This window comes from Anabas testudineus, chromosome 16 (assembly GCF_900324465.2).
Source record: "Anabas testudineus chromosome 16, fAnaTes1.2, whole genome shotgun sequence".
Classification (NCBI taxonomy): domain Eukaryota; kingdom Metazoa; phylum Chordata; class Actinopteri; order Anabantiformes; family Anabantidae; genus Anabas; species Anabas testudineus.
In genome coordinates this window covers 3,032,608-3,313,364 of record NC_046625.1, presented here as the reverse complement: position 1 = coordinate 3,313,364, position 280,757 = coordinate 3,032,608, and the positions used below count along the sequence as shown (strand labels likewise).

General features: G+C 40.5%; 5 protein-coding genes across 9 annotated transcripts; 2 read left to right on the top strand and 3 right to left on the bottom strand.

Annotated features, from left to right (window-relative positions):
- The first annotated feature begins 8,393 nt into the window (after positions 1 to 8,393).
- On the top strand, positions 8,394 to 10,810 carry elp6 (elongator acetyltransferase complex subunit 6). The gene is made up of 7 exons (XM_026370240.2): positions 8,394 to 8,656; positions 8,876 to 8,954; positions 9,045 to 9,115; positions 9,406 to 9,530; positions 9,618 to 9,834; positions 9,996 to 10,154; positions 10,381 to 10,810. The coding sequence occupies exons 1-7, from the start codon at positions 8,603 to 8,605 to the stop codon at positions 10,504 to 10,506; spliced, it is 831 nt and encodes a 276-aa protein (XP_026226025.1). The 5' UTR covers positions 8,394 to 8,602; the 3' UTR covers positions 10,507 to 10,810.
- A 197-nt stretch (positions 10,811 to 11,007) lies between these two features.
- On the top strand, positions 11,008 to 39,575 carry scap (SREBF chaperone). 3 transcript variants are annotated; one of them, XM_026371340.1, is made up of 23 exons: positions 11,008 to 11,189; positions 15,979 to 16,179; positions 20,213 to 20,330; positions 21,184 to 21,341; positions 22,043 to 22,263; positions 23,323 to 23,428; positions 23,911 to 24,083; positions 24,964 to 25,090; positions 26,425 to 26,537; positions 26,698 to 26,792; positions 27,086 to 27,184; positions 27,967 to 28,179; positions 29,347 to 29,732; positions 29,925 to 30,074; positions 31,619 to 31,820; positions 32,304 to 32,419; positions 32,645 to 33,191; positions 33,536 to 33,621; positions 33,826 to 33,908; positions 34,314 to 34,480; positions 34,625 to 34,705; positions 34,831 to 35,037; positions 35,222 to 39,575. In XM_026371340.1, exons 2-23 carry the CDS (start codon positions 16,058 to 16,060, stop codon positions 35,465 to 35,467), a joined length of 3,816 nt encoding a protein of 1,271 aa, XP_026227125.1. In that variant the 5' UTR covers positions 11,008 to 11,189; positions 15,979 to 16,057; the 3' UTR covers positions 35,468 to 39,575. The 3 variants fall into 3 exon arrangements, with proteins under 3 accessions (XP_026227125.1, XP_026227124.1, XP_026227123.1); XM_026371339.1 differs by lacking the exon at positions 11,008 to 11,189 and adding an exon at positions 12,842 to 13,176; XM_026371338.1 differs by lacking the exon at positions 11,008 to 11,189 and adding an exon at positions 13,939 to 14,431.
- On the bottom strand, positions 36,845 to 55,392 carry ptpn23a (protein tyrosine phosphatase, non-receptor type 23, a). Its single transcript, XM_026371336.1, has 24 exons — positions 55,162 to 55,392; positions 53,222 to 53,296; positions 51,725 to 51,852; positions 51,136 to 51,212; positions 50,848 to 50,897; positions 50,644 to 50,775; positions 50,475 to 50,555; positions 50,255 to 50,386; positions 50,085 to 50,132; positions 49,685 to 49,741; positions 49,533 to 49,591; positions 49,357 to 49,436; positions 48,809 to 48,923; positions 48,655 to 48,720; positions 48,272 to 48,417; positions 47,861 to 48,178; positions 47,503 to 47,657; positions 47,022 to 47,353; positions 44,094 to 46,620; positions 43,799 to 43,983; positions 43,576 to 43,680; positions 42,187 to 42,325; positions 41,476 to 41,589; positions 36,845 to 41,027 (listed from the first exon to the last, which is right to left on the bottom strand). The coding sequence occupies exons 1-24, from the start codon at positions 55,243 to 55,245 to the stop codon at positions 40,440 to 40,442; spliced, it is 5,793 nt and encodes a 1,930-aa protein (XP_026227121.1). The 5' UTR covers positions 55,246 to 55,392; the 3' UTR covers positions 36,845 to 40,439.
- Positions 55,393 to 66,491: 11,099 nt separating this feature from the next.
- On the bottom strand, positions 66,492 to 72,643 carry LOC113170417 (cortexin-3). The gene is made up of 2 exons (XM_026372504.1): positions 72,444 to 72,643; positions 66,492 to 68,529 (listed from the first exon to the last, which is right to left on the bottom strand). Exon 2 carries the CDS (start codon positions 68,450 to 68,452, stop codon positions 68,201 to 68,203), a length of 252 nt encoding a protein of 83 aa, XP_026228289.1. The 5' UTR covers positions 68,453 to 68,529; positions 72,444 to 72,643; the 3' UTR covers positions 66,492 to 68,200.
- A 24,596-nt stretch (positions 72,644 to 97,239) lies between these two features.
- Positions 97,240 to 219,869, bottom strand: sema6e (sema domain, transmembrane domain (TM), and cytoplasmic domain, (semaphorin) 6E). Of its 3 annotated transcripts, XM_026370838.1 has the most exons (21): positions 219,708 to 219,869; positions 203,358 to 203,448; positions 169,121 to 169,253; positions 150,433 to 150,633; positions 146,495 to 146,609; positions 145,492 to 145,549; positions 141,289 to 141,345; positions 140,735 to 140,836; positions 136,240 to 136,330; positions 135,313 to 135,435; positions 134,501 to 134,589; positions 134,066 to 134,283; positions 133,149 to 133,280; positions 132,760 to 132,915; positions 130,325 to 130,501; positions 129,767 to 129,904; positions 124,477 to 124,554; positions 116,927 to 116,985; positions 116,489 to 116,539; positions 113,168 to 113,323; positions 97,240 to 101,285 (listed from the first exon to the last, which is right to left on the bottom strand). In XM_026370838.1, the coding sequence occupies exons 4-21, from the start codon at positions 150,620 to 150,622 to the stop codon at positions 99,961 to 99,963; spliced, it is 3,315 nt and encodes a 1,104-aa protein (XP_026226623.1). In that variant the 5' UTR covers positions 150,623 to 150,633; positions 169,121 to 169,253; positions 203,358 to 203,448; positions 219,708 to 219,869; the 3' UTR covers positions 97,240 to 99,960. The 3 variants fall into 3 exon arrangements, with proteins under 3 accessions (XP_026226623.1, XP_026226625.1, XP_026226624.1); XM_026370840.1 differs by lacking the exon at positions 113,168 to 113,323; XM_026370839.1 differs by lacking the exons at positions 203,358 to 203,448; positions 219,708 to 219,869 and adding an exon at positions 178,521 to 178,616.
- Positions 219,870 to 280,757: the final 60,888 nt, after the last annotated feature.

Sequence of the window (280,757 nt, the reverse complement as noted above, 5' to 3'; positions counted from 1 at the left end):
TAATAATATTCACCAGTAAGGCAGGAGTCGGCCATATGAAGGCAGATTTGACATCTCCTGAGACGACAGTCAGTCCGACGTTAGAGATAAAATATCTTCATAGCACATAAATCATGGCGGCAAACCCCCGGAACTGGTTTGCTGCTTCTGCATGTTTTCTGCCTCCAGAGACGCTTCCTTATTTCCAGCTGGACACACACGTACAGACAGGCTCAGAAATACAAATAGAAAACACTTATAAAAGCACAAAAACCCATCTGCTACTGACAAACGTATATGGTGGCAAGAAACGGTGTGTGATGCTTTTGGATTCGTCATAAAATGTGATCTGATCTTAATGAAATAGTAAAAGTGCTCAGAGGGATTTTGGATCCTTCTTCGTTGCAGAACAGCTTTAGTTCAGGCCTTTTCTTAGGATGCTGGATGTGAACTCATTCCACAACATCTCTGCTGAGTTATGATCTGAGCTCTGACTCTAAAAGAAACGTTTCTTTCTCATCTTGATCATTTCTTCTTCAGGCTCACTAAATGCTGAGTCTGGTAACCTTTTGCTAATACCATTAGACTAGTTGTTCACATATATATATATATACCTAACCTGTGACTGTTTCAATGATGCATTTATGTCCATGTTCAATGTAAGTTGCTTCAGTACAAAATTTGAATTGCATTTAATTCCAAACGTTATCCAACATTTTCCTACTATGACAAGTGGAGTATAGAATTACACATGTCCACAGTTCAGCTGCTAAAATGTTCACCATGTCTTTAACAGCACATTTTTAATATTTTAAGAAGATTGAAGCTGCTGACTGACACAGTGATTTGATTAATGACAGATGTAATTAACGACTGAATTAACTATTTCAAAATCTTTTTTCTCAAAGACATTCGAACTAAGTCCTTTAACATTCATTGTGACATGCCTACACACAGCCATATGTCTTCCCACATATATTTCAGCTCTGCTCTATAGAAGTTTATTGTTCTATTCAGAGTGTTGAACTGACACAATGAGGCACACACACGTATACACACACTTACATTCACACATGCACAAAGCATCTGTCAGCTTCCCATGCTCACTCCCACTCTATTCCTCTCATACACATACACATTTCTACTTCTACACTTTTGAGGACCCAAACCAACATAATGCATGTACGAAATGTTCACTCTAATCTTTCATTATTAGCCATGTTAGAGTCAGGTTTTTCAAGATGATTTGAAGTCAACTCATAAGACTTATAGCGGTCCAAGTCTAGTTTTCATTGATTTGATAGTGTTAGTGAAGCTTTAAGTCATTTAGACAAGTTCAAGTCAAGTCTTAAGTAATTTAAGACCAGACTTTGGACCAGCATTTAACCATCTGAGATAGTTTATGTGTCAAGTCTTTAGAGATTAGCTCCACACATGTTTATATCAAGACTTGATTCATTGATAGACAAGTCTAAGGTTGAATCTCAATTCATTCCCCAAAAGTCCCAGTAAAGTATCCAAGACATTTGAGATGTTTTCGGTGAGGTGTCACATTTCATATGAAGTAAAGCTTCTTTAAAAAGTCTGTACATTTGAGAATTTCAAGTGATATAGTTACGAGCTATTCAGGCCTGGTCAGTTCTTCATGGTATTCCACTTAGATGGATGGACGACTTTAAATCAAGCCTCAATTTACCAGAGGTAAGAGTCAAGTCCAAGTTTCAAGTGGGCTAATTGAATCCTTTTTATTGTTCCAAAATTAAGACAAATACACAGAAATCTGAGATGTCAGGTTTTTCAGAGGGTTGGATCTAAAACAGCCTTGTGTTTTGATAAGGCCTCATTTTTACCTCTCAGGTCTACAGCTCTCTGAGTTTTAACCACACTGGAGAAGGACAGGATGATCTCTCTCAAAGATGTCTGAAGTGTAAAACACAAAATGGTTCCCACAGTGATGGAAGAACAATTAAACAAACACTTTCCCTCATGTGATAAACCTGCTCGAGTGGTTCTGCCGCTCCTTTGTCGGCTTTTCCTTTGGATCAATGAGAAAGCAGTGGGTTAAACAGCAGCATTGTGGGGGATCCTTCCCAGGGTGGAGGAGTGCCGATGGGTGGTGGTTGGGGGAAGGTCTGGGTGCCCTTCTCTTTCTTCAAATAAATAAAGAGGGGGGTGAGAGAGCTTTTCAGCCCCCAGAAGGTAGAAGAAACAACATTTTTTAATCCAGAATGGGAAACAGCAGTAGGCGAGCTATAAAAACAGCAGCAACAGTGATTATCACTGTTCTTTTATTCCTGTCAGCCTGTCACACACACACACACACACACACACACACACACACACACATGAAAGGAGGGTCCTCTGAACTGAAACAAGTGAAGCCAGAAGTACCAGCAGGCACCATGGTAACAAGTGGGCATTACATTACCAACAGAGAGAAGTGAAGCAGGATGGGGGAGGTGCTGTCATCCGTCTGAGAGTAACAGTGACAGACTGAATCTTTATGTGCTTGTTTAGAGTAAAGGAAGTTCTGTCAGCTCACAGCCACTAAATCACGGCTAGAAACAAGAATAGAGCCTCAAAATACTTGGTGACTAACCCAAACAGTAATGGTGCTAAGTGCTTCTTGATGTGGTGTCTCTTACTTTTAACATTTCAGGTCGGTTCCATCGTCTCCTTCTTTAAACATTCTGTCTAATTTGAGGCTAAATGAACACATTTATACCCTCATGGGTATTTCCCACGTTTCCACAAACTGGGCTATTTAATGCCCCCACACTGGAACAACAGTGCTGAAATGTTACCTGGCATCGCCTCTTCACTTTATGAGTGTGCAACACTACTCATCCTAACTTCTAGAGAAGAGTCTTCTAATTAAAGTGTGATTTGCTTTGTAGAAATTAATACACCAATTAGTTTTAAAAAAAAGCAACTGCAGTATTGTGATGCAGATTATCTTTTGCAACACAAAATAGGAAGTCAGCAGCAAGAAAAACGTGAGATTAAATATCCAGCTGGTCACCTGTCACAGGATGTTGCTATTGAACCAAACTACTGGTGAAATGATCTGAACTTTAAATGAGAGTTTTACAACTTAAGTGTCTTAAAACAATAGTCAGACGGCCATGATGTGCTCATTCCTCTTCACAGTCATGTTCAATGCAGCTCAATCCACATCCTTGTTTTGTGGAGAAATTTTTTTAAGTGCTTATCTGAACTTCAGAACAGACTGAGTTAAGTACAATATCTATGGATTCTGAATATTTCAGCCAACATGATATTATAGTCTGTGTATGGACACTTTCGAGGAATAAGATAAAGATGACAGAGGTGAAAAATATGATGTAACACAGTGATGATTTAACATCATTGTGCTGGATCTCTCCAAGTAAAGACAGAACTAGTTTGATTTTTCCATATTTATTCCAGTAGTAATAGGAAACATTAACCCCAGTGAGTGTGTTAAAGTGTGTGTGTGTGTTTATGCTTTCCACAGCCAACCTCTTGTAGATTTTCACTACACCCCTTTCTTCCTCTCTGCCTTTTCTTTCTCTTGTTTATCTGCTGCTAGCTGCGATTTCATGCATTTTCAGACCGTGAGGGCGTCATTGCCATGGAAACTAATTCGGATGCTACAGCAGAAAAGATCCAAACTCAGTGACCTCCGGGAACATCTCCCTGCACACACACAGAAACAGATTAAGCAACTTTTATGCAGATCTACTGTCATCTAACATCATCTAACTGTAGAATATCACATTATTAAAACTGCTCTCTACACCAGTTTAGGTCCAACGTTACAGCCAAACGCTTCAGAAGATCCACATCCTCTGCAGGGTTAAAGCTGTCACTTAACAGCAAAAACCTATTATTATTTACAATGTCCGTTATCTTTAAAGAGGATGGTTAGCTCAGGATGATGAATCTATGGAGAATTATCACCAACTCTGCAGTTCATCTCAGTTCCTCGCTGTTTTTCAGCATCTTTGAGATCACTATTAATTTTCCAGCCAACAAATTAACAGTTTTCGTTCCTTCTTTCTACTCTCAGCAGTTTTGTTTTGGGCCCCCCCCCAAAAAAACTAAAATCTTTCTGTACTTTACCTGCTCGGCACCAGTTAAAGTTTGCAACCAGCCTGCAACAGAGTGGAATATTGAACGACTAAAAATCCATGTATTACCTGAGGAGCTGGTAAAGATCAAAACAGCAGCAGTCCAAAAATGACTCAAACTGAATTCTGGTGTTGATCCATGTCTGATGAACTATTAGCTAACAGTGTCATCAACTCACAAGTGTGTTTGCATGTGGACAATGAATCATTTAGTACAGGTTAACACTCTACTTGTCAACATCGTAGCATCATATTTAACTGATTATGTTTATAATTTGTATTAATGTATAATAGCTGTAAACTTCCAACACATGAAGTGGATTAAAAAAGTTAAATATTTCCAAGTATATGTAAATATTATAACTTTGAAATACTGAAGTAAAATATTGTACCATTAGAAAAATACAAGAAGCCTACACACTTACTACTACCTACTACCCATCTCATGCATTCCTGGACTCTCTGTACCTCAGAATTAAGAAGAGAAACAGCTGACTGATGTATAAAGTGTGTGTGCATGGTACTGTAGCTATGAGAAAAGGTTTGAGAAAAGCAATGACAAAGAGCAAACATGATGAAGGCATGTCAACATTTTCTGTGCTGCTCCAAGTCAAACCTGCTGGGACTTGGGATTCATCAGCAGCCTGTGATTGGCTGATGATGTGGTGGAATGATGGTGTTCGGATCCTGAAGGAGCTGTTGTGATTGGTTTATGCAGGTGCACACACATGATGGATTTGCACACATGCAAACACACACACAAACTCATGCATGTATGTATGCCAAAAAAAAAAAAAACGTTTGGATGAACACATTTGAATTCATACACAAAAAATCACAAAACATGCCGCGGCACATGTGTACACAAGCAGAGAAACTAAATTTAGAATTACATGCATGCACGCACGCGAGCACGCAGTGTGCCAAAGCTGCCTGAAAAGAAGAGACTGAAACCAAAAGGAAACCGGAGAGAAACAAGGGGGGTGCAGGCTAAATGAATCGCTCTGGCACGGTCTAGTTTACTAATGAGGCTCTGAGGAATGCTGCTGATCAGAACAGGACCCCTTGGCTTCTTTTCTGATGGAAATCTAGAGATACGTTACGAGTCCTTTCCCAGTTCTGCATGACATGTGAATGAGTGACTGGCTGGAGAGCAGGGCAGTGGGATGGTGTCTTCAAATGGTGATGGTGATGATGAAGTCCTGTGACTACATAAAGTCTTGGCATGTTACGTTTTTGTTGTGGTCAGTGATGTTACGTTTTCTTATATTGTATTTTCATTTGACTTTCAGTTAATATTTTAGTAAATATCACCCATACTAGATGCTGCTCCTGTATGTGCCACACAAGCAGCGGCTGGTTCATTATTTCAGTCCAGACTTAATGTTTCAACTATTGGATGATTTCCCCTGAAAGCACCAATCTTAGTTTGTCATTTAGTTGCAGTTTCGGTACCTGTACCACTGTAAATCCTGTGATGTCTAGTGAAGAGACCCCTCTTGAGCCTAATTGAAATGTGTTTTTTAAGATTGATTCTGTGATTATTGAGCAGATTCTCAGTGTTTTTGACTCAGGGTCCCAAAGAACAACATTATTCTTTGGCTACAGTTTCACAGTTTGTTTTGTCAGTTTACTTCCACATTTTCGTGTCAATAACCAGTTCACTCCTGCACTGTAAGGTGACCATCGACTTGGAGCTTCACCTCGCCAAGAGAACCAAGTCGAAGTCATCCAAAGGTCCTTTCGCCTACTATGATGTCTACCTCTACAAGGTGCCCAAAACCAAACCCAGAATATCCAATGGACCCCGTGCCAGCAGATCCAAGGGCCGCGTCCTGCGATGGGAGGACGACATGCATCCTCCTTCTCCTCCTTGTTCTATCTGCAGCCCAATCAGTACTCACTCGCTACCAGTCAACGAGCTCCAGTGTTCCAGACCATGGACTCTCAGCCCCTACACCCCTTGACAAACTGCTCCTCTTATATCTCGCTGTCCTGGCAGTCCAATTGAATGTATATGTGTTGTCGATTAGCAGAAGCTCTTATTCAGGGAAACTAACATTCAGGAGAATTTCTATGGGTTATGCTTCCATAGTTTGATTTGTTGAACAGGTACAATATCTGGAGCATGTGGACGTCTATAAGAAATATAAGTTTGTGTTTGAAAAACGGAGGAATCCATCACCAGCATGTTTCAAGCCAGTATTTTGGTTGTACCACTAGAAAATTAATTCTCATTTGTAATGTGTAACAGTTCATAGAGAGAAACAACCGACTGTGCATTACCTGAAGAGCAAACAGGCTGTCAGCTTGTGAATACAGTCGAGCATTTAGCAGTATATTTTACAGACGGAATAAAACAGAGCTAAAGGAAAGTGGTTATCAGACTTACATTCATCAAGTGAGCACAGTATGAGTCCAAATGAAAGCACGTATGCTCTTTGTGTAAATGTAAAAACACACAGCAACTTTATTAATACTATGAGTTAATGTATGTTTTCTGCTGCCCTCTAGTGGTCGAAAATAAATGAGTTCAGCTTTAATGTCTCATTCTGCATTACATTATTTTAAAACAAACAAAGGGTATACAGCTAAAATTCACAATGAATTAAAATCATACCATGTAATAACCTACCTTTTGGGTGTGACACATTCACATGGGTTTATTTTTGCAGGTTCAGACACTTGAGAATCTAGTCAAATATTATTTTATTGTATTTATATTATTCTTCTTTAATTGTTTCTAAATAGGACCTAAACTGCATGTGGACCAACATGCATGTCGTAGGGAGAAAGTGCAGTGTTAGTAAGGTGTCACGAAGCATGTTGAAATGTAGTTTTACAGTCTTTTGATGTCTTTGATATGGAGCTGTTTAAGGGCTACACACTGCCATCTGCTGATCCAAAGAAATCAGATGCATTTTCATTTTCCCATTTCCTTACAAGCCTTTTACGTGACTGTTCTGAAAAAATCATGATGGGAAGATGGATGACTGCACTGAATTAGGAGACACTTGAAATAAAAGGAAGGTAGATTGTATGTAGGATGTCTGCTTTTCTATGTAATGCAGAGACCTGAACTTCTTCTTCTCTAAATTAATTTTAGGTTTCTTCTTTCAAACAACCACTGAGAGTTACACTTCTGTAATGTTAAGGGAGAACAGTAATTCTACATGAAACCATGTTAGAGTTTTTCTATCCTGATGTTCATCTTCATAAATAACATATTCTTTAACAGTGTGACTTGTTGGTTTCAAATCCTCTGGTAATTAATAATCTGTTGTTGAACTCAAAACATTCTTTAACTAACTGACAAACTGTAACACAGGCGTACCGGGCTTACTTTAAATTAAAGATATGTGCTGCAGAAACTTGCAGTGAAGCCGTGAAACCAGAACTTCAACTAGCACTACACTGATCTCCTTCTTAATGTTTGAAATTGTGATTTATGATTTATTAATGTTTCTTTTCCTAAAACTAAACCCTTTATATGTGATTAATTTACATGAATCACATATAAAGTTGGTGGCAGTTCAGTGCAAATGGAACATGCTGAGACAAAACAGAATATTTTAACCTTTGATTATCAACATGCTACTTGGCACAAGGTGAGAGGTTGCTCACGTAACCAGTGTCTGAAAATAAAATGAGCATGATACTGCAAATTGGCTTCACATGGTGCAAACATTCTTTTAAGAGCATTGTCTGAACATTTTCTGTATTAAGTAAAGGAGAGACTGCAGAGAATGCAAAATATATGTAGATGAATATATGGTAACATAAAAATATTCAACAGTACATGCAGCAAAATAAAACACTTCTCAATTTGAATCAGCAAGTACCATCATAAGTGCCATAAAATAACTTTATGTTAGGATTAAATCTCTCTTGAATAATGTTTGGAAACTAAAACATTATTTTTTGTACTGCCACAAGTAGTACTGCTAGTACTGCAGTACTCCTCTGCTCCAGCAGGAGGCATCGTGTGCAACTCAACCAACGATTCAGACACAACGAAGAAGTCGCCACACGCCAGCAAAGATCGTCTATTTATGACCCTGTCACCATGGAGACCATTTCGTCTACAGTGCCTTTTTATTTTATTTTTTTCCATTAGCCTGACAGATACGCACGAAAATATAATTTTATATATAATAATAATATTTTATACAATAATATATTGTAAATACATTCACAAAAAATATTCTATAGCGCAACGAGGTAAGTACTAGCGAGATGTTGTCACTAAAAATTAGGTGCAGAGTGAGAACTCCTGTTGATTTTAACTCTTCGTTCGCAGCATGCTACCAGACGTTAGCACAGTAGCTAACAGAGACAAACTCTTCCAACTTTCCAGTAAAATTTCTGGTGTCACTTTTAACCTATGAATTTATCAGGCAAAACTTCAGGCAAATCTCAGTAACGAGTCCTATTCCTCAACTTTCCCAAAGTTAGATTACAAACTGTTAAGTTTGTGTTATGTAGCCTAGTGAGGTTCCTTAGCTAACGTTATGTATACAGAACTCAACAGTATCCTGAACACCACTCCCGACAGTTTCACACAGGTAATGATTTGACATTTTTATCCAATTAATGCGACAGAGTGATGTTTAACATTATTATTACGTCGCTTTTTTACGATTTCACCCGCTGTACCTTGAAGTAGTGTGAGTCACAGTGACCTAGCTTAGCTGTAGCAGCTACAGTAGCGTTAGCTGTCATGTCGCCTATCTTCATGCTACTTTCAGCTAGTTTCATGTTTGAAACATCGTCTTAATCTACAGGGAGGATTTATCTTGGTGTCAGACAGACACAGTGACGCCTCTTTCCTCATACACCATTTCCTCTCCTTTTACCTGCGCGGTGAGTTTTAACACCTGCCGCTGTCAAAATATGGTGATAATTATATTTAATGCCGATGTGAACAGCTGATATCTTTGATTTGTATTTCAGCGCGGTGCAGAGTGTGTTTTCTGGGCCTGGTACAGTCCTTCAGTCACTACAGCGCAATCAGTCAGAGATTGGTAAGTCAGCCTCGTCACTTTGTATTTTATCTCAGCTTATATGTGTTATATGTGATCTGTTTCATTACCTGTAATTCACCTGCGTTCTCCATCATGTTTATCCCTTCAGTCACAGGAGTGAGTTTTTTTAATATATAGAAATATATGTTTTAAACACTTTATGTGATTTAGGCCAACTATCGTATACTTTGGTTACTGGAAAACTTAATTTCCAGCACCAGGATGTTTCAGCATTTCTTTTCTTTTCAAACATCTATTTTTAAATCTGTGTATGGGTTGTTTGTTGCCAGGGTGTAAGTCTTGCACAAGCAAAGGAGAAAGGTCAGCTGATATTCTTTGAGGGACTGAAGGAGTCACTGTCCGTTTTAATTCCTCAAGAAGCCAGCACAGCAAGTCAGGCAGTTGACTTCCTCAGGTACATTAAACAAACCGAAATAATCATGTTTCTATCTAAGACATGATGTATTTAATTTAATCTGTCATTTGTATCTCCGTCTACTAGGGATCCTACTGTTGGCCTGAGGAGTTTGTACGAGTTTGTCCGGTCCAGTCTAAGCAGCTTTGGTGGTGGAGAAGAAGTGACAGATGGGGCAGAGGAGTGGGGATCTCCAGTGCTGCTGGTGGATGACCTCAGTGTGCTGCTGAGTCTGGGGTTGAGCGTTGGAGCCGTGCTGGACTTTACCCACTACTGCCGAGCCACAGTCTGCTCTCAGCTACAGGTTAAACCTATCTTGAAACATCCCTTAAAGTTATGATTTGAAAACATGTACTATACGTACTATTAAGCACCAGCTTGCAGTGTGATCAGCAAGTAGTATAGGATAGAAGTCACACTGAACAATTCAATCACATATTAACAACATTTTAACTGTGACTGCAGGGGAACATGGTGATGCTGGTGCGTTGTGATGGGCAAGAAGAGGAGGATAGTGGAGACGAAGGTTCAGAGAGACTACTGAAAGGACTGACTCACCAGTGTAGCCTCAGTCTTCATGTGCAGGGTCTCCCAACTGGCTACTGTAGGGACATACATGGGCAGGTATGTGTTTGTACAGTGTATTTTACATACCTTCAGCACATGATCAGGAAGAAATACTTGCATACTGAATACAGTATTTGCAGCATAGATTAATCAGATTATTATGATCTAGAGTAGTCTTTGGTCTACAAAAGTGCTCGAAATAGAGCACAGGAAACTAGAGAAATGATGAAAGCTTTTGATAATGTTTACCTGTAAATAAACGTGCAGTGTTTTTGGTTTTCAGGTAGAAGTGTGTTGGAGGAGGAGACAAGGTGATGGACCGCACACACAGAAGAAACTCTTTCAGTATAAGGTCCATGATAAGGGAGCCTCCTTCTTTGCTCGTGGGACCTCCAGTGCTGTTCTTTAAGTGCATTTTTTGACATCTTAGTTTGCCTTTTGTTGTTTTTTAAATGTGGCACTAACTGACTGTTAGTGTCTGTTGAGTGTATGTTGAGGATGGACACAGTAAGTAGGACACAGTGATCCTTATGGCTGATGACTTTGTTCCAGAGCTATGGATCACATCTATTCACTGCTACTGCAGACCAAATTTTCATAGTTATTCAACCCAACAAAGAAAATGCACCAACTAAACTTGAGACATACAATAATGGTTAATTTTTTTATGTGTGATACAGTTAATACAATACAAATCAAATGAACACTGAAAACGTGTGTGTGTATTTCTTTTAATTTAGATTCAGTAATTTCTTAAATGTTCTATATTTAATGAGGCACATTTATAATTCTGAGTGCATATTTTTGTCCTTTCTGATCAATGTAAAGTGTTTCGTGTTCCACACTAGAGGTCGCTCTGTGCTTGTCTTCCGTGGTGCAGGTTGAGAGGTCGAAGGGGAGAGGTCTCTGTTTGGGATTTGACAACCCACAGATTTCAAACGCTCCTTGTGGCGTGCCAGCATAAGATTAGAGCCATACAAATTAGGATTTAGCTGATTTCCAAAACAAGGAAATAGTACGACAGTGGGTCGTCAGGTTGCACAGAAAGACCTCGGCAGTAACTGCATTTGGGGATCTCTGAAGTTTGTCCAGGTAAGTGTGTGACTAGTTCAGCTGGTACCTGTTAGCATTAACGTTAGCGGTGTTAGCGAAAGTTAACGTTAGCTTATTGGTGATGGAAAGCATTGGATCTGTTCAATTGTCAAATAGCTGTATTGTGCTGGAGTGAATTACTGAGTGTTGTTATGGTCCCAACAGCAACAAATGTTAGATTCAGAAACACCGTTTGAGTTTAGTAAAATTAAGACACAGATGCCGGATATCCTAATAAACATAGTACAACTGAACATCGTCACTGGGCTAAGCTAGCTAACTTTAGCGTTAGTTTGTTATTAGCTGCGAGCTGTTCTTAAAAAATTCTCTATGACGTTCATAAAGTGTTGTGGACAATAGTCGTCCTAGGTATGTGTGGTGCATTTCGATGCAGGCTTTTCTAGGTAATTTGTAATATAACTGCTATATATTTATCCTTTGAGGAGCATAAATCGCTATCCTCTTGCTATCGTTAGCCATTAGCCTGATGCTGTCACAACATGTCTATATGTACTGGAAACATAAACCACCTGACCAGAGAGTTATGCTTTTATGTGTAGGTTTATTTGTGACTGAGTTATAACCAGGTCGTGGATTAATATGGTCTTTTAGTTTTTAACTAAACCAGTGGTCTGTCTATAGAGTGTTTGAGCTGTGTAGAGCTGTTTATGGGAGAGATAATGCACACCCTGTGGCAACTTCAGTTAACGTTAACAAGCTGATAATTGGCCTTTTTGTTTAAACTTCTACACTGTTTCTTAATTTTCTGTTTCTACGCTGTGTGTTAATATCCAATTCCGTACGACATTGCAAATAAATCTTTAAAAAGTCGGAGACACGAAACTGTAACGTTAGCTAACGTATGCTAACATTAGCCTTAGCTGTTAACGTTAGTTAGCTAGCTAACACGAGCAAGTTGACGACAGGTTTCGGAACAAGAATTCTGTTATGATAATTATTATATATTATTTATTTGTGTGTAAACTGTGGGGATTTGAATAGCATAGATAAACTAACGCTGGGCTGAATGTGTTTGTACACCTGCTCTTGCCAAACTACTGTATTGTTATGAAGCACTGAGATGCTTCTGGTTGATGTTTAAGAAGAAACCTCCAGATACTAAATATTGTAAAGATACTGAACATGTAGAGATCGAGAACCCCGTAATTGCCTACTCATTCCGGTTACGCAAAAATAACATTTAGCATTTTATAAATACATTTATTCGTCAGTGACTTGACGAGCATTCTTGAAACACATTAGGACCAGTGGGCATCCCAGGCCCCTGCTGGGAACCGCTGTGCTAGCTTGGTTTTGGCAGGTGATGTTGCGACAGGGTTGCATCAGCCCCACAGTTCCAGCATGTTTTTGCACTCTTGATCACAGCTATTTCGCAATTTGTGCTGGTGTAATGCACTCGAAATTGTAAAGGAAGGGACACGTGCTGGAGAAAAGTACACATTTTAAATTGTATATTCTTATAAAGTTACATGCGTGATAAAATGCAGTATAACTAATTTAGAAATTCAGTATTTGATTTCCTACTTCTTCCTCTGAAGGGGCTGCACGTTGTACACCAATCGTTATTACAATATGGTTACAGATTGACAGGGTGTTTGCCTCTTTTGTCATCAGCTCTGGTTGTAAAAGGCTAGTGTGGCAGTAATCTGCACATCCACATCGAGCTCCTGTCTACATTTACAACAGGACTAATGGACTTCACTAATCAGAGAGGCATGCTTCCACATTATGCAAATTGTTTTACTCAATGTTAGTACAGTTATGTTATGGAGAATGAATACAGTCTAAAGCTCTTTGGGATGTTTGTGGATAAAGACATATTTTCTGGCTAGCAGTAATGATCGTATAGGGGGGGAAAAGTGTGTAAATGCATCATATTGCACACAGAGTTGCTTATTATGCCACTGGAATCTATCAATCGTGGAGCTGCATTCAAGCTGGGCATTTTAGGAGGTGTTGAAAAGAGGTAAGTTTGTAGTTTCCGCTACCGTTTGAGTGTAGGTTCCTGTGTTAGTTTTGACATAGCATTGATACAGTTCTTCCCTAAATTCAAGATGGTTTTGGTCACAGTAAAGTTATAGACATGCGGCCTTACACTCTAAGTCTTCCTTAATCTGTAAGCCACCTAATTAAGCTGCTGAGAGCCACAATGGTTGCTCTAACCGAGTTTGCACTTACAATGTGAAAGACATTGACTGTCATGTTTGTAGCTGTGTTTTAGTTTGCAAGTGAGTGTGCTGAGATCTAACATGGGAGGCATGTAGATGTTCCTTTGTTGGTTTGTTATAGATTGCCTAGCTTTTATTTTCAAAACCTAATATAGATATTTGCGATGTTTTGTCATGAAGGTTTATTTGTGGTGTTCTGGGTTTAACCAGAGAAGTTATTCACCCATCCACAGTAGCTGGTATATCCCAACAAATACCATCCGGTCAGACAGAATAGGATTTCCAAACAATCGCTGGTCACCTGCCAAAGTGGCTGAAGAGAACACAAACTCCGACCGAGGCAGCTCAGGCAGTATTCAGCCTGTGGGTAGTGTTGATTTTCCACATTGGTTGTAAAGATAGTCTTTTAAATTTCCCTTAAAGTTGTCATACTTTTGAGATATGAGTGTCTCTGTAATGTACAGGGTAGACCATGAACAAAGGGGGAGGGAAGCAGTGGGGGTGGCTATAGACTTTGCTTGCTGAGTTTCCGATCAGCTCAATCCCAGATTAGTTCACTGACGGAGATGCTGCTGATACTTTGCCAAATCAGGCCTCACCATTACACCTACGTAACCCCACAGCATGAAGTGAACTGGACAGACAACTCAGATGGCGGCATTCATTGGATTTCCTTTGCGAGACAGTGAGCATGACCAAAACCTGGCAGAGAGTCGACTTTCCTTCAAAATGGAGAGCAGAAAGGCTTTACTTCAAAGCCCTCTTTTGACCTTAGCAGAATCCATTGTGCAGGCTTGCTGGGACGTTGCTGTGTTTACTGTATAGTGTATTTATAACAGCAGATCAAGAGACTCCTGAGGCAAATTCCTCCCAGGGAATGTTTCCGTTGGTCCCGGGGGGAAGACCCGAGCAGTCTCAAACTCTGCCTGAATCAAGAAGGGAGCACTATGTTAACCACAATTCATCACTTAAGCTAAAAAAATCCAGTGCTGCTGCTTTCAGGGGATGCAAACGGCTGCGAGCCAGAGAGATAACCTGGTCTTCCATTAGCAGGTATGGTCTTAGAACCGTGTGAAAGTTGTATGATGGATGCAGCGTGGTAACAGCCAGTGTGACAGAGCTTTGTTATTGTGTCTTGGCACGATTTGTCAGTGTGTGTATGCAGGGTAGGGCAGCCAGTTAAACAATGTAATAAAGCAGTGTGTAACTACAAAGACTAAAAGGCATTGCTGATCCTTCCTGCTGAGTAAACAGACATGACAGAGAGACGGGCTGAGATTGGACAGAGAAGTCAACAGGAGATTAGAAGCAAATAGGAAACTGACTAAGCTGGTTCTGTTTGAAGAGAGATAAACCACCCAAAAGGCTGGGATTTCTGCAGTTTCTGTTGATATGATAGTCCTCTGTCCCACAGCAACACAGTTTTGAAGAAAGAAATATAATATAAAAATTTATGACTTTCAAGACTGGCCACCTGTCCAGGGTGCACCCTGCTTCTCACCCAGCTGACAGCTGGGATTGGCCCTAGCACTTCACGACCCTTAACAGGAAAAGCGGTTAGGGTGATTAATCAACGGCTAGAATAATTACTTTCATTGGCATCCTATTCTGACGGTATGAATATAGGTTAAACATGTACAAAATAAATGTGGCTTTTGGACTTGATAATCCAGTCAAACAAGCAGTTGGATAAGTGGCATTTGTTCTTTGAAAAAATACAACATTTACTTTTTAGCTGCAGGCACTAGTCATTATTATTTTAATTATAATTATTATTATTAATCTTATTGCATTAAATACTTCCACCTTGGCCAGCATAGCCTGCTGTGTTTTCCTGCCTGAATTGAAGTGGAATGTACCCTTTCCCCTATAACAAAAGGCTGTAATCAGGTGGCGGATTTTTACCCAGGTGTCATTGCTGGAGTATGTACATGTGTTTGCCTCAGTCTAGCAGCACAGGCAGAGTTGTACTGTATGTTTTCCACAGTAAGGAATGTGTCCACACCTTATTGCCTGCTAAATGAGCTCTGTGTACAAGTGCTGTCTAGCATGTGACCCATGTGTGATGAGAGAAGTATGTCACTAATTCCATGTTCAGGACAGAGCAGCTTTATAAGAGCTCTGGGTTTGAGTGTGTATGTTGGTTTCTGTACTTTAACATACGCCTTGTTACAACATAATATTTGTGAACTAGGCTACACATATAGTGTACTTATTATTCTTGGGTTGTCAGTGAACACCTGAGAGAAAACTAGATAACATACAAATCACTGAAAAGACTTTTCAAGGCTGCAGAAACCTCTGTTTGATTTTAAGTAAGAAAAATGTCTACAAGCCTTTCAGCATTTGGATGTAAATCATCAAAACACACAATGACGATGTCAGTCACTATGTGTTGACAGTTACTACTAAAGTCTTCAGTAGTGCTTAAGGGCATTTTGGTGACAGTTTGAACACTGATTTATCAGTGGTAACACATTTTTTTCCTTTTATGCAGGTGTTATTTATTTTAGCTCCAAAAAAGATTTAAAAAGTCTTCCATGCTGAAAGAAAATGCTAAATCAAATGAACTTTGACTATTGTCTCATATCCTCCTCCAGGTCCCTGGATGCCCCGCGGCGCACCATCCTCGGCCGGCCAGTTCATCCCAATGGCCGGGAGTTGACCCCGCCCACCAGGATGACGCTGCGTGAGCGGCTGAGAGAGAGGATCTCGGCGGCTTTTTACCGCCACGGGCTGCTGTGTGCCTCCTACCCAGTACCCATCATCCTCTTCACATCTGCCAGCATCCTCACCTGCTGGTAAGTCAGTTTGAGATTTTGTGTTCAGGTTTCTCTATTTTAGAGCATCTGTAGAAATACTGGTAGTAGTGCTGGAAATCCTGTCAAGTGGAAAAAACCCTACAAGCTGTAATCTAGGAGTGTTCAGAGTAACACTTAAAGATACAGTAAAGTGGTTTTAGAGTACAGACTGATCAACCTCAATTGTTGTTTGAGGCTGTGTCAGAAAGGTGTTTATGTATCGTGTACATGTCACGTTTGCTGTGCTGTGAAGCGAATACTCCAATAAATAGATCTTCTTGGGTATTCAGTTATTGCTTTGCCAAAAATTTGGCCATATGTGCGGCTTCTGGCAGAGACTCTATTATTACCTATGAGAAGGCCGGGTAACCATTAAGCCTTCTAAAATCATCTCCCTCACATGTCTTTCTGATGTTGGAATTGAGGATTTAGTGTCAGGCAGTGTTTGTAACGTTCTGAAACCAACAGTCCAACATTAACATCCACTTCATGCAGTCATTTTTGGGTTGCATTGCTGGATTTGAACATTTCAAGTTTTTTGTTTTTCATGTTACACCACAATACAGAGTCAGAGCCAGAGTCATGATGTCATATCTGGGCTATCCTCTGTTCCAGTAACTTCTGTAACTCAATGCAATCTCTTATTCAGCATTTCTTTTATTTGTATTTCTGGAAATTAAATAATGGTTATCTTGGTTTTGTTTGAGACTGTAAGACAAAGAAAATCCACTTAAACACTTACAGTGTTAAACAAAAGTGTCAACAATGTTCAGTCGTTGTTGTCCTGTTATTACACCTAATAAAATATGCATAAAAGTGTATGCCATATGACCAAATGTAAACGTATTACAAATTTTTGTCAAGCTGTATTGTTTAGTCCAGCAGTGTCCTATTTAGGCTTATTTGAAGTGATCTTTATTAAAGGCTAATACTAACATAAATATTTATTAATAAACAATATAGCAAGCATGCATTAGGTACTGTTGTGACTTTAGTTAATAGAATCCTACAAATATCTTATCAGCCTTATTATGTATCAACAAGTACAACAGTATGAAGGCCTTCCATGAGAGACGGTCTGAAACAATGCATCGTTATATCAATATTTAAACTATATAGCACTCTGTGATGGCAAGCATTTCAATCTGTCTGAGTTTTCAGAAAAGTGATGCATACTTGTGTCCTCCAACATGTTTAGACAACACCATTCACATTTGTTCTTTTCTAATTTCACTTACCTAGCTGACAGCAGCTTAAGTGACACTTTACAAGCACACAACCCGCCAGGATTTATATTTGGAAGATTTTGTCTTCAGAACTGATGGTGTTTAGATAGAAATAGGACTGCGGACCTCTTAATAGTGCCTGCTTTAGTGTGGCCTAATTAAAACATGACCTGTAGACATCCTGCATTGTAGAGAAAACGATTGGACAGAGGAGACTTGAACTGTCCATCTGCACAGACACATAACTGCCTCCCGCTGACACCACAACACAAACATTCACTTACCACACGCACATATCTACTCTTGCTAAATCGCTGGTCAAAAGAGAGGACATAGGTCAGAGAGTTGGCCTGGCTTCATCAGTAAAGGCATTGTAAAACAACCCCAGCAATCCGCAACGCACACATGCACCTGCTGTGTGCTGTCGTTGCAGCACCTTACAGCAGGGGTGCTGACCAAATGGACCATTGACCACCACCCGGCACAAAGTGAAAGAAAAGAGCTTGACGACAGGGATGTTAAAAGCAGAACTAGAGCAGAGGGCTGTGAGAAAATGGCCCCGTGAGAATGCGAGGCCTGTCCCTCCATCTGCCTGTCAGGAGGGGGCTGAAGCAGCACAAAAGAGGCCTTTGTGAAGGTACAGTGACCTTGGAGAGTAGGCGAGACTGGGGGAGGGGGAAGATGAGAGAGAGAGAGAGGAGAGGTTTCTCTCAAACTGATAAGTAGGTTTTTTATGGGAAATAAGTAATATTTGTACAAGAGCACAACATGACCACATGCTATCAGCACAGACGTTGATAATGCTATTGATCAATACCAGTGATTCAGCAAATGCTCCTCAGTTTTGGAACTTCATCTGCAGTGCATAGAGAAATAGTCATGAAAAAACAAGAACTTAAAATACATTTGAAATGTTTCTTAAGCGTATCTGTACCTTCATCCTCAGATGGTATGATCACACGTTGGACAAGTGGACTTTAATGTCATTATACATTATCATAAATGTAAATGCATACAGTACTGTATGTAGTGTAGTGCACAGTACACTCCACGGAAATTTACTGAAAATCATTTCTGTCTGTGTGCCAGTATGTTACTGTCCGTTCATTTCACTTAGGTGAATGATCCTGCATACTGTAAATACTTGATGAATTCTCAATTTTCATAAATCGAGGGCCCCATTTGGTATATTTATTTAATTTTTTTATTTCCTGTAAAGGTAACATGATGTCAACTATAACTAATAAAGGCAATTCCCAGGAAATCCACAAAACTCTCCAACATCCCACCAATTCTTTTGTTATCAACAAACAAATACAACCTAGTAGTGGCCTGTGTACCTGAATAGATGAATAGATCCCCACATGTCAGCTTCAAGACAAGGATTTGACAATGTACTGATACTTTGAGCTTTGGTGAACTTGCAGGTCTATCAGGGATGGGGAATCCATTTAATGTTGTTGACTGAGCAAAAGAGACAGAAAAACAGAGTATGCACCTCGGTGCTTGGTATGTAATAACAAGAGAGGCTGGGAATGTGGATATGGACAGGAGGGAAGAAATGAAATTAAAATGTAGCTTGTATTTGCTAAGCTTAATTCTTTGGTTACAAATGTATGATGATTGGAACTGTGCTGTAAACTGGACACTATTGGTGCATTGAGCAGGCATGCCTCCTCAAAACCAGCTGCAGCCGCCCTTCACTCTATTAAAGCAGGACAGGGGTTGGTTGTGGTGAGTGATCTTTGACAAAAATAAAATGTAATACATAAAGTCTAGTTTGTGTAACAAAGAGATCTTTTAAAGCTTATGAAACACCAGACCACTTAAGAACAGTTTGCAATAGTCAGACTGGAAATTCCCTTAAGAAATTTCCTGAGGGATTAGTCAAGGATCTGTCTTTCTTTCTTTCTTTCTATCAGTCAGTCACAGCTCTGTCATAACAGGAGTTGTATTGTCTTTGATCATGACAGTTAAAACACAGCATTCACCTTAGCAGTAATCTACCAGGAATGTCCATTTCTGTGTACTGATTGGTCAACCCAGCATGTCGCCAGATAACGTCACTTTGTGTTGCAGCAAAAACGGAGCCAGGCTGGACTTTCATTACCATTAACGCTGCATTTTTTTGCTGGGGAACTCTGCATTGGCACTCCCACTGCACCTCTGGACCATTTCTGATATTAATCACAGGGCAGTGAACAGTTAACTTTTCCTGGGGGGCTCTGTCCTGACTTGGCCACCTGCTGTTATTTATGTTTTACACCTGGGCTTAGAGATGCTTGAGTATTAAATGTTTTTCTTTTACAAATGTGGATTTTGAAGGATGGGAATTGACCTCTTTGCTGTTCTTTAACTGTGATGTTGGCATGTCTGTTCAGTATCTGTCTGAAACTCTGTTTTTCTGGTTCAGGGTTTCTCAACTGTTTCAAAACAAACTTGCTACCCCTACACACATACAGGATGAGGAAATAAGTTGTTAAGTGCTCAGAGGAAACTTGTTTTATTAGGACCCACCTATTTCCAGGAAGGAGAGGGAGCAGGTCTCTCCAGGTAGTACTTTAACTGACAAGAAAAGCCTGGGGCCCTGGTTTCACGTTCGGAGATGTAAACACACATCACACGAGCTGGTTTGTTGATTCCACCAGTTTTTATGATATTTTTTTTTTCTTTCTAGATGCAGTTGTTGAAACATCACAGACTTTCTTTAAATCACTGACAAAAACATGTCAAACAAAGCAAATCAGGACAATTTGACAGGTCTGTTGTTTTCATCTGTAATCCCCACCTTCTTCGCTCTTTCCCAGCTATCCATTGTTGAGGCTTCCCCTGCCTGGAACGGGTCCTGTGGAGTTCACCACAGGGGTGCGAGACTATAGCGTCCCTTCCGAGCCTCAGGGAGACCTTGGGGAGCGACCCGACTGGGTGAGCAGAGAAAGCACATGCACACATTTAAATGCATCTTAATATTTTTATATCTTATTATTTTTGTCCATATTCCTTTAACTGCAACCATTCCTTAACCTAAATGGTAATCATTACCCTAAAAAGACCCAGATATGGGCATAAACACTTCCCGTCCAAAACACCAAAGAAGTCACACACTAATATTTTGTTGGACCACCTTTAGCTTTGAGTACTGCACACATTCGTTGTGGCATCTTTTTGATAAGCTTCTGCAGTGTCACAACATTTATTCCCATCCATAGTTGCATTAATATTTTGCCAAGATCTTGTATTAATGATGCGAAAGTCGGATTGCTGCGTAAAGTCTTCTTCAGCGGATCCCGAAGATTCTCCTTAACAATTTAACCCTGATGAATCCTCCCATTGGAACCCGGTTTTAGTAGTCTTATCAATCTCCTTAGATGTTTTCTTTACTTGAGTCAGGCCAATAATTTGTCCCTTCTGAAACAGATTAACATCTTTTCCACGACTACAGGATGTGTCTTAAGACGTTGTTTAAGAAATGAGAAGCCACTTTCTGCATCAGTTAGAGTTAAATAACTTGTTGGCGACTGAAACATAATCATTAATACAGTAATTATGCAGTGGGAGGCTCTTACCTATTTGCTTAGTTAAATCCAGGTGGTGACAGAAGTACAAAGCCAGTGAGGAGTAGTTTTAATTTACTCTAAGCATTTGAAGCTGGACTATATTCCCAGCGTACTTTCACTGTGATAGAATCATTAAACACTTGTTAATGTGGCTGGTTTATTAGAGTCTAACTGTATGTCATCATAACACATGCATATTTGTGTTTATGTATGTGCTGTAGTACCGGGGCCCTCCAGTTGCCTACATTCAGCAGGTGTTGGTGAAGGCCGCAGTGTCTCCGTGGGACAGCAGCTTGGTGCCAGTGGATGTTTTTAGGTCGCCACTGGGCCAAGTTTTTAGCCTGCTGGAGGAAATCCATAATTATGTCCACTCGGACAGGTAAACTCATTCATGTAATATACATACATGTTATGTGATTTGTTTTTTTGTTTTTTTTTTTCAGTAGGAGGCTGTTAACAGTAAATCTAAATATCTAAACTAAATTCAGTATCTTCCAACTATAGATGAAACTAGGGCTGCAGCTAACTATTTGTTGTTTGTTGCTCCAAGGTGGAGTAGAAATAAATACAATGAACATTGAAGATTTATCTACGGCTCCATAAACAGTTAATTATTTTTATTTTATGATCCATTTATCTCTGTTCCATAACATTTTTATGCAATTCAAAGTGAAGCCATGAGCCACGAATGTTTTGCTTTTGGTGTTTGAGAAAGGGGGTAAAAACACATCGGTGACCTTGAAAAAAAGCTGTACTCAGCAAGCCATCGATCGGTTGTAAGGTCTAGGACTTCGGCACGTGCTGTGTTGCAGTTCTGTTTGACTGTTTTTCTGTACCAAACATTGATTTGTTGTTTTTCTGGAAAGCTGCAGGGTGCAGTTGATCCTAATGAAGAATGTTCAATTCTAAAACCTTTTCCCAGGAGTAAAATTATTGACTTGGTGCTTTTCTTGTCTAATTCTCATTAAAATTCCTGTTCTCAAATGAAATTACTCAAGGGGCCTTTGTTATCTGAGAGCTGACTTAGTATCAGCTCCTCCTCTTTCATCTCCTTTTCTCTCACCTACTCCCCTCTGACAGCTCTGGGGTTCGCAGTCTGGAGACACTATGTCTCCAGGTGACAGACCTGTTTCCAGGGCTACGGCGGATGCAGTCAGTTCTGCCAGAGCATGGCTGCCTGCTCGTCTCTCCCGGCAACTACTGGCAGAACCAGCGGGAGCTGTTTGACTCTGACCCCGACCTCCTTAAGACCATCCAGAAACATGAACCCAAAGGCCTGCACACTTCGGCTACACTGCGAGGTAGGGATAATACACACTCAAATGGAAGGGGTAGATGATTTAAGCTAACAGACAGCCTGCACACATGCTAATGGAAAGAATGAGTATATTTTTGCTTCTGTAATACTCAGTTGAAGGGTGAGATATACAGTGGCAAGAAAAAGTATGTGAACCTTTTGACATTTTGTGGTCTTCTGCATTAATTTGCCATAAAACATGATCTGATCTTCACATTATATTTATTACTCTTGACTTAGATGAAGATCAGATAACATTTTAAGAAAATTCCAAAAGGTTCATATACTTTTTCTTGCCACTTTGACTGAAGTTTTGTAAGTTTTAAATTTAAATTAAAGTTTAGAAAGGTATATTTTAGGTATTTATGTGAGCACATTTCACACCCTCAAACCTCCTTCGTGCTTTTCTGTGGTGTCTTCTTTTGCACAGATCAAGTTTTGTAAACCCATACCCACAAAGCTTGGTATTGGACACATACCTTTCCTGCACAGATCATACCTGTAGCATGTGCTAATTTTAGTTAAATACATACAACAATCAGCCGCAATATTAACACTACCCAGCAGCTTTAATGTTGGGTCACCCCAGTGTCAGCAGGAACCAGCGTCAGCAGGTTCACCCCCAAAAGGAAGTCTGCCACCATTCAACAAAAGTCACTGTGGGGAGGTAGTAAGGAGGAGATTAGTGGTATCAGCAAACTAAGAGGCTTTCCTGTTGCCACAGTACAAGTAGTTTCATTCCTTGGGAACTTATTGAATTCTCTTAACTTGCCCACTGACATAGTGAACCAAATCACCCTCCCTTGCAGTCTAAAGCCAGCTCAGCATTCTGCCTCACCTTCCACCTCAAGTGATTTAAAAGTGGGAAGCTTATTCTTGAGCTGGAGTCAGGAACAGTTTGGCTGCCAGATAAAACCAAATGGGTACTCTTGTTAACACTGAGCTGATGGAATGCTAGTCAGGCTACCTTGGGAAAGCTGGGTGACCCAAACTCCACACAGTACCCGGTATGGGTTATGTTAACATTAAAAAGGGGTAATAATTGTTTTTATGTGTGTTTCAGACCTGCTGTTTGGTGTCCCTGGGAAGTACACAGGGGTCAGTCACTACAACAGGAAAAGGGTGGTGACGTACACAATCACGATAGTGCTGTCCGTCTATGATGCAAAGTGAGTTACATATACAATAGAAGATGAAATAAATGTGCAGCTTTATTTGAATTTAAAGAAAGTGGATGATTTTCCTCTTTCTCTTTATGTCACTGTGTAAAGGCACCTATGTTAATGCAAAGTCTGCTATGATGAATGGATCTGTTTACAGTTTGTTTTATCTGTTTGTTTGTTTTTTTCTTTCTTTTCTTTTTATGAAGTTGCAGTTTGCATTTATTATAAATATATGCATACTATGACTTCTATAGCCCTTAGCCCGTTCATTTGAATTGTTACTGAGGCAACGGGCAGCTTTCTAGCGTTGTATTTTAAAATGCACTTTGCATTTTAGACCATGAGACAACAGGTTTATGTCAGTTTTAAGTCTTTGCTACTCTTGAGTAAGTTAATCCAGCATAGACAAGCGATTGTTCTCTTCCCGTTCTACACTGTTGTGTGTATGTGCAGTGCTGAAGAAGACTTGTCTTAATGTCTGTGTCCAGGTTCCTGGACAGCCTGCGGACCCGTCTCACACAGCTTCATCCATCAGCCAACTGCAGCCTGAGAGACGACCACATGGTTCACGTCCACTTCAAGGAGGAGATCGGCATAGCAGAGCTCATCCCTCTTGTCACCACATACATCATCCTTTTTGCTTACATCTATTTCTCCACACGTGAGTCTGTTTTATGTATTTTCCATATCTCTCTATCCTGTCCTGTGTTTCATCATACTTTTTTACATTTTACTGTTTATCTTCTTTTTTTCTCTTGTTTAAACACGCTACGCCTGTTAATCTATGAAGTGCCAACAGTCCAGTCTCATGCCAGTCATTGTGCCCTTGGGTGTGCACGTGTGTTTGTGTGTGAGGTATGTTCCTGTCTGGTGAAGGGATAATCCTCACACAGGAACATTGTACACCACTGTAAGAATGCACTGAGCTAACACCTGTGTGGCTTGCCAGTACAAACATTAGTTCAAGGAGCAACACTCACACTAAAGTACACAAATTAAATATTCACTCTCAAGCAGTTAAGTCTGTTCACGTTTGGCATCTTGTTGAAGGCATTTTTAAAAAAATTTAATTTCCAAAAATTCTTTTAATGCCTTCATTTGTTTTTAAATATTTGTTTAACATAAAGTGAAAAGATTATGTTTGGTTGTTCTGGCAAAACTTCTTATTCTTGAAGAAAATTTATGTTTTGACTAAAAAAATTTTATGTATTTTAAAAGAATTTAGATAAAAGCCAGTGTTTTTCAGCAGTTATTAATGCTGGAACATCTTGACATTACATAATAATCTTACTTAGTTGTTTACTAAGTCAAAAGTTACCAAGTTTGGTTTTAGCTGTTGTATTTTAAACTGTCAGCTTTATTTTGGCAACAGATGTATGCCTTATTTTACGAGTCTCTTTAAATAATATGCCACTTTAGCAGGTCAGCTTCATTAAAAGAATGTGTTAGGTGTGACTGCCCCCTCATGATCGGTAAAAAGTTAATATTACAGTTGTATGGACATTACTTTTACTTAACATATCATCTGTTTCTCCCTGCAGGCAAGATTGACATGGTGAAGTCCAAGTGGGGCCTGGCTCTGGCTGCTGTGGTCACAGTCCTCAGCTCTCTGCTCATGTCTGTGGGACTGTGTACACTGTTTGGACTGACACCCACACTCAATGGAGGGTACAAATGCACATTTTCTTAACATATTTGATTCCGGAAGATTACCAACATGTTTTGACAACAGCCTTTGAGGGACAGGAATTGGCTTTTAGAATTTTTTTGTGAGATTTTAAATCCAAAATTTTAAGAAATCAGTGATGAGTAGCAATAAAAACACAGTTAATTTACAATGAGGTGAAAAATAATGGCAAATGCTTGGTCAAAGTTTGCAGTCAATGAGAGTGTTGGCAGTGCCAGTTTGTCTGTCTGATGCTTTGGTCTAGACCTAAAATATCTATAGGAAGAATTTGCAGAAATACTTTTACAGACACTCGTGTTTTTGAGAGGATATTTGTCATTCCTTGACTTTTTCTTTAGCCCCCTGACTTTGACTTTAATGTTTTTTGTTGACTGTATATTTAAATGAAATTTGGCACCGATGTGTAGGGTGGGGATAATTCCTAATGATTGGAATATTTACTGTAGCTGTTATGTAGTCATCATGCAAATGTATCCTGTTAATATTTACCCACCTAACGGGCTGTTGCTGTTTGATCATTATCTCTTATCTTAATCACAGAAACACAAGGACAGGTCCATCACCACACACTTGTGTATACACACACACACACACAGGCTTTTGGACTTCCCATTTCCTCTGCATTTGACTTTACATGGATTTGTGTTAATGTTTACAGCATGTTGGCAAAAGTCAGTGGGTTAGTGTGAATAAAGATGAAGCAATGTGCGTGGATGTGGGAGGGACAACGTGGTGGGGCAGAGTGACAGTGATATTGACATTTAATGGTTGTCCAATCATGTGGGGATTGCTAGAAAGCAGACAGCATGGCGTGACAATGGCTCAGTGTTTCCAACCATTGACCAAGATCCACGCAAGTTTGCTATGGGCTGTGCTTGTACTTTCTGTGCGTTTGCATAAACACACATTCAGGTCAATGTAACCAAGTTATGCATGCAAGATTTACATTCTGCAAATTCATAGCATTTGTGTGTTTGTTATGTACAGATCTCATGTAACACTCAGAGCTGTTGATGCTTTTGTGACCCAGTTACACACCGAAACTGCTGTTGCAACAAAATTTGTTTAATATTCCTGAGAATGTTTGAGGGGACAGAGATGTGCATAGGTCAGAATAAGCAGTGACAAATTGTGCATTGATGTTTTAAAAGCAGTGTGAACATTTGGAAACTTTTATTATTTTTCACTTTTATGATTTTTAAACTGTTGTTCAACAGTTACTGAACATTGGTTCTTTACCTTTTTTTAGGTAAACAGTTAAAACCTAACAAGCCATGAATTTTGTGCATATGTTGATTTTCTGCTCTCTCTGCAGTGAGATCTTTCCTTACCTGGTGGTGGTGATTGGCCTGGAAAACGTCTTAGTCCTCACCAAGTCTGTGGTGTCCACCCCTGTAGACCTCGAGGTCAAACTGCGCATTGCTCAGGGTGAGGATGTGTTTGTCTGTTTATATTTTACTGGTCACCAAATTATTATTCTGTTCTTTTGTTCAAGTTAAATAAACAATGGATGGTTATATTTATATATTTGCATGAATTGACATATTAAATGTCTCTTGTTTTTAAGTGCTGTGTTTTGTTTCTCCAGGCCTTAGTAATGAGAGCTGGTCTATCATGAAGAACATGGCCACTGAACTGTGCATCATCCTCATTGGATATTTCACTCTAGTGCCAGCAATCCAGGTCACTGAATTCTTGCATCAACAGATACAGATAAAATTATAGAAAAAATTAATCAGCCATGTTTCATAATCTAAGAGAATATGTGTTAACACCGTATAAAAGCAATATAGTACAATACAGTGTTTAAAGAAAGTATGCCACTATATTGCTCATTTTAAGCATCCAGCTCCAGACAGTTTGCACTGCTGTGTCAGTCTAGTATTCCTGCTACAGGTTTGTTTCAGTGAGAAAAACTAACATGTGGTAAGCCTGTGCAGTGATCTGATGTGTCCACTGGTTCCTGTATCTTGTAGGAGTTCTGTCTGTTTGCTGTTGTGGGGCTGGTGTCTGACTTCTTCCTACAGATGTTCTTCTTCACCACAGTACTATCTATCGACATCCGCCGCATGGAGGTGAGAGCTCTCACACACACACTCGCACATACATACACCACCGTGCATTTGAAACTCTTATGTAATGTTATTTCAGTGTCACTAACAAACTTTGATAAACACAGTGTGTTAGTTGGCATCTTGACTTATTTGAAAACAAACACTGAACCTGTTCTTGTATCTTGTTCTCTAAAACACATTTTTAAATGCATACTTAACAAGCAGAATAAACTACTCAAAACCTGAAACCAGTACCTGAACCATGATAACATCAAACACAAAAACAGGCCGAACACACAAGTTCCTTTCAGGTTGTGGTCTCCGGCCCACATACCATAGTTTTCAGATTACTGTTTTTTCATATTTGCACTTCTTAATTAAAACCTCTTACTTTCCATTGTTGCTCATTTTCCTGTCGCACAAATACTGAAACTATAATACTGAAATAATACCATATACTGTTTCACTGGCTTAGTGCCCTTGTTAATGAGCAGCACCACTAATAAACCTGTACATGTATACATACAAAAATATGAATGGTTTAACCTTTAAAATATCCAGTTCAGCGATCATTTCAAATGTCTGAAGAGTGTATTTTTAGTGTACAATGAAATAAAGAACTAGAAAATGACAAATAGTCACCTTAGAGAAGTTGGTACCAGGGAATATTTATTGTTTTTCCTTGATAAGTGACTTAAATGATGATTTGATCGACTTCTTGTGAGCTGTACAGCTGCAGGCAGAACAGAGGGATTAATCAATATAAAAAAAAGGATATCAATACCTGCTCCTTCTCCCCCCAGTTGGCGGACTTGAACCGCCGTCTGCCAGCTGAAGCAGGTCTTCCACCACCCAAGCCAGGCCCACTGCGTCCACGAGAGGTCCCCCCACCCCCACGGCCCTCCCCTCATACAATCACCCTGCAGACCCCAGCTTTCAGGAACCTCAGGCTTCCAAAGAGGCTGCGTGTCGTGTACTTCCTGGCTCGTACGCGCCTGGCTCAGCGCATCATCATGGTGAGAGGACAGATTAAAATCTGACTGTACATTTGTACGTTATGTATGTTATCTACAGTGTGCTGTACATCATTTGTCTTTAATCTTGTATGTTGATCTTCATTGTCACAAAGACTGACAGGAACATTATCTGTCAAATACCTGTTGCGTCAGTGACATAAGTCTGGTGGCACCATCAGTCTGTGATTGAGTGTGATGATGATTTTGACCTTTTCACACATGTACTGTAATTTTGGGTTACTTAAGACTACTAACCCAAAATTACAGTCCATGTGCGCATGTAAAAGTCAAGTAAAACAAGAAGAGTAATAATAAAATGCAATTATTGTACATAAAAATCAGTCAAAGCTACAGTACCAATTACTTCACAGTTGAAGAAGTTAAAACAATCATTAAGAAAAATAAGGAAAGAAATGTATATGTAAATAAAAAAATAAAATCCACATAATGTAATATATCAAATAATAAAACACTATTATTATGTAATATTTAATTCTATCTATTGGTCCAACAATAGCTTGCATTTGGCCCATAGCCTATGTACCTCGGTTTACCTGCATCACCGATACTTATCCTAGCATGCAGCTACATGTCGGAGAACATGTGGGACTGTAATTGATCATCTTGAGCAGCTTTTGACAGATTGACAGTGAAGGCAGCTTTAAGGAACCAGAAGAAAAGCTCTGTAATTATCTCCTTTCCAGCAAGACGCATCTAGCAAAACCATCACATCTGTGTATGTTCTTCCTTTCTTTGACCTCACTCTATCACAGTGAAGCAAGTTTTAGTTCTGTGTGACTGTTTTCATTGGTGCTTTATATGAAAGTCAGTGAAAGACTGTCAACACCTTTGGCAAGACTCCAATTAATCCCTTGCATTAAGTGTAATTCCAGCTTTAGTGTGGCTTAAGCCTTAAAGACCAAAACAATGTTAAATTAAGTCCCAGGAATACTGCAAACAGAGTCATATGACTATGGCCCCTTATAGCTATACTAATGCGTTTCCTCTATGGATATGGTACATTGTAATGACACGGAGTATAGGAGAGATGTGAGTTTTTCAGTCCTGAGTGTTGAAGGAAAGCAAAAGTCAAAGTAGCTCAAGCACAAATCTTAGATAACACACCTCAAGTAACTGATCATTATCATTGTTTTGCTTCATTTCCAGGCTGGCACAGTGATCTGGATTGGTATCCTCGTCTATACTGATCCAGCAGGAATCCGTACATACCTGGCTGCCCAGGTGTCTGAGCAGAGCCCTCTGGGAGAACCTGGAGGAGGTGGTCTGCCCCCTCACCTGGGTGTGGCCCCCGTTTTCCGTGGTGGAGATCCCACCAGCACCCTCAGCATTCATCCTGCACCAGATCCAACTCCCTTACCTGAGAACCAATCACAGGGCCACCATGGCTCGGCAAGGGCCGGTCCCATCCCCCAGTCCCCACCTGCTGTGCCTCAGATCACCTGGGGGGAGGAGGATGAAGAGGGCTGGAGGAGGCTGTCTTTCAGGCACTGGCCGTCGCTCTTCAGCTACTATAACATCACTTTAGCCAAGAGGTGAGTGGTGCAGGAGACAGATTTTATCATGTGATTTATAGAAAACTAAAAAGTTGAGCTTCTATTAACCCACAAATGACTTATTACAGTAAGTCCATTCAGGTTGACAAATCATTGTGCAGATGTCACAGGGTCAGAGTAACCGGCATAAGCTCATTGGCAATGATGAATGAATAATGTCTCCATATACAGGTACATCAGCATCTTACCCGTCATTCCTGTCACTGTCCACCTGAGCCCCCAGGAGGCCATTGAGACACGTCACCCTCAGGACACAAGACACTCTCCGCCACCTATCCCCAAAGTCTCTGCAGATCTACAGACAGATCTCACCCTTTACAAGTTAGTAGAGACCACACATACACTCCACTTACACTGAAATATTATCATTTAATAGGCTTCTAATGGTGGTTTACTCTTAACACTCTATGACCACAGCAGTTAAAAGTCCTTGGCTTGCATCTTTTCACTCTTGTGGAAATTACCCTGATGAGTGGAGGCCAAGGTCATGCAGAGTTCTCACATTTACTACCACAGATTAAAGATTATGCAATACATAGGAATGTATTTTCTGTGTTTATGGGTCAAGTGGGAATGCAGATTACAGGAGACATTTGCAGCATGTCATGCGTCTTTTAATGTATTATCTGACATAAGACTAAAAAGAAACACAGCAGAGAAAAGGGAGGGTACTTTTTACATTTACATTTAGTCATTTAGCAGACGCTTTTATCCAAAGCAACTTACCAGTTTTTAACTGCCTTCAGGAAATTTGACTCTGACTGGACCAGCTTGGCTGGTTGTGTTTAAAAAAACAAAAAACAAAAGCAATCATAATCATCATCAATAAAGATGGCTTTGCTTGTATAGTCTCAAGTTGGCCGAAATTTCTTCCTGTGTTCTTTTCTTAAACTTGTTTGTCAGGGTAAATAATGCAAAAGAAAAAAAAAACACCCTCTAATGTGTTCATTTATATAATAATTAATCCAATTTACCAGTCTTTGAAGTTTTTAGTATTTTAGTTTACTATAGGTGATGTGTCTTGAGGTTTAGTGCAGCATTTAATAGGTCTTCATGCAAAAAATGTATATCAGTACATTGTTTTAAATATTTTATTTATCTATTTTATTTCTATATATTTATATATTAGTATAAGATTCGGTTAAAATGGCATCACCTTATTGTTTATGTGATGAGATGTGATTAAAGTAACAAATCCTGAAGTAGTCAGGATTTGTCCTGTCCTGTTGGTTTTTTTTGGAATTGGAAACATTACGACAGTAATGACTGTTGACTTACTGTTGGCATTATAACTACATTTTATTTCAGGTTATGGGTAGCGGATATTATCAGTTAGTGCTGATTGTATCTTCCTAAACCAATTCTATGCACTGCATCATTGATTCTAGATGACTGCCTGCATAGCAGCAAATTACTATCGTCCCATCCATCTAACATATTAGCATTTAGATTTGTTTGAATTTCCAGTGTTTCTCTCCATATGTGTTCATGTTTACTCAGAGGCTCTGCCAGGCGGCTCACAGGCTCAGGGGCAGTCTGTGTCAAGAAATGTGAATCTTTGCCTCAAGCCTGGTGAGAGAGAGAGACTGAATTTGGATTATAAACTAAAAATATCTCAAACAAATAATTGGTTTACATCAGAGAGGAAACAGTGGAGTTATCTTCTACCCAAAGAGTGAGCTTGCAGTTTGTTTGGAGTGAGAGATTAAGATAAAGTTGTCACATTACGCCGACTATCAAATGCACACATGAAGTATATGTACGTAATGTTTACAGTGTAAAAGGTTAAACTGATTACAATGCTTTAGAGACAAGTGTTCACAAAAAATACAAGAAATTATTTTTTCCCTCTTTCTTCTATCCAGGGTGGCAGCTCTGGGCCTGGCGGCGGGTGTCCTGTTGGTTCTACTGCTCTTCTGTCTTTATCGGGTTCTCTGTCCACGTAACTATGGTCAGAACGGTGTTGCTCATGGTCGTCGGCGCCGAGGTGACCTGCCCTGCGACGATTATGGTTATTCGCCACCTGTCAGCGAGATCTCACCACTGCTACTGAGAGGCCACAGTATGGTGAGAGTGTGCTCAGATAATAAAGACACATGCTGGTCAAAAATGATCAATAGATTAGTTGATAGATTGTTTTTTACACATTGGTTTAGTGGAGACAGTCGCTATTTGGCTCTAGATGAGAGAAAACTACAAATCACCTTACTTATACATTTATTTACAATGAATTGGCTGACTAATGTTTATTTTATGTTTATTCATGTAATTATAATTTAGTTTGTTAAAAACACTGATGACCACATCACTACACGGACCTTGACACAGAAACACACCTGTGTGAAGCCAAGAGTAAACTGACACGTGTTCATAAATACAGTAGTATGACGTTCAGGGGTCAAAGTGACAGTGTACTGGCAATAAACAAAACAATTATAAACTTACAAGATAGTAAACCACAGTTTTGAAATTAGAGCTCATTTATTTGATTTTATCTAATCAGTTCAGTCTTGAATATTGCTCATGCTGTGTTGTACTATTGTCATCCAGGACATTGAGTGCTTGGCAAGCGATGGGATGTTGCTGGCTAGCTGTTGCCTTGCTGGTCAAATCCGGGTTTGGGACGCCCAGACAGGGGATTGTCTGACCGTCATCCCAAACCCTGGGTGAGGAATGTCACAAAATATTTAAATATTTAAACCCAAGTTGTTTTGGTTGTCACTTGGTATCCTGATTTTATCCATAATTATCCAGATCTGTATCATTATGATATATTTATCCTTTTACTTTGAGCTGAAATGGCTGATTTGTTGTTAACACTGTGTCTGCAAAAAGTAACTATGACCAGTAATATAAGGCGAACCTAACTGGTAGCTCTGTGTTGATTTCAGGCTGAGAAGGAGTAGCAGTAGTGGCTGCTGGGACCAGCGGGATGGTTGGGAAGGCATCTGTGGTGCCGCAGAACCAGAGAATTTAGGCTGCGACGGCCGTGAATGCTCAGTCAGTGGTGACGGCATATCAGAGGATGAGGGGTACCCGCTAAGACGTCGCACGGTAGCTGCCCGACTGACTCTATTTACAGACCAGCCCGATCTGACCCCTCTCATTGACACCAACTTTACCTCCCAGCCCCCCTCCCATATCTCTACCCCACCCAGAGGAGGATATGACTTTGGAGGTCTGGTGGAGCGTGCCTACATGGAGCACGAGCCCCACTCACCCTCCACCTACCCCTCTCCTTCTTCAGCCTCCTCCTCACCGCCGACTGGACCTCACCTTCAGAGGACACCCAGCCTCGGGGAGGCAGCTTCCGCCTTAACACCAGAGAGAGCCTTCACAGCGGGGACACACGCAACAGCAGACTGGGAAAGCTCTGTGTGGGCCATGGAGCTGAGAGGAAATCTAATAGCTGCTGGGAGGAGCAGCGGTAAACTCGAGGTGTGTACGATAATAGAAAATGATCTATTATAAATTTAATTAACTATAAAATAATTTACATTTCAAATGTAATGATCTTTTGAAATCAATAGTACAACACACTCTCCTAAGAACTAATGAATCTTCTTAACTTCACCACATAGATGTTGGAAATACTCTTGTTAAGTGCATTTTAGGTGAAAGAAGTGGGAGGAACAGCAGCTTAGTGTTGACAGATACTACTACTACTACATGACTTCTTCCTCTGTCAGTCAAAATAAAACATTAACTAAAATTAATTTAGTGCTACATACAGTATACACCTGTAAAATTAATGTACGCTTTATGGTCACATGTGGTTACAGCTGTGGGACGCAGTGGAGGGGTCGTTACGCTGCAGTAATGAGGACGGTGTCTCTGGGATCACAGCTCTAGCATTCCTCAACAACAGGTTAAACACAAACACAGAGAAACACAGTGCTTCATTGCAGAATGAACCATGTTATTCTTTTGTGCTGCATCCACTGTTTCAGGTTTTATTCTGTGTTCCAATTAAATGTAATGTAATATGAATCATTGAATTTAAAGATCACTTTAAAAAGCGTAGTGTTTCACATTTATCCTGGTAAAATCATTCTGTGTTTCTCCTCCTCAGAATCGTAGCAGCAAGACTCAACGGGTCTCTAGATTTCTTCACTGTTGAGATAAACAAACCTTTAGGTCTGCTGCAGTACAGAGGTGAGACTCGGCTACCTGACTCTAGTGCATATTTGTTGTACATAAATGATGGAGTCTAGAACTAATGTGATTTGCTTGGACACTAAGTTTTGTCAGTTATCAATACTGATAGCAAATTAGAGTTGAACCTATTAATTGATCAGTCAGTGGATAGAAAATACTTAATGCCTATAAAGTTATTTAACTGAATGCCACAGCTTTCTGAATTTTTTTGGTCCAATATTCTGCAGATGAATTAAAATGGAACTGAACATTAGTTGCAGCTGTAAAATACTTCATAAAACAACTTAAGAAATTCCTCAGGGATCAAAAAGTCTGTCTTATATTTCCCTCAAAAACCTACTCAAAGATGAAATGGGCATGAATATTCCAGATAATTTGTGCCTTCCTTTACTCCTCATGCAGGTGCCCCTGGACGAGGTAGCATGCCTCCTTCTCCCTGTTACAGCAGTGAGGATGTGATCAGCTGCCAGCTCACGCGATCTGTACAGTGCGCTCACCAGAAGCCGATCACGGTGCTGCGAGCAGCCGCCGGGAGGGTCGTGACGGGCAGCCAGGACCACACCGTCCGGGTAACAGACTGAATACTGACATGTTTTTGACCAGATTTCATGAGAAGAATAAGAATCGTGACCATAATGTGCACAAGTACTGCTCCTGTTCAGCTGTACACAAACTATGGACATTTGTGTCCTTCTTTCTTTGTGTGTTGTCAGGTTTATCGCCTGGAGGACTCTTGCTGCCTCTTTACCCTGCAGGGTCACTCTGGAGGGATCACAGCAATCTATATAGACCAGGTGAGTTAAAGTTCAAGTTTTCTTTAATGTAATGTAACACCTTTGATCTCAGCTTCAGATTCATATCAGTGAGATCTTTTGTGTCCTGTGAGTTGTTTGTCTTACTCTTTGTCTTGCTCCTGCAGACGATGGTTCTGGCGAGCGGTGGACAGGATGGCGCCATCTGCCTGTGGGACGTCCTGACAGGGAGCCGTGTCAGCCATGTTTATGGTCACAGAGGAGATGTCACCTCACTTGTCTGCACCAACTCTTGTGTCATCAGCTCTGGACTGGATGACCTCATCTGCATCTGGGACCGCAGCACAGGGATCAAACTCTACTCCATACAGCAGGTACTCAACTTTATGTTCGATCCATAAAGTCATTGTCTCTGTTTTTTATATATTGTTCTTAAACATTGAACTACACATAAAAAAAAAACTTGTGGAGATTTTTATTTGTCTATTTTAAAAGTGAAGACAACTTATTATAATATTAATATTATATATAATATTATTGTTCTCTTCTTCTTGCCAGGAGGTGGGTTGTGGGGCCAGTTTGGGAGTGATCTCTGAGTCTCTCCTCGTGACTGGGGGCCAGGGCTGCGTCTCCTTCTGGGACCTTAACTTCGGTGACCTGCTGCAGACGGTCTACCTGGGCCAGAGCAGCGATGGTCAGGGCGTCCGGCAGCTGCTGGTGCTCGACAACGCCGCTATCGTCTGCGACTTTGGCAGCGAGCTCAGCCTGGTGTACGTACCTTCAGTGCTGGAGAAACTAGACTGAGGAGGGACGCATGGCAGCAGGTGATACTGTTGATTGAACTAAAACATGCACCCAGTTCCTCTACTTCATTTAAGTTTTCCCACAGTTTTTATTTTCTGTTCTGCTGAATGGATGAGGAGCTGTTTTTAAGTGAAGCCTGGGATTAAATGGAAAAGAGAAGGAGAGAGAGTGATTTGCAACCTGCTGCGTTTTGTCCGAGGAGGGTGGCAGACCCTCGTCGCCCATGTGTTGACATTTACAAGGGTTTTGAGGTTCATTCAAGAAAAAGCTGATGTTTCTCACTTAGAGGAGCCAATAGTCACCAGTTTGTGCTTTTCGTGCGCGCATGTGTTTTGTGGCTCTGCCCTCTATGCTGCTGATACGGGTGGGGCTTCACAGTGACCCCACCCACCCAGAGAGAAAGATAAAACTGTCTACTTATTTTTAATATTCCTGCTGCCTCGTTCGCTCTATAGCAAAATGCAGCTACAGCGAGTGAGTGTGTGTGTGTGTTTGAATTTAGGCCCTTTTGATGGCAAAACACTGCTGAGAACAAAAATTTGATTGCTTGTGAGTGGAAGGTGTATGTGTGTGTGTGTGTGTGTGTGTGTGTGTGTGTGTGTGTGTTTGTATGGCTATCATTGTGATGACTGGTGTGAATTTTAAACAATTGGACTGAGGACATTTTTACAAAGTGAGGACATTTTAGCTGGTCCTCCCAATAAGAAGGGAGTTTAAAGAGCAATTTGGGGGTTCAGACTAGGTTTAGGGTTAAGTTTAGGGTGAGGCAGTTAGTAGTGATGGTTCGGGTTAGAGTAAGTTGGTACAGGGGATAAATTCAAATGATTTAGTAGGGGGTCAATGAGTGTCCTCACACTGACTGCCATACTAACTGTGTGTGAGTGTGAATGAGGGAGAACTGATGATTACTGTATAAAGTAAACCTCCAGAGGGGGGGGGGGGGGGCTGTTTTTATATGTATAAATCTATTATTTATTAGTGATACATTTTTGAATAAGTTTGTTTATGAATGGCTAATCCCAGCTCTTAAACACAAAATATAATAATGTGGAGATAAATATAAGATGATTTGTTAGGCGGGGTCTGGGAAACGGTTCTAAAACAATTGTTTGTGATGTTGAACTGGAAACACTGAAGTGTTTGTTGTTATGGAGTTGGGGGGGATTTCTCCTGGTTTTCCCAGCTTCAGCCTCTGATTCTGGGGTTACTGATGTTCTGTGAGGGGCCTTTATGGCCCTCTGTGCTACACCTTCATCAGGCTACCTCCATTTTTCAAACTGCTTGAATTTTGGATGACAACACTGACGTTGTCCTGCACAGGCTGTCATTGGCCGACGTCATGTTTACATTGGCTACCGTATTTTTTTGTAAATTGTGCCCGCGAGAGATTTATTTTTAAATCACTGTTTACTACAACTGGTTCAACTTAAACAGTTTCCATTTGGCCACAAACATAGACTAAACTGTACTACATCCTGCATGGACCACAGTTTTTTGGTTATTGCTATGTTGTTGAAGCATACTTAAGTGGAGTTTGTCTGAAAACCTGTCTCTGCCTCTTTCTGCAGCCAGTCCGTGAAAATGTGAAGAAAGGCAACAGGGAGATAAAAACACAGATGCTTTTTGTTTAAAGCGTTCTGTTGTACAGTTATTTGTTAAGATGTGAAATCACATTGCTAAATTAAGCAGTGCTTAAAGATTAGTTGATTAACTATTTAAAATTTTTGAGCAGAAATGCCAAATATTTAGGTTACAGGTTCTCAAATGTGAGAATTTGTTGCTTATCCTTGTCTTACATTATAGTATTTTGAACGTTTAATGATAATCGGAAAGAAATCGGTAGATTAATCATTGTTAATAGTTAAATACTTAATATTTATTATTTCTAAACCCTAAAACTGTGTAATATCTGGATGAGATGCTCACTAATATGGACTCTTATCCAGTTTTACATTAGATATTTCTTTTGGGACCTTAAGCATCACTTCAGGAGGTGGTAATCTTGGGTACACACAGCTAAAGCCAATGTGACAAATTCTCCCTTTGTGATGGTGATAATATTTCATTTTTATTGGCACTGTTGACCTAAACGTGGTTATTTTGGGGGCTGCCTATCATATATCATCACTGATAATAAATGATACAATTTCTATAGAACAATGCAATATAATTAGCAATAAGAACTACAAACTAACAGGTTCAACATAAACTGAATATTATCACCTTCATTAAGGGATGATTTATTGCAGGACTTTTTAAAAAATAAAAAGAATTTTAAGTTATTACATTTTGCCAGAATCCCCAAGTGAATTGGCTTTTCACCACTGTTAAAGTGTTGATATGCTAATGTTAATTTAAGAAATTATTTATTTTCTATAAGATAAAACACTAATATTAAGCTGGAGTAAATATACATATGTGAACTTTTTCTCCAGTTCTTAAAATGACAATTTCTACTGTGATTCTGTTCAAGTTTGTAGTGAAACTTATCTACACAATCACCATTTTGGTAGCTTGTGTTTTATAATGAAACCATTTACAAATATCATAAATTAATATAAATATCTGGACGATTTTAGTCGGTGCCTGAACTTCACCCCTTCACTCTGGACACCTGCTGAGAGAATGTAATCCTCCAGGTTAAAGACCTTTCCCTCACTGATGCCAACAACATACAGAATGTATTTTCTTCTCTCTTCATCTACTGTATCTGTGTCTATGGAATGTAGTCCCAGAAGGTGTGACCAACAAATCCGTTAAAAAACAGCAACTAAATCCTTTACAGTATCGCATGGTAACACTTATTCAATGCACTACTAACCCTCTCTGATGCGTATGCTCACACACTAGTCACTTTGCGAACATCAGCTTAAGAAATGTGGACATAACTAGACTTGCAGACCAAGTTCACACCTGCAGCTTTAGTAAACGCACACCGCAGATATGTCCAGGTTGCAGGTTACAGGTCTGGTTGCACTGGGATGTATTGACCAAGTAGTTCCTATTCTGTGTAAAATAAGCAGCTGAGAATGATGGTTTACTGTTGAGCTAAAGTATTCACGTTTCTACTTTAAAGAGAGCTGTGGTGCCTGCATCCCACAGAACCAGACTGTGTGACCGCCTAGGCATTGTAACTGTTAATTTATTAGCTTTGTGTTTCTGTTGTAACGGTAGTCAAGGAAGCTTTAGAAATGGGAAATGTGTAGTTTTTAGACTTTTTTTTTTTTTGTTTTGTAAACTTCTGTTTTCTAGTAATGTGAATTTGAGCTGAAGACAAAGTTCAACATTTTAGCAGAATTTATTTCAGCCTTAGCAAGTTGAGAAGATCATCAAGCTGGTTAGCTTAGCATCGCACAAAGAGTGCAACAAAACATCAGTGATAAAACACTTGAGCTTTCATTTCCTTTTATAATCTTTACCCCCAAAAAACATTTTTATTGTTCTATTTTGAACAAGTTTATATTCTGGCACAGAAATAGTCACTTAATCAACAGCAAACAAACACAAAATAAAGCGTAGTTGAGATTTTTAACAATGCTGATCATATTTAAATATTATTAAAACGCTGCATATATTTGTTTTTCAGTAGAGTAGCAGTTAACTGATGTCACATATTCTGGTCTTAACTGTTCCACAAAAATCAAACTGCTTCTAACTTCTCTCATTTCATTCTCAGTCGGCTGTAACCTCATGGATGAATGTTCTCATCTAGTTAGACTGAAAGTCAAAAAGCTCATTTTGCAAAAATGTTGAACTTTTCCTTTAAGGAGGGAGGTAGGGTTGATGTGGCAATTTCAATTGAATCTTAGATTTCTATGAATGTTTTGGTTCATCACACGTGAACTTGGCCTTGTAACAATTCATATGGTTCAGCCCAGTTTTATGTAGCTTCAAACATACCTTCACATCCTGTTGCTCTCAATGAACCATATCAAACGTTTGTGGCCGCAGCTGGAATTTGATTTTCCTGCGGCTACATCTTCACAATAACTGCAGAAAACATATTTAAAATGTTGTGGTCCACATCTGATTCACCACCAGCTGACTGCAATGAGAAGAGATTCAGTGTCATTTCTCATGGTTTCGACAGCTGTCGGGAAAATCAGAGCTGTGGCAAAAACAAATCTGGTCCTTTCCTCCCTCAAGCCTCCTCCCTTCATTGGCAGGCTACACTTTACGCAGGCTGTAGTAGTGGAGGTAACTTATTTACTATTTTGTAACATGAAAAAGCAGAAGACTTTGTACTAATTTTTAAATAAAGAGGCTTTGATACCACAGCAGTTGTCTGTCTATTGGATTTATTTGATGTTTTTTACAATGATTAGTGATTTTCTTTTCTTCCAGACTTTTAGAATAGTCTAACTTTATTTAAGGTATCTACATTGTTACAGACGAAGGAAAAAAAAAAAATCATCAACTTGTTAAGACGTGCTGATTCGTTTGCTGCTCTGTGTTACCATGTCTGAGCTACACACACTGAACTGGGGGGTGCTGTGTCTTAAAAACTGTTCCAACCAGCTCCTCCAGCCTGCCTGCCACTCCATGCTTCCATTGTTCCAGTCAATAAAACGATCACAGGCCAGCGCAGAAGGGAGCAGCCAAAAGCCGTCATACCGCGGTGCTGCCTCGATGAGGCTGTGAAAGTGGAGTGCATGCTGGGAATTCTTTGGACCCAGATCTGGTACAGAACAGGTTCCATCCATATAAAGAAAAGCAGCAAAGAGCGACAGAAGGAATGAACAGATACAGACAAGTGCATAGTGATCTGGTCCCAGAAGCCTTTCACACGCAACTTCAAAACCGAGCCCCTACCTTCTACCACCAGGCACCTCTCGGTACCCAACACTGCTAAAATGTCTCCAGCACTCCCAGGATTAAGGGTTTGTTTGTTTTTTTTGGATTAGAAAGAGCAACAGGCCTCTGCTGCTCCTGGTGGTAAAGTGAGAGAAAGGCAGCGATCGGTGGACTTGGCTCAGCGCTTGTTCAGGGTCCAGAGTGGGTCCAGGCTACTGAGCGGGTCGTCTCCTTGCTCCCCTCGAGTTCCATGGAGACCCTGACCCTCCGTCGGCTGCAGGAAGCTCTGCTTAGTCACCCGCTGCTTCCCCCGACCTCCTCCGTCCAAGGAGAAGGCCTCAGGTGTCAGCGAGGCCAGCAGCTCCAAAGATGATGGAGCCGGAGCAGGGGAAGCAGTGGGCGGGCTGATGCTGGGAGCAGCCTCTATAACTGGATGATGGTTGGCTGCTGGTGGAGTGGAGGCGGAGGCGGAGGCAGCTTCCAGGCCATTGGGTGGAGGTGGCGATTGAGCAGGAGAAGAGAGAGGTGGGCTGAAAGAGGAAGGGGGCTGCAGATCTGCAAGGGGACAGTTGTCCTGGAGCAGCTGGATGTCCAGGTCAGGTAAGATGGTGCTAACATGCTCCTCCAGGCCACAGGAGGCCTCCATGGAAGGATCCGTGGCACTGGGTGGTCGGATGCTCAGCTTTGCGATGGTGGCTTGAATGGAGCTGATGGGCATGTCACCCCCGAGGACAATATCCTGCTGGGACTCCTGCCTTAAGTAAGGCTGCAAAGGCAGAGTTCACAAAGCAGAAACATGCTCAGAATAAACAAAAGATAAGGAAGTTGATCTGTGCTGTGGCAAATTAAATGGTGAATGTAAAGGAAACCTGTCGAGTATGTTTACTGCGTTTACTGGTACTCAGAAAATATACAAAATGCACTGAACAGTTAGTCCCCCAATTATTTACAGTAATGTCATCATTCCAAAAATATGTGCTACAATTAGCACCAGCAATAATAAATATTACTAGATACACCCACACTTCCTGCCATGATGAGAGGAAACTGTGAGGTGGGAGTTTCTAGATAACAGACCATCAGTCACGGTCGGTATGTTTTCATCACTGTTATTTCTGTACTGATCTGATATATGTGTTAGCAGTGACCATCTGAACATGACTAGTTTATAAACTAGTACACACAAATATAATTTTGGATTCAAAGCATCAAACCTTTGTGGCTGAAGAGTTGGTGTTCTTGCTGGAGGTGGCAGTAGTAATGCCGTGGCGCTGAAGGACCTGCTCAGCGTGCTTCAACACGGCTTCATAGCAGAACTTCAGGTGGAGCTGGAGACACGGCACAACATAAACAGCCTCGTTAAGCCTCATTAGATCCATGACACACCTAGTATTTATAAGATGAATCCTCCAGCTCCCTAAAAATCTAATTTGTTGTCAAACTATTATCACAGCATGTGTCTCAGACATTACGTACTAGATACGTAACATGCATTTGGTGTGAATATGAACATTTCTACAACCTCACAGCAGCTGAAGAAGGAAAATAAGGCTTTAAATCTGCACTAAGCAGGTTTATCTGTGACTGTGCATCAGTATTATCAGCACCAGTGACAAAGAGGAGCTACAACACACACTGGAGTCACCTTATTAAGACTTTTCCATAATTATGAGATCAGAATAGTTGTTGATGTTTTTAAAAGAAAAACCTTTTAAGTTAATTAAAAATGTAAGTGAGCAACCGCCTCACCCCCTGAAGGTCTGATCAACCACCAGGAAGACTGTGCAGTCTACTGGAGTCTTGCTGAATTAAAGGTGGGTCCGGAAATCCTTCAACAGTCTAAGTAACTGCTGCCATCTGGTGGTAAAATGTGAAAAAACTGCCTAATGAACCTCAGAAGCACTTCAGACTTCTGTCTATCTGACCTTCTCCTGCAGCATGTTCTTCCTCTGTTGTCTCATCTTCTTCACCAGCAGTGGAAGGTCTGGGATCCCGTTTCCTGCCTCCAGCTCCTGCAGAGCCGCATAGAGCAGACAGAATGCGCCGGTGCGTCCCACACCCGAGCTGAGACACAAACAAACAATTTGAAGGTTCAGAAACCAGCACATTTCTTACTACATCACTGTGGAGTGACTGAACTTCAAAGAACAGAAGCTGTATTTTTTTCCCCGTCAAACAGGATTCAAATAATAATGTAACATGAAAACTACAGAATTTGGTATTTTTCACATCGAGGACTCGGTCCTGTTGGACATTTGTAAGAAGGAAATCAATCTGCTGCGACTTGACTCTTTCAAAACCCTCCAGAAATACACAGAGCTTCTAACCGACAAAGGTCAAACTTTTGAGTTGTGCTGCAAAAACAGTGCACGCTCTCTGTGGTCTGGCTGCAGTTAGTTCTGAGTATTGTAGAAATATGATGTGTTAGTCTCCTTAACTCTGGTCTCAATCACGTTTATGGTTTTCAGATGCTGTTTTTAGGATTTTAAGTTTAAAAACATTTTAATTATAACGTATAATGTATAAGTTTTAAATTAACTAAAAAAGAAAAGGTAAACGACTTTTAAATAAGAATCTAATTTAAATCTTTTACATGACTATTAACATCTAAAACCCTGATAATAGCACTCTGTTTCCAGCTGAGATGTGAATGTGTTATTTTGTAGGAAAAAGATCTGAGTCTAAATCTAACTCTAACTCTGGAGATCAGCAGTAGACATTTAAACGCGTGTTAGGATCCACCTTTGAGATGGAGCCTCTCACTGCAGCCACAGTTCATCCAGATAGTTTTCACAGTAAATAACTTGTTTCACATTTTTTGTTACAGTCTCTTTCCAAAATGGATTAAATTCAGTTTTTTCTCAAAATTCTACAAAAATGAATGATGTGAAAGAAGTTGAAATCTTTCTGCTAATTTATACAAAATTAAAAACCTTGTCGCAGCTCCTTTAGCACTAATTACAGCGTCGTAGAGACCACTGTGCTCGTTGGAAAATTTAATGCTGCAGAAATATTTCTGTAACCAGATCTGTGCCTCGATAGGATCCTGACTTAGAGGTCTACAGACAATTACCCAAATTTGAGTGTCATTGCAAAGGCTGTGGATTTGTATTTTTAATAAATTGGCTAAGTTAAATTGGCAAAGGGTATTTTCTGTAGAATTTTGAAGAAAAAAAAAATAATTTTATCAATTTTGGAAAAAGACTGTAACAAAACAAAATGGAAAAAGTGCTGGCTTCTAGTTCGTCTCCTGTTCTCAGGACAGACCTTTATATTTTAGGATGACAGATTTCAACAAACCAAGATACACTCACCTGCAGTGCACCACGACAGGTGTGTGTAAGGGCCTCTGGTGAAGATAGTGTCCATGAACCTCCTGGATGAATCGCAGCAGGCTGCTCTTGCTGTCAGGAAGACCCCTGAAGAAATATAAAGAAATATATTAACAACTGACGAGTGCTGAGACTCTTTAAACTCTACATGATAAATGTACAGAAACTAGTTTATAATCTGAGTAAAAACATAAAGGTGGCGTACAGTTCTGGCCAGGAGGTGAACTGGAGATGGACAACGGTGCGCTTCAGGCTTTGGTCGCGGTACTGCAGGCTGATCATGCGCTCCACATGTGTCGGTGTTACCTTCTGTGTAGTTAGGCTGAGTGTGATTGGTCCCTGAGAGAGCTGCTGGCCACGCTCTGTTGGGAAGTAGCGCAGAACCTTTCCCTGAGGAAAAATGAGACAGCGTTACAACCACAGAGCGTAACAGAACTCAGTGTTTTTATTAATACATTTAAAAATAGCTGTTAATATAAATCCATTTTAAAGTAATAAACCTTTTCCAGCTCCTGCTCTGAAACCAGCATGACTATGAGCGACACTTTCTGCTCATACACCATCAACCAGAAGTCAGCCGCTGTGCCGGTGAGCGGAGCCTGTGTGGCAATAAGGCGAGGGCAGTACGGCGACAAGTCTTCAACATAACTGGCGTTGATGTAGTCATCTTTGCCCGACTGGAGAACTACACGGTTGAAGTCATAGGGCATGACATCCTGGTGACGGTTCTTCATGGTGTAGCAGCGGGCAATAGCGATGGAGAGCTGTCGAGCGTCCTTCTCCTGCTGGTCCTGAAGCTCTTTCCAGCGAGCATCCAGCACTGACAGACCCCCCTCAGCTTCCGAGGGGTGTTCCAGGGACTCTACTTGGGCTCTGTAACGTTCCAGTTCACCATGCAGCCGAGCGACACGCTCTGGAGCTTGGTATGGGTCACCCTGAATTAAGAGAACACCCTTGGAGCTCTTTTTTCGGCGTTCCCCATCTTGGGGATCAGCTTTGGTGGGTTGCAGGACATTGGTGGGGGCCTTTGTGCCCCCTGGTTGGCTTTCTGGGCTAGAGGAGAGAAGATCATCTGTGCTTGAGTTCTGGCGATGAAACAGCGAAGTGGAAGGAGAGGTGGCAGAGGGAGAGGGAAGAGTGGGTGGAGCTGTGCTTCCAGGGGTAGGAGCAGGTGTGGGTCTCTGCTGGGGGTTCAGACCCAGAGCAGGACCTGGGGAGGGAGATGGGGATGGGGAAGGCGATGGAGAAGGAGGGACAGCAGTGGATGGTTGAACTGCTGGAGGACCTCCGGGAGAGGGCTGGATCATGTGCTGAGCAGGGGAAACGTGCGGATTATGTGGCCCCATGGCAGTGGGTTGCTGTGGGGCACTTGGAGGTACTTTAGGTCCTGGAGCTGAAGGGTACATAGCTGAAGGCTGAGGATGGGCCATCGGAAGAGGAGCCTGAGGCTGTTGGGAAGCTGCAGGCTGTGGGGCCAAGGGCTGCTGAGGCATCATTGAAGTCCCTCCAGGGTAACATACTCCCCCGGAATGAGGGGGCTGAGCCTGGGGTTGACTGGGCATTCGCATCGGCTGCTGGGGAATGTTTGGCAAAGGTGGCTGTCCAGCGTGGGGGAGATGTTGTGGAGGTAGTGTACCAGGGAGCATTTGTGGCACGGGGCCCCTTGGCAGGTGACCCTGAGGAGCAGAGACCATATGAGGCTGAGAGGCAGGAGGCACCTGTGGGTGCAGAGTAGGGTGAATGGGCTGGCTAGTGGAAGGCATGTAGTTCTGTGAGACTGGGGGCACTGGCTGACTTGTGGGGGGTATCTGTGCTCTGGGACCGCCTGGTAACGGCATCTGTGGGTGGGGCGGAAGCTGCTGAGCATTAGGGGGCACTGAAATTTGTTGCTGTTGTGGTAACATGTGTTGGTGAGCGAGTCCAGGCAGCATCTGTTGGTTGGGATGGGGCAGGTAGGGTTGTGATACAGGAGGTGCTGGCTGAGAAGTTGGGGGCATTTGTGGGTGTGCAGTTTGAGGTGGCATCTGGACCTGAGGTGGCCTTGGCATGGAACCCGGAATCATTTGGGTGTGCTGCTGGGGAACATAGCCCTGTGGAGGCTGGTAGCCTTGGGGTATCTGACGCTGAAAGCCATTTTGTTGATGTGGCTGCAGCTGCCCTGGGAACGCCTGCTGGTACTGGGGGGGAACTCCAGGCTGATGGGGCATATATCCATGTGGGTAGGGTTGCTGGGTCTGGAGGGGTTGTTGAGGTCTTGGAATAGCTATTGGTCCAGGCTGGTACCCCTGAGGCAGTGTTTGTCCAATGGGCTGAGGGTACTGCTGTGGATGTTTCTGCTGCTGGGGCTGAGCTGCAGGAGTTTGGCCTAGACCTTGAATGGGCATCCCCGGCTGGGGCATAAATTGGGGATAAGCCCCCATCTGTGGGGGTACAGTGTAGCCTGTGGAGGCTGCAGGTGGGACAGGGTGAGGTGGCGCAGGTGCATAGCTGGGAATAGGGGCCTGTATGCTGTCCACGGTGGTGGTAGGTGGTCGGACCGGTGCAGGGGCCACAGGGCCCGTTTGAGAAGCTTGAGGAGGGGGGGGGCGATAGCCTGATACTGCTGGCATTTGGGGGGGCATCTGAGGGAGAAGTCCACGTGGCACCGGCCCCTGTGATGCTAGAGCCCCTGAAGTGGGGAACTGAGCTATCCGTGCCAGGAGCTCTGGAGGCGGCAGATTGGCAGGAAAGCGAGGAAGACCGGTAGCTGGTGGACCGGGCCAAGGCAGGGAGCTGCTGCCACCCAGGTTAGTACCAGGGGGCATGAAGGCTTCAGGACGGGGCAGACGAGCTGCAGAGGTGGGGAGGGAGGGAATGTCAGGAGGGAGGCTGCGGAGCTCCTCAGGCAGGTCACCTCCCAAAGCTAAAATAGCTGCACTGAGTTGGGTCAACTCTGGGTCGTCCAGGCTGGAGTCTGCATCTGGAGCCTTTGGCTTCAAGGAGGGTTTAGCTGCTGTAGGTCGTGCTGGGGGCCTTTTCTGGGTTTCTCTGAGGTGATAAAGAGCAAAGACAATGTAGAATATGAAAATCACAGATTTTAATGGCGCAACTTTTAGCAAAGGGAATTCAAAGGAAAAGAATCTTATTCGATGGAGCAGAATTTTACCTCTCTGGTTATCAATGGTGTCAAATGGAAAGTTCCTAACTGTATACTGATAGTTTGACTTTTTGACAAAGACAATATTAGACTAAAAAGTTTCATGAAACCCATAGTGCCTTCCAAAGAGCACATTAACACCAGAGAGTTAGCAAGAAGCTAAAAACACAACAGAGCGAATGTACAAACAGGCGCAGTCAGAATAATCCACAGTAGCTCAAATACAGCTTATTTTATTAAACATAGTGCTATTGTCTTTATTCAAATTTGATTATTTCAATGCTCCCCTTACTTTTCCAGGACGGGCTTCCTCTCCTCTGCCCTGGTCTGACACAGGGCCTTCGCTCTCTCCAGCAGACATGACGCTTTGGCCTCCAGGTCATCGTAGAATTCCTTCCCCTCTTGTGACTTCTTCATCAGGTCCTCATAGGCTTCGTATGAGCCCACCAGACCCTGGACAGTGCTGTTCCACTGCTGCTCAGTCTGAGTCAGACCCTTGCGAACTGAGGCATACTGGACGTTAGCCTCTGTCAGGGCCTTTAAGATGTTCTCCTGAGCTGCCAGGTTCTGGTCAATGTATACCTTCACCTGCTCGTACTTTTTCAGCTGCTCCTCAAAAATACGCTGGAAAGAAAAGTTAGACAGTTGTAATATTTTCCGCTTCCATTTTAAAGCTAGTGAAAAAGCTGAGGTATTGTCATATTGACATAAACTAGGAGTTTAGACAGATTCTGTATAATACTTCACTCACAGACCGCTGTGCAGCCACATACCTTCATGTCGGCTCGTTCTGTGGTGACAAGGGTGGAAGTGATGTCGTCTTGCTGGATGAGATCTCTGAGCTGTTTCTCCAAAGAATTTCTCTGCTCTCTCATCTCCTGCACCTTCCCCAAGATCCGCTTCATACACTGCAACCCTGCTACCTCCTCTGCATGCACATAAACACAGTAGCAGGGTTATATTTCCAATTCTCAAGTGTCACATATAATCCTTTACAATTTTAGTTTGAGTAACATCCAGAGACTTTCATAAAAACCTGTAAGTCATTCTACTCAATGAGAAAACTGTAACCACATCCTATTATACGGTGCTAAATTACACACAAATACTTGCCATCAAACAAGCTCTCACCTTCACTGAGCTGTGGGTGGGGCAGGGCCTCTCTCAGACTTTCCAGTGGCCCCCCCAGCAAACGCAGGTTGCTGATGTGCAGGTTCATGGCCCGGTGGAGCTCTGTGTTAGTGAAACTGGCCTTCTCGTGGGCTTCCATGTATTTCTCCAAGTCCCTTCGAATCTCAGCCAGAGCCTGGCTCTGTGCTGCTGGGTGCACCTCCCCTGAAGCGGCGCCAGCAACCTCCTGGAGGGCTCGCTCACCAGCCTCATCTGCCTCCAGGACATCTCCGATCTCCCTCAGTGAAGACTCAACATCAGTGAAGACACCAGAGAGCACTGAAGAGGGAAAGATGTGATAGGTATTATTTAGACAGAAGAAAAAATGTTATTCAACAATTTACAGCAGAAATAATGGGATACAATTCTCACCCTGCATGGACTGAATCAGGCTCTTGACAGTGTCGGGTCGGACGCTAAGAGCTGCACACTTCTCCATCAGGACTGGAGGGATGTGACTGTACATGTCCAAGTTGTCTACAGACTCTGGATCTAAGCCCAGGGAGTCCATGAACTGCCTGCAGGACAAGACAAGAAACCCCTTTATATTCAGATGTTCCTTTCAGTATTGTACTGCTAACTTATAGACAGACGTTTTCTGAACCAACATTCATTCATTGTTCTTCTTTACAGATATTTTAAGCTTAATTAAAAATTATGTATTTAATAAAGAGAACAATTTAGTGGCTACTGACAAACAGGATTTTTCTGAGATGATCAGATTTTAAGATCTTGTAACACAGTGGTGTACTCACTCTAGTGTTTCATTCTTGCTCTCAATCTTGGACACGACATCCCTCAGCAGCTTGGCCTTCTCCTCACTGAAACAAAAAGACATAACCACAACCACTAATGAAGTGTCATCCAGCCTAACAGACTGACTCAACACGCTGTTCTGAAGGTACCTACCTGTACAGCGAAGATGCCTCGTGGGCAGCCATGGGCACCAGCTTGGCGAACAGGTCAGGTCCAGTGACACTGGGGTCGGTTGGATTGACTGGTAGAGCTTTGACCAGGGGGGCACCTATAAGGTCACAAAGTTGTTATTTTTACTGGCATATTAACATAGATACCTAATATTTTCAAATATAATGGCACATGTCAAGAGAAGAGGAGATATCCAAGAATAAAACAGCTGAAATCTCTGACACTCACAAACCTGAGCTTTAATCTGCATTAACCTGCATCAAGGTTAGTTTCAAATACATGCACAGCTAACGTGTATCAGAAGGACTTCAGTCACCAAATACATGTAAAATCAAAAGACTTTGAAGCCTGGTCAGTCACATACTAATAACCTACACAAACCATCATAAACTGACTCACCTACTAGAAATTCACACACATTTGGCTATTCATATCATCACAATACAACTAGCTACAGGCAAATGCTGCTTTACAGTAATAAAGACATTAACAGGAGCAAGAAAACTGAACACAGTGAAACATCCTGTTACCTTTGACTGAGGCCAGAGTCTCCAGAGAAGGAACGGTTTCATGATAGATGAAGTCATTGTCCTTTTTAGCAGAATTAAACCTGCAGGTAAAAAAGAAAAGAAAAGACTTATCAGCATCAGACACCACTGACTAGACATGAAAAGACCACGACTGTGACATAAGACTCATTGCTCACTTTCCACCAATAACATCCATGGTAAATCTCAAGGCCTCTTGCACACTGTCAGGTTGACCCTGGTTGCACCAAGACAAGACAAAAAAGAGTTGAGTTTATTAAATGGCACACTCCAGGGACAATAAGATAGTGTTAACATGTTGCTATTCTACCTTGGCAAGCTTGATGGCTTCATTTAGTTTGTCCAAGGAGCTCTGCAGGTACGCCAACTGTTGGGAGCAGAGGAGTGGTAAATACGAGTGACACTGAATTTAGGTGAAAATAATACATTTATTTTCTCAGGTATTGGTATTAGGTAGTACTTTCTGTTAACATGCTGATAGATTTACCATTAGCACCAAGCTAACGGACTGTAATGTAAGCATGCCACCAAGATAAATTAATAGTACTAATACAGCAAACGTTACACCTTCTTAATACTATTATATTATGTTGTCATTGTGAACATGTTAGCAGACCTATGTTAGCAGTTCGTTCAAAGCACAGTTATGTCTAATTGCTGGTGAGGTTGCAGATTTGTGATCTTTTTTTGTTAATATATTTTGGTCCTACCCGCTCTCCATACTTCTGCTGCTCCTCGGCCTGCTTTCCCATATGAAACTGTTGAGGAAAAAATAAACACTGAGAAAAAGGAGGAGTGTGTGCGTGTATCTCAGTAATAAACACACAAACATGTTCATACATGCACTGCTTTATCACAATCATTTCTCCACTGGACTCACATGTGCAATAGCAGCAAAGTAGTAGATCTTCATCTGAACCAGTTTCTTCCAGTCCTTCTGAATCTTTCCCAGCATCGAGGCGGTCTCCGAGTTCTCCAGAGCCCTGCAGGCCTCTTTATAGTAATCCACCACCTGCAGCACCACAGCCATTTGTTACACTCTAATATTTAATTATAGAGTGATATGATATTAAATGTGCTTAATAATTAATGACACTCACCTGAGCGCTGATGCGGGCAACCAAGAAACTCTTCCTGTTGTCTAACATAGATTTCTCTAGGAGACACTCCTGAGCCTGGCCCTGGAAACAACACACAGGATGATGAGACAGGTTGTATATGACAGAGAAAGTGTGTTTGTATATGTCTGTATTTCCATGTGTCACCTACTAGCATAAGGTTGATGTTAAGGTTAAGGATCTGATGGCTCATGTCCACGCTGAAGTTGTGGCTGAAATGGTCTCTCAGGTAGGAGAACGCTCCTGCCGAGCACTGGAAGTGTGTGCATGACACCTTCATCCCCTGGACGCCAAGCAGAGAGTTATTAGGACTGTGTGTTCATACACTGTATGTGTGTTTATGTGTATGTCTTACCTCCTCAGATACCCTGTTGTCCATGGCTCCCAACATGGAGTGCAGGGCCCCTGCAGAGAATCCAGAGTTAAGCTCAGTGACGTTAACAGGTTTTTCTACTGACATTCAGGAAATGCCAGTCAGCCTGCCACACAAGCTGACAATGAAATGCATTCCTCTGCTGTTTTGAAATCTTTGAGCTTCCTTTAAACATCACTGAGCATGTGTTGTATAATAAAACACAGTTTAATGATAGAATTGAAAATAGTGAAGGTAGCGTAAACCATTACTCTGCATGATTTAACTCACCAAGATTGTAGAGGATGCAGGCTTGCTCATAACTGATGTCATCATGGGTGACTGTTTTTCCAGAGAAGATTTCTGTCCTACAACACACAGTAACACACATTAGAGTTTAGTTTGTCTAATCTGAACAAATCACATAAATTAGATGTTTAACGTAAAAATAGCCTCTAGTAGTTTTACAGACTTTCAAGCTGTTACAGTCAAAAAGAAAAAACTAAGTGTCAGGAGCATTTTTAAAATATTAATTAAAGGTTAAAATCATCAAATAAATAAACAGTGTAACTGGTCGTTTACTGTACTAGTAAAAAAACCATCACAAAGACCTTTGTCTGGCTTAAGAATAACCACAGTGTCGAATCAACAACTCTGACTCAGCAAAAGACGATAATTAGATCCTTTACGGGATCACACCGTTTTTTTATTTTAAACATTTCTTCCTGTTATTTTCTTCACCCCTTTATATTCAGACGTGAGCAAGGTGACATTTCTATTCCAGAGCAAACTGTGGAGGTTGTAATTCTAAAATAGGTTCAAGACCTCAAGAGTACAGGGAAGAGCAGGACAGGTATGTGTGAATACTGTGTGTTTCTACCATGAGATGGGTACAGCAGCCTCCTGGCTCGCTCCCATGGGTACGCGGCTTTGGAGGTAGTGCAGCTGGCCGAAATACTTCCTTAGTGTGCTGCATCCCTCAAAATCCCTGGTCACGTTCACTGCACTCTGTGGAACAGACAGAAACTCTGTGTTGCTTTTGTGTTTAATCAGCTGTTCTCTACTCAGTGCTTGAACATATTTATACAATATTAAGTTTTAAGAACATTAAGGGTCAGTCTCACCTGTGATAAGCAACATAAGTTAAAATCCATTATTACACACTGTTTTCTATATTATCCATTCAGAACAGAGCACTGTTCCATTTCAAGAATCTGTTCATGTCAACTCTTAGGAAAAGCTACAATCTAATCGTGATTACTGCTGTGACTGGCACATGAGGATTCTCTGTCTGAGGAGGCTCGGCCGTGCTGCGAGTGTCACTTGATAGAAGTCAGATGATGCAATCCTCTGTGACTGCACACGCATTATGCTGCATATGTGATTCATTTTGTACATTTAGTGTAGATCAAGTTTTTCTGGTCCTGTTTGGAGTTGGATTGTTAAATTCTTATATAACCCATTGAAATAACAGCTGCATCCTACTTGACATGACAACTCATTGTTCAAAGCTTCTTGATGCAATTACTGGTTTAAAGGCCATGACTCAAAAATATGACGTTTATAGTTTAAATTATTAATACAATATGAATAAAACTAATAAATAATAATACTGCTCTCTGCTCTCAAACAGACACTGGCTATAGGAAGCCCTTCAATCCCAGAATGAAGGTTTATTCATGACAAGTGAATCAACCTAGACACACAGGTCAGCACTGAATAACAATCCGAAGCTGTTAGATGATTGTGAATGTCCCCTGCTTTGCTAATGATAAATAGTCAGAATTGAATCAGAGTTTAGGACGCTTGCTGCACTGTAGAACCCAGCACTACCAGCTGAGTCTGATTTAGACTAAGGTTTTAACTTGTACCAACTCCAATCCTCTGAATCATCGCTAATATTTACTTTTCTCATGAAAACTGAACGCAGTATATATTTGAGATACTTTTATCTTGCAGATTGTTTGAACTGTCACGTTACCACTTTCATCCGTACATCTAAACTAAATCTACAATAGAAAGCTAAAGCTACAATATACAACTTGAGCCAGCAGTAACTGAAAATCAATCCACTCTGCCCTGCCCAACCTCTCCCTGCTTCGCTCTGCTCTTCTACTGTCTGCTACATTCCACTATGCTCTGCACAGAGAATGTGCCACAATCAAACATTTACAAGCGAATATCTCTGCACCGCTGACATATTTCAACAAAATATTCAGACAAAAGAACGAGACAAAATGTGTTCTAATGTGTGCTGTATTCAAGTGGTATATCTGGTTAAGGAGGAGTTGATGTAGAAACAGCTTTAAAAGACAAAGATGATTTTCAGGTCAGAACCACAGAGATCTGACCTGAAAATGTTTCACTGGCAGCCTACCTGCCGAAGTGTCTCCAGTTTTTTGAGCTGTTCGTTGTAGTTGTCTGGATTCTCTCCGTAGTTTTTCAGGATGAACTAGAGGATAAAAAACAGAAAAAAAACACATTGCTGAATATCCTACTTAAAATTAAGTTCCCTCAATTCATTATGGAAAAATGTTTGCTATGTTTTTAAGCTTTTAGGGTTTTACAACACAATCATAATGAAAACAATCTCTTTGACTCCTTTGCAGGCTCTGGACCTCTCTGGATCTTGAAAACTGCACATTTTGTCAGTGGGCGTGTCAACAACAGGTTCAAACATGGTGGAGGGGGCCATATTTAAATTTTTATCCAGGAGGTAAACGGCCCTGCAGATTTAGTGCAGGTTTTACAAGTGTTTCCGTTTTACAATGAAGTAATGCACACAGAAAAGTCACAAGACAGATACCCAGTCAGTGACAAAACAATAAGAGAGGGAGTTGTCCTGCTATCACTTCTACAAGCCCAACAATATGTTATTCTGCCTTTTGACCAAGATAAACAGATGAAATTGTGGCCAATTTCAAATGCCATAAAATGAAAAATGACATCCTGCATTCTAAATTCAAAAAGCAATCACCACCATATTTAAAAGTTAAGCATTCTAGGGTTAGTGTTAAGATAGTCAGTTAAATATTTTAGCATAAAAAGTACATTTTCTCATAATTACTGTTTTAATTAAATTTATAAATCTCATCACCATCATCGTCTTATAATACAAAATATACAGAGGATTTTTGAATGAGAATGTCACAATTTCACATGAGTATAAAAAGAGACCCTACAGCAGCGCTTCCCAAACTCGGTCTTCCGGCCCCCTGCCTTGAGATCCCTGCCATATTTCCCCGTGGGTAGGAAAGGTACAGCTGGAAAACAAGCAGGGCAGGGGAGCCTGGATCTGGGTTTGGGAACCACTGACCTACAGTAACTCAGCAGGGCAAAGATCTGTTCGTTATCTGTATCAGGAAGTTGCTGGAAAACCGGTCACCAGATAAAGATGGGACTCAGTGATCTGGTTTTTTTTTGGTAAATACTAGATGTGTGAGTTTAGATGTAGGTGGTGGTGTCAGTGTTTTAATCTTAGTTACAACAGGAACTACATTATTCCTTAATATGAATGATATATTCACGTTTTAAAATTATGAAGAGTCCACATGTGACACACCTTTCTATTTTCATTACAATAAGTCTTCTTGTATTTTTCGTCCATCTTATCTTTTATAATAATATTTGTATATTCATATTTTAAATTGTACGTTACTGTGTTAATTATATTTAAAAAGTCCAGTTTAGCACCATGTATTTACTGGTTAAAGTTAGAAGGAAGTATTGTAACCCTTTTAACTTAGTGGTTACTTTTCCTTGTATATGTGACTATTAAACAAATCAAATCAAAAATAAACTGGATGTCTGATTAAGTTTCCTCTCAGGCAGAGACCCTGAACGTGTGGAGGAGCTGCCGCGTTGCGTTCAGGTGCATGTGACAATGAGATCAGTGTTTACTATCTCCGTGTCGACACTTCGCAGGGCCGTGAGGAGCCGTGCTGGGGATTTTTTAGAAAGATTCACCTTTAACTTCAGCACCGCGACTTGTTCGGTTCGTTTGGTGGTGGTTAGGTGGTTAGCCATTCCGCTAGTTCAGAGCTAATAATGAACTTGAGCTTCTAGCTTATGATTAGCTAGCAGAAGCTAACGTTAGCAAACAAAAGGCGGTGGTCAGGGGGTTTTAGCAGAACCAGACCTAAGCTAGCTGGCCAGCTGCTGATTCTGGAACATTCTCCTGCCCCCGACAAGCAGTGACAGCTAACGTTTATATCGAGCGGTGGCTAATGTTAGCTTCCTGGTGAAGTTATCCAGTCGTTGCTAATCCCCGTTGACTTTCGACCTCAGCCCTGTTGCTCCATTCCCCACCCAGCTCACCTGCCTCACCGACGGGCTGAACTGGAACTCCCCAGCCTCTTTCAGATCCAGCCAGATCATCGGCATCCGGGGGACCGCTTCCATTGCGGCCGGATCTCCGCGGCACGGTCAGCCGTTAGGATGTTAAGACCACGTCGGCAGTTTTATGGACGTTAACGTTTTTACACAATCCAGCTTTTCTCCCAAGCAACTGTGTCATGAATCCATTGACACTGCAACCGGAAGTCGGGAACGTACATGACGTATACCCCCAAACACGCACCGCGTGGATTTGTGGGAAATGTAGTCGATAGCAACTTGTCTTTATTAGGTTCTGGATTTTTTTTTTCAAGTTTCAGTTTAAAAGCAGCTACTTACATTTTTATTTATCAAATAGAGTGCATCCATATAATTTAAACAGTCACCAGAAAGTGTCAACATAGGAACCTTAGTGTAAATATAGTAATAATATAGCTATAATGTTCATGAGGATGTGTCTGTCAATATCATAGGCGATATGATTTTCCCAGTTATAAAGTGCTAAAATTGGAAAGATCTGAAATTCTGTTACACCTGAGTGAGCAACTCGCTCACTCGAGAAGGACTGAGACACAACCGAAAGCTCCAGAACCACAACAATTCTCAACTGCTGTGAAAGTCCCAAACATGCAGCCTATGTTTCACCGAATCGACCAACTTCAAGTATTTATTACAATCATGTCTACTAAATCTACTCAACATTAGTCTGTGTCAATTATTTTAAAAATTAAAATGAACAAAACACTGAACACCATACACACAACTCTAGTTGCACACACGTTCTCTTTCCTGCTTCCACAAAGTTCTGATACATGTTCAGTTTATTTTGGAACATCAACGCTGGAATCAGTCTGCGTCTCATTTGTCAAATTAGATATTTCTCTTTAAGTTACGCATGTGTAACTGTCATCTAAACTATATCTGCAATCTGATGAAATCATTTTGTGCATATTTTACAATGAAACCAATAAAAGAATAATTGTTTTCAATAATTCAGATTTGTTTAAACCCACAAGGCTAAATAAAAATCCACAGGCGCTTCCTCTGACTCTTATTATCATATCTATATATAACATACATCTATAATTTACTGCTTACAGACACAGTACCACCTCTAATGCAGCTTTATTGAATTTTCTCTTCCCTTCCATTATACAGATAACTGAATAAATGAATCACATTTACTTTGGCGTTCTGACTCAACCATTTTTCACATGCACGTGTAGTTGCTGTGTTACAGGACACGGGATCTTGTGGATTCATCTCACGTTCACATGATGTGTGCGTCAAAATAAGTGGAGAAGAGATTGAAAATCCAGATGATCTGTATGTGAGTTAAAGTAAAACTGACAATGTCAAAATAACAGATGAGCACTTAGCTGTCTACTACTACAACATGTCAACAGTGATAGTTTAGCTATCTCCAGGGTGTGATACAGAGAGGAGATGTTCAAGCATGTGTCAAATTCTCAATGTTCTGCTTTAAATCACATCGGATGTTTATCTTGTTGTTTACAGGAGATTTGACATTATGTGAGCACTAGAGCATTAGAGAGGTGGACGTGTTGTTGCATGTTGTTCCAAATTACTGCAGAATGCAGTAGAGAGCTTTGGGGCCTAATTCAACGAAATGTAACAGACAGAAGCAAAGTGCATCACGACTCCTGCTTCAAGTCTGAAAGGTGTTTATCAGCAGAGGGGTCTGAAAGAAGTTATCGAGCTGCATTACAGAGACGTCAGCTCGACCACTGCAGTGGACTAAAAGTCAGGATACGGTATCACTGCCTGTTCTGTTTTCAGTCTGCCTGTCCGACTTCACTTATGTGTAATACTAATTGTGTGCTCTTCATAAGAACCTCAGTATCCAGAATTAATACACCAAAAGCCTAAAGAATCAAAGACATTATTGCAGATGACAGATTTTTAACAGTGAGAGGAATGAACTAGAAAATCATTTTTACAGTTTCTTTCTCTCTATTTTTAAGGCAGCACAGTTTGGCTGTGACACCTTAGCTGTAAACTGGTATCTGACATGCATGACTACAGTATCTGAGGAAAATCATTATGTCATAATCCTCAAAGTGAACTTTAACCTCCAGCTGATGAGTTTTATTGGCCTGATTCATCACTAATGATATGTGTTTCAAGGACTATCTGTGTACACAAGGCGTTCAAATTACAGCAAAGCTCCACTAATTGGAGCATCTAGTTTAAGTTAAGGTGGAATAAATTTATAATGAATGCTCCTTTGTGTGGCTTGTTTTTCCTGCTCAGTGTCAGCAGTGTCACTGCGTGGTTGCCTCAGAGGGTCCCTCCATCATACTGGATCTGTTAGTAAAGGTAAAGAGAGACATCTTCTGTAAGCATGTTTATTTTAACTGTGACAATATAATCACAATATGTGTTATTGTCTAACAATGCTGTTAAAATAAAATAAAAAATCATAAGAAAATAGTTAATACAATTAATGGCTTTAATCACAGTACATGAATAACCATGAACCATATATGGACCCAGCCTAGAGTATGAGGGCTCTGTCATGTGGAGACAGAAAAGAACATTTCACAAACTCTTTCTAGACATTAGAAATACTCCATTGTTTAAAATGTCAAAGTGTGTTGTAGTATTCTGAAGAGAAAAGTAAAAAACAATAAAAAACAGTCCCGGATTCTTTCCTACATTTTTGACCATGTTGTGTGATATGAGGCTGCACGCTGCCTTTACCATCTGCTCCGTCACATCCATCTTTTCCCATCACTCACTTTAAATCTCTCATTTCTTTTATGCCTCTTCTCGCTACAGGGGGGCGTCACGTATCTGTGCAGAATGACATCAACATGCTGAAGACGACAGCGCTGCACTGGGCAGCTGGGCACAGCCACAGGGAGGAGGCTGAGCTCCCCCGGAGGCACGGCGCAGACGTCCACAGCAAGTTTGACAAGACGCCCTTCGACATCGCCATGGATACCAGCAACACTGATGTGATTACACTGCTACAGGTGGAGGCAAAGAGGGTGGGGATGGGAAGAGACAAACGTTTTGGTAAAGGAAGACGGGCAGACATTCAGACAGAGTTAAAGAGAGGAAAACAGGAAGAGACAAAGACAGTGGATGAAATGGGATGAGCTAGAAGGACAGAGCAAGGATAGAGAGACAAATAAGAAGGGATGAGAGAAATCAAACGAGAGAAAAGACAAACAGAGGAGAGTAAAAAGGGGAGGGAAGGGAAGAAAGAAAGACAAGGGAGCTTATGAATAGAGAAAGACATACACAGACAGACAACTGGAAAGGAAAGGTGAGGCAGCAGGGTGGGAGACAGAAAAAGCAGAGACGAGTCAAGTCAGGTCTCCTCTATTTGAGTTGGCATCTGTAACGCATAATACTTTGGTGCAAGGTTATAAAACAAGATAAGAGAACGGGAGACATTCAATAAAGACAGAAAATGACCAAGCACATTTCAGCCAAGGCAGGTAAAAATGAAGATGGCAAGGAGAGAGATGGACAGATAGATGAAGGCAGGGAAGACAAGGAGACACAGGTGGATAAATGAGGGGGTTGTGTGAGAACGGGAGAGCGAGGGAGGAAGAGAGATGGACGGAGATTAGGAGGAGAATGAAACAGAAAGGAGGGGGAAGTAGAAGAAGGATGGGGGAGCCGAGGAGATTAACAAAAAGGCAGACAGTAGGGGAGGAAAGTAGAAAGAGAATAATAAGGCAAAGATGACACAAGTGTGAGATTGCAGGCTGAGACACTCCCCCCATAATTTCAAAAATACGTTTCATGTTTTCTAAGTTCAACTAGTGAAGCTCCAGTCAGACTCTCAGCAGCATTGCCATGGTTTTAGTGGACGTGCAGCTTCTGTCAGTCTGACAGCTGTGTTACAAAATGTTCTTACCCTAACAGTGAATTAGACCTCTACTTTAAAAACAAACAATCCCCACTGATAATTAAAAGAACAGACACAGTACTGAGCAAAAATGAGCTCATAAAAAGGCCCATGTGTTCTCCCACCAAGGTCTGACATACCTTACACAACAGGGGTGGGCGTGGGCCTTCGGGTGGTTCGTAGGAGGTTCTAGTTTGCATTAGATAACTTCTCTCCTCGGACAGGACTCTTCAACCAACCAGGATGCAGATAGAAGGGCCTCGAGCACAAGCAGCTGTGCAAGACGGCTCCAAACAGAGGGGCACTGACACATGTTTATGAAACACAAACACCCACATCGACCACGAGTGTGAAACGCTCCGCTGAGAATAAGTTTGAATCACCATAAACGCACCGCGATGTGTGTTCATGTGTCTGTAATTAGCTTCCTGCTGTGCTGTGGTGAATTAAAAAACTAATTCTCAGCCAAAAGTTGAAATACAGATCAAGTTACAAAAAATGTTTGTAGCCTGGCTGTGAAATAATAAAAAAGTTCTCCCTCTTAGCTTAAACAACTGCAGATGTCAGTGAGACGCCAAGCTGCACTGGAAACGAGCCATCAATGGACAAACAAGTAAAAACAAACTATTATATTTACACGTCAGCCTACACCTACTGCAGCCATCATATCTTATCTACTATTACACACATCATTACCTTCAGTTGGAAAATTGGGCAGTACTAAACAAGAGAAGGTCATAGCATCAATGAAAGGATTCTCATTTTCAGCAGCATAGATCAGTTTAATCTGCAACTCCTCGGGGTGTTTGAACCCAAAGGCTGTTGAGCGGTGGCTTTCTAATAGAATTAAACTAGTAGATTCAAGTGTTTCAATTACTGGATGTCGATTTCTCTATTTAGTAACAATAGAGTGATGCAATGGACTAAAGACTGGATACGAATACCTAATGAATGTCCTGTGATCTACTGTGGAAACCTTGTATCGTACATCAAAATGAAAACATTTGTCAGACTCTACAAAGTGTTTCATTTTGTTTTATGTCTGTATTGTTTTAATTGGATTTTACATTCTTCTAAAATTTAATAAAAGATCAGAGATTTTATTTTAAACCACTTTCAGCCTCAAAAGGGCACAGAAATGTCCTTTTAGACATTTCTTTCTGGGTTTTTTTGACACTAGACCTTTATCAAAGTATCTAATTAACAGAGACAGATATCAGTGATGAAGAAGAGGGAAATAAAAAATTAAAATAAAGGCTTCTGCCAAACATTTTGCAGTTTCACTATGTTTTAAAGTGGCATATACTGTGTGTAATGTGTCAGTGTGGAGCCCATATGTAGGTTTTCTGTTAGCACAGAATTTATGTATTATATAGAATCATATAGTGCTTGTTCATTTCAAAATCTCCTCCCAATCTGGCACAACGCACCAGTTTATGAATCATTTACTGCTACAGAATTCAGCACAACCAGAACTCCTACTGATGTACCGAGTGGACCAGGTAGGAGGCGTATCCAATGAACTCTACTATTTCATTTTATCTCTTGCTTCCACCTGTCAAACACCAACTTCTCAGTAAGAATAGTTTAGATATTTTAATCTAACCAGTATTTATGCAAATTTTAATATGTACAACTTAACCCTCTTTTTTATTCTTTGTGTTTGTGCAACCTCGTGACTCTGTTTCATTTTTATACAGCAGCAGGATGTTGGAATTGTCCTTGATGGTTCTTATCTAATAATGCAAGCCTCTTGTTTTCTGCTCTGTCAGATGATGATCAAAACATTTAGCACGGGATGGTGCCATGACGGGCAGAGGGTTATCACCATAGTGACAGAGCTATGCTGCAACCTGTAGCCGGCAGCCCTGCTCCAACAGGTCATCAGCGTCCTACAGTGGGTTCAGTACTCTCAAATACTGATCAGGAACTCAAAACTGAATAGAGATGCATGAGTGCCATAATAATTAATGAGGGTGAAGAAGCAAACAACACCAATAATAAAAACAAAGAAGTCAGTTTGGCTTAGATTAGAAACCTCAGACTATAAACTAGTGTGCATGGAAAAACTGCATGAATTTGATTTTTAAATCTACGAAAGAAAAAATAAATAATACTCCACCACTGTACACCTGTCTACAATAAAACCTGGACAAACAAACGTACCTAATCCCTAAAGAGAGATTTCTCTGTTTCACAGATACAAAAGTAAAACTGGTCCAGTTCCATCAAGCCAGTTCCTAATAAACATAGTTTCCAAGGTTTAATGCTAATCTAATGGATCAAGTGACAAAAAACAGAGACATGATAAAGAGCTGCTCACATGAAATCACAGCAAGTGGTACTCAGAGAGGAGGACTCATTCGAGAGTAAAGAAGAGAGACAAAGGGAAGCCGCATATTGAAAGTTAGCATACATGTAACAGATGTTTTAGTACACACTCTGTCACATAACCAGAAAAATATTAACTATTGTGGATGCATTGTCATAATCTTTGCTGATTGCAGTGGTGCTGCCCCCAGTCAGCTCCACTACAGAGGAAGTCGAGGAGCCTCAGCTGCCTACAGCTGCATATAAGAGGAAGACATACCCCAAACACATCAGTCCAAAATAAAAGGAAAGGAAAGAAAAGCAGAAGCTGCATTTGTTTTAGCACTTCTTTGCTCAGTAACCATATGACAGCTCTACAGAAGACAAGAACTGTGTGTACTGTAAGCTCTGCAGCAGCAGCAGTCATAACCGAGGAGCCGGCATCTGGTTTATTACATTTTTAGAAACACTGGTACAAACTTCATACCAAGCAGTTTTTGTATCTGACTTAATCATATAATATAATATCATATAATGATCACAGCCTGTTCTGATGCAAAGTGCTACACTTGGCCATGAACCAGACTTCTGTGTGTGCAGATTAAGGTTAGAAAATGGTCGTGGTCTGGTTGAAAATGTAATAAACACAAAACAGGATGTTCTACTGCAAAATCTGTTATTTTGCCAGAGAAAAGATGCTTCTCATCGGTGGGAACACATAGAATAATGACCCAGCATCACAAAAATGTACAACACAGCTTCAGTAATTTATTTTCCTTCTTCAACCCCAAAGGTTTTTTTTGCCCTGGGGGTCAAAGAATCTTATGAGCAGCAGGAGCAGCAGCTGCAAAAAGCCAAACAGAAAGTCCAGGAGCATCAGCTGCAGCTTCTGGAGAAAGAGCAGCAGACTGAGCTGGAGCGGGCTGCACACCAACAACTGCATCAACACTGCAACAACCATCAAACTACGTCTACATACTGTGAAAGGCATGACATAAGCAGCACATTAGTGGGGCAGCAGCAGGCACATTACAAATAAGAAAATCACCATTGTTACGCTTGGAAATTGAAGAGAATAGACTGAAAATATGTGTCTATGCTTGTTAAGACACACAGAGATAAAGGATGTGGCTGCGTACACCTCCTATAGTCATTGTTAGTGAGACTAGCAGTTTTTATTCATTGTTTTCTGTGTTGAAGTTACTCTTGAATATATTTTTTTGTGTTGTTTTTTCTGACAGTATTTACCACAAGAGCTCTCAGATTGCGACGTGTCACTTGGTGAATGTGCCTCTGTGAAGAAATGCAGCGCAGACAAAGATAATCATGAAGCAATTACTGTAAGAGCACTTCATCCACTCTTATCCAGGGTGACCTACAGTAAGCAGATAACATCTCAAGGACACTTTAACAGGATGCATCCCAGTTGATGGATGCACCTTATCTTTTCTGGGATCAAACTTGTGACCTTTATGGTTTTAGAGCAGTATCTTTGACATGCTTACACATATGCTGCTTAGGGCTTTAGCAGAAAACTTCTGAGTAAGTGAACATGTTCTGAAGATAAATTAACACATATTCATTATTCATTTTGTAACGAGCATTTAAGGTTTAATGAAAGATTTGTGTTTAAATCTAAATGTACAGAAGGAACTAAAAGTCAGAACATTTGGCATTTGGCCATCCTCAAAGAAATAGTTTGATATTTTGGTGAACTGTTCATTTTCTCTGCTGAGATAAAATCCAGCACTTAACTCTACGTAAAACCACAAATTATCATTTGTTGCCATTCATTTGTTTTATAAATCTTTTCAGATGGAGGAAAAAGCCTGTTAAACTTACTGTTTTGTAGCTTACTACTCAGCAAACAGATGTGAAAGTCCTATCAATCTCATCTCTGGGCAACAAAACAAACAAATTGCATAACCCCAAATGTTAAACTATTCCTGCTCTCTGTCTCCTGCGTCTCCCGACTTCACAGCAGTAACACCGCCGGCATACTAATAATTGTTTGACATAGAAATTTGTGACACCTGGTTACATGGTTTGTTTTTTACTGAGGAAATAAAATGTACTTGATGGGATGTTGGGAAGTCAGATATTTTGTAAAGTTGAATAATTACACGTTGGGAACTTACTCATTTAAAAGTAAGTGTGTTCTTATTTTTCAGTAAAACATGCTCTTTTTCTTTGCACTTGGCGTCTTACATTCATGCACATAAAGAACCCTGCACTTACTGGCAATTTTAGACAAGAAATTATGCAATTATTTATGTAAATCTTCTTTAAGAAGGAAAAAAAAACAAACTTGAGCCAGTTGAAGCTTTCATCCTCCAGCTGTGCAGCTCTCCAGTGGCCACTAGCAATGACTGTCATTATACTGGGCAACGGTCAGATACTGTAATAAAAATTACACTTGTACTCAGCTCTGAAACACACAAAGTGGTTTCACAAGAGTAAGTGCTGCTATTTGATGTGCTGTGTGTTCCCGAACAGCTGTCCTCCTCTGATGTACTTGGAGGACTAAAGCAGATTGTGGCTGACATGAATCTGACAGATCAGCCACAGACTTTTAACAAAGTGTAGGAGACAGGATCGCTCTGCCCCGGTTTTCATTCTGACAGCTTTCCTCAAAAGTAGAGACTGCCAATACTTTTCAGGACCAAGTCCAAATTTTAGCCTTTAAACGCTCTGGGTCCTTCCTGTGTTATAGAGCCTTAAAGGCTGTAGGAGCAAACACATTGCCTGAAATCACCTGGCAGGGGCCCTCAGGCTGCACAGGAGAGACCAGGAGCAACAGCAGCTCATCTATCAGACACCTGAAGCTCAAATCAACCTGTCTGAGGATGACTGCCTACATCTGTGACACCGCAGCTTTATCCCGAGTCTTGATTTCTTCTTTATTCTTCTTTCTTCTTTATTTTGTTTTTATTGGACAACATTAAATCTTTTAATTACTGGATGAATTTCACTTGTTTCAACATTTGTGGTCCCAACACGACGAATTCTTTCCCAAACAGTTGTAGCACTTTAAATTCTAAATTAAATAAAATTTAGTACAGAAATTCCTCCTCCTCAGAATGAACAGTGTCACAGTTATCATCAGTGATGCCTCAACTTTCAATGCATCACTGTAAAAACTATAATGAACACAAGACTTCAGTACCTGTAATAAGTGTATTCCCAGTAGTCTCAGCTGTACTTTGTATTTAGCACTGATTAGCAAATGTTTGAAGCCGTCCAGATTGGCCTTCTGATGTGCTCTGTCTGTAGGAGGACCCCACCTACTCCACAGATAATGACTCTGCCTTGGAGAGCGTTTTCAATTACATAATACTGTCATTAATACTTTATATATTTATTAGGAATATTAATAATGAATAATTCGACTGGGATGAGATTTGGTGCCTACAAAGACAACAGCATGTGTTTCACATCATTTTCATAATCATAAACCTGTCATCAGACTTATCTTCTCTAAGGGGACAAGTGGACCCAAATCATGACAGATTAATGCCCCCCCCCCCATCACAACAGAGCTACCGGATCCCTTCACTGTTGGCGTCCGTCATTCAGGCATCAAGCATTCTTCCCTAATTTGTCGCCCGTCTGTAGGTGACACAAACATCTCCGGCTCTTGTGAAGAAGAGGAATCACTGCAAAATCAATTACGCAATGTCAAAATGTCCTCTCTTGTGTTTTCTCACACCGCTATTCACACACACAGGGGAACAGTCCCATCCAGCCTGTTCAGTGACCATTAAATTAACTGGAAGCTGAATGGTGAAATGGGGCGCCTGGGAAAGAAATAAATTCAGCATAAGGCGTCTGAGCGTGCACAGCGGAGAATGAAAATAATTCAATTATCAGTGGCTTTCTTTAATGTGAGTCATGTGGCTTAAAGCATGACTGTGATATTGATCCACAATGCTTAATGTTCCCTGCTACCGCTCCCATTTGCTGTGTATGGGTGCGTTTAGATTGGATTATAATCTTTGTTTGGCATGAGCTAATATGATTTCAGAGACAGAAAATGAAGGCTTTCGTTCCAAAATGATTTGTTTCCATTTTGGCTATCACTCAGAGGAGCCATAGAAAACTCATAGAAAATAAAACTATTTTAGAACGTGCACAGGTTTTTAACTGATGGGTTTGAAGGTGTTTTTCTTTCATGTCCGAATCCTTTTTGAAAGCTGGTGCTATTGTTACTAGATCCTGAGTACTGCACTAGTCAGCCAGTGTGTTTCCTACATCCCAGCAGATTGTCTTCACCTCTCACAGCTGCTCGTGTAACGAACTTGCTTCATCCTCCTGTCAGCATGCACTGCAAGAGGTTTCTGTGTGAACAAATGATGCATGTTTAGTTCTGCTTCCACATTACAGGAGTAATCAGCCACGGATGGATCACGTACACTATTTTGACTTAAAAATGAGCAAACAGTGAAAAGGCTTCAGTGAAGACGTAGGTTGTCTCTTACATAATAATCCAAAAAGCGCAGACTGTACATTTCTCCTCTGTGGGATCAGCTCGCATTTTAAATTCTGATCCGCTTCAGCTCCTTTGCCCTCCTACAACAAACCTGTGGATGTGTGGTATCAGCAGAATTATTAAGTGACACACAACAGATGCACATATTCACTCGCAAACAAAATTCACAGGTCGATTTATCCACGTCTCCAATTTAAGAAATGATGCAGGTTTTCTAGGGAGGTGTGCTGCAGATGATTGCATATCAACATATTCAGTGTCGATGTCACAGAGAAGATTGTTATTCTGCGCGGCATTCTCCAAGGGTCTCGGCTCAAAGAGCAGCCAGGGCCTGGAGACTGTGTGTGTGTGTGTGTGTGTGTGTGTTAGCCAGACAAAATGTCGGGGTTCACAGAAAACCAATCGAGACACCTGCCGGCTACCGCTGCCATCCGCTGATAAAGGAGGAAAAAGAATGTGTTGGGCCTCCAGCGTCACACCACCGCCTTGAAAAGGGCAGGGTGACCTGAGGAACAGTTTCCTGATCCATTTTTATTGTTTGTCCTTAACGTCTGTCGTTTTACCTCTTGTTGAATGAACCTAATGAAATAAAACACTTTTAAAGATGGAGCTGAGCGCTGTGATCATTTTTATTACAAAAAAACAACAGCAGAAAACAGATTGAAACGAAAGCCTCCAGTACAGACAAGTAAAGAGCTGCTCGAGCAACTGACCCACAGCTACAACATCAGGATTTGAGCACTTCACCATGTAGCATGCACAGAGAGGATATACATGCAGAAAGAAAAACCAAAACACATCACCTCAGCACAACATCGCAACACCTGCGATAGGTAGGAAAAGGCCACATCAGATCACAACAACGTCACATACCATTGAGGGGGTCACAGTTCACTTCCTGTCCCGGCAGGAACATAATCGGGGGACTTTTCTTTTTTTTAGTGGGTTGTATGACATCTCCGTGAAGTGCAAAGACACTGTCGCGTCAGTGACAGTGAGATTTCCAGTGTCTCCGCTACCTACGATACTGTAAACAATCTACACTATAAGGCGCACAGTTGAAAAGTTGCCCAACAAAAGAGCCACAACATCAGTTTGTAAAGGGTTTGATGTGAAAATGCATTTGTCATCTTCTTTATCAACACTCTGCAAATCTGGCATACCAACTGTCAATATACCAACTGCAGGCAGTAAAATGCTGTTCGTTTAAATGGGCACTACACACAAAGAAATTACATCTAAAGATAAAAATATGAAGTGATTTATTCTCTTTTTCCTAAAACATCGGTCTAAACACTTTTCCGTTTTTTTAAATTAGGCACACGGTACAGCACAGTAAACGTGTTTTTTTTCTTCAACACCTCTTTTGGTTGCTGACATCTAAAGACGTGGACACTGATGGCCCCTCCAGGACTGAAAGGACAAATAGCTTTTTTTATTAATCACACACTCTCACACACACACACACACACACACACACACACACACACACACACACACACACACACACACACACACACACACACAGAACAGTAATATTTACCCACTGCTGGCATCTGTCTGTCCGAACCTTCCAACACATTAAAGGGATCCTTCTTTACGATTATTCGACCTGCTTTTATCACCTTGACACCAGTGTTTTTTATGGTCTTACCCACTTTTCTAGAAGGCAGTGACCACCACAGAATATAGACATAAGGCATTACATTCCTCTTCGCCTGCATCATATCCGTCAAACAAAGTCAAACCTCTCATATCACATCTGTCAAATCAGGGCAAAATATGCTAAAAATAAAATACCTACTCTGATAACTGTTATATTTTTCACTTCACTTATTTTAACCACTGATTGTCTACATTATCAATAAAAATCTAAGATGTAAACACTGTTATTATCCAACTGGTTTGGATGTTAAAAGAAGTTCGACCCTGTGTGAGATGTGAGAAACTTCTTCCACACATGAAATGGAGGACAAATGAGGTAGTCCACAAGAGAACTGATGTCAGGGGAAGGGGAGTTATGGGTGAACCACAGCCGGCTCAGGTGCATCGCTTGAACTGAAGCTCATGGTAGCTTGATCAATAATCCTCGTCGCACAGTTCTGGGTGTTTAGTTATAGTTGAGAATTTTCTGATTTGGCAGGGAGAAGCTGTTGAATTCTGGTTTTCGCTAAATTCGACAAAATTCTTTTCAGTCTGAACTTTCAGAAGACTTCCTGAAAGCTGTTTTCCCGGTGAACCAGCAGTCATTTGTTCTTAGGGCCAAAGTGCTTTTTAAGCATCAAATCAGTCTATTTTATTTCTTTTTTTTTTTATTTGTGCAGCTTCAACGCTGCTCAGACAATGCGGTAATCAAACGTGTCCTTCTCTGTGTGATCTGTCCAGTTGGATGAGGGCATACTGCGGTAGGGGTCGAGCAGAATGCGGAAACATCTCACAATGAGTAGGGCCAGGAAGATGAAGAGCAGCAGCACGAAGACGAAGGCGGCCTTCTGCTCCAGCGTCAGGTAGGAGGGCACGTGGTGCCCCCCGCCCGACGAGGATAGCGTGCTGCTGAAGAGGCCCTCAGCCATCCTGGGCACATCCATGCTTGATCGTCTGGGCTCCAGCTCTTTGTCGTTTGCTGAGAGATTTTGGAGGTGAAGTTGGGCTCAGTGGATAAGACCTGTGTGAGAATCCAAACAAATGGATTATACTGTAGCTTGAGTCCTCTGTGGTTTCACAGATGAAACAGAAAACCAACTGATTAACTGCTAATCACAGAAACAGGACAGAAAATCTGATGACAGGGACAGAACTAAATGTGTCTCAGATGAATTTATTTTTGGATCACAACACCCGCTGTCTGAGTAAAGAAGGCTCGATGGACTCCTCTGGCCTTGAGTTTCAGCAGCTCAGGGGATTTGAATGGGTACTTTGGAGTCTTAGTTATACAACATTTATCGGCTGCAGCGCTGCTCTGGAGGTAGATATGTCACCGGCTTCATTAAACCACAGCCTGCTATTCTGAAATTTCCAACCCTGTCTCCGATGAGAAATGTTAATATCCAGCCAATCTGCATCAGCAATTTATATTCATTGGCAACGTTTACTTTTAAACATTGCCATGCATGAAGAGAAATGAATTTCTCCTCTCAGACAAGGTTACATGAATGAGGCATGAATACAAACAAGCTGATGAAGGCTGGATTACCCAGCAGTCAGAGCCTACACGTTCCCCAGAGCTCCAGAGCTGCAGACAGACATGTGTGCTCTTATTGTACATTTTTCTTATTATTAACAAAACAGAAAGAGCAAAACCAACAGTGTACTGATTGTACTGACAGCGACTGTCCATGTATTAAAAGCCTGATTTCATTGTACAGACCTCCGCTGTTGACTAAAAACTATTAAAAACATATTAATGAGTCACAGTTGTGCACTAGGTGACATGTTCCTCCATCACCAAGAACACACACACGTTTATTTTAGCTAAAGGCCATAACTATTCATTAAAGCACCAGATGTGTATTAGCCCGGAGCTAAAAATACCCAACATATGCACCGTTTCCTCATATTTGAATAATGAACTCACCCAAATGATAAAACATTACTGAGCCATTTGAAAAAGTAGATTTCTTATTTCTCCATTTTTGTGGGGACTGCTGGACTTGCAGCTGAAGGATCCACAGAGCTGAGAAAAGGTATTTTCATGCGATTTGTTGACAATAAATATAGAATAACACCAGCGTTATCCCATAATCCAATTACCACACAGCAAACCGGCGCCCTAGAAGTAAGAAAAGGCACAAGGGAGTCAGGGGAGTGAAGGTCAGCCCAGCAGATCATTTTGCCCTTGGGACATCTTGCAGGTTAATCTGGCCTCAAACAACCCCCGAAAGCACCGAAATGCCCCTTTAAATGCCACAACCTGGGTTCTTACTTTATTTATTTCAGGAGAAGTGCACAACTCAAACCACCCAGGTTTCTGTTGAGCTTATGTTTGTTTGGTTTGGGCTTCACAGTGGTTGAGAGTTGGTTATGGCCAAATGTATTTGCCTAAATTAAAGTGCAATAGGTAACTAATGTTTATGAGATGATACAAAGAGCTAATGAAAACACACCCACAACCTTTTTCTCACCACACGTTCTAACATTGACTGAGCTTAAGGAGCTCTGTGTGGCAAACGGAGAACCCAGCCAACATTTATCTGTATACAATAAACAGAATTGGAGGTGCATTCATCAGTCCAAAAACAACCAGCAGGGCTGTTCATCGTTTTATGGGATTTCTCCCACTGAGCAAGTGATGGCTCCAAACCAGTGTCGGATTTTGTCTCTTTCTCTTCCCCACATGAGCCCTTCACACAAAGTCATTTTTATTAAACCTTAGATCTTCTTTGGTTGATGATTTTTTTATGTTTGCTCCACTGAAAGGAAAGTTTGGACATCAATACAGTTTTTTCCTTTATTAAGTGACGAGTTCTGAGGACAGTAGCATCACTTTACCAAAATCAGAGCGAGCAACATGAGCAATCCAAAGCAATTTTCTAAACCAGCGACTGCCAAACGTTTTGGATTGTGACACCAACAAAGTAATATCCACCTGTGACCATTCATTTGAACAAATCTGAAGACAAACTCATTTGGGTTGAAGAAACATAAAACCCAGAGTATGTAGTTTGGCCCTGGAACAGTTTCTTAATTGGTCCCACCCAGTCCTATCAGATTATCAGCTGCCTCCGGGAAATATCAGAATGACCCAAACTGCAATCGTTTTTGGGTTGCGTCCTTCGGTTCTGCTTCTGTAAGCGTGAAGAGCTGTCACAGAGACTGACAGTGACTTGGGAGGGGCGCTCGCTGTGTTGTGAGATTGTGACGAGACGGGCAAAAGCTGTCTCTCTCTGTCTTCCTGCCTTAAAAAAAATCTGTAGGCAACTCTCAGACACGCAGACGCAGCAGCCTTCAACCTTGCCTTTCTGATCAGCAGCTTGTAATCTATCACACTTAAAACTCAAAAATGATATTTCACAGCAGTGATTTATTGTCCTCACGGAGAAAAATGATTTAAAAACTGTCAAATCATAAACTCGTTTCCTTGTCCTCCGTTGACAATGGGTTACGGTGTATTAGCACTTCTGGCCAGTCACTACTCTGCTATTTGTTAGCGGTTTATGTAATGCACTTCAAAGTCTCCCAACATTTACATCATCAGCAGCTCTATGACTAAGTACTCGGAGTCTTGACAGCCTCATACAGAGATACACTAAACATTTAATCTGCTCTTGACAACTTCAGAAATAGACACCTCCGAAAATCTCCACAGTTTGAAACCAGCTTGAGTTTTTTAGCTCTTAAGCAGATTCAGGAAAAATAGTTATTTCTGTAGCCGTGAAACAGCCTCCTGACAGAAATCCAAACATAAAGTGTCCGATTAGAGAAACAGACCATAATTACATAAGAGCACAAGTTATACTGGTGCAACAACAGTGATGGATAATGAGCTGAAGAGATGAGAAGAAAACTGACAAGGAAACGAGTGTGACAAGAGCACTGAGCCAAATTTAGAAATGAAGCCAATTATATTGATCTAACCTACGAGTCTGTGTGTGTGTGTGTGTGTGTGTGTGTGTGTGTGTGTGTGTGTGTTGTAGCACTAGTGGAGGATTTAAAGGATATTAAAAGAGGTAAAAATAAATTGTTTAGAGAAATAACTGGACTTTATTTTTCAGCTTATTGTAACTGTGTCACTAATGAGTTCACTTTATTAATATAACACAGATATTAAATATGTTGTTCGATGTAAAATTGTACAGTGTGGGTACATATTTGACATATTTGAAAGTTACAACAATGAATTTGTATTGTTTCTTATATTCAGTGATGAATAACCCTTTAAAGCCTAAACACACTTTCAAAAACCAAAACCATGTGAAACCTGCACTAAAAACTAATGTTCATGTATGTAATTAAAACCCAATGTAGCTCAGCATGTTTCCTTATATATTTTGTAATAATCATAATGATTTTCAAATTAAAACTTCAATTTTATATTAGTTTTCTTATGTAAGATAAAGGAGAGACCTGTTAAAAATGATAAAAGCAGCTGAGGTCTGTGACTCAAAGCCAGCTGTGGCTCTTATAACTGGATGAACGCAGAATGAGAGTGTTGATGTGAATAGGAATCCTCATACTGATGGTGATCTGATCCACACTAAAGCAAACAGTCCAATCCAACTGTGATCAAAGGTGGACACACCCGCAGCTCAGCGCAGGAACACTCAACAACAATTCAACCCAAAATGATGAGCCGCCATTTAAATGAACCACATATGAATCTACAGAGCTCTAGATCCACCTGGACAACAGGCTGCACACTCGCACGTTTGCATTCTGGTGCATGAACCACAGCTCGACTCTGTGAGGACGATTCTTTCCTGCCCGGTGCCTCTGACGGCACCTTTCCCACCTTCACAGCCCAGAATCCACCGACAGCACGGAGCCGTCTTTATAACACCAACACGGCCTCACAGCTGAAGGTGAACGTGGTCGTGTGAGCATCAGCTGCAGGTGCAAGTGACAGAGTCAGTAAACACTAACCTGTTGTTATCAGGGGAGCTGAGGAATCTCCGTCAGTGGCAGCTCTTCATTCCGGTGGATCCGACGATTCTGTCTTTCACCGAAACAACAACAACGAACAGATGCGCGCCTCGGACCGCGGGGCTCCTCACTTTCCAACAGAAAAAGCCTCGCAGTGCTTATTTTTCTGTCTTTGTTGACTGAGCCGTGCAGACCTCACCCTCTGCTGCTCGGTTGTGCGTTTTTTTTTCTTGCCTCTACTCGTCCTGACGCGCGGCGCATCCCCGCAGACGCACAGGCAGGGATGTGGTGGTACCCCGTCGCTACTGGCAACCTGTTGCCATAGCAATTCACCAGGTAGGATAGGCTATATCTTGCATGTGGGTGATGGGAAAGGTGTGGTCCTCGTTTGTTATCTGTAAATTGAGTCATAATCACAAATATAACACTAATTAAATAATCAAAGTGATGCTTTCACAAAGACTGTCACAAAGTACACCAGTGAAGGTCAAAGGTCAGTGACCTTTAGGTTATTGTAATAACATGGTATTGCTATTGTTATGCTATAACACTTTCATTGTGCACAGTGCTAAAATGGAGGCACCAGTGAAAACAGGGCACGTCTACAACAAACATTAGGCAGTAAAGATGCACAGTCAGTGGGAAACACCTGCAAACGCTCGTTCAGATTGGATGTAGAGGCAGCAACACTTCGGAGATTACAGTGTGATGGGCATCTCCGGCACAGCAAACACTCATGCCTTGTTGTTTGAGAGTCTCAGCTGTCTCACTGTGACAGACACAAATCCCCACAGAGCTGTGGAAGGACGTGAGAGTCCATGAAGAGGTCACAGAGTGACTGTGCACAGCACTTTGGAGAAATCTGAGTTTACAAAATGTCCTCAGACAACAGTCAGTGTTCAGATGGTGGGAAACATCTCCACCTGGTGGAGGTGAGTGAGGAGAACAGGACGGCTGTGTCTGAGCCTCAGTCAGATTGTCTGAAAATTAAACTTCCTCCAAATGTAAGAAAGCCCAGTGTTCTCTTTACATCTCATATAGAAACTAAGAGCAGCCTTGTACACGTCCTTTGACTCATCTCTTAAAACGAGCGTTCAGTATTTTTAAATACTTTGTGATTTTCTTTCACGACACTTTTTAAACCCACAGCGAGCAGCCAGTGTTTTTATCTTTGAATATAGTCTGGAAACAGGAGATCTGTCCAAATATTGACGTTTAAAAACGAGAAAGTTGTGATTTATAGGAAGTTTACATGTCTTGGACTGTTTATTTGAGAATCAAAGCAGTTTAAATGACATTAATCAGACATTTACTATTTTCTGTGGAACTGTTGGTTTCCAGCAGGATATTCCCGTTGCAGTGTGGTTCTTGACATCTCTGTGGCTTTAATGAGAATTTCAGACCTTGCAAATTAGGTCAGAAAAGTGTAAGAACCTTGCTGTACTGTTTAAATTAGAGATGCTTTTAGATAGGCACGAGTGACTTCAGCCTCATGAAAATTATAGCACCTCATGACCTGGTTCCTGCTGAAAAACAGACTGTACTAAAGGTAGACGTTAGTGACTTTACAAGACAAACAGATTGGACGTATTTCACACATTTGGTGTGAAAACGCACACATAACACACTGTGCATAACATGCTTATGAAAGCCTTGAAGAGGAGTTGCCGATTGGACAGCTAAGGCAGCGGAGGAAGCCGATTGGCTGTTGCTGCCGTTGTCAGTCTCTCAGCCCTCAGCTCAAGCTTCAGAAGACAAAGATCAGAGAAATACAAGAGCATACTTTTTGCACAGTTTCACCATGAAAAGCAGGTTGCTGGAGCAGCTCTACATCGTCCAGCTGCGGCATTAGGACTATGTGATAAACTTACCTGCAGCACACCTGTGACTGACCAGTGCAGCCGTTTGATTGTGTTTCTTATAATTTCCCACATTCGTTTCAAACACGGTTGGTGAATCTTGGTGCTCATTGAATTAAACACAATGTTAGCACCACTGTTCCACCTCATGCTCCACGTTCTGAGGTGAACCTACAGTATACCTGGAGAATCCTGGACTAGAACTAGATTAGACCTTCAACAAATGTCTCTGGGTCGTTTGTGTCAGCTTCAGGTCGAGATGTGGTACATTTTGTCCCAGACACGTGTTTACTGAGTTAACAGCAGGTGTAAAAATAGCACAAATGAGCTTTACAACATGAGAGGTTGTATTGAAGAAAAGAAATGAACGTTCAATCTCTGAACACAGACCACAGATGGTAGACGATAAGTGCACAAGTCAAACTCAGAAACCAACACAGTCAGCTAAAAAACGAGCTAATAAAGTCAATTAATTAATGTTTAACTGCTTGTATTACATTCATGATATTACCGGATGTGTTGTGTTTCAGTCTGACCATCTGTTCCAGATGTTATGAGTGTTTTTTTTTATTTTTATTGACAGCATGTGTTGAAGAGGAGACGAGTCCTGCAACAGCTTGAATCTGAGAAGTGACAAGTGGATCCTGTGGATTCTGAGGTAACATGAGGGTTTCTAACTCAGCTGTAAGAAACTTTTCTTAAACAGGCACGTCCTGTTCTGTAGTCTGCACCAGACGCAGGTCACAGCACATCAGATTAATTTAATATTTATATTGAATATGATTACAGCTGATGGTGCAATCTCTCTAATAGTGTTAGTACATCTTCGACACTGTACCACAGCAATCTGTAATGGTTTGGTGGTTTTGATTAAAGCTCAGTCGAATCGTTCGGAGTGAATTTTTAGTTGGATTTTCTGTCTTTTCCTCGTGTGTTCTCTGAGGAACAGGCCAGGTCTAGCTGATGGAGCCCCCACGAGGAGAGCACTTCTCTGTACTCTCTTGCCAGTTCTCCACAAAGAAAAATATCATGCACAGTAGCTCTGCCTGACCTTAAACCTTAATAACGCTTTGGGCAAGGAATCAATTTCCTTTGTGTGACTGATACATGTGATGATGGAGCTGAAGACGCAAAGCAAATGGATGAGAGGTGATGCATTTAACAATAAGATCATAATAGGTGACCTTCAATGTTCATTTATATGCAGTGATTTAAACCCTCATAGGACACAAACTCACAACTAAAACCCAGATTACTGAGATTAGTCTCATCATTAGAACAGTGAGATTAATGAATTTTCCGTTTTCAGCCTCTTGAATGTGACAATTTGCTTTTCTGAGTCTCACTGTTTGACAGTAAACTGAGTATCTTTGCATATTGAACTATTCCACTTACAAAGACGTCATGTAGGGCTCTGATTAATTATAATTGGCATATTTCACTGTTTTCTCATGTTTTGTAGTAAAAATTATAAACTGGTTAACGGAGAAAATAATCAGCAGGCTAATTGTTAGCTGGAGTTTTTATTCAGTTCAATTCCTTCAGAAATGCAGTGAAATAGTGATATGCAAGCTGAGTGTCTTATAAATACTCTCACTTTTTGAACAAACACAGCTCAGGTGTGACCTGGATGTCTATTTCCATCACCAAGGTAAGCAGACGCTTGCAGTGGGGTTCACTCAAGGTTAGAGACTGATGCTGCTGAAATCTGTTTCTTACCTGTGTCATATTGGCAGTAGACATCACATCTGGGTTTAACTGCAAGGTCAAAACTGGCTGATAACATTGCTGTAACCTTAATACATACACCCATCACACACACGTCATCTTGGCAGCCTTGAAGGGAAGAAACAAAAGCACTGAAGACTTTGCCAAATTCAGAGCCAACACATGCTGCATGATGTGATGCCAACAACTTGGCAGCTGGCGGCTCAAACCTGTTCATCACCCGCAGCTCGGTTATTCTCTTATTTTGTAAATCCTACCTGGCTTGTGTCAAGATGGCTGTGAATCAAGAGGAGAAATCCATTAAGTGTACAAGCACTGATGCCTGATGTTGACCCAAACCCCGCAGTTCCCTGACATCCCGGTCCCGCCTCAGAACAAGTAGAAAATACACATCGCATCACTTTCAGCATCTTTAGCTGCTTTGAGTGAGTTCTGCCAGATTTTTAATGTGTCTTTAATGTGGTTTTAGAGTCTGTGGGAAAATCCAACTGAGCTGATTTTTATCAGTTTTGCATTATGCATATTTCATGCAGCACCTCCCCTAATTTATCTCGACCAAGTTAAGAGCATCACAGGTGCTAATTTGGGGATAACAGTGAGACTTAAATTAGGTTATGTGGCCAAACATATCAAGTCTCCTGAACATCAAGCTGTGAGATTCTGATGCAAATACTGCAAAACCTGCTTTTAGGAATTTTATCTCATGCTAAAGTCAAAAACAAAGACACAAACGTACAGATCCCATCTGAGAAATACTTTTGATGAGTAGAGTATCAAAGGGGACGGAGCCAACAGTAGGTTCAAATCAGACCAACAAGTCTGAGCTGAGACAAGAAAGGTGGTAATTAGAGAAAAAGCAAGTAGTAACAGAGGAAACAGATACAGAGAGGTGACAAGAATAGAAACAGACAATCTGCCTGGGATTAGCTAAAAACCGCTACACACTGATTGGGACTGGAGAGGAGTTGTTTCGATCAGTGATTGTCAAGTCTTCTCTAACTAACGGCAGCTAGACGAGAGGAGAGGGTTTCAGAAACTTCAGTCTGGGGATTTATGACAGGTCTCCCTTCTAGGGACCCAGTCTTACATCGCTGCCGGCTGGTCAGGGTGGTGATTATAGATCACAGGCTGAAAATGTAGATAAACTGACAACTGAACAGAGTCTCAGTCCACTGGAGAAGCACTAAGAAAGGTGATGGTGAACAAATGCAGATTCTAGATGAGAAACAGAGACAGGATCTGATGAGACCGACGCCAAAACGGAAAATAAAGGAATAAAAACATGTTTAGCTAAAGAAGAGAAAAGACTTCAGTGGTTCAGTGGCAGGTGAGAGACAGACGTAGAATTAAAAGAGAAATCTACCTGACATTTAAAAGGAAAATAAATCAAGCTTCTCTTATAATAATAAATGTTCTCGACACAGAGTTTTTCTAAAATGCAAACATTTGACAAGTTAATAGTTAAAGCCAGTGATGATTTAATAAAATCCTTCCAGTTTTTTTGTGGCTATATATTTAAAATCCACTTACATTTTCACCGTGCACAAGGCAGCCTCTTTTGTCTTCCAGCCAATGTCAAACTCCTGTCCTCTTCTATTTTGCATATTTTAACAAGAAGAAGTCAGAAAGGGTCATTAAGAGACATTAACCTTGAAAAGGCCAAAAACATTTTCAAATAATTCGAGCATTTGCTTCCCCAAAGTGAGCAGAGACGTTACTTTCTTCATAATTAGCATAACCAGAGATGATTTATATTTTTATGGAATATTATGAGTATGCTGATTGAATGCATTGTTAATTTTTAAACTGCGTATGAGTGACTGAAAGTTATTATTCTACTGCAGCTCAAAGGAGAACTGGCACGTCTAATCCTTGTTAGTGCAGTTTGCAGCTAAACAGCCTTGTTTACTTTGATCATTTAAATGAACGTCTGTTGTATTATGGGGCTTTAATGTAAATGCACAAATTCTAATATTTCTTTGCTCTCCAAATCTTCCTTTATTCCCCCGACAGATGTCTTTCATGTTGCTTGTTTGGCTCGCAGTGTTCAGACATAAAGCCAATTTCAAATCCACAATGCACTAATGACTAATTCTGTAGCATAAAAAGAACATGTGTTTTGTCTTCCATGATGTGCCGAGGGTTTTTACAAAAGTCAAGAACATGAAATAATGGAAGTGTGACAAATGTGAAAAGCAGTGCCGAGATAGAAACTCCTAAATGATAAGTTAATGAATAGCAGACAGAGACAGTCTTTGGCGGATGTCAAGCTTCTACAGGAGTCGTTCTCAAACTAAAAGCTTCTTATTTCCAGAACGAAAAAGTCATTTGACTGCATCACTACGCCCATGCAACACATTTATGTAACTCAATATTTACACTCACATTCAACTTGAGTGCACTGGACTCCGGGGAACACTCCCCAGACCCGTGTGTGGACTGATGAGACAGTTTCCCGGAGCCTGTGGTCTCACCCTATCCCCACAGCAGGTGCCTTTCATGTTCGCTTGGATTACGCAGCTCTCAAATTAAAATTTTTCATTTCTAATGAGAGAAAACATGTCAACTGTACATTTTACAAACTTTTATAACGCCAAACTTTACTGAGACTCGTGTCCAAGTCAGCCATTAAAGATGCTAAAAGCACAGCTCGGGGGTTATTGATTTCCTCACCCCTCTCGGCGCCTTTCCTCTGATGGACGACTTTGCTTGACACCTCTTCTCCCACAGCAGCTCATCTTCATCTCTACTGTATGAACTCGGTGGCACATCTCGCACCCCTCAGCCTTAATTAATAGCTTTGTGCTTCCTTCAGCTCATCTATTCCCTCATACTAATTGCTGGCAGGAGCTTCTCTACTAATCCAATTTGGAGCCCTGAATAATCTCCAGGAGCGTCTCCGGCATTATTGAGTATTTGTGGGAACCTGCAGGACTAATGGATGCTGTGTGTACGTTTCATTTATCTGATGTTAGAAAAAGATATTCTCTTTTTTGGGGTTGATTATCCTCATTAACAGCTGGTGCCTCACTGTGCAGCATGACGGCTGAATGGATCTGCTCCTTACACAAGAGCTTTTCTTTCCTCTGGACAATGCTTTACTGACATCCAGGCCTTTCCATTATACACTGGTAGGTGTATAACTTTAGAACATCCCATCAAGTAATTACTGTTATGAAGTAGGTAACCTCTTTCTTTTTGGCTCCCACCCAAATCTGACTCAGTATCCATCTTTAAATACATACAGTCATTTCAATATTAATCACACTCCTACATTATCCATCATCTTTTACTGCCTGACCTGTTTAGGGTCTCACAGGGCTGCAAGAGGTGGGGTAAACCATCTCCTCTTTCCACTCACCTCAACCAGTCGAGGCAGATGGCCGCCCACCCTGATCCTGGTTCTGTTGGAGGTTTCTTCCTCTAAAGGGAGTTTTTCCTCTCCACTGTCTCCTGGTACTGCTCAGTGGGGTTGTTGGGTTTTCTATATAATTCTGTATACAGTTATATTTTGTAAGGTCTAAAACCTTAAACACTGTAAAGTTCTTTGACATCTATTGTGATTTGGTGCTATACAAATAAAATTGAATTAATAACAAAGATTTCCATTTGCCATGACTGAACTTCTGGATGACTTCACCTGGGCGATTGAGAGTCTGCACTGAACTAAAAGCTTAAACAACCACTATGAGAAATAAAAAGGATGCTACAAAATAAAAAAAATAAAAAAACAGCTGAGTAAAAGAAAGACATGTAAGATGTAATGTATTTCTCATTCCACTGTGAGAAGTTAACAGTGTTAATTAAATTAAATAAAATGTGTGAATGATTGAAAGTTAAAACAGCATGATGTGAATAATAGATGAAGATATACAGCTCATCTCTGGACACTTAATTAATGATTAAATTCCTGCAACACATTATGTAACTGTAGCCCAACATATAATAAGGTTTTCCAGAAAATGACCACTACATTATTTTTAAATTAACATGAAGCAAATAGTACAAAGTTAGAAAATGTCAGAGAGCTCTGCTGGTAAAGTGGTACCTGCTGCTTCTATTGTAGAAAAAGCTTCTTCAGTCTTAGATGCTGCTGAGTCACCAGTAAGTCTAAAATATAAAGAATAAAAAAGCTAAATAATTGAGATCAATAAAACTGCAAAGTCTGTCATTTCCACAAATCAATGGAAACATCCACTGAGTCACATTCACACTGAGTTCCAGTTCTGTTCAAGGAAATTAAATCAAGTTTAAAAGCAGTCAAACTAGTATCAAACCAGATCAACATGTGTGAAACCTGCTTTACAGTATTGAAGCATGTATTTGCCTAATGTTGGAGGAAAAGATAAAAACAATTAGATATTGATTCAGCAGAACAGGAACCATGCAGACGTCCTGCACCACCAGTCTGCTGTCACAGGGTGGCAGTATGTCGCTGCAAATCTCCCTCTGCAGGGAAACGCTCTCCTCCAAGTAGCATCTCTGAAATGACACATCCGGTGAGTTTGACGAATTAATGACTGTAGTAAAACATTTGTTGGATGGAGTCTAGAGAGTGGTCAGTACAAACTGATGACTCTGATGACTTTTGGCTGACTGGACACATGTTTAATTTACTAAAGTAAGAGTTCTATACTGCATAAAAATGAAGTGTACACTGTATTTTAAAATGTCTAGCGCATGAGCCCATACAGCATTTGTGTTTTAGGGATTTTACATCATTTGTGACGACTGCCCCACTGAGTAGAAGTCTTCATTCAGCTTCTTCTTCAACTCCTGCTCATAAAACGACCCAGTGCCTTTGTCTTCACTTAGTTGTTTACTGTGCAAATGGAAGGAATCAGAAGCCCTTCAAAGACCACGATCAGTCCTCAGCCACTTGGAGGCTAATTAGCTGAATTAACTAACCTTCTGATTGCCACAACAAGATTTTGTTGTGTTGCATCATTTAAATTAATGAGGCAAGTTGATTAGAAGCCTGAACTGGAATTGGAGTGAAAAGGGACGAATGTCTCTCTGCAGAGTGAAGAACATGCCCAGTTCCCCTTCAGCGTTTCCTGCGTCCTGTGTGATTCAGCGTGATTCGGTTAAGTGTGCAGGAGTTTTCAGTACTGACTTTGTTTTATTAGAAGAGGTCAGAATGACATTTTGTAATCGTGTCAATCAGAGAACTTGTTTTTTCAGTGCTGTGACATTATAATTAACCTAATTGATTTTGTGTCTGTTCAGGAATTGCATCTCCTTCAAAATATGAAAACTGTGTTCCATTAGCAGATTTTTCTGGCAAGACTGACAAAAAATTGGCAAATAACTCCTGTCATTAGTAAGTGGGTAAATAGTTAAAATAAAAAAACAACACACTTGGTTATTTGCCTAAAACCATGTCAGACGTTACAGTTTTCATTCTAATGAGCTTTAACTGGTGTATTTGTGCAGCAGAATGGCCAAAACATGTCTGGCTTTCCGACCACAAAGTATTTGGCCTTTTGAAGACTTTCACTGAGTTTGTGTGTGTTTGGATTTCAGTAAACTGTAAACTAAATCTTTAATAATGATGTTAATCATCTTTAACAACTGCTGATCTCCGCTGCTTCCTCCCTGCAGGAGATAAGCATGTTGTTCTGTGATATTCTGGTTCTGCTTGAGAGCAGTGCCACCCCTCCATTCCTGGTAACATCTCCATCGAACAGCTCAGCCTAATTGTTTTTTGATCCGCTCTCTTTCACTTTACCATCAGGTGTAATTAATGTGTTAAGCTTTTGCCAAATTCCTGCAGCTGCATTCAAAACTTCCCACTGAAGGACTGTTACTGTGACACATTTTGTAAAATCGCTGCCACCACGGTTTACAACTAGTGCCAGAAAGCTCGTTAATAATTGATCGTCACACAAAAAATGTTTCCATTTTCATGCAGTTTTCTGACACCAATTAAAATTATAAATCGCACATTAGAAATATCAGTAGAGTGGCACCGTAGTTACAGGCAGGTAGCCTCAAACCTCACTGCTGACGCTGCTGCTGTCTGGTTTAATGAAAGTTGCTAAGCTGAGTATTGAATGAAGATTTAAATCAGCCTAAAGAGGTGCAAGGTGGACTCAACAACATAAAAACAACACGTGCCTCTGCATATTATCACTTATTAAAGTTGTTGTAGCTTCACACAGCTGACACAGAACAACACCGTCATTCAGCTAATATTTTACAAAAGATATAATTATCTGTATTCAATGAATACTTCATTAATAAGACATTCTCTCCATTACTCTCAGTATTTGATAGTAGCCTCCAGTTTATTCAAAGAGCATTAACTACAGTTTCCAATTAGAGATGAGGGACAGCATCAGGACTTGCTGTAGACAATGATATATAATATTTTAAATAGTTAGATGTAGAAATATTATCACACCTACAGGCACCACAACACAATTACTGTGGTTAACATATAAGCGAACAACTGCCTGTTTATTGCTGATTGGCTGTACGTTCTGTGCATTCATCTGGAGAATTGTTTCTGACCTGAACTTTATGTACAGACACTGCACTAATCTTGTTTCAGCTCCGGTTTTGCCTCAACTAATTCCTGTGATTTTCATTTACCAGCTAATTGCTAACTTTGTCTGCTCTTGCTGCTACACGGTTAGTGTACGGCAGGTTTATCAGACCTTTGTTTTCTGAAAACAAGGTTGGTAAAAGCACCAAGACAAAACAAGGAGGATAAAAACGCTCACATGATAATATAATACTTAGCTGACTAATTCATTAACATTTTATTTATTAGTTCATACAGTAAAATGTATAATTTTTACTTACTTGTGAATGATAAGAATGAAGTTTGTGTCCTGCCTCGACTAAAAACCTGACTCACTATTTTCCCTCTACGTGTTCAGAGTGCATTAAAAAATGTCACATTTTCAGAAACGGACGAAGCTGTAATATTGTACATAAAACCTAAAAAGGCCAAATGTGCTGCTTGTGTTAAAATTACAGGAATGATCACATATTTATGAAGTTTTCACCTCTTCCCCATGTGATAGCGACGTGACTCATATGAAGCATGTCTGTTGATTCATCGAACAAGAAAACAAATTGGTGTGGAAGAGAGAAATCAATGAGGTGAGCCTTTGAGATCAATCCTGTGGTTGCACTCCTGGCTTCCATTTTCTCCTCGCTCTCACACACACAAACACACACACACACACACGCACACGCACACGCACACACACACACACACACACACACACACACACACACACACACACACACGACCCCAAACTCATTTAGTGTGACAAAGACTAAAGACGTTACCGCCTGCACAGAGAACTCTACATTCCTTACAACTGTCATCTCTTCAATCTCATGCTGACAGTAATGATCCTGAGATGCAGCCATTTTAAGACATGCAATCAGAGGAAAAAATGAAAGAGGAGAAGAAATATCAGCGAAGAGAGGAGTGAACGAAAGAAAGAAAAAGAAAAAGCTGTGATTCATCAGTTCAGTGGGAGAGCTACTGTTCCAGGACTAATTGAGAATCAGCTCGAGCAATGGGAGGGTCGGCCTCAGAGCTGCTGTCATCAGCACAAGCAGGTGGGCAGCTGTGTGAGGTGAAGTTAGCAAAAACTGATCTGTACAGGAATCCCTGAAGTTTAACAAGATGAAACTTTGAAGGCTTCAGTGGACAAACTGGGGAGAAATACAAGAAAATCAAAGCAGCCCTAATTGAAAACAGTTCAACATCTGCATCTATCTCACAAAATTAATGATTTTCAATCTGATAAAAGTTTGTGAATGTTTAGTTTCTCCTATCAAATAAACAGCTTTCAGCATTCAGTCCCTCAGGATCTGGATTAAACTTTTATCCCTACTGATTCGATGTGGACAGAAATAAAATGTTATGCCTCCATGGCGGTGATAGCCCGGGACAGGCCCATGGTGTTTTTGGGTTGTCTGTCTGCCCACCCAGTTTTTATGATTATAAAAAATAAATATGGCACAACCATCAACTTGGACTCAGTGATGAACTGATTAGACTGGTAACCACAGGTCAAAGATCAAGGTCACAGTGACATATCAATCCAGTTTTAGTTTTTCTAACTTTTGTCAATGCAGTATCGAAGGGACGGCTGGAAACGGTTTTCCCCGTTAGAATCCTACGACCAAAGATAAGAGTGATTGACCGATCACCTAAACCAAGGCCCTAGTGCTGTCCCATACAGATCCTGATGTAAATCTGAAAGGTTCAGTTTGTTATTTGTTACATGTGGTGACAAATCTGTAACACGATGAAAAGAGGCTCCCTATCACTCGTGATTCCTGTGATCTCTGCGTTAATCTCTGACACATTTGCATCCAGCACCAAAGGCTGTCTTGAGATCCAATAATCTTTTTTCCCCCCACTTCCTGCTGTTTTTGCTCTCTACAGTCGGAGCAGCTTCAAGGTTTTTATTCATCCCTCAGGGATGCATATGACACATTTTCCACTGACATGCGAGTCACATAAACAATTAACTTCTGACCTGCAGAGTAATCATCTTTGCTACCACAACTGAAAGAGACGATTTTCTTTCTCCTGGAAGGAAAGCAACAGAAGGTAGCCTCTAATCTTCACTCTGTGATTAGAAAACAAGTTGAGAGGGAAATGATGGGTTTATTGGAGCAGCTATAACCTCAATATTGTCAAATATAAGTGTGCGATCAGGATGGAAAAATTTCAGACTGTGATATTTTCTATGAGGTACTTTGACCGCTACTTGTGAGCGCTGTACTGGCAATGAAATACTGATCATATTGAGTTGGCTTTTTTAAATGTGTATTAAATGCACCGTGACAGAGTATCATCAGCTCCGTATTGGTTTTCCTCTTTTCACTGTGATATCTTCTAGTGTGGATATGGTCTTAGGACAACACTGTCCTCAGAGCAACAATAAATGAGCAGCCAATGACAAACAGTCAGTTTCTCATCGATCGAGTCAAAAATCCATCCAAAGTCACTTTGGTTGATGTACAACCTTCCCAGAGTGTTTGTTCTGCACAAAGTCAAACTGTTATTACTCTGTACTTTTCTGTACTGGGCTGAAGTTCTCATCAAGAATAATTTTCACTCTGTTCACAGGTAAAATTTGAATTAATTGCAGTGTTTGAATTTTATCTGTGCACGATGAACTCATCTGCACCCGCTAGCTTTTACTTTCCTTCTCTGACAAATATGCTTCTTGGCCCTGAAGAAGGAATTTCACCTCATCTTGGCTCCCTGTTTTCCTTCAGTTCATTCTGTTATGTGCAGCCTTTCCAAGCATAAGGAAAGGCTGAATATCAGACACCAACATCTGTCTTCTTATACCTATAAACCCTTAAGTTTTGGGTTGTTTTCTGTATTTCTTTCAGGATTATCAGCTCACTCCGTTACTGCTTCAACAAGCCACACTGCACTTATCTTGTTAGCCTGCAGATCATTTCCTTACATTTGGACTTTCTGTGTTTGGCTGTGTGAAACTGAATGAATTAACGCTGTGGAGTCGCGTAAGAACTCTTAGGATTTTCATTTTAAAGCAATACAACTATACAGTAATGGATCTTTAAAACAGAAAAGAAATGGAACCATTTGCACACTCGCTGCACAGGTCGGCCCTTTAATCTCCCAAATAAAGAATAACATCCAAAGTTTTATTAGTTAAATTTAAAATGATGGGTCGGTCTGGTTACCAGCTGAAACAACAGCAGCTATAGCTGCTAAACACTCCACTATGTTCCCCAGCTTTGTCTATCTGCTGTTTGCTGCTGAGCAGGCTGTGTACAGTGTGTTTGCATGTTTACAGACCACGAGTATTTACCTACATAAACCATGAGTGGAAATCTATGCCTTTCTTTTATTCTTCAAGCTCCAGACAATGACTGATGCCAAATCCGACTGCACAAACCCTCATCAGACTGTCGGCTCCTGCAAGTAGAATCTGTTTACAGGATGGTGCAACACCCTGAGCTTTGTGGAAAGTTGATCCAGCAGCATCAGTGTCTTCTTATCGATTGTAGCCCAGTGGAGAGAAAAAGAGAAAAGCCCACAGTTTGTCTGAGGATACTATCGATAAATACAACTTATAGTTCTGCCTTAGACAGCAGCTAGCTCCTGTGGTCAAACATCAGATGTGAGGCCCAGTTTAGACACTACTTACACATGCTATAGATATATTATCCATTTCTATTCCAGCAGTACTTCTGAACACTTTTGACCTCAGATAGTTCTGTTTTTCTATGTTAAGACGGACACAGTTGGTCTGGCAGGACTGATTTGTGCAAAATGATTTGTTGGATGATAGTTGTTACTGTGGACCAGAAGAAAGCGCCCAGAACTGGTTGTGCTGGGGAATTTCCAGCTGGCTCCAACAGGACAGAGATGGAGTTTGGACCTGCAGATGAGGGAGGGCTAATGATAGTGAGGTGAGATGAAAGTGAAGAGGTGGAGAGGTTGGGGGGAGAAGGGGAACTAGGGTGAGATGTCCTTGGAAGGACAGGTGCAGGGTGAACAGGTTATGGCAGGCTGCGAGAGTGTGAGCACAGACGAGCCTGCGTGTGAAATCAGAGTCCTCATGAAACGGACAAGCACAGGTGGGTCCTTGTCTCCGGGTGAAAGTGTCTGAACTGCTGAGTCGAGACCTCTGCTTCGCCTAACCGCTCCGGACTGAACCAGTAACACACACATAGACACACTACTGTAGCACTGGGGGGGGGGGGGGTGTTGGGCATTGGGCCACGAGTGCCAGGCGTGCCGGGCATACCAACCATACCGCATAACTGCCTACTGACCTCAGCTCTTTTTGTGCTGAAGGGCAGTGCCACCAAATAAACCTAGTGCACCACACAGCAATGAAAACACAGTGTATGTTACCTGCAAAACTGTTTTTAACAGATTTAAACAATTTGGTGAAGAAATTCTAATTGAATATGTTTTAGTTTCTGTTGGTTTTTACTTTTCATGTGACATTTGTTATTGATAATAACATCAGTTACATTAATAATTATAATAATTAGTAATTGAGAAAATGCTGACCGAATTAAAAGTATTTTTCTTTTGCCAATAAAAATAGCTTTAGGTTTTTGTACAAGTTAAGATTTCGTTCTTTATAGATTATGAAATATGAGCTATCCATAAACAAATGAGGCCAATTTACCCTGGGTGACGTCTAGCTGTGATAATACAGTAGTTATGGTTTTATGTGCTAAAGATCTGAGATAATCATCTCTGAACTTTCTGCTGACCCTAATTTCAACAACATCTATTTCCAGAAACAGGAAAGTGCTCCAGTTATGTTGTGATAAGCATTAGTTTCTACTTTCTGCTTCCTATGTCAGGTGATGTCAGTAACTTTTAATTGATTAAAGGTGGTGAAAGCATGCAGCCACTTAGGAAAAGTCTGAACGATGTGCTTGAACCTTAGTTTTACACTTTGACTCTCATTTTCTTTGAACCTGTCCATTTCTTATACAGCTATACAGTAATATATAGTTTGTTTCATCATGTCCAACTGAAGCCCAGTATCTCAATTAAACAGCTGAGCAGCAGCAAAAGCTTCAGGAGGCTTGAAATGACACGAACAGTTTGGAAGAGACTGAAAAGAAAACATCATTTGGGAAAATATTTTGTGAAATTGAAATGACTATATTGAAGTAAGAAAACACAGGTTTTTACCAATTTGTTTTCTAAAAGCCTTTAAAAAATGAGGTGTCGTGCATTTGATATTGGTTATTAAACGTACAACAATAAAAGCCCCAGTTACAGTTAATCAAAAAAGACTTTTAGGACTCAAAAACTCAACTAACCTGCTTTGATAAGACCACTTGCGTGTAGTTTTATTAGATTTGACTGGCAACAAACAAACCATCCCACAAATGCTGCTCACAGTAAGCAGCTGATTTTTCTGTTTGCTTTAACATTTATTTATCCAGGCTGCTTTACGGAGATTCAATTTTCCACAGTAACATCTTCCTGTGTTTATCGTTCCAGTCCAGTTCTCTTGATAACCTGTAGATGTGTACACGTGTATGTTCACACAGTAGATATGTAAAAGTGTTGTGAGGTTATACTACACCTACATTTTTTATTGGGGTTAGTAATTGGAACTTGATCATGTTTTCTGTTATATATGTTGTTAATTTATGTAAACGATGAGTCTCTGACACAGAACACATCAATAAAATGTTATTGTAAGCACATGGTTAAGGTTAGGAAAGGACTGTGGTTTGGTTTAATGGTATTTACTATTTTAAACCTGACACATGATCTTTCTCCAACCTGAACCAAATTACTTTTCTTGCTAAGAGTCAAACTTGGGTCTTGTGTGTCTTGAATACGTGCCATCCTCCCAGACACGTCCCTCAGTCAGTCAACAAATAAGTTTCATCAGAACATAATCCACCTACTGATTACAATCATTACTAAAACATAATTATGGTTGAAGGTTAGTTGAATAGGAATGTCATTTTTAAGGAGACAGCAAAGCTTTGGGCTAAATGCTAACATTACCATGCTAACACTGGTAATTGGAAATGAAGGCATGTTTATTTGTGCAGCATCTTTCAACAACAAACTAAGTAGCTCTGAGGCTGATGGAAAAGTCAGTAGTTTACGAGTTAGACCAATGTTTGATCCAACATGTCAGTGGATCCTCAGTGTTTTTACAAAAATTACCACAAATGTGTGTACAAACCTTGCAGTGTTGCACATCCTGGACTAAATGGATGAATTTTGGTAGAACAGAAGATTTCTGAAAAAGAAAAAGAGCATTAGGATCCAAAGCAAACATACATAGCACAGACTGCCTCCTTTACAAAAACTGGGCTGAAGAATATGCGGTGAGTTAAACCAAATGGTTGTGAGATGGTTGTGAGATGTAGGTCAGCTCACATCCTAGGCTGAGCCGTACTATGACTCAATGAAATAAGCAACATCGTGAAAACGAACAGAGCAGAGTGGTTTAATCAGCTCCTTCTGAAACTCCTGCTCCACAGTAGCCAGAACCTTTAACTGTTTATCTGCTCCGGCTCAGTCTGCTCCATTCAATCAGTTAGGAAGGATTTCATAAGGCCTGAGCCCTGTGATGTTCCTGGCAGCCCAGACATCATATAACAACTGTAATTTCTCCTCTCATTCGCCTCAGCATAAAAAGGCTCTTTCATGGAAATGCTTATGAAAGGGCAGCGAAGGCGTATCAGATTGAGAAATGTAATAGTTTTCACTGAAACCATTTTCGGGAAAAAGGAGTCAGTATTTGGCTCTGTAGGGGGGTGGGGACGCGGGGAGGCAGCGGATGAACGTCTTACCATGGTGTGTGCTGCAACTCCACCAGTTTTTATTGGACGCTTAAAAGCCTCCAAATGTGCTGTGGTTTGCGGCCCACAAGTCCTCCCCAAATCCTCTGGGCGAGCTGCCAGCACGGGCCCACAGTTAAAACAAACAGCACAGACACAGTGGAGGGAGAGTTACGAGGGCTTTTGCCGGAGCCTGTGTGATGCTGACTCCTTTCTTGGCTGGCAAAATAACTCTTCTTATTCCACTTCTTTATTTTTATCTGCCTGATAAAGAGGTGCTGGGCTATCTAAGCAGCTCTCTTTGGTTGTTTTTGCATGTAAATATTAAGACAACCTCCTAAACGTGCCAAATAGGGATTGCAGAACTCTGTTTAACCCCACTTACTGGGATGAATGAGCAAAATTAAAAGGGTTCAAACTGTTTAATAGAGGGGCATTCTGTCCTTTAATTTACTGTCTGTGTATTTGTACAAGCTTTAATGAGCCCTTTTAAATTGGCAGATCATGGATAACAGTTGTGCACAGCTTCTTTCTACCAGTTCATTTTTTATATATATCAGTTCTGTGTCCTTGCACATAAGAATAAATCAACCTTTACTTACTTTGAGTAATTTTAATTCTGTACTTTTACAAATGAGAAACTAATGCTGGGATCAGATTTCAGCGTAATGATGGTCCAGTCAAAAACACATTCAGAGCTACTGTGCCATATTGTAGAAGATTGTTTTCAACATGCTGCACTATTTGGTTCAAAGCTTCTGAGCTGAGATTGAGTCAAATGGCAACAGTTTCGTGTTAACATCTGAGTGAAAAACAGCATTACTGTGCTCTTAGTGGGTTACGGTCATGTGCTGTTTGGCAGTATTCTTCAAACCAGATTAAAAAAAGTCTAGCAGAGATCCTCTTAGTCAGTGATACGTGGTGACTGCATCCTCTCTCAGCTTTAACTATGAAAACATTTGTTGTCAAAGTAAAGTTTTTATGTCTGTGTAGAATTTATTTATTCACAGCCATTATTACAGTTTGTGGTGTAATAAATTATTAACATTACCTCCACCTGCGAATGTGGTTTTATGAAGACAAGTTGTTGACTTCAGTCCAAGGTAGAGGAACATGTTGCTCATTTGGAAGCTCGTCTCTCTGAATGTTATCTCTCTGTTATCTTTAATAATCAAGAGCTACTATCTCACAGGACATTGTTATCAGGACAGATTCCAACCTTTTTGATTTGATAAATTTGAACCCAAATGTTTTTTACATAGTATTTAAAATTACCGAAAGTAAGTAAAGGTTGATTTCTTTTTTATTCTTTGGCCTTAAAGTTATAATTTCATATAGCTGACAACAACAATACATCATAATCACATTTAAGGCAGAGTTTCAGACTGACTTCCTTTCAAAACATTTTCTTTTTCCTAAATACAGATATGAAAAGGCATAAAAAGAGACTCACTGGAGATGAACTATTTGTCAAGTTGAATAATTTGTTATTATCCTGATGTTCTGAAGCTGAGACAAATAACTCAAATGGTGTCTTTTGATTCATTTTACTGTACATTAGTTCATAATAGTGTCTATGAGAGATATTTTTGGCATTTTTAGAATCTTAACCCGATGTTCCCGGCTTTGTGAGCAGCATTTGTCCCACAAAAATGTTTGCTTTCAAATGCTCTTTGGCCAAGACAAGTAAAATTCTGTTTAATTAACAGGGTATTTACTGGATGAATTTGAAGGCAGAGCCATCTCAATGCTCGACCTTGACGTTCTGACAGCAGCAGCTTCTCTAATTAGAAGTAAACCTGCTGAATGGCCCTTTTTCCAGTTTAAACACTGGAATCTTGCCTGGCTGGACAGATTTCAGTATTAGCCGACAGGAAGCAGTGAGTGATTTAGACTGGAACAGACGTCAAATTAAGAATAACTCACATTTTCTATCTTTATATTATCAAAAAATCAAAGACAGAAACAAATGCAGTCACTTATTACACAGTTATAACAAACATGAGGCAATAATTTGAGACCCTTTGCTGTGGTTTTGGTCTTTTCATGTGATTTGTTGATAGTGAGAAAAAACTTAAAGTCTGATTAAAGACTTAAATGAAACATCAAAGGTTAAAGGATTCTTATTGTTCTACCAGTGAATGAATACCTGCCGCCTGAGAAGTGGGACGTGTTCAGAGCTCAGTGGACAGACGGCACAGCGCCATCTGAAAACGACGTGGGGGAGTGTGGTTTTGTTCTTGTTGTCACTCCCAATCAGAAGCAGGATAAAATGAGTGCAGTGACAGGACACATGAATAAAAATTAATGTCTTCTGATCATCAGGTTATTTACATTTGTCAAGTTGCCATAAACATGATTCCACATGAATGCTAATATCGCTCTGTCTGCTCCATGTGTAAATGAGCTACTGTGTGCACAGCTGAGTTTATGGTTAAAAAAATTAAAGTACTCAGAGCATGTTTCCTGCTTCTTATTTTATTAATAAATTCCCGTCTATTCAACACAGTTCAGGGTCGTATAATCAATAACAATGCATCATATTTTATAACGTTTCCATTTAGTCATTTGGCAGAAGCTTTTATCCAAAGCGACTTACCAGTGAGGTGCAAAGAAACTTACATAGCTAGAAGACCTTGAAGTAGCTAGAAGTGTCATGAGAGGAAATATTTCTGTTTTATCAGATGTAAGTGTGAGACAAGGGCACATAGAGTATCATTTCATATTTCTACTGTTAAGTGAATAGGAAGTCAACAGTTTTTTGAATAAGTCATTGAGACTCCTGGAAGCTGAGAGATGATGACGAGTGGTCTGTTATAAGATTATATAAAGGCTTTTAGCTCATTCCATCTTAATTTGAATGTAATATTTCTTCTGAAATGAAGCAGAAGTACAGAGAGTACCTTACATTTTACGTACATACAGGAGTACATTTAAATGTGGGTTATATTCAAGCACTAATGACAAAGCATAATGAAACCAGGACACCCTCATAGAAAAAGACACAGTGATGATATCCATCCCACTGGGCAGCTTGCACATGTATTACTAACCCTCCTCCTCTGACACACACTCCACACACACACACTCCACACACACACTCCACACACACTCAGGGCTTCAAAGCCTTGAAAAGTTAATTAGAAAAGGAAAGTTCAGAAAAGTTCTGTGCGACTCCTTCACTCTGCTTACACAATCCATCCTGACAGGAAAAGATCCTGCTGCCGACTTTTAAATGAAACCTTCCTTTTACTGTCAACTTCAGCAAGATGTTTCTGTCACTAAATGGGATGAAAGTCATGCCAGGGTGTTTAACAAGCTGAAATTAATGCCCGCTTTAACGAGGCACTTTCTCAGATCCTTTCAGTCGAGTCTTGAGGGAGAGCAGAAACGCAACCTTTGCATATGATCCTGAGATGGCACCCAGCACTCAGGTAGGCCACCAAAGACACCAGAACCTCAGCTTAAAGATAACATTAAAAGGCACAGAGAAAGTTCTATAATCCAAGATGAAAGTTTGGATGATACTGACAAAAGGACACTTGGTTATGTCCAAGTAGTCCATGCAGACATGCTATGACAGACACTGAACCTAAATCCCAGTCTGATTCTGAAATGTCCTTAATCATGTTATATCAGAGTTAACATGACCTCTGACTGGTAAAAACATTTTACATCAATATCTCACATGTGACTCGACTATTGATCTTGCTGAAAGCTTAGATATTGTCGACTTTGTGCTAAATAAGAAATTCACATACTGTGCACGCCACAATCTCAAAGGTTGCCCACAGAGATCCTAATAATGGAAGAAGTCCTTAGCCAGTCTGATAAACTTCTAATACATTATTTAAGAAATGTAGAATTAGTTTCTCTCTAGAAAGAGTTGTTGTTAAAAGTGTCAAATAAGCATCTATTGCTTTTGTTCCAAACAAGTTTCAGAGCAAAGGATTACCACAGCCCATTTCATTTTATACTGAAGAGGATTTTGGTTTAAACGCAGTGATGTGCAGTATAATTCTAATAATCTTCTTATCTTAATCAACTGTGCTACTAAAAACGTGAACACTGTACATTACAGAATGTGAAAAAACTTCTGGGTTCAGGACGACTTTGAAAGAAAAGTAAAATTCTGATGGAGGGAATTTGTATAACTTCCAGTAAAGGACAAAGGAAAAGTACCCGCACCAGGATCAACGCTTTCCCAAACATCTACTTGTTTCAGAGAGGAATATAAATCATAAAAATAACTTGTCGGTGCTGGAGATTATTTCACTGACAGGTCTCGATTGTGAAACACGGTGAGAGCTTCTCCCCGGCCGTTCTGGTTGTTTCTGACATAATGAATTGTGATGCGAGTTGTCAGCGTGGTGCTTCCCAGGTGCAGATGTGGGGAACAGAACATCAGTTTGAGGTGCACACTATGATTCCCCTGTAGAGGCAGTTTTTTGCAAGTCCAGAGGGTTGAGAGGAAGGTGTGAGAGGTCACACTGGAACCGTTGACAAAACAAAAACACATATAAAGGGGTAGAAAAAGGTGTTACCTGTCAGACAGATTAAAGGGTGCAGGGGACTGTGGACTGTAATTGGATTTTTTTCTCCATCACTCACACTGTGGTGTTCTCCTGCTGTGTTCTTTGGACACAAAGAGCAGATGGGGTCACAGCCACTGGGTTAGTGGTCAAAATATTCAGCAGGGGGAAATCCCACAGGGAGATTTATCACATTAATTTAAAAACGTAGCCAAATATAAAACAAAGAAATGCAAAAATCCAAAAAGTCAAACTGATATGAAGGTCGATTTGAATCAGGGGTTTGGACGGAGCTGCAGGCCACAAAATAAATACAAATAAATAAGTAAAAACTGTAAAAAAATAGTTTTTTCTCTTATTAGTGAGAAATCTTCAGATCACAAATCTATCAATTTAATTTTGTACTATTTTGTTTTCAAATCAGTACCAAAACCATTCCTTCCATTCAAGTTTGGACTTTGTGCTTACATTCTGCTTTTTGTGCCGTCGCGTCCCAAACTGAAGCACTGTACACTGAATTACAGCAAAGCAGCATTACCTCGTGCAGTGATCGGGGTTTTCAACAAGAGTCAAATAATGACTGCAGCAGGGGCTTATTTCCATCAGCACCCATTCATCATCAGCAGACGTAAGTGGAAACGTGTAAACAGGCTTGAGAAAAGGCCGACCTCTCTGGGACTGTGGGCCATCGACTGGCGTTTCGTTGAAATCCAATAATTATGTTGCAGCTAATCGCTGTCCATTATCCAGCCTGGATTCAATATCCAACTGCAACAAACACCTCCATCGCTCAGTCCCCTCATCTCCCCAAGACGCACAGCCAGTGAACACACACACAGACACACACAACACAACACAACACAACACAACACAACACAGACATGATTATCTAATAGACTGCAGGGAGGATAATTGCATAAACTAATCGATACCACCTCATTAGGAGAACAGTTTTGGCTAAAAGGTCAATCTCAACCCCCATCAGAGTCCTTTCACTGTATATATTAAGAGCAAAACATCATTTTACTTTAGCATCAAAATAGGTTTATCCAAGAACTCCACGGCAGTAATGAATTTAGAGGAGGACAACACATCACATTTAGAGACATTACAGTAAAGTTGGCTCACGAACTTCCTTGAAACGGCAGTAAACTGCTCTGATGACTCTATTATGTATCTGCTGGAAGTCCCTTTCATTTGTAATCAAACCTGCATGGGTCTGCATTCACACCGAAGGAAAGATCAACTGGAAACACAATATGAAGATGATTGAAAATATGTGTTTCTCTAGCTGTGTTAAAATGCAAATCCCCGCTGGTTTATTTCTCTCAAATGAATGAATCTAAATTACAAAATTACAGAAAAACATGTTTTCTTACTTACAGTGGTTTCAGAAAGCATTTAGACCCCTGAACCTCTCACACACACACACAGATTTTAGTTTAAATTGATAAAATTGCCATTTGTGCCCGTCAGTAAAACTACAGTATGTCCAATCTGTTTAAATTGTCACAGGTAAAGATGCATCTTTGGGGGTGTTTAAAGCAAACAGTTTGGATCCACCTCCAAATAAGTCTGAACGAGCACCAAGACAGAGAATAACCTGATCATTCAAAGCACTTCATGAGGTGGTGCGGGACGCACATCTGTTTTGTAGTGAAAATGGAGTGGTGATGTGTCCCCAACAAGGATGTTACAAGAAAATCCGTCATCAATGCAGGATATGGTTGTTGTTTTAGTGAGAGCATGGTGACGGTTCAGCTGTATGTTGTAAGTTAGCAGAGGTGATAGAGTAGAAATGAAATCTGAACAGTCTGCCAGAAGCATCGATGTGGACAGGTGTGAGCAGTGATGTGCCTCATCTGTAATTTGAGTAATTAAACCGCTCTAATCAGGACTGGTTGGGCACAATGACCACGCCTGAACCTACAGTTCTCAGATACATCAGCAGACGAACTGCAGAACGGTCTCTCTACATAACCCTGAATCTGTTTACTCACTGTAGGGGTGCGTTCACACTGGGATTGTTTATTATCTCTTATGTAACAGCCTGTGGGGAGTCTGACAGTGCAATTCAGCACTAAGCAGTTCAATTCAGATTCACTGCTGTAAACATGCCAGTGCTTAGTTGGTTCAGTCTAGTGAGAATGACACCATTTAACCTGTGGTCGCATCACTTAAAGGAGCGGTTTGAAATATGGATTTTCAAAACTGTCAAACAACTGAACTGCACCTGTCTGGCTGACATTAACACGCATCTATGTTTTAAAATGAGCCCATGTCACCAAGATAACACATAAACTCCATTGAGAAAGTCTCAGCCCCAGGATCCTGCTACAACATGTTACTAGAATCATAGAAAGCAGCAAGTAGCGACTGTTGTAAGCTACAAAATTAACTACACAAAAATATTAGTCTCTGCTTGGACAGACATGTTGTCTTTGGAATTTAAAGTCACTGCATAAAACTTCTGGGAATCAAGCTTCACTGCAAAAAGTATTAATTGTATTACTGGCCTAAATTAATTTACAAGTTGTTGGGCTTTAGAAATGGAAGTTAAAGTAAAACTTTTAATTGTGTTAATAAATCAATATTGGCTAATGTTTAAACAAAGGTGAGTGAGGATGAATTTGAATCTTAATGTGTAATTTATTACAAAGCTGGTTTTAGCAGAATGATACCAGGTTGCATGGAGAACACTTAGAGTCTGTACCTCCATCAAGACTGCTCACTCCTCAACCTTTAGTATTACAGCAATTCTTTTTAAAACAGGTTTAACATGTGCTGATTAGCAATTGTTCCCAGGAATTAATGCAATGTCATAATTATAGAAAACAAAGACATTTCTGGAACCACTCAATTCAATCCTAAATGCCTATTCATTATTCATTCATTGCTATTCAAAGATGTTAGGAGTGTACCATCTTTGTCTCATGCTTCTGTGCCAAGTACTAATGTGTTGCCCCCTGTGTATTAAAACAATAACCATGTTGGTACTTGGTGAAAACCACAGTTGCACTTGTTTTAGTACAAGCTTGGCTGAACATGTCTTGCATATCTGAAGTAAATGTACAGATTTACTTGATACTTATTTATATAAATGGAACTTAAATTTCCCAAACGGTGAAGTATTCCTTGAAGAAATCTTCTGGATCTGCACTGAAGACTAAATCATGTGTTAGTTGTGGGACCTTTCCACCAATGTATTGCTTTTTAAGACATCCTCACGATCAAACAAGTCTGAAGACATGAACTCCTCGGTGGACGCAGTGCAATGCAGTGCAATACCAAAACCAGCTTGTGTTTGTGTTCACCTATTGTGCAGCACCCAGTGATTTCACATGGATTGTTAAGACACATTCACCAGTGAGACACTTGCAACATATTTTCATTTTATTCCTAGTAGAAGAGACATACAATGGTATTTTGTGAGACCAAATTCATAGTAATTCAGGAGGTGTAGCCTGGAAATCAAAGAGAAAACAAAACATAATACTGAATCAATGAGACCCTGCCCAGATAGAATGTATTTACATCAAATCAAACACTGATAGAGCTTTTAGAGGTGAGACTGCTCCCTCTTCCATACAATCTGTCACTGGCAGATTTAAAAAAATAAAAAACACTGTAGCTGCCACAATTCCTCTTATGAAACATCATGGCCATGACCCTAAACCAAGTTGGATGCTTTTTATTTGTTGTTTGAAAGGTCATTTAATGCTTCACTAACTGTTAATGTCCAAATCTAACATATTTCCTTCCAGCAAACACTGTTGGTTTGGCTGCATTTTCTTTAATTTACTGGAGTTCAAGTATGAATGCTAAACTTTACATTGGGTCAAATGAGCTCTGGGAAATTTCAATCAATAAACATCACTTTCAGACACAATAAATAGCATAGTGCCGTTTTCACAGAATTGATTACACTTCCAGTCAACTGTGGCCGAAGAGAGACTGCTGGAAAGTGCAACAGTGGAGAGTCTTGAGGACGTGATCATTCTGAGACAGAGCTGACTGGTATTGCCATCCCTAAGGGAAATCCCCAGCAGATACTCTGCGCTGCAGCCACCTGTTCCCAAGTAACGATCCAACAGGCAATCCTAGCTCGTCAGATCCAAATTCATTGCACTGTTTCAACATATTTCATGAACAGAAACTTTATTACCACTTCCTTCCTGTATTGTTGAAGTCAAACACTGCAGCTGTAACCATTGTAGAAGTCCAGTCACATGCCTCTACCTTTATGTATTAAGAGTTTTACACAAAAGCAAAACTATAACACAACACAATCTCAACTCTTGCAACTATTTCATTTGAATGAAAGATAAAGTTGTATTATTTATAATATTGCCTGACATTCATAACAGTGGCCAAATACCACATATTGACTTCATTCATGAGTTAAATGCGACTTCTGCAATGGTAACAGGCGTACTGGTGATAAGAGGAACTGTGAACTGCTCCTTTAGAAAGGAAAGAGAAGCTAACACTACTGCTAAAATCACAAAAAAATATATATTTATATATTAATGGCACCTATTGGAAAAATAACACCCAGTGGAAAGTGACACAGTATGGAGGAAGTCAAACCTGAATGTCTGCAGTCTCTGGCTGTGTGTATTTGCTTTGCTCAACACTCCTAAAAAAAGAAAACTGCAGGCTCACACTTCTGGGATGGAAAGAAAAAAAAAAGAAATGAAGGGTTTCATTCCAAAAACTGCATCAACCTTAAGAAAAAAAAAAGTGTTACAATCATACTTGCAGTTATCAGTTTATCAGAAAAGGTGATAAATTCTTAAACGACAAATTCCTCACTGTGGAATGAAACTCTTCAAATATACAATAGATACTGTATGACACATACTGACGACCATAGAAAATAAAACACCTACAATATACTGTAGCATAGTAGCCATCTGAGCCCCTTGCATTAATCCCTAGCCCCATGTCACACACTATTATTAAATAAGGCACACATTTACACATACAGTTAAAATTTGGCTAGTAATTATTCCTTTATTTACAACCAATAGCCACAAAGTTAATAATTATAATAACTGCACTCCTTGTATGTTTTATGTTCATTCTCATAGAGCCAGATGGCATGTTGTGTTTGTCTTGCCCTCTTTGGGTCCAAAATATGTCAAGACTATACAGTATTGTTTATTTCCATTTCAGAGAACGTTAGACCCACTAGATTTGTGGAGCACCAATCTTATAGAAACATTCTCAAGAAACTTAACTGGACCCAGTTTTGTCGATTCTGCCTGACATCAGCTGGGATTGAAAAAAAAAAGAGAGAAAAAGGACAAATATAGCTGCTTTGTTGAAGTATTATCTTTCTCATGTCAACATGAACAAATCTGGTTCTGTGTTTTTAGCCAACTGACACTGAGCTGTGTTGATGAAGTGCACAATTTGGTGTCACTAAAGTATTCTCATCAGGTGGGGGGGATCATTTTGATATGCCCAAAGATGAAAGAGTATAGTAAGGCAAAGACATAACTACTTTCTGGGGAATTTGACTTTTCACCACAGGTTACATATACTGCATATGTATATGTATACATATACGGTGTGAATATAAACACACATATATATACACACACATGCATAATATAAACACATTCGAGGGTGGGGTGGGTGGGGACTGGTTACCAACACTACATCAAAAAAGCAAAAGGTTAAGCAAAAGCATGAATCTAAGCATTGCAGGAGCTTCCTGCTTTGAGTCTCCAAGATGAGTGAAGTGTAAAGTTTTGCCATCATCACCGCTTTCAAGTTGCATTGTAAATCCACACTGAGGACACTGGCAGCCTAATATAAGTAGGTGGCATCACGTCACCCCAGTCAGCGGTTCTATAATAAGCAAGTAGCTGAGCAATACCAATATGGTACAAAGATATTCGTTGGACAAAAAGAAGGGGAAAAAAATAAGTTTGCTTGAGGCTTTCGTCCACAGTGGCACTGGTTGTCACATGACTGGTTGAGTTTGCTCATGAAGGTGTGCAACCTCGAATCCACTGCATTTCTTCAAATGAGAGTTCCTTCAAGAAGACAATGAGGGAGATTTCCTCTTTAGTCCAGGACTGAACATCCTCAGTAGTTGAATTTCCCCTGTTGGTTGACTGGGGATGTGGCAGGTATGAACAACGGCTTGGGAGGGACATCAGGTTTGAGAGAGGAGGCACGGCGGACAATGGCACCCCTGTGTGGGACCTCCTGCTCTCCATTGTAGCTGTGCTGGCGTGTCAGGTATCCATTGGGGATGAGGGGGTAATGAACCTCACAGGCACTGCCTGTTGAGTTCATTCGTGCCAGGAGCGGAGGTGGCTGGCTGGGCCCACCATTTCGTTGGCTAAAGCTGTGCTGGCGAGGGATCATTCCTCCTCCACCTCCGCTTCCTACTCCACCTCCATTGGGCATCTTGGTGGCTGCAGCAATCAGTGAGTGCCTCTGGGAGGAGTGCCTCCTCTCTAGGGTAGACTGGTGGTGCGGGGGGATGTCTGGCGGAACATCCATGCGCCGGGTGAGGCTATCTCGAGGTAAAGTGGATGAGCTGTAGTAGGGGGCCGATTCTGTCTCAGGGATCTGAGGTTGGATGCGATTGGCAAAAGTCAGCTGGCCACCACCACTAGCCATCAGACTTGATGGGCTCATTAACTGGGAGTTTTTGCTGCTATTTGCATCATGGATGTGCTTCAGGAGCTCATCGAGTGAAGTTACCTCCATCACTTTCTGAGAGTAACCAGGGTAAGGCTGCTGAGATAGCACACGTTCAACATTGTGGATTTTGCGTTCCTCTGAATGTAGGTGACCTCCGCCTACTGGTTGTCCATTAGACAGGCCATGGGAGTAGGGGAAAACCTGCTGGTGAAGCAGGGCGGAGCTGGGCCTAGAACCAATGTTGTGGGACTTTGGTTCCTTGGCATTGTTACAATTCTGGTTCTTCTCCCACCGGTTCTTGAAGGCTTTCATGCTCTTGATGGGCAGTTCTGGGGTTGAGTCTGGTGTAGGCAGGCCAGAGAGTTCAGAGGAATGGTGGAGGTGGTGGTGTGGATGTACAAGGTCTCCCATTGTCATTCCGTGATGACCGTTTCTCCTTGGTGGGTGATGCTCCTTGCTGTTGGCGTAGAAAGAATTGTAGATCTTTGGAGATGACACCTCCAGCTTGTCATCCTTACTTTGGCTTTCCAATAGGCCATTGAGCTTGGCCAGGCTGCGGAGGGACAGGGCGTGTGGAATTGGTGCCTCTGGATCTTTTGACAATTTCTTGGTCTTGTGGCCTGAGTGGTTACAGTAGCAGGAGACCAGGAAGCCAGAAAGGAAGGCGCCCAGGACGAAGGCCACCAAAACACAAGCAATCAGCAGAGTATAATGCACACTGTGATTGGTCTTCTCTAGTTCAGGTGGTCGCCTCACACCTTCAAAACAGAAAAAGATTGAGAAAATGGTATTAGTTGGGGCCTTTTATGAGTGAACCAGTAGAAAAACATTTGCAAAAGCTAATGTAGGTCAAGTAGCAGCTGGGACAGACAGGTTGTGTTTACATGGGTTTCACTGTGTGGGAAACAACATGGGATAGGTGTTTGAACTAGCTCTTGGCTTCCTTTCCTTCCACTGTTAATAGATCAATACAGCCTGCCTTTCTAGGACCTGCGTTTTCCCCTCAGACTGGCAGAGGCCAAAAGTTCCCCAGTCAGTGAGAATTAAACTGAAATGTATTAGAGCTTTAAATATTGATAGAAGCACAGCAGCAGGAACCTGATGTCATTTTCACAGACTTTGCTTTCCAGTGTGAGGATCAGGGGTAAAAGCACCTGTTATGATGAACAAGACAAAAATAACAGGTCTATCTAGTAGCTCACCGAGTGTAGCGCCTTTGCCTGCACAGACTCAAATGAGGTTGTCAAATTCCTCCAAAATGAAGCTGAGGGAACAATCTGTGCAACAGTGCACCAAAAACAAATCTAAATCTACCATGTAAATGTCCTTGGGTGATATGACCCTTGCACTGTGCTTTTCTAATGGCATGAAAGGCAGCAATAATAGGAGGAGTGAAACCTGCCACCTCTCATAATCAGAGCTCATTTGCAAGATGCTGCTGCCATCTGTGGTGTCAAACCCTTCTCTCTGCCCTTAATGACGGTTTCTGTGAAACTGATTAGTCTGTGGACAGGGATGGCTGAGCTGTACCATGGAGGGGAAAATGCAGGTGTGCCCAAACAAACTAAATTCAACAACTAATGAAAGCTTTGTTGGGGAATAAATTTGTCTAATTATGTCTAAATCAAGCTTGATGATGATTTTTGAGACATTTTGAATGAAGAGATTGAGGATAATAAGTATAAGGGCAATAAACTCCAATCCAGACTTTTTCCAGACTTTCTCATTTAGAAATGTATAGAAATTAACTGAATGAGTCAGAAATGTGTGACAAGGACAAAAGAGTGTATAGATTGGAATTTACATACACATAAATGCGTATCTATCTCCATCTATCCACATATATCTATATAACAAAATCTCTAGTGATAGTTTAGTACATCAAGTTCTGGTTAACTCAATTGACTCATTGGGTATAGATAAATTAAACAGAAGAAAAGTGTCTGCTTTTAACCAGACATCAATGTGATCCACTATTTTTCTATGCACATACTGTATTATATCCTTCAGACCTGCCAGTCATTTGGAGGTGTTACATGGTAAAGCTATGAACAAAACCCAAATCCTTTGATGAAATTTTTCAGTTCCATTGAGATTCACATCTTGACAGGTTTTCATTGTAGTGGACTGGAGGGTGTGAATAAAACCTTCTGAGACAGTTAGGCCTGGTTGAACATCGTTAAAAAGTAACGAGTACGTGTTAAAATGGCTAAGAAGGCTCTTCCTCCCTGTGTGTATGTGATTAGAGGTAAACAGCGGATATTACAGAGGTGGGAAATCTGATCAGGGATTTGCTAGATTTCAGTTAAATCTCATCACAAATCCACAAGAGATAAAAGCACAAATGAGTGAAATCTAAACTAGTTTTCCTTCGGCTCAAAAGGCACCTGATACCATGGTAACTGCACAATGGATGTTATAGAATGACAAGCAATCACCAACTTTGACAGATTTTCCTTACCAATGGGGTAAGAAATGCCAAAATTAGAGTCAAGGTAAAAGGTTTTATTGAGACTGATCTGTATGTACATTGTTCCTGGCCAACAGTTTTTAATGTGAGATTATTATTTAGGTCATGAAGTTACTATAAAACTTTCTCAGTTCCTTGCTCTTCATTATCTGGAGGTAGACTGGTAGAGGTGTGCTTGTACAGGCTTATTATCTCATTGTCATGTATCACTACATTCCTTTTATAGGTGTGCTTTGCTATCACTCTCCCTACAGAGAGCGGTACTGTGGTGCACTATACTGTTGCTGGAAATCACGCTTTAAATAGAGCTTCCAATTAAAAATTTTCAATTTTTAGCCATTTATTCTTACGATTGCATCGACTTATGACCACATTAAAAAGTCATAAATCATAATTGCAATCCCAGTGGGAGGTGCAATCAAAAGTGGTGCTGCAGTGAGCCAGTTAATACCTCTTCTTTTAATCTTGGACATTTTTTTTTTGTCTCATTACACAGACCGCCAAGCAGCTCTGCAGCTTCAGTGCAGTTCCAAGTTTTGGTTCTAACTGATCAGCATCCTGGTGGTGCTGCAGACATGCAGCTTTTGTAATGAGTGGTGAAAGTCTGCTCTCATCACGGTGTGCTTTCTGCCTGCTGTCACCCCTGTGGCTTCCTGGTACCTGTGAGTCATCAGCTCCCTCTGGACTGTGACACCCCCCTCCCTGTTTGTCCCCACAATCCTATTCGGGGGTTCCTTGTGGTTGAGGCGTATGAGTCAAGTGCCACGACGGGGGGCGAGAGGCGCAGCTGAGGTAAACATACCCAGGGCCTATGAATGACCTGTCACAACATGTTTCATGAGCAGGCTGGATGACTCAATCACTGGGTTTGTGGGACATATGGTGCCACTGGTCACAGTGAAATTAATACCTTGTGAATCATACCAACAGCCCGGCAAGACGTGAGGTGGTTCACAGGAGGTTTTGGCCAACTGTATAAACTCACTTTCCTTTCTTTGCTTTTCCATAGTCCCGAAACTACATTTTGGGTTTGAAACTAGAAAAATATTTTTTTCTTAAAATTATAAATAAATAGGGGTGGGGTAGGGTAGGTAGGGTTGAACTGGCTCCTAAACTAGAGGCGATAATTCATTATGTTTATATAGCTTCAAAGTGTTTTTCTCCAACATTGTCGCATTACATTTCTGTGTCAACTCAACATGGTCTCGGCTCAGTGAAGGCTTAATATAGAGATACCCAAGTCTGCCAAAAGGTAAAAAGACAGATGGGCTGTGCGAGTAGAGGCAAGGGAGGAAAGAGAATTGTGACAACCAGAGGGGGAAAAAAGGAGAGGAAGGATGAAGGGATAAAATACAACTTTGGTGATAAACTGGCAATGAAGATGGGAACAAATGTGAGAGATGAAAGATCCAAAAGAGAGAGGAGCAAAAGAAAAGAGGGAGGATAAAAGCAAAAGAGAAGCATATTGGAGAGAATGATCGAGTAACTGTATATGCAAGAAGCAGATTTAAAGGAGGGGGAAGAAGGGAAGAGAGATTGAGAGAGAAAGATACGTGTGATGGGGTGAGTGACAGACCATCACTCTGCTGGGCTTTGAGGACTGGTGCTCTGCAGCAGCTGTGATATAGTTGGAGAACAACCTTCATGCTCCTCTGCAGCACCATAGGAAAAGAAGCACTCTGATTGCATCCACATTGTTAAAAATAGATGGCACAGTAGGTTATGTAAACACACAGGTTTTAACCCAGCATTGCCTGTGCTGTGCCTTACAACATCTCACTAATTGGCGATAGGGAAATAAAGGAAGAAGTGCTGAAGTTGAGTTTAAGAAACAAGTCAAAATGGAAGTGACAACTTCTCTTATGCACGTGAATGATTATGTAAATGGTTGCTGCCTTTGCAAGCTCTAGTAGACATCTTAAATCGACTTCATTAACAGTACATCACCCAAAAGCTTTTCTATGACACCAATTACCGGTAATCTGAACACTTTGAAGTTTCATACTTGCTCAATTGTGAAAGAATTTTTTTCACATCTTCGGCAGGACACTAAGGCATCAGAACTCTACAATACCAGAATTTAAACTATTGCCAGGATTGGATGGTAGTTTTATATCACATTTTCAAGGTCGGGTAAGAAATAATTTAAACTGAGGAACAACTTTTTCTTTCGCCCATACCTTCTCCATTGTATCAGGTGTTTCTCAAGGGTGTGTTTAAATACTTTGCAACATGAAGAACAAATCGTGTACTTATTTTACACGTAAAGATGTTTCAAAATAGCCCTAATTACTTTCTGCTTCTGCAAGCTTACAAGTGCATGTAATTGTTCCCTTAATGGCTACTCCATCCCAATGAGAAGCCAACGAGACAAAATGGCCCCAGGCTTCATAGGCGAGCATTATCCCTCCCCTCCTGCTAATGCTGCAGATTTATTTCTTCCACACTAAAAATAACAATTTAACTCCTGAAATACAGCCTGAGGTTAAAGATTGGAACAAATGAATTATTTTCCTTTTTCAAATCTGGGTGAAAAGCAGAGCAGTTCTGCCCCGTTACTGTGAGCTTTAGTAATTTGACAGTTTTAATACCTGATATCTGTGCACTGACAGACATGATTAGCAAACAGAGCATGATTGTGTGCGTGTGTGTAGACACGTGCACGCCGACATGCGTATACACACACATACACAGTGGGTATACGTGCTGCATTTGTGCAGGGTTCTGGCTGTTGACTGAGTGAATTCAATCATGTACACTTGTTATTAGGAATTTGCATAATATTCCACCTCAGTGCTCTGCCAATTGGATGTGGTTTTAATATATGCACATGAGCTAAGGTGATATGGTGTAATGTATCAGATCCATTCCAATTGAAAAGTAGTGGTAATAAGCACTGTATTTCATTCCAGGTGTGCTGATGCATACAGAGCATAGATTTCATTATAGTTTTGATTGAATACTGGTAAATTAAGTATGCTGTGACATCTGGCAATCAGAACCACACTGTGTGTGTGTGTGTGTGTGTGTGTGTGTGTGTGTAGTGTATATTTACACCTGTGCTTTTTGAAATGAAAGTGAAGTTTTTTTCAAGTAGCTGTACAAATTTTGTTTCCAACACTCATAAAGCAAACACTTTGGTTAAAGGGCTGATTCAAAACAGCCTTCTCTCTGCTCATGCATATATTAGACTCCATTAGCATTCTGCAAGTTTTTGTGTTATACATTTGTGTTATAACTTTTAAATGGTCATTAAATCAACCGTAACAACTAATTCATGTTTACATAAAACTTGTCAAATGTATAAAAAAAAATCAATAATGTATCAGACCTTTGGATCTAATGCACCATGAGGATGGTCAGGTTCATTCAGTTTGCTTTAATTTTCTCCATCTTTGGTTCATACTGAGACCATCACACAGAACAAATCTCAGGCCATGAAGTTCAAGAAACTCTCTGTAGACCACCATGATAAAACTGCAAATCAGGTAGAGGGTATGACTTTTCTTCTCATTTCTATATCTTTGATTGTTCCCAGAAGTGCAGTGGCATCAATAATTGTGAAATGGAAGAAGTTTTAAATCTCCATGACTCTTGCTGGAGCTGGGCGTCTGACTAAAGTGAGTAACTGGGCAAAAAGCAGCAACAGCACAGGCCTCATTAGTAAAGTGTTTGGAAGACACAGCCAAATGACAAATGACATTAGTATTAGGAACAATTTTCTCTGGACTAATAAGACAAAAACCTGCCTCAGTTTGGTGACAGTTCACTTTTCAGCACAACAACGGGTCCCAAACATAGAACTGGCCTCAGGACAAGTATCAGACAATAATGGATCAGTTAAAACACAGGCACAGAGCATCTATGTTAAGAGCCGAAGACGGCAGTGCACAGATGCTTCCCATCCAGTCGTATAGAAAAGAAGAGGAACTTCTAAAAAGCAGGAGGTAAACTGCCTATTCAGGTGTGCAACACTTGTAGAGAGTTACTCATGAAGACTTGTAGCTGTAATTGCTGCCAAAGGGGCTCTTACACAGTACTCAATCAAGCATCAGGATATTTTTGTAAAAGCAACAGTTCAGGTTTAGAATTTTAAAACATTTTAAAAACTTCTAACAAGTAAAGTTTTCTTTTCATATGTGGAGTTATTGAATGTAGATTATTGCACAGAAATTACATTTTTGCCAATTCAAAATTAAATCTACAACAAAATAATATTCAAAATGTAAAAGGGCCCAAAGGACCACTCTGAAACATGTACGTGAAAAGGAGGGTTATTGCTGCAATAATACTTAAAGTATAAAAAATATTTTAATAAAAAAAAAAAAAATACTCAAAGTTTTTAAAAGACACTGGAACTGAACTTTGTGGTAGAAAAGTTTCCTGAGGCAGATATGTCAGATATTGTAAAATCAAAATAAACTGAAACAATCTGCATGGTTGGGTATTACTAGAGTATAGTTAGAACATATAGTATGTTCCTTTTAATAAGGGTGAATGAACCCTTTAGATTGGCATATGATTAACTTACCACATGCCATTAAACCAGACAGAGCACATGCACTGAACAATGTCCTTCTTAAGAAAAACAAAAACAAAAACATGCAGCTGCAGATGTATTTTTTAGCCATTCAGTGGCTGGTAAAGCAAAATGGTTCCAATGCAAATTGTTATTGTATTTGAGACAGAGTAAGAGATCACTGGAAGAATCTTGACTTTACCAACCGACTTAAAGAGACAGTCCACACCAGAGCCAGTTTTTTTTTTTACATACATGTTAAAAGAAAAAACAAATCATGTTCTGTCATAATATCTGAAAATATACTGTACATCAAGAATTCACCAAGCAAAAAGGTGAAGAAACCCTCTAACCCTCGATGACAAAGGCCATTTGATGGACAGTTTATCTCCTCTCTGTTGAGAAGTGCAAAATTTAGTTTACAAATTAAATAACTGTTTTCCATTTATCGTTGGGTCACGTGTCACTGTCTTTGGAGTGAACTGCTAGTTTAAGAGACGGAGAAACTGCTCGCAGGCAACTCAAACACATGCGCACAGTTTCAGCCATCGGCTGGAAATCCGGAAAAGCAGAGAAGCCGAAAAGTGCAAGTCAGTGAGAGAGAATTCAACAAAGGAGGCAGGTACAGCTAAAGGGTTAGTCCAACTAAAAGAGAAACAAAGAATAAAACAGAAAGAAAACAGGCAGGTAAAATGGGAGAAAAGCTCCCCAGAGGTCAATGAGACAGATTTAAGGGTAAGGGGTTAGGGCTAAGAGCCGGGACAACTGCGTAGATGGATTTGATCACTGTGGGCCCCGTGAATCAATGTAACACTCAGAGCGGACACGTCTCCATCCAGACACTGAGCTGAGAAGACATTAAAAGTGCTGGTTAGAGAAAATGAAGTATTCTGAATTCGTAATGCCTTTAAGGTTAGTTTTTAAAACACAGAGCATGTTTTTTGTAGTAAAACATGATGCCTTAAAGTATTGGTGAGCTGAGTGAAGGGAAAAGTTCTGAGCAACCTTTAACAACTACACTTACACTGTGAATGATGCAGAGAAGGTCTCAAATGTAGGATAGTAGAACGTAATGTTCTAACTGGACAGTTTGAAAAAAGGTAAATCTTCAAAATATGTGCTTAAGTGTAGGTTATTTCACTTCAGGACTGGACAGAGTTCGAGTTTGAGTATTACTAATATTCCTAAACACTGAAACGTATTGAATGTCATCATCATCATGTATTGTTCTAAACCCCAAATTTTTGTTGTTTGTGTTTTTAGCCACATATAAAAAGATTAATCCTAAAAATACCAAACAGAATCAGGCCCCTCTGAGGAGCAGATCTTATGACGGTGGTTAGAGGGGACAGAGTCGGAGATTTATCAGTGACTGAATGATACAGACGGTCTGTTGCCACGGTCTTCTGAAGTATAAATATCTCTTTACAAAACTAGCTGGCATCGATGTCCCCCCCAGGACGGGAGCCTTTCTTCATGCAAAGGTTCAGCCTGAGTTCACTCTCCTGTAGTGCTTTAATGAGTTAGAAAATGCCTGCTTCATTTGATTCTGTTATTGAGCCGTCTCCCAGTGCATGTCAGCTAAATTAGCTGCTAGCCTGGCTTTTTAGTCCAACCCACACTGGTTCACTGAAACGTGCAGAAGAGTCAAGGAAGCAGTCAAATCACAATAGAGGGCAGGAGAAGGAAAGAAACAACCCAGAGAGGTCTAGAACCAGGAGTCTTGTGCAACAACACACAGAAATCTGCGTGTTAACACACAGTGGAGAAGTGGGAGTATTCCCTGGTCAGAAACGGCTCTAGTGCAACCTCACTGCTGGCATCTTTCTAAATAGCAGCAGGTCAACAGGTTTCTTGCCCTGTTTTTTAATCTTTCCTCTTGCTTATATAATGTCATACTGCTTCACACAACTGCACAAAAAATTCACTGTGTGATTTGAATCTGTCACTGGTTATGATCAACAGGGATGGTGTTGAGCTGATAAGATTTTTACTTGTTACTTAAAGCTTATTTGCTAAAATTAAGAAAATCAATTCACAGGTTACTTTTATTCACATGTTCTTTAAGAAAGGTTTGCTGAAAGGGAAAAATTCTGGACTTCTGGTTAATTTGCTATTTTTGTGGTTGCCATATTATTTGGTCAGGTTATGACTGCAAACTTCCAGGAAACGCTTGTTTTAACTAAACTTTTTCACAGAGGACATTTCGACGTGTATTTGCTCTGTTACTACCAGCATCCCTGTACTGGACATAGAGGCTCACTTGAGTAAAACAGAACCACTGTTACTGGTATTAACCACACTGGTGCTTCTGCTGTCTTTACTGTATATGAGTAGCTGTTTACATTAATAATGGTTCATTGTTAAAGTCAGTGTTTGGGGCCATGTTTTTGTCAGTTCTCAAGTCTATGCAGTATAATATCCTTTACAGTATATACTAGGTGAGTCTAGAAAGCAGTACATCTGTAGCACCACAGTCTAACATTAAAACTAGCACTCTCAGTCTTTAGCGTTGAATTTACATTCATTTTACATTTCCTTATCCATACGGCGTGTGGGTGAGCTCTTTGTTTGATCAACGCTGCTTCGGATTAAAGACGAGACAAATGCCTTTATCATATTGACCAATTTGGATAAACATGTATCCACCTAACTGTCAGTTTTTGTTGTGTGTTCTCTCGTCTGCTATACCACGGTGTGGTTCCTGGGAGATTTAGGACGCAGCTCTAGCCCCTCTACAAAAGGTACAGACAGAAAAGCAGATATCTGGTGAGAAATGGACAGGAAGTGAAAGAGACTAGAGGCCCTCTTTGAACTGCGATACTGTTACTTCCACACCAGCTCTTTTCCTGCCTTATCAACGTACCTGACCACCTCTTCTGATTGAACTGGCAGCATCACAGTCTCTGGTTGAAATAGATTGCATTGCCGTTTCTATTACATCCTCCACCCCCTGTTGTCCAACTCTCTGGTTCAGACCTGTGCTGGTTATTTATTTGTTATGTGCTTTTCTCATTTGAGCCTGAGTAGCTCATCATTGCAGCCAGAGTCTGTCTGTGTGAATGGAAGAGACTTTCACTTGGGCTCTGGATTTATGGACATGGTGCCTGTGCAAGCAAGCAAAGGCAGGACAAAAACTGCCTCATTCTGCCTCCCTGAATCATGTCCAACTAAACCTTATCTTCTTCCTCAACCTGCAGGAATATGCTTTCGCCTTGAAGAGAGGATGGCCATAAAACTTTCATTCTCTCTTTCCATCTCTGTAGCTAGTTCCTTTACATCTTCATTTGAGGGTCACAGAGGAGTTTTCTTGCACTTTTTGTCGCGGCTATTTAGTCATTTACTTGCAATTTATAATCCTGGATGCTTGTAATGTTAATCAGATTGAGTGTCAACTATCAAATTAAAAATGTAAGAAATAATGAGACTCGAGCCTATAAAGATCAAGATGTAATTAAATATTCAAGAACTGGTTGGAGTTTTATAGGTCATGCCATTTATTGGGGCAGCTTGATGGTAAAGTGCAACTAAAGAGTCTATGCAGTCACTACATTACGAGTTTAACAATGTGAGAGAGCTGAAGTGAAAGCTGAGCATTTTAAATACAAAATGTTAGGATACCTAATTTAAAATCCCTGACACGATTTACTGCTTTTCTTTGTGTTCGTAAAAAAAAAATTGTTTCAGATTGCTGGTCAGATAAAACAATCTGGATACTTTAACTTGTTGCACTCCCATGTTTGTTCTTTAATCTCCCTCTTTGTTGCCCCTCAATATCATATAAGACAGCCCTGCCTTAAATATCACCATCTAAACAGCGTGAGGTAAGTCAAGTGTCAGGACTTGACCATGTATTTAATTGCAGACTGCAATTAGAGGCTGTAATAAGGACATTAAGAGTGATGGGACTTTGAAACAGTGTTCATTCATTAGGAATTACAAATACAGTATTAAAGCCAATTCACTAATGACGTGCACCACTCGAGTTTCAAGGATCACATCAAATTTTATTTTATCAGCTTTAATGTTGATTGACATTAGAGGAGCGTGCAGTGTGTTGCCGCTGGGATCCATGTGTTTTTTTTTAACACTTTAAGTTTGTTTTCCCCTGACGCGTTTAGTGATGTGTAATCTTGAAAGATTCTCTAAGATCTCTAAAGACAGCTGTTCAAATCGTTTTAAAAGCTGTTGCTTATGCACCCGGTGTAGCGTACATGGGTAAACTCAATAAAACTGGATGTAAAAACATTGCTATTCCTTTTATGTCTTCTTAGTAATTTCTGCTGTCAGTCAACCTGATGGAGGTTTGCGTGGTCAGAGATGCCGAACTGAGGTTGGAGACAGTGTGAACTGGATGCTGTGGTATTCAGTAAATTATATTCACTGCTCAAGTCTCACTTTCAGTGGGAACTCCCAATAAGGAGGGAGCTGAAACCAGCAGCACAACTTCTTATGCTACTGTGCTTATATCTATTTCTAATTGATGCCTTTTTTACACTTGTGAGTTTTTTTTTGTGTCACACATTTTTTTTGATAACTGTTTAACTTTCAATAGCAAGAGATTGAGTATTAAAAATAAATCAACATTAGATCTTTTAATACAGACTGATGAAAAATTCCCCCAGTAAGAAATTCCCCTGGTTTTTACTGTAGAAGCTGGTGGAACAGAAGCTAAGCTGAAGGGTCACAGTAGGACATCAGATTCTCTATTTCCTTTGAGTCTGTGTTACTGTAGCTGCACAAGAAAATAGTTTGTGTTTGTTTTTTTTTTAATGAGAATGTAGATTAGACATGTAAATAAATGCTTTAAAGAGAAATTGAGATAGATTTTACCTTTTAGCAGGTGCTTTGAATTTTTTCAGTGTGTTGAATATTTGTGTGTGTTAAGCTAAATAAAAGATGGGGAAAGGGCATGTGGGAGAAATGTTGTTTAGACTGAGATTCTCTACTTGATTTGAGGAGTTATTTAGAGGAAATGCAGCATCACATTCACGACTGTTGAGAAAACCAACACGTATGGTTTAACGTAATATTTTACAACTATCTGAACCAGGTTTATCTCTGTGTGGTTAATATGTAGACTGCAGACTTTAGTGATATTAAACACTATCATTCAACATACTTCTAATGACACAAAGCTTTAAATCATAGGAACCATTAAATGAAGCTGTTGCATCATATAACAGAGACTAATGAAGTGTATGGATCAAATAAAATCAATTAGAAAATGCTTGATGCCTTTCTGTAAGAGGTTGTTTTAGCTTTAGAGTTAGGTGTTAGTGAGCTAATTAAAGAGATATTTTCACCTTGGAAGAACATTTACACATATCAGCATGCATACCACCAAAAGGGCTTGTTCAGCCGCTAACAGGAGCTTATTTTTAAATTAACCACGTTACTATTTATCAGTCATTAGAAATCGCAGAGGGAAATGAATTGAAAAGTGAGATATAATTTAAGTTTGTTGGATAAAAATGGAGAATTATGAATGGGTACAGTGCTGGTATGCGTGTTGAAAATGGGAGATTGTTCACCCAGGACTTTTTTTTGTTAGTGGTCAGTCTGGTTAGAAGTGTACGGTGAGGCGTTTGGGGCCCAGCAGTGCAAACCCCCACAGGTCTGAGTTCACTGAGGACTTCCCTTCCCCTTACCCTCCATCTCCACACTGATTGGCTCCAAGTCAGGTGACCCTTGTTCCCCCACTGGGGGAGGGCCATCAGGACCTGTACCTCTTTCAGGGTCACCTGCCTCCTTTGGGAATGCCGCCCCATGAAAGGTTGAGCTGGCGCTTGTGGGTGTGGTCTTCCCTGTGGTTGTAGCGAAGGGAGAAGGAGGAGGAAGAGGAGGAGGAAGAGGAGGAGGGGGGTGGGGCAACAGAGTGAGTGATTAGTGAAATGTGAATCAGCCCAGACAATCAACTTCAGAGAAACGAGGGTGAGTCCTGAGTGGAAAGAAAACCATCACCCGTTAACATAAACACTCCGTGATGATAGTGAGCAACGCGATGAGCACACAGAGCAGAAGTTAATTCATCCATCACATCACTTCTCCACAGATACACAATGATTTAAAGCGCTGCAGTGTACTTTACCAGCTGCTTGATACCCACATTCAATCTCCAGGAAACGGTGATTTTGGCATGCCAATGACATATCCTCGATTCCTCAAGTATTTCTGCTGTAATCCAACTCAAAAATTACATATTTACTTTAAAGTATTATCTCATAGCACAATTTGACTATTTAAACCACAGCTATCTTGCAGTTTGTCAGAACAAAGTCTGCTTTGCAAAAGTTGACACTAAACTATTATTAAAGTATAAAGTAGTCTTGAGTGATATTTGAACTGAACAAGGCTGTTGGGCACTTTATCAATATTAAAGTACCAGGTAAAAACGACATTTGAATTCAGGACCATCATGATAAGAGAGAACCACCAGCTTAAGCAGAATTTAGAGTTATTCTACTGAGTAACCACATTTAATTCTCGTTGTCCGTCTTATTTTACAAAAAAAAAAAAAAAACACCCCCTTTTTATGCAGCCATGAACTCTGACACCATTAAAACTCCTCTGTGTCTGCTCTACTAAGTGTTTTCACAGATAAGTGGAAATAGATACTGGCTAGGTAATGCTTTTTTCCACCACATCTCTTTTCCACTTCTTCAGCCAAGCTGAGCTGTTTCACTGGGATCTCAGTCACCTTGAGGCAGACCCACAAACATTATGACAGCCGCATTTTAAATAGTTTCGAACATATGCCAAGAAACATGCTGGGCATTAGCTTCCATAGGCCATGTATTATCAAACATATTTATCTTAATGACACACTCCACATCTTGATTGCATTATTAGCTCTCTGTTGTCCTTGAGGTCCAGTGAGCAGCATGCTGCTATTGGCTTGGGCCCCTGCACTAATAAGCCAGTCATAATGTTAGCATTCTGCAGAGCTCACACCCAGACTGCAGGAAAAGGGCTCATTCTGTCTCTCCCTCTCACTGTGAGCCACTTGACAGCGTTCACTCTGAATGAGAAGCCCCGTCAGTTCACCATCTGCGCTGGGCAAATTAAAACTGTACACCAGGGGGTGTTTGGCCCTGGCACCTCGGACAATAGCTCCAGGACATCATCATTACTTTAATTTAGCACAATTGTGTTATGCTGAAAGTGCATGGGGTCATATTATTTGTCCTCTTCTACAGGTGATAAAATATAAAAATGCACGTTATACAACAGAAGAACATTTGATTACCTACACAGGCAGCCATTTGTCTCGTGGCCTTCCCTCTGCTGGCTGCAATTGTTTGGGTGACAGGGAAATGGAAGAAAGAAAATGTCCTTGCCTTTGGTGTGCTTTCGAACAGAGAATGGAGCCCCCGTGTGACAACAGCTTTGTTCGGCATATGGAGTGTTTTATTGTCTAGGAAAGCTGATAATTGATCTTCAGTGCAAAGACTTAAAAGGCTTTTTGTGTGGATCACCTAGAAAAAATAGACACCAAAAAAGAACAAAAAAAAACCAAAACTGACAGAATCTGACTGCATGTTGAGAACTTCAAACATCGCAGTGGAGCACTGGGGTGGCGAAAGCCCCATAGGATTAAGCAGTAGGGTTGCTCACCAGCTGAGTGGCAATTCCTCCAGCAGAGAGGTTTTACTTGCTACTGAGGCACTGCGAGACTGTAAAAGTCCAGGCTGAAGCCTCTGGCAGACAAAGTGGCCTGTGTTCTGTGCAAGAGAATGAGAGCTGCAGGATCTGCTGCACTGTGATGGCCGACATCTTCCAGCATGATGAGCTCAGTGCTGATACTAATCACTTTGTTGGATCAAATGCTGCCAGTAGGTCCCCTGTGTCCCAATTTGTTCAGTGACAAAGGAATCTGACTTTGAGAAGCCTTAAAAAGTCTTTAAAAAGTTGAGGCGGGTGCTTTAGTTGTGTATATAAAAGTGAATAAAGCTGGCCAACAGCTATCTCATTGAAAAATAGTAGTTTTGGATGTTGCATCGTTAGATAACTGTCCCAACACCACCACCTCAATCTTATGTGAGAACTAGTCAGCTTGGCTGCATTTCTATTTCTATTCTGGCCATGCCAGGAGCTGCGCGGTGTGGCCGGCGGGGGAGTAATGGGACGTGACAGGGATGATGATCTTTTTTGATACAGGGCATTAGGCAGGCTGGCTAGGGGAGCTCCTGGTCCATCAAAGGAGTGATGCTTCAGACAATGGCTTCAATGTTTAAGCCATCAGCCTGGCTGAAAGGGAGAGGTGGCACCAGCCATTCAGCTGCTTCAATAAAAGTAACCTCCCAAGTTGTAGAGTGAAGAAATATTTACTTTGAAGGCATAGACCTGAAATCTGCTCCTCTTAGATAAAGTGATAAGTAGGTCAAAGCTTTGTGTGGTACTTAGAGACATTTGATAAAAAAAGACAACGCCAACACACAGGTTGTAAACAGACCTCCTGTCTCATTTGTGTATGTTAAGATTAACATCTAGTCTTTGCTTTGATGTATTCTTAAGAACTTCCTGATCCAATGTTTATCTCAGGTACTTTCTGTACAGAGACAATCTAACAGACAGTATAAACACAATTTACCAACCACAAGGAGCTGCAACAGAGATTTAGTCCATAAATGGTTTAGATACCCGTAATGTCTTTTTCCACAATCTGTGAACTCTGATCTGATGCTTGTGCAATTTGGACCAGCAACAAGTAGTAGAGTATCCAAGAATGTCTTTCGTTAATAATTTAGTGGGTTTAATTAAATAACTGATCAGAAAATGAACTAAAACAAAGCCCTGCTGCAAAAGAAAAAATAAAACTAACAGACCTCAGTTCACATCGACTGTGAATCATAGCTGCTGACGGATGAAGAACAGCCTTCACAAGAACCAGACCAACCTTAATCCCCAAACTACAGTGTTCACTTATTGAGACTTTAAGCTTGTCAAAATGTAAAGACGTGTCCACTGACCATACGCTGAATCAAGCGCTGTGTTTTGCTTGCGAGTGGTCGCCAGGACATCTGGAGAAGAGAAACAAACATCGTAGTGAAACATGGGTCCTGATTTCTAGGCTACAATCTATTAATTTCTAATGTGAGATGTGTGTTGTTGATTCTGTCCCATTTGCTGTTCTCATCACATCCCAGACAAATAAGCACGAGACAACTCACTTTGTCTTAAAGCTAAAAAACAAAAACACTTCTATGTGCAAATGATTAATTAACATAAAAAGATGGAGAACAATAATCCATCAGGGAATGCAAATGGGGGTGGGCAAACTTCTCTTCAAGCTCCTTCAGCATGAACTGAATTGATGCCCTCACTATAATAAATACATTGAAATGTTGAATTCACTGCAGCCCCTTTATTACTTAAGTAAATACCAAATAATAAATAGAATGTCTCACCATGGCAGGTATCAGGGTGCTGAAGGTCTCCGTTCACCACATCCTGTTCAAATCCACCTCTGAATAGAAACAAAGACACAAACACAGAAGAGCCGTCAGTAAATTAGCATCAATCTATTTCACCGAGGGTCCATATCCAACTAAGAACCTCACTGAGTTTTCCAAAAATTGGTTTTGATGAAGCTGCTTGGAGACAGGGAGAAGTGCACTGTAACAACCTTTCATTTGCTGTGGTCAGTGTCTGTGTCTGTGCCCATTTGTTGCTGGGACACAGTGGCACATCCACCCTTGGATCTTCTTACAAGGTTGCATATCTTCCGTTTTGTGGCATTCAGCAGATTCCAGGAGCTAGTTTGTAATGAAAAGTTGTAATTTTATTATTCTTTTGCGTGTCCTCACTTTGCCTCAACTTAACTCCCTGGGTTGTTCTTCAGTTAGTTATTTGCTACATGTTTTGTATCAGGGCTCCTCTGTTCACACCCAGCACTTTCTGTGGCTGCACTGTATTTTAGTCTACTGAGGCTACTACCGGTGAAATTGGTACCCACAGTTATCCTGCTCTGCAATCAACGTCTCACTGCGAGATGGTTCAATGTCAGTAAAAAAAAAAAGAGTAGAGGGTGTGGTGATCCAGAGTGACTGATGCCAAAACCTTTTATTTAGCACTGATGTTATCATGGAAATATTTTCTGCTGTTGAACTCTCTTTGCTAATGGAATAGGATACCATCTATATTCTGTCCCATTTTCTGAAGGAGTTAGAAAGCTACACTCCAAAAGATTAACAAGTGTTGAGTGAGTGTTATTGTAAAAAGCAGTTTAAGCATTGGAGTTCATTTCAGCAAAGGACATAGTGACTAGATAGAGAAAATGTGCGACATATCTGTGTAAATACTGCAACTTTGTGATTGTATGTAATTAAATTAAATTGGCAACTGAGGAAAAAGGAAAAACAAGAGCTAAATTGTGTCAAATAAATAATTTTATGTTTTGCTGAACTTGTTGCTCTGCAATCCGAATCCTCTCCATTCGCCTTTTGAACTGCTTCTTCGAACTGAAAGGAAAACTGATCTGACAATTATTGATTTTCTGCTGCTCTGATGAAAATGTGCCCACTATTGATACGCTGCTCTCCCTCCAATAAACGCACCGTCTTTCACCTTCGAGTCAATCTGAAATCAAAGATTCATCCAAGTCGACTCAGAGGAAAAGCTTCAAGCTGAGCAGAGCTTTGCATCGACGCCAACAATCCTCCCACATGTTGTAATGAAGCAAATAAAATAGACACAGGCTGATATACCTGCACAAGCACTAAAGGAACCAAGCAGAAACACTTTGTGCAGGCAGCCATGTACGCCTACTCTATAACAAACCAATTAGTTCCTTATACAGTATGACAAACACAAACCTACATCTCACACTGATTATATGGGAAAAACAGATTTCCAGCATCCATCTATAATTAGCAGGCAAACTCTTCACACTCATGCTACACAGTCACAAGACAAACACATTTGTCTTGCACATAAATTTTTAGATTTCTGTCTACAGACTCACAATCCTCAACACAAAGCAGACTTTTCAGCTCCTGACGGAAACAATAGATGTCTAAATTGGAGGCAGAAGCCAGTAAACAACCAGGGAGAAAGAAAACCGAATTCAGCCGGGACGGGAGAAAAAACATCAGCTCAAAGAATTAATCACCTCAAATTTGTCAGCATGTGTTAAAACAGCAACTCTGCCATCAATTGTCAAGTTTGGGGGTGCACATTGGTAAAACCTGCTGTGAGAAGGTTGCTTCGTTCTACATCACACGCTCCAATCTACCTTGCTGCATCATAGTGAGGTCTTTTACATGTGCTGAGAAAGGAACGAGGCCAAATTAAAGACTGTCGGGCTGAAAGCTGGTGAAACAACGAGTCAGAGAGAGAACAACTTAAAAAAATGAAGTTTAGAGGAGGTATTTTTACAGCTTGAGAGCAGTTGCTGTGCATAAAAAGACCATGTATGGTCTAATCACACGCAGGCTTGTGTTCTTTGGCAGGAATCGTAGTGAAAAGTTTTGTTTTCTGAAATTAATATTTGAGATGTTTAAAGCATCGGTTGGCTCTAGTTGTGAGCTATTGTTAAAGCTGCAAGTCGAAAGGTTGTGTCCAGTTCAGCCGGCGAATGATTGCTCCCTCTCATAGTTTTTAGAGGTCTGAAGAACTAAATTACCCAGTAATTCAGAAGGAAATTCATAATGAATGTAATGACAGGTTGGGAACCACTGGGTCTAAGCACAAGGCTGCCATTATTTTATTTTGTTATCAATCTCCAGAACAAACAAAAATCATCAAGGAATTCCACTTGTTAACACGTTTGTGTTGCTAAAGCCTGATACATATCATGCTTTCATATCACAGAACTCATTTCTTGTCTACAAAATAAATCCATTAAAAATACATGAAAAAGCTCTTATAGATTAGGTTTTTATCCATCTGTATTTGAGCTTCTACATTTTGAGCAGTTTGAGAGTAAAAAAAAAAAAAAGCTCAGTGGAAAAAGAAAAATGTAAAAAAGTAGAAATACTGCAGGAAAGTTGAGCTGAGGTGGTAAAACTGCTGTACTGCAAAAATAGCAGTGACTGATGAAAACAGATCTTTCAAAAGCACCTTGATCTAAAAGCACCCGTCTTTACTTCTTCTACTGTAGACAGAACATTCAAGTCATTATCGTGCCGTCACTCACCTCGTCTCCACCAGGAAACACCTGACAATTCAAAGATCAAGTGTGTTGGAGGTGCAACTAACAGCGACGCACCTCATTTCACTCAAATGCACGCTCCTGTTGCACGGCAGCCCTCGCTACGACTACAACTGATCTAAAACCCACAGTCCAAGTGGTTCAGAAGAGACTGAGTAGAGTAGAACTAATAAATGTCATCTTTCTATTAATAACATCCTGTAATTCAAAGTTCAAATATAAAATAATAATAATAATAATAATAAGAAGAATAAGAATAATAAGAATAATAAGAATAATAATATAATGCACATGCAGGTCAAATGTGACCAGCAGTCAAATACCAATAAGTAAAATACATTTTTTTTAGTAGAGGACAACTTCATCCTGTTTACTGAAGTGAATTAAAGCGTGTGAACTGAGTTTAGTTAAGCAGTAAACCGACAGCTCAGCTTCACATTTGTAAAAGCCTCGCAGACTTGTGGGCACTCTTCACCATAACGGACTTGTGTTGTGTTCATGCACATGAATAAACAGCTGAACGCGACCAACAGGCAACAAATCACTTCTGCTTTTCAATCCCAACTAACTGCTGCCTGTCAGTGTCAACGTCTGTCTGCTTTTACTCCACCTTCTCTGGACCCGGTCTAGGCTCATGTCCTGTAGCTCTCTCTGCAACACTCTTACTTTGAAATGTAACTAGGTGGGCTGGGATTTGAGTTTTCAATCGATGTAATGCCCACTCAGTCTTACCAGGATTATTCTCCATAATTATAATCTGCACCGTTGGCACTAGCTGAATGTCCACTGGTGGATTTTCAGCCAATTTAACACAATGAATCATCAGTGGACCACGGACCACATTTCCCTTTTAGAAAGGGAATCCAGTCTGCTGCCGCCTGCTGGTGTAGAGAGTCGTCTTCTAGACGAAGGTGATGCAGCAGGTCTCAGCTGTCTCTAGCTCTTTAAGGTCTTTTTAGCTCTCGGCTTGGTGCAACACGGAGCTCTTGGGCTAGCAGCTGACTGCCACAGCTCTCTTTTGTGGGGTTTGTTAACAATAAGACAAATATAAGAATATCACTTGTCTTATCCTTAAAAGGCGTTTTATACCTCCTACACAGCTGCTTGACCTATTTTTCCTTCCAGTTAGTTTTGGCACAGTCAATGTGTTAAATGCATTAAAGATGACACACAAACTAAAACATCCAGAGAGTTAATCTGTCCACTCAAACAATCTTTCAGTGTGAGACACAAAGAGACAGAGAGACGTCTATGGATCCTCTTTGCTCTCCTATCTCCTGGATCAGCCACAAACCAGTCGTTAAAACGTATGCCCCGTCTGGATGACAAAGGACTGAAGGAATTCATGAATGGCGAGAGGAGACTGTGAGAAAGAGGCAGACTAAGAGAGGATGAGGTCCCAGGAGGTGGATGACTTTTGAGCTGCTTCATCTCAAACTCTGGTCAGGCTCTTTCTGCTGCTGCCTGATTCACATCAGTTCATCCATCTCTCTTTATCTCCCCCTTTCACCAGACGTCCCTCGCCTCCTTTCAATTATCTCTACATATATAAAATATATCACTTAATGCAGGTCTAAAGTCTGATGATTTAGAGCCATCGTCTACACAGACCATTTCTTTTCTTCAACAGAGAAACTTAAAATGAAAAACAGATGTTCTTCACTTTGGAATCAAATTAGTACAATCTACTTTCCTCTTCCTCACGCCTTCTCCTCTTTTGCTCTTTGTTTCCTTTTGTTTCTTCCCTTCTTAATATTTAACATACAACCACCTTTACCCTCTTTGTTTTACGTCTCTTCATCTTTTTTTTGTCTCTCTCTCTCTCTGGCAGGGGGCTGATAGTCGGGTCTGCACAGAATATTTTGGCTGATCTCTCTTAGGTTCTTGTCCCCTAGTGCGGCTTCATCCTGCGCACAACACACTGACTCATAAATCAAACCTGAGCTCAGTTCAGAGTTCCCGGCCAACATGCAGCAACATTGGCACTGAGAATATTAGACGTACAGCAAGACATACCGTCAGTAAGAGCTAATGTACTAACTACTAACATGCTAATCCTAATCTTATCACTGTGGTTAAGTCAAATCCTAAAACCCACTCAAAGTCACAACAGAATTAAAAACAACAGTCACTCTGATCTCGGTGTGCACTGGGAGGCATGAATAAAGTTCCAATCAAAGGGTTTCATAGATTTCTAAACAACGTTAAAATTAAATCTTGTGTTGAGCTAATTAGACGCCCCCCCGTCTTCACAGTGTTCAAAATATCTCTTCATTACAGCAGATTAATCACATCACCTCTCTGGCTGCAAAAAAATATTTTGGAAGCAAAAGCAGCCTAACGGCACCTTTAAAGCCTATTAAATGAAATGTCAAATTATTTTTATTAAAGCTATACAACAACTGCAAACTTGTTATGCGACAACAAGATGTTTCCAGTCTTAATGCTAAAATAATGAATCACTATATAATGATTGAAAACTAAAGATTTAAGGAAATAAAAAAAACTGTCAAATATAAAAATATAACAGGGCACATAGAAACACGCATCTGGAAGAAAAAAAAAATTCTATTAGCCTCTGTCTGTGCAAGGGCAGGGAAAATAATAAGCCTGGGTGGCCATGCAGAGGATATGCAATGATTCCAAGTCTGCACATTTCCAGCCGTCAAAATAATCTATTGGAAGCCAGTAGACAGTGGAAGTGGTGCTGCGTTCGTGTTTGTGTGTGAGAGTCTGAGAGGCAAGGTAAGTGTACACTCGCACAGTTTACAACCAATGTACATAGAGACAGGAGAGTGAAACACCTGTGGTGGTGATTTAGCAGCAGGTTGTACATCAACCACACAGGGACATGCAAAGTCCTTGACTGTCAGGAGGCACACAGGAGAAAATAGTACCTTTGACTGCTCCTCCTCCTCCATCCTTTACTGCATCCGTCTTTCCATCCAACCACCTATCCATCTTCCACTATCCATCATCCTTCCCATTTTGCAGCACGCGTGGTGATTGAAACACATGCAGCGGAACATTATTTTGATTTGATGACATAGGCTTCGTGTGAGAGAGAAAGAGGCTCCTCACCTCTTTCCCTCTGTGGCCAAAAGCAAATCAAATCTTTTGTTTTTATTTCTATGGTTATAGCTGATTCACATATTTATATTCAAGTCTCATAATAATATTTTCTTCACATAATGTTACGCGTCTTGTTCATTAAACATCAGCTGACAGCGACACAGCTAAGATGTTAAAAAAACAAACCTGAGTTTAAACTGCAACCAACATTAGCTTTTTAGATAATGTCCCCTTCTTATCTACAAGCATGGACAGCATCTTGGCCTGCTCCAGCTGAATGAGCAACCAAGCAAACAACCAGGGAGAAGAGCACTGATAACGTAGCTTATAGACCAAATACAGTAACTAAGGAACTAGTCAGCTGTAGCACATTAAACCTATTTAGAAATGTCAAGTTTCATCAGTTTAGAGGCTCCGTGCACCTGATAATCACAGCTGTATATGCTAAAGTTTCTAGTGTGATGAGGAAATGACATCTTTTCTGTTTCGGAGATAACATCCTCAGTGTAGACGACATTCTGCGCTGCACCGACTCTCAGAACCAATAATCTGAAGGGTGTCATTTTCATTCCCATGATACATTTCAGCCACTCGTGAGTAAACAAGACGGATGCATGTTGTGGGTTTTAAAAGGGTTCAGTCAAGTCTTCTAGTAAAAACCGCTGGTCAGATTCATCATGCTGACGTTGCTCTCGTGTCTAATTGCAGATTAGCGATGGAATATCAAGAGTGTGTTTCCCCAGCAGGTGCAGCACTGAACAACTGTCTAGAGAAGCAAGAGGCAATATGAAAATCATTTCCTGCTTCTGCTCGGCTACACGTTATTAACCAAGTTCGAATGTGTCCACAGTGACTGTGAGTTAGAGAACTAATAACGTCTTTATGTAGCTGTTTTCACTCATGTGCTTTTAGACTGTCCGAACACCACAGAGGCTGACCTCACTAATTAGTACAGGGAAGAATTAACGGCTCAAACCTCCTGCTCGAGTGTTTGATTACAAAGTAAATCTGCACACTTTTGTCCCCTGGTAGTTCAGGACTGGAGCCCCCTCTGTTAAAAGGGAACTCAACAATAAATCACATCAGGGTTTTACTTAAAGCCACACCCCAACAACGATACTCAGAAGATCAACCACTATTTTAAGATAGAGAGAAAGAGGAAATTCTGATGCACCGAAATCCCTCTGACAAATACTCCTGACTTTACACAGCCTTCATACTTTTCACTGTAAACGAATGTTGTGCTGTTTTGCTGTCAGTGTGGTGTCAGCGTGTTGTTCTAGCTGTTCCTCAGAGCACTTTTATTTTGAAAGATGAGTAGGAGAAGCAGTGGCTGTAAAACAATGTTATTGTGCTTGATTTGAACACAAATCTAAACCATAATCGTGCTGCAACAAACCACTTTGGAAGCACAGTCTGCAGACACAAGCGTGATTCAAGATTACAGCAAAGTTTGTATTTGAAATCTTTGACTTCAAATCATTGTAGGATATTCCTCTAAACATCAATCGATAGAGTTATAACAGTAAAAACAGATTATAACCTGTCAAGTATTGATTTTTGAACATAAACTTAAAAGGACTTTGTATAAAAGTAAGCAGCTTTAAAGTGTTAAAGTCAACATTCATTCAACACCGACTGTTGCAATGGAAGCTGTGGTGACATTTCCGAGATCTGCACTGTAACTATTAACTGGATCTTATTACTGATTCTCCGTGTTTGTGTGTCTCTTACTTGAAACCAGGTGAGACCGTGGCACAGCTGCCCGACCTGAGCCAAATGCAGTAAGGGTCCCGTGAAGACAGACAGCTCCTGCACATGAGACAGAGAGAGACAAACGTCAGTGATGGAAGACACAGTTAAGAGCGGTTTCATGTGTTGAACTGTGGAAAGAACCTAGAATATAAGTGAAACGTGTGTGTCCCATTATACTGATCAAATAGCTGCACTTTTATTTTCAATGAGGTAAAAAACTGTGTGTCTACATTTTTTATTACTACGATCTTTTATTTGTTATGTCAATAAAGTTGTCTACTAGAGATGTGGTATTTAACGGTACATATTGCAGCCAAATCATTTTAAGACTGGATGGAAACACATTTAACACTACGCACATGATCACTTCAGCTTCTTTTAATGGATAAATAAAGTAATTAGCCATGTTTGCTAGCGTTTAGTCACAAACATTGACTAACAAGCATTCTGACATGACTGCAGTATAACAGCAATGAATGCAGGCAATTATAAAGAGAGACAGAGCAGTGATGGCAATCAGATTAAGTTCTGATTAGAGTAAGGCCTGCGGACTTGTTTTTGTTTTCTTACTGAAGTGAAGGGATTAAAAACAGAGCTTGCTTTGTACTCTGAGTGTCCTACAGGCTTTAAAGTCCCAAGCTATAATTGGATTCACCATATATATATTACAAGTATGTACACAAACACGCCTGTTTTTCCTTTGTGTGTTCAAAAACTGATGAAAACAAGCCTCCGACGGCATCGGAACAGAGAAACCTACAATTATTAAATGTCAGATCCCTCCATAGTACAAGGTTCTGGTCGAAGTTTGTAATATACAAAGCAACAGGATGCAGAGAAAACGGACTGATTCTTTGACGCCGTTCAATTTAAGGAAACAGAGGAGAACAAGGCGACGTCACAATCACTAGAGTAACATCCACAGATCAAGACTTACAGGATTAAACAGGAATAAAATTTGGCGAGCTGGTTGTAGATCACGTTGTTTGAAAAGGTGAAAGGAGCGGGTCGGTTGTTACTCTACACTAAAAGCTTTCAGTCCAGTCACAGTGAAGGGTCATCAATCACGTTATTCTGAGAAAACAGCCAGTGCTTCACCACATGTCTGCAGTTAGTCAGTCGATCAGTGTACTGCACTGTCTGTCTGTAGTTAGTGAAGAACACGCTAGGTGGAACAGTTTACTTTGTCCCGTTAAAGCAGTCAGCATTACCCCCCATCAACAGCCATTAGTCACATTCCCTACAGTATAAATACCCAACAGGATCAGGACACTTTTCCTCTGCTTTGAGAGCCACATGTCAGTTCTGTTGATTAAACTCTTCCACTGATCTCCTGTCCCTCATCTTAGTTTATAATCCTGCTCTCTGGAATGTGTTCCTGATCCTTTTGCCCTTTATCCGTCCCACTGTATAATTGCTAAACATCACTGGTGTCAGTGAGAGAATTACATATAATTAACAGTATTTTTTTCTCGCTGCGTGACGTGCAGCAGGTCACCCAGCAGCACCAGTATAATGAGCACAAAGCACGCAGTGACAAAAGAAAGACAACAAACAAGAATAATGTTTACCTGCTGCCTATCAGCAGTCACTTTAGAGATGTTCTAGCCTGTTATACTGAATAATGCCACCAGTGGTTGAAGTAAACAAACAAACAAATAAAACATGTCTGCAGATCGCTGGTGGTGCAGCGTCAGGTGACGAACAAGTTTTAATTAGTTTTAATAGGTACTCCTGCGACTTGTTTTATATATCCAAAATTATTTACAACTGTCGAAACCGAGTGTGCAGGTGTTCCACTGCTTTAACTACACTCAGTCTTTAAACACTACACATCAGTGTGTCACTTACAGAACAGAGGGAAATCAAAATAGAAGCCTACGTCTGCAGCTGGGAACCGAGTTTCAGTGTTTCTATGCACAGAGTGTATTTGTGCCAGTTTCACTATAATAATAATAATAATGACGTGTTTGATCCAGACATAGTGAAGTATATTAAGTCTTTTCTATAATTAACATCATCAGTAGCATTATTTGCAGTCTGAGTAGAGAAAAACAGTGAGTCCACACCTGACACATCATATATTCAGAGTTTCTCAAGTCCTGTCTAGATTCATCAGATTCAAGACTCAAATCTGCATGGAGCATTCAGCAAGGACTTCAGCCCCTCCAAAAATAATCAGTGACAGTATCTAGTAGTAAACTGGCTTTTACTGCTGAGCCTCTGCAGTGAACGGGGTTAATGACACTTTGAAACAGGAAGAAAAATCTAAACTTCCGTGGATACAGACGCGCTTTATATCAGCAAAAACAACCTTTAGAGAGAGAAACCATTATCATTTTCTTTTGTTCTCACCCAGAGAACCTCTGGTCCTAAAGTCCTACCATGACTGTCGCCACTGTGTGTGGCTGCCAATATGTGACACTGCATAGTGCAGCTTGAATGAATTATTCACACACTAGCCATGAGGTATATATGCATCTCCCTGTTCTGCCTCCCTTCTCCTCAGTTTCTCAGCTACATGACAGGAATGAACTTGAACACTGAAGCACTATGGGAAAAGAGGCTGACCGTGTCCGGCTCAGACACTTTGCAAAGTTATTTATTCTTTGTGTCGTGTTCTCATATGTGCAGTTTATATATATGACATGTTTGTGTGTGTCCCTTGTTACTCTTTAAAACTTCAGACTTCTCTTCTGCCTCGTATTCTGTCACGCTATGATGAACACATAGGTGTGTTTGTTAGCCTGCAGCTACAGTGTGTAAGGAACATCTATTAGCCGCTGAGGGAAGAAGGGATTTATTCAGCTTCTGAGGCTGAGACTTCCAGCTGTCATTTGGCCAACATCCTGGGAATAACAATGCAGACTTACTGGAGATGGTTTCAGCTAATATGATGCCGTTTTTATTGTTGCATTAATGTTGTTCTAGAGACAACAAGAGTTACAGACCAATTTATTAGAAGTAATTAGAACAAATAAAGCGGTTTAAGACTGTACCAGTGGTTTAAATGACGTACACTGAGGTGGCAAAGCCTTAAGGCAGCTAAAGGAAGTATGACTTGTCTGTTAGATGTAAAGGAGGAAATAATCTGATGTTTCTCTTTTTTATTTGTCTGACTGATGTGTGTCTTTCCCCTTTAGACATAGATGTTGCCTTAAACTGCAAGTGTAATATCATAATACTCCTAACATAACTTATACAGTTATAACATATGTGATGACCAAAGCTAGAGAAATGAGACCCAAGCAGTAAAAAAACTGGAATTAATCTTTGAAGCATGGGTGCCTTAAACCTTTGCCTAAATCAACAGTAGCTGGCACTAAAATAATCTTATAGCATGAAGAAGAAAAAGGAAATAAAAAAAGGAGCTGAAATCCCGAATCTACTGATTGCCAGGGTTTGGGGCCTCCGTGCACTTTTATTATATTTTTTATTAAAAATCCCCTTTTATACAGTTCCACGGCACAGTTCACAACAGAGCATTTTCTGAAACCTAATATTGGCAGCAGGGCCTGGAGTGAAAAAAGAAACCTGACGATGCAGGCTTCAGTGAGGGAGAGACACACTGAGAAAATGGAGGCAGAAAACAGAGAGATGGAGTAAATCTCATCTGGAGGGAGACAGATTCACTGGTGTGGCAAAGGCGGATATAGCGGCTGAAATTTGACCTCCTGGCCAATGCTGATGAGGCTTACGGGGCCCCTAATCCCAGGATGAGGTGTGCTGTACCTCAAGCCTCTAAAAAGGATCTGGGGATGTAGCTGGTCCATAAGCCTAAATAAGACAGACCCTCTCCACTTTCTCCCTGTTCCTCTTTTTCTCCTTCCCTCCTCCAGCTTCAGAAAAAACAGAAAGAAAGAAAAAGAAACAACAGCAGCCACTATTGTTGGCGCCCTGCCGATCAGCTGGATCCAATTTATGACTAAACGATGTTGAGAGCTTCTCCAGGCCTCTGCAATGAGGGTTTAGCATGCTATGGGGGTATATGTATTCCCTGGTGGAGCTGAGGAGAAATCCTTCCTATGGGTTATAGGGGTTGAGAAAGGGGGGGAAGCAAGGGGCCAACATTCCTTACAACCCCAAAAATAGAACCTGAAGCAGGAGAGCAAGTATTAGCTAAGGCTGAAACATCAGCTGACAAAACAAAAGGCTGCAGACAAAGGGAGACGCTTGAAGGTTCTGCTGTACTCAGCTTCTAAACTTAAAAACACTAATTCAGACATGTCAGCCTCTTGATGCTCCAAGGTTTGGTGTTTTTAGTGTACTGAACTTTAAGTTACATGTTAAAATATATGTGTTGAGTGTTGGTGAAAATCTGAATAATCATCTGCTGCACGCACACATTGATATAAAAATAAAATTGTTGATACTGAATGTTTCTTATTTAAACTGTGTCTGAACATGAGATCGTGTAATCAAACATGAAGCTCAGTCAGGAATCAGGTCTGACATGACTTGACGTTAAACCTTGCCTCTGACCACAGCTTTTCCTATATGGCAGCCACACCGTACTCCTCCAGTGCTTAGTTTAATCCTACTCTCACTTACCTCCCAACACCACAAATCACCTCCGAGTACTTTTTGGGAAAAGTGAGCTCAAACTCTATGAGCCAGGTGGATAATAACATAACATTTGCTGTTTGGGAGAGGCTTTTGTCCAAGCCTGTAACAGCATCATGAGTAGACACATTTCTTAAATTGGTAGCTGCAGAAGAAATGGTTCCTGCTCAAGTTACCTGGAAGTGTTAGTGCCACTTTTCCTCCCTGTGTATCAGGAGAAAACCAAAAATCATGGGCTGCAGCGCTGCATGTGGTCTCAGTTTACAGGGTCGTCTTGAAACCTGTGATTTGGTGATTTCTGACTGTTTTACTGCATACCTGAACATTTTCTTTCTCTAGATTTGTTTGTCATCTAGTTTTGACCGTGTTTTATCACCCACTAAGACTCAACTGGACCTGGTGCTGAAAGTAGTCTGGACAAAACTAAAATGGTCTTGATGGCTGCACTGTTAAATGCTGTAACTAACAATCAATAATTCACTTAAACAGTTTGATTACTGGGGGAAATGCTCACCTCAAAGCCCAGACCAGTATTTCCAGGTTGAATATTAGATTAAATCAACAATTCATGTTGGTGAAGTTGGAAGCAGCATGTTCTTACAATTGATGCACGACAACTGTTAAATCATTAATTCGTCAATTTCATGTTCATAGATCGACCAGCTCCTTATGTTGGAGGTGCTGCTTTGCTCCAAAGGTGACTCACTTTCTGCAGGTGCTGTAGTCGGCACAGCGACTGAGCGGCACACGGATCACACAGCTGGAAAAAGCCACAAACAACGCATGGTGATCCCGGTCCAACTCCAGACCCAGCACCCTCCTGTCCTCCCCCCGCACGCCGCATCTAGGAAAACAAAAAACACCAACTGTCACAATCAGACATTTTCAATTCTGTTTCATTAAAAAACAAACAAAACAAAAAACCAACAAACAAAATCACCCTGTGCAGCAGACGGCTGGCACAGTCTGAAAATTATACAGCCGGCTGTGGATCTAACTCCATGCAGATAGACTTTTCAAGCTGTGCAGTCAGAAAACAAAAGGAGACAGAAAAAAAAACATCCCCTCCAGCGATACAGGGTGATGCAAAGTGTTACAATAGACCAAAGAGTGGGTGGGCAGGACAGATCAAGGCAGAACACAGAGAGGAGGAGTGAAAGAAAAGAACAGAGGAAGTGAACCAAAGATGCTAAGTAAAGGACAAAGAAAGCACACGACAATTAAGGAAAGAGATGAAAAGCTTCCACTAGAAAGATTGTCTGACTTGTTCGGGTTGTAGACGTCGATGTCCTCCAGGAGCTGCGTGCTGAAGGAAGCGTTGGTCCCCTCGGTGCTGGCCAGGATTTTCAGCACATGGCCGTTGTCTGAGCCCAGGAAAACCACAGTGTAGTTCTTATACGGCCCTGCAGACGTGTCCACTGCTATCTGGGTCAATTTAAACCTTTATTAAAAACATAAGAACAAGGAAAAAAGACGTATGACGGCATTTATTAAAAAGTACTGTGAAGATCTTTTAGATCCAGGCTGACGTTTCTGTTCAAACTGATGTAAAGTAGAGGGAGACAACAATGCCAAATATTCTAGTTAGCATCTTAACATTGTTTTACTTTGTCAAAGTCAATTTCCCATAATAAACAAAAACAGTGGGCGAGTACTGAGCTCATTGTATAAAGCATCAGTGTGCAATCAATCACTTCATCTACCAACCCACCATTCCCTTCCACTGTCGCCTACATCCTTTAATCCCTTCATCCTATTAATTCATCTACCCATCCACCCACAGCCTTTCAATCGATCCATCCTTCCCGTTGTTTTGCCACTTTCCTCGACACGCTGCTGTCTCTTTCTCTTTTATTTTTTGTTTTGTATTTATGAGGAGGTCCAGTGAGCTGTTGCTTTATCTGGAGCACCACCCTGCTTCATATTCATCCAGCTCCACATAGCCACACCTGGGAGCTGCCCAGTATCACCACAGCCGTCTGCTGCTGGCTCCACTGGAGCAGCAGAGAATTAAGTGCCATGCTGAAGGGCACCTTGAATCCAGCGGTTGTTGACAGAGGGATGAGCTTTGCACATTTGTTTGCATTTGAACAAAAAAACTTCCTGAAATAAACCTGGTTTTATCTTTTGGCATCACATCACTTCTAGATTGTTCTATAAAGGACACCCGCAGAGGGTTCTGTGCCCTCATTTTTCCCTCAGTCCTTCCCAGATGGTCCCGCGGAGGCTGGTGTGTTTACCCACATGGACTTGACTGGCACATCCTTGCAATGACTCGGCACTATTGCGTGATGTGCTTCTGGTTAGGTTTCATTTATCTAGCTCCTCTCTGGGGAGAGGAGAGGCAGATGTGATGTTTTTGGTGCCAGATGTGAAGCGGCGCATGTTTCCCCAGTGTTGAGCTGCAACAGTGTCTGGCTGGCTGTCAGCCTGGCTTTGCTTCAGAAGGCATCGGAGAAGCTCCTGTATACTGTGTGTGTGTGTGTGTGTGTGTGTGTGTGTGTGTGTGTGTGTGTGTGTAAAGCGTATCTGCAGTGTTTACATCCATGTCTGCGTTTGTCTCAGACACTCGTGAAATACTTATCACTGCTTCATCCCATCATCTGATTTGAGTGAATTCTTAAATGTCACACACTCTGTGACTTCCTCGTTGCAGGTGGGGTCAGCGCTCCAGGAAAAGACCCTTACAGCGCGGCTCGTCTTTGATGTGGGCTGAGATCGACCACTGAATAAACCAGGTGGTTTTTAATGAGGAACAATGTTGTGTGTTCCACCTGAGCTCACTCATCAATACCAATCACTGCCCCAAGTGTGGAAACCCTGCTGGTACATCATACTTCTACAGAAAACAAAACATTACCTGCACACTGACTGGTTTTGTTTTAATTTGAAGAAAGACCTTGATAAGCTTTAAAACGAGGTGTTAAAAGATGCAAATATTTGGTTTGCAAACTCAAAAATAACTACAAATTAAGCAACTGGCTTGAGGATGAACAGACATGGTGCATATGAACGAATGAACTATTACTTGAATATTGTTTTCTGTCATTAATATCTTTGAGTTTTAAACTCAGACATAATCAATTTGAAGACGTCATCTTGTACATTTTAAAGCTGTATAATCTCTATAAGCTGTTGTTAATGTCTTTAGTCCGTACGATCTTTAACTGTTGAAAAACAGCTTTAATTTCGGTTTTCTTTAACCAACAATCCCAAATCCAGATTTACAATTACATAAACTGAGAAAAGCTGGAGGGTAGTGCCAGAGAACGTCGAGGTGTTTGTGCTTAATAAACTCTTTAAGCCACTGACTGAATCCCAAAACCGTTGATTAATTTTCAGCTGAGGATCTCAGCACGACCCAATATGTGGGTAATAAGGGATAAACTCATCTCACTGGCTTTAATTTGTGTGGATGCTGGAGCTGCTGCCGATGTGCTCTTAGCGGACTATTAGTGGACTGTTCACTTGATGTTTGACTACAAGTTTTTTAGTGGATTAAAGTATTAGTGTTTTACTAACATTGCAGTAATAAATTAGTGCAGTTAAAATACAACATGCAGGTTTTTTTGGTTCTCACTCCGCTGTCTTTAATCTTATGACTGTAAATAAGACTGTTCTGTACTAATGTAGTACAGAATGAACAAAATCTGTCCTGGAAGTTACTCATCTGCACTTTCATTTAAACAAATGGCAGACCTGCTGGTGGTGCGGGTGAAGTAGGGCCTGTCGTTGACCGAGGGAACGGACTCATCCATTAGTGGGTACGACTTGATGAAGGTCAGGGTCTCGTCGGGAAAGGTGGTGGACGACTTGTAGGCAGCAGCTGAACCTTCACCGGCACAAGATCCGGGTCTGAGCAGCAGCACAGAAAGGAAGAAAAACATCAGGACTGAATTCAGCTACATGAGCGCAGATGTAAAAGAAATGACAGCTGTTTGTTTTTGGGGACGAGCAGGAGGGAAAACAGGTGTCGGGAGTTGTCAATGCAGAACAATAATAGCAGCACCTGCAAAAACCCTGTTGTCAGAGGCAGAAAAACATGTTTGTGGAAGTGACAGTTTGCTATTTAAAGATACGTCTCTTACCTTGGTTTCGGGACTTGCTCCTCTGGAACAGGTGTCCACGCTGACTCACTGTTCCTCTGCTCTTTGAATTTTCCACTGAAAGCCTTCTCGATGTCGTCCATGTAGAATGCACAGACTGCTGAGCCGGTGATGCTGGTGAAGGGGCCATGAAGGAAGTAACACAACATCGAGAGAGAGAAAGTTCAGGGTTTCAGAAAAATGTCCAAGTCTGGCACAACTTCTGTCTTTTAATTAAAGAGAATCCAGCATATTGAAATAAAGTCATAGAAATACTGATTTATCATCACTTTATTTATCATGCTGCCTGTTTCTTTTAAAGCAACCTGCCCCAAACATCTGATAGTATTAGAAACTGTATTAGAACTATTACAGGTATAAGGTATACAGGTTTCCTATGTCTGCAAATAACAATTACTTTCAATAACGTTAATCTCTGTTAACTGATCCTTTAAATGTCGGAGATTTTCCACAAACTGAGAAAGCTGAAAGGTGTTTTCTCCGACAAATGCTCCACATATTTAGTTTAGTTATCAAAGGAAATCAAGAAAACCAAAAGATATTTACATTTGAAAATCTGCAGCCAGTTAATTTATAGCAAATGAATTTTCAGTCTATAGATTTATTGATTGATTGATAAAACTAACCGTTACAGAGTTTTTACTAAGACACATTTAGTGGAATTTCTTTCAGGATTATTCCGCCTGGAATTTATAAAATCATGTTTATTTAGTGTTAACTTGTCTATAATCTGTAGTTTAAAGTGCTGTTTTAAACTATAAATAATAATAAAAGTACATCATATTGTTTGATATGTTGATGTAAAGTTTTAAGTCTCTTTAAATCCTGGATTTCATGAGATCAGACTAAACTTGCAAACAGAAAAAAAAAACAACAACACGACCGTCCCTGTCACTGACCTGTTGGCTTGTGTGGTGAAGACGCCAAGCACGGCCGGGCGGTGGTTGATCTGCAGCACATTGGTGAGCGACTGCAGGACATCAAAGTAGAAGAAGGAGTCACCTGGAACAGAACAGTTCAGTCGAGCTTTGAGAAACGACGTCCAGTACCGCTCCAGCACCCTCGGGGAGCCGCCGTTGTCGTTCTTACAAACACGTGCAACTCTGGAGAAAACCACCTAAGGGGAGAAGAAAGAAAAAGTCCAATTTCTAAAACGTGTTTACGACAACATGCTCAACCAGAGCCAACAGGGGATGCTGAACAGCAGTTAATAATCTTGTAGGACGGAGGTTTATGTGGCAAGTGATGTTGTCTGACTTCATTCTACTCAGAAACAAAAGGTACAGACGCCACAAACCACACGTCTGGCGTGCATCTGGTCTGAAATCCCTCACCTTGCCAAGAGTGGTGTACTCCACTGCGATCTCGCTGAAAAAGAAGTACACGTAGTTCCCATACTCAATAGCGTGGAGGAAATGGGGCTCTGTGGGAGACAAGAAGAAAAGACGTGTAACAAACATGCTGGCGGTGATGCCTTATTTCCAACATGACAGTACATTGTGAGCAGGCTGGGAGTGGAGCTGGTAAACACAGATGCTCAATTGGAGAACAGGTCCAAGAGAAATGCAGGGAGAATGTTATAAAATGGCAAATTTGAAAATTAGGATGGAGAAAAAAGGAGAAACATTACAGAGATAATACTGAATATACAAATACTGATACTGATACATTTAGTATCGAGTCTACTTGATGAATCTGCCTCCTTTGGTTTAGATTCTAATAATTGAATGAACTAAAGTTAAATAGAAGAAGATGTCTCCCTCTTCCTAAAAGGCACTTTAATGTTTACAACCTACTTTCCTCTAATACTGCACCTCCTGATCTGTTACTGTAAAAACACACTGATCCCACAGTGTGCAGAAATCACAGTGACTGGACATTAGATGTAGAGTTGGTATCTTAATAGTTGTTCATTGTGCATAAGGTTTTGCAAAGTCTGTACACTTGTACAACATGTTATATAAACTGTTGTTTCTGCAGTGATCTTTATTTTATTTTGCATCTAACTCTGCTGCTCATACTGTCCTGGTGTCTTGACTTCAACTGAGTTTTAGCTGCTACAGTTTTCTGTAATTTCAAATCTACTGAAAACCTGTAATCGGACCTAAACTGAAACTAGTACATATAACACATGTTGCATCTTCACCTCGCAGCCATTTGGAGTCGTACTTCACCGTACGCAGGACAGGGCTACTTTCTCCCAAACTTCTGTAAATGACTGCATCGCTTGCCAAGAAGTCGGTCATGGTGGCCGAGTAGAAATCACCACCTGCGAACAAGAAAAAACGAAGTGAGATACATCGTCAGAGATCACAATTCCCAAGAATAACCCACTTTTCTTAAGTGTCTATTCTGGTCACAGGTGACTTTTATTGCCCTTTAAAAAGAGACAGAGGAGAACAGATGTCGGAGAATGAGTCACTTTTAATAACAACCTGGGTGAACTTTGCATAAATGCCAGTGGAAACCTGGCCGGACTGAGCCTTCACTCTTCCCTGAACTTGACACTGATGTTTTTACAAAGAAAATCTATCCTAAAGTCAGGATCCATCAAAGGTGCAAATTCTTTTGTTTATCTACGTTTAAACTGCATTTATATTTCATCTAGAGAGATTTGCAGTGATCTTATTTCAGTTAACATCTTTGTTTTTATTCTGCATCGTTGTTTTCTATGAACATGTGCAACAGAAATAAAATAACTTGTTTGATTCAATACAAATCTTGTATTTTATATCACCACCATCCTGCATTTACAGTGCTTCACCTCTTAAGAACACAACATTGATAGAAATGTATGCAAACTGGATGTTCTATTACAAAATGTATAAACATGATGACCATTTTAATGTAGTCGTTAAATTTCAGGAAAACCTGAATTTAAATGGTTCCTTTCACACACAGCATTTACACTGATGCAGCATCTGGAGAGCAGCTAAAGGAACATTAGCCTTTGAGTTGCCAAGTGCATTCAGAGTCAGGTTTAATGATTATAGAGAGTGAAGAGTTTCTCTTCCTAATGATTCTTTGAAAAAACAAATATTACATTTTTGGAGCCAAGTACAGTTTTATTCACCTGCAAAAAGGCCGACGTTCGACTGGCGAGACTCGAAGGGACATCGAGCCTGTCCCACCACCTCCTCCCCTTCCTGCTCCAGTGTTGACATCTAGGTCAGAGAGGACAGCAGCAGCAAAGGGATTCATTATAAGGCCATACAGAGAGCTGTAATGCTAAACCCAACTGTAAACATTAAAAAAAACCTGGAAACCCATGAGGTGCAAAATAAATCAGACTAAAAGTCTATGATGGAGGCTGTGTTCCAAATCAATCTGTGATAATGAAAAGCAACATAAGCACCGGAAAGATTTGTTTTATTTGCTGTGCTGTATGTAGGCGGGGTCCATCAAAGACGTGTGTGAAGTTGGAAGCCCTGCTGTCACCAGCAGAGAGGACAGTTTATCTCTCAGCCACAGAAATTTAGCAGCTATTTTCCCAACTGCTGTTAACAAGGTTGTAAACCTCAGATGCGACAATAAGCAAAACCCAGCTATGTGTGTGTGTGTCGAGTGAAGTGGAGGCTGAACGCACGCAGACTGGCCTTGATACCCTGTAGCAACAAGGTGACTGACACACATGCTGCCGCGTTTCCATTACTTCAGAGGACATTACTTCATTTACATTTGCTTCCTTGAGATTTAAACTTAAATATAACCTTTGTTTGTCTAATCCTAACCTTAAGTTGATCGTTGCTCTAAAATGTGATCATATAGGGACTTGGAATGGAGTTAAAGTCTCCATACTGTGGCAGTGTAAACAGATTTATGTCCACATAACATGAGTTATTCAAGCCACACAGACACACATGCCCCATGTTAACAGTCTATTAACAAGTAGCTTGGTTTACATGACACTCATCTGACACAAGCAGGGTGTATAACCACTGCTCTATTGTTTGCCTATCAGAGTTCAAATGGTGCTGTGTCTTTCCTAAAAACCCATCATACATAATAATGTTTCAGTTCCTATCCAACCTTAGAGCGGCTGCTGTAAATTAAACGTCTGGGTGAGCGTGAGCTTTTCATCGTACTCAACATATAAAAATAAAGAATCTGACTTCTAATAGAACTTTCTTCCAGTTAGTTAAATCAAAGGTTAATTGTCTCACAGGAGGCACAAGTCTGTTTTTGAAAATGTCAGTGTAGATGAGGTGTAGACGGCATTTGTTTTTATTTCCACCTAAGAGGAGTGGGTGGTGGGTTAATGTTTCCACATGTGAAAATACGCTCATCCAGCAAAGGAGAAAATAAGTGATCTTACAATAGAGCTTTGCCACATAAACTTTGCATAAATGCCCCAAGAAACTGTACAAAAAACCACATCAGATACTGCAAGGGATACGTGTTTGCACCATTGAACCTGATGCAATCCCACACAACAACTCTGCCCCAAATACCACTTAAGTGAAGTGTTCAGTTGTTGTTCACTCTGACTCCCTCGTTTGTGTTGTTGTTGAACAGCATTATATTGCACAAGTGCCACTTTTATTTTATCCATCTCTTTTACAGCATCGAATATGAGGAATTTGGTGAAAAGTGCTTTTCACTAAACAAAAGTGACGAGCAGAAAGTTGCACAGACTAAGTGCTTTTAATGGCTTTTCCAGTTCTGATTTTACCGCAGGAGGCAGACATGCAGGGGAAAGGCAAGACCTAGATCAAGATCACATGACAGCAGGGAACACTGACAAGGTTGGAAAGGGGGCTAATTTTATTCAGGAGTCAGCCAGAGAAATTATTTATTAAATTAAGACTGAGACTTTTTTCAGCACTGTGACCCTAAATCCAGGAAACTAATCAAAAGCAGTCAGGTTGACGTAATGGCAAAGTGATTTAAGTGACAAATGGGATAAGAAGAAATAAAGGTGGTTAGAGCACCAGTTAGTCTCTAATAAGCAATCACAAGGTTTGTGTTTTGTCTTCAAATGAAATTCTATTCTGTTGTAAATCAGATTCGAAAGAGAAACAGCGTTGACTTGACTTGTTGCCTGCAGGATGACATGTTTAGAAGTGATTTGAAGTAATCACAAGACAGAAAACGATCACAGAAGTCAGAGAGAACTGAGGATTCAACAAGGCTCTGTATTGACTGCAGGATCATTCCCCCAGTGGCTAGATGAAGACAGATGGATTTGATGCTTCAAGGTTTTGCTTATATCTCCGACGCATGTTGAAGACAGCCTCTCTGTTGTCTACAGACCAGCTGTCTCAGCAGTCTGGTCAGTGAAGCTGCGCGTTCATGGCTGGGCATTCATTCATGTCTCTGACCAACACACAAAAACACACACACACACACACACACACACTTCTCACTCAATCCGCTGTTGTCCTCTAGAGTCTCAGAGACAGATTCCTTGATTTGATTTACACTTCGTCCCTCTCTCCCCAGCTGTCTGGATAGTCATCTCTTGTATTTTTTTCCAGACTAGGGGAAAATGGAAGGGGGAGTGTGTGTGTGTGTGTGTGTGTGTGTGTGTGTGTGTGTGTGTGTGTGTGTGTGTGTGTGTGTGTGTGTGTGTTGCAAAGAAAAAGAATGTGTGAATGTGTTTTGGTGAAGCTGTAAAGGAGCCTTTTTTTAATTATAGTGAGTGTGTGAAAGAGAGACAGTAATGTTTGTAGGAACATTACAGTACTGTACTGTGTGCACACTTTTCTGTGTACTAACCTTTGCACATTGTGCAGCTACTTTACGACACCTGAGACAATTTGAACCTGGAACGCTGATGTTATGTTGAGTTAATAAGGTGCAGCACTAAACTGATGATAAATCTTTACTATTAAATAAAGAGTTTAGGTTGAAGAGTTTGGGGGATCAAGCCCAATGTTGATGTTAATTTGTTGTAAGGTAAAGTATTATCATCAGCATGTCCGGCTAACCAGCAGTATAAGTGGTTTTCTAGCTTTTAATCTAGTTGAATTCTAGCATTTGTGAATTTTTGTGAACAATGAACTGTACACTGCAGGATTTACAGCCTGGTGTACAAGGTGACTTCTCGCTGATACCTACTGACGTCAACCGTTGCACCCTGACCACGGCATGGACACACGAAATCTGGACTGACTCTGTCTATCTTAGGCCCGTCTACTAAGGTTTGATTGCTTCATGATCATCGCCACACGAAAACCTGAGAGCTGGCATGGATTCATCTCCGGACTCTCTTCTGTTTTCCCTCTCGTCTTCCCACTCTGCACTTTTCTTCCTCTTATTCAGTTTCCTGCCTTGGTTTTGTTCTTTTGTGAAGTGCAGAAGAAACAGTTGTATTATTGGTATTGTGAGCATATCTTGTTTTCTGTCAACAGATTGCCGTCTGCCGTTCTTGTTGGGCCAACATGTCGACATGTTGCTGTCGACATTAAGCGTTTGAAGACACCTGGTCACAGAAAACACAGACGTGGACCCGTTTCTCTTCAGTATGGACCGACTGATTGCTGTTTTGTGTCACTTTTAGATGATAACCCACATTCAAAGTCATAATATCTGTCCAGAACATACAGTATCAGTGAAGTTTCATTCATTCATTTCACATTATAAAAGTTGTCTCCATGTGTAAATGGATTTTTTTCCCATTTAGCATATGTGTCACGAGTGCTCAGCCTAGCCTGTTTTATGTATTAAATAATTTTCCAGTTATTTTCACATGTGCGCCTGCAGTTTGAGCTCGCAGCTGTTTGTTGTATCATCACTGTGAATTCAAAGTGAAGTGCTGACTGCCTGGCCTCATTTATGGATGACAAATGCTGTGTTCGACCTGGTATGACCCAACTTTGCAGCAGTCTTTGAGGGTGTTATTTGACGGTAGCTGTCCTTTTCCACACCGTGTAGACTGGATTTTATCAACTGTGTGGGCTTTAGTAGAGTAGATACAGATGTACTGAACTGCTGGGAGACGGATGAAAAAAAAAAAAGTGATGTTTGTTTGATCTATTCTGAGTCTTATTTAGAGTTATTTGTAATATTTAGAATAATTCACAATAACCTCATACACTATACAAAAGTGATTAACTGAACTATCACTGCATGTCTGCAATGTAGTGTTTTTGTCTGATGTGCACAACATGTGTTGCTCATGAGCCCGAGTGACCTGTGTTTATGTGGATCATGTTTATGACATGATATCCTAGATAAATGGTGTTGTCACATAAAATTATTGTGGTGTAAACACGAGGAATGAAGATTTGAGGTTTGCAATTTCCATCAGCAGCTTAAATAACGTGGTGCACAGCACAGCACACAAAGACACGGTCAATCATATCTCATTGAAGAGAAAAAAAAAAAAGGACAATTATAGGTGGAAACAGCTGCTTCTTTTTTAGTGGAATATCTACACGGGGTTAATTAGGTAGGGTTAGGTAAAGCAGCCCATCATCAGCCAACATTAATCGTGTGTTCCGATGGCTCGTTGAATTTGCTAATGCAAGTTCATTAATTTAAAAGCCTAACTGATCTTTAGAAAACCCTCCTGCAGTCGTGGTCGAACAGCTCAAAACATTTGTGATTCAATGGAAAACAAGGACCTTATAGTTACGGCAGGTGGGGTTGAAGGCGTTGGTGCCACAGGCGAAAAGCGTCTCGTCATTGCGCGGCACCAGCACTTTGATGTAGTTGTAACATTCATCCTGTCAGGAAGAAAAAACGCTTGATGTCATTGTACATCAGGGAGCAGGTCAATGTCAGCTCTTGGCACACATACAACAGAATGAATGAAGCAGGACTTACAGCAGGAAGACAGTATTTCACTGGCTGACTCTCTCTATTCACATTATTCTCTGTGTTATAGACATTTCTGTAATACCTATGAAGATTTTAATGATTGTACTGTAGCTCTGGGGAAACTGTGATGCCAAACATCCCGATCTGTTGTCCCCTGATGGCTGTGGCACTGATAGTGATAAGCTACACGTACTCTTCACTTATTACAATGCTTCACTGTGCAGGAAACGAAAGCAGAGGCAGGAAGGAAGAAAGCAAGAGGAGTGAGAAATAAAACCAAGAGCAAAAACACAGAGAGAGAGAGCGAGAGGGAGGAACGTGTGTGTGTGTGTGTGTGTGTGTTGAAGATAATACTCACGCTGTTTTTCCCTCTCACAGTGCACTTTTCCACATCCTTCGTCTTCCAAGTCAGTTTCTGAAAAATGAACAGACAGCCAACTGTCAGCTCAAAGACAAGCTGTTTCTCACCATCCCAGCTTTTGTTGCTCCCAATCGTTCAAGTGCTATTACGAGACAGCTGTGATGAAAATCTCATTAACTTCAATAAACTGTTGTGGAGAAAAACAAACAAACAGAGAAAAATTAGGGATGCCTGCGGCGGCCTGCGCGGCTCATCCGTGGGCAGCTGAACATTGTGGTTCCTCAGTGATAAAAATCACTCTGCAAGATTTGCCTGGATCTGTGAGAACATACACACACACGCACAAGGGAATCACAGGACCACAAAGGATGCTTGCATCACCAGACTGTCTACATGAGGAGCAGTCAATTAGCCCCAATTAAACTTCAGGCCAAGAGCCCTGCCCTCAGTCTGCATACACACCAGCACATGGTTCTTGTATCTGTGCTACGTGTCCCGTGCACTGTTATAGAAGATCCATCAACTTGTTAACAAGCTCTGCCAGTTGAAGGTTTAATGCTCTCCCGTCACTGTTGGATTCTTTACCGACCTGAATTTTGTCAGTGTTCATCATTACCACTCCGGGTGCACGGAGGGATGTAAAGCACACGCTAGGTTTTAGCCCAAAGTCCTACAGAGGCTCCTAACAGTATATAAACCGACAGGAGTTTGAGGTCTCATTCAGTTACATGTCAACATTTGGGATAATGGAACGACCTCTTCAAGCACAAGAACATACTCGATATGAAGATGGATGTAAGGCACCCGCGGGTTTGAAGCCCAGAGTCGCAGCTTACAGTTGGCACCATCTTTAACACCAGGAGTCAGGAGCTTCCTAACAACGAGTTCAGGAAGTTGTCTGTGCCCCATTACCCTTGACATAATCTCCACCGGCTCTTTCTAAATAACAAACTATAAAATGATGGTTGGTTACACTCTGCCAAGTGATTTCTTAAATCGCCGTGTGTGCACCAGAGACGTAGCTTGGAGACCATAATGCAAATATACTGCACAGTGTATATTAATGTTAGCCAAGTTAGCTGCAGTATAATAAACAAAATCAAGCAGCGTTAAACTCAATATACTGCCAGACAGCAAACTTTGAGAGTCTTATTAGTGTAACTCATTAAACATAGAACTGTTTAGAAAAATCTGACTGTAGGAGTACAACAGCAGTCAGTCGCACCTGTGGAGTTATTCCTCTACAGACTTTATAAAAGAGCTCCATTAGGACCATAAAGACTTCTGAAAAAAATAAATAAATAAGACATTCAACTCAGCATAGAGAGAAATTGATATTTTGAATGGGGGTCAATTAGTGGCACCGCATGTTAAGATACTTATGAAATGACTTTAACAGCTTTGACTGTGTGCACATCTGGTGTTTCAGCTCCTTTAAATGTTGACTCTGCTTCATCCTGCACAACTAAAATGTTTAAAATACACGTCGGCCCTTTTCTAGATGGTCTATGTCTTTTATACTGTAATTATTTAAAATCTATAACAGGTAATTCTGCCCATTTTAATTAATTTTAATTACAGTTGTGATGTAAGATTGATGTGTTCACATTATTTACATGAATGCATGATGTATTTATTATAAAGACCTGTGGAAATCAAAAACCATATTTATTTTACAATGTGTCCTTTTAGAAAATGCACAGGAAGGAAATTTGAGAACATAGGAGTCCAAATCCTAAGCTTTAGATTTTATAGAACATGTACTTTTTAAAATCAGATCACACCTTAGTACCGGCTGCAGTGGATGTAGATGAAATGATGCCTTCTGGACTTAAAATTTAAAACTAAATAATTTCATTGGAGATTAACGGCTGCAGTTCTAAAATGATCTGTCAGAAAAGCTTAAAAGTAAAACTTCACAGTAATTAAACAGTTAAATCCAAGTGTTATGTGAGAAGATTTAAAGGATCCGTGTGGCGTTTGTAAAATTATTAACCGTAACAGTGTAGTTTTCTTCTGTCTGTTCAATCTGTGCCTTTATTTATTTATGTGCATTTTTTAAACATTAATTTCGGTCCTTGTTGTGCACCCCTACAGTTTTTGCCTGTACAGCCCAGCAGCAGCTTGGAATAACTTGATTAGCTTTCTAGTCATGTCACAAGTCTTATATTAACATGTCAGAATGGGTCAAGTCCTGTGGATTTGTAAAACTATACATGTGCAGGAGTCTGGAGAGAAGATGGAAATATGTCTTCTCATTTTGTAAATGTGTTTTAATTACATTTCTTTATATGTGCAGCATACAGGCACAGATAGGACGACTCTCAGAGAATTTCACACTGATTTTGATGCCTTATTGATGTCAAAGGGTTCCTGGAACACAATTCATCCCACAGGCCCCTTGTTCTCTTCTTCTTAAGGCTGGTTTTATATGTATTTTATCAGCCAGTTTTCAGGCCAGTAGGCAAATTGGAAACTATTTGGAAAGTGCTGAATTCAATCAGACTAGTTTACAAAGAGGAAAAGTGACAACATTTGTGATGAAGAGAAGACATAAGAGAGATCCTAACCAAGTGCGGCTTCTTTTAAACACACGTTTTAATTTCTGTGTGTGGTAGTTGAGTGGTTTTAAAAAACACACGCTCCATCACCACAACGTCACATTTGAAGTCCTGTCATAACTCCGTCTGCACAAAATAATTTAATATACTGGATTTTCTGTTGCTATGGAATATTTCTATCAATACGCTTGGTTGTGACAGCTCAGTTATGATCATAACTTCTCCATCTTTTTCTGAGCAGCTTATGACACACATCTTGACATCCTGACAAGATTTTAAAGTGAGCACTTTTCCCTTGAGGTCCTTGTCTGAAACACCTCCGGGACAACTTTGTGAAGATCTGATGCGATTCAGTAGGAGTCAGCATAATGATAATAGATCCTGCCATGTCCATGCTCGATTTGGTTTACTAATAATTACATATAGTCGCCCAGGGCCTGAGGGGGGAATCAGTGAAGGGGAGAATGAGCAAAAAGAAGAGCTGGTTTAAAAATGAACCAGAGCGAAGAATAGATCTGTGATGAAGAGGATGCAACACTTTCTGGTGGTATGAGTCAGTCACACACCAATGATCCAGCTCACATTGATAACCGGAATAGCAGATCAGTAACGTGAGAGCAGAATATGGCCACAGTCTCTAATCATTTTCCACTCAGTCACTCTGGAGGTGACGGACATTTCATTGAATGGTTGAAAAAATGCATCTTATTATGACATATTCAATATCTAAGTTCTCACATAATATAGCTGAAAACATTTTAGCACCTTCTGCCACAGTGAAATCAATATTTTAGATGTCCTCTACGTCAAGTAGTAGCCTTATCTGAATGAATACATGTTTGGCACTAATCTAAATACAACCAAGCACAAGTCCAGGGCTCTGAGAGCTTTTATTTAAGTACAATGATGTTTGACAAATGAGATTCAGATAGGAGGGAGCCTGAGCATGGCACTTCAAAAGCCACAAGAGCACTGCTCCACTTGTATTGGATATATGTCTGAAGTGAGATTGCTTAACACTTGAATGAAAAGACAGGCAAAAGGGTGTAAAGGGAAATAATGAGATACAAACATAGGAGAATTTTCTGCAAAACCACACTGTGTAGTTCAGAAAAACAAGGACAGAATTGCCTTTTTGAGTAGAAAGAGCGCTGCACTCCTCAAAACAAGCACAGGTCTATTTGTACATGTGGCATATTATCCAGAGGCAGAACTCAGTGAGCTATGAAAAGCGTTTTATGGTCTTCTCATATCCTACATTTAATAACCACTGAATTAACTATTTGATGTTATTCACTGAAAAATGTAGAGTGAGAATGGGTAATTAAAAATCCGATTATTGGTATTGATTCTGAAGGATCCGAGGTATCAAACACTCCCTACTGTAAATGTCAGATTCTCAGAACAAGAATACACCAGGGATGAGAGTTTTAGCTTTGAGTTTAGACACTAAATGGCACGAACTAACTGCTGCACATTGGCTAATGTAATAAAATATAAATGAATACTGACATTGACAATGCTTCAGTTGTACTGTATGCTGAGCCCAGATACTAAAGTTTTACAGAGGTGACTCTTAATGGAAACAAGGTGAACAGTCATGAGCTTTTCACTCATGACTGTGGACAGACTTTCCTACCTGCTGTGGGATTATCTGCTCAGACGAAGCGGCAAGATTGATGGCAAACACATGGTCCCTGCAAGAGACGGAGATTCAAGACAACATTAGTGGGGCCATCTCCACATGCTTTCTGTTATCTTGGACATTTTTTGAATGCAAAGTCCCAGAAGTCTGTCTCTGTCTCGCTCAACAGGACTGATCAACCCTGTTCAACAGAAGGTGGAAGGTGGATTAACTGCCAAAGTTTATTTGCTTTTAAGCGTCAGAAAAAGTTTTTCAACACCAAAAAGTTTCCAACTGCTGATACAACCCATATGAATCACGTTGTGAAGAGAGGCCTGGACTTTGTTTTATGTAGCTGTGGGAAGTATTAAGCCCTTTTAGGTACATTCAGAATCTCCATACGTTTTTGGACTGAGTTGTTGGCAGTGGGAGAACTGCAGTTTGAGACAAAGCCAAAAGCTGTAGCACAATGTATTTTCCACATTGAAAATAAGCAGAGGAGGTTCAACCTCGTACTTTTTAGATGACCGACCTACAACATCTTGATCAAATGGGGAGAAACATGCAATTAGGCTGAGAAATGCACATAAATGCAGCCAAAGCTGCAAACATGAAAGCAGCTTCTTGTTGAGATGCTGTCACAGATACTTCAGACCTTAAAGGTCTGATCAGAAAAATAAAATGTATTTGTTTGTTTTACTTAAGAGTTTTCTGCATTTTACTCACTGTATTATTTTGCTTTTTATCACCGTGACTGTTGAGATCATGTTTTCTGTTCTGTTTATTTATTTATTTTTTTTCAGTTTTAGATTTGTCAGTTTTTCTTCCTCTTATCAATTACAAGATGTTCACTTGTTCGCCTCTGTCTCCTGTTTAATTTCAGGTATAAATAAAGAATATACACCAAAAATTGCTAAATATGAGGGCCTTTCTTCACTCCTAGTCAGATCTTGTCCACCAGTGAACAGGTTAAGCTTTGCTGCATTAGACCCGTTTGTTATTAAACTAACTAACTCACCGAGCAGCAACATAGAGCATGTGGTTGATCCTCAGCATCCTCTGGAAGTCCAGGCCCAGACGGATGGTGTCATTGTCTGACATGAGTCCCTGGAAGCTGGGGTAGAGGTAGGATGCTGTGTGGGTGACAGAGAAAAAACAAACCTTAATTCAATAAAAAATAAATCTATGTACAATGCAGGTCTTTGTAGTCATACGTCCGTGCTTTTCCAAACACTGCCTCTTTCACATGTGAGGAGGCAGTCGGACAACACTGGCTCAACATTCACCCACAACAAATCAACAATTTAGAAAAATCTCCGCAGTTTAAGAAACATTAACTGACGATTACAATTTGGCCTATTGTGCTGAAAACTGAGTGCAAACACTGTATGCTAATGTACTGTTGTGGAGGTGGATGAGCAGGGAGGAAAATAGCATCCAAACTTGCAAATTAGATGGTCATGTCATAGAAGTCAGTCTGATTTGAATAAATGGCTCCTGGTAAGCATTTCTTAACAGACACGTCTGGGGACTGTGCCAAGTGAGAACAAGGAAACAAATCAAAAGCATCTCAAAGGAAAGACGGTCTGTCTGGTCAACCCACATTTAAATAGCACTTGTCTGTGAGGTCACAAGAGTTCACTCAGTGTTGTCGTGAATGCTATTTAAATGGGTGTACCTGTCAAACTGCCCCGAAAAAATTATATTACAAATGATACTTAAGGTTAAAAAAGGCAAAAATAGAAACACTGTGTGTTACCAAAGACAGATTATGTATATGAATAAATGACCATGCATACATAAAAGATGTGCATACAAAGTGGAGCAAAGTATATAAGCAATATAATATCAACTCATCACACTACAGCAGATTTTCCTTTGTCTGCATTTTTCTGCCATCTTGCCTTCTCCCACTCAAAGAGACTCAGAAGGAGCAAATCTTAGTTTAAGCAACAGGAGACGGTATCTGTACATTAAATGACAGTTCGTCAGTGCTTGGACATGCCTTGCAAACGTCTTTAAAAATGTCTGCTCTAGGCAGAAATAAAATTAGTCTGCTCAATCCTGACAACAGGCTGTCTTCCACATCACAGAGACTTCCTCTGCAGTTTCCCCCATTTATTTATTTATTTTTTTTGTGAGGATTCAGCTCAAGGCCAAGGCGCTCTAGATCTGTGAAGTAATGTATTAAGTACCCTCCAGCCTCCCGTTTGACCTAGGTTGCTGCTGAATTAGCAATCCCCATTAGAGATTCGCCACAATCTGAAATGAGTCTCTCTACAGGGAGCTGTACGCTCCCCTAACCGCTCATCTTGAAGCGACTGTTTAAAGATTTAAACGCCTAATGTCTGGCTCAGTGCTGGACCTTGCTGTGATGTCTGGTGAAGAGACTCCCAGTGGCTCAAAGGCCCTCCCCACAATCATCCCCCTGGCAAGTAAGTATTTCTAATTACTTGTCAGTTTTCTAAAATACAAACATCCTTTAAAGTTTGAGGGGCAGCGGGAGAACTGCTCAGGGCAAAATCCAGGGGCAGGTGATGGCGCCTAGAGTTATTTCAACTTTCTGCCTCTGGAAGCAAACGCAACTCTGAGGGTTTAGGCTGCATTTAGAGAAACTGTCACTGTGTCAACATCCTGTCTTCATTCAATTATGACACTGACCCATCAGTGTGCATCCTAAACTAATGCTCTAATCATATAAGTAACGTCTTGCATTTACAGCTGCAGCGATTAATCTTCCAAAATATGAATCAGCTACTAGTTAATATAACAGATTCATTATTTAGAGTAAGACATTTATCAAGCCTAAATACCAAAAGATTTGATTTGATGGCTCCATCTCTTAGTAAAGAATTGCTGTTATATTTTGTCTTACATGATGCTATCTGTTGTTTTTGGACTGCTGATCAGAAGAAACAATTTAAAATTTAATTACCTTAGAATCCAGGAAACTACTTAAGAACTACTTCTCTTAAGCCTTATCATACAAAGAACATGGTTTCTTGCTGTTTTTATTCAGGATGCTTGGAAAGAAACGATCAGCGGGCAAAATCATTCCAGACGTTCCTAGAGACATCCTGAAAGAGCCATGCTGCAGCTAATAATTAATTATTTTGAATAGACTAGTAACTAGGTTGATTTGGGTTAGTGGGATTGGTAGTATCAGTGAAAATATCAAATGAAAGAATGCATGAGTAATATTGTGCAAACGTGTCATCAACACCCAAACTTCAGGTCTGGTGTGAAAAGCAGGAAACACATGCACACATGGTTAGAAAAATTCTAAATCTATCCTTCATTATATAGGTTCCACGTAAATATGACCTCAATCAGTAAAGTCTACTTTGAATTCAGCCCGACACAAAAAAGGCAGAATGATGAGGAGTCGTCTGCTCATTTCCCAAGAGAAGTAACAACTTGAGTATGATTTCATAGACTTCAGGCTGAGGAAGTACAACGATTCATAATGGACGTATTAGAGAGTTGTGAGAGACCTTGTGCTGCACTGTCACCTGCTGGAACCAGAGGTGACAAATTGCTCTCATTACACCTGGGACGAAGTTCCACATATAGCACTATTAGCGTAGCTATTTCTGCTAATGGTTGCGTTACTCTCTTCCAGATAGATCAATTACAGTGTATGGGCCATGGTCTCAGCCACCTCTTAAATCTATTATGGGCCATTACATTTAGCTGCCAGGGGCTCTTCTATAGACCTCCCAAGTGATTGGGTGGCAGTGATGGGTCCCTAGGGTGGTCTGATGAAGTAGTGTGTTGAGTGTGTCACAGATGTCAATGATCCTCCTCAGTCAAAATAATGTCTTATAGGTGCTGAACTCTTGAGAGAAGGTGGAGTCACATGTTGAGCTGGGTGATCAGTTGCCATTAGCCTTTTACCGACTGTGAATGTAAAATGGATTGTGATTATCCAGGTATAATAAAAACTGGCATGAGTTACTCATGTATTTCAAATTAGTAAAACACCATTTATTATTATTATTATTTATTTATGTCTTTTGTTAATATCTTCCCATTTTGTGGAACATATCAATATTTTAAAATTGTTTTATATTAGAAGTTCAGTTCTGCAGGTTCAGACCAAGCAAAAAAAAAAAAAAACTCAAGTGATCTATTGTTGCTCTTACTTCTTGTCCATGTCATGTTTACACCGACTTCTTACATACAAACAGGTGTCACCATGAAATCACACGGACTGACAAGTCCGTACAAACTTTTAGTGACAGTGAAAGTCACTATGTTGAATAAAGAAAAATAAAACTGATTTGACGACAGGCCTGTTGCAGAGAGAGAAAGCTTTCATAGCACTTTGAACAAACCAAACTACTAAGTGTAAATGCTGCACAGTTTGTTTCCAGTGAACAAAACAGGCCGGTTGGGGAAAAGCACCCAAAGTGACATCTTTACAGTACTGTGATATTGATTTGATCCACTTCACACATCTTTGAGTTCTTTGAGTTTGTTCTTTCTTCTTAAACTGAGATGAAAAAGTTTGTTGTGTGTTTGATCTTTAAGTAAGTTGGTTGCCACTAAAAGTGATTTAGATATAAAAATCTTTTAAAAAAATCTTTATATCTAAATTAAAAAACTGCTTAGTTTTATTTAGTAAAGTATAGTTTTTAAATCCATCTCTCATTTCTTCCAACTGCCTCTCAGCTTTAAAGTTGACCTGACTTGTTTTCACACGTTGCTGCATTTGCTTCCTGTGCAGAAACGGCCTTTTCCACATCAAGTCAAAGAAAAACACAACTAAAGGAAAAAGAATATTCTGACAGGTGAATAAACCTCTGTGCAAATTTACTTGCTGCAAACATGCCCTTAAACACATCCACCTCTCTAAGCCATGTTCCCCAGTGATGAGATAATACCTTAGTGACTCTACTTTTACATCCACTCCTGAAACACGGATCACCATGGCAACACAGATTTTGAACTTACATTCTCTGCCCACAACGCTGATTGGTTCAAGGTCTTGTGGGAATGGCGTGGCCCCTGAGGAAAGCTGAGGTAAGAAGGCGGCTAAGGTGAGAGCCAGGATGGCTGGCAGGACAGGTCGAGGCGAGCCGGGCATCAGCCTCATTTTGGCAGAAGATGAGACCTCACTAGAAACACATGGCCCACAGCACATTCACCTCCCACCTGAAAAGAGATAATATTACAGTATGTGGATTAGAGTGGTTAGCATATCTGAGCCTGTCAGTGTTGTAAAAAGCACACAGTGAATGCATACTGTTGACTTTCTGATCATGGTAGAAACTTCAACAGTTACGCAATCAGCTAACAGTTATAGCAGCAATGTTTAGAGGTGGCGTCTAAGTTCTTATTAACATGCAAGGCTTTAAGTCAATGCAGAGATGTGACTAAGTGTCTGCTGAACGGCAGTATTGCAAAGGTGCAGACACACACATTAAAAAGACGTAGATCGAGTCCGAGAGAACCAGTGGAGAAGCCAGGTCGCAGGGGCCCCAACTACGGGGACATGTGGTTGATTTACCTGCAGCCAATGTCTGTCACAGATGACTTAGCATAATAAAACCTTCACCTACACAGAGGAGACTAACGTGCCATCACATCACATCCCCATCAGCATTAATTACTACATTATTGAACATCTGTATGTGTATGTTTAACACAGCAAGTGTAAAACAATGGTAAGAAGGTTTTGAATTTGAATCCATAGATTAGTTGTACTGTAAGTATTATATATAAAAATCTCTCAGGAAATGATGGTTATGTGAACTGAAAGCTCGAAGCCCACTGCCTCCCGATTGTTCTCCAGACACACAGCTGACTATCTAGATCAATGTTGCTCAGTCCATCACGAGCTGGAAGAACAATTCACTTTGTCTTTTCTGACTCCATCTTCATCTGAGAAGAGCAAACTGTAATGTAACTGGACTATATTACCATGAATATGAAGTAATAATAGAATAATAACAATGGATGTAGAAAGAACTGTATCATTTGCATAATCCAGTAGCAACTTAGCAGACAGGACACTACAAATACTAGGTTTTCCAGCAGAAGAGACCAAATGTGTCTTACAATGATCTACCTCATCGAGAAACCAGTTTTAATACATTTGCTTAAAAAGGGTCTGGGAATGTCATCCTGAAATGGTTTAGATAAAAGTTGGAGTTGAGCGCCTGGCTGGGAATAATTAAAACTGTGCTGATACACAAAGCTGTAACTGTGTTCAAATGTTAATTTCCACATCTGTTTGATATCTGAGGGAAGAGACAGCGACAGATGGATGGCAGAGGGATTTGTCGAAACAAACTTTGATGACCTGCACTCACCGCCAACTTATTAAGGGCAACGTGTCCTCCAAAGGTTTCTTACAAACCCTCCCAAGTTTATGTATAGAGTCACTTGGCAGTGAGACTTGGGCCACACGGTTTTAAGTGGGAGCAGAAAATTAAGTCAACAGAGACATGAACTATCATTAATATTGATAATAGTCAGCTTCATTTAAATTCAGGGGAGAAAACTGCATTTAGCAATGAGGTCAAGTGATGATCACAACACCATAAATCGAAGGCAGTGGGCGGGTGTCTGCTCGTGTTTACTTTGTGAATTACAACTGCTTGTGAGGCCCGCTTAGACTATATAGGAGGACAATATACCTGATGGATTAGCCTCATATACCATGATTTGGATGTTTGTTTCTGCCAAGCGGGCCGGCCATTAGAACAAACAGATCATTGCTGTAGTAATATCGCTCCAAGAGACAAATCGATGAGAAAAATCCCTTAAAATGTCAAAAACCTTCAGGGTAGACTAAAGGACTGAAAGGAATTTGGTCATGTAAAAAGTTTAACTTACCAACAAAACTGATGTTAAAAAGAACACAAAGTCAGACAACCACACGAAAATACAACAACACCGGGATACGACATCCTAAAGGTATTCAACATTAGTGATGCATGTGAGTACAAGGGTTCGTGCAAGATCTGAAACTCGAGCCAATACCGTTAACACACACCGTGTAGATGACTTTATCACTATCATGAGCGGTTGTTGGACACATTTTTCCAGATTTCCCACATTAAAGTGAGTTCAGTTAAGCTATGAGGAACTGCACAATGACAAGTTGAGAGGAAGAGTTCTCCTGTACGCCATATCAAATTGGGATTAAAGAGTTGACTGCCACACCACTGCAACACTTAAAAACTAAGTCAGTAAACAGCACACAAAGCAGACACAGATGGAGGTAAACACCATTGGTGAGCAATACAATAAAATTGCTGCCAGTTGCTGTAGAACCAGTTAGCCTGAACGGTCATGGCCTGGAGCCATTTTCTAGAGGGGAACGAGTCAAAAGGAAGTTGAGTAACTAAGAATCGAGGTCTGTGATTATGTAAAAACAAATTACTGAGCACTCAGCCATATTCATATTCAGTCAACAGTGAAGAGAAATGCTGTGTCAGGATCTAATCCTTGAATCTACCTACAGTATCTACAAAGCCTATTCAGTTCACATGATCCTGAGCAATCTAAGCAGGGAGTGGACAGCTGACGAGCTTACAGCAGTCAAAGGGAAATGAGCCCCCGCTTAACCCATCCCATGTTTGCTCTGTGTGTTACAGGGCTTGAACACGATGGCTTGGAGCATTTTGGTTTTAATGATCTGAGCTTATCAAGCTATCTGAGAGACCTTGGCAGTTGTCTCTTTGGACAGGGATGTCTGGATGCTCAGGCACACTACTGATTATCTCACACTCTTTTTATTTAGACGTATCCACTGTTGAGTCTCATGATCTTTTACTGGGTTAATGCCCAAATGAGATTTAAACAATAAGAAAGTCTTACTCTTTATAGGTTTACATGGCTGAGGCCATAGAGTCATAAATTTATACATAAACTCTTGCAAGTCATGTTTTTATGTTCTATAGCCCCCACTTGGCTAGAGATAACAGTCCTATAAAAACTGACACTTAAAATCTAAATTTCTATTTTATCCTCAATCAAGTGCATTGCGCTGTGTGCACCTGTTGGCTCTTGGGACGTGTGTTTCCTGGAAACACCTGTTGCACACATCTCAGTAGCACAGCATTATGCTAATTCAGAAACAACCTCTCACATTCTGTGACCTCGCTAATCCACCTGCTTTGGAGGGACAGAACAGACTCTACCTATTCAGTATACCTCTGTGCACCTAGACGTTCCTGCGCCTCTCGGCTGTTGGCATTTTTATGTCTCACTGTCCTTCAGTCTGACATTTTTGTGGTACACACTGACCAGCATAATAAGTGAGAAGATCCGTGGTCTCCTTGATAATTTCAGACAAAATTAGCCATATTAGCCTCAGGTCTCAGCTGGCCATTGCAAAAAAAAAACAAAAAAAAACAAGGCCCTGGGTTCCAATGTAGCACCAGGATGATGGTGAAAATAATTCAGTATGAATGTAGACAGTAGTTTTATACAAACCCCCGTCACGAAAATAATTCTATAGAATACAATAGAAACAAAATCAGTGATAAGTTAATTTTCTTTAATTTAAAAAATAAATTCTGACAAAGGTTTTCAGTGACCATCTTCATTGTATTATTAAAATACAAGTAAATGTATAGTTTAATGGCTGCAACGCACTCTGAAACATTAGGACTAAGACATGTTTACCACTTACATTTACAGTTTACATTACATACATTGGTGTTACATCACTTCTGATCACACTTTTTTACTCGATGGTTCTGATTGTTGGATACAAGACTTCAGCTGCTCCACAGTTCATGGTTGCTGAGTCAGTGGTAGTAGTAGTACTCTCAAACTCATTTGGCTGTATTCATCATGGTAATATGCCAGAGATGTTTTTAACCTTTTTGGTCCTTGTATTTAAATATGTTTATGGAAACAGACATACTTTTACAGCACTGGCAAAACTAAATATTGTATGAATTCTGTTTAATCAAATGTTATTTTTCTATTAGGAAATAATAGGGTGTCAAGTTGTCTTGTTTTCCACTGGTATAAAGAAATCTGTCTGATGATTTTTTGTTGTTGTCAAAACAACCACATGGGAATTTTAATGTGACAGGAAGAAAAACAACACATGATATGAATGGTGCACAGTGAGACAAACATTTCATTGTTGAGGCCTGAGCCATATTGTCCCTCCTCAAACTCCTTTTGGAAGGTTCATCAGATCACCAATCTCATTGCAGTCCCATGACACGAATCACAACTCATCTGCACAGAGCTTTTTCCCCCTCTTAGCGCTCACATCCTTCTCAGACACAAACAGAGCTGACATTCAAACATAACAGATGATGTGAAAAATGTTTCTCAAGGGTTGTACATACAGTAGTTAGTGAATATTGACCCTGAGTAGTCACAAAACTATAAAATATCCGATAGGACCCTGCTGTATGTTTTCAGCAAGCTGTGTGTTTATCCTCTCAGACGGAAGAAACTTTGCTAATTAGAGTTCCAATGGCTAACCATATAGATACCTAGTTCCCAAGGCCTGCTGCCAATTTGTTGCAGCAAATTGGAATTGTGATCAAGGAACACTATTAAATAATTGAGAGAACAACCACTGCAGGACACTAGTTTTCAGATTATCGTTACATATGGTGTAAATTAGTCAATTCTAGCATAGTTACAAACAAGGTCCAATTAAGAACAGGAGAAAAGCACTAATATAAGATCACTACATATCAAGATCTTCTCTGTAGGTTCTTTTGATGATTCCTGCTACTTTCTTTATAGAAAAAAAACAAAAACTTTCAAAAAAAGAAAACATTACATCAAGCCACAATTGCAAACAGTGTGAGTGGCTTTATAGCATTATTCGCCCCTCTATTTTTATTCTTAAGTCAGATATCAGGGTTTAACATTTCCAGTATTAGGTGTCGCTGAGCAGGCAGATGCTCTGTATAAATGCTTGGCACAGCTGAGACATCTAAGCCGAGTGGTTGAATACAAACAATGAAGCTGGGCATTTTGGTGTACTTCAAAGGCCTTGCAGTGGGAAAGAAAAGAATGGTGTCAGTGGATCTTTGTGGCAACATTTTAAAAAGTCCATTAGCCTCCCTGGTCAGAAAGGAGTGATGGCTGGCTTCTTGCCATTTATCAAGGATAAAAGAATAAAAAAAAAATCTATTGTCCCTGTGGTCCTTTAGTTCTTGGATTAGTATGTCAACAGACTGGCCTCAGTATAATGTAGTCTCATTCTCTGAGTGTCTGCATTGTGCCATGGCAGGCAGAGGGCAAGATGGTATCCAGGATGAGATGTGTCTGTCAGGGGAGGTTGGGACCCTCCTTGCCATCAATGCCACTCAGGCTCTTCCCATGGGAATGCTGCTTTAACCTCAGTGCCCACAGAGTTCAGATAAGTGACGGGTTGTCCTGTCACAGAGGCCATTGATTGTCACCCCATGTCAGACTACTCTACTCTGTCCTCATCGAAGAATCCCCACAGATTAGAGCCTGGCTCATACTTAAGCTTCTGTGGCAGATCTTTAGAGGATTGATGTCACAGTAAAACCAAGCTGACAGCAAGCACCAACAAAAGTTCCGGAAACTATTCCAATATTGTACTGATGTGACGTACACATCAGTTGTGAGAGCAATGATACAAATATTGGAGTCTCACTCAACATCCAGTATTGAATAAGAGTAGAAATTGTTGTCCAACTGCTCTATGCATGGATATCACTCTCAGTGAAAAGTAACACTGCCGGTAGTCGGGCCTACTCTCAGGACATCTTTCTTCAGACAGCGAGTTGGCCAGACTTCACACAGAGGGATCTATGCACGACTCAGACAGTGAGACGATTCTCTGATCGATCTGCAAAACCGCTGCAGGCATCATCCATCGTCTTCATGTCTACTTGCAGTGGACAGAAAAAAAAAAAAATACCCAGAGGACTATCAGTGGAAGGAGGATCGGGCTTGCACCAGTGCAATCTTCTTCATTTGTCTGTCTTCTGTTAATTATTTAAATTCATCTTCAGATATACCTAAAATTCCCTGACCGTTCTCTGCTCCTTGTCAATCAGGATCCACCTTCAATCTTCTCTGGTACTGATGGAATTTTCAAGTCTTTCCTTGGGGTCATCTAATCAAACAGGTCAGTTTAAAATATTCTGGGAGGCATTTGTGCTAACCCATCTCCCTTTCTCCTCTTCATACATAAAAGCGAACGTTAACTACCCCCTTCTCCTCTCAATCTCTCCGTCATCAATAATTCAGAATGTTATTGAGAAACAGTACCTGAACCCTGTATTGACAGAAATCCAAGCACCGTCATTCCCTCAAGGGCGTCATAATTGGATACCCCCCGAGGCTACTGATGTGAAATGCAGAGCAAGAGGGAAAGCAGACTGAGCATTGTTGTTGTCTGTATTTTGCGTGTTTCCATTTTTACCTTTCTTCTTCAGAGAGCCAACAACCAAAGTCAGACAATGTATTAACTTGAGGACAATCCCTTGGGGAGGTTTAGAGGTGGGTGAGAAAAGTGTTACTACTAAAAGGAATCACTGAATTAAAGCAAACTGCATCATTTGATTCATTCAACACAGACATTTTCAGAAAAACTGTGTATTAAAATTGAAATCACAAACAGAGGGTTTGACGGTCTGAGGACAGACGGTATTATATGCTGTACAGATGGTGAAGCCCCTTGAGGCCAATTTGAAATTTGTGATATTGGACGCTATAAATAAAATTTCATGTGATAATCCTATGACATGCATTACTGGGACATGAAATGAAAGACAGTGGCCAAACATTCTGTGGCATCATAAATCATCACTAAGGAAATTTACAATGCAATAAATAATATGCTATGAACAGGTATGGGTAACCTAACAGTTCGGTCGATCAGTATCTCCTCTATAAACTGATTAATCTGTATATGCATTGGGAAAATGCAAAATCTCTCCTTTTATGCTGTACACTGTCATCTGCTCTTATGCAAAACCAATGGAGAAAAATGGCTGGTTAAACCAACAAAAGAGCAGATATAATCTCCTGTCCCAAAATGCTTCACACACTATTGTGCAGCCTAAGCCTGTCATGATTCACACAAAACTGCTGACCATCTACAAGGGCACGAAGAGAGGCACAGGCTAGTTGGATGCAGCAGCTTTTCAACAGAACAGGTGGGTGAATTTACACTAATGAATTACTCACTTATACTTACTAATGTTATGAGAAGTAACATAAAAATGGTAGTAATGTGAAGCAGGTGAATATGTTTGTGGGCCTTCTTAAACCCCCCAAAGGTTTAGAAATAAAACTGGGAAGGGAAGAGGACTGGACTGGAGTAAGTGGTTGGCCTGTTTGTGAATACTCCTGCACATCTACATGCATGTATAGTTAGCAATATATTTAATTCTTTGATTAGACTTAACTATAGACAGTGCTTACTAGAGGCTTGCCAAGCACAGACTCTGCTGTCAACACAGTAAACAGTATGCATTCAAAAGAAATTCTGGGAAACAAGAAGAAAATCTCACGTCAGCAGAGCCGTGCCAATATGACAACGAAAATACAACTGCTTGTACAGTAAACATGTCTAAATGGCAGCATGCGTCACTGACCTGACAACTACAGTAACTTTGAGCTGTTTGCTGGAGGATTATCTTGATTCTGATGCCATTTTCTATGCCACACTTTGATTGATAAAATAAAAACTTTCCATTACATTTACCTGGTTTGACAAAACTGTATCCAAGCCAGAATCATGCACAGTCGACATTAACAACAAATGGAGAAATGGAGTGGAGAGTCTCATTTTGCTCTTGTGAAGCATGCTTCAGCTGAGGACCACCACTTTGAGGACTTCACGGTGGCTTTGTGTCCGTTAACACAGTGGCGGACAAAATGTGAGTGAGACTTCTCTATTAACACAGAGGCTCTTTGATCTCCATCTCCCCTGTGGTACCAATTAGCTTGCTGCACCGTTTGCATTTTAAACTCATTGCACTTCCTATTTTGAAAGACATCCTGCATGAATTATCAATCTACCGGAACTTTTATTCCCTCTCGACGATAAGTGAATCATGAGTGGCATCTCTCTACAGTTTGGTTTATTCAAATCAGGGAACTCTACAAGTGCTGAAGGGACATCAAATATCTAGTTTCCTGCACAAATCACTGCTGTCTTCACTCGGTGTGAAAATCTTTCATTTGACTATGATGAAATGGGATGGCCTCCTGCTTTTTTATGCTAGCCTTGACAAAAGAAGAGGTTGAATTTTTTGGTATGCCAAAACCGAGCTTTCTACTCAAAAGATAAAACACAGGAAGAAAGTGTAGTTGTGAATTGATCAAAGGAAGATAAATAGCTGTGAAGATTCTTCCACTGACTTTATCCCTTTTTAGCAGAGGCAATCACGCAGCCGTCACCCGGAAGATCCATCCCTGTCACATTACCCCAACAAGATTATAAGGAGAAAGAAGGGGGGGAAGAAAGCTACCAAAAGAATGTGTAACAGAAGTACATTTGGTGAATTTCATTTGAACAAGTACAAAAGCAGCGAGCCTTGCTTTTATAAATGAATGATTTTTGCAATCTGAGTGGTCGATGCTGATGAAGGGAAATATAAATCAAGGGTAAGAGTGAGGCTTCTCGGCAAGAGTGCCTCACAGAGATAATGGCATCATCATGCCTGTGTGGTTCGCTGTTCCTGGGAAGATTAAACACTTTATCATTGTCTTTGGGACAAACAGTGTCTGTACATAGAGCACGCATCCAATTATTAGATGCCTTTTCTGCTCTAAGCCGACATCCACACGTCAGCTTCATCACACGCCAGAAGCTTTAGGAGGAGAAATGAGAAGAGACAGAAGTCTTATCAGGACAGTGCTACCTTTCAGGGCAGTAGCCCACGGTGGCAGCTGACCTCACTTTTATTACTGCCGTCTCTCACTGATGATATCATCTAAACACATACTGCAAGACCTAGAAGCTTTCAAGCTCAGTTTATCTCATTTTATGGCTCTAACAACTCTGTCTCTTCTAAGATAAGTCAATGGCCATGGGCAATCATACACCAAGGAGCAGCGTGGCTCCTCTCACCTCATCAAAGGCTACACTGCGTCATGAAACATGGGAGGAAGACGCTAGGAGCTGGGGCATGAAACAGAGGAATGCATCATGAACAGTGACAGTGGGAAAGACAGTAAATCTAAACGAGGAAGAAGAGGAAGAAGAAGAGCGTAATGACAGTGTCTCACAGCTCACTAGTCTGGAATCAGCCATACAATCAATCCCACCACCCAGTGTCAGACTGGCAGGTCCTGCTTTAACATCACTCAGCTTCCCAGGCAACACCACGTTATCAGTGCTGCTCAAGTCATCAAATGAGACAAATATGATGTTCATGAGATGCAGAAGTTTGAAACTTGGATTTAATGAACTATTTCACCTATTTTAGATGATGCTGCTTTACTGACAACATGATGGTATGCATTGTATTTAGCCATGTTGTGAACTGTATAGATTTTGTGGTTTAAGATTGTCTACTTTGCTCTGCTAGGCTAAATGTCATTTGAGATGCAGCTAAGCCTAAGCAACAAAGCCTAGTAGGATTTGTCCCATACTAAAGTCACTGAACACATTAAGTTAACAATGGTTGAGGACCAAATGTACCATCGCGTTAATGATTCTACCTGCCTCTTTTTTCCAAATGATTTAGCAACAGAAAACCAGCAGAGGCCAACTGATAAATAACTTACAGTTGGTTTAATATTTCTGCACAACTAAATTAGCTGTAATGCATAAATATCAAATTAATAATTTAAAAGAATATATGCATTTAAATAATATTGTTGGTTCATGTGAAGCAAATATTCACTTGACATTTCATGACTTTTAATGAAGTTACACTTTTCATCTGATCTGAAATGGCATCAAATGATTAAATGATTATTTTCATTGTTATGCTCACATATACATATTTGTCTTATATCTGTAGTTGATGGATTTGAGTTACAGAAATAATCCCAGCTCCAGTAAACTACTGTTATATTAACCATCCAAAATAGACCTGACGACCAATAATTAGGCCGAGCCTCCAGTCTGACAGATCTAATTGCACTCATTCACAGAGGCGGCATCAGAGGCATCAATCACTGTTGTTCTGTTCTTCTGACAACACGGTGCCTTTACCATCTCAGCAGCACTGAAGTGTTTCTACATCAGAGACTTGGCTGTTTGCTTCTAAGGTGTCTGAGTCGTGTGTTAAAGCAGCCTGGATCTGAGCTAAGATAATATAGCCTTTCCAGCACTTAAGGAGGATAAGCTTGTATGTCTGTCTAAACCCCAACAGTCATTAGAGACGACAGGGCCTGCTTAGGACCATCTAATAAGGGCTCAAATCATCCTTCCTGCTTCCCAACAACGATCAGTGTAACTGACACTGAGGATTACACAGGAATTGTGTTTAGTATGTAATTAGTTCATTGACACGAGTAAATAAATTGCACAAAATGGTAACTCAAAATTTTCCTATGAATCACTGAATATAAGCAATATGTTACTTATCAATATGCAGATGTCTGGCACTTTTTAAATATTCTCAAATTTTGTAATTTGCAAAACTCCATAGAGCAGCGTGTAGTATTCATTTGTCGACTTACTCACCACTGTCGAACAGAATTGTTCAACTCGTCTCCGTTTTGGTTTTTGGACAAACACGAAGAGAATAAAAAAAGGTTTACAACACATCAGCTCACACTGAGTGGGAAACTAAACATAAGAAACCATACAGAAAGAAAACAAAGGGTCCCTGCAGCAGACGTACCACAAACTCTGACCAAGCTTTGACCAAGCAGTTATAATAACAGCAAAGTGAGGGGACAAACGGGGCCATCTATAATGGTGCTACATACTGGTGTGAGTGCGCTGTTGAGCCCGGATGATAGTGTCATTAAGCGTGAGTGCATGATAAATGCACTGTGCTTGTCGAATTTGAGGTTCTCATTAGTCTGTGTTCAGGAGGAGACCTGGGGCCATTACTCTTGTGGCTTACTTGACAAGAGGCTGAATGTGTCTGTGTATAAGAGAAAGAAAGTGTGTGCTTCTACTGGGATGTTTCTTACAGGTATTTAGGATGACGTATTACGATTGGTGACAGCCACAGTGAAAGATCTTTGGACTCAACAGCTAGTGGTGCTGATTGCATGACGCAGCAATCTCAATAGCATCTCATATGGTGTTTCTAAGTGGGAATTGACAATTTCACATTTGATATTTAAAATTAATAAGTATTCTATACTGGTTCTTTTGGTGCACGTCTCATTTCTACCAACTGCATACAGGGCTGAATCATTTGGAACCGATTCTCGTTCTGATTTTTTTTTTCTGACGTCAATTCTATTCTGGTTTTAAAATTATCATCAGTATTAGTTTAAAAACTCAAGACAATGACAAAAAACTTTCCTCCATCACAATTAAAATCTTAATTTCTAACAACCGTAGCTGAACTGACACCCACACCACAACAATCTCTTCAGCCTCTGTGCCAAGTTTATGCACAGTTGGCCATTATTTATGTATAGTTGCTGTTGCTGCCAAGAGGTTTGTGACAGAAAGCCACTTCAGGAAAAACAAAGACGCGTGCTGTGTCATATAAGCACTGGGAAAACGTACTGTATTTATGAGCAGCCTGTGCCTCTGACTGACGCAGTGAAGCTCAGTATCTTTGATTGTGTGATAGCAAAAGGAAGCGTGCACCCAGAAAACCTACTCCTTAATCTGCTCTTCCTATCAAAGAGTAGGTCACGTCAAATTTTAAAAACCGCTCCTTTCAGCTGCTGGATGAAGGAGAGGTAGCCTCCAACCCCGCCTGTTCAGCCTGTTCGGCCTGCCGAGGCTGCGTTAGTGACTGTAACAGTCGTCTGGCCCAATCAATACTTGGAGACAAGCATCTGCCCGGTCTCCTGTTACTGTACCTCTGTCCTCATGGCCTTCTCAGACTGTTCTGCAGACAACCATGTGGTCATATCAGTGGCAGGGCTTATCACCGAACAACACAGGAAATGTGATTCCACGTAGGGCAGCCGCTGACACTTTAATTTGACACTGGTGATAGGGTTTGTCAAACTATTCCTGGAGTTCATCAGCCACCTGGCCTTATTTGCTCACTCTGCAGATGACTTTTTCAGCCCTCTTGAGAAATCCTCCACCACACTGACCTTCATGCTCAATCGCTGCATATTTTTCATTATGTGTGAGGCTCTGTGGAGCGGGTGCCGTGCTGTTCTTCAATCCAATGTGCTGGGTACTGATGAACCTGAGAGCTATGAAAATGTATCTTCTGTCGGTAATTGGCACAAATCACTTGCCTCAGAGAAGAAAAGCAATGGCATTGTTGAGAACGTTGTAAAAACCGAGCAAGAAGACGACACATTAAAAACTCAAAAGCCAAACTGAGGAGACAGTCTTTTACCCAAGTTGACTGATAGTTTGGAGAATCAGGAAATGAACAGAAAGGTAAATAGAGAGATGTGTACCCCGACTGGCTGTTCTATGAGGTGTTCTAGGGGGAACCCTCTGGGATATGTAAAGGACTCCTACGACTTAGGTGCCAAAGAAATTTGCACAAACTCAATTATATTCAGAAGGAAAGCAAAGGAATATATTTGCGTAATGTCTGAGAGTCTGGTCACATAATTACAATACATTTCTCCACCATATTTGCTACAGCGCCCAGATTGGTTAGGTTTACTGTATTTGTTTTTAATTTGAGACATTTACCAACAGCAACATTTTAAATTCTGCATTTTGAGTTAGAAGCAGTCTGATCTTAAACATGACAAATATGTTAATGTTTTTACATCTTCCTGCTGTAGTGTATATACTGGCAAATAGCACTTGGAAAAGAAAATGCTGATGTTAATGATATTAAACAGACTGAAACTTTACTATAATGTACCAATCAGAAGCAAGAGAGCAGTAAAAAGTACTATGAACTAAACATGAGGAGGAGTATTTCCAATATGAAATTTTAATGTTTGTTTATGAAAGTCTTCTAACACACCCATTAACACTTCCTTCAGTTGTACATGCTAAATTGTGTGAAGCTCTTTGTTACGCTGATTTCTTTTTTTTTTTTTTTTTACATTTGTGGCCTGTGGCCTGGCTGCAACCCAGAATCAAAACAAAAAAGTGGTTTAAAGGGAACCACAGAGCAGATCCACACTTTCCAGAAACAAAGGGAGCGTTACAACTTGCTTTACAGTCACGCCTGGGCACAATGAAAGACGGCTCATCTTGACATCTTGTGCTGGCATATTTGTAACTGTAATAAAACTGTCACCCCCGGGGGAATTTGGTGCTGTGTAAAGCACATCCTGACTCTTAAATATGAATCTTTATTCCACAATCAGACTGAAGTGTTCAAGGCTCAAAACTGACCGAATTCCTCCATTTAAGAGCCAGTTAAACTAATCTGTCATTCAACTGTGCTACACTATAACACAATCAAACTCAAAAGGGCTGGTATTCACAAATGAGCCATTTCTCCAGAAGAGGAATGAGGCAGATTCACTTTAATCTCTGTGATTTCATTTCCCTTGCTTGTGTCTCAGTGATTTGGTACTGCAGATGTCTTCTCACTGTGCTTAAGCCCTTCGGCCATATGCCACTGCTGCCCGGGCCATGACACAAGCGGTTCTTAATCAGTCTTCTCAATGATGGAGCACATTCTGTCATTAAAAACACAAGCCTTTGAGGCTTGCTCTCGCCTCTCGCCTCCAAATCTTTTGGCTTCAGCCAGGCCTGAGAGCCTTATATCTTTCACTGCCTTGCAAAGAAATTGAAGTTTGGTTCATAACGGTGTGGATTTTTGATCCATCTTAGCTGGCTGGTTCCCAGCACTGTCACAATGTTTAGCCTGTTCAGATATTATTTTGGCACAAAAAAGAGGGTGGGGAATCACCATTTCACTTTGGCAAGTATGTCCAGCCAGACAGTGTCAAGCTGAGAAGTGCAAACAACTAAAAGCTGAAAACCAGAGACTCTATTCGATCTCAAACAGCTATTATGAACCACGGCCAACTGTCTAAATAGATCAATTTTAATGTGCGCATGAGTTATCTGAAGGGTAAAACTGACAGAACGTTAATGGGTAAATATATTAACTTTATTATAATTAAATTAATTTGGGTTTTGCCCTCAAAATAAACATTATTCAATAGAGTAGAATATTACCATAAATTAAACCTAATTTTCAACCAACTCTGAAAGACGATTCGCTGTTTTGTGACCTTTATGTGTTGTTCAAAACACAAATATATTAAATTGTGAACCCTTTGCTCATTTGAACTGTAATTATAAACAGTCTGGAGTTGAGCTTTAGAGGACGTCTTGACTTTCACCTTAACTTTAAGTGATCCCACCCTCATTATCTAAATTTACTAAACCTGAGCACAGGGATCAAGTTATTACTCAGGATAAAATGATGCAGGTAAACGTAAAACACATCCACACAGAGTGTTGTTCCTTACACAGATGTTTAGGTTAAGTGCTGTGCAGCCACGTGTCCTGACATTGTAGAAGTCATGTTATAAACCTAAAAGATTTCTTTCCCCATTACAAGGAGATGATTTAAACTCTGCTCCACATTTGTTTTTGCACTTCATATTCTGGGAGCTTTTTGTTTCTCCACAAATATGGCAAATGTGACCACCAGTCAGGTTTGTGGGGAGTAAGGTCTGCAGATTGTTTGTGCTGACAGTGAAAGAGCTGTTATCACAAACGAAGGGCTGTTTTTCTCCGCACAGCTTGCTGTCTGTGCTCGAGCATCGACACGCAAATGCATCTGTGTGCATTCTCTAGCAAACTGGCTCTTCTCCAGCTTTTCCGAGTGTCTAATAGTGTGTGGACATCTCATAAAGAACTGCATGCTGTGAGGTTTGTCCTTTTTCTTTTTTGCTAAGCTGGCCAGTTCAACTCTCCCCGAGATGTTGCATCACTGGAGCTGCCCCATGTGAGGATAATTAGCTCATGTTAAACTTGAACATCAGCAAAAAGTTTCTTTAAAGTCAAAATATTAGTCTGAGAGGCACGTTTCACTGTGGACACTGGACTAAAGCTCATCAGATCACTGGTGAACACCAGCTTGAATGGTAATCAGAGAATGTATTTCTTTTCTTTGCTTGAGAAATCCTCAACGTGCATCAACCATTTGAGAACTATGCTCTTTTGTTTTCTCAGTTTTCATCATCTACCTTTTGTGTTTTCTCTGGTGGCCTGAGATGCTGAAGGAGCATCACAACTCCCACTCAGATGACTCTGCAGATGCCTGTTAGGAAGGCAGGGAATACATCACATCTGCTGATCGATATCTCTGCTTAAGGCTTGCAGGATCTCAGAATATTAAGCAACCGTGGGAAAGTTATCCTGTCACGTTGCAGGTGAGGGGAGCTAAAGCCAGCAATTATCCCATCCTCCCACCCAAAGACCAAATGCAGGTTTTAAATGAAAAGAGAATCTGATCTGTTAACAAACCCCCCTCATTTGAAATTCATTGTATTTTGTACGGTCAACTCAATTTAGAGCCTTGTTGTGACTTGCAGATTGGTTTTCTCCTTTTTAACTCTAGAAAAGAGATGGTGATAAGTTAGGAACGTTAGCAGAGGCAGCAGGCACAAACTGAGACATTTCATTAAATGTCTTGTGTTTGCAAATCAAACCTTTGAAACTTAAACCATTTCTGAATTTGTGAGAACAGAACATGAATTACCTATATTAAAATACAAGTCCTGCCACTTATTAGTAACGGCAGCTAGCTAATTATGGGCCAGCTGCAAGAAGAGAGTGACTGGTAAACAATCAACTATTCTTCCACTTTAGTAAACAATAGGAGGAAATAAGAGGTCAAACTAAAGTCAAACTAGCATCAAAGAATGTTCCTTAAATGAGTTTCATCTCTGTTACCCATTATATCAAGAGTATTTTTATTATAAATGTTTAAAAATCTCACTAAAATATATAAATATCTAGATCCTCCGGCAAAGCTGGTGCTGTCCTTGAGCCGTTCTGTGAAGATGGTAAACTTTAATCTAAGCTGCATCAAGACAAATCTCTGCTAACTCACATTTATCAACATAACCTATGATGGTTTCTGCAAAAGGGTCAAAAGATCCAAGATTAACAAGTAAAGTGATTTTTCACCTTCTGCGATAGTTAAGATACCGCTCCCCGCTGCTACCATAATGTTCCCATTTAATCTAAGACAGGTTTGGGGTATTTTTAAAACCTACCCAATGCAGCTGTAAAGAAAATCTGATTGGGGGAAGATTTCCGCATCCCTGAGACACAGTCTAATGAACAATGCCAGTCCTGTCAGACAAACTGTGATCTTACCAGGAGTCATGTTGCAATGAAAAACACCCATGGGGATTTTAGTCAAGCTGTACCAAAGCCTCATGGGTAAACATCGTTAAGACAGCAGCACTGTAAATAGAACAGCCTGCTGACATGTACAGTACATCAGTGACGGTATGTGTCTCTGTAGTAGGCTGTGTGTTGTGGCTCCATGAGTCCCACCAGCCTACCATTAGTCTGAGCTCTGTCTCTCTGTCAAAATCCCTCTGCGTCCCCTCGCCTCTCCGAGTGGAGCCAAGCAGAGAGCCTCTGACAGTTAGCGAACGCCTCTGCTGCACACATCATTGATACTAATGGGGACGGAAGGCTGGTGTAGGGTGGCATGTGTGTCAGAAATTGCTGGGGTGTGTGGGTGAGTGGGTGTGTGCACATGGGGTAACTGAAGTCAGGATTACACAAGCGGAGCATGTGTGGCTGCTCTGCGGCACGGAGATCAATTCATGTCGCTGCAGCAAATGGCATGACAACCAGTCTCCTCCCCATCACCATCTGCCTCCTCTGTGCCAATTTGTCACAGTACATTCAAGTGTGGCCGTGCCCTCATTTAACATTGAACAAGAGCACAACTCGGGGAAGAACATGAAGAAGAAAAGGGAAGAAGGAGAAAAAAGGGCACAGACAAAGACTGCAGCCCTGGGGGCGAGAAGTGAGAGAGGTCACCTGGAGTTTATCACAGGGTAAAGACAAGAAATATACACAGGAGGTGTCCTGGTGACCGAGTTGGCTCACGTTCAAACCACATGCATGTGACACCCTGTGTCAAATCCAAACCACGACCTCGTGTCACATCTACACTGTCTGCCAATCTTTTTTCTCCGGGCTTTTTGAAGGATGGAAAGAAGTGACAGAAAAACTTAACTTAAAAAAAAATAATTAAAAAACAAAACAGCAAAAACTAACAGACAGCTGCATTCTCAGTGTGGTACACGCATGGAGGAATGTGTCCTTAATTTGATTACTGAAAAGACAGGTGCTCAAACTATGTTACTACAGAGAGGTGGTGGGGGGTAGAGTAGTGTTACTAACATTAAGTTGTTATCAATCACATCCAGCTAATTAGCAAGTTGTGCAAACTGAGATAAAGATTTGCCAAGAACTTTTCAGTTTGGTCCACAAAGAGGTTTTTTCTTTTTCTGTGTAAAGCATGTGGGCCACGAACAAATGTTCATGCATCCAAACTATGCATCAAACTATGCTTCGCTTATAGTGGGAAGGACACAGCTCTTACATTGTTAAGTGAGTGGGTGACAAGATATGAAAGCAATGCCACTCAGTCTCTTTCTGCCTCCGTCTCTCTCGCTCACACTCTTGGCACGATAATACCTCTATTCAACTCAGTGGTCTGATCATGTTTCACGCCTGTGCACACGCACTGATTGATGTTCTGTCTCATTTCACCCCCTTTGATACGTCTTTGTGTCATCAATAATGACAGGCAGAAAATGGCTGTCCGCATCAGGGCCTTCATGCCACCACGGTGTCGGTGGTCCAGTTAAACACTTCATTCCTGTATACTCGACCTAAATGTATTGTTTTGCTGCTGACAGCAAAAAGCAATGCGGGAGTGGTGGAATTCTATTTATTTAACTGAAGCACAGTATTGCACAATGTCCCATGTCACACATATATGCATGGCCAGCCAAAAGAGGGATCACAGCACAATAACGCCAAAGGGGGATGAATAAAGACGCAGCCCAACGTGAGCATTCCAACTGTCAGATCGCTGCAAACATGGGCTCGTGCAAGCAAAGCTTGTGCTAGTCCTGGAAAAACAATGTGTTTTTTACTTGTTTATTTGTAAAGCTGGGTGTGTGAAGCACAGATGTGATTGAAAGCTCTCAAGAGTCTTTTTGCCATTTTGGAAAAACACTTCAAAAGCACAACCTGCACTGGCTTATACAATCAGGTAGTATTTGCGGAAGGCTATTAACTGGCAGACGGTTTTCTCGCCATTACTGTGGCCAATCTGAGCCTCGCGGGGTACGCACTTCAAATTACAGGACACAAATATGACCATTATTTCCTACATTCATTTAATAACCTATGGTGTTGTGTGGAAAGGCTGTGATTCAATGTGTATCTATCATTAGAAAATGAGGAGAAATGTTGGACCTTGACACTAAAAGCTGTACTAAATACATTAAAAACACACACGCTAAAAATTGCACAAAATTAATTTAACGTCACCACATATGAGTTTAATATGAGTTTAAAGAGCTTTTATAATGGATTCATTCTGTGCTGTTTGCTGTTGTGTATATTAAAGTGTTAACAACTTACAGACAGGTGTCTGCCAGTCTCTCCCTCTGATTGTAGGCTGGATGTTGATGGCTGGGTTTGAAGATGCAGGGGTTGGTGGGGGGTTAGGGGTTGAAACCCCCGTTTGTTTTGTAACAATCACTCCTTAAACTTCCTGTGAGAGAAAAACAAACAAAAAACAAACAACAATATGAGATCTGCACCAGAAGAGAAACAACCGCAGTGCAAACACACTTCTATAAAACCTAAGGGGTTTGTCTCTTTTGCTTAAATGAGGCCACTGACCCGAGATCCACCGTGGAGAAGGGCTCTATGTCATCTTAGTGTAAGCTCTTCAGTCACTCTGCTGTCATAACATCACAGCTCACAGAGCGGCCGTGAACGGAGCCACATGTGTTGGGTTGTGTTGAGTTATTGATGATAAGAAAAGGACCTCAAAGCCTCATTGTCCTACAACACTGTACGATGATGCTTGAATCACTCGTTTCCCTCTTTCCTATTTTTTCCACTTTGTCTGAAACATTATGTGGACACTGTGGTGAAATACAGACAAACATGATACTGAAACATCTACACATTCAAGACCAATATAGACAAGCCAGTTCTTGATAATTCAGTTCCCACATCCAAACCTCCACCCACACTCTGTGTCTATATACAGTACTGAGTGTGAGCTACTGTATCTTACAGTAGACAAATGCACCATGTGGTTTAACATGCCTACGCTTATGGTAAACTGTGTGGTTATCTAAAACTTGTTTTCATAACAATATGGAGGAAACATTTTGCAGAGCAGCAGCACAGATCTCAGGATGTGTGTTGAACAGCACACGATGTGTTCAGGTACAGTAAACCTGTTAACCTGCCTTAGTTGTGCCAATGTCACCAATTTAACAGCGTCTTGTCAGATTTGTGAGTAGTTTATCATTCATCATATTTGCTGGAGGTTTTCTTTACTTTGAAACTTGCAGTTATCTGAAGTTCATGGGGGACAATGGGATTCAAAGCAACAATGCTCCGTCTTTAGTTACTACTACTGTCGTTCTTTATGCAACCTCTCACAGAACACAATCACACTGCAAACGATTCATAACAGATGAACTTCCTGAAAATCCATTTTTGCAAGTTCAGCACCCAAACACAGACACAGTGATGACTAATGGCAACTCATCCATGGAATTCCTGTAACCAAGCTTAGCTCCTAACAGGCACACATACAGTAAACCAACACCTACAGAGCGTTTGAATGAACATGGGGGAGTGAAGCTTGTGGCCAACTCCTGTCATCCTTAGACATGGGTGAAGCATGTCCTGCACACTGACTCAGTCGTACAGCAGATGAGCTGCACTGCACCGCCTTCCCCAACCCCTGATGAATGAGGCAGCTGGCTACAGCTGCTGTGAGCTCACTGCCGACTACTATCATGGAATAACAAAGCCACCGAAGGCCTGTAAATACCAACAAACACAGCCTTCTGCAAATTAAGCAGAGTGTGGCTAGAGCGTTGGCACTTTGGTTTATGGTGAATTAACCTGTTTGGTGTAAAATCAGGGGCAGAGAATGTGGAGCTGGTTAGGTGAAAGCTTGTGGCTACTGCACCAAATCACACCAGACCTTAGTCACAGGAAGTGGCCTGGAGGAGTAAAGAGAGTGATGTCACCCCTGAAAAAGTATTTAAAATGACTGGGCTACATTACACACAACCTCTAACCACATACTCCCACCTTCCCACACACTGGGGTCAGGCCACAGATGTTTTTCTTATGAACAATCATCATCAGCACCACTGATAGGCCTTAGAGATGTAGTTAAAATCAATATCACAAGATTACAGATTTATAGACAAAAATAAATGGAAAAGGTATCAAATGTGATTAAGTTAAAAAAATTAATTGAATGGTTCAATTCTTCCAGGTCAAACAAAACAAGTCAAACCAAAAGCTGAATTGAAAGATCTGTCAGAACTGTGTGTGCATACAGATAATCAGATCACAATTAGATTTCAGCCATGTGCTCAAAAGCAACATGCAGACTGAATAAAACAAACAGGATTAACAGCTGTCGGCACAGAGGTTAGAAAACTGAGGGTCAAGAGTTTCATTAAAAGACACAGAACAGCCTTGTGTCTGTGTGAATGTGCCAGCTAACAGCAGCCCGTGAGCGAAAAGGTTTTGTTTTTTGTTCTGTTTCTTTTCCTCCAGACTGAACAGAGTAGGTTCCAGTATTGATTTTAGTGAGATCAGCTGGTGGGATTGTTATCAGGCTCTGTAACTTCAGCTGCTGGGCCTATTAGATTGGGTGCTCATATAATGCATAGAAGATGAAGGATAATTTTGCGGTGATTGTTGCTGCTATTCTGCAATCATTGTGCCCCAGTGTTAGTGGCGTCCTATAATTTCTAATCTCATTTTGTAGAAATAGTTCCACAGAGAGGCCCCCTTATCTTGCCATAATAGTTTTGAGGTGAGCCCCATTAACCAAATGAGCTTTTCCGAGCACAACATTTCCATTAACACCACTCATACAATCCCTCAGCTCCCCCAAAGGCGCACCATGGAGGTTCCCTGCAGACTCCATGCACCACCAAACTAACACCTCACTTTTGAGATTTTTGCATCTATTCAATCTCCCCAGAGCAACGATGGCAAAATCCTTCCCTTTCCAAAATCACGCTAAATCCCTCTAAACACATTCATCCTACAGACACACCACATTCCCATATCCACTAGCACTACTCCGGATATTTCCCTGTAGGCCTTGGAGTGCTCACTGGGTTGTGGTAGTGATCAATGGCCCCTAGCCACTCTGTCAGGGGGGTCCTGGGCTCCTGGAATGGAGGTATTAATAATGCAAGGTCCAAGCCTGTCATATTCTCCATTAGCAGAGAAGAGGCAGGAGGCACAGCGGATGATTGATTACTAATTAGATTAATTGCCATCTTTTAAAAAAGGAGGACAATGTAATAGAATTGGGGGCCTGACAAGTGCGACAGTAGAGCAGTGATGGTAGAGGAGCCAGTCGAAGTATATCCACTGAGGCCTGCTCAAAAAAAAAAAAAAAAAAAAAAAAGAGACTCTACAGATTACGGACGCATGTTTGTGTTAAATTACTGTACAATTCAAGAGTCCAGTGTTCTGCAGCTCCTGTGTACTAAATAAGAATTCAATCAAAGTCCAGCCGACTACCTATTACTTTAAAAATGTCTAATAAATTGCTCAATTTTCCGCAGGTCCCTCCGCACAGTGCACCTGCTTATGGCAAAAGAAAATGAGTCAACAGCACTGACCACGAGGCTAAATGAAGACAACACTAGTTTTATTTGCCGTTTTCATTTGAGACAATTTCCCCCCTCCCTTTCCTACATATCTGTCTTGTTAGCTATAGCTTTCTGGAAACATGACATGATGCGGCCCACTACGCTCCGGTTTTCATGTAATGTGTGTAATCATAGTGTTGCTGAACAGCCATTTGCTAAAGGGTGCAGAGGTGTGTGGAGATTGAATTCTACTTAATCTCCCTGCTAAGAGATAAAAATAATAAAACACACACTTGGTTTGGTTTGTGTCCAAAGGGTGTAGAAGAACTTGTGAATAGGTAGGGCTGTTAACTGAATCATGAAATGCATGCATCAACATCTTCTACACGGTGAGTTTCTACCTCAACTGTTGTGTTTTAATCCTGTTTACACTGAAAATGGTTTGTCTGTATTTCAGAGTGACACTTGGCTATGATTAAAAATCAATTACTGGTCACTTAGTGTCTTCGTATAACCTCCAACATGATGAATGTGACGCTTTTTATTTGAGGGCATACTTATTGCAGAATTGATCAGTGTTGTGTGTGGGAAGTTGTTGTACTTAAATTTTAATTATCCTTGGTTTTAATTAACAATTTAAGTGTCTCATGGTCAAAAGGTTTTCCCATCCTGATATCAAAATTATTGGAAACCACTGAATATTGTATTAAAACTGGCATTAGGCTTATAAATACAAATCACTCAAGCCCTGTATCAACATGACTGCTGCAATTATTTCTGTCTAAAACATAACTTCATTCCCAACGAGCGGTGAGGCAGGCATGCGTGAGTTTCTGAGTATGAGACTAATTGGCACATTGGTATGGCCACACTAATTACACACACCCACACTCAACATAAATAGCCTCACACTTGTGAGGGGATAATGCCTTCCAAATAGGGAGCAGTATTATTTGTCTCAGCTTGCCTCTGCACCAGCAGACCATGGCAAGTTGTATCCTGCTCTGATGGCTCTCGCCAACCTCGATAGAGAACAGTCCCAGCATGCATTGGTGTGTTTGGTGCAATAACTTGACCCAAACAAATAATTTATTTGAGAGAAGTCTGTGAAAGACATGCAATTGATCCAAAATGTATCTCATTCATATCTATCTCGCAACTCTGACATGATGAACTCTGCATGATGTCATCAGTAATGGGAGCTGGAGCTCCAATGATGAGGTTCACCAGCACAGGTCCTGCTTTTTTGCTCGTCTTTTCTCATGACATGGACGATAAAGAGATTGGTCTCTAAATATTTTTAACAGTGAAATGACTTTTTTGTCACAAATAAGTTATTGAGGGTCTGTCAAAATAGATAAATATTTGATCTATTAATGATTCTGCTCCTCCAGCCTCCTGGATGGTCAGTTCCTCAACATTATGCTCAATTCTACTGCTGCAGCAGCAAATATATAAAGGTGGGACTTTGTTGGACTGCCATTGTTGGCACATGTTCCTTAAGGACAATATAACAAGCAAACACTAACCACTAGCCACTAACCTTTAGATACCTTTAGGGCTGACGAGAAACAAAAAATGCTTGCTTATACACTTTGCGACCCTGTACTGGAGTTTTAGAAATTACAAATGACCACAATTCTTTTTTTACCCATCTATTCTAATAGGTGATGAATTGGCAACAGGACTTTGTTACCCGCTGTCAGCCGTGTCTGTCTTGGTCTGTACCTGCTTCCATTTTCTCCTTCCCTGAGCTCAAGGCTGCCTCTCACCTCCTTCTCTCAGCCCCTGTGGCTCACTGCAGTGACGACATGCTGTGCTAATTGAAAGCGACCCTGACTCGTCCTTTTTCCAAACCACTCTGGCTGATGCCCCGTTGTTTTCCCCTCCGCCGGCGGTTGACAACTGGCCTTTCGGCTGAGGCACACTGCAGCGTGAACTCTGGCCTCACCGTGTCAGCCTCTCGCCTTGCACACTGTATACACAAGATCAGGTCTAAAGCCACACAAAGTGGAAGGAAACTGCAGACTTGCACCTTTTCCTCCTGCAGTATGGCTCCAAGGTGCAGCAGAAATTGTAGGAGTGAAAACTGTTCCAAGATAAAGGAAAGCAGAAACAAAAAATAGTTTGGATGCTACACATAATCCTGATGCATACTATTAAAAGAAGAAGTGTATAATTTGAAATTAAATTAAGATGCAAACAATTCCAAGCCATCATCATTTGAACATGTTTTGCAATCTCTGAAGGACAAAAGCACAAAGCAGCTAACCCAATAGATGAGCTACAGCTGCAGCAAAGACAACATGATTAGATTGTCCTCATACTTAATTCCTTTATCAAAGAGCAGCGATATTCCACTGAAACAAAACGCTTGTACCTGCAGTGTTTCAATAGAGGTGGGCTGCTCTTATCACCCTCACTGAACAGGACTGGGGCCCATAATGTAATAGCCTAGCAGTGCGCTCATAAATCACCTGAAGAGCCTGTATGCCAAATGCACTGACACTCCCAATCTGCCAACCTGTGTCTTTATTAAAGAGCACATTATACACAAAGGCGCCTCTTTTCCCCACAGTCACCCTGCTATAAACACCTCAACTCATATTTATGCAAACACAGGGATACAAATTCTTTCCTCTGCAGACAAGAATACTCCGAGGTTTTATATACACAGTGCAGAATAGGTGTGTGTGTGTGTGTGTGTGTGTGTGTGTGTGTGTGTGTGTTTGGTGTGTGTGTGTGTGTGTGTGTGTGGAACAGAGACAAGCATTGTTTTTACATCTTGCCACCCTCCCTCTTCACAGTTGCAGCAATTGTCTTCCTCCCACTGTGAGTGACGCGTCAATATGGATGTACGAATGTCTATTCATATGTGATTTGCCTTGGTGAATCTCTTAGATATTATTGGCCAGATAGTGGAGTGTGTGAGAGTGTGAAGTGTGTGTGTTTGTATACTGTGTGCATGTGTGTGTGTTCTGCTTTATTGATATGCTGCATTTGTTGTATCCCTTTGTTCTTCCAGTAACTCTGACAGCTAAATTGGAAAATGTCAGAAGAAAACATCACGGCATGACAAAGAAATTGAAAGGAAGCCAGATGTAGTATCACATATATGCACATATATTTATTTATTTTGTATTTTTTGATGGAACTATTTTGCCGTTCTATATTCTCAAATTAACAACTTGTTGAATGCCACTAGAAAAATAATTGTTCAATCTAGAAATTTTATTTCAAAACTAAAAATTGTAATAACCTTTTAATTAAATCCCTTTTTCAAAATGTTCCTTAATTCAGTTTATTCAAAGTCAATCTTAATAAATGCTGCCCCTATTAAATTTAATAAGTGGTTTCTTTAATTACTGTTCTTGTCAGAGTACGTTTTATTGGTGACTCAGGAACAAGCCTTCTTGAAGAAACGCATGATGTCAAATCTCGGTCTGCACTCGCAGCTATACGACTGTTCGAGCCAACTGAAGCGACTAAAAATTCTGTAGGCCTCCACAGTGCTCCCAACCAAAATCATGCAAATGATTAGCTGAGAGGAAAAACACTAAATCCCTTTCTCCCACTCAGTTCTTGCAAACACAAGACATACCCTTTGGTAAACACCGGGAGCAGAACACATCCTGCTAAGAAAGCCTCACTGCTGAGAGAGGGGAATGTAAACAGCTCACAAACCCTCAGTATAGAAGTTGTTACACTCCAGAAATAAAACATTAAGGAAGGGAATTGAACAAATGATCGAGTCAGGGCTGTTAGCTAGAGGCTCTTCCTTCTCCAAACTCCTGTGGCTGTAATCTGACCAGTGGCAACAGGCCAAGGCAATCTCTGAGGACCGTCCTCACCCACAGAGCTGCTAATTTAGAGCTCTCTGGCCATGTGCACACTAAGACTCCAGTGTTTCCTCCACAGCCTAATTAAAGCTGCTTTTTTAAATGATGCAATTGTAAAAAAGCTACATACAAGTGCATTTTTAAATTCCATAAGACAATGTGAATATACAGTATAAGGTCCCACTGGATCTTGGAGGACGCAGGTTTGATTATGACAAAAACTGGCATTACTATAAGTTATATACAGTAAGTTAGCTGGGACAGCTGCCAGGTGCAACTGGTGTTGAATGCCAGACAAGATTCAGGTCAACTTGGTTGGAATCTAAATTCAGCAATTATCATTATTATTATTATCATTATCATTATCATTATCATTATCATATTGTTGTTGTTATTGGTAAGCATTTCTATATTTGTCTTCAGGTGCATTCACAAAGTATTGTTGTGTACAACGTTTGATACAAGCCATTAAACTAAAGATGCTTTAAACCAAAAAGTTGTGGTGTCTTTTCTTATCATGGCTCTGTCTACACACATATTCTTTACATCACTGGAAAACGATAACTGCAGCAGATAACTGCAGGTTTGCATCAGAGTACAGGAGATACGATCACTCACCAACACACAATCAGATATGAAAAGCAATCTCATACGGGTCATGATGGCGATCGCACGACCTCAAGCAACACATCATTTCCTTCTACTTAAACCACCTCATAGTCACCTGTCCCGGGATTACACAGCCCGCTAACAACTGGACAGCAGAGGATGAGTGGAGGGAGCAACAGAGAGCTGGGCTCCAGCTGCACACATTATGCATCTTGACAATACAATCAAACACAGTCTCACAGCAGTTGAGGCCGAGCTGCTGTTTGTTATCTTGTCTGATGCGGAAAGTGCGTCACGCAGATGTATGGTGAAGGAGAGCGAGGCAGACAGGTAATCCAGGATTACAGTGCCGACATGTCATTTCTGTGGACGTGTTATTCCTACTCTGTCGTCTTTTGTGTGAAACATAGGGTGAAACCCCATCTGTCTGCTCCAAACTCTCCTCTGGCACCCATCAATGGCGCACCGTGGACCAGCATAGACGACGAGATAATGAGCTCCCGTTGCCTTGTCAACGCTATCCCTTTTTCCGACAGCCACACTCTTAAGCTCCGGTTTGCCCGTTTCCTGGCGTGCAGAGCTTTTCAGTAAACAAGGCATCTAGATGATAGATGAAATTTCATATTGTCTTAAAATCCCTCCAACAGGCAACCACATGTGGACAATCCAGCCACAAGTAGTTTAGCATTTAGTCATAGGAGGGGGGGGGGACATAACAGTGGTAAGAAACACAAATTTTAACATTAAGTAATGACATATATCACAGTTAATGAACGTGGAGGTTACAATCTAAATACAAGAGGCTGGTAGTAACTGCAGTGACACATAATGTCATTTATGTCTAAAGTACCAGGCAGATGTACTTGTACTCCACTTTGAGTGAATCCCCAAAGCAATTTAAAGTGGAAAAAAAGGGTTCAAATACAGTCTCGTTTTATTCATAAAGAGTTGTTTTCAGTGTTGAGTGTTTATTCTCAAACCTAAAACTCGAGTGCAAAGCTTCATCGGCTCAGAAATTACACACACTTCTCATGTTAATGGCTTTAAAAACAAAGTCATGGGCATTTGAAGGACAGAAATGGGTGAGTGGAACTGTTACCGTTCACTGTAGTATTTGGTTTAATTCCTTTTCTCCTCATTTATGGATGGTTTATTTGTTTACTATAATCCCAATTAGCTACTGCATAGCAGCAATAACAGACATTTGTCAACAACACACAGACAAATAGAATTTACCAGGTTCTGAAACATCATCATTTAAAGATCTCCACCTGTGTGAGAATAAAAAGCCTGACACCAACATCACCAGCTCTTGGTCTTATGGTTGTTGTCCGGATTCGTTAAGCTGAACAGTCTATAAGAATGACCTCTCTCAACGCCTCCATCGATTCAACAAGTGAATCAGCTGAAAACCCACCGAGGTCCAATTTGTCCCAATGACACACGAGTCACCACAAACACTGAGTGACACTCACTGATTGACGCCCTGACATTGTTGACAACTGACCATCTCAAAGCTCATATTTTACTGTTACCTTGACAAACTGCAGTCACACCATCTTCTTCATTTATATCAGTTTTTACTTTGTAATACATTTCCCATTATCTATAATGAGAGATAAAAGCTCACAAGTGCAGGTAATGCTTAAAGTTAAATTGCTCACAGGCTCATTCAGAGCCAACAATAAGGTGCTACCAACAAAAAAAATAACTTACTCAATGTCCATTTCCATCATTCCATGTATGTGTAGCGTCGCTGTTGAAAGTTGTGAACTGTGTTTTATTCCAAAGGTTTCTCTACACGATGCAGGGTCCTCTTGAGCTGTGTTTAAAGCCACTCTCTCCATCTCTCATCAGTGTAGCTGGGTGGGGGAAGAGTCTGGCTACATTCTTCGAGCTATATCTACATATGCATCATGACATTTCCTGTCGAGTGGCATTCTCTCCCCCACCTGTGTCACTGCGGTGTCTAAAACAAGAGTGTGAAATTCATGCGTTGTCTGCCATGACGAGGAAACTACTTGCAACTCAACACATCAGACACCTCAGTATCTGTTTTGTTTATCAGTTTGCTATAATCACGCTCAGAAGACGCCAATTTCCCCTTCGTCTAATCCAGACACTCACAAATTCAAAAGCAGCTCAACTTCCAATGAATCTTCAAGCATCGTCTGTGTTATTCTAAACAGCTGACTTGTTAATAAAATGTAAATTCTCAGTTTCAGAGTTTATTCTGCATCAATCCACATTTTACTCCACTCAAAAGTTGGAAAATGAAGCATGATTTCCAAGACATCCCTGTAAACATCTCTTGGTGTTTTCAGTGTTATTTTACAGTAACTGTAGAATAGTTCTGGCACAGTGTTTAGACAAGCTAATGTTTCCCTCCCCCTCTGCCCTACCTCTCTACTTTCTTTATTTCTGTTTGAAAAAACATATTTCCTTTGCAAAAGCAGCTGCTAAAACAAAGACACAAAGAAAAACACAGAACTTGCTGATGTCTACCAAACACATTTCCTTCACTGTAAAAGACAGAGAAGCTAAACTCTCACCTGGTTTATTCAGACAAGCTCGAAAAAGTTGTTTTGCAGAGTCGACGCAGTGAAAATCAGATTCAGAAATCACAATTACATCCAACTGGCACACGTCTAGCATGAGAAGCAGAACTGGTCAAACGGAGAGCATGAGGAACGTCTTCGTATCAGACGGCAACAACTTTGGCTCCAGACACTTTAATTCAGCACATGTGCGAGTTAGGAGCCTCGTTCCAAACTGAATCACGACATTGGTGTTGACAAACTGTAAACACTGGGTGGTAAATGCATACCGCGAAGCTAAAGCACTCGTTTTCAGCTCCCACAGAGCTTCAGCCAGTTGCATGAGTCATGACAGTTCAATGAAAAGACGGCCTGACCCCTTTATGTTACTTTGGAGGGTTTGTTCATTATTGACTGGGCCTCAGCCCTAAGTCAGCACGCTGGCTGGGAGCAGCGAAGGCCAAAAGGGACATGAGGAGGTGCTAACACCCACCGCCATGTCATGGACTGGCACGGGCCTGCGCTTTGGAAGGGAGGCTCATGGAAATCAGTGGGGCTTGGCCTGGCTTCACTCTTGCCTCAGCCTGCTAATGGCTTTCCAAGTTTGAGGCTGCCATTTGTCAGATTGACTGATGTCCGTGCCATGAGGATCAATCTCTTTCCACCATCCATCTCTTCAGCATCAGAGGAAAGAACAGCGCTCCAGCATGTTGGGCCAGAGCCGTTTGGATGTGCTCCAAGAATCAAACACCAAAAAAGCTTAAGTTCAAACTTAAGTTCAAACTCACAGGTAGGTCAGGAGCTGTACTGAGCAACGTGAGGATGAAGGAATAGATTTACTGCAGGCTTGAACTGAAACAACAAAGCCAAGAAATAAATAGAAGGAAAAACTTCCCTTTTTGTACATAATAGAGGAACATCAGAGCGTCAGAGACCACACAGATAAGATGAGATGAAGGCGATTCCTATTCCTCAATTGTTTTCTACGTCTGTTTCTTCTCTCTCACTCCATCAAGGCATCAAGTGATGCTCATTGAAGTGTTGCAAACTGGATTCTAACAGGCAAAATTATCTCTTAAAAAAAATATTCTGCCTAGTTGATGGAGAGAAAGAGCGAGAGAACAAGGTGTGGCAAGCAAATGAAAAGCAGGAAAAAAGCTGAATTAAAAAAAAAGAAAGCAGGAATAAAACAGAGCAGCACAGAGAACAGCTGAAAGAGATTGCGTAGCCCCAGGTGAGCCCTGTGGTGGGTCATTTCACAGCCCTGTAGGCTGAGTAACACTGACAGGTCAGCTGGAAGACTCGCTGCCAAGAGAAACCCTCAACGGAAAGAACAGGGCACGGGTGTGTACCTCAACAGTACAGACTCCAATCCCCCCAGCACAAACAACAAAAGTACATGCAAACACACACACACACACACACACACACACACACACACACACACACACACACACACACACACACACACACACACACACACACACACACACACACACACACACACACAGCCCTCCCTGCATCCACCACAAAATAATTTCCTTTTCAATCTACCACACAATAACGGAGCCACTGTTTATTGACCTTTGCCATGCTGCTTTTCACCAGGCAATCACTTCTTTGGCTTGAGGCACAGAAATATAGCTCTGACTGTGGGCTCTGTTCTGTAAATCCACCATCATACAGCTGGCTGACATACATCACAGCTCAGGATGCACATCAGGATGTGTGGCAAGTGCCTGAGGGGAGGGAGCACCTCCCTGACAGCCACGATGATTGGATCATCAAAGAAGACAACTTAATGCTGTAACCATCATTAGTGCAGAGATAAATCAATTAAAGGGAATCACAACACTCAAGGCCTGTGAGCCTAAGAGGCATATGTCTAAATACTCTGCATTTCTTTATTTAATATTCGATGGTCACAGTCGCGTTCAGACTGGAAATTTGCCATTTCTGTCCAATTTCACAGCCAATAACATGTTAGCTTTGAATTCCCTGTGTTAATTATTATGCCCTTAAGTGAGAGGCTTATACACCAGTGAAGTAGATCAAAATGCTCACACGCAAAAGCTAAAATCAGAAAAAGAAAAACAAAACAAAACACTGAGAAACTATTCATTTAGGCAATGACTCAATTTACTAATCGGGTTAAATTAGAGAACAAACCGACTGACACACAGGTCTATTTACCACCGAATGGTTAAATTCTTTTGTTTAACAGATATTTAGTTTCTCTCCAGTCGTCTCTGGAATGAGAATTAGGAGGTAGGGAAGCAGTCGTACAGGATCCATCAAGGTGGCAACCTTCTGCTGCCGAGTGAACAGTGCAGGTGGGCAGGCTGAGGCTTATCTGCCAAAACAGCCAGGGTTACACCACACCTCCTGCCGCAAGAACTGCCACGACTCGACGACCACACGCAGAGAGAATGAGAGGGTAGCAACAGGAAGGGAGCGAAGAGAGAACAGAGAGGTAGAGACGTGGGAGATTCTGGGAGGAGATCAGCAACACAGAAGCAGGAGAATCATTAAAGCTCCTGCGTTTCTAAAGTTCTACGAAGGTGCTGGTTGTGGAGAAAGCAGAAGATTAGAGGACGAAGATAAAGTGTGACAGAGCAGTGGAAACGTTTGAAGTGGTTTTATGTTGTGATAAAGATATTTATCAAGTAACATTATACTTACATTTCTAAACTGATATGAAACTAAAACGTTTTAGTACCTTAGTTTTTCTACATACTTTATGTTTATTTCATTTTTTAGAATCCTTAAAAAAAATCGAAGCTAAAAAAATGACAGTGTCAAATTAACAAGCTTCCTTCTTACTGAATTATCTACTAATACACTACTGCAAAGCACCAATAATTCAATCTGAATATAATTAACACCTCTGTCCTCTTCTACTTTCTGAGATGGCAGACTCCATCACACACCATCACTCCACGTTGCAACATTCCCAAAATCGTGTCGACTAAGCAGCTCCAAGTTCACTGCTGGGCCTTTGTGAGCGAGTGTGAATGTGAGATCCCTGGTGTCAATTTAATTGAGACCTTGATATTGTTATCTAAGCCAAACAAGAAAATGGTAGGGCAGATATGGCCATCATTACTTCTGTGTGAGGACCTCTGATTATATAGTAGGATAACTCAGAATGAAGGACACCATCCACCTAAACGTTTCGTTAATGCACTCCCAGCTTTCTTATAGCGCAGAGCAGAAAAGGCATTATCCAAACATAAAAAAAAGAAGGGGGACGTCTGCTGCATATAAACAGAGGCTCATCTTCCTGCAGTGTAACAGCATTACAGCAGTATCACTGTGATTGATGAAAGTGCCATGTCTGCAAACGCCTCTTTTACATAGTGGAGAGCCTTCCCTGCAGCTCGCAATTCATCATGAGACAGTGGGACGGCTGCATTCATCTTAATGCATTACAGACCCAAACAGGTCCGAGGTCACACGCTGCTGCCGTAGATCCCTCTGTGATTCTAAAAGGAGGAGGAGGGATGAGATCACTTTTTATTTTTCCTTTCTTTTAGGGGCGCAGAGAGTTATGAGCAGGACAATACTGTCACTTTTATGTTTGTATCACCTACTAACAGTAGACAGGTCATCAATACACACAGCCCCAAGAGACTGGAATGTTTTACCAATGGTGAAGGATAAATCCGTCCTAAAGAGACTGAAACACTGACAAATGCCTACTGGCTGTGTTACTTTGCATCCGGAGTCCAGTTTGTTATGAGATGGAAATTCACTGATCCTACACGTAAACGTCAGCTCACTAGTTATGAGGCATGTGACAAAATGTTGTATGATGTACAGTGTTCTGTGGCTCTGTCGAGTCTGATGATGTCATGGTAACATCATCTGGGCTGAGAGACTAAATGTTTAACAGAAAGCCTATATTACAAGCTAGCACGAGCCAGCTAAGGCATAACAAACAGATGAAGCAGCTGTTGTGGTTGTGTTCACACTTCACACACCAGTGTGACGGAGCTTTAGGTCAGAATTCTATTAACGTTATTTAAATGCACAATAATGCGACACAGCAACAAGGAAATTTGAGTCAGGTGCACAACCGTAATCATGCTGCATTCAGTTCACAGCATAATCAAAAAGGCTTTCAGCTGTTTATTTTTACTCACCTTTACTAAAAAGCACCTTGAACAGAATCATTTATGTTCACTCTCTACGGTTGTTGCCCAACAGAGTAAATTACTGCTCTGCATAAAAAAACAGAGTTGCTGAACATTACAAAGCGGTGACTTGTAGACATTACACACACACACACACACACACACACACACACACACACACACACACACACACACACACACACACACAGCATTATAGTCTGCTAGTTGTGTGAATCCAGGTGAAACTTTATGATGCTTTCCTGAATGTCATGAGGAAATTTAAAAGAGAAGAAAGAACGTTCAAAGTGTTGAGGAACAGAGTGGAAACAGATGAGTGCAGAGTAATTAATGAAAGTGTGTTAAAGATCATAACTTCAAATCCCCAACAACAATAACTATGTGTTAAATTCACAGGGACTATCCTAGAGTACCAACATTTTATTGTACACATTATTGTTCAACCATACTTGTTAATAATTTTACTTTCCTGACTTCTGGTATTCGTTTATGAAACTATTTATTCAATTAATTTTCTTTTTTCCATGTGCTGGACAAACCTAAGAGGAACATTGAGAAAACAATAGTGTCCTACTGTGGTTATTAACGTAGGTTACATTTTTGAAACAACACAGTTTCATCTATTATACCATAAAATAAAGTTGGTCAAGTTAAAATGTTGTTGTTTATGTATAATAGTATTTTTTATCCTTGGGTCTTAGGGTTAAAAGGTCTATTTATGTTAATCCGTACAAAAACTGTATATTACTGTGACAGGTAGAATCTAATTTACTCAGGAGTTGTTGGTAAGATAATATACAGATTGACAATGCTACTTACTGCTCAGAGTCCAAAGTGCACTTAAGCAAAGTGTTGGCCTCGACACAGTGAGCAAATACTTCTTTACATTTTGCTTTCTATGCCGTCTACTTGGCAAGACGGTGGGGGGTAATTGGCATGCAAGCTTCAACGGGGCAGTTAGATGAGCCAGGTCCCAAGCTCAGCCACAGAGCACAACGGCTCTGCTGTGCCCACAAAATTAGTTTAAAGCAGTGATTCAGCAACAGGCTGAGACCTGTACAGTGCCACTGATGCCATCCATCACTGCATATCCATTTCTCTGGCACAACAACTGAGCCACACTATCACACTCCACCTCCCACACAGAGAAAAGTACAGCAGCAGGTACAGAGGATTTCAGGGGCTCTTATGATAAAGGTTTTCAATATTTATGCTGATGCTCATATTGGGCTGAAGTCTTCTATATATTGGAAAACTGGTGAGTTTATGTTAATGCAACCATCTTCATGCCAAGAACTGGGATTAAGAGTTTAAAATGAACACCAGCTTTTAAAATAAATATAAATAATGAACTATTTTCAATATTCCATCATAATAATGTTGGCTGAGATCACAATGTAACCTGATAAACCAATAAATATTTATATAATATAACCAATAAAGTCATCAGAAAGACGACTGGGGTTTAGTGGGAGTCGAGGTCAGGACTGACTAACCCCTGCTCAACTGTGTGAACATGGGAGGAAGATAGTGTCTAGGAAAAGGGGGGTGGAGTAGAAGAAGGTGGGGGGGTGCCAGTTGATCGAATCTTCTCATTAACTTTGCCCAGTCCTGGGGAGAGCTAGAAGAGGAGGAGAGGGAGTGGGAGGGAGGGAGGATTGGTTTAATGAAGACTCCTGCTGCGGGGGTTCGTCTCGCCTGCTGTGCGGCCCTGTGAATAAGCCTGGCCGACAGATGGGCTGAGGAATTGATCAGTGGAGACGGTCTGCAGAGACCTGCGCACACTCAGAGGCCGTGTTTTAGCTGAGGTGGAGTACACAATCAAGGACATCAAAAACGATGATATGTCAATGGAAATTACTACCAGTGGGAGAAAACTCCACCTACAGTTAGAGGCACACAATCTAAATTGGAGTTTCATTTGAACTGACAGCAGGGGAGGGCCCCAAACAGGTCAAATATCAAAGCGGTCATGCTTACGATTTATCAAACTGGCACATCTTGGAGACCGAAGCAGAGAGAGGACTGCTGAATCGGTCAGATCTGCCCAGACCACTGATTCTGAAGCAGCAGACATTTAGAAATAGAGGCTATTTGGTATCTCGCTTCCTTGTCTTTCTGTCGTGCTTCTGAGAGCTGTCCCACTTTCAGCCCAGGCTCTGTGTGGCATCTATCTTTCACACAAGTGACAACGCCCCCCAGCCTTGCGCTGCCACTCTCATTTTCGTCGTCTATTGTTCCAGGCTCAGAGATTCAGCCCGGCACAGCAAACCCTGCAATTCTGTCATCTCCACAAGCTCAGTACTTGCCCGCATGGCTGATAAGCAGCCAAACAATGAGGTGATAAATAAATCACAATATAGCACATACACACTTAGGGACACCAGGAGGAGGCCGTACTTTTGGTTGTTTTTAAGAACTTGTTTCAAATCTGATGTACATCTTCATTTTGTTTAGGTTTAAAGATCGTGGCTGGTGCTCATAACGTGTTTGATCGACTCTTTTCCACACAGAAAAACACTGAACTAATTAAATCATTTTGTATTAGTCTGGTCTAAAATGACCCCCCTTGTGCATCTAGTCGACGACCAACCCACTGGTCTGTAATCAGTGTCTTATATACATAAACCAAACTCCTGTGCATTTGATTTTCAGAATAGATTAACATTGGGAAAAGTGAAGTGTGCTCTAAATATGGTGAGAAACTCTACTGCTGTCATTTTGATTCTCCTTTTCTTCCCTGCTGCTCGCCCATTTATTGTATCATGCGGTTCTTTTTTCGTGTATCACAGAGAGGTCTCCGAGTGCTTTTAACCTTTCCTGCAAAAAAGGATGAGACAATATTTTAGGCTAAAGTTATAACATGAACATTGTGTACTCTACAAATCCACCGTGTTGCCTGCAAGTTTCTTCCATGTGTTTTCTTTCAGTTCTACATGCACCGCCGTGGTGGTCATAACTCTTAAACATTAAGTGAATACTCGATTATCAGCTGCTCAGATTTTAATACAAACAATGCAGAAAACAAACTGGCTCCAAATAACAATGTCAAGGACCCATGACAGATTTGGAAAATTAACATATTTTGACAATAAAAGTTGAACTTTGTATGAAATGGCATTTGAAACAGGTCTCATTTGAAACGGGTCTCATTTGAAATAGGTCTCATTTGGAACGGGTTAGCTCTGTGGTGATGTATTCTGTGTTGTGTCACCAAGTTCATAAAAGAAATGTCTTTATATCTCCTGTTTAAATGGAAATTATATTCCAGCTCTTGCTCTGCAGCTCTGGGATAGGACTGTGTGGCTGTGACACATTTCTTTGACATTTGTCAAAGGACTGTAACCGACCTGGCGAAGAAAGTGCATCAAGCTTGACAGATTCTTGTAGTTAGATCTGTGGAGCCCCGGGGGCTCCAACACCTCCAACAATTCAGGCCCAACGTCGTCACCATGGTTACCGCTGCCTGACACCTCTGGCAATGGCAAATAGACTGACCACAGTGGAACATTTGAGACGACACTGGCAGAGCCTGTGTGCATCGTCACACAATAAAGACCTCGGGGTTTGAGGGAACAGTCACTGAGAGCCAGTTACCTTTAGACTAACTAAAGAACTTCATGGACAAAAACAACTGGGGGTGAAAAGGGGGACAACACTGGCAGGGTGTCCATCTCCAGCTAGCATATAGTGGAATGTTAATTAGGCCTGCAACGACAAGACACCTCCCTCTTAAATGTCACATCCTCGTGAGGAGACCGGGGAACAGCTCTGGGTTTCGCCGCCTTCTGTCAGGAAAATGGTGCCGTGGTTTGTTTGCCTTTCCAGTAGCAATTTCTTTTCTGTTCTCTTTACCCCGAGCGTTTTCTCGTAGCATTCTCCTGCTCTTTCTCTTGCCCCTTCTGTTATGCTGTTTACTCTGTGATGAATGGCTCCATTTCAAGTTGAGCTCTTTTTTATTTTTTTTTTCCTCCTTTCTTTCAGCTGGAATAGATTACAAACTGTGCAATTGTGCAGAAACAAGATTGATCTCACTAAAAAACACTGGGGTGGGGGCAGCAGAGGAAGGAAAATATAGACTCCAACTGCACTTCACACTAATGTATAAATTTTCATATCCACGTCTTTGATGACTGCTTTTTAGACCGTCGTGGCTCTTGCAGGAACAGGTCTTGATTCGTGGGCAGAGGCCAGAAGAAGAGTGTAAACAAATGTTGCTGTGGTTGGTAATAAGGCATGACACAGTGAGAATACTGTGGCCTTTTAAATGGCAGAACTTGTTATCAGCCTGCTTTCATAGCTTAAGAGGGGCAGAAATTCAGATAATGGTGCATCAGTGGTGAAGGGTTGGACGACAGACCTGCTGGAGCTTAATATGAGAGGCTGCTCAGCCAATGAGTTAATGTAACAGTGAAAACATTGTGAGCAATACCTTTCTTAATCGTGTTCCTGGCTGTGCCTGGTACAGACGATTTTGTCATGATTTATAGTTAATAGTACCTAAAAACAGTCCAGGGTTATGACTGGATATTAAGCAATAAGTAATATTACTTGAAATAATAACCGTCTCCTTCATGACTTAACTCAAATTTATCACACAGGGCAAATGGATTGAAAAATTAATCCCTCCTGGTAGAGTGAGAAAGGAACTGTGATTTCGAGTAGGGATTCGGGGCAGTTTTGGTCATGACAGTTAATATGAAAACTAAATAAGTTTAAGTTTTTTATTAATCTTTGGTGGGGGCAAATTTATTCCAGGAGGAAAAAAGGAGTTTGTGTAAAAGCATTTAATTGGGCGACCTTAGCAATTAAATGAAGAAAAGGAATTGGAGGATAGTGCCGGGGTCGTAGTAGGAGTCGTCTGTGCAGTAACTCACAAGCCTTCAGGTTTCCACTCTTTCTTCTTCAAGTAGTTAAAAAAATTGTTTTACATTCTGCAGCTGGGCAGTGAAAGGAGAGAGACATGAGTCTTACGGAGCACTGAAAAGAATCCTGTCCAAGGTCTACGGAGCTGAATGTTTACACACAGGCTGCCAGCTTCCATTTCATCTTAATGTCACAATTTGTTGAGGAGCATCATGGACACTCTAAAGAGAGTGGGCTCTTCCCCAAAGCCTTCCCTGGCAGCTGAGGAGTCGCTGAACGTCATTCACGATCATTTAGCCACCAGGGAGGGAGGGCAGGGGGTAGACAGATGTGAAAAAGGAGAGTAAGAAAGAACAAAATGAAAGAAAGACTAAGAGGAGTGGAGGCTGATGAGTGTAGAAAGAGAAAGTAAAAAGAAAAAAAAAATACCCGTGCATGCTAATCCTCGTTTCCTGTGGAGCTCTGTCTCATGTGGAAAAAAGCCTACTGAGCTGCAGAGCTTGGAACTGTCAGGGGATTGGACATGTTTGTTATCCGAGCAAAACACAAACAACAACAGGCCGTCCTGAAGTCGAGGAGTTTATGGACATTATACAGCAGCGTCTTGTTGTCGCCGTGTTCACAGATGGAACAAAGAAAGAAAGAAGTTTATTTCTGTCAAACTGATGTTGTCTGCAGGATGCATGCCACGTCTCATCTTTCCTCCACCAGTAGCAGAGAGCGTGGGAACAGCTTTCGGAGCGTTGAGCCGAGGTGGAAAACTGACCCTGGCTTATCAAGCTGTACTTGAAATGCACAACTGCATGACTGACGTGGCCACATGCCAGATACACAGTCTGTTTGAAAATGTAACCTATCACAATAAACCGCCCAGAACTGAAGCTGTAAGAACAAAAACATGTTTCTATATTATATATAAGTATGGCTAATAACCGTGATCCACTGGAACAGACACTGCTCGATTGGTTTTCACTCTTTATCTGAACATTGAGGTGTCAACGTTGTGTCACTTAGTGAACAACACAGTCATTTTGTCGTTTGTTTGTATCTCGTTTTTTTTTTTTTTTTTAACATGAATGTCCAATTAGGTGCAATATTTGAAGTGATATGTGTCAAACAGTGTTCAGGGTCAGGTTGTGTCTTAGTGGTTGCAATTCAGGTGCAAACATCTCATAAGTCGTGTCTGTTACAGAGACGCTGACAGCCCAAATTCATCTCTATCAAATGTCAGTCAGTCTTTAAGTTCCAGAGGTGCCACCAACACAGCTTGTTGAAGCTTCCCTTCAGTCAGGGAGCAAAGGCAACATGTGAAACATGACATCAATAGCGAGATGCTCCTCTTGTAGCGTCAGCCTCAGTGAATGACAGCAAAGCACTGAAGAGGCCCCTTTCTCTGAGCTGACACTGTTCATTTGAATATCAAAACATGATGTAAAACGGTGATTAAAAGCCAATTACAGCTCATGTCAATGAAAAGTCAATTAAGTGTTTCGGGGGCTGTGAACGGGTTTTTGCCAAGGTGGTGACAGGGAACAGAGGAAGAAAGGGAAGAATGAGGTATGAGATAAAGAAAAGAGAGAAGGGCAGAAAAAAATGAAAGAATGTATTAAGAACACACACGGTTGGGTTGGGGGGGATATTTGCATGAATACAGCGTTGCAGTCAGATGTGCAAACATCATCTGCTGTAGACAGCATTTCCTCCACTCCTGTCACCCACAGTCATGAATTATAAACAACTTGCTTAAAGGTACCATTCAATTAAAAGTCAAATCCACTGAGAACAGGAGTGGGAACGTTTTCTGACAAACCTTAAAAGAAAAGCCACCTGCCCTCGTACTCAAATGGCTCCATTATCAAGTCCTAGAGCCTCCTGCCTGGCAAAATTTCAGCTGACTGATCCTGCATTACTTATTTATACAACAGTAATGAACAGGGAATGTAGAAAAATGTGGGGGTTATAAAAAAAATAGTGAAAAAAATGTATTCGTGCACGGTGCACGGTGCAGCTGCCAGGTTTTTGATCACCCGCCTGGAGCCTGCGGGAGCATCCGTGTTTGCCATGTTGAAATGCAGCGGTGGTTGACGCCCTGGGAGACGAGGCTGAACATGCTGCTGCCATACCTTCATCCAGTGAATCAATCTTGGGTCCCAACAGGCTCCCCCAACAGGAAAACCTAAATTGCTAAGAGCCAAACTAGTGCTGCTTAACCCTGTTCTTTAATTATTGAGAAAAGCCTGAAATTGACAGAACGCACAACACTCTCAACTCAAGAGGCTTGTTGGAGAGTAATGAAGAGGTTTGGAGCAGAGAGGGGATCGTTTTAGAGAGGTGCCAAACTGGGGTAGATCTGTGCTGAGAGAATCTGTGTTCATGCTCGTCTGTCTGTTCCTGCTTTTCAGTTGTAAAAGGCCCCAAGAAAAGATGAACATCGTAGAAAACTCAAGTCCATTCTTTTAAACACAGTTACTCTACAACTTGGCAGTCAACGATTCCACTCTTTGCCTCAATTTGCTGTGTCGCTCCATCCTTTACTCACTATTTCACCCCAAATCACCCCTAATCAACTCGTACATGCACAACGGGAACAAGTTCTACACACACATACACACAGTAACAGTAAAGTATGCAGCTGTAATGAAGCACACAGCCCAGTGTTTACAATGGTTCTGAATCAGGGTCTGGCATCAAAGATTGTTTGAGTTATTTAAAAAAAAAAGAAAAAAAAAAAAGAATGTGATCAGCTGAGGTCAACGTACACTGAGGGTCATATGGTCATGAAGCTGGCTCGACTTCAACAGCCACTGCCTCTGTATCCTGTTTGTTCCAGGGATAAGCACTGGATTGCTGTACTATGCATTTCCTCAGCATGAACTCTTGGCTGTTGTGGCCTCTCTCACACCGCAAAGACAAGTAAATAAATTAGTTTGGAGTTTTACTACTGCAGTAAACATGGGCTGGGAAAAATAATAACAATCAGTAATAACTGACAGTTGATTAGAATCATGTACTGAATATGAGAATAGGTTTGGTGATTGGCCAAGCAACTGCTTTAACTGCTGGCTCACAACACATGCCTAAACCTGTTATTTATGCTTGACAGCAAGTGAGTACAAGCTCTTCATTTTAATGTTTAATAGAGTGGACCCACGCCTTCAGAAACTGGTTTGGCAGTTTTCAAATTCAGTGTTGCCAAGATTACAAGAGAAATATCGCTCTCTTCTGCTGACCAGTGCTGTTGGTTCTTGCTCATTGTTCCATTTAAGCCTTTAACAAAAACAGTCAAGTGACATATGCTATATGCATCTCAGAGTGCTCTATAAACGCGTTTTCCTATATGACGAGAGCTTTGCTGGCTCATTGAAAATCTTCCAGCACCTGGAAGTGATTTGAAACTTGAACCAAGCACATGAAAAAAAATAAATAAATAAAAAATAAAAACATGAAAAGCTATGATTTACAAATTAAGGGGAGATTTTTTCACAAAGCAATGAAGTGTGCATAAAACAGGCATATAGTAAGGTTATTAGTAAGGTATTTACACTTGCTGTGAACTTTGAACCAACATGTCAATTAAGTAAAAAACATTCTTTCATTTAATCTTTTATTTTCATGCTATGCAGAATCCCAACAACAGTCTATAACACATAACGTGCCATGTTCAAAGTAGCCAAAACCAGCTCAGCTTACTGCCCACTGTCTTTCCCAATGTGAGACTTAGCTTAAACTACTACCATTAAAGCAGTTTTGTCACCAGAACAACCTACTGCAAGTATTTGCTTTCCTGTTTTTACTTCCAATTAGGTCAACAGATCACTACTAATTTTAAACCAGTGCTACAATCGTAAAAATATTACCTGTTTATTACCTGGCAGCTGTGCTGACGGCTGCTAGCTGTGGGGTGAGAGGGTGAGAAAATTTCAAACAATAGATGAAGGCTGAATGCAAATGTATGACTTCACTCTCTGTATGTATGTGATCATGTGCACATTTTGCACAAACCAAAACACGTCAACAGAGCAGACTTTCTGGGGTGCAGCTTTTGATTGTCGTTGTCTGTTCTTTGGCAAAACAAGCTTTTATGAGAGGGGTGGGGGAACAACTGAGGATATGAGTTGTTTATGTTGCTCAAGAGGCAAATTTCATGTGTTCACTCTGTAACAGTTTGGACAGTTGTCGGCACACTAGCACGCAGAAGCCAGGCAACTATCCCTACATATCATCAGTGGCTTTTGTGGAGAAAAAAAAATGAGGGTTGGGTGTACAGAGGGCACTGAAACTGCATTTTGTTCCATTATGCATAATAACAATAACCAGAGACCCATGGTGTATTGCGGTAAGCTGCTGAGACGGTGGCCAAAATGATTCGGCCACAAGGAAAAATTCTCTGTGCCTGCTGGGCCAAACCTTAAAAACTCTGCATGACCATCCATAAATTCTCTTCTGAGAAGAGAGAGTTCACTTCTAGCTGAAAAACTCCAGCATGGTTCAGTGCTATTACCATTTGAAAAGGGAGAAGATGAGTGCAGTAACAGGGGGGGAGATAGACCAGTGTGCAGAAAGAAAGGCTGAAGGGGTGTGCAGCAAAGGAAGAGCGCCTGACATGTTGAACTTGGCGCATGGATGAGCTTCATTTGTCAACAGAGCGCCAGAGCTACTCCATATTCAGGTTTTGCCCTTGAGACAACATCAGCATGGTCTGAGTTAGTATTATGCATTTGGAAAGTTTATCTGAGCACGTGTGGAGAACTGAGAAGAGACGAACCTTGGAAAAATAATCTTCCATTACATCAAGTTCATAAAAAAACAAAAACACTTCCATGCTGCATTTTTACACAGTTCTATCCAACAGTAATATGAAACAAAACATCATTAAGTTTGAGATTTTTTAAAGATTCTTTCATTGCTACTGTGTCAATTTTATGCATTATGCATACCCCCTTTGGGGTAGGAATGAAGTATAACTAATAAATGATAAATAAGAATAATTTATGAGATTATAGGGTAGTAGAGTTCCAAGGATGTTAAAACTGAAAGCAGGCCCCAAAGGAAGTGTATTCAGATCTTTTCACTTTTCGCACCCTTTGTGCCATAGATATTATTTTGAATTGATACAATCACCATATTTGAGAGACTTTTGCAAACTAATTTTATAAAATTTAAATTTATAATTTACAAAAATGTTCATCAGCATTGCTGCGTTTCTGTAAACCAGAAAATGAAAAATGACTGGAGGTTAAAGGTAAATTACGTGAACAGAGTCGACCTTGTAGCCCTTTTTGAAGGATAGCGCCACAAAACACAATGAGCAACATCTCTAAAAGAAATGATGCATCAATGAAGAACTGTGGAAAACAAATGTTATCACATCACAGATAGAGAAATTAAATAGGCATTATAGGTAATACATTATACTCACACAGGATAATACAGGGATTAGGTGTACTGAGGCTGAGCCGAAGTGACAGACTGGGTAGGGAATGAACAATATATTTGTTTTATATTTCTCATATTTACACTAAAGGTGTAGAGAAAAAGCACATGCATGACAAAATACTCCATCTGTGACAAATGAAACAGAAAGGAAGGTTTAACCGATCTTTCGTTTTTCCTTTCATGAAGGAAGCAAAAAAACCTCCCAAGCTAATGGACTGGAAAAAATAAGTTTACGTCCCTTGTGTTGCCACATATGTGCTTTGTCAAGAACCGGTTTGTTTCCACCTTGGGGCAGTGCATTGCAGCCAAGCAGGTAGACTTGAGGTAAACACCTGTTTCCCACCTGCTGGGTTAAACTTGCTCTCTGGCAGGAGTTTATTCTCCTCTCCTTTTTAGCACAGTCCTACGCCCATTTGGAAGCAAACACACACACGCACACATCCACGCCTGCAAATTTAGCCAAGCTATTTCATGGAACGCTGAAGCACAAATATTGGGCACAGAAGGTGGAGTATATGCTGCGGAATGGCTGGTGATGGTGATAACAGTTGGTTGGGTCTACAGCAGAGAACATTTCCGGAGTCTTTGGGTTACTACTACAAACTGATAGCCACTATATTAACATTTAGTGACTCACTTCAATGCCAGAAAAAAAAAAAAAAAAGATCTTGTTTCTTCAGAATGAGAGAAAAGCCTCTGAAACCACATTTTGACCAAAAACAAGCCCCCAGATCTATGCTATCAGACATAGCAGCTCTTTAAAAAGATGAGTCACCAGTCATTTTCAGCTGTAGGGAACGAGGTGGGATATGACAAGCCTTTTAAGACTGATGTAACAAGACATAAAAATACTCTTCTTTGAATAATAATTTGTGTCTGGCAGGATTTGGCCACAAAAAAGTTGAACTGCCTTGTTAAAAATGTTTACATCTCATTTCAAAATCATGTTCTCTTGAACTATGATTTAAGGTGAGTGATGTGTCACAGTTTCAGCTCTCCTACACAAGGTGCAACCTCTAAGAACTGGTTTGTAACTAACAAACATAATGTAGGTGTGGCATTAATATAAAATAAAAAAATATACATGTTTTAGCATGAAAAGGTTGCTGGCAAATGCAAACACTCCTTGAGCAAAGTAAATGACTCGTGACATCTCCTGAGCCGAAAAAGGCCCAAGTGTTGACGACTTGATCTGAAGGGTATGAACAATCCAGTGTTCTTTAGCCCTCGGTGTTGACAGGAGGCTGGGAGCCAAGCACCGGACACCTCCTCAGGAAAAGCGGTCTTGACAGGGGAGTGCGAGTGTAATAGATTTGAAGTTCTCCACTTTGTGCTGGAGAGGGTTGAATCACCATGGAAACCGAGATGGTTGTTTGGCAGGTTCGAGCAGCTTTTGGTTTGAAATACTTTCAGTCGAGGGCTTCAGCAACAGTGCTACTTCTCTCATGCTTATGAAAAACCTCCATTTGCACGCTGTTCCCCGCCTCTGATCATCCTTTTTATTTCCCCTCTTCTTCCTTCACAGCTCAGTAAAGCAATCACAGCCCCGTGGTGCAAGAGTGTCTTAGCTATGGTAGATAAAGGCTGGGAGATTGTCAGTAATGACGGGTCCACCAGCGCTGAAACTTCCCAGAGCTGCTTGTTTCAGCAGTAATTATGTTGGGGGAACAGTGCACCGTGACTGGCTCTAAAAAGCTTACCAAGCCTTTTGCTTGTGATGCCATGTCAACCTTTCTATGGTAGGCAAGTCAGTTGGATATGTAAAGGAAGGACTTAAAAGATAAACAAAATGTGTGAAACAAAGAGGTAAAAAGCAGAAGCAGTAGGCTCGGCACCGAGTGATTTGGAGTCTGGGCAGGGCCAGGGGAAGAGTGGGAAAGTGCTGTGAAGTCTATGAATAGGGATGAGATTGGATCATTGCTGCTCGGTGTTCTCCAATCACACCTCCGTTGAAGAAGGTGGAGAACGAAAGGATAAGACAGGTGAAAACGAATACAAGAGTGGGACAAAACAAATAATGAAGGAAGATGATGGGTTCCAAGACGAAGGAGACAGAATAACCAAAAGCAGGAAGGAAGACCCATGTGTTTCTATCTTTTCCATCTGAAAAGGCTGAGCTGTACCAGAAAGAGGAAAAACTAAATCTCCCTGTGCCACTTTCCCTGAATCCGGGCCTCACCATCTCAGCTGCTTCATCTTCACCACCTGTTCTGATCTCTCCACCCACGCTTATCCCTGTGATCTCAGAGACACACAGGTGCTTATGAGAAGAGCGCTTAACCACCCTCTCCATGGATGAGCCCCGCCAAAGGTTTGTGCTGATGTGTAGAGAAATTCGGGGTGAGAGCACCAACCATGGAGAGTCCAGCCCCGCTTCTTCATCCCATTACTGGGTAGAAACTGAACAGTGAGAGCCCACTGAGGAGAGATGAATGAAGATGAACTAATTTTGAACAGTAGAGGTAAGAGATGGTTGATATTATTGAAAATGGTGGGAGTTGTGGGGGGGGTCTTGGGACAGAGTGGAATTTAATGAATGTGTTCGCTTGTGTCAGCTACCATTGAGAAGTCATCTATCATGGGTCAGTCACATGGTGCAAAGTTGTGGGCCGAGGGTGGCCATGATTAAGGAGTGCTTAATTCAAGTTAGACTGCTCCAGATAACGGCATTCACTGCAGAGCAGAAATAAAAAACTAGGTGATTCAGGTTCATATGAACACATTAAATATACATTTCACTGAAGACAAAGCCTAAAAATGTATTTCCATGCTTTATGATACTATATATTCCAGCCGATGGCATGTTTTAGTAGAGCCAATGTTAGCTCCAGTTAAAAATGTTCATTTTAGCTTTAATGAAATAAGACATACAGCTATACTTTAGCTGTATGGAATAAAGTGGGTTATAATCATCAATGCAATAAACAGAATTCTATATTGAAATACTGAACATTTCTTACTGTGCCGATTGCCCTCAGGGTTGCTGTGTTGTGCTTTTGTGTCTGAAAAAATAATTGCTGTATCATTTTCAAAAAGTGGACCTCTGTAGGATTAAAACCACAGGAGTGTGGTTCTGTAGTTTGAAAAAAATAATGGCCAGATAAATCTTTGTGACTGTAATACCTGCAACAATCAGAGCAACACTAATACCATAAAAACACAGGGCATCAAATAAACGTCTTAATTTGTGAGCGACTAGCGCCTCAATAAACATACTCAAGCTTAGCACATTTACATTCCAGCAAATAGCTTGCAATTACCCGTTTAAATGGCATACGTTGGCAATTAATACAGCAATCTTCTTTAATGCCCCATCTAGGGAATTTGTAAACATCAATTATAAGAAATACGAGAGCGCCTCAGATAAAAAGTCTCTGCTCTGCAGCAGACACAGCATGACGTCGACCATAAAAAAATCTCTCTGGAAGCTGTAACAATCGCCACGAAACACCCTCAGCCACCTCAACCACGTCATTTTCAGATCATTTTCAGAAAAAGGCTCAGCGTGATGGATATAAAAGAGGAAACCTCTCTTTAAAATGCAAAGGAAATTACCCAGCTCCACTGCTCTCCTGTCCTTAAGACTAATCAGGGTGCGTCCATATTATACCAACAGCTTCTGTTCAGTGATCACATCCTGCATCAACTGAACATAAACCGTTGCCTTTCACAGTCAATGGAGTCACGTTTCAACATCATCCCTGTGGGAAGTGTCACAAGTTGAATCTGTCATGAAGCTACAACTAAAAATTATTGTCACTGATTAATCAGCCATTTTTTCCAAAACAGTGTAAATGTCCATAATAACTTTCTATGAAACCAGTGATATTCACTTCATTTATAAAATACAACAAAGAAAAGCACTACATTGTTTTATCTGGAACCACTTCATCTTTTCTATCAGCATCGTTTTTACCACTCTCCTGCACTGGAGCCAGTTTGGTGTTTATCTTTCCACTTGGAGCCACGTCCTTCCAAAAAAGGAGTTTGTGGTGTTGCTTTTGACCCAGTGCAGATCAGACTGAATCCTAAATTACTAAAAACACCAGCCACTGTATTAACGACGCCCACAACAGAACAGTGTGGGAAAAAAATATTACACTTACTTACATTACAAGCTCAGGAAGTGTAACTCTGCGACAGTCCAGGAGCTTTAGACGGAAGTCAGTGAACTGTCAAACAGGCCTCAAACTTCAGTCAATTGGATTTTTTGGCACAAGCGTCTAGAGGCCGTCAGTGGAACTGCACTGTAAGCTACCAGCTACACACAGCATATTTATGATCATCATTATATCCAATCCTAACTAATAAAAACCAAATAGGAAAGAAAACATACCCAAACCCATTTTTAAGACTGCTCACAGGCAGGTTTAACAAATTTTGTTTACAAGCCGTCAGTCAGTGGTTTTAGGGTCAACAACTATTAGAAAAGATATATTTGAAGAAAAAAAACAAAGTTTACTTTTCTGCTTTGGTTCAAAACTGAGTAAACAAACTACAGGTCTGATGGCACCCCGAGCATACTGATAGCATCTAAAATCCATTTTAAGTAAGCGGTACTAATGACTTAAGTTGAATGGAATAAGATAAAGTTCGATCTTAATTGCAACTGAGGAAGCCGATGACTTAAGTTAATGACTTAATCCTCCTTGTTAAGCTAAAGCTAACAAACCTTTATGAACGGTTACCCTGGGGTAAAGCTTTAAATGGCTTATTGACATCTCATGCTCACTTGGTAAAATGTGTGTGAATGAAGGTCTGACCGAGTCTCCATGTAACAACTGCACATTTTCTGAACATCAATAAGAGAATGAATAACACTCGAATCCCAGGAGGCCACTTAAAGTAATTACCATGTTGCACATGCAAATGTATTGGTTGAATAAGAGAGACTCCCAGATATTAGCAATAATGCTTCACTGTAATCAAGGCCTTAAATGAGTGAACATTTAAAATAGTTAGAGAAATCAGGACATTAAAATAAAAAAAATAAAAAATAGAATACCAAAGTAGAAATCCAATAGACAAAGAGCTCTACTTCTTAAAGAGGTCGGCCTATGCATCTATATGTTCATATTTTAATTTTTCAGGGCTACTGAAATAGTTTTGGACAATTTACAATTCCACAACCTGCATATTTTATTTTTAAATGCACAACCTGTTCTGAGAATCTTTCTAAAAATATTTATTTTAGCTCCTGCCATTGAGCAGAACTACGGCCAAAACACACAGCGATTCTTCCACCAGCTCCAGAGGCTACACAAACTATGGCTTTCACGTACTTTTACTCATTTATCATTTAAATTTTCACTTTTTAAAATACAGTGATAAATAGTTCAAACCTGAGTCAGATCTGGAATATGACAAAGCCACGAACAAAGGTTGCCAGAGGTAACGTTACTTTACTGCCAATAGATATAAGCTCTCATTTGTAGCCAATAAATCACAGTATAATTTCACTATTCTTACATCTACAATGCTACTGAAGTAGACATAACGTTTTGAGGGAAGTCTTACCAACACTGGTCACAGATGAAGTGCCATAAACTGATGAAGTAAGGTTGTGTCATTTGTGTGGAAACGGACGTGTGTTTATGGGCAACTGGAGCGTTACTGGGAGACTCCAGAGAGAGTATCTCTGGTGACAGATGAGATTTTATATACATACATATATATATATATATATATTGTTTCTGATTTCATTCTGCATCAATGTTAAATGTTTCTCTTAATTGAACCGTCTTAATTTACTTCACCAAAACATAAAGAAATTGGGAGCTGCAGACCTGCAGGCCAGGTACAAACCACAGAACTGGGACATACTGTATAATCTTTGAGACAATAACAAGACTGAAGAGCTCTGCAAAGATCACCAACTTCACAGACGTCCACGACCTCGTTTCTGTAGTGAACCAAGTCTCTCCCTTCAGACCACATATCTGGGTGTCACCTCAGGAATGGCACAAGAAAAAGCTGAGGTGAACCCTTCACAGTCTTTGCCTGTGGTGGACCTCGTTTTCTCCCACCTTCTCAAGTCCCTGTATCCCCTATAAAACTTTGAAGTCCTGCCAGCAAGGGACTTTGAAAAAGCCTGCAATCTCCCCTCCATGACCAGGCAGAGGATTAGCCAAGCCCTGCAGGACAGAGTGGAAAGAGGACGGAAGAGGGTTGGAGGAGGAGGAGTGCCATTTTCCACGAGGACCATGTATGCGCACAAGCAGCTCTCCCTCTGGCCAGGGCTGCAGGGGATTAACAAGCTACTAAGAAAGCAGAGAACAGATGTCCAGCCCCTTTTTTTCATGAGTTCCACAGAAACCAATTTACAGCAGAAAACGAAGGGAGGCCACTCATTCCCCCCTTAACTGCCCCCTGCTTCAATTCAAAATGTTGTCAGTCTGTGTCAGTCACAAAATCTGCTTTTGTGAGGTAGCAGATATTAGCGGGGTGACCAAGTCAGGAAAGCATGGATGCACAAAGGGTTCAATTATTCATGTGAAGACTTTACAGACTTAAAGACAACAGTAAAGTAACATTGAAATGCTCACAGAGCGGGACAGGTAAGCTCTTACTCTCTGCATCAGACTTAATTTTCTCTTGTGAGCTCCAATATTTGCTGCACTCTGGGTAGTAAATACTTCATAAAAGCTACTCGAGATATTATTTCCATCATTGACTTATAAAAAGTCAAATAATAAAATATTTTAGTAGTTCACGCAGTCAGTCGTGTCAGTGAAATGGATAATGCACAAATAATTTAAAAAAGAAAACAAACAGACTCTTTAGTGTCTAGTACTTTACAAACTCTTACCATGACTCATTGTTGCCACAAAATCTCAGGACATGATGCGACAGCACTATCAATAGTCTGTACCCACCTGGCATTGTAGTGAGGACACACAAACAATAGCCCTTGACTTAAAAAAAGGCAGATCCATACACTGCTTCTTCCCCATCAGTGCGTTTCAAGTAATGGGGTCTTTTGTCTTATCTGTGACTGAAAGGAGCTCGAGGACTTTGCCCTTCATCCCTGTGTTGTTACAGAGTCTCTTGTGGAAATGGAAGATTGGCCCATAGGCGTGGGTGTGCGAGGAAGAGCTAGGCACCCGTGCAAGCACATCAGACTTGAGCGGTCTTAATAAAGCCTCCCTCTATCCACCCCAGAGATCTCCTCACCCCAATTATACGCCTGACACCTCTACCCCATACCCAACCCCAACCCCCCCCCCCACACCTCACCATCCAGTTCCCAGCTCTGATCACGGCTCTCCCTTTGCTGTGTTCAAAGCCCCAGAGGCCTGCACAATATCAGGCTGCTGGTGGCGTTCGCTTCACAGTCGGCTGCATGAATTGCATCAGTAATGCATCTCGTCTAGTGGCGGCAAAAGACTCGATGTTCAGTCACTGTAAACTTAAAACTAACTTAACTTAGTCCAACTCCAAGTTCTTGTAACAACCCATAAAAGAACAGAGTCAAGCCAACTGATTTCAATAATGTTTTCTTTTGAAATCTATCTCGTTGCATAAAAGATAGATTAATGACTTTGACAGGTCAAAGGTTTTGAAAGGTTTAACCCAACACACACACACACACACACACACACACACACACACACACACACACACACACACACACACACACTGAGTGGCAACCTGTGAAGGCTTGTTCTCTAAAACCAGTATTTAATGTTTCCACTAGATCAGGTCTGACAACTCTTCTCACATGATCAGCAAAGCGAGATCTGAGGGTTTTCATTTGTGTACAATGGGATGTGAGAACTAAAACTGAAAAACAGAATTAAATGAAATGCATATTTGTTGACTGACAAAATAAAATAAAATTCTGGTAACTATTTATGATGTTTTTAGAATAACAACAAAAGAAAATACAAGAAATTCTGCATTTGCAATTTGTCAAATGTGAATATTTGTAGGTGTTCTTTTTTCTTTCTCATCTATGGCAGTAGTCATTGTTAAGGCTTTGATCTCTTGGTCAGATAAAACAAGCTATTTGCATGCGTTAATTAGACTTTTGGAAATTTTCGTGAATCACATGACTCAGAAGCCCTCCGATTTTTTTTCTTCCTCTTTGCAGCACAGACTTTGTAGTAGAAAGAACAAGGTTCACACACAGTTTAAGGGGTGTAAAGAGCTGGATGCTGACATCTGATAGTTACCAGTTCCTCATGCTTGGAGAGCCAGACATAACATCATGAAGCAATGATCAAACACACTCAACTCATGTTTATAATCCAGCTACAATTTTTTCATATGTTTCAACTGGTATGAATACGGGAAAAGGTAAACCGTGGAAAACAAAGTCCAGATAAGTCCATAATGCTTAGGTGAAGCTGGACAAAACGTGATCTCTCCCCGCACAACCAATTTCTCATATTTGCAGGGTGAAAGGTCACAGGTCCCAATTAATAAAAGCTTGGAGAGTTCTTCTTGTTTACAAGCCATGGTTCACTTAAAACCGAACAGTGTGACGCAAAACAAACAATTAGAATGTGCCAGAAACAGCTCTGAAGAGGTGCACAGCAAAAAAAAAAAAAGAAGAGTAAGCGAGCTCACGCCTTCATTAAACACGCCAACAAATTTAACAACATACCGGCTCAAATGAAACAAAAGAGAAGACAGAAGTGCCGCTCCTGATATATTCTTCATCGTCACTCATTTTTCCAGACATTTTGCTGGTTTTACCTTCACATGTGTTCAAGGTCACAAAAGGCCTGCATCTGGCTACCCATCTGTTTCCAGCCTTCCCATGAGGCACCCTGTCATCAGCACTCCTTGGACCTGTCCTCTACTGTCCACATACAGGCTCACTGGGGAAATGTCCAGCCAGACACAATAGCTGCTCAGAGGTTCTCCTGCATTTCTGCACTTGTTTTCCACTTCGACAACCTGACAAAGTCAGAGCTCACTCTCACTGTAAATTTCAATAAGTTGTATACATTTTGTTTTACGTCATGTCCACACCAACGAGTAGGCTAGTTATGTAACCCTAAATCACAGGTTTATTTCAGGGCCTTACAGCCTGCATGCCATATGACACATTATGTTCTTAGACCCTTGAATCAGATAAGGAAAAACAACGGAGATAAAGAAAGTATTTAATCTGGAAAAGCAACACACTATCCTTCATCTGGAACTGACCGCATGTACAGAATGTACAAAAGTAGCAGTGTAGAATACAAACAATACGCACAACCATGAACTACAACACTGCACAAATATGTATTATTAGAAGGAGCCACAGACTGCACGCTACAATCTATGATTGCAAAACAGCAGATTTACCAAGACCAGTTCTTGTTTATAATAAATACAATGACTGGAAAAAGTTACACTTAAAGTCACCAGGAAAAAATAAATAAAGGAATAAAAAACACTGTACATGTGCCAAATGTTACTGATTCCTGACATTTACAATGTGATTTGATTTACAGATATAGCTAAGCACTAATAGCAGCATTTCTAAACTGCATGCTTTAATTAAATGGTCTCCCTCAAAGTCTCCTGAAAGTTACTTACTCTGAAAAAGAAACAGCACTACATACCTTCACTTCCACACAGTAAGATGGCAGCGATCCACCAAGCAGATAGGTATATCAGATTGGCACAAGCTTCAGAGAGCAGCTGTCAGTGTATCTGTGAAAGAAAAATAAGAGATGACTATTACATCTGTGTGAGTCTCAGATATGATGCAGGACATCTTAGAATGATGCAACCTAAACCTCTACGAGCATTCAAAGCGATCATGTTGCATTTCCCTTCAAAGAAGGGAGTCCAAACGATTAGAATATATTATATAATATCCACGACAGACTATTAATGCTGGATATACCATTCACTTTGATCAGGAAAACACCTAATGTGAACCACATGGCTTTGAACTCCGGGGAAGAGACTGGCCTTAGTATAACAACAGGTTGCTTTTGCAATAAGTGAACAGAATCTTTTGACAAATCCCAGAGCTCAAACTAGCCAAATCTGATGATGGCATCTGAGCTCCCAATCTGCTCTGACAATCTGCTCCTAGGCAAACATCTTCACCTTAGCAGTGCACAGATTTAAACAGAGCTTCTATATCGCAATTGTCACCTGTGAATTTCTGAATAATTTACAACCTCACTGGGCTTGAAAACCAATTTTCTCTACTTTTAAAGAAGCCAATTCCTGAACATATGGCAAATCTATTTAATTTCCTGCTCCATACACCAACTGCTGATTACTTTTCAACTGAACATTAAGCATAAAAAAGCAATCAGATGTTTAATCTAATGTGTAATCTCAGAAGAGTTTACGTACCAAATTCACACTGCGAATGATATCACCATGAGCATTTGCACTTTTGTAATTTTTAGAAATTCATTAACCAGCCTGTTGTTCTGGAAAATTCAGATTTACAAACTTTTTAAACAGCTGATGCGTAACGGCACCTGAAGACAGTTGGCCGAGTCACCAATTAGGAATTTGGGATGTGACGGGAAAAGTAATGACCTAGTTGAATCCTGACCTGCTCAGACAAAGATTTTGACAAATGGTGATTATGTAGGTTTTGACCTCAAGCCCAGCACATTTCAAGAAGCTGGAGCTCAGGAAGACTTGCAGAGGCAGCAACCTCTGGATTAGCGAGCACACCAGCTGGCAGCCACATGCTGACGATGGTTCAGTTCGGGTTAGGGCAAAGCCAGCTCACAAGCTTTTATTTTCTCCTTCATGTTTTCAAGTTTTCTTTGTTTAGACAAAAATTACCTCAAGCCCCAGATGGAAAGTGTGTCCTAAGCAGTGTATCATTGAGCGTTCGGCCACCATTTCATTGTTTCAGTGGTACACGGTGAGATGTTGATTAACAAGGAACTGTGCTCACCATCTGTAGGAACTCTTAGCAAATAGCTCTAAACTGTGGCTGGGAAAACCAGAAAACATCAAAAAAGCAGATAAGGCAGTTAAGCGATAAGGAACTAAGTTCCCAGACTACAAATTGCCTCTAAATGCATTTAGAGTCATTTAGTACAGTGCGCTTGTGCTTTATAGCCGAAACAAAAGGGACTTCAGGAACGGCGATCAACTGGCCATCTGCTACAGTCATGCCAACATGTCTGCCATCATTTTTGATAGATGCAATTTGGGTGATGAGATGGAGATATAGTTAAACTGTGAAGCTTAAGAATGTGTAGCATCTCAAGTCAAATCAATACCATTGTGTGGCGCTAACAAAAAAAAATCAAAACAGCTCCGTAGCACAAACCAAGTTAAATTTGAATTATGCAAAAAAGACTAAAAACAATGGCTTAAAAAAACAACAGTACTGAGGGAGTCTTGCATTTCACAGTGTTGGGTTAATCTGTTCTGACCCAGTGACGAGAAAGAAAGTGAAGAAAAGATTCCCTGACCAAGACAGTCGAGTCCAGCCTGGGCTCAAAACCAACTCCTGACGAAATGCATGAACTCTACGCTTCAGTATGAGCAATTTGAAAACCACAACTTGGAGCCACGACTGAAGGAGTAATGAAATCAATGCTTGGCCCCTGGACCATTTGCACCGGATGTTTGTTTCACTTGCATGAGCTACCTCGAGATCTCAGCACACATAATCTGCAGAATCGATTATGGATGCATCGACTCCCCAAACCGCACACTTGTGATATGATTAATTTATTGATTCAGTAAATAGATACAGTGCAAGACAGTGGGATAGGAGATGATACCACATGGTTATGTCATCTCACATTAAAAATGCAAGAACACACAACATGTGTTGAGAGAAGGGGGGGGTTGAAAATAACCAGCAGCACAGTAACTGATTATTTGAATATGTTGAAAGTACCAGCTGGGTGGACTTCATTAAGAGATCTCTTTAATAACCACCCCCGCTCCCACGCCCCACCCTTATATTCTGTTAATACACTTGTAGCAGTTTAATTAATCAACAGAGGACACTGTAGGAAGATTTGGTCGATCATGATCCTAGATCCAAACTGCAGGGTGCCCGATCTGGCCTGAGGATTAACATTAGACCTTCTTGGAATAATGCACAGCTTAACTCTGTTACAACACCCTCGTCAGCCCCTTTACAAGAACTTGTTTCCTGCTGCTTTTCTCTATAACTCTCACTTCTTCGTTTTCTTTCCGAACAAGGCTTAATTAAAACTATCATTCAGCAGCAGCGGGAATACTACTTTGTCACAATGGATTTCTCTGTTAGTTATTGCTCTAGATGTCAAAATCATAGACATGCATGACCCATATTTATATAGAAATGAAACGATTAAATTGGGCTTTTTGTGAATTAACTGTAAGGCCGTTTTTATTCAGACATCCAGAGAAAGGACAGGATGACTTTGAGTTTGAGTTTGGTGCTTCTTCAAGCTGAAACAAGTTTCACCCTCAAAGAAATTTAAGGTTTGAGGGCGATGATGAGTCCTGTTTCCGTCTTATTTGTGACCTTCTTCTGTTTCACTTGAGGAGATGAAAGGCATTTAAATGGCACCGTGGCACTGCACATGTTCAATGAGAACAAAACGTTTTGCTCAAAATTACAGTTCCACAGCTCAAAAATCATGATATTCAGTTTAAGCAGTTCTGAAAAGTCAAATCTCTGAGCACTATGGGGAAAACACAATCATTTATAATTTAGTGGGTTGCTGCCTGAAAAGTGAAACAATTACCTCAAAAGCACAGAAAGGTTAAGTCGGATGCTTAATAAACTGGAGAAATACAAGTATTACCACAGTGATGTTACTAAAGCTAACCTCTCTCATATTTTATATCATTTTACTTAAATTATAATTCCATACATTTACTCTTTTTCTGCGCATTACTCTTCTGTCGTTTTGCCCTTGTCTTCCACTTCCAGGCAAATATTTGCAGACTGACGGATCAACGTTGTCTCTATTTTAACTTTATAGAGCGGTCAAACTGTTTTACTGACTCAGAAAATATTTTTTTTTTCCTTTTTGGAGAGCAGCCTGAACCACTTCAACGAGGGGAAACAATAAATACAGTAAAATTGTCATATTTTGTGAATTTCATCAGACATGAAGTAGTTATTTATTTAGACTGTGTTACACACACACACATTTAAGCTTCAGTCAAATATTGAGATTAGACTGAATTTATAGATTTGCTTTATGCGTCTCCTACAATTCTGCATCATAATTTCCTTTAGGCTGTGGGTAACATATACAGCACTTTGAACTGTCTTACCTGGATGATTGATAGAACTGTCAAGGCCACCATGGCTGTGCATTTTTTTTAACAACAACTAATAAATCTAGCAAAGAAACTGGAGTGTGGCCTCTTCTGTCTTGCACCAAATGCCAACAACCCAGCGATCATCTGGCAAACAGACCACACTCTTGCCCTTTCTTCACTCAGCTGCCTATTAAAGGAAAACATGTGGTCTAGTGTCTTGTTTCAGGGAAAGTGAAAACACACACCCGCTGAGGTACACAGGCGAGCAGAGGAGTCAGGCATGTTGTGACTCAGTGTCTTTCCTCTTCCTTTGTAGCACATTCCCGCACTGCACCCCGCCACATGGGGTAGGGGTAAGTGGCTTGACCCTTCCCTACTGTCACTAGGCAGGGGCCTCCCTCTCCTGACACACATTCAAGAAAATCAATCAGTATGCAGGTCAGGTCACAGGGATGCCCCCCAAACATATGACCTCTGATCCCTGCTGGGTTCTCCTTGGAGAAGTGTGACAGGGATTTGTCTGTACTCATAGTGTCTGCTCCGTGTCTGACACTAACAAAGTTCTCGTGTTGAGGGGAGGAGCGTGGCCTGACCCTGTCCTCCTCAGACACAATAAATCCAACTGAGGAGTTCAAGGTGGCCTGACCTGCACCCGACCCCGTCTCTGGAAACATGGCTACAAGTTCCATTTGAGCATTTCCCCCCCCGTGCCCCCTGAGCTGCAGGGAGAAATGGAGGATGCACTCAGGCACCACCAGTGTAGAAACCAACACATTTATTCACTCACATCTCTCTTCACCCAGGTCTGTGACATCCAAACAGTTGGGAAGCCTTGTTTCTGTCATGGGAAGTGCAAAAGGGGGAAGAATTAGCATATCATAATTACACTGGGGAAAAATCCAGACTCCAAGGAGCAAGACATAACCCATAATTTGCCATTGTGCCCCCTATGCAATTGAGAGTCAGTGTATGATATTGGAGATAAATGTCGGAATTCAGCTTGTTAGTTTAACTGATGGTGCATTCAATATGATAATAACCATGGTCTTGCACACAACGAGTCTGATGAGCTGTCCCGCAATAGCTCCTCTACCACTTACCCTCCCCTCCACGGGGTATTATCATGCTAATCTAAAAGAGAAGACGAAGAAAATACATTTCAGTGAATAAGGAAATAGAATAGGAAGCAGGAACCTCTGGAACCAAAGGGAGACAAAAGAGGGTATATTCACCCAGCTCCGCCTGAGCAAAGCAAGGGTGACAAATGGACACAGACATTATGCTGGCTGGTTAATTAAAAGAACACAGTCTAATTAAAAAGATCTTCCTGGTGAATGGACTGCTCCGACACAGTAACTGACCTGTGTCTTCTGCACATGTTGAGCACAGATCAGTCATTCTCCCTCTCTCTCTTTTTTTTTTTAAACATTTAATTTTCACATCAGAGGGGCTTTGACTGACGAGCGGCAAACACAGAAGTGGAGCACGCTGCAGGAGGTGCGCTAGTTCATGGTGGGGTGCTAGTACTTGTTAAATGACTCATGATTTCCATTAAACAGTCAATGAAACTTGCACAAGAGATCTGATTAAATGTATTTTCACAAATTTTGCACAAAACTTTTCTTATAAATGTGCATTCAATTGTTCAAAGTACAGTTTTAGAATTTGTCCAGGGATGATCCCGATTTAAATTTAAGTTAATCATCCTGATTGAGTATACAGCCATTTTACCATGTCCATCTGATCTGATACTCTCCAGTATTTGCAGTGTAAGTATATATATATATATATATTTTTTTTTTTACTACTATTCAACTGATTACACTACTCAGGTATGTTTCTATAATCACTGAATTTATATTATGTGTAATTGTGGTCTTGGCCAAACGTTTCCTACAGCACACAGAAAATCATCTGGCAACATACTGTGTTAGTCCAACAGCTTTTAGTTTGCCTTTTAAGTTTTAGGCGTGTCAATCAAGCCTCTCTCCTGACAAGTTAAAGGTTAGATTTGTCCCATGTCAGATATTCTCTGAGCCCATGACTGAAACAAATAAGGACATAAAAGAAACTCCATCGTGGACGAGCATTTTCACTTGATGTCATTACACGGTGGATGACTCACTTTTTAATATCCACACATGACACAGACTATTTAGGCTCCAGGCTGCTGCTGCTGCCTTAATCAGAAGGGAACTGGTGCTGGAGAGATTGTCCGTGGAATAGGAAGGTGGCAACCAATCAAAAAAGGTAATAGGCATAATTAAATTATTATAAATGGAAAGAAAATGGCAAATTCATCAACTTTACAAAGACATAATACTCCTCCTCAAAGTCTTCATGTGCAATAATCTTCAAGGTGGACTTCCTGATATTTCATCCTGCACCTGCAGCTACATGCCCACACTAATGCAGAGTGACTGCTTTAGCTGGAGGGCTACTGTCAGCCTCAGACACGGCCTTAGAGTCAAAGTGTGAATGTGTTGCCTGTCATCGAGTTGTGACACTGAAGCAATAGCACTGTTTGGTGGTGGGTGCTTTGTTTACTCCCAGTAGGCTTTCGTGCCATCAGTCACCAGAAACTGCCCCTTGGGGGGGAAATGGTGGAGACAAGGAGGACATGCAGCAAAGCAACGAAGAGAGAGATCAAACAGCCAATGAGGACTCATTCTCTGAACCAGGGAAGTGGCTCGTGTGACTGAGTGGGAGGTGTTTTGTTGTGTTTGTGTCTCTCTTGGCGGAAATAAGTTTACAGCCTCAGAGTAAATTAATGAACATGTTTTGCAGCCCCCAGCAGACATCCACATCACTGCAGGAGCACACACACACACACACACACACAGCTAAAATTACTATCAGTGATTACTCTGAGATTGTTCTCATGTTTAGAAGATCACAGTTTGACTCTGATCCAATTTGCTGCAGTTTGACCCTCGTCATCTACAGCAGATGTTACAAACACAAAACTGACAATATTGATAATATCTGATGCAGAAACATGTCACGACATAGAGACAAACAACATAAACAGGTTCGGATTCTCTTGAGCCATTTTATCTTATATACTCTGGACAACATTGTGCGGAGCTGCCCTTTCACACACATGCACACAATGGAAGATCGCCCATGTCAGATGCCTTCTCCCCTACAGGAACTATTTAATTTATTTTAGGCAACCAGTGAGTGTGTGAGTGTGTGTGTGTGTGTGTGTGTGCCTGGAGTGTGTGCAGGAGGCAGGATACAACACTAAAAGAATGCTGCAGAAATCAGTTTTACTAACAGCGAATCGAAAGCTCCAGCCACATGACAGAAGCCATCAACACACCCACTCACTTGCACTGAATTCTCCAGGCAATGAGCTGCTCTATGGGCTCAAACGGACATTACACGCTCTTAGTTTGAGGGAGCTGGAGGAGTCACTGTCCGATCCAACCAACTCTGACATTTGCATTCTCACATACAGCCCCTCCAGGAAATGTCTCCATAAGTTCAGGGCTGCAGTGCATTGCTGAACTGCTTAGGTAACTAAAAACATGGACTTTGATTCACGTTGATGCCACATTTATAATACTAACCATCAATATCAAGTGTGCACCAACAAACAACAGTACAGCACACGACAGAAGAACAGGGCACATAAACATAAATCCCTCTGGATTTATGATCTGTCCGAACAGACCTGAACCCACACACACCTCTACAATATTAAAGAGTGGACGTCTGTATCACTGGAATTCACTCTTTAGTTCTTTTTATTTTTATTTATTTATTTATTTTTTTATTGTGAAAGTGAAAACGTGCTCCGTTATATCCATTAATTACCATCACGTCTCCCTATCCCCTCCACCACCTCCACCTTGTGTGGCCATTCTAATTGACTGAACCATGGACGTATCCTGAAGATCTAGCTCTCTGTCGATCTGCAGTGTTTTAGATGCACAGACAAACATTTGACTATGTTTGAATCAATCATATTTAACGTTGTTTTGACAGTCCTGTTTTAGCACTAACGAGTTCTTAATGAGTTGAGTAAGGTTTGTTCTGTTTGTTTCTTCTTAAACAACATGTAATACCAAATTTAGTAACAGAAACAAAATGCTCAGTAATCATGAAAGAATATTGTGACAAATAAAAAAAATGTCATTATAAATCAAAGATTGTAGGATTTAGTCTGTTGATTGAGTGAAACAATAAAAAAAACAATTTAAACAATTAAATTAAAAAAAGTACTAAATGAATTGCTTCATTAATCATTTTATATTTTATTAATTATTAGTGAATGATAAACATACACACATTTTGTTGAAGGCCTTGCAAACTTGACCTGGAACAAATATTTACACTGTGCATTCAGTTTTATTTATTATTTTTATTATTATTGTAATTTTTTTAAAATCATCTCTGATAAGAGTCAAAGTTGAAACAGTCACAAGCAGAAAGTCATGATGCATCCATGAACAATCCGTTTTTTCCTGACCACAAGCATCTTTACCCTCTCTCCCACTCACACACATTCACAGCTGCAGGGGTGAGTTAACACATGGTTAATAAATTGACACACACACACACACACACACTTGGAGAGTTAAGAGTTCGAGGGGGAAAGGGAAGGGGGGGTGTTTTACTCATCCTGGACCGCTGCCTGGTTTGGATTTATATGACACTAACTGAAACTCCCCAATAAACCCCACCCCCCCAAAGAGTGGTTTAAAAATAGCCGAGATTCGATGGAAACAAGCCCAGAGTTCTGAGAAATGGAGGAAAATGACCAAGCTAAGTGTAGGCGAGCAGACTTATCTTACACCATGTCCAAGCCAAATGTTCACTGCACATATGGTGACCGCTAAAATACACACAAATAATAGCATGAGAGCTGAAGTATAGATTAAAAACAGCCAGAATCCGCCCCCAAATGCTTACACATAGGTAAAACACTTCATACACGTACACGCACGGGATTCAGAGTTAAATCTTAAAAGAAAAAGCACTGCACATTCTAAATTTAACACATTCCAGATTTAAGCACGAGGCTATGCAGAGTGTTGTTTGTGAAAAATCAGCCACAATTCCTATCTGCAGAGCACAGGGTGCATGCATAAGAAATCGGATAAAGAGCCTGCGGGAGAAGGGGAGTTGGGAATCCAATCTCAGTTTCATAAACCATCAATGAACCTTTCACCTGAAATTAGGGCTCGCAGAGTTTAACTTCCTGCAGTCCATTCAAAGTGTGCAGTGCAGGCGGTGCGGGGAGACTCGGCCAACTTTTCAAGGAACAAGGTCAAACGGCTCTGCTATTTTTGGAAAGTTTGGAAATTAGATGCAGTTAGGGCCCCTCATTGAAGGAACGCATGTCACATTACACCGCTGAGAGGAGAGCCCATTTCGTTTTGAAAAGCCGCGTGATAACTCTCCGGGGGAAAAAAAATTGCAAATTTTCTCTGAACACTTAAATAAATTAAATATGTGAATACCTGTCACCTTCTGGGCGCATGCAGAGCAGGAATGGAATACGATGGGGCATCACTGTGTGAAAGCTGCAGCTTTGGATGGAGAAGACAGAAAAACGAGCTTATCTTAGCTTTTTAATTTCCTGCTTCATTTCACATTTCAGGACCATAAAAATTCTCATTTAAAAAAACTGCAATAAGCAACAATGAGACATGATCATAATTCAGAATTATTTCTATAGTAACTAAGCAGCAGACCCCCCCCACCTCCATCATGCAGTTAGCCTAATGGCTTTAGCCAAGATGTGACAAAGTAGACAATTGCTGTGCAAACAGATTTTCAAAGGAGAAACCTAACAAAAGTCTTCCTGTTATTGAATCCTTCAGTCTTTCTCTGCCAAACAGTCTTGACCCGCATTGCTTTGCATCACCCACTGATCTCCAGATCTGCTCTGCCGCCTTAGAAGATGAAGATGACTTTTCCAGTAACACACAGCACACCTGATCAGTGGGTCAGTAAACTGTCAGTAAGCCATTATTTCTTTCCTAATTCTAACCAGGTACTGGAGTTACTGTGTCTAATACTTTGTCTTTACTGTTGTAAACATGATGTCTAACCCACATCAGAGGTCCTTATAACCACTGATGGTGAGAGGAGCTGGAAGCAGGTGGCAGCTTGAATACGGTTCATTCACACTTTCCCAACTTTCAGTCTCTCTGCTGACAGCCTTCAAAAGATTACCTGTGGTAAAACTACATAAAATGTCTTCTTATCTTCAGACTGCACAAAGAAGGAGCTTAGGCATGCAGCTCCATAAAACCTACTTTTAACAGTCTGGCTGGGAAGTTTGTTCAACTTGCTTGAGTTTAAGCAACAGACTAACAAACAGTCTGAAACAGACCTGTGCCAAAATAGATACTGCTGACAGCAGATTCTCAGGCATCATCAGCCAACATAAATGAAGCCAACCTGTTTTTCCATCGTGTCTGGATCAGTTTTGTTTTCTCGCAATTTCATCATTCCATCAGTTGTGAGATTGCAATCTGTGTCACTAAAGGCTGAATATGTGCTGTTTTACTAATGACGGACCTGTCAGAATAAAGAAACTCATTAAAAAAAAGCGATACTTTCAACCAACCTGTGTTATTTTTGGTCTAAATCTTCAAGCTAACATGTGCCTGTAACAGCTTCTTGTGTTGAAAACAAGACAAATGTCTGCTGTACTGTGTATGCTACTTAAGGGCCTACACCAAATCAGAGCGAGGTGGTGAGAGGCTCTGGGTGTCGGGTATGTCTTTCCAGGGAAATAACCTCTGGCACAAAGATGGATGGTTACATTTCCTCCAGCAACAACAGCTGTTTGTTTGAAGGAAATGGGAAGTAACTGGGCTGTTAGTACAGGCTGCAAAACCACCACAGAACAGGCAAAGAAAAGTCCACTAACAGAAACGCAAACTTCAAAAGAACACACACACACACGGAAATGAACATTACAGTGCCGCCCGCCCGGCTTTACTGAGAGCCAGACTCCAGGAAACAAAGTGCAGCATCTAATACCAAGCAATGCAGATGGAGAAGAGGAAAACGTGCAGCAGTGAAGGTGAGCCGCGCCACAGTTACCGATTTATACTGTGACAACAGCCTCAGCCACGTCTGTGTCTGTATTTTATTAAAATTTAATTCACAAATTGTTTATAGATAAAAAGAATTAAATAGATAAAGAAGTGAAAAATACATAATCAAGAAACTCAATTTACCGACACCCAAATCTTGCACATCCAGCATCAATTTAAAGCTGCTGCAGATATGCAACATAACCCAGAGTGAGCCAGCACCACCTCTAGGTATTAGTTATAATCAAAACCAGACAACTTGAACCTTGCAGATGATCAGTACTAACAAATAAATAGCTACTACACATGCAGAGATTGCTGCTGGGTGATATGACCCCATTACATCTTTGTATTAACCAATAAACAAATAATCAAACTGACAATAGATCTTTTTTTCTCATCTCACATCACCCACAGCTGCAATTTTGTGCCATGTGCGGCTTTATCTCTGTCAGAGTTAAACTGCACTCACGATTAAATAAATAGTTAAACAGCAATTCGGCTTCTTCTGGCTGAATGAAAGGCGTAAACACACGCTGACGACCAGCCACTGGTTGGTGCTTTGTGGTTCAAGGTTTGAGTGCATTAGAGAGGTAGACAAGCAACTGGAAGAAATAATAAAAGAAGTTATTTACACATTGGTTGCTAAGAAGATTCACGTCAGTTTTGGTTATTTGTCGCTTTAACACAGAGCTGCATTCATAGTATGAACCACATAGTTCTAGTGTCTAAGTCAGATCAGTCCTGGTCAGAGCCACTCTTCTGCTCGTTTTCCAACCATCCCTGCACAAACATCTTCAGACTGGCTGAACACACCTTCCAAATAATAAGTATAGTTAGAGGACAAGCAGGACAGTGGCCTTTGAGGACCAGGTCTGGCCGCTCATTGTCTAAGTGCATATTCATATTCAGTTTAAAGAAGAAAAATTGAATATTTACTTCCTCCATACCTTTGAAATTCTCCAGCACCCACCATTGGGCAGTCGAGGGGTGGTTTGCTCCACTTTCAGCCTGGCTGGCTAATCAATGATGCGGGAGGTCTGCCCTCATTATGAAGTGATTAAAACATCATTTGGAGCAACACACCAGTGCACTTTTGCCATCCCCCAACCCACCCAACTAAGACTTTGACAATCATGGACTGGTATGTACAGCCCGAGGCCATTTACAAATACAGCCTCTTCCTTATGTTATGTGCTTCCTCAAATGAAAAATAGAAGCCAGAAAACTCAGAGTGGATTTGGAGAGGATGTGATGTTTCTGCACTATCCACGGCGGCAAGAGGGATGTGTAGGGATGTCTGTATTATCTTAATCTGTAGGGAGTTAATATTATGCTACTGAGCATAAAGGTTTTTAAAATAAACAGGATTGCGGGGATTGTGGGTGACGCAGCTGAATTGGAGTTCTGGAAGATCTTTGTGCTTAGTCATCAGCTAATAATCCTTTAAAACGATGGAAATCCATGCACATATGAAGCCGCATTAGCTACTTCTTCACATGAAATATGCATGAAAAATGACAAGGATTCATTTTGGATGATTCATTTTCTTTCCTTTCAAGAGAGATCCTTTTTGTTGTGCATGCTTCCAAGCTGCCCTGTGGTGAGCACAAACAGCCTTCTTGTTGCACAAATCAAAGAGTGTGTGCGTGTGCCTGTGATACTATATAGTGAATAGGTTTTCTCCTTCATCTAAAAGGCCAACTGATACAGGCGTGAGGGAGATGAAAAGCATGAATCTACAAGTTCTACGACTGTGAATATTGTTTTTTTTTTTTTTAACAAAACCACAAACAAAACACAGAAACCTCAGTGCATGACTTAACACAGAACTGAAGCTATGCAGAAGAAAAGGACTCAAATTATACAGAATCTGAGGTTTCACTTTTTAACAAAGATTCTTTCATGATACATAAGAAACCCCTCCGGCCTTCAAATATAAATCTGAGGCAATTTGCTGACACTGCGAGCTATAGGTTATATATCCCCCCCCTATAATTGTTGGACTCTGTCCACTGTGCTTCATGAAGCGTAACCAGATAGCCATCCAGTGTTCCTGCTTCGCTGCTTGTGGCCGTGGCGGGTTGGCAAGTAGAGCCCTAGTCCATGTTCGACAAGGGGTTAATGTTTCTAAAGAACAGCTCAACAAAACCACAGGAAGACAGTCAGTCTGGATGGACGGACCGAGGCCTGTCACTTGTCCAGTTTGTGGTCTGCCGCCTCCCGCCATCTTTTTCTTCTTCTCCCTCTTCTCCCCTCTAGCCTTTCACTGAACTCAAAGCTTTTCCTCCACAAATTTACACACTCATCAGCTTGGCTATAATTTCCAGTCCTGCACTAACCACACCAGGACCACAGGAGGGAAGCCACTGCACGCCTGTTTTTGGAATCACGAGTAATTACAAGCCTGCCAAGGATTCAGATCTAATAGCTGATGATTGGACTTGTGGGAGAAATGTTGGCAGTGCTGAAAACACCCACTGCATTCACCTTTACTTCCAGAAGGCTGCAACAATAATAGGGAAGCATATGTGATTAAATAGAACAGTATACATTATGTCTGTCAACCAACTTAAAATCATGATGGCTGACAAACATGGGGCATACATCGCAGCGAATGAGCAAGAAAAGGTTTCTTACAGTCACAGTAAAGAAGTTATTTCTGCTCCTTTGGAACAGCAACCGAAGACTATTGGAATAAAAGCCACTCCCAGTCAGGACAATGATGGAGGACCCACTTCAGCCACACTGCAGAAGGCAAGAGGCAGGTCTGCCTGCTATTCTTAACCTTCCCGTTTGCACTGCTTGATGCAACATGTTGATGTGATTTCTTACCAGCTGTGGCCAAAAGGAGTCAGAACTGAAGGCCAAGGTCTGTTGGTCTCAGCAGGTAGCCCAGACTGGCCTATGCAGTGTCAGCCCTAGATTATGGATGAGAGGGAGCTTGTAGGGTGACAGGTAATAATTCACTCCCTAGGGGTCCCACACCCTTCACTGGACACAAGTTAACCAGCCAGGGAAAAGGTGTGAGGGGGTGTGAGGGTAGAGACACACAGCCTTGGAGCTCACATCCTCATGGTCCACCCCATTTCCTTTTTTACACGTTCCCCTTCAAGAAGCAGTGCTCTCATTGGGCGTCCGGTTACCATGGGAAACCAGCCATTATCAAAATGAAATATGAGGTGCCACAGATCGGTGCCTTTCTCAGGTGCAGGGCCAAACAAAGTCCCATATGCTGCGGATGAGGAGCTGAGATTAACTGTTGCTTCCTGAAGCATGGCACTGCACCGGCCCATTCTTTGGACATCGAGAGTTGCACAATGGCACCATGTTCTTGAGGCCTGACATACATTAGACAAATTGCTGTTATTGAGGAGTCACAACAATAGTCTATAAAGTATCATCAGCCTGCGATGGGAACAAAATGAGAGTGAGTGCAGCAATTCAGCAATTTCAAATTCGTCGGGGGGGTTTAATGTAACGTGTCAACATGCATCCCAACGAAAACCTTTTTCCCCACTGACCAATACAAACTGCAAACTAACTGTGTGTGTATGAGTGTTATGTGTAGCTATTCGCACTTTATCTTGATGATGAAAATGGAAAGAGGCCTGCTGAATGTCCCCCAAGGGCCATAGTCCTCAGCCCCTGGTTAGGAGCCTATTTCAACCATCATTACCCTGAGGACCATTAGGAAGATGCCATCTGCACACACAGGGCCCCTCCAGTGGGGCCGCTTGTCATTTCAAACTAAAAGCAAGCACTGAAATGGAAATCGGAAATAAAATTACACACTGGGCTAAATGCACCATTAACCATGCTAACTGAGCGTCGGACCTATCAGGGAGTGAAAATGAGAGCTGGACGAAGAGCAAGCAATTTTCAGCAGTGACGAGGAAACGAATGTACTGCTGGTACTTTGTGCTCTCTCACAACTGCAGCTGTAACTCACCCGTCAGCAGAATGTAACTTTCCTAATGGTGTTATGTTAAAAAAAGAGAGAGAGAGAGAGCGAGTAAAAAAAGAAAAGAGTTGATTACTTGTGAGAGTGGGAGACTGCCATAAAAGTTGAAGCTAGATCTGCATGCATATAGCATAAGTGGGAGTACAGACAGAGCTGCTCAGTATCAGATGATCAGATTAAACAGGAGGATCTCCTTCCTGTAAGGTAGCAGCACCTTTCCTTGTCAGCAGACCAGTGACATGTCAAATAAAATAACCTGAAATCACACTGCAGTGTCCTCTGAGCGCAGACTGCCAAGTCACTACAGCTGTGGCAGAAAACTGCAAGCCACCAGGAGCCCCCCCATCCTACCAGATGACTGCAGCAGCAGGCGAGAAGAGCAGGGACAAAGCAAAACCAAAGGAAATCACAAGATCAGACCACAGGTTCTCCACTTCAACATCTGACTATTTGCACCAGATCAGTGGAGCCTGATGGTGCCAAACTAAAAAACAAGACGCACACTCTAAATGAGCTGCTGTTCGATGAAGACAGAGAGAGAGACCCCTGAGCTGAACATACATTTTTAAAATGCCTGCCAAACTTTTGCAAATCAACAAAAAATAGCAGGAGCTGCCTCTGAGTCACGTATTATGTTGCATCAAGCCAAGATCGAAAAAGTACTGGTGTATTCTCTCTCTGTTTGTGCACAGGAGGTTTATTTATTGTTGAATCTTCATCGCCCCAACGGAAACTAAACACCCACCGAGGGACATGATAGGGCTAATGTGCAACAGGCTGAGACAAATCACAGTCCCGTTTCTGCAGAGAACAGCTCAAGAGCAGCTCTGAGCATCTATTTCAACATAAATAACCACCAGCGAGCTCCTGGGAATCTCACGAGAGGAAAAACACAGATTTCTAATATCTGCGCGCATCGTAGTGAAATCCAACACGGACTGTGCGTAAAGGCACAAACCTGTTACAGCAGTGAGCTCATCTCATTAAAACACAACTGCAGGAGAAAGAAGCAGGATATAGCAGCTTATATCTATGAGAGCTGGTCGTGAAATGTGCAGTTTCAGTGCCGTTTTCTTTTGCAGACACTCAAATAGACTCGTTACTGTTACTGCTAGAGAGAGAGAGAGAGAACAACCCATCATGAGCTACTTCTGTGGAGCAAAAAAGGTTTAAGTAGACACCATTAGCCCGTTTCTGATGAGGAATGTGTCCACCTTTAATTATTGTGCCAAGATGCCACTTAAAGAACCACGTTATCATTTCCTAATTGATAAGTTGCTGATGACTTTTGCAGCAACAGCGCGATTTGATTAAAGCCTGAAAGAGAATTTAAAAACACATTTAAACCTGCGGGTTTATCTGTTCGTTACGATCTCAGCAGCTGGGATAGTTTGTAAAATGTGTAGCGTCAGCTGACACATGCTTGTAATTTGTGCTGTTCATTCCTACTGAAAAGAAAAACAGACCAAGAAGTGAGCCGAGCAGAAAACCAGCGGGGAGAAGTGGTGTAGGCTCCAAATTCAGTGTGAACATGTAGTTTTTACGCAGCTAAAGTTGGTGCAGAAGTTTAAACGTCCTCTCCGTGGAGGAGTGGACCCGTCTGCAGAGCCAAACTTCCAGACTCCTGATGAGCAAAGTGCGCGCAGCTGCAGCAGCATCGTCCAAGTCTTCAAGCAGCTTCTTACCTTAGCGCTTCCATCGACACGAAACATACGTCGTAGTCTTTCAAATGAGCTGCAGCCACGAGAAGAGTCGGTTAAAGACGAACGGGGAGTTCGTTTCAGCTGGTTTTCGCGGTCAGACGGTTAATATTCCCACAGCGGCCGAGCAGCGAGCGGCGCCCTTCGCTCCGGTGCCGAGTCTGAAGTCACTGGAATCACAGCAGCTCAGCTGCCGCGCAGGCCCCGCCCCCCCCGCAGCTTGACAGGCGTGCCGCCCAATCACGAAGCCACGTTTAGGATAAGGTCGTGTCCGATTGGTGCGTTGTGCGAAATTTTTTGCGCGGAGCCACGCCCATCACGGCTCGCTTCGCTCCCAGATGTTGATCAGCCAATCAGAGCCTCGGACCGGAGCTTTAAACCCAGCACATCTGGACTCAGTTTAATGTTTCTCATCATTCCTTTAATATTATATCACTAGTTTAATATTATTTATTATTATATATAACATTATATCACTAGTTTAATATTATTTATTATTATATATAACATTATATCACTAGTTTAATATTATTTATTATTATATATAACATTATATCACTAGTTTAATATTATTTATTATTATATATAACATTATATCACCAGTTTAATATTATTTATTATTATATATAACATTATATCACTAGTTTAATATTATTTATTATTATATATAACATTATATCACTAGTTTAATATTATTTATTATTATATATGATATTATATCACTAGTTTAATATTATTTATTATTATATATAACCTTATATCACCAGTTTAATATTATTTATTATTATATATGATATTATATCACCAGTTTAATATTATTTATTATTATATATGATATTATATCACTAGTTTAATATTATTTATTATTATATATAACATTATATCACCAGTTTAATATTATTTATTATTATATATGATATTATATCACAGTAAGTCACAGTTTGTGTCTGTACATTCTTACTAGATATATACAGCAGGTAGATAAATCTAATATTAATTAATCTAATTAACTGTGGCTTTCATACAATGTGTATAAACAGCAGGTAATAATGGATGGAAGATATTTCTCTTAATAAATCAGTTTATTAATTAGCCTAAACAAATTCAGAAAATGGTGAAAGATACCATCACCGGTTCTGGGACCTAAAACCACAACCATCTTCAAATTTTTTGTTTGCTTCAGCAAAATCAAATGATGTTTGGTTTTCAATGGTAAACCGTAAACATTTTTGCTTAATAAATCTTTCAACCCTATTGTGCATTATTCAGTCCACTCCAGAGGCATGATTGTAAAGACAATGTGTGGACTCAACTGTCCAATAAAAATAAACAGTGTGTTATAGTTTTAAAACACAGATCAGGTACTTTCTATATAATGCACGCAGTGAAAATGCAAATTAGCCAGACTGCCCTTCAGAGGAGCTGAATGTAATTTGAAAGGCAGAGGCAAAGTGTACCAACAACAGTTCATCAACTGGTGACGATGATGTGTAGCATATTCCCAGAAACACTAACAAGACACTGCGGAGATGGCAGTGCTGAGGCATTTGGCCTGACTGCATCAGTGTTTGATGATAATCTAATAGATGGCATGGACTCCATGACTCATTCATCTCTAACATTCATCTATTGAATTTCCATTTCAGTCAGTCTTTCTTGTTAAAATGCTCCTGTGTTATACGAAAAGTACAAGAGTTCAAGTAGTTCCTGCAGCAATTGTCTCCAGCGGTTATAATTCATACACTGTCAGCCACTTTAGGAGTCAGATAAATAAGATTCTTTCAGGTAATGCTTGTTCATTACATTCCTCTTTGGCCTCAAGCCTCAGAACAATTGTTATGTGTTTTTGGTTAGCTCTGACTCAACACTAGCACTTCAGTCGTTTCTTTTGGCAGCATGATGCTGCCTGTTGTGGTGAGTCTCTTTGTAGGGGAGGGAAAGGACACAGGGCCATGATTAGTGTGTACGTGTTTAATCTTTGGCCACCCTCAGTTCACCACAACACTTTGCCAGAAAGGGTTCTGGCATTGAAGAGGATTGATATATTGACAAGCTGTTCTCTTTTGAATTATCATAATCCATTTTTTTTTTCTTCAGTTCACCAGAGTGGTTGAATCCTGAATGCAAACACTGTCAGAGCCTCAGGGACTTGCTCATTGTTGACTTCCATATTGTCTGTGCAGAGTACACACACAGCCAGTGATTCCTCAGTAGACTTTTATTATTAAAGGAATAGTTAAACATTTTGTGAGGCGTGCTTATTTTTCTTTGCAAACATTTGATTGAGAACATTTTTACCACTCTTATCTCAATAGTGTAACCTTACAGCTGGTTAGCATAGAAGATAGCACGAAGACTGGACATCTGTATTTCCATGTACCATAACCAAAAATATTTTAATAACCTATTCCCATCACTTAATTAAATACATGTTCACAAATTAAAAATCCCATTTTACTGGTTCAGATGAATGTTTTATAGTTTTCATGGAATAATTATTTGATTAGTGATCTCTTAATGAAAGAAGCCATGAGTTAAACCTGCCTTGTCAACTTCATTTTGTGACTTTTAGCAGACAAAGGGGAGTGAATTTCTTGCCTCTTGCCCTCTTATCTCACAAAACCATGCTTCCAGCAAAAACAACAGAGGTGTTGAGAAATTTTAACACAATAATTGGTTAGAAAAGGGCAGCGGTGCTGTGGGCTGTCATCATCATTCAAGCTGGTGCTCCCATGTTTGCATAGGAACAAGGAAGTTGCACCAGTAAGCCTGCAAAATCTTTGCCAAGGCACAAACAACACTGATGGATATTTCACCAGAGCCTCTCTGGTGAAATAGGACACTTCTGGCAAAGCAAATGTACGTTTTAAATAAACTGAATTGAATTGAACTCAATTTGAGGTATTTGAGGTACAGACGTTTGCTAACTCAGGGTAAAGTCTTATTTTTGCCAGTCAAAGCCACAGCTTCAAGTTAACTGTTTGGTTTGTCTTCACCTTGTTGTTTTAACCAAAATAAAGCCACATTTGTCTTGTTAGCATTCAGCATCTACAACTGAGATGCAGTTTTGATTCTTTGAAACCTATTTAGTGCCAACAAAGGGATATTTCTTTTTCTCTTGGTTAAAATGATGAGGTCATCAAATGTCACTGGCCAGTAAAGTATTATGTACCAGTCCAATTGTTGAATCACATGTTCAGATGTTTGACCTTTTTAGAAAGACTGATTGAAGCCACCCAAACTCTACAGAGATAAAAATGCAGTAGCTGTTTCAAAATATTCTATAAAGGTAAATACACAAGGAAACTGTACAACATTATAATTCTTTTATAGTGGCCTTGGTTTTTTGTACTTCTTTCTCCTGTTGTAATCCATGGACAGAGAATGTTGTACAGAATGTAAAACCCTTGTTTGTGATGGTGGCATCTAACACAGGTAAAATGGGCTCCCTTTAACTATGAAGGTGTTTACTGTAACTTTGCTGGTTTAGGCTTAAGTATAAAGATGAAACAGAACAATAGAAAAACAACAAAGAAAATGTTTTTAGACATGTCAATGTAATGTGAGTTTCCCTCAAATATGATTTAGAAATAGCACAAACATACATTTTATGTGGTCTGTTGAGTATTTAAATCTCTTCAGCTCTTCAGTAATGATTGTGGCATTTGGTAAATGTGTTTAAATAGTATTATATATTGATAATTGTTTTTATTATAACAACAAATACAACATCACACACAAAAAACACATTTTCCAATCACTGGACAAACTCAGTGCATTTTCTGAATGCTCACATCAATGTTTAGCTTGCAAGACACTTACGCACAGGACCTGTAACTAAAATTCCAATCGTGTTAACAAATACAAGATGTTCCAGTGACCATGAGAGGTGACTGAAGAACTTGTCCTGCAACATATAAGTTATGTGAGCACTGACAATCCTGCTGCAGTATATCAACAAATAGCTGCCTTGAGGAGGAAGCATCTGAGCACAATGACTATACTCAAACAGCCTGTTTTGGAGTCCACTGGAACGACTCAAACACTCACTCCACTTTAGAGCCAATTATGAGGAACACACACAAGCTATATACCTCATGTTTGGTCCCATGGGCACTTTGAGGAAGCAAAAGCACTGAAAGCTCAAGTACAGAAAAGGAAAAATATGGGCTATGAATGCAGCATAATGATGACAATGTTCCACAAGGCTTTAGTGTCTCGTCCTCTCACAGGACTGGAAGGACTGCAGACAGATTATTTACCTGAATTTAGCAGGAAGCTGGACATACCCCATGCCTGCTTATAATCATTAATATATGTAAATATATTAGTGCTGGTCCGCTGGGGGCATATGGAAGGACTATAGATGTTTAAAATGTGTGTATGTGCCTCAAGGGTGTGCACATATTGTATGGTAATGTCTCTTAGTGAATGTGTTTAAGTTGCCCTGAATGGAAATGCATTGTTTTTCAATTTTATTTAAATACCTATATTTTAATATTAACATAATATGATAATGCTATTTGGTAGTTGTTTGGATTAAAACATTTCCTGAAACGTATTACCTACAGACATCAGCAGGTGGTCTTTTCCCTGTGATGCACGTCTTCAATCTGGTCTCTCTATTGCCAGGGACAATGTTTGGATGATTCTCATTTAATACACCATGTGTTGTGTTCAACAACATGTGTTTCTGACAATTCAGAGCCAATAAAATATCTTATTTCTACAACATACAGTACATGCATGATATTTATACTGTGCATAAGACATTGCAGAGTAACTAGACCCATGATTACAGTTTGAGAAATCTTTTTCCAAAGAGACAAAAGTTTCAAGTTTCCAAAGAAATCACATAAGAGTGAACTCTAGGAAAATGTGTATGACAGAATATTTCCATTGAAGTCTGGTTTTGAATAGTCATCATAATAGTCAACATAATTTAGATTCAGTGATGAGCTGAAGACGGGAGACTGGGGGTTTCTACTTTACATCCAACTTTTGACCATCACACTGGTTTACAAGGTTTTTGTTTCCTTCATGATCTCTTATGTGTCGATTGGTTTTGTGATGCTGATGAAACAACTAATTGTATGATATTCATTAAGAAAATCACAGTCATGCCTGCTCAGGTTCATCTGACTGGCAGTAGCTCACTATCTTCTTAATGTAGGTCAAAATAATTACATCTCAGATGCCACTGAGCAAGAGGCAGGGTATACCCCAGACAGGTCGCCAGTCTATCACAGGGCTGACTAAAGACAGACAACCATTCACACTTACATTCACATCTACGGGCAGTCAAGAGTCACAGAGCAAAAAAAAAAATCCATCCACAAATATCTACCTGGTAATGGTACTCGAAAAGTGAGAGGATAACCAAAATCATTACAATACACCGTCTGTAAACCATAAGCACTAATAAAAAACCAAGGCAGAGCTATGATATGTAAGTTAGATTACACAACTCTCCAACCTAAGCTCTGCACCATCACCTTCCACCTTGTGATCAAACCAACACAATACATCCGGTCCTAGTTCTGAACTTAGGCATTGGATGTAAATCCAGCACCACAGAATCAATATGAATCTAATTTGTTGGGAAACTGGGCATATGGGTGTTTGTCAAGTCAAATTCTCACAGATCAGTTGAACTGCGGTCAGTTAATTGACCAGAAAAAACATTTTTTAGCTGCCATGTCTGTACATTTTGAACTTTAACCTTGCTGTGTTGTGTTAAAATGAGAACTTTCGTTAAAAAGAACAAGTCTTAATAGTAAAAATTGTTTGATAAGAATCAAAACTACTGAAACATGTTGTTACAAACTGCAAACAGTATAAAATATACATTAGATCACATTCAGTGAAATCTATCTACAATCTACACTAAAGACAAGTCTATATTTGCACATAGGGTGAAAGTGAAACGTACCCGTGGCTCCTGAGTGCAACTGATCTAAATGTATTTATCACTCACAGCTGAATGTGAAGTGAGCACAAGCAGCCATAAGGAGAGACTGGGAAATGTCCGGCCATTTGGCCGTATTAGTGATACGCTGCATGTATCTGGTGTCTGTGTGATCTTAATCCAGTACTGGGATCCAGAATCCCCAGCAGGTTTTTCAACCAAACAAGGATTAAGACAGATTCAGATGTTGTTTCTTTATCATCTGAGTAAATGTCAGAGGTCAGCTTCAGGACAAATGGAAGCAGAACAAATAGAGCTCTAACCAACTCACACTCTCTTCTTACTTCTCTGCCAAAGCATCGAGGCTCACACAAAAATCTGCTGCTGTCACAAAACGTGCACTTGAAGCACTTCACTGACTCACACAGATGTAAAGACGAGCACAAGCTACTCTACCAGTGTGCGATGTATGCACTGTTGCATACCAGTGATTTTGTGTTAAGCCATCAAACAGTAGCATATGGTTGGAAGACATGGCTGTTTAGCTCCTTCTGTTTCGACGATACTATCGCCTGCACTACTAGTAATGATATAATATTCTGAAGACATATTTATCCTGAGAGCATTTATGGTTGCTAATGCTTTGTGCTATTAACTGGAGGTTACGACTCATCATCTTGAGACATCAAGCTGCTACCTCATCATCATTATCTCCAGATAACAAATGGTGCTTGTGTTTGTTTTCCTAAGCCTACTATCTCAAGATAATAATTTTAATTATAATGGTATTTTGCTGCATCAAATATTGTTTTATTGTGATTATAACTTAAAATGTCATCACATCCTCTTAGTACAAAGTAAAACCATCCTAGAGGAGAACAGCGCTAAGGTGACAGATGAGAATGTCACAAGACTACATTTAATATTATGACCATCTCTGGTTATCAATAAGGTCATTAAGTCATCACAGTGGATGTCTTATAAAAGATAATTAAATCATAATCTGTAGGTAAACTATAAAAACAATAAGCACTACAAATTTTAAAGCTGCATTGATCAGTCTGATTTTCACAGTGACTCAGAATTAGCATCTCACTCTGCAGTTGTCTTGATCTCTATGGAGCTTAAAGTCTTATGTGTCATTTTGGTTTTATGGTTACACAACTGAAATGTTTTGCTTCCCAAATAAACCCCCAAAGTCAGGATCTCAAGAAAGAGGCTAGACACCAAAGACACCAAAGACTTTACTTTTTCTTAAGAGAAGCAGCAGCAGTGGAGTTGGGAGACTGGAGCGAGAGGGACCTCTAGGGACAAAGGTGTTAAGTGGACCTCCCGCTCACTAGGTGGAGCTCACTTGAAAGTTCCAACAATCCACAACTGAAGCAGAGAACAGAGTGTCCAAAACCAGAAAGCAACAAGAGATTCAGTACATACAGGAAAACAGAATATCTAGAGCCAAAAAGACAAAAACAGAATCAACCTTTCAGCTCCAATGGGGTTCAGGCAACAAGGCGGGGGGGCAGAATCAGTACCAAGTAGTCAGTAGTCAGGCAGAGTATTAGACTGGATTAGATTCATATTAGATTAACAATAATATATATAATAAATGTTGTGATCATACAAAAACAGGTGCAATGAGATAATTATGCTACGAATTAATGAAAATGACCCTAAAGGTTTTATTAGCCAACCACAGTCGTATTACATAGTTCAGGAATGTATCACACAATATGTACAACAATAAATAATGCAACACATAATGTTATTGTATATTCTGTTCCAGCTGTTGGAGAAAAACAAAACAAAACACATAACCTTCACCTTTAGCCTTCAGCAGCAGGTAACAGGTCCCATGAACATTTGCTCAAACAGAATCAGAATCAGAAACACATATAAGGACAATATGTTTCGCTGTGAGAATGTCAAAGAACACAACATGCAAGGTGCAGGATGTGTGTGCAGTGTGTTCCTCGTGTGGGACTGTAGGTGTTGAGTATTACTATGGCCCACAGGTCAAGATCGCTGCCTTTTATGCGGGAGACTCAGGTTTGAATCCCAGCTGTGGCCTACCTCTTAATGCTCACCCTGCCTGCTGTTGTACCTCATTGTACATTGGTTTGGATAAAAAGCGCCTGGCAAATGACTAAATGTAAATATACTATGTGCAGCAGTTTACAGGGTCAGTTGTTAATAGTGTGATGGCGGAAAAAACGGATCCTACAGAGCCAGCTGAGCTCCGTAGCGCCTGACACAGTGAATGATGTGTGTTGCTCGGTATAATATCATTTAAAAATACAAACATAGAGTGAAGTAGTTGTATAGCATCACTGTCTAACACAAGGACACTCCAGCAAACACTTGCTGACACTACAGTTTGAACTCTGGTCCTGTAGTTGAAGGGCGCACTGTGTGACCACATGGCCCCTGCACTTCACCAGTGTCCTGCACATCTCCAAGAATAACCTCACTCCATTCAGACACATGGTTCAATGCATGTTAAACTGTTGATTTGTCTCTATTTCTATTTCTCTGTGTGGTTGCCACGGGCAGAAAGGCTACTAAACAAGCAGGATGTGCTAAATCGCTGTTCATGCAACATTGCTGGTGTTGTCGTGCTAACTGAGGACCCAGATGCAGAAACACAAGCGACACAAAATACAATTCAACAGGTTTATTTAAACAAAGTCAAATGGAATAAACACTAAGCAGGCGGGCAATGCAAGCAACAATACAAATAAAGAAAAACAGAACTGAGGCTCACTGCAAGGCAGGCAAACTATGGATGACTATCTCACTAGAAAACAAGACCATAAAATCACTGTACGGAGACAGAAGTGGAACACAATAAATTTGGTAATAGGAACCAAAAAAGCAGCACAATGTGTTATTAGGTGGTGTTAGTCAATAACTGGTAAACTTCGGCAGAATTGCTTCTGTTATTTCAATGAGGAGCTCTGGTTTTGGGGAAAACAAGCTACATATTAATAAATCAAATCAGAACTGAAATAATCTGGCTATTAATATAGTGTTTCTAGCACATGGATTCAGTGCAGTGGTTTGCCCATAAGCATCTAATTAAACACTCACAACATAAGTGTTTAATTGGATGAGGGTGACTCTAAACTCTGAGCAGCCTCTGGTGCTGCTGCCCTCGTGACCATCATGACATAGACACGAACAATACTTGGATGAATGAACGCTGCTGAGCTGTACACATCCTCAGATTTCACCTTGAGGCAGAAAGTGTCGCTTATCTATCTCCTATAATTAGTTAAGTTTCAACCTGCCCCAACGTCTAGTGTGAGGTAAATGGAATCCATTCATGTTACCACATAAAATCAGGGACACTGTTTGTAGCACTTTTATATCCATAAGACTCTTTGCTTTGCTGTTTTCTGTATTTTTTACTGTTGTGATTTCATGCTCTGACTGCTACTCCAAGATTTACAGCAAACATCTAAAGTGTGGCCAGAAACAATAGTCTACATCTTCACTAAAGAGTTAGATATTGCAACTTTAGGGCATGGAGTGAAATGGTCTGTCATGGCAGACAACACAGAGCTTCAATCCACTTTGCTTTAAAAGGAGCTTGTCAGATTGTCAGATTTTTTTAAATCATCTGGGGGCATCCTAAACTTTTCTAAACAGACTGACAATAATGCCTTCTGTATGCAGCAATTGTGTAACTGTGAGGAGGTGTGCACATTTTCAAGCTTCAAACTATTTCTTTTCTATCTGTACAACTAAGTTTAATGCCATAAGGAGGAGAGACAGGACGTAGCAACGACTCTACGCCGACCTCCTTTATTATCAAACCTGAACCCTGCTAAGGACAACACTTATGTTGACCACTCATGTTCAGGATCTCATTTCTCTGGTTATTATCTGGTTGTTACTATGTATGTAATTATTAAGTGCTTTAGCTGAAACCTAAACCTAACCACAGAGGTAAGTTGGGATGATAATGCAGTTTGTGGTTGTAATTATTTCAAATTCTTCTTCTTCCTAATTTCTTAATTTAAAATGTTGATTGACTTTCTGTCAGAGTTCCAACAAGGAATAAAAAATTATATATATATATATATATATATATATATATATATATATATATATATATATATATATATATATATATATATATATATATATATGTATGGGGGGCAGATTGCAGAGGATTTGCAAGTGGAGCATATGAGTGTGGTTTGCGACAAATGAGGGAAACCAAAGAACAGCAGGGGTTTGTCCAGGTCATGTATGTTTTTAAGCTAAGACAGGAGTGAAATGATCAGGTGACAAATGTGTGTTAGCAGAAGCAGAAACTGGGGAAAAGTGGTCAAGTGAGTTTATGGAGAAGTGTGTGTGTGTGCAGAAAACAAAAACAATGGTTTGGATAATGAAACGTTCAAGGTCTCCCAGTTATCCAGTTATGCAGGTATGAATTAAGACAGAGTAATGTATGCATGCTCCAAAGCAAAAGGAGGCTTAACAATAAAACAGGAAAGACTCTATTTGTGATAATCCAGCAGTTTATATGGGATAATTTTATCAGCCTTTTTAGGAGCATATAATCCTTCTTTGTAAGTGAAACAATAAAATCACCAAATAGAAAGTATTATAATTTAATGCAAAAAGCAGGAACACATTAGAATGGCAGACATACTGTCCAGACTTTATTCTGATAGTAGTTCTTAATTCCATTAAAAGGAACAAAGGACGTCTACACAGCACATCCCTCATTGCAAAGTGCTCCTGCTTTATAGATCAGTGATAGAGCTGCAAGGCTGCATAATAAAATACTATATACTTTCCATTGAGGCTTTTTCAAACATCCATTTTCATTTACTATGTAAGTCTTTATGTGACAAATTCCAGTGAGACACGCAACAGAATAAGCTTCACTTTCTGCACTAGATCATTACAAGAAACAACACTAAAAGGTCAACGGTTACAACCTCAGTGCTCACGGAGCAACTCTGCGACAGAATGGTGAGAAGCTGAGGCAACAAAGTGGAAGAAGAGTGAAGAATGATGGATTTCTGATGAGAGCATGTGAGAGCAAGCAGAGAAGAATTATACGGAAAAGGTGCCGGGAATGTGATTTAGTGTTTGGCAGAGTGGAGATGTGAGGTGTTTCCTGAAGAGATGTCACAATACAAAGGAACAGGGGAGTGACTCCTCTATTATGACTCAAATAGGAAGGTCACTCCACCAGTCACAGATGTGTGGATCGATGGCCAGACAGTTTCAGGACAGAGGAGCCAAGCAAGAGGCAGCATACAGAACATGGACTGGAGTTTGGGCTTGTACTGTGACCTAAAGGTACATATGATACTTTAGACACAGAAAGCATTTATCCATAAATGAGCTTATCTGATCTTATCTTTATTTATGAGCAGAGGGAAACTTCTGCATTTGCTTCAACATTAAGTATAAACGATACCATATGATGAAATGGGAAGGAGGACGCTTTTACCTTTCAAGCTGCCTACACTGATGTTTTCCAGCTATATTTAGTTTGGTGGTGTCGAATAAAATCATGTTTTGAGCAGTTTACACTGTTACAAAACACTGAATTGAATAAAAAAGACCAGCTAGAAAACGGAGAAGTGAAGTGGAGACAGAAAATTACATTCTGCTTTCTATGTAACAGCAACTGAAATTATCTTTTTAATGGCGTAATCATTACGTCGTGAGGCAGCAGGTTTTTAATGGATGCAGCTCTACATTTATTAAGGGAAGGTGAATTGCAAGGAGGTGGTTGAGGTTGATGGAGAGCGTTTAATTTCTTTAATGTGCACGACTGACAAACTGCAGATCCGAGTCCAGAGTCCTGTTTGAGCATTCAGAAAGAAAAGCACTTTGGTTAGGGTTAGAGAAAGACTGTGTTTTTGTTTAAATATTAATAAAGACTTAAGCCAGCCCGTAATCTTTCCCTGATTTTAACCCAGTGCCTGAAAACATCCATAAAAACAACAATGGTCACAAAACTGGACGTTTTACTGCTAAATGAGATATTTATGCGGAAACTGAAATGTGTTGTAGATCTAATGTTTTGGTGGAAAACAATCTGTTGCCTGTGTGCATTCGTATTTGTGACTTGTCATTTACGTTGATTGTGAACATACGGTCATTATGTTAATAGAAAACATAATTTGGTTGCAATTACTTTCCCCACAAGAAACATATTTGTGATTGCAGTTAAGTTAAGTAGAAACGATTAGGAAACTGTGTTGGTGGAGTATGTTTATGTGAATAATATAAAAAAACTCTCTGCACCGTCGGTATTCTCTCTTCCAGGTGACAGGAGACACGTTTTTGAGTTCAGATAGTCATGTGATTGCTTTTTCTACAGGTTGTTGCTTTGTTGCCCATCAAACAAACGAAGAAAAAACTTTTCTCAGAAGGTTTTTACAGTTTTTATTAACATTTTTGAGGTGGAAGGAGAAAAACTCAGTCAGTCCATCACTTTATACTCCCTCCATCCACCCCAACCACCTCTCTCACATCCTGCTTTTCCTTAATAAATGTACAGATACAGTATGTTGTAATCACAGTGTTGTCCTTTCTTTGATGTGAGCCAGCGCCTCTCTGGAATATATGTATTTGTGTTTTCTATTGATTATGGCGGCTGGATAGTGTAGTTGTAAGATTGCTGCCCTCCATGGGATAGACTGGAGTTCAAATCCTGAAAGGTTCCTTAGGCAAGACCTCCTTCCGCTTACCCTGTACGTTGCTTTGAATAAAGGCATCTGCCAAATAACTAAATTATAAATGAAAACATCAGACCATAAGACAGAAGCATAAGAGCCCATAGTATCAAAATATGTAGTTTAGTGCCATCCTATTATGCGCATCTCAGCATCCAATTTGCAGCTACTTCCAAACACCTCCTTCACCCTTCTGTCCTTTATAAAAGAAGACACAGTGTTGCCTGAAGGCACACTGATGGTTATGAGCAATCATAATCTTCCAAATAGCCAGCTCATGCCGTGTCTCTAACTTTGTTGACAATTCCTGGCAGTGCCTTCGTTTCACGAGGTGGCGGATGGGAAAACACTCAAAATGGATTTCAGAGGAAAAAAGAGAAACACGCTATAAGGATGATAACCTTTTTTTTTTTGGTAAAAAAGTAATACACAGAACAAACCAATGACAACATGAAAGGGGAAGAAATGGGGGGGAAAGATGAGTGGAGCAGTTTGTGGGAGTGTTTCTCAAAAGCACTTCAGAGTCCTATCATCTCGCGGCAGTCGAAGGGTCCAATTTACAGAAGAGAGGATTACAATGTCAGATTATCTCTGCAGAGTTATCGAGGCTGCCCCCTCAAATAGCGTCATTACCCATCTGAAATAAAATGAAGGTGCAGGAGGAGATTGAAGAAAAAAGGGGAACAGGTTTCTGCCCATCCACTGTAGTATTGAGTGCTGCCTGGTGGTTTTCAGGGATTACTGCTGTCCTGTTAACCACTAAACAAAGATAAGAAGCTAGCGGGTTTTCTTACTTGAAAAAGCATCTTAGCTCTGAGGGCTTCATTTTCCCTTCTCAATAACCTTTGGAACATAGGAAGTGAAGAATGAAGTTAAAGATAAAGATATATAAAATTAATTATTAAAGAGCCCAGGAGAAAAGAAAAGAGTCCTTCATCTGTGAACAACAGGGCGTCATGTCAGCCCTATCAGCAATACAAAAATCATTGGTTAATGTTCAATTTGAGTTTTTGTTTTGCACTTGTTCCTTTTAACAATATTTGCACGTGACAAGTCTGAGGATGAGGTCAACAAACAATATATGCTGGTATCTGGAAGTGGAGTCTTCCTTCTTGTTATTTATACAAATAGCTTCTTTAGTCTGAAGATAGTTGGTTATAGACACAAATTTATGCTCCAGGTTTGGTTTCACTCCACTCCTTGGCCTGAATAGGCTCGTTAGGTGAAACAATCGCAGGGAAAGTTGTGAAGGATGTAATAGTCACACCTCTGCCAACCTGGGGCAGGTGTGAATTGGGACTGATCTCTCTGGGGATTGATGAAAGGGCAGCATGATAACTTCCAGATAACTTCACCTGGATGACTGAGAATCTTCACTGAAATATATGCTGACACTTTGACTCATAGTATCCATACGTACTTCCATGTATCTGTCTATTATCCTAACCTCTATTCAAGAGTTGGGGGAGTACTGGAGTCAGTCCCAGCTGTCACGGGATGAGGCACAGTACACCAACATCAGTTTAAAACTGGGCTGATATTTAGACACAGTCAACCATACACACCTACATTAACACCCAATGGGCAATAAAGAGTAACCAATTAACCGAGCCCTAACCTAACCTCACTGTATGTCTATGGACACTGGGAGGGAGCCCAGAGGACAGCCCACCGCACACAATGGCACCTGACTGACCAGTGGATTTAAACCTGTGTCCTTTTTGCTGTGAGGAAACTGTGCTAACCACTAGTACAACCATTCCTAATTTAAAACCTAGCATGTGCTAGCAAAGAGATAAAAAAGTAAAAAGTTAATAATTATAATAATATTTTGCAGATTGCAAAATTCTTAATGATATTGTATTTGTGGATTTCCCTTGTTGCATTGGATGTGGGAAAATATTTTCTCATTTATCTCAAATAATCTGAATGAACAGACAATTTAAATTTAAATCATTTTGCTCAGTGGACTAATTTATTTCTGATGAATATTTGTTGCTCATATTTATTACAACCTAATTCAAACTGTAACTCAGCTCAATCAAGTTCTGGAGACTTGGCTGAGATTTGACATTTTTGAATTGCACTGGGGACTTGATCACAACTTTGATGAGCTCCAGCCCGAGACTTTGTGTTTGTAGCTCATGTGTTTTGTTTCGTGCTCCCTCATCATAATCACCATGAGGAGTTTTTGTTTGGTACTAGAGAAAACAGAACTTGAGGCAACAGTTTCTCTCACGTATCTGAACAATGGTCCTCATTCATGTTGCCTGTCACATAGGAAGCATCTCTAGACGTTGTTTTCCAGTGAACTCGTCATGAGTTCGTCATCTGGGTTTTGTCTCAATTGCTTATATCAGTGGGTCATGCAAACAAGCAGGATGCATGAGGAGCCGCCCCGGGCTCACGGCAGCAGCCCGTTTGTCACAAGGATTATAGCGTCATATCCATCAAACCCAAGTAAACAATTGCAGAAACAGCACATGGTGAGACAGCTGTGGACCTCTTCTTAGATTCATCACCATGACACACGATGGTTCTCAAATCACAAGGTCACACAGAAAAAGCATCTGTTTGACACTGGAAGCACTTTTATTCTGCATGTAAAAAGTTCTGAAATTTATGATCAAAGGTGAAGCAAGGTCCCTAAAAGAGAAGCATTAACTCATGCTCATCCACCCACCAGCTCCACAGTCAGATAGGTGTTACAGAGACAGAGCATGTATGTCGATAGGCAGGCACTGGGCCCTTAAGGGCATGTGAATAACAAATGAGAAAGATTTTTTAGTGGGAGTGAGGAGGTTGGTGGGAGACTCAGCTTGTTCGCTCTGCAGCCCCAGCCTCATCTCACCAGCCCGATGGGCTGCAGGTCGAGTCTGGGTAAGCGGCCTCTTACACCTCTCCCTGGGGATGTTTACTAGCCCGGCTCAGCAGCTCACATTGGGCTGACCTTCCACTGCCTGCTGGCTTCCTAACTTCCTCTCTCTCCATCACTGGTGGGCAGTTAAACAGCGAGTCACGTTACAAAACGAGCCAGAAAAGCCCTTTTGCCCTGGGCAGATCAAGGGTGGTATTTTAAACAGATCAGATCGCACCATTTGCAGCCTTCTACGGTGCAGGGTGAATAAATCTCTGAGCTTTTAAGAGTGGTGATTAAATGTTTTACTGCATGCGTCTGCCATAACTCTGGAGTGGGAAGCGGTCCGAGAGCGTTTTTTTTTTTTTTTTTTTTTTTTGTGGCTGTGTGTGTTCTCCATTTGTTTAATGACTAGAAATATTGATGTTTTTTTGCACTGTAGAGTCTGGAGTCAAATATTAGCCTTGTTATTAGAAGCCTAGTCTTCCCAGCCCTCAATATCAGTTTTCTCACAGAAAGGTTAGCCAGAAGCTTGTATATGTCGAGGGGGAGTGGTGCAGACGAGCAGACATAGTAGTTGTAGTTTGTCAGAATAATGTCAAGATAATAATGTCAAGAAAATGTCAAGATAATATCAGAGTCAATAAAACATGAATGGTTGGCTCCTTGCATTGTTATCCATGAATGAGTGATTTTTGTTTAGAAGTTTTATTGTCACTGATACAGAAACAGTTTTCCAGGGTTTGTGATTTAGATTTATCGGTTGGTGAAACCTGAATGGATTCTGTGGGGAAATTAGATTTTAGTAGAAGCAGAGAGATGTTTCCAGAGAGATGTGTGTTGACAATAAAAACGAAACAATTACACCACAAACAAAAGAAAAACGGTTAAATATCTGTGTCTTAACCTGAATAGCTATCAATCATTGAGTCATGTGGTTGTGAATTATGCTTGCTTAATCTCAAAGATCTCTGAAACTGAAAGCACTGGAGCATCCACAAGCAGGGGTGGGGAGACATGTTGCTGATTAGCAGTAGAGAAGGTGCTGATGACCCATAACTCATCAGGGCATTTTTCATCTGCACCCATCCACATCACTCACGCACATGCTATAACACAAAGAGGCATATCCAACCAAGGTGACAGGCGTACTGACACATCACGGGAGCCTGTGTCGTACTTCAGGCTGCGGTGTAAGAAAAAGAAAAGAAAAACAGCAAACAAACAAGCAAGAAAAAAAAATCACCACAGACAAATAAGTGGCAGCAGTATGATGATGTGGGTGAGACATATTGCGTGTCCTCAGCTGCTCTATTTTTTACCTTTATTTGGGTAGGCAGGCTTTGGCACAGTGAGATCAGCAGCCCTCACACTGATGAGAATGGATGTGTTGGAAATGAGAATCCTTTATGAAGAGGTAATCCGTGACATCCTGTTTTATTTCTTTTTTTTTTCTCCTTTTTCATTTTGTCTCCATCTTTGTTGCTTAGCGCTCGCTGCTGTGGTGTTACTGTGGGGTATTTTTTCCCAGAGATCACCTGTCAATCAAACAGTGTGGGCAGCGTGTGTCTGTATTTTCCTTAGATTTCCTGTGGATGAGGTTTGTCAATGTCCAGGTGGCACTTTTCTTTTCATCTGCTCAGACTTTGTGTCTGTCACTTTCTATGACCACACATCTTCTTCTGTTTTTTGTTTTTTTTACAAACATACTACAAAAAGCTGCACTTGTTGTTGTGCACTTATTTATATCCCCCCTGGAAACAGTCACTGTGCGTTCATCGCATTTATGCACTGTGCTCATTTTGACTCACACCATTGTATTAGCTGGCAATAAAATGTTCCAACTGCACTGATGAATTATGGAATAAGCCCACTGAGCACAGGCCAGTGGTCCAAGGGTTCTAAGGGGTTGTTGACCTGAGCCTCTGTATAATTGGTGTCATGTTGTGATATAAAGCACATCACTTTGCATAACCCTTTGAAATATAGCCAGTAAAGCATGATTGCAAAGTGCACAAAACAGTTTGAATCAAGGCCACCAAGCCAATTACACAACCTGTCGACTAACTACCAGAACTCTTTGAAAAACCGAGACATTTTTATTAAAACTGACCCTGGTAGCGACTTGTCTGGTTGACAACAGTGCAGAGTGATGAAGCTGTATTTATTTCTAATGTGCCAATCCAAGCATGTCTGTGTTTTTACTGACTGAAAACGGACTCTTCTGTGCTAAATATTTTGTTTACAACTTCTTGTCTTCTTGTTAGGGGCAGAGACACTAAACCAACATCAAGGAACTAGAGGTGACTTCGTCACTAGGAAGTAACTCTCTACACCAGCAGGTATGACAGATGCCTGATAGCATCTCCTGAGATATGTCTGATAAGAAGTTGTGCATTCACTAAGTCAACAGCCAATCAGAGAGTCTCTCTCACTGACGGGGACCAATGGAGGAAACATTAGTACAAACTGTGCAGGACACAGGCTCCACAGTATAGTACAGTACAGTTGGATGTGATTTAGAAATTGTTTGCCACATCCTGAACATACAAACTGCAACAGACAGGTTTATCTTGCAGACATTTACCTACTGCTGAACATAACATTTCATGTTAATTGAATTATAACTGTAGAAAAACATCGATTGCATCTAATAAAACTTTATACTTAATTTAACATGGTGAACTTTTGACACCACCAGTAACAAACACCACCTTTTACATGCCGTTGTCCTATTCTATTAGAAAATGTAAAAAAAAAAAAACACATTAAACCAAAACATATGAAAGACAGAGGTGGCTCAGTAGCCTATAATATCAGCCCGTTGGGGTCAAGGGTCAAACTTACAAATCCTGGATAAACAAAGCACAGGCAGTTTCATATAAATTCTTACTCAGAGTGTGTTACCACCCAGTAGGAAGAGATTTTGTGTGTCTAACAGAACAGGGTTTCGCTGCAGAAACAGATCTTGGCATGTGAAAAGAGCCATAAAACAGCAGAGACTATGAATCACTCGAAAAGTCACTGAACCCAAAGCTAATGACATTCTGTTAGGTATAGTGCCAGGTCCTCTTAAAAAAGGTCATTTTCAGCACATCTGCAGAACTGCTTTGAAGCGATACACATTCATTTCACTTATTAGACATGGAGAGTGTTTCATTTTCAAGTACCATATAATAAGAAAACACAGCCGCAGACAGGGCAACAACGCTTTTCTCATAATCAGCTGTTTTGTGACCAAAGATTTTATCACCAACTTGACTTCAAATATGTGGTTTTTAGGAAATAAAACATGGTGGAGAAACATTGTGAGGGCTTAAACTCAGCAATAGGAAAGAAGAAATGAACCTCGTTTTGCATTTGACAGGAAGGTCAAAGGTGAGGTAATAATCAAACATTTGATGATGATCTGATGTTTTATTACTGCACAAGGTAAAATAAAGGTACACTGTCTTCCAAGAGGAGAATGTAATTACCTTGCTGTCTATTATGTAATGGAAATTGGGAACACGTTGTAAAATTGTAAAATTTTCATTTTATTACCACTTTAAAACTGTATAAGTGCCAATTCACGTCTGGCTGCTAAATGGTGAACTTTTATTTTCAATAACTTCATATTGATACGGTCGCACATCTGCCCACTGGGTCGACACATCTGTAGCACATTATTACCAGGACTGTTGTATTAAAGCTGCAGTAATCGCATCATTCTGACCTTCTTGTGTGACTTTATGACTTTGGTTTACAAACCAACTACTTGTGCTCCAATCAAGCGTTTGTGATCATTCATGTTTTCACAAACTGTGAGAATGAAGTCTGGATGTCAGCACTGACAGCAGCTCACGCTCCGCGGCTGAAGATGCTGGTGATGCTCAGGATGGAGACGGCAGATACAGTATCTATGATTTCACACAGCGCATAAATGGCCACAGAAAGAAAATGCCTGCCTCCTCAACTCCTGTTCTACTGTATCTTGACTCTTGCCCTGTATGGTGACTTCTCAGCTCTGAGCTCATTTCAAGGCACGGCACGCAACGGCAGACCCTGATGCACCTATTCCATTATATAATACTTCAACAGCCATAACACATCCTTCACCCTGTGTATCGTATATACCTGCATAGAAATACGGGGACTGTTTTATTGCTGTGTCATTTTCTGCAAATCCCATGCCTGAGCTGCCGAGCAGGCTTCAATGTACCTTTGATAATTGCCGTCCTTGTATTTTACCTCGCTCAAATGAGGGTCAGTCACACGAGTTAAGTTGCAAAGATGGAGAAGATAGAGGGAGCGTGAAATGAACAATAAAAAAAAACGACCTGCGAGGATGTTGAAAATGTAAAAGGAAAGAAAGAAGAAATAAAAAAAAAAAGAAAAAGCAGAAACTGCTGGATTCTCCGAAAAATCGAAATGTATACTGTAGCTAGTAACTAAAAAATACACAAACAAACTGCACGAGTATCTATTAAGAACATTTATGAACATTAACATACAGTCTGTAACTTTTAATGAAGCATTCTTGTCATGCTGGTAGAAGGAGAAGAAAACAAATACTCACACATCTCTTACGACTTTGTACCATTGATAAATTATTTCAAGACTCTTGTCTTGGAAATGAAATATAGTCTAAATGTGTTTGGAGTGAATCCAAAGTAGACAAAGCAAACTGCACAGGCAACAGAGCTCCTTCACTTTAGGTGCATACGTATCAGCTGTAGAGCTTCAGGCTTAAGACTCAAAAGGCACAAATCACCATGTAAAACTGATGTGAATGTATTAACATATACAGAATTCATACATCTACCAGACATGGAGAAACATCCAACTGAATGAATGGAAGCTGAGTTTCCCTTAATATCTGTCCCTTTAGCTGCTCTGCTGTGTCTAACTTTCTCTGTCTGCTGTTTAGAACTGAGTTGACAGTGTACGGTGAGTTTGTCAGGGCTTTTTCCAGGAAAATGAACAGTGCATCTTCAACATTGTCGGCTTTTCTGCTATTTTGCTTCACCGCTACAGTTCTTTACCTCAACCGAGTATATGATTATATACTTCTCTGCTGTGTACTTCTACTCTAAACTAGCTGTAGGACACTGACGTTTGCAGCTTTTCGCTCCTGGCTGCTCATATTTATGGTGTGTATGTTATGATGTGAACTAACTATGAGCAACACTTTTAGTATCTGCTAATTGCCCAACACAGCAGTGAACTGTGACAACAGCACAACTTAAGATGAAGACTTTTTTCTCAGCAGTTGGTGGAGACCAAACCAGAGTAAAACATTTATTAAATGGAGAACTCCAATGAAATGTCCATATTGTCCTATTGTTCTGTGGATGTGTGTGTTTTGGACTCTTTCTGCACACTACTGTTCAAAAACTGCTTAATACACTATGAAAGGCAATTCTTTTTTCACAGCTATTGCTTCTCATATTGAAGCTGTGGACCTCCTATATGGCCGCTGCAGGATGTATTACATTACCTGAAACCTGCTTTAGCTCATCTTTTCATCACAGCCAATCCAATATCTTTTCAAATCCCATTACCCCATAAAAGACATCATGAACTTTACATACAGACAAGTTTCATTTCAGTTGCTTTTCCACCCCGTCGGCTCACACTGAATCCACGCCTGTGATATCTCGCCGTGGCCCCGCATGGCTCATAACATGCCACTTCCTGCAGTCATAATTCAATAAGGCTGACAGGGCAGACACACCACAGCCGGCTGGTCACTCAATCTCATCCCTCCCCATTCTCCTCATTGGCAGATAAGAGACAGTGATTGCACTCTGTCACTTTTATTCCCCCGCTCTGTGGAAGAGAGATGGGGTGGTGAGGAGTGAGGAGGGGCAACTATAGCCGCCTGACGCTTGATCAAATCAGCCCTCCTGCAATATCCCCCCTCCATCGCCTCCCCCCTTTGACTACTGTGTGCCTGCTGGCATTTGAAATGTGAATCTCTCATACAGCTGTGGAGAAAAGTAAGAAGCCCGCTGATGTTAAAATGGTGGCATTTCTTAGGCGCTGACATCTTTCTTTTCTGAGCGTTTGCTCGGGGCAGAAGATAATTCAACCATCAGAAGACATTTTTTCCATTTTCTTTAAAGGTGTTCAACTGATTCTTTGTCATTTTGACTGTAAGAGCAGACACTTAAAGAGGAAGTTGAACTTTCAAACCTCTAGTTACAGAGAAATAAGATCGAGGTCAGACTAGGCATCCTGCTGCACACACTGATGATATCTAGAGCTTTTACCTTTTAACCTTTGCTCCACGGAGACACATGGCAGAGCAGGAGCCAAGTCCTGGGTCAGCCAATGAGCTGGCGCCTTGTGTGTTGTGTGTGCACAGCTGGGAGTTTGTGGAAGTGGTAAACAGGTATTGGAAGGGGATGACAGAGGGTTTATAATGTAGTGGGCAAGGAAGCAGAGGGAAAATATCCAGAGTTATGAGCTGTGTGTGGATCTGTGCATGTACTCTTGTACCTCTATATTTGTAAGGACCAGTATTGGTGGTTTATTAAAAACTGTATAATATGTTCATGGTTCATTTTCATAGCAGAAAGTAGAACCTGATGGCTCAAGCATCCAAATGATTGGACAGAAACCAATAAAACAGATAAACAAACCAACAAATAGCTCAGCCAGATGTCAGAAATGAACCCTTTTCCTGCACACGCTAAGTCATTCCCTGTGCCTCAAATCATTCATTAGTTCAAGCATTCATTATACTGAACAGTGAGTACATTTAAATTTCCAACACTTATGAATCATCACCATTTTGTTCCATCACAGACACAAATAACTGTAATTTAAACTTCTGTCACAGTTTTACTACAGACAGTTTTCATTCAACTACACTTGTGGCATTTCTGAACTGAAACTTATTTTTTCTCTTAAACCTGCTTTCTACTTGGAAATAGTCCACATGAGAACTGTTGACAGTGAGGTCTGTGGATGATCTTCTTATCATTGCTCTGAGCAGCACAAATTTGCAGTCACCTCCACTGAAGTGAGGTGGCAGCAGGAGCTTGAAAGGCCACAAAACCACAAAGTCTCTGCACAAGAAATCAAAACTTTCTGTATGGGCACAGAAGGATTTCCTTTAGTTTCTCTTTTGAAATATGGGTGAATGTACTGTTTAAAACTACCGTTAGTGGATGGAGCTTCCCTTTCATCCTTTTGTCAGTGATCCACCCTGTTTCCTAGTCCTTATATGTTTTGTAAGGGGTACGTATGGTTTGTAACCCAATTCTACTTTCTATGAACATAATGAGGAACACATATTGACAATGAACACACAGTAAATGGAAACCTGATGACCAAATTACCTGATACAGTGCAACATCCAGTTTGTCAGACAACAGTATTTTTAAAGTTTCTCTGGTTATGTTTAGGCATCACTTAGTTAGGGTTAGGGAAAGACTGTGGTCATGCTAACGCTAACACCCTGATTCCACACAGATTCCCTGATAAAATTCACGTTTGCAGTTTAGTTGCACTAGAATTTCATTTAGGAGACAGGACGGCAGTGATGTTTGTGTGTTGAGGAGACACGCATGCTGCTTGAAGGACAGAGGACATCAAAATATGGTGCTGTACAGAGGAAAGATATCCTGCTGAGCTGTGTGTCACTGTATGTTCAAGTGTGTGTGTGGGCAGAGAGGATACATGACTGCTGCCCTGAAATCCTCTAAAGACAACCTGAGAACAAGATAATGACATGCTGGCCTTGGCCAAAATCACACCGTGGGTTTTTTTTCTTGGCAGCAGCTCCACTGGCACTTTACCTGACGAGGGACCTCAATACGATTCCCATGTTATTCAAAGATGGAGAAGCATGCCATGTTTGGGGGGTGGGAGAAATCTCAGAAGTCTCATTTGAGGTAAAATGTTAAAAGCGAATTCCTAACATGGCTTATCTTCAAACAAAACACACGTAATGATGACCAGATTAATGCTGCCAAACCACAGAGCTCCACATCAGTTTTCCAGTCACGTAGAATATGGGAAACAAGGAAGTGGCACATGGCGCATTCGATTATGGGCTTCTGACTGACCTTTACCGCTTCTGTGTAGAGAAATGAGAATCTGTCTCCTGCTGTCTCCCTTTCTGACTCCGGTGCTCTTTTTTCCCCTCTGTGGAGTGGGCAACATTAGCCAGAGCAGCAGTGTTCAACACATTATTCATATTCATATTCATAAAGTCAGGTACGTCAGCCACCTGTTCACCACTCAGCAGCATTTATTGTAGGGAATCTGACGGATATACGGAGATTTGGGCCCTGATTTAATAAAGGTTTGAGTCACAAGCAAACGTCACAACACAGTGACTGATCTGAGAGTTCGCAATGAAGACTGCGCCTTTGAAATGAACAAAACAGCACATCCTGTGGATTTAGCATCTTTGCCTTCATAAATATGCAAAGTAGGGCGTTTTTTGCCCACGTGCACAAAATACACAGGTGACTGGGACTGCATCAGAATTTAATACCTGTTGAAAGCAGCCTCTCCCACTGACAGCTTTAATTCCTCTGGATCAAAAGTCCTCTTTTGTTTAGGCTGGTCATTCTTGAAACTCTCCATGGTGGACACCAGTCAAACAAACAAAATCCTCATTTCAATTCTCCACCCTTATCGCATCTTCTGTCAACCATGGTATTTTCTTAATAGCTCACCTGCAAAATGCCCATAAGCAAAATGTGCAATTTTCATGATTGTGCACACAGATTAGTAGTCGCTATTTAGGATCTCAGTAAATCAGGTCCTTGGTGTTTCAGCACCTCTTGGTGTCCCAGAGAGTCAAAACTCTTCTCCTCGTGTAACATGTCCAAAGGCAACATTCTCTGAGCTCTGAGTTTGTAATGCGAAGTGTCATTTTCTTGTTGTTCTTCCTATTTTATTTCAACTCATGATTTCTCACAGAATGATTTGCAACAACCCCAGAGAGCAAATGTGAACTTGCTGCGTTCAGCTTTATGAATACAGAAGCAGCAGTGAGTAAGAGCGACTGTAACGGAGATACAGCTTATTCATTTGAGAAAAACTAAGACTGACAGCTGTTACTCCAGACACTTCATGTCATGTAGCTGTATTACATTTTGGTTTATTGAGGCTGCTGCAGGTGTAGAAGTTGTTCTTTATGTCAGTTGAAAGGCTTATTTTTGCTGTATGGGACTGACATTGTCAGGGATTTGATCTATTCTGTACACACCCACAGATCCAGCCCAAATTCTGCAAGAAATTCTTCCTTGGTGACCAGCCAAGAATAATTCTGTTTACAGTTGTTTGTGTGGGATCATTTTCTCTGGGATTTCTGCCTCATTTCTGGTTCATTTGAAATGATTTATTTTAGTTAGACTTTTATTGCAAGAAAAGTAACACTATCAAACCCTAGTTGTCGCCAAATTGAATCATATTCAATCAGCTTCATGTGACAGCTTTCATATACTGTAGAGAGGCAAGAAAAAGTAAGTGAACTATTGAATGTATGTTTTTCTGCATAAATTGGTCCTGAAATGTGATCTGATCTTCACCAAAGTCGCAAATATCAACAAACACAATATTTCTAAGCTGATAAAACACAAACAGTCACAATCATGTATGTTTTTGTCTTTTTGGAAAAAGTAAGTGACACAGGCATCTACCAAGCGCAGTCAGGCGTTACAAACCTGGAGTCCTGTGAATGAAACGGAAATGGAAATGGAGGTGTAGTGTAACTGTGACTCTGAAAACCACCCAAACAGAGTCTGTTTGTTATTCACGAGCAGCATCAGCTGAGCCAGATCTTTCTACAGACAGGAGTGCAAAACATTGATCAGTCATAGTATCCATGGCTGGAGACAAGAGAGGAAGCCATTGCCCTTCAGACAGCACTGAGAGGAAACCCACACAGGCACAGGGAGAACATGCAAACTACACCCAGAAAGGGCCCGACAGGTCGGGCGGGTTCGAACCTACGACCCCCTTGCTGTGATACAACAGTGCTCACGTTTATTTTACTGTGCAGCCCTAAGCATGGGTAACTCAAAGTAGAATTTAGACTGGAACCAAGTGAAATTAACTGCAGCTTCATCAATTTACTGGCAGTGTATTTGAGAACCTTTAAAACTCTTATATGAACCTGGCACACTACGTTTTCTGGGGTCATAAGAACAGACCTGATGAAGTGAAAAACTAGCGTCTACAGTAAGAGACCTGAGTCTTGTGTTGCCAGCACATATTGCAAGCTCAGTTTTCCCTATGTAATCTGAAAAACGTCCTTTTGCAGTTAAAATCCTAAACAGTCAGTGTTGGATGGAGAACAAAATTCAGAGGATGATGTGACTCGTTGAAACAAACCGCTGGAACAAGGATTTAAACATGAAATGAAGCATGGATCTGCAACTACAGAGCCTATTTGCTGCCTCCAATGGATTCAGCAATTTTGGGGAATAAGTTAGTAGAAATCAGACAGAAATGGTTCCATAACAGGCTGTGTGCTCTTCCTCTGTGATAACCGGAAGCAAAAAGCCAATGACTTCTGCTCAATGGAGACTTTCTGTAGAGTTACTGCACAGAATCTGTTAGGTCACGGTAAAATTTAACACATAATACATAAGACATCAGTATAAATACAATTACGTAACAGGGTCTCTGCAGAGGAGACTTGCAGCTAAAAGTATCCTCTTAGGGTTTATGGGATGTGTGCTACGTTGACAACAAGAAGCAGCCTCTTGTAGGTGAAACTGACTTTTACTACATTCTTTTATGTCACATGTGACACAATTTTAATTTCATCATTTTAACAATTTAGACACAGAAAGTGTACCTATCACACATGTCAGAAGCACATGTACTTGCTGATTCTGCTTGAGGCAACTCCAGAGGCTGCTGATAAAAAAGTTCTTTATTGTAAAAGTATAATCCAGCACATTTCTTCCGTGGTGGTGCAGTCTCACGACTGTTCCATCACAGTGTGACCCTCCTTAACTAAGGAGGACATGACACAGCATTTCTCACTTGCAGCATACTAATTTAAAAATGTTGTAATGAAGGTAATAAAAATCACAGTGTGTTTTAAGGTTGTTTAATGAGCCAGAGAATGTCCCATGATGACCTTTATCAACAGTGTTATTACACCTCATTCTTCTATTTGTACAACACGTGGTTTAACTTCCAGTGGTTTAAGAATTACTCAGATCATTTGATTTAAGTACTTCGACCATTTAATTTTATTAAAACCATAGTTTTCTTCACTAAAATGACCAAACCAACAATTAACTGGAACAAATATTACTTGAGCGACTAAAACCTGTGACTATCTGGTCCCTCTATGCTAAAATCATCAGTGAGCACCGGGCAACATCCTTCATTACCATAATAACACCCAGACTGTGCCCACTACATCATTAAATTTGTATTAAAACATTGCCCTTAAAACTGCTAAATCTTCTCCTATTCTAACCTAAAAACACTATTAATTGTGTAGAAGAAAAATAGTAGTAATACTGTACAATAACATAATTTGTTTTTTGATTTTTTGAGTTTTGAATCTAAAATCTTAACATGTAAAATAAATAATAAATGTGAAGCAGAAATACGTTGTACCATAAAATCCATTCAGAATAAACTAATACAGAAATACTTCAAAATTTTACTGAATATTTCCAAGATAGCATTACATGAATTAAATATATATATATTTTTTTGTTTAGTTTTTATGGCTGCTCATTTGGTTCAGTGCATTTGTCTGCTTGTTTGATTTGTGGAGGTTGTAACACTTTAATGAAGGTCATAAAAATCACAATGTGTTTTAAGGTTGTTTAATGAGCCGTATAATGTCCCACAATGACCTTTATCTGTAGAGTCATTCCACTTCATTCTCCTGTTTGTACAATATGTGAGGTGGAAGATATTAATATGCAGCAATTATAAAATATCTATTGTTTCTTAATGTCAACAAAAGAGCAAAACCACTAAAACAAATATTGTGTGTGAATATCAGCAAGAACTCATCAGTGAGTCCCACTGTTGTACTGGGTGACATGTCAACAGTGTTGTTTTATACTGAGGCCAAAGGAACATTTAACGTCAGTACGAGACACCAAAAACGTACAAAACATGTTATCTGATGCTGTGGGTTGACAACGTGTTGGTTCTACCGTTGTTGCAGTAACTGCAGTTACTCAATACCAACGTCCAGCCCAAATGAAAAAGTACAACCGTAAGCCGCTGTCTTTATATTTGATCCGTTTTGACTGAACTAAACCTACAAACTGCAAAAAGCCCAACAGCTCTGCTCCCAAACTCTGAGTTAAAGTTAAACTCTGTGATAGGAGTGTAATACGTAATCTCAACAAATGAGGAGACTGCTGAGGAAGACAAACTGAAAATAACCACTAGAGGGAAAAACATCCCTTGGAGCAGCAAACTCTTTCTTATGACTCAGCTCATTTGATTAATTTCCAACATTAACTGCTGAAAACTGTAAATCGCTTAAACTGAACGGTCGCTGAGAAGTTACATAACTTCCGCCTGCAAATGAATCGGTGCTGGCCTTTGGCAAACTCTGACTGAGGAGTTCTCCGAGTTTAACATCCTGTCAGAAAGTGACAAGCTTTAGCTCCCAGATGTGGAAGTGATCAAGAGAAAATCTTCCACAAACCTGCGCACCCTCACTGGCCCTCCTCAAACATTACTTGCTTCAAAGAGGATGCGAGTGGAAGAGACCAGACCGAGGCAGAAAATGGACTCATATTTAATTCAGCAGTGCAGAAACTCACCCACGGGTGCATGCTTAACAAGATTTTCATCTTTGTTTTGTGTTAAACAAGAGGATTTTATGGATCCATATCATCTCAGACTAACTCTGCAGCTGCAATTCAGAGACGCCACTAAATATCACTGCGTGACCTACTTTTAAAAAGGTAAGTCCTGCAAATTTCAGACTGGAAGGAAAACAAGCAAATTCTGACAGGACTGATTTTCATAGAGGCTCCGCATTTTTATTTTAAATTTCATGAGGATCAAAACTCAAAGAGAGAAAAGAAAAAAACTCCAAAGAGAAAATAACAAGTGACCAGTGATGAGGACTCGTACTGTTCAGCATGTGTTTATGGAGGCCGATCTGACTTAACACATTCCAATGTTTACACTGTGCTCAACCATTTTTATTGTGGTCGACCTCGATTTTTTGCAGTTTTGACACTTGAACCTTTTGCTATTGTCTCATTGGGTGGCACCGTGACTCAGTGTTTACTGGTAAAACCTCTGGGTTTGATGTCCGGCAGAGCTTGAATTTTCTCTTCAGTGTTCACAATGGTTTCTCCAGGTTTTTCCAGGGTCCACTTCACAAAAAGAAACATACATCTTATGTGATCTACAGACTCTATGTGCTACATATGAAAGGGATAAATCATGACGTAAGGATTATCACTGCTCTCAAGTTCCATTACTGGAATCATACAATGGCAACTTAATCAAAAGCTACAGTTGTGTATTATTCTTTTGTGTTTTCTAGGATTATACACTTTACTTTCTCTCATTGTCAATGTGGCATAAACATCACCACCAAAGACAGCTGCAGCCAGAAGACCTCATTTAAACTCTACCACCAGACAATGTTGGTCCATCAGCAACATCAGTGTATGGTAACTACAGTGAGGGCCACTTTCGGAAAAGACAGCAGTTGCCAGTAAAACTCTGGTTAAGTTATGGTTACAGTTTAATGAGTAGTAAGAGTCAGCAGGTCTCTGACCGGAGACAGACTCTCTGCATTAGACAATTTCTTGCCTTTAATTGTAAATGGGTATTGTCTATGGCTACGGTAAAAGACGTGGTACAGTGCACATAAATAGTGACTGTATCACAATACAATATTACATATAACCAAGATATAAAGCATTAAGCTTTGGAGATATCAGAGTTTTAAGTGGCTACAGTACATAACATAACTAGAATCAACAGGTATTTGTGGCTGTTGATGCAGGAGACTGTGAAGTTAATTCTTCTAATGTAGTTTTGTCATCAGGTCACTGAAGACATCTCTCCCTGCAGCTGTATAGTTGATGAAACTTGGGAGCTGTGAATTGTTTTCTTATCTTTTTATACCTGCAGTAGTTTGAACTGATGCTTATGTAAAGGGTATAGTGTGAAAACTGTAATTGACATGACTGTCCAAGGAAATGCTATTGTGTTAAGTGGCTACCTCTGTCACATGTGTTAATATTAGATCCTGCAGACTGTGCAGTGGGTTGTCCATCATTGTTCACACTTCACAGGTTCTTTAGCAGATTGTGTCTAGTTTTTGATGCACTCACATTCACTAAATGTGCACAAAAAAAAAAACATCTATGTCCAACTGCTGCAGGTTGTCAAGGAGGTTGTTTTTACAGCTTTTACTTCAGTTTTACTGCTAAAATGAAGCAGACATACGCTCGGTGTACAAGCGCATACTCAAGCTGTTTTGTTAAGTAACTCCTTGAATGAACTGTGAACCTCAACGTTTATTCTAGGAAATGTTCAGACATCTATATGTATCTGCTCTTTTATTTCCATGTGACATGGTCAGGAACCCGAGAGATTCAGTGACTCTGCTGCTGCAGTTTAAATCATTGTAATGCCGAAGTTCAGTACAAAGTTACATCACATTGAGTATTTTCATTATGGATCTGCCAGTAAAACTTGTATCCCACTGTTGCTTCCTTTAGTAAATATAAAATAAAATGCAGTATCTGTCATACTACTAAATTATGATGTTTTTACTCTGGAATAAATGGTTGCCTTTGGTAACAAAACACATTAACCGCTACTACTCAAGGTCATACTTAGACCATTTACGTGATGAATACTTTGGTGGTTTGACGTTATTGTATAAATTTCAGCGTCTCTGTGACACAGAAAAACATCCATTTGGTAAGGATCGCCACTGATTTACTGCAGCCCTGAAATACTGAAATACATTAAAGGTCTTGTGTGTTTATGCTGCATGGATGTGGTAACCTTTCCCACCCACACACAGGCTGCATTCTCGCAATTCTGTTTACGCCGCAAACCTGCAGCATCTGCCAGGCTGAAGGGTCTGTTTATGGGGGAAAACAAAGAGTGGCCTGCGTTTTTAAAAGCATCGAGCGTCAAGACTTTTATCACTGGCACGACGAGTTGATAGAGTTGCATGTGCTCATGACAAAGGAGAAACTCCTCTTTTCAGGAGTTGCTCCTAGTGCTTCAAATCTGCAGCAAGCATTGGTTTCGTGTTAACAGGTATTTCCTGTTTTGGACCATTTCTCAGGTCTGTTTTTGGTCAGGAGTTATTTAAAGACCAGTCTGTCTTATTTCACAAAGAAGGCCTCAATTGAAAGTATTTACTTTAGTGTCTTAAATTACTATGATAGCTCACAATGTGGTTGTTTATCAATGATGTTTTCTAATGCTTTGACCTGGTATTGGTTATTGCTGTGTTCACCAGGCTATGATAAATCAACTGTGGCCTCTCACAGGTGACACTCTTCTCTAACCCTGATGTAACAAACTCTCCTTGACATCTTTGACAGAGTAAATACTCCGATACTCAATCAGGCTTAGGCTAATCAACATTAGCTGGCCCCACTGGCTTGATAGGAAGTTTAATCTGAATGCTGTAAACTGCTCAGTGCGCCTGCTGTCATTCATGCTTACCAAGCTGCTTCACGAATCCAAACAGCAACTTATTAACAACAGGTATCAGAAACATTTCCATACATACACGAATAATGTCCCTCGACCTGTCTAGGAAAACCAATAAACACAGAATAGTAGTCTACATCATCATCATCTGGACAGTTTCTTTACATAGTTTGCACTGTGGGTTACAGCATAATCTTTTCTCTGTACATGGATTTCAATAGTTTTGATTTGAGTAGTGTGAAACTGGGACACAGCATATGGGGCTCATGTTGGAGAAATGCCCACAGCTCGGTGTGTACTATTGCTTATGAAATTCAAACTAATCTTTAATTGAAGCCATTAGTATATAAATTAAATTTGACCATACGGCAGCTCAGAACCAGCTCAGAATGAATCATCTGGGCAGAGAAAAGAACATGATTTTTCTCTGCTGACAGAGTTACATCAGACAACCTGCTGTTCTACCTGAAACAGCAGCTCAAGCTGTGGGAAGAAGGAAACTAACAACACTGGCAGCACTGAGCTACCCCACCTTCGCTGCACCACATCTTCCTGTAATATTCCTGCTGCAATGTCCTAGTTGGACAACACATAGACCCACATACAAAATCTTTCATCTGCTGCCACTGGTAACAACTGATGACAGTTTTTGTTTTAGCAGAGTTAAAGTCATAGCTCTCAGCAGCATGGCCCAGCGATCATCGATGGTCATTTTAGGTTATGAGGGCAGAAAAAATCGTACTAACTGCTCATTTAAGTAAGAAAAGCAAAACAGACAAACAAACCAGAAGGCAAATAATCACTGTGCCAAAACAGTACTGAATTCGATGCCAGAAATAAGTTATGTGGGAGGGAAAATGCAAAGCAGCATGCGGGTCCAAGGCCGGTGTGCAGAGGTAGCCTCAGGTTTTTGTAATGACTTAGACAAACTGATAAGTTCTCTGGGATAAGAACAAAGCCAAAGGCCAGAGTAGAATATTTTGACATTTCCACTCATATAACCAACTGTAATGCAAAATAGCTATATTCACTGGAATATTTGAATAAGTGCTGTGGGCTTAAAGCTAGAGATTACTGTGGTAGAGGTATAATTCTGCAAACCACGGCCCCGAACTAAGCCAGTCTGATCCGGTGTCAGAGACACGAGGACAATTAACACACAGCAGCACTGACAGAAAAATGGCCTTTATTCTATGTATAGATCATTAAACAACACTTAAGACGGGCTTATTAGCAGTCGGCAGATTGCACATGTGAGAGGAGCACAGTCAGTGAGCTACAGCCTAAACATGAAAATTCAACCTACAGAGTGTTCCTTCTAAAGAACACAAACAGCCTGTATTACCAGGGTGTTTGGAACAGAAATGGCAGCCCAAACCCCTAGTCAGATGTCTGCTAAATAGCAATTTAAAGAAAAATCAACAAGACTTGAGCCCTACAGTGTTGAGGAGAACCATCAACGAGCTCATTTACATGAAACATAAACTCCAGTTTTGTGTTTTAAACCAGTGATATTTAAACGTAACCCATTCAGGGGGGCGTACAGTGATTAATGGGCTTAGAAAGAAGCAAAAACGTTGACTTACTACACAAAATTACCTCATTTATCTCATTAAACATTTTTACATTGTCTGTATATAAATACAATATAAATATGGTGACACATCAGTGGGTTAATATATTAATTGTATATATAATAAAGTAGTGGATTGCGCCCAACATGCTCACCATTCATGCGCTTAATTGCATTTTGTGAACAAATACAATGAAACTGGTAATGCCAATTACAGCTTACTTGCTCGTGCAAATGTATGTTTAATGTCATAAGTCAGTTAAAGTAAAAGTGGTAAAAGTTTTAATGGGTTTCAAAATATCATGAACAGCAAATTATGATGTTAACATAGTGTAATGCAGAATACATGAAGAGAGAATAACACCAGCATCACCTGTTGTACTGACATAGTGAATTTACTTTTAAATTTACTGTATGTAACCACATCGACCACATCATTAACACCATCATCATGGAAAAAATTTGACACTGGCAACAATTGACAAGTGGATCACAGCTGAATGAGCTGCATAGTGGACGACCATGCTGACTGCTCCCCACCACAACATTAAAACCATCAGGTGGAGTTAATGTTAAAGTTAATGATAGATAATAATAGAATGACAGAAACACTGAAGTTGATACGATAATTTCCTCTTCTGTCCTTTTCTCTTCACAGAGCATGATATTCTTCAAGACGGAAAGTCTAAAAATACTCACTCCGTCATTATGAACACATGTTTATGTATGTAAGACTCTGCAGGAGCAGGGGGAGTTCTGATAAGATGTTCCCACAGTGTCTAGTTAAGTCTTACCACTCGCTGCACGAAAGCAATAACTACCCCCAAAATCTCCGTTTGGTGCTGTGTGCACCACAGGCAAGAATTTTAAACAGGTGCTTCTGGATTGAAGTGACTTTTTTATCAGATACATAATTTTGTTCGTCAAGCTGGGGAAACTTTTTTTCAGGTAAATTATTCTAACCTGCATGTACGCAGCACGTACACTACTGGTCTAAAGTTAAATTAAACCTTTAATTTTAATTTTAACTTTAAAAGTTCAAATGAAATAGTACTAAACTGTAAGGTCTATGTATGTATGTAAATGTAATGTCACAATTTAGAAAGCAGGAGATACAAGTAAATAAAGTCCAGATTAATAAAGCAAACAAAATAAAGGTTCTTATGTTGGAACAGACCCAGTTACTACAGTTCACCCACTGCAGCATTATTTCCTCATCTCTGTTCTCCTCTGCAGGTTTCCTCCTCCAGTTACTGGTCCTACCAACCTTTGCTGCTTGTTGTTGTTGTTTTTTGTTGCCTGCTGTTCTTTTCTCTCTCCTCTTTCCTCTCACCCCAACCGGTCGAGGCAGATGGCCGCCCGCCCTGAGCCTGGTTCTGCTGGAGGTTTCTTCCTCTAAAGGAAGTTTTTCCTCTCCACTGTCTTCTGGTGCTGCTCAGTGGGGTTGTTGGGTTTTCTATATAATTATAAAGATATTTTTTGTAGGTTCTTAGGGTTAAGATTTCTCTGAGTACAGTTTTCCTACACCATCAGAAGACACTTGAGGAAACAGACAGTAAGAGCCCTAACAAATTCAAGTTTCTGAGGGTTAACAGCTTATACAACACCTGGCTTACAGGACAACAGCTCTAACAAAGGCTTAGTCCTGTGAAGCCTGACATCAAATACAAGCCATCAAATTTAGCAGTTTGTGGGTGCCGAATATTTATTGAACCATTCGACAAAATACAAAATATTTTCAAAGCATTTCCGTACAACATTTTATCTATATATCTTAAAATGTCAATTTAGTTTAATGAAAGAATCAATCACATTGTAATAGTTAAACCCTTTATACCTCTTGCATCATATTTTCACATTTTCAAACAATTTTACTAGTATTAGTATATTAGTATTAGTATATTAGTAAATGTTAATAAAATTATTAATTGTATTTCCATAAATCTTCATTAATGGAAAAAAATCCAAACATTTTATTACTGTATTTAACTTTCAAAGCCCCCCCACTGCATGAATTTCCATGAATTGCACAGATAATCCACCAGAGGCCAGAGGACATGTCAGATTGTTGACAACGGATTTTTACACACAGAAAAAAAATAAATAAATAAAACCTTCACTTCAATTTTGTACAAATTAGAAATGAGAACTGAAAAAGTCTCATAACAAAAAGTGATTTTCCAGGTTGTTGCTTTTGATTAATTCCGGCAGCAGTCGATGCCACACTCCTAGATGTAATGTTATTGTTGGTGGGATATCAATAAGTGAAGCTTCTATCTGATTCAGTCTTTATCACATTGGAGGTTTGTGATTGACTGGAAAGCCGGCTGCAGCTAAAACATTTTGCGACCACATTTCAGAGAAAGCTCAGATCGTTCAGTAGATTGTTAAACTCAATGAACACAAAATCTCCCAGAGAATGTCGATGGATTTCATCTGAGGAACCTCCAAAAATGAATGCATTCATCGTTGTTTGGCATTTAGCATGAACTTATCCATTAATACTGTTTCTCAGTTCTCAGTCTTTTCCCCTCTCCTGCTCTGTCTCGTCTGTCACTACTGACACAAAGGAAGACTCATCGAAATGACTAATTCTTGGCTTCGCTGATTACAGTACTCTAACTATGTTTTTCAGTGTCCTGCAGAGGTTCAAATGATTTATTTAAAGATATACTTTAAATAAATATGTGGTCATAGGTGGATGTCATCTTATCCATGCTGTCAGTATCATAGGGGGCCAACTTTGTGTCCTTTGGGTGAAAACAGCTGTTCTGGAGAGTTTTATATTTACAGTTTGTTCTCTGACATGAGCATCATTATCTCTCATTGCTCATCCACTGTTACTTCACTCTGTGATGAGATATTCGAAAGAGAGTGTGAAAGACATGATTAACGCAAACAGACGAATGTTAGGTTTATATTTAAAGGAGAATTTTCATTCTTTCCTGTAACTCATCATGGAAAGATTAATAAGTCTATTTCATTGTTTTACTGTAGCATTCATTTCCATGTCTTCCATGTACCAAAGGTGCAAAAGAAAGTGCAGCACAGTGGATCAATAGTCAACAACACAGGATAATACATTTCCCATCACATCTGATGACATAATCACAGATGTTTTCTCAGATTTCTGGTTTTGACAGCCTGTTATACAGCTGAGCTACAGGGTTACAGAGGTGCCACAGTGAGACCACACGGACTCTGACGGATCACGATGACCCGTTTGTGTCATCAACAACATATTTCTGATGTCGGCTGTGTTTGTTGACAGTGACGACAACACTGAGCAGGGCAAAAGGTTTCATGGTGAGTCCTCACTCTAATAAGTGCCAATGCGAGGGAAACAACATTATTATGATATAATAATTTATCTAAAAACAGACATTATAACCAGGTTTGATGTCTGTTACCTACAGTTTCTGGCATTTCAGGCTCACGCAACTTCTAATGTTATTAATAGACTCACAAACGTGATGTGTTTGTTGTGAATGTGTCGTGAAGTTACAAACTAAAACTTACTGATGTAGCATCAAGTTTGTTCTTTCAGTGCTCATTTACCCTCTGAAGGAGACCGTCGACTATATGGCAGAGTTAATGAGGTTCACTAGCTCTTTGCTGTCTAATCAAACGGCCACAGCAGAGCAGCCGCTCTCTGCACCTCGACCATCAGTCGGCTTCAGTTCACACGCCACACTCAAGTTGGCTGATTACTGAGCAGCTACTGCTTTTTAATTAGAGCCTATGTTTAGAGAATGACATTAAAATACCAGGCTTAGAGTCTAAAGTGATTCCCACTGTGACCACCACAGGTCTGACTCACTTAGAAACCTTTCAGGGGATGCACAAACCTCCTCTGGCAGCCATTTTCAAGGCCCTTGGCTCTACTTATTCTGTAATAAGTAGGATAAGTAGCTAATGATACATTTTCATGAGTAGTTTGTAATTCTGATCTTAATATAAATGACATTGTTTAGTTTTGGCAGCTCACAGAATCAGAAACAAATTGTTTAAGTGTTGTGCTGCAGAGAGAGAGAAGCATTCAACTGGATTCATACAGCTTTTGGCAAAAGATTGGATGCTAAACTGTGTGATAACATTAATGCAGATATGTTTGTTAGAGGAAGCTTTAGATGGTTGGCTGCTGATACTTCTTAATTATACTAATTCTGCAATCTTTTTCTTTTTGGTATCAACAGAACATATTTGACTGAAAGTTGTCACATTCACTGCAGTTAATACACTGCCCGTCCCAAAACAACAGTCACACACTCTAATATTTTGTTGTCCGCCTTTAGCTTGGATTACAGCACACATTCACCGTGGCATCATTTCAATATGTTTCTGCAATGTCTCAACATCTATTCTCGTCCAGAGTTGCATTAATTTTTCACCAAGATCTTTTTGTATTGATGATGGGAGAGTCAGACCACTGCACAAAGTCTTCTCCAGCACATCCCAAAGATTTTCAATGGGCTTGAGGTCTGGACTCTGTGGTGGCCATTCCATGTGTGAAAATGATGAGTCATGCTCCCTGAACCAGTCTGTCACACTTTGAGCCTGATGGATTCTGACATTGTCATCTTGGAATATGTCCGTGACACCAGGGGAGGAAAAATCCATTGATTAATAACCTGGTCATTCAGTATATTCAGGTAGTCAGCTGAACCTAGACCTGACCAACCGAGCAACCCCAGATCATAGCACTTCCGCCACAGACTTGTACAGTAGGCACTAGACATGATGGGTGCACCTCACCTGCCTCTCTTCTTATCCTGATGGTCCATCACTCTGGAACAGAGTAAATCTGGACTCATCAGACCACACGACCTTCTTCCATTGATCCAGAGTTCAACCTTTACACTCTATAGAAAACTGAAGCCTTTTTTTCCAATTAGCCTCACTCAAGAGATTTTCTTAAGGCTATACAGTTACCGCCAAATACTCTTACTTTCCCTAATAAACATAGCTGTAAAGACATTAGAAGCTGCTCACTGCATCAGTTAAATAACTTGTTGCCAGCTGAAACATAATCATCCATGCAGTAATTATTCAATGGGAGGCTCGTACCTGTTTGCTCTGTTAAATCCAGGTGGTGCCTTTTTTTCGGATGGCAGTGTATTAAACGATCTTATCAGCCTTTTCATAGTTTATCACAACTTCTGCTCTGTGTAGTTTCTGTGGATTTGAAATTAATCAACTAGTGATATCAGATTATATTTTTATATTTATCCATTAAATATGTTTTTAATGAGTCCTCTTGAGTCCTCTCAAGTGAGAATATAATATAATATATATAATGTACCTCAAACTGTGTTTTAAGATGTGAAGTATAAAAGCTCACAATCGTGGATTGGACAATAAATAATAACTTAATAAAATCAGTAATGAACTGTGTGTTTTGTCACAGTCTCGGCCTTGTGGCTCTGTGTGGCACCACCTACAGTCAGACTGATCAGCTAGGCTCAAACTTTCTGTGCCTCTTTGCGCTCAAGGAGCTTAATTCCCCACTGAGAAGCCGGCACAGAATATGCTCTCTAATAACAGCAGCAGTGACGCAGCACACAAGCTTGATTCCTGACCGGCAAATCAGCGTGACAGCTACTTTAAGCTGCACATCACTGCTTCAGGCCCCCCCCTCTGACATTGCCAGCACTACCCCATGTCACAGAGAGGGAATGTGGTGTGAATTAAGATTCCTTAAAGTGTGGTATTACACGACATGAGTTAACCACCCAGTCTGACAGAGAGATAGTGGTAAGACTGTGGCTGTGAATTCATGAATGTACAATAGTAGCTAGAAAGCTCTGTCACATTAGATGAAGACTACAGTAGCACAACTGGGTCATGGCACTGGATAGGCCAGAGGAAGAGGAAGCCCTAACGATAGGGTGGCAGCTAGTTCAGCTGGTAGAGCATTCATCTATAAGTCCCAAAGTTAGCGGATAGATTCCTGGCTCCTCCTGGCTACATGTCAAGAATCAATAAAGTATGATAATAATATTGCTTATTATTATTATTTAGGTTATTATATTAGTATTATTAATATTCAAACATGTTTATGTGCTGCAGATTTATCACAGAAGTTGTAATAACAAAGCACACTGTTCAGTTGAGCTCACTAATGTGAAGGAATCTATCACCGATCAATATACAAGATTTACAGCCCTTTAGTGCATAATGATGTTCAAACTACAAGCACTTAATAATAATAGTGCAGCTCTATCTACAGCATGTAAGTATATACATCTTTGCAGATTCCAATAAAGAATAAAGACAATACATGATTTTTCTCAAAGCAAAATACATCCGAACGTTAAACTCGGTCTTACACCACATACTCTCAGCTATGAGAGAAAGTCTATGACCATAGTTGCACTTATGAACAACAATAGGTAAATAAATAAACAGCAATATCTGCTATGAAATGCACAAATACAAAACTAATTAGAGGGATGTTTAAGAATATTAAAACCAAACGATGCCTTTATTCAAAGCGACCTAACAACATGTCGAAATCAGGGTGAAGACATTCGGAGCACAGTGCCATATAAAGAAATATTTGTATTGTGAGACATAAGAGTCTGACAAGGGGGAAAGTTTGCACCATCATGGAATCACTGAACTGAAAATCTTTGCTTGGGGTGTTTTTTCTGTGTGGTTTAGGGACTAGATGCCATTTTCTGGTAGAGCACAGGGGTCAAGAGGGACTGTAGACCTGGATTAGGGTGCTCTGGTAGGAATGTTCTGTTGAGTAGATGAGTGTCAGAGCTCCTTTATCTCATGTAGCAGCTATGTACAGATATCTACAGTGCTCTAACATGCTTCTTTCTTCAGAAATGAGATGTGGTGCTGCATTTTTAATCACCTGGAGAGGTGTAATTGTCCTTGATGGCAGGCCTGTCAGCAGGACATTACAGTAGTTAAGACAAGAGATGACAAGTGCTGCACAAGGTGCTGGGCAAAGTTTTCAGAGAGGCAGATTTTTCTTTATGTTGTAAAGAGCAAACCTACATACTGTGAAATGGAGGAGATGTCACCGGCAAAGCTTATTTGGCGGTCGATGATGACCCCCCAACCCCTCTTGTAGTTCAAATGTGCTTCGATTCCATCTACCACAGGCCACCAAATGGCTCTCACTTCATGCTCACAACTGCAACTGGAAAAAGCTTTTTAGGCTCAAAGTCTCTTTTTCTTGACTTGTGTATAAAGTGAATGTAGCTGTGGACGTCTCAAAAAGCTTCTTAATGCACAGTAGTGCTGTGGCTAAATAGATCCAGCAGCTGTTGATGCTTCTCTGCTTTCCACTATGTAGGTAGTGTAGACCTGTTCCAGCCAGATTACATTTTACAAGCTACATCAGACATACAGTTGACCTACCGATGAACAATACAGCGTGCCTCGTGAGACGTCAGATCCCAATTAAAACCCAGATAAATGTTAGTTAGACATAAGACGAAGCATGATTCTGTATGTGAATGGGCTGCGTCTCACCCCCGAGTTATTCAGAAGCTGATTTTATTAGATATTTTAAGACAAATTTGACAATGGTTCCAGAGGAGCTGCCATGCTATTCCAGTTTAAAATTCAGAACCAGACACCAGCACGGTTCATAGAGATTCATGTTCATAACAATGGAGAAAAGTGTCAATTATCTGTTGTCCAGGTGACTTGAAAAGACACCTGCCTCAAGCAAATTCATGTAACCAGGCCACAAAAAAGAAGTACGACCTGCAGGTTGGATTCGAGAGCTTCTATTGTGCTGGATTGTGTTTTATTATAGGTTTTTATTAGTACAGCTATTCTTAGCATTAAATAACAACTGATATGAAAGTAAAACAGAATGATTTAGGGTTTATTACCAAACTCTTAGTGGGCCTAAGATCAAAGCTACCTGTAGAGTGCACCAGCTCTGTACTGTGGATACTGATTAATAATTGTCTGTGAGCTTTTCTCTACAATTTAATTTTAAAATGAAAGAATAATTGGGTATCCTCGAGAGTTACTTACTGTAAGAATAATTCTGCCCTGGTGGCTCCTCATTTGTCTGTAATGGTTAGACAGTTAGCTGAGGTTCGACGTGGTTCAAGTCGACCACCTTAGTGTAGTGAAACGTTATCTTTATCTTGATCACCCACAAAATCCAACCATATGATCAGAACAGAGTAGGCTAGCATAATTAATACTAATCCCATCACTTCTGCTTGAAGCTCTAACGCTGATGATGATCATTATCAATGGGATGCGACACATTGGAGATGGCACATCTTTAATCATGAGTCTGAGCCACGTCGAAAACTTCTTGGGGTTTTTAGTACAGCAGAGGGATAATTAAACTAAAAAGCTGACAAAGTAAAAACACTTTAGTTTGACCTCTCACCTGCTGCCGACTGGTAGTAACAATCCCTGAATCCCAGTGGAGACTTCCTGGCTTAAAAAAAAGGAGAGTGGCTAAATAAAACTCCACAGTCAACAGGCACCTTAAACCACATGGTCGTAAAATAGGCCGACAGTAAAAGGTATACTGTACAGACTGTACACACACAGAGTACATGTACACACACAGAGTACATGTACACACACAGAGTACATGTTAACACTGACAGACTTTCACATGACATGACTACTTGACATTATACATCCCCTCTAGTCTTAACTAAAGATGTTTATTCAGTGCAAAAGCCGCCCTAAAGGTGCTCCAGTGTTTGTTTCCAGGTTCTAGCATCCCAATATTAGTGTCGTGTTTTTAATGTGACGTCTGACATGATGTGTAACATGCATGTTGGACAGTTGTGATTTGTAATGTGTTTCTGCAAGTGTTGCACATTAAATATATTAGGGGGTCTCTCAGGACTGGAATGGCTGAGGTAACTCTGGGAAAATGACTCAACAGTATAGAGCAAACACACACACACAACTCCTGTGACTCCTTTTCATTGCCCCCTTTTTTGAAAGCAATTTGTATGTAGAGGTTGCACATCCCCAGTAAGCCCCATAATGCCACCCCCACCACCCCAACCCACCCCCCTGTTCCTACAGTCTCACCTCACTCCTCACACTCTCACACACAATCCTATTAAAGACCGATGTGGGGAGGTAAGGAGGTAAGTGAACAGCCCCAGGCTCGAGTGGCTCGATATAATGAAGAACATGTGGTTAAGTCGGAGGTGTGTGTTTTTGTGTGTGTGTGTGTTTGAACCTGGGGTGTTGCTTGCTCAGTTGCTGATCTCAAGAAAGTCTGAGAGTTAGTATTTGGGGGAAGCAGAACACCTGAGGGAATTCATGTTTAAGTATGGTGAGCAGCGTGGGAGTGAAGCCGGTGAGAAATTTTCCCCAGCTCACAAGATGGCCCCTTATGTGCTGACACATCGAGAGGGAACCTAAATTAGCCTCCTGTTCAAAATAATGGCCCCGACTCTTAATTGGAAATAGAAGAGTGAGTCCTCCCAGGCACCATTCTGGCAGTGGATAGATGTTAATGTGACCAGCCTGAAACTGTAGAGAAAACCTGTGCAGATACATCACTTGGAAGTTCAGAGTCCTCCACAGTTGTAACCTACGTGACTTTGAGAAATAATTACCTACATTCAATCTGAAATTAGCTTAAAACTGTAAATCACAGAGTAGGACTTTTTAAAGTAATGCTGCACTGAAAGTTCCTGTGTATGCTGCAATTTCTATTTCATCACTGTGCTGGTTTTAAAAAGACGTGCACTGCAACCCTGACGTCCGAAGCAGGTGATCTGGATATTAAATAAAATTCATTCATCCAGCTCACTAGTGCAAAGTCTGTGTGATGTCTGCTGCTTTTATTTGCTATAAACAAAACACATTGGTTTCAGCATCATACTTTTTGTGTCCTGTCACTACTTCCAGTAAGTGAGAATGAATGTGTGTGACTCAGACAATTTCCTGTTGTGTGCTACATATGTAAAGGGAAACCCCCAGACAACATCCAGACCCGATTCTCCAGACATAACGTAGTCATTTAAGAGTTGGTGTTACTGTAAATGGACTTTATTGATCTCAACAGTGTTTTAAGCATTTTTGATGGCTGTGGTAAAATGTACTTCCTGTTTTAATCCTGCCAATAAAACTCTGACTGGTCGGTCGTTTCTTGTAATGGGGGGCACAGCCACCCAGTAGAACAATCTGAGTGTGGACGACTAAGAAATAACTAGCTTCATAATTTGGGTGAACTGAACCTTTAAAATACAAAGACGTTAATAGTATTGAGACAAGATAAAAGCAAAACGAAATGTGATCTTACAATCTGTCATTTTATATTTTGTACTAGAAAATAAAAAAGTTAGCGTCTTGAAACAATTAGCGACGATATAGCTCCACGTATCAGTCAGACAGGAAAACGAGGATTCATCAGATGCTGACAACAAACAAACACACTGTGGATTCCCGCCTTTAAAGAAAAACCCAAAGTGTTTCCAGATACGATGCTGGACTGTCACACAGATGTGTGCTGTCATTTGAACTCATGGACTTGTGTTGAGCACCCTTCAGATCAAGACCTCAGGGAGTGTGGTTCCCAGCGTGGGGACGACATGACAACAGTATGTAAATCAAAATAAAGGCCTTTCTGTTTGCCCTCCTGGGATGTGACACCAGTGACTTTGAATTAAAGCCACACACAGCTGCATCTCTGTGTCTTCAAAACATCCTTTGTGGGGTTTTGTCATCTACACATGCGATAATTTCTGCTCATATTTGTGGTATTTTGTCTTTATTATTTATAATGTAGGTTTTAACAAAGATGTTTTGGAATAAAAAGATTTTTAACACTAAAACTTAGACATACTAATAATTGGCCTTATAACTACATTCTGAAAAGTAAAATTGGTCTTTTTACATTATAACAAGAACTTTTTCATATCAATCAGATTCATTTTTCTGCACATGAGCTATAGAGTAGTCTCTTAAAGCATTTTCCTCATTTGAGAAACGTACTGTACAGAACTGTGTTAGTATGAAAACATACAAATCTATCATATAACAACAAACTGATCCTGTTATTATGAGAAAACAGTAATAAAAAGTAAATTAAAATAATTTATAAATAAATATAAATGTGATGTATCTCGTGACTTGTGGTTTCCTCACTTTGTGTATTTTCATTTTCCCGCTGTCACCTGTTGATGTGTGTCACCTCCTTCACCGCCCTCCCACCCCCTCTTTGATTCTTCAATGTGACTTTGGTTTCATGCTGTTGTGTTTTCCATCTATTGAAGTTCCATAAAGTCAAAGTCAAACACAGTGCAGTTCAGATTGCACACAACACCGCTCCCTTTCAGAAGGTATCGTACAGTATAATGCAGAGCAAATAATAAGAATAAAAAAAAGCATTTTTCAGGTATTATCGCTCTGTGTTGTCACACCAAGGTCAATGGGAGTGCACGCTCTTGTCACTTCATTTTCTGACAGCTTAATAAAACTGCTCGTACACCTCTACCCCGTCACTGTGGCCTTTTTTATTGCCCCTATCACACCAAAAGCTTTTTCCAATGCATACACGATAAGCCAGTTTTGTGCAAGCATCAGAGATAAAGAGAAGTTCTTTCTCTTTTTTCCTAAAGCTTCTGGGGAGAAACAGTCACACATGGGAGTAGAAGATAGAACAAACCAAAGGCTGTGGGATATGAAAAATGTAAGAGCGGTGTGTATGTGTGTCTTTGTTATTTGTGTTAGTGGAGACATGTGTGTGTCTGTATGTGATAGGAGCTCTGATCTCGCTGTGCAGCTCGGATAATAAAAGTTGTAAAACCCACAGACACAAGAGCCACCAGCAGTTTCGTCGGCGGTCTCAGGACATCCAATTTAAAAAGGGAGTATTATTAAAAACAAGAATTGTCTAGTTGAGGTTTGGATTTTGCTGTTTTTAAGTGCTGTTGTACTTGACTTACTTTACTGCTTCAGCAACTTTTTCACTTCACAAAATTGCATCTACATAGATTTTAGATCTGCTTCTTGGTCTCATGTAACAATGGAAAAGTAGACATTCAGGGTCAACTTCACGTAACAGTGGTTTTTATTGTGTTTGTAGCCACAACTTACCAAAGCAACCATACTCTGCTCAGCATGTCATCATGTTGGATTTGTGAAATCGAGATTATTCTTTTTCCAGCATCTCATAATGTTGACTTGCTCTTTTTGTTATGAGTGACTGTGAAAAAAATGACCTGGAGACTTTTCATAAAGGACAAGTACAACTTAATAAACCAGTCACAATTTGATTTCCAGATTTAACAAAAGCAACCAGATTCCATTCTGGATCTTTCCAAACTAGATTAGCAAGGCCAGGCTGCAAAATGAATTATGGATTTATTTCCATTATTGTCTGTATATTAGTGATGATGAGGAAGAATAAAATGCCTTTACAGGTTAGGCATGCATTAGCTTTTTAAAGTTTACACATGAAAATGTAATATATTTCTCAGACTAACTACCAGTGTTACAATATCCTCTGGTACCTGAGTTCTCCACCATGACTACATGAGCCACGGTGACTTCATTCTGTCCTATTAGGTAGTTAGTTGTGCTTTAATTGTGCTCCCAAGTGTAAATCTGTTCCCTGATTAAATGACTAAAATTACTAAAACAGCATGTCTGTGAATGTTAAGGAGCAGCAGTAGGAGCCGCTGCTCTGACACCTGGTCCAAATGAAAATGCATGAAATGTGCAAAATAAATCAATGCACTACAGTAGTTCCACACTTGAATCTAATGCCACACTACAAGAGCACTGTGCAGTACTTGTACACTATGTCTAAATTAAAGGAGAATATCTCCAGTGTTTTATTGTATTTTGATTTAACTTCCATGTCTCTTCAGACGTGTGGTCTGATTTTACAAGCTTTTGTTTGATGGGAGACAGGAAGTAAAAAAATCCAACTTCATTTTAACTAAAAACGTATGTGTGTCTGCGTGTGTGTGTGTGTGTGTGTGTGTGTGTGTGTGTAGGTGTGTATTGCACAATAACTGAACAAAAGAAGATTAATGCCACACTCATACACAAATCTGAGCTGTAAACAGAGTTTGGAGTAAGTAGCCTGACAAGAGAAAGACTGAGGAGCTTTGTAATGCAGAGCAAGAATAAATAAAAACCAAGTGGGAAAAATGACAAATACATAATGAAAAATCAGGACATGTTTGTATGAATCAGGAGAAGTGGATGTGGAACTGCAAACTCTACTTGAAGCATGGAAACTGGCTGAAGAGGAAGAGCTTTAATGTTCCAGTATGTGACACAACACCGCCTCCTGAAAAAGGGATGTTCAGATCCAGATAGTTAACGGTGGAAGATGATAGAGACACATTTACAAGAACACTAATCACATATCTATTGTGTGAACTGATGTGATCTGTTTTCATTACAATATGTTCTCTGACCTCAAGTAAAACTCGATAACAGAAACATCATGATCGTTAAAAAAACAGCTGGAGGCTGCAAACTCACATCGCTAATGTCAAAGATCTGGGCTTTGTCAAACCACTCGGACTGACCTGGAAGAGAAGCTAATTTCTGCCTAAAGGCATTTCTACAAATTTGTTTGTCAGATCTGTTTGTGTTTATTTATTCCAAATAGAAAATGCTCCATCTGTGCAGATGTTAGAATTTAGGTTAATGAAGAGATGATTTACTCAACTACTGTGTTTGTGTTACTTTTACTTTCACTCCACTACAATTCAAACATTTATTTATGATCCCTGATGCAACATATAACAAATAATGATGATTTAACACCTGCCTCTACACCTAATACCACCCCCACCCTGTGTATGTGTGCTTTCTACCATCTTATTCAGTTTCTCTCGTTTATCCTCTCACCTCTATGTGTTCACAGAGTTGCAGAAACATTGGTACATTACTTGTACCGATGTTCCTTTATGACAGAGGTCTCTGTGGTAATGGAACATCGGTGCTTGTTCTAATTTGTGTGCTGTCCTATAAGCAGACTCCCATTCAGCGACACTAAGAGAGTCCCTTACTATTATTATCATAATGACGGTGAACTTTGGACCAGTGTAAGTTAGTCACTCTATGTGTAACAGCACTAAAGTAAATAAAAGAAACAAACCTGTTTCATACACAGACACTGTTTTATACTCAGAAAGAGATTCAATAATAGAACTGCTTTTATCTTTTGCCCATTTCTCGTCCTCTTCGTGCCAAATGATAACAAGAACACAACTTGACGAACAGAAATGACGTTTCTTTCCACATACTACAGAAATGTGGTGCACATGTCATGTTCGTGGTTTTCGTTGCTGTCACTTAAACACCTGAAATGTAAATCTGTAAGATGACTCACTGTGAGTTTTTATTCCCCTGATAATGTGACAACAACCTTTGTCGCCTTCTCCAGTCACTAACCTGCACATCATGATTGAGTCAGCTTTCAGACCAGCTCTCCTTTTTCCTTTGCCTTTCATTTTCTTATTTCCATTTATGAAGAGAAATGCAAAGCTACAGCGCCATAATCATTTGCCTTTTACCCAGATTTACAAGCGTTAATGCATGTCTCTGTGATCACTGGAAGAGGCTTTTAGGGAGCCACTTTTCATGTCCTGAAATTACCAAGTGCATATTTTTAAACATGACAAAGATGTTTAAGAACAAGTCATTTAATATAGATATTATCCATATTTTTCCCCTTTGAAACTAGGATTTTGTGTCTGCTCTCCAGAAACATCACCAAAATAAGAGTTTTTCATTTGTGCGTTCAAAGACTCTTTTCTAAAGCAGAGAAGGACCTTTAATTGTGTCATGCTAAGAAGGAAACATTTCAAAGAACAGTCTATGGTAATGTTGGCCTGGAGTCTAATCATGTTAAAGGCATCTTGAATTTGTTTAGTTGTTTAATAGTAGTATAGAGAGGGGAAGAAGCCATACAGCACAGTTAATCAAGTTAACAATTTAGTTTAGCTCATGTTCCCATCTCACCTCGGACAGATTCATTTAATAACACGAATAATGCATCTTTGCACATTGCATTTAAGCTCTGATCCATGTTTTCGACGGCACAAAGTTGTATTTGGGTTGAGGCATTCCTTCCAGTGTTGCACACATTTGATGAAGAAGAAAAGTAACATTATTTGTGGTTTCATGAAAGGCCAGAAACTTGATCTCCTCAATAAACTTTATTGTGCCAACGTGTTCTCTGAGCTCTGTCTCTTTCCTGAGGGCAAACAAAACCTCGGCGAACAAAACTCACAGCCAATATGTTGTGGCAGCTTCAATCAGACATCAGGTTTCACCTGAGAGTGTGTGAACTGTATGTGTGGAAAGGAAAAACATCTTGAGGCAGAATCAACGTGCAAAATCTTTACAACTTTGAATTTTAACCTGAAGCGACTCACACAGGAGGAATGAGATGATGTTTATGCTCATGGTGCCCAGTTTTCTCTAATTACTCTACAGTGTCTTGAAGGTATGTTTGTCTTGCCCACAGGGAGGAGATCAGGGAAAATGTCATTTTGGCTTTAATCAGTTTTTTCATATGTTTACTTGTCTGTTCTGTCTGTGACTGTGACTCTCATCTTTCTCTGGACACTGGACTTAAAGAGGAAGTATTTCAATGAGGCCCATTAGAACAAAAATAAGCAGTTTTTGGAATTGAAAAGCGTCCAAGTAGAAGCTCAGAATAAAGATCAACACCGTAAATGATGCATCATATGGTCTCTTCACCTTAGCTGCTGTAGGTGATTCTTTTAATTATATTTCCCTATAGAGTAGGTCCTGTTTTTGTGTTTGTGTTTACTAGTCTGAATCAGCAACACTCTCCTTATTCTCCTGTGCACATAAAAAAACAGAGCAAATGTATTTAACAAGAAGAACAAAACCACAGGAAATCTGTTGAGTTTCTCTCTGCGGTGCCTCAGTGAAACATGATTCTGCGTTTGTATCATTTTTACCATATTTCTACTGCAACTGGACGAAGTCTGTAACATATCTTTTATATTGATTAATCATTTAATTGAATTCACTTTTTAGATAACTGAGCAAAACAAGTGCTGCCTGCTTTTGGCTGTTGTTGAGGTTCAAGCACTGAGAAGTCATTACATTTCTCAGCTCGATTGCCAACAGGGAAATAAGACCTGAAAAAACAACATAGCACTAGTTTAACAAGCGCTCATCCTGTCTGCTGCTGAAGAAAGAGGATCCTATAGGACTCAGCGCCTCAGGGAATGTTACCTTCCTGCCCCCGTCCCGCATCACATCCCCCTGGATGACAGGAGCCATTACAAACCCACAGAGGGCAACTTGGAGAAAGAGCAACGGAGAAGGCGAGGAAGAGATTAAGGGGACGGGAAAGTGAAGAAGACAGAGAGGGAAGACGAGCACGAGGAGGGACGGGAACTGACAGGAGGAGAAAGCAGCGAGGGTGGGACGAGGGTGACAGAGTGATGAACTGATGATAGGGAACAAAACAAAAGGCTTCGCATATTAAATCCTCTCGCCACCGTGTGTGTGTGTGTGTGTGTGTGTGAGTGTGTGTGTGTGTGTGTGTGTGTGTGTGTGTGTGTAAAAAGACCAGATTTTGTATAAAAAAAATAAAAAAAGAACGAGTGGCTGAATTTTACTGAACAAATCAACAACAGACAAGTGAATTACGCTGCAGCAGATGTTTTATACGTCTGTTTTTTCTGCAGCTCCACAGCTTATTTTAAATTCACTGCAGCCGTTGTGAATCTATTACAGCCAATGAAAGGTGTCTATTTCAGTCTAGAATAACTGCCTCTAAACAAACTTGATATTAAATCATGTTGATTTCATGAGTGAGTGACATACGGAGTGGTATTAGATTTGTTGTGCGTGCAAAGTTATTATGAGCATTTATATTTTTATTTCCTAATATATTTAGTAAAAAGCAACTAGATTGTGAATATGGTATTAAAAATATCAGAAAAAACAGCTTCTGTAGAAAAAGTGACAGATACTGATTGATTAATTTTGACCTCTGTAGGAAACAAGTCAAAACAAAAATAGAAGCAAAAAACTCTCAGAGTTTCTTCTTTGAGAAACTGGAAGAAGTCCAGTGAGGACTTGGCTCAGAATCTGGCAGCTTCACCTCGGTGCCAAGCAGATCCTTCGATAGTCTAATCAGCTGTTAGCTGATCTAATGTAAAAACATCATAGCAATGCTAAAATATAATTCTGGCCTAAGACTTGTGCACAGTACCGTACATCTCGCTACGACCGGCCTCGTTTATCAATAAGCTCGACACCACACCGACTGTATCTGTATATCAAAAACGTCAGACATGGACTGATATCAAATAATTCCATTCAACTGTAAATTAATAAAAAAAATAACCTTGCAGCTTCAGCAAGTGATAACAAAAAGGAGTTCTGCTGAATCTGAGGTTTGTCAGTATTGAATAATGTTGTGGCATCTTCCTGCTGTAAACATTTTTACACCCTGGATCCAAACAGACGGCTGAGTGACAAGTGTTGAGTATAAGTTTTGACTGACTGATGGAGCTGTGTGCACGTCTTTCCCTTTGTTTATCTTTGCTTATGATTTATTCATGTCCCAGGCAGACTGTATATGTTGTGTAGGATACACATTACGAGTTTCATAACACTTTTTGTTAGTGAGGATAATGTGAGGAGTACTTTTACTTCTTGGGAAATGTGCGTAATCACTTTATAGTAGAGAGTAACTGAGAAGATAAGATAAGATAAGATAAGATAAGATAAGATAAGATAAGATAAGATAAGATAAGATAAGATAAGGTCTCTTTTCTTCACCATGAGTTTGTCAGGTTACCAGTGGAAACCCCCAGGAAGTGACTTTCACATAATCCCCCATAAAATCACAGCATTCATACTCTTTGGTAATTTTGCACCAATTAAACATGTGTTAATTAGTGAACTTCGGAGGTGTTGGCAGACAGATTGTGTTACCTCTGAACAGAGCTAGAACTTCTGGTGATGAGGAATCAATATTAAAACATTATTGCTTCTGTGTTTTTGTGAATCTCCTGAGGAGAGTTTGAGCCATTTGTGTGTTGAAACAAAGGACAAGATGTGATGATGTGTTGCAGTTTGCTCGGTATTGAGCTCTAGCAGCTGTAGCCGCTAGTGTCCTTCAGCTCTAACTCAATTATTTCTTTCACCTAATACAATTTTTTGCTCTTTTATTTGATTAGCAGCTGTGAGCAGCTAATCCCTCTTTGTCCAACGCAGCCAGTGATCATGTACTTCTGTATCTGTGTGGAATGTTCCTAAAAGGTCACCGTGCCTTTGTGACCGATAGAGCCGAGCTGCACAGGCTGCTCCCACGTTTGTCCACTGATTTCTTATGTATCTCATGTATGCATCTAATTGTGGTGTGTGAAATTATGTGTGTTTAATTAGCTTAGCTTGCACCTGTGCATGTGCTGCGTCAGTGTTTGTGCTGCTGTAATCTCATCTTCGCTGCCTGTGTGTGTTTGATACCTGTTTGCATGTCTCTGTGTTTGTGCCGTGTGCAGAGGTGAAAAATAGCCCAGCATACAAAATGCTAGACCGCAGTCACATGAGTGAGTGGACAAGCGCTCATGTGCTTCATCTGCCTTTTCCCCCTCTAATCACAGCTTATTGATTGTGTCTGATGGATAAGTATTTGTTGTGCGTGGCATTTTCCTCCCTCCCTCAAGGTCTCGAGCCATCAGAGGTGATTCCACCTGGAATACATCCACCAGGAAAATGATTATTTATCCACACAGCAGGTGACATTGGCGGAGTACATTTGTATTAGAAACCCCCCCCCCCCCCCCCCCCTCCTCTGCAACTCAAAATATGTTGGCCTGGAGGCTGACTTCTTAATATCTGCAGCAACATTCAAATGCAGCTATAAAAATATGAGCAATGATTTTATGACATTATTCAACAGTAATGTGGAGCTATATTAACATTCTGGTGGCGCTGTGTGTGCAGCTGATGCCACAGTCTGCTACTCAGTCATCTGAGAGGCACACTGAAGAATCAAGTCATAGACTTCATTTTGCAAAAGTAGAGAACACAGATGAGACATGGAGGAAAAGTGTGAGTGAAGATTGTTCAAATAGTGTCCTGGGGAAAGTCATTTAAGTTTGTTCCCTGCCACGATTTCATTCCAGTGTATTTCTCTATGGGCATACAAGGGAAATAATTAGTTCATAAACCTTTACATACTGCAGCGTTTTGGCTGCAATTCAGAATTATTCATTTCTCATTATTGAATCTAAATGGCTGCATGGTGTGACTAAACTGCTAATTATATACAGCATGTAGTATGAGCTTCGGCTTACAATGCACACACACATGCACACACACACACACACACACACACACACACACGACTTACTCGAACATAAATGTCCTTCAGAAACATTATTAATTGGTGATTTTCACATTTTATTCAGAAGACATCCCAGGAAGCATGGACTTGACTATTTAACTAGGATGAATAATTTTTTTTATTAAGAAGGATTTTACTAAGAAACATGATATCAAAGAGCTTAAATCTGTTAAAGCTACGAAATATAAAACATATTCAGTAACATTCAGTTCACTTTTGGATTAATTCAGTAACTATAGTGTGACAGCTCTGCTTAGTGCACCTTTGCAACTGCTGTCTTCTGTGCAGCAACAGTTTAGCTACATGAGTATTGTAGCATTTAGAGCCTTCAGCACCAAATTGATGCAAATCGTGTAATTTTTACTATGTTCGCTCTTTTGGATTAACCAATTAACATTTGGTAATTAGCTGTGGGAATGGATGAGGCTTATGGGAATGTCATTAGTTTCTGCATGTACTTGGTCATAATCCCAAGAGCTATACAAACAGAAATGTTGCACAGATGGTGGCGCTCTATGAGAAAATCAAAGTATCATCAAAGTTAGTAGCATCGTTAGGAAACTATCTACAAGATCCATGTTGTTTCTTGACCCCTGATGTTGAATATGTATATATATATAAATATATATACAGTAATCAGCAAGACTGCAATACTTTAAGTACAAATATGAATTCTTCCTGTCTTCTATTCATTAAGAAATCTAAATGATGCTTTTCACTTTTCATCATAGGGATTTGTCTGTCAGCAGACTCTGCTAGCTTAGTGCTGAAAGTATGTTAATAAATACATTTTACATAAATATTTTTGTATCATGATTTATTGAAGAACAAACGCTGTCGTTAACCTGTGTTGTCTGTAAAAACAACAAAAACCCCAGGTGCACTTGTTTTACAATCACATATATTACTTTTGTCTTGGCTGTTGAAAAAACTAAACAAAAAAACAGGAACAGATTCCATCCTGATGTTCCTCATGGGTAAACCTTCATAGGAGTCAACAACAGCAACAAGCAAATCCTTAATGATGAGTAATTGCATCAAAAACTCATATCTGTTTCCTCCCAAATGAGTCAACAAAGCAAATCTTCCGAATAACAAATGGCGACATGCCTGTAATCGTTAAGCTATTATAAGAGGATGGGCTAATTACTGTACATCTGCGGAGAGCAGGGGAGGTTGCCATTATTGCAGCCGATTTCCCACTGCTGTCAGTCTAGTTAATGGGAACCTGCACCACAGGCTCCAACTTTGGTGCTCATTTAATCTCCTGATTAAGTGCTGCTTGACCTCCACTTGGAGAAATATGATAGGGAATGCAACTTTTTGTCATTGTGTTGCTGTTCTCCTCGATCTGAACCCTGGCAGTGAGCATTAACGTGCAAGTGTCACGCAGTGCAGTAAGTGAAAAGCTCATCAGTAATGCATATAGCCATCAGATGGCATACATTTGCACTTTAAACATCCAGCTAATGGTTTTAACTGCGAGTTTACAAAATAACAGAGCAGGAGGGATGGTCCCACGACAGCAGCAGACTTACTGTGGCATCAGATAACAGCTCATTTGCAAGATTCATCACAAACAACACATTTACAACCCAGTAAGAAGAACACCCATCACAGAGGCATTTTGTTTGGCTTTAGTTTTAACAGCTTTAGATACAACACGCACAACTGTAACATCACAAACCAGTGTTCGACTCCAGAGTCCAATGTGCGAATATGTCTAGGCAAGAATCCTGTGTGTAGAATGTAACATCTAGAATAAGCCCAATGTCTGAGAGCGAGTGTGTGTGTCAGCCTCTGATGAAGATTTAATACCTAAAAAGGGAGCTTCTTAAACAGTTTGCAAGTTTAGCACAGGTAGATTTCTTCCACAGTGCATGTGCTTAACAAATGGCTGCAGACAGCTGAATGAGGGAGAGATCAATACTGAGAGATGCCACCTCGTTCTGGTGGAATTTCTTAAGAAGTCCAACTGAAAAACTGTTAAAAGGCTTCCATGCTTCCAAAATGCAGCCGGAGTAACCAGGCTTTACAACTGCAGGTAAACTCTGTTCACTGTAAATACAGTCAAGGACAGCAGCTCACTCCAGTAGGACCAGACTCAGGGTGGACGATCATCTGCCTCGACCAGTTGTAAAGATGAAATTAAGAACTAACAAACAGTTGTTCACTGTTGAGGTTTTGACTGTGGCAGACAAAGACCACAGCTTTGAACCATCAAAGATGCTTTTTGTTGACGTTGATGTCAGATCTACAACAGTAGGTTTGTCACTGAACACTGAAAGAAGAACAAACATCCATATTAGACAAAGGTCAGAGCGTCACTACCTGTTTGTTGCTTGTAACTGCAGCTTTCAGAAGGATGCTGATAAATGAGATGAGTCATAATGATGAATCATCTGACAAGAAAGGTTTAGATAACTGTGGGAGTAGACTGTCTTACCTTCATGCTCATAACATGTGGGATGTGAAGTAATGATTGGAGAGCTTTGTGAAAAAGCCTCAGTGTTTAGGCCATAGAAGTCACACATATAACCTACTAGTCTGTTTGACCAAATGTGTTTTGCTTTGTGCAAACAAACATAAGATGCTTAACCACAACAAAAAGGACTAATATTGTCAATTTTGAGAATCCAAGGACGTGAAACCCGGCACAAATAATATAATGGGACTTGAGAAAACCACGAGCTGCAGCACAGATCACACCGTGTAGCTGCCGGCTGTTGTGTTTAAGCCTTTGCTACTTCACTACTGTACTTACTGAATCTAATGATGCTTACAGTTGACTTTTCACCTTAAGAGTGTTCATATTCAAATGCACTGCCCACAGTCCCAAAGACTAAAAATGGAAAACCAACATAAAGTACAGCATCAAAGTCCAAAACAGAAATCTACCTGTGCAGAAAACAATAAATATTCTTCAATATGTTTGCCTTGTATAACCTCACAGGCCTCTTTAGGTTATCACATTATTATGATAATATTCAAACTATTGGATCATTCGTTCCACTAAATGTCATGTGTTATTATCATGTGAATGTGTTTGCAGGAATGGGAGCTACACTGAATTATACAGGAAGTTACATAATGCAACTAGTGCACTTTTCTGTGACAAAAGTGTAAAGAAATCATAAATTATAGAAACATAATTATAGGAGTAAACCACTGAAAAGCAGTTACTGTCTATAACCTTTAGCATTAGAGAGAGCAGCAACTCCATCTGTTCATTAGTTCAGTGTCCATGAATAAAAGCACCAAGATGCTCTTCAATGCAGCACTGTACAAGATCAGACACAAAAAAAGGAAACAAAGGACAAGGTGAATCAGCCCACACAGCGTTCTTTCTCTCATCACAGTCTCTGAGCTATTACACGTCACAAAATCAATTAGTCCTTAAAGTCTTTCAACAAAGGTCTGATAGCACAGATTCCCAGTCAGCACTTTGCACAGCTCATTTATACAATTAACATGCAACACTTGAGGAGGAGTAATGCACATGAAGTGACATGATGCTTTGATGAGTCACTCTGTAAAAGTACATTAAGTTGTATGCCTCCTCCCACCTCCATTCAAATGTCCAGGTTTTAGCAGAAACTGTGATTTAAGACTAACATGGATTACGGCATTTTAATTGGCCTGTTGTAGGAAATGTTGGAACTGAAATTTGCTGTGACCGTTTCATTGTGCGGGATGCCAGCGTGACACATGTTGAGCATCAGAACGCCAGGAAAAAAGGACTAAGCTTTTTAAATGTCACCCATTTAAGCCCCCTTAAGTTAAAGTCAGTCTAGAAGGGATTATAACTTTCTGCTAGTGGGTGCAGAAAAAGAAGTCAGGCTTTATTCTTTTTGTAAGCCACAATGTTGTCAGCAATTGGCCACGTTCTGTCCTGTAGATAACACAGGGAAAAAAGCACGAAGGCGCTGAAACAGTGGGAGTTCGTGATCAGTCAGCCCTGCTCACACTCCTTCAATCACTGCCTGACTCTTCAGTGTCATCATCTGTGCATCACTGAGTATGACTTTGCACACGTATGCGTGACAAAGACACACAAACTTTGTGTTTCTAAGCTTGAGCTAAAATTACCTCCACTCCCTATTCACCAAATCCCCTAATGAGACATAAAAGATGAGGCAGAGATAAAGGTCTGCTCGTGGGGACTTTTTTTCCTGAACCAAATTGAGGGTCTAAGGACAGAGGGTGACAGATCCTGTGCAAATTTTAAACCCCTTTGAGGCAAATTTGTGTTTTTTATTTGAAACTGACTTGACTTTGACGTGTGCCAGGCAGGCCAGCAACCTGTCCAGTCAGTCAAAGTAGCTCTGTGAGCTTCTATTTTCAGTGTAAGGTGCCATTTAATCTCTTCTGGCATTTTGTTTGCAGTGTTAAATAATTTGCATTTACTGAAAAAGTAATACATCTCCAGCTTAGGTATATTTCTGAACCTTGCTACCTGTGTCTCTCCCACTTCTTTATTCCACATTAAACTAATCATTGGTTCTACTGTAGCTCCAAACACAGACATGAGGGAGGTGTCAGTATTCTCATGTTCGTATGTTCCTTAATACCAGAACATGAATTCTAATCCTGAATCTAATCTAGTATCTTGTGTACAAACGAACACTGGCTTATAACTTGAGAGTGGATTATTTTCTGTCTTTCCAAGGCCACATTTTATGAAAAAGTTTAACTACAAGGACAAACAAACTCTACACACACACAAAAACAAAGAATCTGGGCTTAAATATTCACATCTATTAGAAGAGTTTCAAAAATGGAAAGTTAGCCATATGGTCTGTGTACGGATGTCTATGCAGTTGTGGTGAGTCTGTGCATGTTTTTGTGTGTTTATATAAGTGTGTTTGTGTATGTATGTGTGTACCTGGTTCATCTGCTTCCCGTGTGTGATGCCAGTGACAGGGGCCATAACCCTGAGCCCCAGACCGCTACCAGCAGCCGAGGCCGTGCCAGAGGGAGGGAGGCGCCAGCTGGAAGGAGAGGATGGGAGAAATACCCTTCAAAGTTGGAGTGATGATACAGCCACGCGAAGCCTCTCAACACTTTGTCTCCCTCTTCTCATTATGTCTCAACTATCAGCCGTGCAGATGAGAGGATAGGCAACGGGCATCGCTCACTCCAAAAGCAACTGAGTGTGAATTTCCACACTGCCTATCAGATTGTTTGTCTTTCAGAGTCTTGGATTTCTGGCATCACTTTTCACCGAGATATCGAAAGGCTGGCTGTGAGGGCTGTCTGTGAAACAGCACACAGATCTGCCCTGTTTCCCGCTTACTTTTATCACAAAGGTCCAGGTTGTGCTGGTCTATAGAAGTCGGGCTAAACAAAGCAACAAGATGGAGCATCCTCTTTGTCTGGAAAAGTTAAGTTCTCAGACAGAAAGGCTGCAAAGACAAATGCTGCACACTTTATATGAATCATTGTATTTATAGCCAAGACAGTAAATAATGGGATCTACAGGTATCAAAGGGACTGAACCCAAAAAATGTGATGTCAGACACAGTGTTGTGATTTTTTGAGTGATTGAAGTGCTACGTGTATTAACAGGAAGCAACGGGAGTTGTTTTTAGGAGACAGGGTTGAGTGGTTATAATAACTTTGAAGTTAACTAAGTAGCTGCTGTGATCCTCATGAGCAGTGAGATAATCAAAGTGTTGTGAGCAACTCAGAAGGTTAATTAGATTATCTGAGAGAACTTGATCAACCATTTTACTATTACTAATTATTAATTACTACTAATTCTCAGTTGCCATATAATAACCACTACATGTCCCAAAAAGGTCACACGTTTAATGTCTAATATTTCTTAAAGCACCTCACACATTGGTCATGGCATGGATCCAAAAAGCTGATGGCATGTCACCACATTTGTTTGCATTAGTTTCTCCCTATGATCTTGTATTAAGTCTTCTCCAGCACATCCCAGAGATTCTCAGTGGGGTTGAGGTCTGGACTCTGTGGCAGCCAATCCGTGTGTGAAAATGATGAGTCATGCTCCCTGAAACTCTTTCACAACTTGAGCCCGATGAATCCTGGAATTGTCATCTTAGAGTCGCCTCATGAGGGAGGAAAAAATCCACTGATGGAAAAACCTGGTCAGTCAGTGTATTGAGGTACAAACATTCAGGTCACAATAAAAGTCGTTAATTATTTTATAGCTACAGGGCTCTCTCAATTAAACATAAACACGTCTGATTAATTTTATGTTTAAATGCTTTTCACATAAACGACCAGACACAAAACTAAAAAACAGTCATTCGCTCATATGTTGCATTATAAAATGACATGATGCCATGAGAGAGGATTTTACCCCTATTACCCGCCTCCCCTTCTGTCTGGTGACATTGCTCTGCACTCAAATTGGACGTCCAGATCCAAGAGTACTGAACTGAGCAGCTGCAGTTTAATTTAACTGGCAGTTATATTGACAGTAATGCAACGTGATCAGGCTCATTCATTTCTAATACAATAGACTCCATTACAATACTGCTTTTACTACCTGGCCTGGAGCATTTAAAAGCCAAAGGTTAAAGTTTAACAAACGAGAACTCTGACAGAATCTGCCGGAGCCCAAGGTCACAGTGAAATTCGAGATGCATTCTTGACTTTGTCAGTTAAATGGACCCTGAGAGACAGAGGTGAATATTCACCGTCTGGAGCGAGCATGAGGAAGCTTTAAGTCAGAGCGAGGAACTGTTCAGACAGACGGCAGGAAGATGCTCATTAAATTCCAAGTCGAATTGGGAGAAACAACCAGGGAGCCTGAACAACACATAGGCAGCGTGCGTCAGCCTGGTCACTGGGCCTCAACGTCTGAACAGCTGTTGACTCTGTCGCACAATACAGATCGATTAGCCGGCGCAGACACAGAGTGCAGTGGCTGGCAAAGGTCGGTGTGTGTGTTCGCTCTCTTGCCATGACTTGAAAATTGGATTTGCATTTTGAGGAGACAAGGGTTTCCTGTGTGTGTGAGGTGTGTGTAATATATTAGATCAGACTGTGAGCTCTGTTGCCTGAGTAACCGCCCTATTGCACAGCATGCGTCTCAGAGGAATGTTATAGGATGACACTGTGTGCCTCTTTTCTTTGCATTCACTCTTCACCAGACTGTAAAATCACTGTAATGTCATTCCATTAAAGCGAACTAAACCAACAGACTGTCACACAGACTTGCATTATCTGTATGATAATTTAAAACTGGTGGAGCGATGCAGTGTGTCAGTTTAAAATTACAGAGGCTTCACTAGAATGCAGAACTGAGGATTAGTTTTTTTTTTTTTAGGTAAATCATTCCCTCTTCTTCCTCCCTCCAAAGAGCAGAGAAAGTAGGATGAAGTGATGCAAAAAAGTTCTCTGAAGATCTTCTCACTCATCAAGAAACCCCATCAAAGCTGTGGAATGAGATTGCACTTCAGATAAGACAATCTATGTACTCATACACAAGGATATACTGGTTTTTTAGACTGTTGACCAAATCCCTTATGTATGATTTAGTGGTTGCTTAGTGAACATAATCCAGGATTTACTGCTCACCTGGGAGGTGGTGCGTGATATAATTCTGTGGATTAAAAATGGAATAATCAAGCTGATAAAAGACACTGTTGTGCAGCATTTTTTGAGCAGACAGTCTTGAGGAAAGAATAAGAATGAGTGACAGTCTGAAGGTTAAAGAAGATCAGATTCTCTGTTTCACTCACCTGCTGGGTTGATTTTACCAGGGAAATAAATAAATGTCTTTAAAGGACAGTTGCATTTCATTTGGTTAGTTTCTTGCTACGATATCGTGATGTGACACATTTTTACAATTCAAGTCAAGAAGCTGCAGGATCACATGATCAGACATATTATGGACCAATAAATAGTTTAAACATTTAATTTGCAGTTGAAACAGAAAATGTTAAATGTCAAGATGTTACAGTTACAGTAACTGAGTAATAACCACTAGAAATGCTGTATTCAGCAATGTTTTTATAGGAGAGCTTTAGTTTTGTTTGTGTAAGAAAGAAATAAGAAATAAGAACTAAGAGACATGATCCACATTCTTGTTACCGGTCTCACACTATTTCAGTGATTGATATGATTTGACATGACAACTTGCAAATCAGCCATCAGATAAAAGGGAACAGGACAACTGCTAGTAAAACGGAATGAATGTAAACATATTTTTGCTCATTTGAAAAAAATATATTTGCATTTTATTAAAGATTATGTTGTTAAAGTGTTTTTGAAAACTGCAGTTGTTTCTGCTACATTTATACTCATATTGAGTCATTTGACAGATGCAAGGCAAGCAAAACAAATCTAAGTTAAGGATGTAATGATAATTTAAAAAATAGACAAATTAAATGATGTTGTAAGTATTTGTTAGCTGCAACCTGTGATTAACCAACAACACTTATTTTTGTGTTCCACTGATTGTGTAACAGTGTTTAAGATACTGGCTAAAGGTGATAAATTATGTTTTGTCACCAGATAACGGTTTATTGAGGTAGAAAATGACTTAAAACTATTGAGAGGATCAATACAATTTTTATCTTTTAGGGGTCTAAAACTGCACAAATTGCAAAAACCACGAGTTCAATTATTCTTAGGAGACAGAGATAAGTGCATGTAGTAAATGTGTTGAGCACAAGAGCAGCAGGAAAGTCTGTGTAGGGTGGAGGTTGGGGCAGATGAGTCAATGGGACAAGTTAGTCAATGTAATTACTTTAGTCTGTTTCTTGCAGTTTGACCTAACACAAATAAAAGCTAACTCGCTAAGTTACAAAAAGAAAAGTACATCTACCCATTGACTTTGACTAACTAACATTTTAGTGTCATTTATTTTATTTTAGTGTTATTTATTTCTGTTATCTAACGTGTGCATTCAAAATGTGACATACGCTGTCAAAGTAGTGAAAATGTTCAAACCTGTGAACCAACTGAGAAATCAATTTGAGCAAACAGGGTGACTCGGTTGCACCTCCTTCATCTTGTTTTTCATTGTTACTT

What these genes read in the sequence shown, in the direction of transcription:
- elp6 (XM_026370240.2), top strand. Translation starts at nt 8,603, where the DNA reads ATGTATACAGAACTCAACAGTATCCTGAACACCACTCCCGACAGTTTC. An exon ending in CAGGCAGTTGACTTCCTCAG is followed by an intron (nt 9,531 to 9,617) that starts GTACATTAAACA and finishes TCCGTCTACTAG; the next exon opens with GGATCCTACTGTTGGCCTGA. An exon ending in GTAGGGACATACATGGGCAG is followed by an intron (nt 10,155 to 10,380) that starts GTATGTGTTTGT and finishes TTTGGTTTTCAG; the next exon opens with GTAGAAGTGTGTTGGAGGAG.
- scap (XM_026371338.1), top strand. Translation starts at nt 14,256, where the DNA reads ATGTTTCCGTTGGTCCCGGGGGGAAGACCCGAGCAGTCTCAAACTCTG. An exon ending in CAAACTGCGCATTGCTCAGG is followed by an intron (nt 26,538 to 26,697) that starts GTGAGGATGTGT and finishes TTGTTTCTCCAG; the next exon opens with GCCTTAGTAATGAGAGCTGG. An exon ending in AACATCACTTTAGCCAAGAG is followed by an intron (nt 29,733 to 29,924) that starts GTGAGTGGTGCA and finishes CTCCATATACAG; the next exon opens with GTACATCAGCATCTTACCCG.
- ptpn23a (XM_026371336.1), bottom strand. Translation starts at nt 55,245, where the DNA reads ATGGAAGCGGTCCCCCGGATGCCGATGATCTGGCTGGATCTGAAAGAG. An exon ending in AACTGGAGACACTTCGGCAG is followed by an intron (nt 51,853 to 53,221) that starts GTAGGCTGCCAG and finishes TCTGTTCCACAG; the next exon opens with AGTGCAGTGAACGTGACCAG. An exon ending in GCTGCTGTACCCATCTCATG is followed by an intron (nt 51,213 to 51,724) that starts GTAGAAACACAC and finishes TGTGTGTTGTAG; the next exon opens with GACAGAAATCTTCTCTGGAA.
- LOC113170417 (XM_026372504.1), bottom strand. Translation starts at nt 68,452, where the DNA reads ATGGATGTGCCCAGGATGGCTGAGGGCCTCTTCAGCAGCACGCTATCC.
- sema6e (XM_026370838.1), bottom strand. Translation starts at nt 150,622, where the DNA reads ATGTGCTGTGGGCCATGTGTTTCTAGTGAGGTCTCATCTTCTGCCAAA. An exon ending in CCACCTGCCGTAACTATAAG is followed by an intron (nt 136,331 to 140,734) that starts GTCCTTGTTTTC and finishes TCTCTGACCTAG; the next exon opens with ATGTCAACACTGGAGCAGGA. An exon ending in TTCACCACACAAGCCAACAG is followed by an intron (nt 133,281 to 134,065) that starts GTCAGTGACAGG and finishes CCCCTTCACCAG; the next exon opens with CATCACCGGCTCAGCAGTCT.